The sequence below is a fragment of the Somniosus microcephalus genome, chromosome 1 (assembly GCF_052327205.1).
Source record: "Somniosus microcephalus isolate GS21.2 chromosome 1, FLI_Smic_1.0, whole genome shotgun sequence".
Classification (NCBI taxonomy): domain Eukaryota; kingdom Metazoa; phylum Chordata; class Chondrichthyes; order Squaliformes; family Somniosidae; genus Somniosus; species Somniosus microcephalus.
In genome coordinates, this window is record NC_140987.1 from 79,131,885 (window position 1) to 79,370,049 (window position 238,165).

Consider the following 238,165-nt stretch of genomic DNA (forward strand, 5'->3'; position numbering starts at 1 on the left):
TCTTGCAAAAATTTGTCAATCTCCACCTTAAATGTATTTAATGACCCAGCCTCCACAGCTCTCTGGGGCAGAGAATTCCACAGATTTACAACCCTTAGAGAAGAAATTTCTAAAAGGGCGACCCTTTATTCTAAAACTGTGCCCCCGAGTTCTAGATTTCCCCACGAGGGGAAACATCCTCTCTGCATCTACCTTGTCGTGCCCCCTCAGTATCTTATATGTTTCAGTAAGATCACCTCTCATTCTTCTAAATTCCAATGAGTATAGGCCCAGCCTGCTCAACCTTTCCTCATAAGTCAACCCCCTCATCTCTGGAATTAACCTAGTGAATCATCTCTGAACTGCCTCTTGAGTTAGCGACCATGTAAGTTCCATTGCACAAGGTCCTCAAGAAGGATGTCCAGTGGAAGTGGACAAAAGCACAACAGGAAGCTTAAGACGCTTGTAAGAGAAGTCTCTCAGCGATGCTCTACTTAAGCTCAAGTTCTGTGTCGTAGTGTTCAAGTTAGTGTGTGATGCTTCTAGCTATGGTGTGGGAGCTGTCATAAGCCACGTAATGGATGACGGCCATGAGAAACCAATCACGTTCACATCACGAACCCTCACAAAGAGCGAAAGAAATTACGTGCAAATTGAAAAGGAAGCCATAGTGTTTGGAATCAAGAAATTCCAACAGTTCCTGATCGGCAGAAAGTTTACCCTGATAACTGATCACAAACCGCTCCTAGCAATATTGGGACCCAAATCTGCCATCCCTGCAATGGCCGCATCAAGAATGCAACGTTGGACTGTGTTGTTGTCACAATATGACTATACGATTCAGAATCGCACTTCAAAGCAAAACACAATCGCAGATGCTTTGTCCAGGTTGCCACATGAAGACTCATGTTGGGAGTGAAGATGAGATTCTCACGCTAGGTGCAGCTGACAAAGACTTTCCCGTGAATGCAACTGAGATTGCAAATGGGACTCAAAAGGACGCAGTACTGAAAAGAATGTATGAAAATACCTTGAATGGATGGACTGATCAGTGTCTGGACACAGAGTTGAAACCATTCCATAACCATCATACTGAATTGTCTTGTGAGCAAGGTTGTATCAAGTGGGGAAACAGAGTGGCGGTACCTACTTCTTTGAGATAGAATTCTAGCCAAACTTCATACTGAACATCCAGGGATCGTCAGTATGAAATCATTGCAAGTTTTGTTTACTGGCCTGGATTGGACAGTGATCTTGAATCACTTGTCAGCAAATGCAGCGTTTGCCAAAATTGCAGCAACAAACCACCCAAAACTCCACTACAACCCTAGTCATGGCCAAGTGGACCTTTTCAGAGAGAACATGTAGACTTCTGTGAGAAAGCAAATGATTATTTCCTGGTACTTGTAGATAGTCACTCAAAGTGGCTTGAAGTGAAACACATGGGTTCAAATACTACAACTGAACGTACCATAGATGAGTTGAGGTCTATCTTCGCATGTCATGGCTTACCTGAAGAGCTTGTTTCTTACAATAGCCCTCAGTTCCGTTCTGCTCTAGTCCAAGAGTTCATGAAATGGAACAGTATCAAACATACTCTCGTTCCACATCATCCAGCTTCAAACGGAGCAGCCGAAAGGTTAGTCGGAATACTAAAAGAAGCTCTCAAAAAGCAAGTGTTGCAGGGTTGTTCGGGACTCAGCATGAAGCAATGTTTGGCAAATTTCTTGCTGAAGTACAGAACTACTCCACACACCACAACTGGATATACCCCAGCAGAACTCTTGATGAAGAGATTGAGAACACGATCAAGTCTTGTTCAACTAAATTTGGCCTCAAGAGTTGAACAGAAACAGTTGAGTCAGAAACGTTATTATGACAGCAATTGGAAAGAACGCAGTTTGACAAATTAGTGTGTTCGTGTTCTCAGTCCCCCTGGCAAGTCGAGTTCACACAAGTGGGATATAGGAACCATAGTAGAGGTTGGTGGAACCAAGAGATATTTGGTTGAAATTGGTGACAACATCCAAATTGTTCATGTAGATCAAATGATCTCTGCTAGAGATGAACCAAGGCTTGATCTTGAACCACTTGATCATGAACACATACATGAGTGTGACTCCGTTCAGACTTCAGAAACTGAAGTACTAGGTTCAAACAAATCTGAGCTAGAAACAGGATCATCTGAGAGTTCGGAACCAGATCAAAACAGCCCGTAAATTAGTTCAACATCAAAACCTTTTGTAAGGAGATCAGGAAGGCTCCGCAAACCTGTTATTAAACTGGATTTATAGTTGATTTAAAAGAAAAAAAGCCAGGAGTTTTTGTTATGTGGTACATGTAATGCTGGGAAAGGTGGGACCATAGTTTTGTTGTATTTGAGAGGGGAATATGTACATTTTTTCTAAGGGGAAAGCAGTGTAATGTATTATCACATGGTTTAGTATGAGGATGCTCAGTTCGCTCTGGCCTTGTAAAGCAAGCTCATGAACTAGAAACTGGTGTCTGTCCTTCATTTGTTCTACCCACATATATTACAAGGATAAACAAATATTCTATTAACATGGTGGACACAGATCAGTGTTATTGGGATGTAGATGGTGTGGAAGGGGCAAGCTTGATGGGCCAATTTCCTTGTCTTACAGACTTTTTGCTGAGTACATGCTAATATCAATTCAGATCATAGAATCCTGCAGCACAGAAATAAGCCATTTGGCCCATCATGCCTGTGCCGGCTCTTTGAAAGAGCTATCTAATTAGTCCCACTCCCCTGTTGTTTCTCCATAGCCCGGCAAATTTTCCCTGCATTTCAGACCATAACTGTTTTTAAAACAAAATTCTCCTCTTCACTCTGGTTCCTTTGCCAATTAGCTTAAATCTGTGTACTCTGATTACTGACCTTCCTGCCATTATATAAGAACATAAGACATAGGAGCAGGAGTAGGCCATTTGGCCCTTCGAGCCTGCTCTGCCATTCAATAAGATCATGGCTGATCTTCTACCTCATCTCCACTTTCCTGAACTATTCCCATATCCCTCGATTCCCTTAATATTCAAAAATCTATCAATCTCTGTCTTGAATATACTCAACGACTGAGCCTCCACAGCCCTCTGGGGTAGAGAATTCCAAAGATTCACCACCCTGAGTGAAGACATTTCTCCTCATCTCAGTCCTAAATGGCCAACCCCTTATTCTGAGATTGTGACCCCTGGTTCTAGACTACCCAGCCAGGGGAAACATCCTCCCTGCATCTACCCTGTCAGAATTTTGTATGTTTCAATGAGATCACCTCTCATTCTTCTAAGCTCTAGAGAATATAGGCCTAGTCTACTCAAACTGCCCTCATAGGACAATCACCCCCATCTCCGTAACCAGTCTGGTGAACCTTCGTTGCACTCCCTCTATGGCAAGTATATCCATCTTTAGGTAAGGAGACCAAAATTGTACACAATACTCCAGGTGTGTTCACACCAGGGTCCTATATAATTGCAATAAGATGTCTTTACTCCTATACTCTTGTAATAAAGGCCAACATAACACTTGCTTTCCTAATTGCTTGCTGTACCTGCATGTTAACTCTCGGTGATTTGTGTACAAGGACACCCAGGTCCCTCTGAACACCAACATTTCCCAATCTCTCACCATTTAAAAAATACTCTGCTTTTCTATTTTTCCTACCAAAGTGGATAACTTCACATTTCTCCACATTATATTCCATTTGCCATGTCCACTCACTTAGCTTGTCTATATCCCCTTGAAGCCTTCTTGCATCCTCCTCACAACTTACATTCCTACCCAGCTTTGTATCATCAGCAAACTTGGATATATTACATTTGGTCGCTTCATCCAAATCATTGATATAGATTGTGAATAGTTGAGGCCCAAGCACTGATCCTTACGGTATCCCACTACTTACTGACTGCCAACCCGAAAATGACCCCGTCTATTCCTACTCTCCGCATTGAAGTATCAGCCTGGATGATGTGCTCAAGTCTCTGGATGGGACTTGAACCCACGACCCTCTGACTCCGAAGCAAGCGCAATACCAACAGCCATGTACAGAAATGATAAATCTGGAACATTACTCTAAATTAAATAATGACAGTAGGACAATGAGGCATAGGGTCAAACTGTTGATCGTCAAACTAAGGACTGATTTAAAACAATTCTTCACACAAAGTGGCATCGGAATAGGGGATGTGCAAGGCAGAAGCTGTGGAACCATTTAAGAAATATTTGAATGCTGTGATGGGGGGATTTTTTTTTTCATAGATGAATGGGCTTCCTCATCCACATCAATCTTATGACTCTGCCCCACATATTTAAATCCCCCTCAACCCCCAAAAGTAATTGAGCGAAATTCCAGAATATCGAGCCTTACCTTATCCAATGTCAATCTACTACCAAACTTCACCGGGAAACAAACTGCTGTGTCTCAGTATAACCAGGTCAGCTTTGACTGAATTGATGAATAAGGTGGAGATGTGCAAAGCGACCAGTTTGTACAAATTCTGATCTAAGCATCGCATTTCCTGACAAACTAGCAGTGCGTCCACTGGGAATCAACTGGACAAATACTCAACTCCACATGAATTACTCAGTTGTATTTTGAAGTTTTAATAAGAAAACCAGAGACATATCTCAACAGTCAACTATTAACTCATAATTTAAAGCGCCTATTACATCTCGATCACACTGTAATGATACCTGGGTCCTCCTATTTTAAAATAAAAATATTTTCTGAAGTATTTACCAACTCTTCATACCAGACAGGGTTCCTTTGGTTAGAGATTATTCACACATGTCCCTTTGTGAACTCAGAGGCTGATTTTACCCTTGGGTTATGTGCAATGTTCCTTGTAATTTTTTTTAGGGGGCTGTGCAGCCCATTCAACATATCGCACATGCGCAGTTTTCCCATCGAAAAGCTGGCTCCGTAGGACCCCTGTGCGGCTTAAAGGGAACATTGGTTGTGTGTCCCTGGTTACAATTTTTTATTTCATTTTCTTCCTTTTGTGACCACGAGGTGTACTTTGCACAACCAGTGGTAATATGAGAGTCGCTATTTTATGATCCTCTGCAGCACCACCGGGAATGTTCACCTTTTTCTTTGCGACCTTTAAACCCATCGCTCTTGCAATGTCCAAAATTCTGTAAAGTACAATAAAACAGGTGTTGAGAAATGAACGGCTTTTGTACCATTCGCTAAATTAACAAAAGTGAGAGATATATATGAAAACAGTTAATGGCACATGTAAGGGGAATGTTTGCTCATGCACCAATTAATCCCTTATATAATAACCAAGGTTTGCGCAACTGAATTGTTAGATAAAGGCCATATTCTGCTCACCATGGTTGGGGGTTCAATGTCCCCAGTAAGGTAGAGATTTTTGTTGGGTAGTGGTATCAAGGGATATGGAGCAAAGGCAGGTAAGTAGATTTGAGATACAGATCAGCCAGGATCTAAATAAATGGGGGAACAGGCTCAAGAGGGTGACTGGCATACTCCGGTTCCTAAGTTATTACTGTAGTGTGGAGCAGAGGAGTCCAAGCTTTTGCCTTCATGGATCACAGAGACATGGTATGGAGCCTCAGGGCTACATACAAAATTCAATTCGTATTTCAACGTCTTGATGTTCTAATTTAGGATTTATTCACCAATGGCAACAGAGCTCAGAACAGCTCATTCCAAACATCCAGGCCCACAGAAATCAAGCAGAACAAACCGCAAATGAGAAATGTAAACACAAATAGGACCGAGCTGCCTAGGCTTCAAGGGCTGGGCTGGCAAGGCTTGAGGCCTCATTTGGCCCCAGAGCTGGAGGTCGCACACCACTGCTGTAGACAACGTAGGATTTAGCGGGGAGTTACAAACCTGAAAATGTTAGAGGTGGGTGAAGGTACATGTCACGATAGCCATCTTTTATGGTCAATAGGGCCTTTAGTGGTTGTAAGCCAACACTACACAGCAGTTAATAACTTTACAAATTCAGGGCATGGAACCGTGAAAATTGCCAAAATGCTGAACATTCTAAGTCCTAGTTAGTAGTAAGTTTAAGACACTGTAGACTTCGAACTTTTAATTACAAGCCATTAAAGTGCATCTCTGCTAGGAATTTAAAAAAAATATATTTTCTACTATCGGACTGGGCAGAAATAGTGTTACAAAACAGTCCCAATTGTTCTCGTTTTCAAAATAGGCAAGCCTAAGAAATTAAAAAATAAATGTCCAAATCTAGTGAGGCCAAGTTATTGGAGGAGTTCTGGAGGTTGGTTTCACAACGAGTAGTCCTTAACTGAAACTATTTCATTTCTTTATATAAATTATCTACATTCAGCATGCAGATGACAAAAACCATTTAAAATGTACAGGAAACTTTGGTTTATCCGGAGGTTGTATGTCCGGAATATTCGATCTAACGGCAAAAATCAGGAGCCGTTTTCTAAAAGTTTTTTTAGTTCTCGTTCTTTTTTTTTTCCCCAGTCAGGCACTGCAAGGTCTGTAGCTATAGCAACAGCTTCAGCTAGAGACGCTTGCAGCTGCAGCTGACTCTTTAGAAGCTGTTGCTAAGCAACAGTGTTTGTTGTCAGATACGGAGATGAAAACCTCCGTATGCTTCAACATTAACTTTGTATGTCCGGCAGTTTTGATAGATCGGCAACACGCCGGTCCCGTCAGTGCCGGATATCACAAAGTTTCCTGTACTACTAATCCAGTACTGAATGCCACAGGGAGCCATTCGAAAAGATAAGGAGCAGAAAGCACTGTGTAACAGTTAAAAAAAAAAATTGAAACTATATTTAAACATCATCTTACTTTATACAAAACGGTTACTACTTAGCTACTCAAAAAAACTTAAAATGGATTACAAAAATATGGAAATTGTTTACAACACACTTAGAACACTTGAAAAACACTTCAGCTGGGCCCCTTACTAAATAGAGGCACAAATATCATCACATTGCACTAGTGCTAAAATACATTTCCATCAATGGCAGTACAGTCACAAGCTTTTAAAGGGTTTGGGCCTTCACACACTACATAGAAACATAGAAGATAGGAGCAGGAGTAGGCCATTCGGCCCTTCGAGCCTGCTCCGCCATTCAACGAGATCATGGCTGATCATCCAAACCCTAGCACCCGGTCCCTACACTGACAGCCATTCCACACAAGCCCTATCCCCGTAACCCCGTAACCCCACGTATTTAATCCCCCTAACACTACGGGCCACTTTTTTTTATCATGGCCAATCAACCTAACCCGCACATCTTTGGACTGTGGGAGGAAACCGGAGCTGCCCACGCAAACACGGGGAGATCTTACATGGGAAGAACTAGAACATTTATTTTTACACCTCTCAATGTCCCAAAGTGCTTCACACCCCATATGTTACAGCTCAAACTTTTGCATACACTTTCACAACATTGTGTGCGACATATTTCTGGGGGCAGGATCTGAGCATTTTGTAGCCTTTACGCACATGGCATCTAAACTTGCAGTGATGAGCGCACGTGGAACCCGATCTGTGAATCAGGTTGCCACGCCCCCAATTAGAGACTCTTAAGTAATGAACATTAAAAGGGCCGTTCTTTCCAAGCTGCATTGCTTGTTATTACATGGGCTGCTCTTTCCAAACTAAAGCAAGAACCTTTATTTATATAGTGCTTTTTACAATCTCAGGATGTCCAAATCACTTTAAAGCCAATTAAGTATTTCAGAAGTGCAGTCACTGTTGTAATGTAAGAAACACAGCAGCCAACTTGTGCACAGCGAGGTCCCACAAACAGCAATGTGATAATGACCAGATAATCTGTTTTAGGGATGTTGTTCGAGGGCTAAATATTGGCTAGAACACTGGTGTGAACTCCCCTGTTCTTCTTCGATATAGTGCCGTAGGATCTTTTACGTCCACCTGACAGGCCAGACAGGCCTCATCACGTCTCATCCAAAAGACGGCACCTCCAATAGTGCTGCACTCCCTCAGTACTGCACTGGATTGTCAGCCTAGATTTTGTGCTCAAGTAGCTGGAGTGGGACTTGAACCCACAACCCTTCTGACTCAGAGGCGAGAGTGCTACCAACTGAACCACAGCTGACACCTACCGCTTGCTATTAAATGAGCCGTTCTTTCCAATCTGTATTACTTGCTATTAAATAGACTGTTCTTTCCAATCTGTACTGCTTGAATGCAGAACATTCTGAGGGGGGGGAGGGTGAACAGCCAGAGGTCGTGGTCCGTATCAGTACCAACGACATAGGTAGAAAGAGGGATGAGGTCCTGCAGGCAGAGTTTAGGGAGCTAGGAAAGAGAGTAAAAAGCAGGATCTCAAAGGTAGTAATCGCTGGATTACTCCCGGTGCCATGCGCGAGTGAGTATAGAAATAGGAGGATAGAGCAGATGAATGCGTTGCTGGAGAGATGGTGCAGGAGGGAGGGCTTCAGATTCCTGAGGCATTGGGGCCGGTTCTGTGGGAGGTGGGACCTGTACAGGCCGGATGGGTTGCACCTCAACAGAGCCAAGACCAATATCCTCGCGGGGAGGTTTGCTAGTGCTGTTGGGGAGGGTTTAAACTAAGTTGGCAGGGGATGGGCACCAGGATGTAGCATTAGAAAGAAGAAACAATGGGCACAAAGGATTGGGAGAGACGGATAGCACTTAAGTAAGAAATAGTAAGGTATTAGGTGGGGTCAGACTAAGAGAAAACACAGGATGGTCTAAGATAGGTTTACAGTGTATGTATGTGAACGCACAAAGCATAGTAAAATAGGTTGGTGAGCTGCAGGCGCAAATAGCCACATGGGAATATGATGTCGTGGCAATGACGGAGACCTGGCTCAAAAAAGGGCAGGATTGGGTATTAAATATTCCGGGATATAGGGTGTTCAGGAAAGATAGGAGGTGGTGTGGCAGTATTGGTTAAGGAGAATGTTACAGTGCTGGAGAGAGAGGTTGTCCTGGAGGGGTCAAGGACAGAATCTATATGGCTAAAGTTAAGAAATAATAGAGGTGTCATTACACTACTGGTGTATTCTATAGGCCACCAACTAGTGGGAAAAATATGGAGGAGCAAATTTGCAGAGAAATGACCGAGAGATGCAAGAACTATAGAATAGTGATAATTGGGGGGGGGGGGGGGGGGGGCTTCAACTATCCTAATATAGACTGGGATAGTAATAGTGTAAAGGGCAGGGAGAGAGAATTTATGAAGTCTGTTCAGGAGAACTTTCTTGATCAGTACGTTTCCGACCCAATGAGGAAGGAGGCATTGCTGGATCTGGTTCTGGGGAATGAGGTAGGTCAAGTGGAACAAGTGTCAGTAGGTGAACATTTAGGGAACAGTGATCATAGTATCATAAGGTTTAGATTAGCTATGGAAAAGGAAAGGGAGCAATCTAGAGTAAAAATACTTAATTGGTGGAAGGCCAATTTCAGTGGGATGATAACGGACCTGGCCCGGGTAAATTGGAATCAAAGATTGGCAGGCAAAACTGTATTGGAACAATGGGCTGCCTTTAAAGAGGAAATAGTTTGGGTACAGTCGAGGTACATTCCCACTAGGGGGAAAGGTAGGGCAACTAAAGTCAGAGCTCCCTGGATGACGAAAGAGATAGAGTAAGATGAAGCCGAAAAAGAGCGCGTATGACAGATGTCAGGTCGAGAATACATCTGAGAATCAGGCTAAATATTGAAAGTTCAGAGGAGAAGTGAAAAAGAATATAAGAGGGGCAAAGAGAGGGTACGAGAATAGAATTGCAGCTAACATAAAGGTAATTCAAAAGTCTTCTATAGGCATATAAACGGGTAGTAAGAGGAGGGGCGGGGCCGATTAGGGACCAAAAAGGAGACCTACGCAAGGAGGCAGAGGGTATGGCTGAGGTACTAAATGAGTACTTTGCATCTGTCTTCACCAAGGAAGAAGATGCTGCCATAGACATAGTGAAGGAGGAGGTAGAGGAGATACTGGATGGGATAAAAATTGATAAAGACGAGGTACTAGAAAGGCTGGCTGTACTTAAAGTAGGTTAAGTCACCAGGACCGGATGAGATGCATCCTAGGACGCTGAAGGAAGTGAAAGAAATAATCGCGGAAGTACTGGCCATAATCTTCCAATCCTCCTTAGAAACAGGGGTGATGCCAGAGGACTGGAGAATTGCAAATGTTACACCCTTGTTCAAAAAAGGGTGTAAAGCTAAACCCAGCAACTACAGGCCAGTCAGTTTAACCTCGGTAGTGGGGAAGCTTTTAGCAATAATCAGGGACAAAATTAACAGTCACTTGGACAAGTGTGGATTAATTAAGGAAAGCCAGCACGGATTTGTTAAAGGTAAATCGTATTTAACCAACTTGATCGAGTTTTTTGATGCGGTAACAGAGAGGGTTGATGAGGGCAATGCCGTTGACGTGATGTACATGGATTTCCAAAAGGCGTTCGACAATGTGCCACATAATAGGCTTGCCAGCAAAGTTGAAGCCCATGGAATAAAAGGGACAGTGGCTGCATGGATACGAAATTGGCTAAGTGACAGGAAACAGAATAGTGGTGAACGGTTGCTTTTCCGGACTGGAGGAAGGCTTTTCTTGATATATATTAATGAGTTGGATGTGGGTGTACAGGGCACAATTTCAAAATCTGCAGATGACGCAAAACATGGAAGTATAGTGAACAGTGAGGAAGATAATGATAGACTTCAAGAGGACATAGACAGGCTGGCGGAATGGACGGACATGTGGCAGATGAAATTTAACGCAGAAAAATGTGAAGTGATACATTTTGATAGAAAGAATGAGGAGAGGAAATATAAACTAAAGGGTACAATCCTAAAGGGGGTGCATGAACAGAGAGACCTAGGGGTATATGTGCACAAATCGTTGAAGGTGGCAGGGCAGGTTGAGAAAGCAGTTAAAAAAGCTTACGGGATTCTGGGCTTCATGAATAGAGCTATAGAGTACAAAAGCGTTGAAATTATGATGAACCTCTATAAAACACTGGTTCAGCCTCAACTGGAGTATTGTGTCCAATTCTGGGCACCGCACTTTAGGAAGGATGTGATGGCTTTAGAGAGGGTGCAGAAAAGATTTAAGAGAATGATTCCAGGGATAGGGGACTTCAGTTACGTGGATAGACTGGAGAAGCTGGGGTTGTTCTCCTTAGAGCAGAGAAGATTGAGAAGAGATTTGATAGAGGTGTTCAAAATCATGAGGGGTCTGGACAGAGTAGAGAGTGAGAAACTGTTCCCATTGGCAGAGGAGTTGAGAACCAGAGGGCACAGATTTAAGGTGATTGGCAAAAGAACCAAAGACGACATAAGAAAAAACATTTTAACGGAGGGAGTGGTTAGGATCTAGAATGCACTGCCTGAAAGGGTGGTCGAGACAGACTCAATCACGGCTTACTGTTAAATTGATAGGTTGGGTTGAATCAATTTCAAGAAAAATTCAGCAAAATACAAATTCTCTACATTGAATGGTGTTCACATGCAATACCAGGCAGTGATACAGAGTTAATAAATTATAGCAACTGTGGATAATTTATAACACTCCAGAGATCCAATTCAACTTTTCCTGAATGAATGTAGGACAGAATAAAACAGAAATCTTACAGCAATGATGCAGCATGTTGGTGTGCCAAAGCCTTTGTGTTACAGTCACAGAATACAAAGGGCACACTTGCAATTCCTCAGATGGTAAGCTCCCAACCTTTGCTTAAACATCAGTTGGGAGGCATCACTGAAGACAAGGAGGGGAAATCTGAGGCCAAGTTAACCAGGTTGCTCTTGCACATATCCTGGAGCTGGTTACCAAATAACCAGTAAAGGCCAGGACCCCAGACAAAGTCAGGTACCTGCTGCTTTCAACAGTAATAACCTGAGGGGAGGTAATAACTGAGCAACTAATAAAATACTTAAAGGAAAACAACCTTACCTGTTTTCACTGATTTTCAAATCTCGCTGTAGATATGTGAGGTCAGCTTGAAAACTATTGATGTGTAAAGCCAGCGCAATAATGTATGCCACTATCTTAGCTTTCATGGAGGTTGGCATTACATTTTTTATACTGAAAGCAAAGACAGTAGGAGTTGGTTAGGTACAAGGTTTGAGGACAGGACTTCACACAGCAGCAACCACTGCAAACCCTTTTTTCATTACTTTCCATAAAGCTATTACCAGCAAAATCTGACGTTTGTTAGACAGATCACTAACTCCTGTGCCTGTCGTACAAACATGTTGTCTGTCAAATTGTAAATTTCTCATGCTGAATGATGTACAGTCAATTTTAGAGACAGGATAAATATATTCTTACTGAATATTCTTGGAGTTAAACATTTGTTATTTTATTCAGTAATACTCTTGCAGTTTCTAAAGGTTTTAATACAATATTTTGACAGTTTTAAAAAAGTATTTACAAAAATCTGTTTCATCAAATAAAGTCAATACAGCAAAACCTAATAGTGAACACAAATACAAACAGTTCCAGTGCCCTAATTCACTATGACTAAATAAAACACATTTACAGCCAAAGGCAGTATATAATCTACATTTAATCCAGAAACAATGGATTGTACATCACACATCAAAAGAAAACTATGCTTCGAGATGAGGTGTTTAATCCAGTCGTACAGAGTTTCTTACACGTTAAGTATTCATTTGTGCAGTCGATTTATGTTTGTCTTTTTGATCATTTTGCAGTTTAACACTTTCTTTTCCCATTGCACCAAGACTTTGTTTTAGCTGGCTAATTAGCGGGGATGTGGGACTAAGCATGACTGCTCTTTCAAAGAGCCAGCACAGGCACGACGGGCCAAATGGCCTCCTTCCGTGCAGTAAGTTTCTATGATTAGATTTTCCACTTCTCTTTCCTCTAATGTGCTTTTCTCTACACTGCTTTGAGTGGCAGATTGTCCCTTAACTGTAAGTGTTGATCTGAATCTCCATTCGATTTAACGTGCTTCATATATAGTACATGCAGCTAGATGTGAATTACTGTAAGGAAATTTCATTAAAAAAAATTCTACTGTATTAGTAATCAATGATCGGCAAGTGCTTAACACGGGCCCATTGGTAGTTTCCTTTCCTGAATTAATCTGATGCTGAAGTATGTTGGTCCAAAAAATGGCATGCTTGTTACAATTTTTGAAACCTTGGATAGACGTCAGTAGAAAGACTACTCAACACCGATATTCCTCATTCTTTCTGAACTAGCTCTTCTCTGCTGGTTATGTTTTTCCAACCAGCGCAATAAAAGAAATGAAATGAATTGAGCAGTTATGCAGCTCTTAGGACAGCTAAAGGCCCATGACAGCACAACTAGTCACCCTTAGTTCATTGTTCAACCTACTAAGAGTGGTGGCAGAAAACATTTCTAAAAATGCAATGAAAAGAGGGGGAGCAAAATTTAACGCAAAGTAGCATTGGGAAAAAAGAATATGGGTATGTAATCTACTTATAACACCACAAACAAATCTCAGCTTTTTTGAAAGAAATACCAAAGTTCCAGTGAGCACAACAGAGGAACAATTTTTCAAATTTGCATCTCTACCTGGCTAAATGAAGAACAGCAAAGTTAACATATTAATGCTATGTGTGTGAACGTTGCGCCATCCAGCTGCCCACCAAACATTGTGGAATAGCTGTTAAATGAACCGGATACAGAGTAAACATTAATGGCATTACTATGCAGTGTGCCTGGAACTGCTTGGTGGTGAAGGGTTTAAAATTCTTCGCAGGGCATTACTTTAGAGTTGTGTGAATGGAATAGAAAACACTGCATGCACATATATCTCAGGAAGTGTTGTACCTTACCAAAGGAGGCTGAAGTAAGTCAAAATATTCTAGGAACTGAGAAAGACAGAGGCTGGCTTCTGAGGAAAAAAAGAGATGTGGCCAAAAGAATACTTTATCAGGAACAAAAACAATGCACTCGTGACTATTGCATGTGTGGTAAACCACTGTTTGTATTCCACTGTGTACATGTCTGTACATGCCTTGGCTGACTCCTCCCACGAGTCCAGGTATAAAGGTGACTGCTCCACAGTCCCTCTGCATTCTGGACTGGTCGACCACTCGAGGCACACCTTCATTCTCTTGTTAATAAAAGCCTGTTAGTTACTCGCTTAACCTCAGTCTTTTGAGTAATTGATAGCGCATCAATTTTATTAACAAGATTTTTATAATGGAGAAGATCCTCACACCAGCATGCCTGGACTTAGACCATCGGGAGGCGGACGCATCCACCAAGTTTACTCACTGGCTTAGGTGCTTTGAGAAATTCCTGATCGCCTCCGCTGCAACGGTCAAATCGGACGAGGACAAACTGGATGTCCTGACCTCCAAAGTGAACCACCGAGCGTACTCGGTCATCCAGGACGCGACCTCGTACGCGGATGCTATCAAGCTCAAGGACCAGTACACGCGCCCAGTGAACGAGGTGTACGCCAGGCACCTCCTGGGGAGTCGTAAACAACAACCTGGGGAATCGACCGAGGAATACCTTCAGGCACTGTCTGTGCTTGGCCGGGCCTGTGGCTGTAAGGATGTAAAGGCCGCCGTGTACACAGAGGAACTTATCCGGGACGCTTTTGTAGCGGGCCACAGGTCCAATTACACCCGACAGCGACTGTTGGAGCAGAGTGACCTCGACCTCAACAAGGCCTCTGAACTCGCACTATCATTGGACGCAGCCTACCGGGGCATGGATGCCTACTCCTCTGCACCGTGGACGCCGCGGGGAACGACAGCCTGGGACACGGTAGGACCGTCTCATAGCGCCGTGCCACCCCAGCCACGGCCCAACTACCGCAGCAGTGCCCCAAGGCCAGACAGCAGTGTCCCAAGGCCAGAAATGCTACTTCTGTGGCCAGGCCAAACACCCCAGAGCGCACTGCCCGGCGAAAAATGCGATCTGCTCGGGCTGCGGGAAGAAGGGACACTACGCCAGCGTCTCCAGAGCCAAAGCCACCCCGAACCCCAGCAGTGCCGCGTGCGGGCCGCCATCTTGGGCCTCCCCAGCCATGTGCGAACCATCGGAACAGCAGCCATTTTGGACGCCTCCAGCCACATGGGGATCATGGACGCCGCCATCTTGGACGACAGCCGGGACGCAGCAGGCCCCCAACACCGCCTCATCTGATACCCGCAGCGACACACCGACCCCTACGCTGGCCTCCGTTACGCTGGACCAAGCGAGACCGCACCAACTGGCCCGGTCCACAATGGACATTAAGGTAAATGGTCACGAAACAATCTGCCTTTTTGACTCTGGGAGCACGGAGAGCTTCATCCACCCCGACACGGTGCAGCGTTGCTCTCTCCCAGTCCTGCCTGCGCACCAGCGGATTTCTATGGCCTCCGAGTCCCAGTCGGCGGACATTGGCGGCTACTGCATGGTGAAACTCTTAGTAGACAGGACTGTGTACGATAATTTTAAACTTCTGGTCCTGCCCCACCTCTGCGCTGCCGTTCTACTGGGGTTAGATTTTCAGTGCCACCTTAAAAGTGTTACGATGGCGTACGGTGGACCCCTCCCCCCACTCACAGTCCGCAGCCAGCAGCTTCAAAATTGCCCGCCGCGCACCAGGTGCAACCTCTCCACACTCAGAGTCACCGCCCCCCCCCCCCCCCCCCACTGTTTGCTAACCTCACCCCCGACTGTAAGCCCATCGCTACAAAGAGCAGGCGATACAGTGCCGGGGACAGGGTGTTCATTAAAACCGAAGTGGAGCGGCTCCTGAAGGAGGGGATTATTGAGGGCAGCACCAGCCCCTGGCGAGCCCAGGTTGTGGTCGTTAAGACCGGCGAGAAGCAGCGCCTGGTCATCAACTACAGCCAGACAATAAATTGCTACACCCTGCTGGACGCTTATCCACTCCCCCGCATAGCTGATATGGTCAACCAGATCGCGCAGTACCGCGTCTTCTCGACCATTGACCTGAAATCAGCGTACCACCAGCTCCCTATCCGCCCTGAGGACCGCCAGTATACTGCCTTTGAGGCAAACGGCCGCCTCTACCACTTCCTTAGGGTTCCCTTCGACGTCACCAACGGGGTCTCCGTCTTCCAAAGGGAGATGGACCGGATGGTCGATCAAAATGCGTTGCAGGCCACTTTCCCATATCTGGACAATGTGACCATCTGCGGCCATGACTTGCAGGACCATGACGCAAACCTCGAAAAATTCCTCTGCACCGCCCAACTCCTGAACCTGACGTATAACAAGGAGAAGTGCATATTCCGCACAACCCGCCTCGCCATCCTTGGCTGTGTTGTGGAACACGGAGTCATCGGTCCCGACCCCGACCGGATGCGTCCCCTTATGGAACTCCCACTGCCTCAAGGCCCTGAAGAGGTGCCTAGGGTTTTTCTCCCATTACACCCAGTGGGTCCCCTACTATGCGGACAAGGCCCGTCCGCTGATCAAGTCCACCTCTTTTTCCGTGACGGCAGAGGCCCGCTTAGCCTTCCACCATATCAAGGAAGACATTGCCAAAGCCACCATGCACGCAGTGGACGAATCCATCCCCTTCCAGGTGGAAAGCGACGCGTCCGACTTTGCCCTGGCCACTACCCTTAATCAGGCGGGGAGACCCGTGGCCTTCTTTTTACGAACCCTCCAGGGCCCGGAGACCAGACACTCCGCTGTTGAGAAGGAGGCCCAGGCTATTGTGGAGGCTGTGCATCATTGGAGGCACTACCTGGCCGGAAAACGATTTACCCTGCTCACTGACCAGCGTTCAGTTGCTTTTATGTTTAACAACAAGCAGAGGGGCAAAATCAAAAACGACAAGATCTTGAGGTGGAGAATCGAACTTTCCACCTACAATTACGAGATCTTGTACCGGCCCGGGAAGCTCAATGAACCCCCGGATGCTCTATCGCGTGGCACCTGCGCCAGCGCGCAGATCGATAGACTGCGGGCCCTCCACAATGACCTCTGCCACCCGGGGGACACTAGGTTCTTCCACTTCATCAAGGCCCGCAACCTGCCTTACTCCATTGAGGAGGTCAGGACCATGACCAGGAACTGCCAAGTCTGCGCTGAGTGCAAACCGCACTTCTATAGACCAGACAGGGCTCACCTGATAAAAGCCACTCGCCCCTTCGAGCGCCTGAGCGTTGATTTTAAAGGGCCTCTCCCCTCCTCCGACAGCAATGTGTACTTCCTCAACATTATTGATGAGTACTCCCGTTTCCCGTTCGCCATCCCCTGCCCGGACATGACCAGTGCCATTAAATGTCTGAACGACCTCTTCACCCTGTTCGGTTTCCCCAGCTATATCCATAGCGACCGGGGCTCATCGTTTATGAGCGACGAACTCCGCCAGTACCTGCTCGCTAGGGGTATTGCCACAAGCAGGACCACCAGTTACAACCCCCGGGGGAACGGACAGGTGGAAAGAGAGAATGCGACAGTTTGGAAAGCCGCCCTGCTAGCCTTAAAGTCTAGGGGCCTTCCGACCTCCCGCCGGCAGGAGGTGCTCCCCGATGCGCTCCACTCTATTCGGTCACTGCTCTGCACTGCCACTAACGCCACCCCTCATGAGAAAATGTTTGTCTTCCCAAGGAAGTCCACATCGGGGACATCGCTACCGCCATGGCTGACGTCCCCAGGGCCGGTCCGACTGAGAAGACACGCGAGGACCCATAAAACGGACCCCCTGGTCGAGAGGGTCGACCTCCTCCACGCCAACCCCCAGTATGCTTACATTGCGTACCCAGACGGGCGGGAGGACACAGTCTCCATACAAGACCTCGCACCCTTGGGGGCCGCAGTAACCCACTACCCACTACCACCCCCCCCCCACGACCCAATATCCAGCCCCAGCAGACGGCACGCCTGGGCCTCGCGACCCGCTCGACACCCACGAGGACTACACACCAGTGCCCCAGCCTACGCGGGACTCGACACCGGAAGCTTCACTACCCCTGCCGTCGCCACGTCGATCACAGCGGCAGACAAGACCTCCGGAGAGACTCCAATACACTAACTTTTAATACACTTCACCCCGCCGGACTCATTTTTAAACAAGGGGTGAATGTGGTAAACCACTGTTTGTATTCCACTGTGTACATGTCTGTACATGCCTCGGCTGACTCCTCCCACGAGTCCAGGTATAAAGGTGACTGCTCCACAGTCCCTCTGCATTCTGGACCGGTCGACCACTCGAGGCACACCATCATTCTCTTGTTAATAAAAGCCTGTTAGTTACTCGCTTAACCTGTCTTTTGAGTAATTGATAGCGCATCAGCATGCAGCTCACCAATCCTTCTCATCACAGGGATGGCTACCAGAGAGCCAGTCAGCATGACAAAAATTGTCACATGCAGAAAATGGGAGCTTAGGAAAGAACCTAAAAGACTATGGAACATAAAATAAAACTCTCATTGTGGTATTACGATATTGAAGAGCTTTCAAAAGCAAAGAACTTTCAGATATTTGGAAAACAGCAAGCAAGCCAGCCTACAGAGGAACACTGTACATGGTGGGATAAGGAGTTTGCCACATGACTGTGGGCCAAGGACAGTTTGTCACATGACCATAGGGCCAAGGAGACAGTTTGTCATGACCCTTCAAGAAACTGGCCTTGGGTCCCACGTCAAATAGAAGGCAAAACATTTGAGGTACGATAAGCTGATTGACACAAGAATGAGCAGCACATATAACCCACAAAAAGGTGGCATTAGTAGGTAATATGGATATTGACAGAGCATTCAGACATTGCTGTGCGATGGCCATCTCTTCACAAGAAGAGAAAAAGATTCTGGGCAAAGAACTGGTTCTCCCTCCCCCAAGAAATTAAGAAAATGGGTCTTTCGTCCTTTGACTCGGTCTGACAACAACCTGCATTTATACTGCGTCTTTAACAAAGAACATCCAAGGCACTTCAAAATTGAAACAGACAGGGAAATGGAGGAAGAGGCTGAAAGGAGAGATTGGAAGGGTGACCAAAAGCCTAGTTGAAAAGATCGGGTTTTCAGTAGGCTCTTTAAACCTTAGGTGTCAAAACATTTCATAGAATCAGAGAGCACAAAAGGAGGCCACTTGGCCCATCGTGCTTGGTCTTTGAAAGAGCAGTCCAATTAGTCCCACACCCCCGCTCTTTCCCCATAGCCATGCAAATGTCTCCTTTTTACGTATATACACAATTCCCTTTTGCAAGTTATTACTGAATTAGCTTCCAATATCCTTTCAGGCTGTGCATTCCAGATCATAACTCACGGAATAAAAAAAATCTCCCCATGTCAATGATCTTAAATCTGTGTCCTCTGATTACTGACCCTCTTGCCAGTGGAAACAGTTTCTCCCGATCTACTATATCAAAACCTCTCATAATTTTGAACACCTCTATTAAATCTCACCTTCTTTGCTCTAAGGAGAACAATTCCAGGTTCTATAGTCTTGCCACATAACTGAAGTCCCTCATCCCTGGTACCATTCTGGTAAATCTCCTCCTCTGCACCCTCTCCAAGGCCGTGACATCCTTCCTAAAGTGTGGTGCCCAGAATTGAATACAATACTCTAGCTGGGGCCTAACCAGTGATTTGTAAAGGTTTACCATAACTTCCTTGCTTTTGTACTCTATGCCTCTATTTATAAAGCCAAGGATCCCTATGCTTTTTATTTTAAATAGTCTCATCAACTGGTTTGCCACCTTCAAAGGTTTGTGTATGTGATCCCCCAGGTCTCTCTATTCCTGCACCCCATTTAAAATTGTACCATTTATCTTATATTGCCTCTCCTCATTTCTCCTTTCAAAATACATCACTTCACACTTCATTGCATTAAAATTTCATCTGCCCTGTGTCTGCCCATTTCACCCCTCTATCTATGTCCTTCTGAAGTCTGTTACTATCCTCCTCACTGTTCACTACATTTCCGAGCTTTGTGTCATCTGCAACCAAAAGGCAGCCACAACATATTGTAGATTAATAGGCAATTAACCGATGAATCCAGAAAACAGGCAACCAAAAAAGAGTTGTTCACATGTATCTATATTGGTAAAGACATCACAAAAAGTATTCTAAAAGAGGCAATAATGGATTAAAGGATTAATTTGAATGGCCTGCTTAATCACATGCTAATATATTCATAGTTTTTTTAAATCAACACATTATTAACTGTTTCAGTGGAATTAAGATCAGCTTTCCACCTGCACACTATATGAGGAGACAAATTCTGCAATATAGTCTCATCAAGCCTCCCATTCTATCTTACCTTATCGGGAACAAAACACCGATTCCCCGCCCCCCCCATTTACAACACAAACATACACTCTGATTCCTCAGCACTTCTGGCCATTCAGCATGGCATTGAAGGAACAGCAGGATAAACGATCTGGGAACAATATTCGGAGCCTAACAATGGTGCTTTCCAGAGAGGCTGCAAGCTTTTTTCTTTTATTATGTTGTAGGCAATATTAATGGTACTGGCAATGTTTGGGGCTTGTTATTTGAACAATCTTTTGTACTTGTAAAAATAAAATTACGCCATTCTCCTTCTTCAGAAGAAGCTTAACTACTTAAAGCATATTTACCGTCCATTGTTGTAAGTCAGAACTGTGAAATTTTTCATCAAACTGTTTTTTACAACATCCGCCACATCACTCCCAAGGGAACCTGAAGCAGAAAATTAAAAAAAATTGTACATGAATATGAAGTTTAGTTAGGAACAGACTACTCACGCTGTAGAAATACAGCACTGGATCACATTTATTTTTTGAGAAAGATCAAAAATAACAAATGCACAAAAAAAATTGAATTAGCATATTGATTTTTAAAATCTGTATATACTAATAGATATCTAGCACAAACTACTTACCTCTCAGTCATTTTCACTTTTAACACAAAGGATGATTGTAATGTTTTTAAGTCAGAAGACAATTGATACCTGGGAGTGATCAACAAGGCAGGAACCCGACCAAGGGTATTCAAATGCTCGGAACAAAACTTAAGTAGTTTACAACCGTCATCTGAACTTGAGATAAGATTATAATTCAGAAATGTTTCACAGTATTACTTTATATAGATCCTGAAAACTTCATGGGTGGTTTTAGTCAAATTTGAGTCTATTTATACCGACAGCAACCCTTTCATGACAATATACAATGATTGGCAAACTGAAGGATAATCATTGAAAGTTTATCAAGAAAATGTGGGGCAAAATAATTAATATTTAGCCCAACAGTTATCAAGTTACTAAAATCACTTCCCTCCATTAAACAGCAGCTGAAACTGCACAGCATAACAGCTTCAAAATTATGTCGAAGCACAAACTATTTGAGTCAGACTGGGATTTTCTATCATATTGCAAAGGAAAGCTTATCCCAGAAGAGAAGGATGCGGAAACCTTTTCAAAAAACCGAAAAGAAGGAAAAGTGATTGCGGCACACATGCGTGCGTGTGTCAGTGGGGTAAGCAATAAGCAGACTATACAGTAGCTTCAGACTCTTGCCATGGAATGTGAATACAGTTATTTGATTTTCCGGTTATCAGATAAAAGTCAAAACTGGAAACAGTTAAATATCTTCCACGTACTGCAGTAGGAGACAGAATAACACCTTGTGCAAAACGTCTGAAATTAAACCTGCAAATAGTTGCTAGCCATAGAAACATAGAAGATAGGAGCAGGAGTAGGCCACTCAGCCCCTCGAGCCTGCTCCGCCATTCAATGAGATCATGGCTGATCATCCAAATTCAGTACCCTGTCCCTGCCTTCTCCCCATATCCCTTGATCCCTTTAGCCTTAAGAAATATATCCAACTCCTTCTTGAATATATTTAATGAATTGGCCTCCACTGCCTTCTGTGGTAGAGAATTCCACAGGTTCACCACTCTCTGGGTGAAGAAATTCCTCCTCATCTCTGTCCTAAATGGCTTAACCCTTATCCTTAGACTGTGACCCCTGGTTCTGGACTCCCCAGCCATCGGGAACATCCTTCCTGCATCCAGTCTGTCTAGTCCTGTTAGAATTTTATAAGTTTCAATGAGATCCCCTCTCATTCTTCTAAACTCCAGCAAGTATAAGCCCAATCGACCCAATCTCTCTTCATACGTCATTCCTGCCATCCAGGTATCAGTCTGGTGAATCTTCGCTGCACTCCTTCCATGGCAAGAACATCCTTCCTCAGGTAAGGCAACCAAAACTGCACACAATACTCAAGGTGTGGTCTCACCAAGGCCCTGTACAACTGCAGCAAGACATCCTTGTTCTTGTACTCGAACCCTCTCGCTACGAAGGCCAACATACCATTTGCCTTCTTAACCGCCTGCTGCACCTGCATGCTAACCTTCAGCGACTGGTGCACAAGGACACCCAGGTCTCGTTGCACTTCCCCGTCTCCCAATCTATTGCCGTTCAGATAATAATCTGCCTTCCTGTTTTTGCCACCAAAGTGAATAACCTCGCATTTATCCACATTATACTGCATCTGCCATGCTTCTGCCCAATCACCCAACCTGTCCAAATCATACTGGAGTTTCTCGGCATCCTCCTCACAGCACACACGCCCACCCAGCTTTGTATCATCTGCAAACTTGGAGATATTACATCTAGTTCCCTTGTCTAGATCATTTATAAATATTGTGAATAGCTGGGGTCCTAGGACCGATCCCTGCGGTACCCCACTAGTCACTGCCTGCCACTCGGAAAAAGAGCCGTTTATTCCAACTCTTTGCTTCCTGTCTGCCAACCAGTTCTTTATCCAAGTCAGTACCTTGCTCCCAATCCCATGTGCCTAAACTTTACACGCTAATCTCTTATGCGGGACCTTATCGAAAGCCTTCTAAAAGTCCAAATACACCACATTCACTGGTTCTCCCTTATCTATTCTACCAGTTACATCCTCAAAAAATTCCAGTAGATTAGTCAAGCACGATTTACTTTTTGTAAATCCATGTTGACTTTGTCTGATCCTGTCACTGTTTTCCAAGTGCACTGCTATTACATCTTCTATAATGGACTCTAGCATTTTCCCCACTACCGATGTCAGGCTTACGGTCTATAATTCCCCGTTTTCTCTCTACCACCTTTTTTTGAATAGTGGGGTAACATTAGCTACCCTCCAATCCATGGGAACTGTTCCAGAGTCTATAGCCAGTGGATCAATGACTGCCTGTGCTACACAGAACCAGGTTTGATCGCCAAGTTTGCACTCTTAGGGCAGGATTTTCATTGGGTGTGTGGGGGGTTAAAATCGTGAAATGGGGGGGCACAAACCCATTCCACCCCCAACCCGCCTCCATGCCAGTTTCAAAGGAGGCGGATACCCTACCTGTGCTGGGAGCCGCCTCCCCGAGGCGGGAAGGGGATTAGTGCCAATTAACTGCCTGTTAACAGGTAGTTAACAGGCAGTTTTTGACCTAATCCCTATTTTTACTCCTGAAATGTGGGATTCCCGACGGCTCCAAACCACGCCAAGTTAGCGAGGCGGGCCGTCGGGCTGAAGGGGTCGAGATGTCCGGTGTTCAGGTGAGTGATGGGTGCATGAGTGCAGAGGTAAGTGTGTTTGGTGTGTGTAAAGTGTTTAAAGAAGTTTTACTTACCTTTACAGCCTTCCTTCCTTCAGGTCTCAGGAGTCCCTCATCTCACCGGCACAGAAAGCAGAATGGCCGCAAGCTGTCAAAAGTTGCAGCATTCAGCTTTCTGTTCTGGAGCGATCTCTAAATCAGCCTGAGAGGAAGGAATTAACTTAAACACTGACAATCTGTACTCTGACAGCTTCAAAGAGCTGTCAAACGCTGATATTTCATCTGTCAAAAGCTCTTGACAGATGGAATGTCAATCTGTGACATCACCTGTTGCCGGGTGGCCCTTAATTGACCTGCTGAGCCCACTGGGCGGGCTCAACAAGGTCAATCAAGTGAAAATCGAGTGGGTTGGCCACAACTCGATGGAGGCGGGACTACAACCCCAAAAGTTGTACTCCCGCCTCCAACACGCCTCCAGTATCAAAATCCAGCCCTTAGTCTTCGCTCAACCAGGACAACAACAACAGCTTGTATTTATATAGCACCTTTCATGTAGTGAAACGTCCCAAGGCGCTGCACAGGTGTATTTTAAGACAAAAAATTTGACACTGAGCCACATAAGGATAAATTAGGGCAGGTGACCAAAAGCTTGGTCAATGAGGTAGGTTTTAAGGAGCGTCTTAAAGGAGGAGAGAGAGGTAGCGAGGCGGAGAGGTTTAGGCAGGGAATTCCAGAGCTTAATGCCTAGGCAACAGAAGGTACGGTTGGGCAATTGTAACCAGAGATGCGCAAGAGGGCAGAATTAGAGGAGTGCAGATATCTCGGGGGGGTTGAGGGGCTGAAGGAGATTAGAGATAGGAAGGGGAGAGGCCATGGAAAAAATGGGGGCCGAGGTTATGATCTGAAATTATTGAACTCAATGTTGAAGTAATAAAAAGGCATGTGGAAACAATAGCTGGCGCAGAGGACAGTAACATTGTCCTTTCACCCATCACCTGAGTTTGAACCCAAACTAATTGGATCAAATTTGGGCCTGCTAGATGAATGGGCTAGCAAATTGATATCAAATAGGCTTGACCTCTCCCAGCAGACAATTTAAAACAGCTCAAAAAATCAACTAAAATTGTAAAACATTAATTTTTTGAGCACATTTCCTTGGGACAAGGTGCTCAAACTATGGAAATTAATAATGAGTTGACAGAATTTTTTTTATGACTGCAAATTTGTCTCCAGTTAAGTCAATCCCATGGTTCAAATGCAACTTCTTGGTACCATGCTGTAGACTGCAAAGCCAGTCAGTATGAGCACCAATGTTCCCTGTCATTTTGTTTGGCGCCACGCAGCCCCTTCAAAATACCACGCATGCTCAGTTTTAGCACTGAAAAGCTGGCAAGCCGGTTGCGCAGGGTGTCTGGAGCACTGCGCGGCCGCACAGCTTACAGGGAACATTGATGACCACCCCAGTTTGCATTCATTTATTACTTGCTCTGGAGATCAGATACTAGATTTGAAACAAGGTTGTCAGTACCTCAGTGACTGCCCTACATGATAATAAACCGGAGGGTCGCTGCCCTAAGCTTGACATGTATGCTCAAGCTGTCAGGAGATGCATCAACGCCAGATTCATCAGCCGCACTCACAAGACAGTCCAGAATGTCACCCGAGCACAGCGCAACGCCATCCACACTCTCAAGACCAACCGCAACATCGTCATCAAACCAGCAGACAAAGGAGGAGCCATCGTCATACAGAACAGAACAGACTATTGCAAAGAAGCATACCGACAACTGGACAACCAGGAACACTACAGACGACAGTTACTCGCAGATCCGACCAAAGAACACACCCGCCAACTCAACAGACTGATCAAGACCTTCGATCCAGACCTTCAAAGCATCCTACGCGCTCTCATCCCACGTACTCCCCGCGTGGGAGACTTCTACTGCCTCCCAAAGATACACAAAGCCAACACACCCGGACGTCCTATCGTATCAGGCAACGGAACCCTGTGAGAGAACCTCTCTGGCTACGTCGAGGGCATCCTGAAACCCATCGTACAGGGAACCCCCAGCTTCTGTCGCGACACTACAGACTTCTTACAGAAACTCAGCACCCACGGACCAATTGAACCAGGAACACTCCTCGCCATGATGGACGTCTCGGTGCTCTACACCAGTATCCCCCACGATGACGGCATCGCTGCGACAGCCTCAGTACTCAACACCAACAACAGCCAATCTCCAGACGCCATCCTACAACTCATCTGCTTCATCCTTGACCACAATGTCTTCACCTTCGACAACCAGTTCTTTACCCAAACACACAGAACAGCCATGGGGACCAAATTCGCACCCCAATACGCCAACATCTTCATGCACAAGTTCGAGCAAGACTTCTTCGCTGCACAGGACCTCCAACCAACGCTATACACCAGATACATCGACGACATTTTCTTCCTATGGACCCACGGCGAAGAATCACTGAAAAGACTACACGATAACATCAACAAGTTCCATCCCACCATCAAACTCACTATGGACTACTCCTCAGAATCGGTTTCATTCTTGGACACACGAATCTCCATCAAAGACGGACACCTCAGCACTTCACTCTACCGCAAGCCCACGGACAACCTCAGGATGCTCCACTTCTCCAGCTTCCACCCTAACCACGTTAAAGAAGCCATCCCCTATGGACAAGCCCTGCGAATACACAGGATCTGCTCAGACGAGGAGGAACACGATGGACACCTACAGACGCTGAAAGACGCCCTCGTAAGAACGGGATGACACTTGACTCGTCAATCGACAGTTCCGACGGGCCACAGCAAAAAATCGCATAGATCTCCTCAGAAGACAAACACGGGACACAACCAACAGAGTACCCTTCGTCGTCCAGTATTTCCCCGGAGCGGAGAAACTACGCCATGTTCTTCGCAGCCTTCAACATGTCATCGATGACGACGAACACCTCGCTAAGGCCATCCCCACGCCTCCACTAGTCGCCTTCAAACAGCCGCCTAACCTCAAACAGACCATCGTTCGCAGCAAATTACCCAGCTTTCAGGAGAACAGCGGCCACGACACCACACAACCCTGCCACGGCAACCTCTGCAAGACATGCCAGATCATCAACACAGATACCATCATCACACGTGAGGATACCACCCACCAGGTACATGGTACATACTCATGTGACTCGGCCAACGTTGTCTACCTCATACGTTGCAGGAAAGGATGCCCCAGAGCATGGTACATCGGCGAGACCATGCAGACACTGCGACAACGGATGAACGGACACCGCGCAACAATCGCCAGGCAGGAGTGTTCCCTCCCAGTCGGGGAACACTTCAGCAGTCAAGGACATTCAGCCTCCGATCTTCGGGTAAGCATTCTCCAAGGCGGCCTTCGAGACGCACGACAACGCAAAATCGTAGAGCAGAAACTGATAGCCAAGTTCCGCACTCATGAGGACCGCCTCAACCGGGATCTTGGGTTCATGTCACGCTACATGTAACCCCACCTGATGTAGGGTCATCCAGACTCGAGTCGTCGTTGGCTTGTTCTCTCTACACAGATGCAGCCGGACCTGCTGTGATTTCCAGCAAAAAAAATGTTTTTTTGTCTGTTTTTTGTTTTTCATAGACCCCAGCATCCGCAACATTTGACCCCTTGTGACCCCACCTCATTGTCCTTTGATGTAATGTTTTCCTGACTAACCTGTTTGGACACCATTCACACCTTTGATTGCTGTGATTAGCTCTCTGCCGAGGTGTGATAAATGGCAGTTAGAAAGATTACCTGTAATCATCTGGCATTATTCTCTGACTATATAAGCTGTGTCTTTATGCATCTCTCCACTTCACCTGACGAAGGAGCAGCGCTCCGAAAGCTTGTGATTTCAAATAAAACTGTTGGACTATAACCTGGTGTTGTGTGACTTCTTACATTTGTCCACCCCAGTCCAACTCCGGCATCTCCACACCATAGAGGCAACATGAGAGACTTGGATTTTAATTAATTCGCAAAACACACAATGGCAATGACTCAGCCTACACTCACTCTTTCACATTCGTTCATTAGACTTGCTTCTAAGTCACTTTCACCACCCCCTCGGCTGACCTCCAAGGCTCATAAGAACATAAGAATTAGGTGCAGGAGTAAGCCATTCGGCCCATCGAGTCTGCTCCGCCATTCAATAAGATCATGGGTGATCTTTGACCTCAACTCCAGTTTCCTGCACTATCCCCATATGCCTTGATTCGCTTAATATCCAAACATCTATCAATCTCTGTCTTGAATATACTCAACAACTGAGCCGCCACAGCCCTCTGGGGTAGAGAATTCCAAAGATTCACCACCCTCTGAGTGAAGACATTTCACCTCATCTCAGTCCTAAATGGCCGACCCCTTATTGAGACTGTGACCCCCTGGTTCTAGACTCCCCAGCCAGGGGAAACATCCTCCCTGCGTCTACCCTGTCAAGCCCTGTAAAAATTTTGTATGTTTCAATGAGATCACCTCTCATTCTTCTAAACTCTAGAGAATATAGGCCTAGTCGACTCAATCTCTCCTCATAGGACAATACCCCCATCCCAGGAATCAGTCTGGTGAACCTGCATTGCACTCCCTCTATGGCAAGTATATCCTTCCCTAGGTAAGGAGATCAAAACTGCACACAGGTGTGAACATAAGAACATAAGAACATAAGAAATAGGAGCAGGAGTAGGCCAATTGGCCCCTCGAGCCTGCTCCGCCATTCAATAAGATCATGGCTGATCTGATCCTAACCGCCAATCCACTATGACAGGACTATCTCCTGAATCTAACAGCATTAGACACACGAAAACAGGAGCAGGATCAGGCTACACGGCCCCTGGGCCCGCTCCGCTACCCACAGGGCCATGACCTATCCGTATCACCAGGGCCCTATATAATTGCAGTAAGACGGCTTTGCTCTTATACGCAAATCCTCTTGTGATAAAGGTCAACATACCATTTACTTTCCTAATTGCTTGCTTTACTTGCATGTTAACTTTCAGTGATTCGTGTACAAGGACACCCAGGTCCCTCTGAACACCAACATTTCCCAATCTCTCACCATTTCAAAAATATTCTTGCTTTTCTATTTTTCCTACCAAAGTGGATAGCTTTACATTTCTCCGCATTATATTCCATTTGCCATGTTCTAGCCTGTCTATATCCCCTTGAAGCCTCCTTTCATCCGCCTCACAATTTAAATTCCCACCCAGCTTTGTATCATTAGCAAACTTGGATATATTACATTTGGTCCCCTCATCCAAATCATTGATATAGATTGTGAATAGCTAAGGCCCAAACACTGATCCTTGCAGTACCCCACTAGTCACAGCCTGCCAACCCAAAAATTACCCGTTTATTCCTACTCTGTTTTCTGTCCGTTAACCAATCCTCAATCCATGCTAGTTTTTTTTTACCCCCAATCGCCCTAATTTTGTTTAATAACCTCTTGTGTAGCACCTTATCAAATGCCTTCTGAAAATCCAAATACACCACATCCACTGGTTCCCCCTTATCTATTCTGCTAGTTACAACCTCAAAAAACTAACAGATTTTCAAGCATGAGTTCACTTTCATAAATCCGTGTTGACTCTGCCCAATCCTATTATTATTTTCTAAGTGCCCTGTTACCACGTCCTTAATAATAGATTCTAGCATTTTCCCTACTACTGATGTCAGGCTAACTGGTCTGTAGTTCCCCGTTTTCTCTCTCCCTCCTTTCTTAAATAGTGGGGTTACATTTGCTACCTTCCAATCTGCAGGAACCGTTCTAGAATCTATGGAATTTTGGAAGAGGACAACCAATGCATCCACTATCTCTATAGCCACAACTTTTAAAACCCTCGGATGTAGGCCATCAGGTCCAAGGGATTTATCGGCTTTCAGTCCCATTAATTTCTCCAGTACTTTTTTTTTTTTTACTAATACTAATTTCTTTCAGTTCCTCATTCTCGCTAGACCCTTGGTTCGCCACTAGTTCCGGAAGGTTTTTTGCATCTTCTTCTGTGAAGACAGACACAAAGGGCTCGAATTTCCAAGCCCCGAGGAGGCGGGTTTGGAGGCGGGAGTGGTGGGGAAATTGCAGAATCGGGTGGCAGGAACCCATCCCGCCTCCGTGCCAATGTCCCAGGAGGCGGGTATCCAACCTGTGCTGGGAGCCGCCTCCCCAAGGCGGGAAGGGGTTTAGTGCCAATTAACTGCCTGTTAACAGGCAGTTTTTTGCCTAATCACTATTTTTAGCCCTGAAGTGTGGGCTTCCCGACGGCTCCAAACCATGCCAAGTTAGCGAGGCGGACCGTCGATCTGAACGGGTTGGAGGGGTCGAGATGTCCGTTGTGCAGGTGATTGATGGGTGCATGTGTGCAGAGGTAAGTGCGTGAGGTAAGTGTTAAGTGTTTTAATAAGTTTTACTTACCTTTACTTTCTCCTGCAGGCTTCCTCCCTTCAGTTCTCGGGAGTCCCTCAGCTCACCGGCACAGAAAGCAGAATGGCGGCTGAACTGTCAAAAGCTGCAGCCTCTGCTTTCTGGTCTGGAGAGATCTCTAACTGCGTCTGAGTAGAAGGACTCAAGTTAGATGACAGATTGTCAGTGTTTGACAGCTTCACAGAGCTGTCAAACACTGATTTTTCATCTGTCAAAAGCTCTTGACAGATGAAATGTCAATCGCTGACGTCACCAGTAACCAGGTGTCCCTTAATTGGCCTGCTGGGCGGGCTTAACAAGGTCAATCAAGGAAAAGTAGCGTGGGTTGGCCACAAGTCGATGGAGGCGGGTCTACAACCCAAAAAGTGGGAGTCCCGCCTCCATCACGTCCCCATTGATAAAATCGAGCCCAAAGTATTTGTTTTATTTCCCTGCCAGTTCCTTATTCCCCATTATAATTTCTCCTGTCTCAGCCTGTAAGGGACCCATGTTTACTTTCGCTAATCTTTTCCTATTTACATACCTATAGAAGCTTTCACAGTCTGTTTTTATGTCTTTCGCTAGTTTACTCTCATATTTTATTTTCGCTTTATCAATTTCTTGGTCCTCCTTTGCTGAATTCTAAAATCCTCCCAATCCTCAGGCTTACTACTCATTTTGGCAACATTATAAGCCTCTTCCTTTAATCTAATACTATCTTTACTTTCTCTTGTTGGCCATGGTTGGACCATTTTTCCCATGGTGTTTTTATTCCTTAAGGGAATGTATATTCGTTGCGAATTACAAATTATTTCTTTAAATGTTTGCCATTGCTTTTCTACGGTCATATCTTTTAATCTAGTTTCCCAACCTACCTTAGCCAACTCGCCTCATATACCTACGCAGTTGATTTGTTGAGGTTTAGGACCCTAGTTTCGGACTTACCTAAATCACTCTCAAACTCAACATAAAATTCTATCTTATTATGATCACTGCTCCCCAGAGGCTCCTTTACTACAAGGTTATTAATTAACCCCGTCTCATAGCACAGTACTAGATCTAAAATAGCTAATTCCCTCGTAGGTTCCTTGACATACTGATCTAGAAAACTATCTTGAATGCATTCCATGAAATCTTCCTTGGACTGTTTCTGCAAATTTGGTTTGCCCAGTCTGTATGAAAGTTAAAGTCCCCCATGATTACTGTATTACCCTGGTTACATGCATCTTCAATTCTCCCTACTTCATCTGACTCCTGGAAGGCAGTTCTACTTCATCGAGCACTCCCAGGAAGTACGAAAGACATGTTATTGGAAGGCTGACCACGAGCTATAAAAGATCGAGCTTCTATTTACACAGTGTCTTTCACATTCTCAGGACATCCCAAAGTGCTTCACAGCCAATGAACTACTTTTGAAGTGCAATCACTGCTGTTTTGTAGGCAAACACAGCAGCCAATTTTGTGCACAGCAAGGTCCCACAAACAGCAATAAGATTAATGACCGGATAATTTGTTTGATGATGTTCGCTTGAGGGATAGATGTTGGCCAGGACATGGGGAGAACTCCCCTGCTATTCTTCAGTTTTTTACATCCACCTGAGCAGACAGATGGAGTCTCGATTTAATGTCTTATTAAAAGATGGCACCTCTAACAGTGCAGCACTCCCGCAGTAAAGCACTGAAGTGTCAGCCTAGATTATGTGCTCAAGTCCTGGAGTAGGGCTTCAACCCACGACTTCTGACAGAGTTCTACCACTGAACAAAGGTGACACAATTAAACCACTATTACCACTGCCAGCAACAGACCAGCTTTGTAGCATTCGGGACGCCAGGAAGGCTACTAAATCAGCACAGAAGCTAAACCCATGAAAATGAACAACAATTTCACAAATCATTACATTTACACGTTAATCCATTTAGTAATTAGACACCTGGAAAGTTGTTTTTTAGCCACTCTATAGCACAGTTGTATCATTAGTTCATGCACTTCTGACTAATTTTCTGATTGCCTGTAGACATTTTATGCAGTGAGCTAATACAGGCAGTATAGATTGATCACAACAGCAATCATACCATGGCATTAGGTGATTACAAAGCAAAATTTCTTTGCCTATTACTATCAAAGGGGAGGGGATTTTAACTTTGCTGGGAGAAAGTGAAATCTATTGGAAATTAAACTGGATACATTGGGCTGGATTTTGTCAGTGTGGGCGGGCTGGGGTGTGTCAGGTGGAAATCGTGATAGGATCCCGACTCCGAAGTGAAGTGTTGAAAAAGTGCGATTTTCCCAATTGGGCAACTGATTTCCAGCGTGTGGGAACTCCTGGCCCAATGAGTCTTTTCATGCAGAAAGTCGCCTCCGATGACATCATCAATGCTGCTGGATTTAAGACATGCAAGCAGCCTTGCTTCCTCTGGAGACTGCAAAGGTTCTGCAAATTGTATGAAGGAGTTGATTTCCCGACAATGTCCACGATCAAGCAAAAGTGTGCTCCTCGATTTGATGAGCCCTCCCTCCAAGCTCTGGTGGAGGGAGCCAGATGTAATAAGGAGGTGCTGTTCCCTTCCTCAGGGAGAAAAAAGCCACCCCAGCAGACAAAAGCTGTGTGGCTGCAAGTGGCCCAGGAGGTCAACTCCATTTCGCTGAGCCGCAGAACCTGGCTGCAATGCAGGAAGAGGTTTCATGACCTTCTCCGCACTGGAAAAGTGAGTATGACTTTCCCATCACCCTCAATCTGATCTCCATCCGCCACTCCTCACCAGCACACTGCTTTGCCAACCTCTTTCTCCACATGCCACTTACATGCCTGCACCCTTACCCATTCCCTCTCTCTCGAAGGTCACATTCACTTAACTATTCGACCATGCAGGCCTCACACTCTGTAATGAAATCGGTTTGTCTTGATCCTGTATTCGTTTTGCACTCATGTATATTACCCTCCCCCACTGTGTATAGTTTCACTTCCTCTTTCCCGACTAACCTGGGAGGTTCCAGGTCTTGGCTCTTGGCTCCGCCCCTGACTTCTCTTACATAAAGATCCCAGGATCTGTATGACTCATTCCTGTGAACCAGTCGGCGTGTTGAGATGTTAGCTCTGATCTTAGTGATTAAAAGCCAACTTGTTTAAGTCTATAACTTCTAGTTTTGTGGTTATTGAAGGCCCATCAATTTTAATCACTAAAGAATACTAGGATGGATCGACTCCTAAAACCAGAGCGTCTGGACTTGGATCCACATTCTGCTGAAGCATCAAATCAATTTGGACACTGGCTCAAATGCTTCGAACTCTTCGCGGGGGCCTCATCCGCTAGCGAGGTAGATAAACTGAGTCTACTGACTACTCGCGTAAGTCATCGGATTTATTCGTTCATCCGGGACGCCACCTCTTCCACGGAGGCCATCACTATCCTGAAGGCCCAATACCAGAGACCGGTAAATGAAGTGTACGCCAGACATCTGCTGGCTACACGCAGGCAGCGACCAGAGGAATCAATGGACGATTTCTTACAGGGCCTAAAGGACCTGGTCCGGGACTGTAACTGCAAGGCCGTGACGGCCAACGCGTACTCTGACGAATTGGTCCGCGATTCCTTCATCATGGGCCTCAAATCGAATTATATCCGGCAGAGACTGCTGGAGGAGGTGGTCCTGGACTTAAAAAAGGCAGTGGCCACTGCGCGATCGCTGGACGTGGCCCAGAAAAACTCTGACTCTTATTCTTCCGGCCATGCAGCCCTCACCGCCTCGTGCGCGCAGAGGGGGCCGCCATCTTGGAATCAGCCATCTTCCCCATCCAGGTCTCAGACCAGCTCTACGCCACCGGAGTCCCCACACAGAAGTTCACCCAGGAGTCCTACTACAGCGGCAATGTCTCGAGGCCCGAAATGCTACTTCTGCGGCCAGGCCAAGCACCCCAGACAACGATGCCCAGCGAAGGACGCTACATGCTTCAAATGTAAGAAAAAGGGGCATTTTAGCAAAGTCTGCAGGGGGAATCCGATTTCCAACTCCGTCACCGCCTCGTGCGTGCTGTGCGCGCCGCCATCTTGGGATCCGCCATCTTTTCCCGACTCAACGGCCGCCCAGGGCCCAACAGTGGCTTCGATCACGGTGGATCAATCCAGGCCACACCCGTTGACAAAATCCATGATGGACATACAGGTAAATGGGAATTTAACGAAATGTTTAATTGACTGTGGGAGTACCGAGAGTTTTATCCACCCTAGCCTGGTACGGCGGCACTCATTAACGATAACCCCTACACGGAGCAGAATTGCTATGGCTGCTAAGCCCCACACTTCGGACATTTTGGGCTACTGTGTGGTAACACTGACTGTGAAAGGCACGGACTACAAGGATTTTAAACTCCTCGTGATGCCAGAACTCTGTGTTAATGTAATCTTGGGCCTGGACTTCCAGTGCCACCACGAAAGTGTCACGCTAGCATATGGCGGGTCCCAGCCGCCACTCACAGTCTGTGGCCTATCAACCTTAAAAATCAGCCTGCCCTCCTTATTCGCTAATCTCGCTCCGAACTGTAGGCCCATAGCGACCAAAAGTAGACGGTACAGTCTGGAAGACAGACACTTTATCAAGGCGGAAGTGGACAGACTCCTGCGGTACCAGCCCGTGGCGTGCCCAAGTAGTCATAGTTAAAAATAGCGAAAAGAAACGGATGGTAATTGACTACAGCCAGACTGTTAATATTTATACCCAGCTGGACGCCTACCCTTTACCCCGCATATCAGAAATGGTCAACCAGATTGCGCAATACCGAGTCTTCTCGACTATCGACCTCAAATCCGCGTATCACCAGCTCCCCATTAGAACGGAGGACCGCCCATACACCACCTTCGAGGCGAACGGGCGCCTCTACCATTTTCTCAGAGTGCCCTTCGGGGTAACAAATGGGGTCTCGGTCTTCCAACGTGAGATGGACCGCATGGTTGACGAGAATAAACTACAAGCTACCTACCCCTATCTGGACAATGTCACTATCTGCGGGCACAACCAGCAAGACCACGATCTAAATCTTGCGAGATTTTTAAAAACTGCCCTAAAGCTGAATCTAACCTACAACGAAGACAAATGTGTCTTCAACACAACCCGTCTCTGTATCCTCGGCTGTGTGGTGGAAGATGGGGTAATTGGACCGGACCCTGACCGATTACGCCCCCTAAAGGAACTGCCCCTGCCATACAATCCCAAAGCTTTAAAAAGGTGCCTGGGATTTTTTTCGTATTATGCCCAATGGGTGCCCAATTACTCTGATAAGGCCCGACCCCTCATTAAATCGACGTCCTTCCCACTATCAGCTGAAGCTCGGGAGGCTTTCACCAGTATTAAACAGGACATTGAAAGGGCTGCAGTGTGTGCAGTGGACGAATGCATTCCCTTTCAAGTCGAAAGCGATGCGTCAGACTTTGCCTTAGCTGCGACCCTCAATCAGGCTGGGAGACCTGTGGCCTTCTTCTCCCGAACCCTTCAGGGACCTGAAATCAGGCACTCTTCTGTCGAGAAGGAGGCACAGGCTATAGTGGAGGCAGTGCGGCACTGAAGACACTACCTAGCCGGCAAACGTTTCACCCTGCTCACCGACCAGCGGTCGGTGGCTTTCATGTTTAATAACAAAGGGGGAAAATCAAGAATGACAAAATACTCAGGTGGAGGATCGAACTATCCACGTTTGACTATGATATTATGTACAGGCCGGGAGCCCTTAATGAACACCCAGACGCCCTATCGCGGGGAATGTGTGCCAGCATTCATATGGACAAATTACAGGGTCTCCACAACGACCTCTGTCACCCAGGGGTCACCCGACTATACCATTTTATAAAGTCCTGCAATCTGCCCCACTCCATCGAGGAGGTCAGGGCAATGACCAGAGCCTGCCGCATCTGTGCGGAATGCAAGCCTCGTTTCTACAGGCCTGACCGTGCACACCTTATCAAAGCCACACGGCCATTCGAGCGCCTAAGTCTGGACTTCAAGGGACCCCTTCCCTCTGCCGACCGTAACGTATACTTCCTCAATATCATTGATGAATATTCCCGCTTCCCCTTCGCCATTCCCTGCCCAGTGCCACGGTCATCAAGTGTCTCTGTAATCTATTCTGCATGTTTGGCATGCCGAACTACATACACAGCGATAGGGGGACGTCATTCATGAGTGACGAGCTGCGCCAGTTCTTGCTCTCGAAGGGGATAGCCACTAGCAGAACCACTAGCTACAACCCCCGGGGTAATGGGCAAGTGGAAAGGGAGAATGCTACTGTTTGGAAGGCTGTCACGTTAGCCTTAAAGTCAAAAGACCTTCCGACCTCCCGCTGGCAGGAAGTCCTCCCAGACGTGCTCCACTCCATAAGGAGTCTGTTATGTACTGCCACTAACGCTACCCCTCACGAAAAGATGTTCGTTTTCCCCCGGAAATCCACCTCGGGCATAGCTCTACCCGCGTGGCTGACGTCTCCGGGGACAGTACTATTGCGGAAGCACGTGAGAGGCCATAAAACGGACCCCCTTGTGGAAAAGGTACAGCTCCTCCATGCAAACCCTCAGTACGCCTATATCAAATACTCTGACGGGCGAGAGGACACTGTTTCCATAAAAGACCTCGCTCCCTCGGGGAGTGGAGAGAACGATGGGAGACTACCCGATGAAGACCTACACTACAAAGAGACAGGACGCCCAGAGGTATCAATACCCAACTTTAACCTGGAGGACACTGCAGATAACCTGGAAGACACTGCAGAGGCCCGGACAGCGGAGGAACCAGAATCCACTCCCCTAGAGGCACCCCAACCGGCTTTGCGCCGATCACGGAGAACTGCAAAACCTCCTGACAGACTCACTTATACCAACTTTTAAGAAACATCACCCCGATGGACTAAATCTATAGAAGGGGTGAATGTAATGAAATCTGTTTGTCTTGGTCCTGTATTCGTTTTGCACTCATGTATATTACCCTCCCCCACTGTGTATAGTTTCACTTCCTCTTTCCCGACTAACCTGGGAGGTTCCAGGTCTTGGCTCGTGGCTCCGCCCCTGACTTCTCTTACATAAAGATCCCAGGATCTTTATGACTCATTCCTGTGAACCAGTCGGCGTGTTGAGATGTTAGCTCTGATCTTAGTGATTAAAAGCCAACTTGTTTAAGTCTATAACTTCTAGTTTTGTGGTTATTGAAGGCCCATCACACTCCCTATCACTGATGCCATGACAACAACAACTTTCAACACACAGGGAGGGTCCTTTGTCTCCTTCTAAGCATCTATGCTATGGATTATCTACACTCATTGCTTCATTCTCACTCAAACTCCACTTGTGTCCCTCATTGCAGGAAAAGAGAGCCCACAATAAGAGGGAAAGAGCCATGACAGAAGGAGGGCCACCCTCAGTAGCCCAGCTCACCGCCTGGGAGGAGGCGGCCCTGGAAATCGCCGGGATCGAGGAGGATTCCCAAGTGGGGGACGGACAGATGGGCGCATCGCAGCAAGCTGGTGACAGAATAGTTTGCCATTTCTCTCATTGACATTGCATGAGTCACTGATAATGAATCTGATGCTCTAACAGATTGACTTGTGATCATCTGCACTATTCAATGTTCATGTAACCTTGACCTCACATCTCTGACTCTTTCCTTTACTCCCCCACAGGACCATCGAAAGCCCCCGTCCCCACTGTCCAGGAGGAACAGCCTGAGCTTTCAGACTCCTCAGAGGAAGCTGCAACCTCAGCAGAATTCAGCGCACCCAGCATCAGCACAGACACTCACACCTCGGTGGGACCTTCGCGAGATAGTGTTGGCATCTGGTGTATCACAGCTCACAAGTGAGCATCAGCAGATGATGGAGACAGGGACAGTAGTGGAGAGTCCTCGTTGGAGGGCGCAGGACTCTGCCAGCTCGGCTCAGCTGTATGTCAACCCTGTGCCTCCGGGTCCATCCAGAACGAGAGCGGTGCTGGAACTCCAGGAACAGGTGCAGGAGTCTCTGGCAGGTGTCTCTGGCAGGTTTTGTCTCCAGGGTCGCTGCGAGTGTCAAGCGAATGGAGGAGTCCATCGCGAACATGAGCAGAGCCTTTGTGGAGGCATTGGCGCATGAACACATCACCACGGAAAGGATGGCTACAGCCATGGAGGAGCTAAGTCGCCAGAGTGTAGAAAACATGGTCATTGTTCAGAATAGACTGGCATCTCTTGAGGAGCGATGGTCAGCTACTGAGCATAGAAACCAGACCTTCATGGAAGTCCTCTGGAGTAGGACTTCCAGTGCAGAAACAGGTCCTCATGGCCCCCCTGAAGTGCAGCAAGGTGCTGTCAAGCCACTTGCTAGCTCTGAAGTGGGGCTGACCCATGAGAGGGATGTTGGTGGCAGACAAGAAGGAAGTGGGGGCTCCTCTCCAAGCACTCAAACGACCATGCCACTGCAAAGCCCTCGGTCAGAGCCCCACCATTGTCCTCACCCAACTGAGATGGGCGTCTCATCCCCTGCACAGCCGCAGGAGCAGCAGACTGTTGCCGAGCCCTCACAGGTTCACAACCCCAGAGGACGGCTGCCAAAGGTGTCAAGACAGGAGCAGCAAGAAAGTGAGCAAGGGGCCTCCACATCTGCTGAAGCCACAGGGGAAGCACCACGTAGGAGCACACTTAAGAGGAAGATAATGCACAAGTAGTCACAAGGGTAGTCACTTGGGTGTTATGTTGTGTTTATTTTTGAAATGCTTGTTGTGATAAAAAATTCTGATGGCAAACTGTTGAAGTTGTGGCCTGTGTCATTTCGCAAATGGGACTTCCACATTGAGGGCTTAGAGCGACTTGCAATTGTCAGTATGGTGGTCAGAGTGATAGAAATCGCAGGTTCTTGTCCATTGTCGAAGCTCTGGTAAGAAGGTGCGAGGAAAAAGTGTTTGATTGTACAGGCTAAGCAAATGTGACCAACATGAGTGCGTCCCTTGCATCCCGGGCAGCAATATGGTCGCGCTCTGGCGACTTCTGGCCTGTGCATCTTCAGGTGGGTGACTAGCAGCTTGGCGCTCCTGTTGATGCTCCTGCTGTTGGTGCTCATGGTTCTGCTGCTGCTGCGGCTGGTCTTCATCCAAATCTGAAGTCCAGGAGGAAAGGAATTAAATGGTCACCATGCTTCTGGTACATGCCTCAGCTGAAGAAGTGCTTCGTCAAGGTGGGGAGAGGGGTTTCCCAGGAGGTCACACTGGAGCTGGGTGTCAGACTCCAAAATTCCACAACACTGAGTATGCCTGGTAAAAGTTCCCCCAGACCTGAAACAACAAAGTTCTGCTATCTGCAAATGATCATTGGTGAAAACTCCTTTGTAATGGTGGAGCTGCAGCTGTTCGTAAGCAATCCACTTGCGAGGCCGCCAGCATTACCTGGCGTGTTCCAGAGGAAGCATGAGGGATGGAGGGAATGACTAAAAATCGGAAAGGCCTCTCAAAATGGGATTATAGAGGCTATTAAATGGTTGTTAAGGGCCTTAAGGGCCTATCGCGCCTCTTGGAGGCAGGATGGAAAGGGGGTCAAAAAACACGCTTTTGGGAAAATTGCTCGGAGGCGGGATCGGGCCCGCCCGCCATTTCTGGCGATTTTAACAACTCACATGCCTCCAATCCCACCTCCTCGGGCCTGGCAAAATCGAGCCCAAGGTCTACAAAGAAAGTACAAGGTTCATATATATTTTCATTTGAAGACTTGTAAAGTTCAACTGAATCATCTGAAACTTAAAGTAAGTAGAATCCACGACAGCATCTGTAGATTCCTGACCTTGATCCTGACTCCCTGCAGTCTCATGATATTTAAACCTAGGCCCAAATCAGTACTTTTATACTATGCAAGCAATGAGAATGTTGTGCTTAGATCAGGAGTGGGACGTTTATCCAGATTTCAGTGTGTGAGATTTTATTGCACAATTAATGGTAAGCGCTCAATGCTCCCAAGTCTAATTCTTTGAACTGATTTAATGTACATGTCAGTTTTCAGTATTACTGAAAAAAATGCAAGACACACAGAGATGAGTTTTACCTTTGTGCTTGAATTCATGGTTTTTTAAGTTGTGCAATCTGATCAGAATCTGTAAATAAAACAGGCAGCGAGCCTTATGATCACGACTTTTCTCATCCTGCGGTAATGAGTTAAGTGATTCCAGAACAAAGGAGCAGTAGCTAAAAATAAAGAATAAAACATTAGATCATTGCCTAAATATCATGTTGCAAACCTTTTCTACCCTCTGCTAGTCCAAACACCATTTCTAACTCTGATTTGCTTCAAAAAAAGTATAATAGTGTGTAACAAAGATGATTAAGGACCGACGGGCATAATGAACTGTATAAGCTGTGTATAGATCAGGATTTTGTTTTGTAAAATGTACTCTTCAGGACAGGATATTACAGCTAAAGGCATCAGAAATACACCAATACACGGCAATTATTGTGACGGACAGCTTCATCCGAACAGGTTGTCTATTAAACTTACTTGCCAGTTTGTGCCAGTTTGCAAATTTCTTCTGCCGTGCTAATCTTCAGTGGTACACAGTGTGCTGCGATTGCTTGATACTCAGCAGTTGAGATAACTTACTATGAATTAAGGAGCCACCCACAGAAAAAAATATAACCTTAAAACCTTGACACAAACTAGTCACCCAATGATTGTGTCCAACTGTCCAATACCATAGCGGTAGAACTGTAAACAGATCAAGTGTTTGTCATTTCTTAAAGAAAGTCTCACCATCAGGATCTTTGCATGGACTAAATTATCACAATCTTAGAATTTTACAGCACACAAGATGATTCAGCCCATTGCACCGGTTACACATATAGCCAATACTGAGGAGGACTGCAACAAATTACAAGACATTAATAAACTTGCAGAATGGGCATATAATTGGCAAATGAAATTCAACACACCAAAATGTAATACATCACATTTATCTAAGAAAAATAGGGAGGTCACATATTACTTGGAAAATAAGAATCTAAATGGGGTAGAGGAACAAAGGGATCTAGGAGTACAAATACACAAATCACAAAGTATCGACACAGGTTAACAAGGCCATAAAAAAAGCAAACCAAGCACTAGGGTTTATTTCTAGAGGGATAGAATTGAAAAGTAGTGAAGTTATGCTAAACCTGTATCGAACCTTGGTTAGGCCACATTTGGAGTAGTGTGCGCAATTCTGGTCGCCATATTATAAAAAGGATATGGAGGCACTGGAGAGGGTGCAGAGAAGATTTACAAGGATGATACCAGAAATGCGAGGGTACACCTATCAGGAAAGGATGAACAGGCTGGGTCTCTGTTCTCTTGAAAAGAGAAGGCTGAGGGGTGACCTAATAGAAGTCTTTAAAATCATGAAAGGTTTTGATAGAAGTGATAGAGAGTGTTTCCACTTGTGGGGAAGAGCATAACTAGAGGCCATCAATATAAAATAGTCACCAAAAAAACAAATAGGGAATTCAGAAGAAACTTCTTTACACAGAGAGTGGCGAGAATCTGGAACTCGCTACCACAGTGAGTGGTTGAAGCAAATAGTATAGATGCATTTAAGGGGCAGTTAGATAAGCATATGAGGGAGAAGGGAATAGCGAGTTATGCGGATAGGGTTAGATGAGGAAACACAGGAGGAGGCTCGAGTGGAGCATAAACACCGGCATAGACTGGTTGGGCAGAATGGCCTGTTTCTGTGCTGTATATCCTATGTAATCCCATTTCCCTGCCCTTTCCCATACCCTTTTAAGTTTTTCTTTTTTCCAATATTTATCCACTTCCCTCTTAAAAACCATCATAGATTCTGTTTCTGGTAGGACATTTTGTGTCCTAACAACCTTCTGCACAAAAAAATCTTCTAATCTCTTCATTCTTTTGGTGATGATCTTAAATTTAAGCCATCTAGTTACTAACTCACCAATCAGTGGAAACAGATCAAAAATCCTCATACTTTTGATCACCACTATCAGATTTCCTCTTAACCTTCTCTGTTCTAATGAAAAGAGCCCGAGTTTCACTATTCTTTCCTCGTAACTAAAGCCTCTCATCCTTGGCATCATCTTAATGAATCAATTCAATTCAAATCGCTTTATTGGCATGACAAGTTACATCTTATGTTGCCAAAGCATCGGAAAACATTCATGGTTGTTCACAAAAATACAGATCTATCCATACAGTGTATAAACAGATATATCCCTGAGTGTATAAATATATACTTTCATATAATTTATATATACTCTTTTCTTATATTTACTGGTTGTCCCTCTGTTTATGGCAAGCTGTAACATAGTGTGCCGCTAGTGTTATGCAATTTCTCTCTTCCCCTAGTAGGTATGGGAGTTTTTGGTCGTCATTCAAATTTCTGAATTCCGGGCATATTTTTGTGAATTTTGGGTAGAAATTCTCCCTTATGCCCTGATATTTTCTACAAGCTGTGAGGAAGTGCATCTCTGTCTCCACCACTCCCTGACTGCAGTGAGAGCATATCCTGTCCTCTCTTGGTAGCCGGGTCTGTCTGTGTCTGCCTTTTTCGATCGCCAGGTTATGCTCACTAAGTCTGTACATTGTCAAAGTTTTTCTCAGTTTGCTATCCTTTACCATGGTCAGGTAATCAGCCATGTTGTATTGTCTGTTTAGGGCCAAGTAGCAATTGAGTTTGCTTTGGGTTTTTGTTGTTTCTGCCCAATATGACAGATATTTTTCCTTTTGCTTAGCGACGATTGTGTTGGGTCGAATTCTTTGTGTTACGCTGTCACTGTCCTGGGGCTGGTTATTGTTAGTAGTGTTAGTAGTTACTTCACTGAGTCCCAGGACTAGTTGACTGAGGGTATTCTTCTTTATGGTCCTCTCTTGGCATTTCAGGGCTTCATAATGAAAGCATTGGGGGTTGCTCATTTCAAGGTGTTTCCAAAATTTGGTGGCTCTTTTTTGGATAGTGATTATTAATGGATATTGGCCTAGTTCTGCCCTGCATGCATTGTTTATGGTTTTCCTTTGAGTCCGGAGGATACTTTTACAGAATTCTGCATGTAGGATCTCAATTGGGTGTTTGTCCCATTTTGCAAATTCTTGTTGTGTTCGCGGTCCCCACACCTCACTGCCAGAGTGCAATTGGTTCAATTACTGATTTGAAAAATTTTGAGCCAAATGCTAATTGGGATTTCTATTTGGACTGATTTTTTAATGGCATAGAAAGCCCTTCTTGCTTTCTCTTTCAGTTCATTCACAGCCAGTTTGAAATTTCCCGTAGAACTGATTTTTAAGCCCAAGTATGTGTAGTTAGTGGTTTGTTCAATTTTGGTTGTTAAAATCTAGCATCTCATACACTTTGTTTTGCACTTGCCCTCCCACTTTTAAAGTTTGTATATCTGAACCCCTAAGTCTCTCTGCTTCTCTACTCCTTTTAAAATATTACGTGTATAATTCCTTTCCTTATTCTTCTTCCCATAATGCATTGAGTCACATTAAATCTCATCTAACCTCTACCTGCTCAATCTACTAACTTGTCTATGTCCTCCTGAAGTCACTTACAGTCCTCTTTAGTTAACCACGCTCTATACTTCTATATCTGCAAATCATGATTGTGCTCTCTATACCCAAGGGCAGAGCATATATAAAGGCCTAGAAATTGGGTTTTGGCGCAGCGACGGCTTTAGCGCCGGAAGTTAGTGCCGGAGCTAAGTCGCGCTGGGCGGGCCAAAAATTCAATAGTTCTGCGCCCAAACGGCTGCCGGCGCTGCTGAGAGCTGTTTGCGCCTGAAAACTGGCGCTACGCGCTGAATATCGGCGCTATTCCGGCGCTGCGGCGCCCGCTGCGGTGCGGCAGGTTCGGGAAGTGCAGGCCTCCTCCTTCCCTTAAGGAGGAGCTGCCTGCACCCGGCCGCGGCCCGCGAAAATCTTTTTAAAAATGAGCCCGGCACCTCGGACAAGTGCCGGGCTTGCTTCTGTTCCGGGGGGGGGGGGGGGGGGGGGGGAAGTCCGGGGAGGGAGCTGCGGCCAGGCGGCCGGCGGGAAAGCGGCCGGCCGCCGCGGGGCCTTTAATGCGCCGGCGCAAAGTCATGTAAGACTCTGTTGCCAGAGTCTTAGTTGCGGCTGCCATGGGCGAGGCGGCCGCAACTGAATTTCGGCGCTGGGGCCCGTCGGCATGGCAACCGGGACGCTGCGCACACCGATGACGTCATCGGTGCCGGCGCAGCGCTACCGGTCTACCGCGGCGGAAGGGCCCCAGGCAATTTCGGCGCCGGCGCCAATTGCAGCGCTAGGCCCTCTAGCGCCGCAAAATCGGCGCTAAGGGCACTGAATTTCTAGGCCAAAGAGTTCGAACACTAAAGGGGTAGATTTTCCCGAACCTGTCGGGAAGAAGGCGGGACTTCCCCTTTCGGGTTTTTGACCCGCCTACTTCGACGTCCGGCCAATCCGCGCGATTTTCCCTTGATTGACCAGCGGGCTCAGCAGGCCAATTAAGGGCCACCCGGCAACAGGTGACGTCACAGACTGAAATTTCATCTGTCAAGAGTTTTTGACAGATGAAATATCAGTGTTGCACAGCTGTTTGAAGCTGTGAAACACTGACAGTCTGAGTTCTACCATGAGTCATTCTGCACAGACTCAGTTAGAACTCTTACCGGCACTCAAAGCTGAAGGCTGTCACTTTTGACAGATCGCAGCCATTCAGCTTTAAGTTCCGGGTGAGTGATGAGCTCCCGACGGCTACAGGAAGAAAGGCTGTGAAGGTAAGTACAGGTAAGTAAAAGTTCTTTACACACTTTAGACACACCAAACACACTTACCTTTACACTTATGCACCCATCACTCACCTGAGCGCCAACATCACCACCCCTCCAACTCCTTCAACCCGACGGCCCGCCTGCTCTAACCTGGCGTGGTTTGGAGCCGTCGGGAAACCCACACGAAACCCCTCAAAATAGGGATTAGGCTAAAAACTGCCTGTTAACTACCTGTCAACAGGCAGTTAATTGGCACTAATTCCCTTCCCGCCTGGTTTCGGCGGGTCCCAGTGCGGGGCGGGTACCCGCCGCCCCTGAAACTTACGTGAGGCAGGGTTTTGGGCGGGATGGTGTCGGGACCCCCAAATTCGGGATTTTCAGCCCCCGCCCGCCTGAAACCCCGCCCGACGGCTGGGGGGAAAATCGGGGCCTAAATCTTGCATCACTGTTCACATCCTTCCAGTACAAAAAAAACCTTATTACCCAATACTTTTTGATTTTGTCCTTTAACCAACTCCCTATCCATGCTGCCACATTCCCATTAATACCGTGTAACTTAATTTTATTAACAAACCTTTACACCTTATTAAACACAGAATCACAGAATCCCCACAGTGCAGATAGAGGCCATTTCGGCCCATCGAGCCTGCACCGACACATATCCCACCCTATCCCCGTAACCCCACGTATTTAATCCCCTAACACTAAGGGTCAATTTATCATAGCCAAATCAACCTAACCCGCACATCTTTGGACAAAAAAAACCTAACGAAACGGCTCCTGATTTTTGCCGGTGGCTCAAGCATTTCGGACAGTTAACCTCTGGATAAATCAAAGTTTCCTGTACCTTATCAAACACCTTTTGAAAATCCATATACACAACATCCACTGCATTTTCTTATCAATACATTCCAGTATTTCCTCAAAGAACTTCAATTATAAATTTAAGAATTCTTTGAAGAAATCTAAGAGTTCTTTGAGGAAATACCAGAGTGCATTGATAAAGAAAAGGTCTCGCTGAAGCTGTTGCTGAGCTACAGAGACGCTTGCAAGGTACGGCTGACTGTTTAGAAGCTAAGCAACAGGGTTTGTTGCCAGATACGGAGCTCAAAGTCTCCGTATGTTTCAACATTAGCGCTGGTTTGTCCGGCAGTTTTGATGGGACGGCAACAGCTCGGTCCCGTCGGTGCCGGATAGCACAAAGTTTCCTGTATTGTAGAGGCTTGTTGATAAAATTACAGTATATGGTTATAAGGGAACTTGCTTTTAATTAGCCCATGTCTTTGAGTATTACTTTTAGCCCATATATGGCCTCTAGAAGCTTACCCATTACCAATATTAGGCTGACAGGTTTTTAGGTTATCCCCTTCTCCCTTCAACAGAGGTGTTTCACTGATGTTTTCCCCCTTCTCTTCAAACTTATCTGGGGCAGGTCGGGGGGGGGGGGTGGTGCAGAGTATGATTCCACATTGGCAACTTTCCCCTATATCGACTAAGAGGCCATTCTTTATGTGGCTACTTGGGTGAGATAGTAGAGGGTTCCCAGACAGCGAGTGTCACCAAGCTATTTAACTGCAGAGGCATTATAATTAGGCCCGATCCTATCCACACTTTGAATCCAGGGACACGCATTTTCCAGTAGGATCATTGGACAAATCAGGAGCAGGAACCCCAGAAGCATGAAATGGGGAGTAAAATTCAGGAAAGAAATTCTAAATGCAAGCTGATCCTTTAATTATATTTTTATATCTTCAAAGCCATCATCGCTCACATATTCTGCTAAACATTTTGCTTTTAAGTGACTGCAATATTTTGTGAACAATCTCTGGCTTGTTTTAAAAGAATTAATTTATAAGTGTCAAAGTGAAGCATGTGCCTTGGATGGAGTATGTTTCAACCCTTACAACTCATAACATGTGGAATCAGGGGACAAGTAGCATAATGGATAGCAGGCTGGCTACAAAACAAAGCAGAGAGTAGGATGTAAAGGTAGTTACTCAGATTGGGAAAAGGTGGGAAGTGGTGTTCCACAAGGATTGGTGTGGGAGCACTATTGTTCATCATTTACATAAATAATTTGGACTCAGGAATCGGAAGTACAATTTCAAAATTTGCGGATGACACCAAATGGGGGGGTGTAGTTAATAGAGGAGGGGTGTGACAAAATACAGGAAGACATTAATAAACTTGTAGAATGGGTGTGTAATTGGCAAATTAACTTCAATATAGACAAGTGTGAGCTGGTACATTTTGGTAGGAAGAATAAGGAGGCCATATACTCCTTGGAAGATAAGTATCTAAATGGGGTAAAGGAACAGAGGGATCTGTGGGTACAGATACACAAATCACTAAAAGCAGCGATGCAAGTTAATAAGGTCACAAAAAATGCAAGCAAAGCTCTGGGGTTCATTTCTAGAGAGGTAGAATTGAAAAGCAGAGAAGTTATGTTAGACTTGTATAGAACCTTGGTTAGACCACACTTGGGAGTACTGCGAACAGTTCTGGTCTCCATATTATAAAAAAGGATCTAGAGGCACTGGAGAAGGTGCAATAAAGATTAACTAGAATGATACCAGAACTGAGAGGTTATACCCATCAGGAAAGGCTGAACAGGCTGGGGCCATTTTCTATAGAAAAAAGACTGAGGGGTGACCTGATAGATGATTTTAAGATTATAAAAAGGGTTTGATGGGGTAAACGTAGAGAAGATTTTTCCACTTGCAGGCGAGACCAGAACTTGGGGCCATGAATATAAGATGGTCCCTAATAAACCCAACAGGGAATTCTTTATCTAGAGAGTAGTTAGAATGCGGAACAAGGAGTAGTTGAGGCAAATAGCATGAATACATTTAAGGGGAAGCTAGATAATCACATGAGGGAGCAAGGAATAGAAGGATATGTTGATGGGGTTAGATGAAGAGAGGTGGGAGGAGGCTTGTGTGGAGCATAAACACCGGCATGGACCCGTTAGACTGACTGGCCTGTTTCTGTGCTGTAAATACTTTTAATACTTTGTAACTCCCGTCCCCATGCACCAAATCTAAAACCCTCTCTAGAACAGCACTGCAGAATAGTGACATTACATACTTTGTGTATAGCTCCTAAAGTCACGTTAAACCGTTTCTAGAGTGTTGGTACTGTACTAGTGAAGAGCAACTAACTATGTAGCACAAGTTCAACTTTCATTAAGTAAAGGATACTGTCCTCAAACTTGTAAACATCCTCAGGCTTATCTGCATCAGCATGGCAGGGAGGAAGAAAGCTAGACTTGTCCTGAGATTCGAACTGCGTTGCCTCGTTAGCCAAAGCTTTGGGAAAACAAAACGTGGGAAACATGTTACACATCGAACAGCACTCCGGTACGTTCCATAATAATACACAAAAGCAGAAGGGTAGCTATTTCCTTACACATACTGTGCTAAACACAGGATTGCAGAAATCTGTAACTGCTTCTTCACCCAGTGCAATCTTCACCCTGCCTTACTTTTTTTAAATTGGGGAAATAATTTTTCTTTTAATTTGTTCTCAACCCTAGCTGCCCTGAGGTGGTGTGGAGGACACTTCAGAGGTCATTAAGAGCCAACCACATATTGTAGGCCAGACTGGGTTTCCTTCCCTGATGAAAATTAGTGAACCAGTTGTGTTTTTACACTTTTCTGATGCTAACCCATAATAACCAGATTTATTGAGTTCAAGTTCACAACTTGGGATTTGTATCTCATGATCTCTGCGATGCTAGTCTAGTACCACAAGCACTACATTATTGCACCCAACTAAGTCCGAGACCTAAATAGTTAGATATTCTTGAGTATGTTGTACAGAGCCTAGTCAGACCCCATCTGGATTATTGCGTTCAGATTTGAGCACCAAACTTCAGGAAAGATATTGGTCTTGGAGGGGGTATAGCACAGATTCACCAAAATGATACCAGGGCTTAAAGAGTTAAATTGAGAAAAGGCTGCATGAACTTGGCTTATATTCCCATGAGGTTAGAAGGTTGAGGGGTGATCTGATCAAGGTCTTTAAGGTGATAAAGGGATTCAATAGGGTTAGATACAGAGAAACTATTTCCTCTAGTGGAGGAATCCGGAACAAGGGGGCATCATTTTAAAATTATAGCTAGGCCATTTAGGAGTGAAATCAGAAAGTACTTTTTCCACACAAGGGTAGTGAAAATCTGAAACTCCTCCCAATAGGCGGTGGTCAATTGAAATTTTCAAGACCGGGATTGACAGATTTTTGTTAGGCAAGGGTATCAAGGGATATGTAACAAAGGCAGGTAAATGGAGTTCAGGTATAGATTAGCTTCGATCTGATTGAATGGCGGGCCAGGTTCGAGGGGCTGAAAGATCCACTCCTATTTCTATGTGCAAGACAGGCCCAGGAATGGCTTGGCATCTATTCTGATCCCTCCCAAAAGTACAGCTGAGATTGAGACTAAATATGGGAAATCTCAGGTGTCAACCAGTATCCTGCTATCCCTTGTCAAGGTGCAACAGAATGCAATTTCACCTGCTGCCCTACAACATTGGACCCTGCAGAGCTGAAGTGGTCAATGACAATGAAATCTCCCAGAAAGAAAGAACAAATATGGAATGAGAAACAGTCATTTACATGGGCTCCATTGTGGACCATTTTAAATTTATTTAACCTCCTGAGGTGTCGAATGAATATAGGTAAAATGTCTAAAAAGGAGAAAACTCAATTATCTACCTGGTCTTAGGTGGCAATCAAATCCAAGTCTTAGGACATCAATTTAACATTTTAATCTACACTAGGCTGTCCAAACTGCAGCCCTGAACCTTGATACTCTGGCCCAGGCAACTCAGTCCTATTTGCCCTTAAATTTCTTGCTCACTGGCTTGTCCGGTTTGATTTTTGTGGGCATGGAGGTTTGGAAAAGGTAGTTCTGAACACATCTGCCTCATTGGTAGGTAAATCCTAAATCAGAACATGGAGATCTGTTCGTGTCAGCCGCTCGAGATAAATTGAAACTAATGGAGAACATTAATTTAAACTTTATATGTAACTCAAAGTTCTATGGTATGCAGCTGAGCAACAAGCTAAGGCAGAAGACCTGAGCTACATGGTTGCATTCAAGATGATAATCCCACGGTCTCAACAGGACTACAGTGGCTCTGAGAGTATTTCATATTCTCGACCTGTACTCAGCCGTCTAACTTTTCATCAGTTAACTGAAATAGCATTTGACAGCGGTTTATTCCATAGGCCCATCACATGAGGAAAGACTCACTGGTACTTGTGTCTGCTATCCTGCCATCACTGCTGAAATTAAATAACCTGGCTACATCCAGTATACGCATGCATTCGACATTTTTACCACCAGGGTTGCTTCCTCTGTATTTGCTCCAGTGAGAATAAGTTAAATCCTCATAAGAGTTTCTGAATCTCAATCATCCTCATTACTCTATTCCCAAACTCTCTTTAAATGCATTTTTTTTTAATAAAAGGGAAGATGCCCTAAAATGCACACAATATTCCAAGTGTGGGCTTCTTCATGAATTAGGTACAAATAACTTGTAATCAAACGTCTTCAAGATGAATCCCAGCAATTCATTAGGGTTGTTGACATTAAAATAGTTTCCCGAGAAACACCACCATTACTATTCAGGCTTTTTCCCCCAATTCCCTTTCTCATGTTCACAGCTCAGTGGCAGTTTCTGTAAACAGACAAGCCTCTTCTGACCTATACTTACATCTTTCTTCTCTGCCATGTATGGGTAAGTGCAGCCCAGGTCTAAATTAACTCCAATCACAGTAAACTGCTTACTGAAGAATACATGGGATGCTCACCACATCTAGGTGTAAAACATCACAACCCAGACCTTACAGGTTAAAACTACTGTTGTTTATTTGCAGATTAAGTAAACATTGAAGGTTTCTTGCGAATATTCAGTATTGTAATCAAACTTATACCACATACAAACTAGGGTGACTGTTTGAAAACACAGGCGTCCGTAGTTCTTACAACTCCTCTCCAATTTGTTAGAAACACACGGGGAGAAATTCGGTATCGCCCCGTTTGGGGTACTAGTATTGGCGGTGCGCAAAGTTTAGCGCCAGGCGCAATTTATCGCCACCTCGAGCGATATTGGGTAGCTGCGCTCCTGAAGGTGACTGTGGCGCTAAATCAGGTACTGCATGATAGTCTTAAGGCACTAACCCGGCGGCGCGACGCAATTTCTCCGCGGGCGGGCGCAGCGCTGGTGCTGTCAATGATCGATTTCAGCCAGACACGCTGCCGCCGGCCAGCTCTTAAAGGGGGCGGATCGATTATCATCTCCAGCCGCACCCTGCGCCTCGTAGGCCTCAAACTCGGCGGTAACCTACCTGTGGCGTCGACAACTGCATCAATATGGAGAGGGCCAGGGAGAGAGCGCAGCGCTGGCAAGGATTCTCCAGGACTTCAGCGAAGCACTGGCACCTGCCACGCAAGTGCTGAGTGCTGCCACGCAGTCAGTGGCTGGTCTCATGCAGACGCAGATTGAGGCCACGCGAGCACTGACTGCTGCCACCCTCGCTGGATCGGGCAGGATTCCCCGGGGCCCTCGCCGCACCACAGCAGGCCAGCAATCTGTGCACCAGCTGATTGCTGCGCATGCTGCGGTGCTGCCCCGTCAGAGTGCCAGCCGACCAGGGAGCTGCTGTCCGCTCTCAGGATGACAGCATTCCTGATGCCACCACTGGCACTTCTCCACTGCAGCTGCCACCATCTGTAGGACAGACTGCTTCCGCCCATGCGGAGTTGGAGCAGTCAGCAGCCGGGCCCTCCAGGCCCAGAGCTGGTCCAGGCCCTACCTCAAGGGCATCTGCGGTCTCAGTTTCGGACAGTCAGCAGGCCTCCCCCAGCCTTGCTGCAGCCACTGGGGTCCCATTACGGAGGAGCTGCAGGGCGGGAACGGGGCAATTCCGCAAGGGAAGCAGATCACCATCGAGGGGCAAAAAGTAGAAGGTGCTGCTAAATTATGTTATTTCTTTCATTCAAGGCTGAGGATGCTGGTCTGAATGTTGGTTATGTTTTGGACATTGTCTCCAGGGTGTGAGAGACAGTTATTTTTTTTAATTTTTATTCATTGATGGGATGTGGGCGTCGCTGGCTAGGCCTGCATTTAGTGCCCATCCCTAATTACCCTAGAGAAGATGGTGGTGAGCCGCCTTCTTGAACCGCTGCAGTCCATATGGTGTAGGTACACCCACAATGCTGTTAGGAAGGGAGTTCCAGGATTTTGGCCCAGTGACAGTGAAGGAACAGCGATACAGGTCCAAGTCAGGATGGTGTGTGGCTTGGAGGGGAACTTGTTCCCATGCGTCTGCTGCCCTTGTCCTTGTTTTGGACATTGTCTCCAGGGTGTGAGAGACAGTTATGTGGCAGTCTGTTTGTTTTGCTGTTTGTTTCCATTGCTTTGTCATGCGGGAAGGATACACATTTTGTTAAATAAAGAAGTTTATTTATTCACAATGTCCATGTCAGTTCTTTGCACTAATTTTTGCCTTGACCGGCTTAGGGGTAGCAGAACGGTTCCATTCATGGCAGAAAGCATTCCCTCAGAGGGGCCTAGAAGCGACTTGCTATAAGCCTCTGACGGACGGCCCTTGCAGTTTGTGCCTCCCTCCCGTCTTGGTGCTCCTCCTCCTCTGCTGGTGCTTCAATGTCTGGTGGCATTGGCTGGGTCCTGAGGATTGCCAGGTTATGCAGCATGCAACACACAACCATGAAGTGGGAGACTCGCTCAGGCTCCTCCGGAATGGTCCAGACAGTGGAACCGTTGCTTCAGCACGCCGATTGTGTGCTCAATGATGTTCCTGGTCGCTTGATGGCTCTCATTGTAACGTTCTTCAGCAGGGGTGCTGGGCGAACGGAGCGGGGTCATCAGCCAGGGGCACAGAGGATAGCCCTTGTCCCCGAGAAGCCAGCCTCCTGGGTGAGCCAGGGCTTCGAAAAGGTCTGCCACAGAAGTCTGGCGCAGGATGAAGGCGTCGTGGCTGCTGCCTGGAAAGCGAGCATTGACAACGAGTATCAGCTGTCGGTGGTCACAGACCAGCTGTACATTCAAAGAATGGAACCCCTTTCGGTTGCGGAAATCCTCCGCATTCTCTAGAGGCGCCCGCAAAGCCACATGCGTGCAGTCAATGGCGCCCTACATCATGGGGAAGCCCGCTATCCTTACGAAGCCCTCTGCGCACTCTCGCTGCTTGTCCGGGGTCATTGGGAAGGAGATGTACTGCCGTCTCCTTTTAAAGAGGGCATTAGTCACTTGACGGATGCAGCAATGCACCGCGAACTGTGAGATGTTGGCAATGTCCCCAGCAGCGGCCTGAAAGGAGCCGCTGGCATAGAAGTTTAGAGCCACAGTGATCTTCACAGCCACCGACAGAGATGCCCTGCACCTTAGTTGAGGCTGCGGATCTGGCTGAAGCAGGTGGCAGAGCTCAGTGGCCACCTCCTTATTGAAGCGCAGCCTTCGGAAACACTGCTCCTCCGACATGTTGATATACGAAAACTGTTGGCGGAAAACCCTGGCAGCGTAAGGTCTCGTGTGCTGACGTCTGTAGGCCCTCCTCCGTCTGGCCATGCCTGCCACTCTATCCCTGCGTCTCTGTGCCCTGTCAATATGATTGAGAAGGACGACGTGCCCATCCAATGCAGCCCCCATAGTAAGTGCGCACTGAAAGTTATGCCGGTTGAGAAGCTTACCAACTGCAAAGTAATGTTCAGAAGGCTAAAGTTACTCAGCCAGCGCTGGCTCACTGCAGAAATGGCTCTCCGTTTCTCTCTGAGCAACTCTCTCTCTCTCTCACACAGATGTGGTCCAAAAATGGCTACCACTAACAATCCAGGAAGAGTCCCCTTTAAATAGCACCGCCCCCAGCCCGACAGCGACTGGGAAACGTTCAAGGTAACCTGTCCTTGTTAGCGCCAGGCGGAACGGAGGGGGGCGCCACTGAATTTCCGGTCCGGGGCGCCCCAAGGGCATTGCACAATGAAATGACGTCATGATCTGCATGCGCCGGTGAGCGGGCGCAACGGTTTAGCGCCGGCGCTAAATGTCCGATCAATTTGGGAAGAGACGCAGGGTTCCCTGCGCCTGGGCGCTAGTTGGTTAGCGCCCCACTTCTCGACCTCTTTAGGCGCCAATGGGTGGCGCAACCAACCGAATATTTCCCCCACAATCTATACTGGTATACACACAAGATTATTCTTATGGTGCTCTAATCACTCCATTCAAGTAGAGGCATAACAAACAGACAACTGAAGACCACGAGAAAGTGGATTATAATAATATTTTTTCCTTTGAGGTTCAACAATTTGCAACACTCAGGCAATCAAAATGTTAAAACTTTAACGCCTTAGTCAACAGTGGAGGAAGGGCCTAGAACAGGGGCATCCAAGCTTTTCCCTTGGTGGGCTGCATATAAAGTTTCAATCCACATTCCCATTAATGCCCAGATATCTCGAGTTGCTGACACTAACAGATCTCAGTGTTCTGATTTAGGACTCATCCACCAATGAGGCAACAGCGTTAAAATCACCCTTTGCCAAGCCTCTCGGCCCATACAATTCAGAGTTTCCAGGGCTTGGAGGGTCTGATTGCCAGGGCTCGGGGCTGTGTGGCTCCAGGATTGTAGGTTGGGTACCTCTGGCCCATGAATTGTCTCTCCTCTCGGTGGTGTTTACATCCTCCCAGTTAGACTGGCTTTTAACATTGGATAACAGAAGAAATTACAGTTTTAGACCGCTACCATCAAGATGAATTCATACATATGAAGTACAACTGTAGGGGGTACCAAGGAAACAAACACTGGGCTCTGTTTTGGGAAGTCCAACAGGGATAAAAACCATCAAGATACAATTAGGACAAACATACTTATTGAGTAAGTTAACAAAGGCTAATTGTAGCCAGCCATGTGCACGGGGTACCACACACTAACTGCCACAGAACAAAGAACATTTCATACAGACATCCAAAGATACTGCCGGCTGATGCCATTTTGAATACAGATTAACCCTATTTAAAATATAAATATAAAAAGATATAGGGCCAAAAACTGTGGTCAGCGGCGTACCTCTGAGAGTACGGCATCATAGCCACCGCTAAATCCGGGCCATAGTATTCCGATTTTCATCATAAACCCACCATTCTGTACCGCAGCCTGTTCCCGGTTTTTACTTCGCAGTACTTTTCATACCCTTTAGAATAATTTTTCACAGCCTCAAGACTATTCTTCCCCTCTGTTTCAGTCACTGTGATCCAGGTCCGGATTTATTTCACAAACGACAACATAAATTAGGGCGCGTGGATGAAGTACTTTCAGTGTTAAGTACTCACCGAGAAGAACTAAGCATAGAAACTATTTATTATATATCTCCTCCCAGACAGATGATATTCCCCAATTGTTCAGAACTGCGGAGATCCATAATGCCAAGTGTCTCTGCATTAAAGATTCTTTCATGTATCATGTACTTAATGTGCCTATGTCTTACTAGCTGTCACTAAAGTGAGCAGACATTTTCATTTCTCCACTCATGGCTGCTGATTCTTAGTGCCCAATGCAATGCAAAAGCTTAGCGCTGGCCAATTGTCGCAATGGATGGTTTACGTGATTTATCCATGTAACTTGACAAAATAGTCATTAAACCTCAATGCCCTTCCCCGTGCATCTTTCCTCAGATCAATAACTCAGATTTCTCTAAATAAAAATATTTTCTGCATGGAGATTGTTTGATCTTATCATAGTTATGGAGCAACCATTGCCACATAATTTGACTCCTTTACCCGTTATTCCTTTCTTATCAATGATATTTTCTGCTGCTTTGGCCACAGCTTTCTGCAAAGTCTCGTTCCCAACCTGATTCAGCCTGCGGGAGCTCAAGGCACGTTTCTGCTTGATAGTACCAAAGGCCTCAATGAGAGAGTCCACCTAGAAATCAACAGCATGCAGTTAATACATCGGTTTGGTTAATTACTTCCTTCCTATTCATAGGCCTGTACAGGCTGGTTAAACTAAAATTGAATGAATGCAATATTTTAATTCCTGATTGTTCAAGCAGTTGACCTAAAGGCCTTGAGGTCTTTCTTCAGGTTTCTACTTACTCCCACTTATTTACCTTGGTTGAACAAATTCCATTAGCTCGCACTTGTCACATGAACACATGATGCCACGTGAGATGGAAAAGTAAACACAAACCAACTCACAGGACTGAACTGTGCCTCCTAGTAGATGACTGCCACATTTGTTAGTGCCTATGAGAAAGCCCCATATACTCAGCTGAAGGGTGCTATGTGATTAAGATGTAGCATCACCAGTGTTGGGACAAACCTGCTCCACTTTGCACCTAGCCAGACCCTAGACGCAAGGCACAGAGTAGAAGTGAAGGATTGCAGAATTTCTGTACCAGTCATTCAAACCAAGGCTACTCTCGCAGTTACTGGCAGTTAGTTACAAAGCAACATTCAGAGAAGCCGGACAGAAAATCGCCGTCAGCCTGGTGACGCTTGGTGTTCAGGGGAAAGGAAGGAGAAAGAACTTTAAGAACACATACAAATGTCAGGGTGAGAAATGGCCACGTGTGACGTCCCATCCCGCTGGTATCTCAACTCTTCCATCATGGTATTCTGAATAACCCCAATGTTTTTGTTTCGATTACCTTGCTTGGTATTTATTTTTTCAAACATTAAGTAAATAAAGGATTTTAACTCAATCTCTGGGTTGCTAGTCCACTATCACAACCACCAAGCTACAGTACTCGTAAGTATATTTATGTCAGAGAACCTTATTTTTAAGCAATCTACTGTGACCGCCTCTATATTATTGTTTACTGACCCTGTGATCAGGGAGTATTTATACAGAACAAATCCTCAGGTGGTTCAATAAGTGGGGCAAATTGCACATGGCCTGTGGAAGCAGAGTTGATGAGCTGAATGGTCTTTTCTCGTTTCATGAGTTGCTTCCCCACAAGGAGAGTTTAAAACCAGAAATGTTAACAATGGGTAAATGCAATGGGTGATGTAGCAAACAGCTCAGCAGTTTTATCTCTGGTCTGTGCTAATTAGCCAATCTCAGCCAGGGCAGCGGTGGGAATACTACAATTATCCACATCAATGCTGGACTAGAAACACTGCAGGGTTGCTGTCTGTGCAGCAGTGCTTCTATGTGGACAGGACTCTACATGGAGGCCTCAATGGACAAATAGTCCAATATCTATTCACGTAGAACAGCCACTTGGGTGAGGTACCAGATGGGTGTCACTGCTCATGGAACCGTAGGCCAACAATTTATCCTTGTGGCCAGTACTGGCAGGAGGCTGTAAGTAACCCAATCTCTCCTCAGCTGGAACAGTATTTAAAATTGGGGACACATCGGCAAAGCAGCATTAACTGGGGTGGGTGGATGGGGGGAAAAGAAATCAAGGATTTCAATATAGAATTAGGTTTGCTTTCATGTGGCGTCATCGAATTCATACTTCAGTGATTCAAAAAAAAAATCATTCTCAGGATGTGGTAGTCACTGGCAAAACCAGCATTTATTGCCCAACCCTAGTTGCACTGAGGTGGTGGTGTTGGAGGGCCTTCTTGAACCGCTGTAGTCCGTGTGATGAAAGTGCTTCCACAGAACTGCTAGATAGGGAGTTCCAGGATTTTGACCCAGTGATAATGAAGGAATGACTAATTATGTTCAAGTCAGGATAGTGTGTGACTTGGAGGGGAACTTGGAGGTGCCCTTGTCCTTCTGGCTGGTGGAGGTCACGGATTTGGGAGGTGCTGCTGAAGAAGCCTTGGTGAGTAGCTGCAGTGCAACTCATAGATAATACAGTGCCGTCTTTGTCAAATGCTGCACAAAGAATAATTACCTTCTCCCTGTAAGAGGTGCGTTTTTCATTGGTATCTCCTTCTGCAGCAGATTCACCTGAGGAGACAACACTAGCATCAATACGTTGCTCCGACTTATAATGGACATTTCAAATAATTCTTGGCAGATGAGATTGGAAGTCCAGCACTGCACACACAACTGATGTCACAGGTAATGGTGCTCTGGTTCATTGTCAGACCACAATAAGGAACCCCCGATAAAACTTGAGAAATAAAATAACGTGCATTTATTGCATCTCTCAAGCATCCCAAAGTGCGTTACATGGAATCCTGCTCGCCTATTACTCCTGTCCTCAACGATCTATTGGCTCCTGGTCCTTCAACACCTCAAATTGAAAATCCTTATCCTTGTGATTAAATCTCTCCATTGCCTCGTCCCTCCCTGTCTTTGTAACCTCCTACAGCCCTAACCTGCCAACCCCCAACTCTCTGTTCCACTGACTCTGCTCTCTTGTGCATTCCAACCCACCCCGCCTTTCTCTACCATTGTCAACCATGCCTGGAACCATCTAGGCCCCACACTCTGGAATTGCCTCCCTCTCTTCCTTAAAGCCCAGCTCTTTGACCAAACTTTTGGTCACCCCTCCCAAAACCTTCTTGGGTTTAGCATCCAGTTTTTTGATCACACCTCTGAAATGTCTCGGGACATTTTGACATTGAAGGCACTATATCAATGCAGTCTTTGTCAAATGCTACACAAAGAATAATTACTGTTGTGTCTGAATAGCTGCAATGACAGAGACTTTTTTTTTGGGTGGGGGGGAAAGGAATAGGTCTCCTCATCAACCAGTTCAAAATTACATTTCATACCCTCACAAAAGTGCATTAAAGTTATAAGATTTAACAATGGAACAGAGCTAAAAAAAAACATTTTGCTAATCATGCCATGCGTACACTGTTCCATTTTTAGGGCACAACAGGCACATTGACCGTTAAAGATTTTTTTTTGCTGACCTAAATTGCCCTTAGACCCTGGAAAAGCAGAGACATTACAGCATGCTCCTGATTGCGGAAAGTTAATCCATTTCGGCAGAAAGGAAGCAACTGTCAATAGCAATGCCCCTTCTTATTTCTCAAGGGCTAGATAAGTTCTGCAGTACAGTGGTTAGCAACTAGCTAACAAGAGTCTGGATTCTTGCAGTTCCCCTTATTGAACTGAGCCAGAGATCAGAAAGGTTCCAGGTTCAATCTTTAATTTATACCGAGTTAACTCAGGGAGTAACAAATCGGTCTGTGTTCCCCTGGTTCGGGCGGGGAAAAGTCAACCGGAGGTCCCTCTTAATCACTCCTGCTGGAAATGTGCACGTGCAGACAACAGGCGAGAACAGTTCAGCTGAGATGCTCCTGATGATCGAACAGTCTGCTGGCACTCACTGTCTAGGCTCACAAATCAAGAATGGCCATCAGGACAAGCTGCCAGTAGTCAACCAGAACCAGAAGTGCGCCAATCAAGAGTCATGCCTTCAGGAGAAGACGGAGTACCTGTGCTGCGGTCTCAATAGGGTCAAACCCGGTTAAGCATAACTCCACCTTAACAGCTATACCCTGCTCTGGGCCCCAGACTACCTGTGAGCAACGTCACAGGAGGTTAGCTAGCATTATTTGGGGAAAATAAGCAGAGAGGCTGGCCAGTTTCAAAACCATCTCATTTTCATTTCTTATTTCTACCACCTCAACTCAAAAAACTCCTTAAATGTCCCATCAAGAGATCATTTGAGGTCATACGTAGCCTGAATTCCTTGTGTTTATTTGTGTGCTCACTTTGGCTGCTGCTCCATGCCCATTACTTCAATCTTTTTTTCCACCTCTCCTGTCACCTTTCATTTCTCCCCTCAGCTACTTTGCCCCCTACCCACCCCCATCTTTATCCCAACCCATCACTACGACTGTGCCTTCCTGCTGACATTCAAGGCTACCCGTTTTGGATAAGCCTAAAGCTACCCTCTGTGCATCTCTTTGCATTTTCCAAGGACCCTTCTAAACACCCATTGCTACCTCCTTAGGAGCAGCAACCTCAACTGCCCCATCCTCGTTTGCCAGCATTCCTGCCCAGCACACTCGCTGGAAGCGAACTTCACAAAGCTCCTTCCCTCCCACTTACCCCACCCACCATTACCACTTTGGACTCTGCCAGCAGATCAACAATCACCACCCTCCTCTGCGTTTCTCTCCAGAATGTTTGTTCACTCAGACATGGCCCTTGCCAACCACAATCTTATTGTGGCTTTGACGGAAAGTTGGCCTTCCAGTCCCTGTCCCCAGAAAAACAGTTGCTCTCTCACATTCTAGTCGAACCCTCTGGTATGGCTCTCATCTTCACACCCTCAATTCCAAGGGGCACTGACTTGAATGTATCTGCCACACAACTGGTTTGGCCATCAATTGCCAGATCTAGCTGGACTAGATCAGGCACTATTGGGCCCCCCCCCCACTGCACTGCCAAAACTATTCACTACTCCAGGATCAGTCTGGAATGCAGAGATAATCCCGACTTCTTTTCTCCACTACCAGCCATCTCCTTAAACACCTCTCCCCTGGCACCTCCAACAAGTGCAAGGAGCTCATGGACTTCATTATCACAAAGACTAAGACTATCCTTTCAGCTGCCTCTGCCGCACCCCCCTTCCCAGCCAAGCCAAACATCCACCCAGGGTCCCACCCTGCCCTAGCCCTGAACCCACGTCTTCTTCAGTTTCTCCCTCCATGCCCTCTCTGAGCTCATCTCTTCCATGAGGCCCACCTACTGCTCCCTTGACCCTATTCCCAACTAAACTGCTGACCACCCAACTTCCCTTCCGGTCCACGCCAGCTGATAGATACGGTTAACAGTTCCTTTTCCTCTGGTACTTTCCTCCTACCTATATGCAGTCATTACCCTCTTCCTCAAAAAGCCACCCGACACCTCGGTCCTTGCAAACCACCGCTCCATCTCCAACCTTCATTTCATAAGAACATAAGAAATAGGAGCAGGAGTAGGCCAATCAGCCCCTCGAGCCTGCTCCACCATTCAATAAGATCATGGCTGATCTGATCCTAACCTCAAATATACTATCACTCTCCATCTCACCCGAACCCATGTGATCTCCCGGGAGAGGCGAAAAACCAGATTTTTTAAAAAAACAATGGCCAATTTGGGAGAAAAAATCTGGGAAATTCCTCTCCGACCCATCTAGGCGATCGAAACTCGTCCAGGAGATCACTCTGTCCCTATATTTTCTACAGTACTTACCTTCTGTAAAGGCGATCTCCACCCCAGCCAGGAACAGGAATAAAACCATCTCCTGAAATCTAACACAGAATTAGAACACAAGAAGTAGGAGCAGAACCAGGCTACACGGCCCCTGGGCCCACTCCACTACCCACAGGGCCACGACCATTCCGAACCTAGACTCATGTCCAATTTCCTGCCCGCTCCCCATAACCCTTAATTCCCTTTACTTCTAGGAAGCTATCTATTTCTGTTTTAAATTTATTTAATGATGTAGCTTCCACAGCTTTCTGGGGCAGCAAATTCCACAAACCAACCACCCTCTGAGTGAAGAAGTTTCTCCTCATCTCAGTTTTGAAAGAGCAGCCCCTTATTCTAAGATTATGCCCCCTAGTTCTAGTTTCATCCATCATTGGGAACATCCTCACCGCATCCACCCGATCAAGCCCCTTCACAATCTTATATGTTTCAATAAGATCGCCTCTCATTCTTCTGAACTCCAATGAGTAGAGTCCCAATCTACTCAACCTCTCATCATATGTCCACCCCCTCATCCCCGGAATTAACCGAGTGAACCTTCTTTGTACTGACTCGAGCGCAAGTATGTCTTTTCTTAAGTATGGACACCAAAACTGTACGCAGTATTCCAGGTGCGGTCTCACCAATACCTCCCTATTTTTATATTCTATCCCCCTAGCAATGAAAGCCAAGATTCCATTGGCCTTCTTAATCACTTGCTGCACCTGCATACTAACCTTTTGAGTTTCGTGCACCAGGACCCCCAGATCCCTTTGTACTTCAGTACTTTCCAGTTTCTTGCCATTAAGATAATAACTTGCTCTATGATTTTTCCTGCCAAAGTGCATAACCTCACACTTTCCAGTATTGTATTCCATCTGCCAAATCTCTGCCCACTTACTTAGCCTGTCTATGTCCCTTTGCAGGTTTTTTTATGTCCTCCTCACTCACTACTTTCCCTCCCATCTTTGTATCATCTGCAAACTTTGATATGTTACACTCGGTCCCCTCCTCCAAATCGTTAATATAGATTGTAAAGAGTTGGGGACCCAGCACTGACCCCTGCGGAACACCACTAGTTACTGATTGCCAGTCTGAGAATGAACCATTTATCCCAACTCTCTGCTTTCTGTTAGAGAGCCAATGCTCCACCCACGCCAGAATATTACCCCCAATCCCGTGATTTTTTATCTTGAGCAATAATCTTTTGTGTGGCACCTTGTCAAATACCTTTTGGAAGTCTAAATACACTACGTCCATTGGTTCCCCTTTATCCACCCTGTATGTTACTTCCTCAAAGAACTCAAGCCAATTTGTCAAACATGACTTCCCCTTCATGAAACCATGCTGAGTTTGTCCTATTAAATTATGTTTATCCAAATGTCCCGTTACTGTCTCCTTAATAATGGACTCTAAAATTTTACCAACCACAGATGTTAGGCTAACAGGTCTATAGTTTCCAGCCTTCTGCCCTTTTTAAATAAGGGTGTTACATTAGCAGTTTTCCAATCTGCCGGGACCTTTGCTGAGTCCAGGGAGTTTTGGAAAATTATTACCAATGCATCCACAATCCCTACCGCCACTTCCCTCAAGACCCTAGGATGTAAGCCATCAGGTCCAGGGGATTTATCCGCCTTGAGTCCCATTATTTTACCAAGTACCACTTCCTTAGTGATTTTAATCGTATTTAGCTCCTCCCCCCCTAGAGCCCCCTGTTTGTCCAGTGTTGGGATATTCTTCGTATCCTCTACCATAAAGACTGATACAAAATATTTGTTCAGTGTTTTTGCCATCTCCATGTTTCCCACCATTAATTTCCCGGTCTCATCCTCTAAGGGACCAACATTTTACTTTAGCCACCCTTTTTCTTTTTATATAACTATAGAAACTTTTGCTATCTGTTTTTATATTTTTTGCTAATTTACTTTCATAATCTATCTTCCCTTTCTTAATCAATCTTTTAGTTATTTTTTGCTGTCTTTTAAAGACTTCCCAATCTTCTATCCTCCCACTAGATTTGGCTACCTTATATGCCCTTGTTTTTAGTTGGATACTATCCTTAATTACTTTACTTAGCCACGGATGGCTATCTTTTCTTTTACACCCTTTTTTCCTCAGTGGAATATATATTTTTTGGAAGATGTAAAATAACTCCTTAAATGTACACCACTGATCATGTACCGTCTTACCCTTTAATCTATTTTCCCAGTCCACTCTCATCAATCCCGCTCTCATACCTTCATAGTCTCCTTTATTCAAGCTCAGCACGCTTGTTTGAGATCCAATCTTCTCACCCTCTAATTGAATATGGAATTCAACCATGTTATGGTCACTCATTCCAAGGGGATCCTTTACTAGGACATTTTTAATTAATCCTGTCTCATTACACAGGACCAAATCTAAGGGTGCTTGCCCCCTGGTCGGTTTAGTTACATATGCTGCTCAAGAAACCCATCCCTAATACACTCAATGAACTCATCCTCAAGGCTGCCCTGCCCAATTTGATTTGTCCAGTTAATATGATAGTTAAAATCCCCCATAATTATAGCTGTTCACTTATTACAAGCCTCAACTATTTCCTGATTAATACTCTGTCCAACAGAGTTGCAACTGTTCGGAGGCCTATAGACTACACCCACTAGTGTTTTTTTTCCCCTTATTATTCCTTATCTCCACCCAAACTGTTTCACTATCCTGCTCCTTTGACCCAATATCATTTCTCTGTATTATAGTGATTCCTTCCTTTATTAACATAGCCACCCCACCTCCCCTTCCTTCCTGCCTGTCCTTCCTGATTGTTAAATAACCTGGTATGTTTAATTCCCAGTCATGGTCACCCTGCAGCCATGTTTCTGTAATGGCCACAAGATCATACCCATATGTAGTTATTTGTGCCGTTAACTCATCCATTTTGTTACGAATGCTACGTGCATTCAGATAAAGAACTTTCAAATATGTTTTGTGACACTTAGTTCCTGTTTTTTCCCCTTTTACTACTTTACCTTTTACTCCATACCTTCTGTCCCTTCCTGACACGTTGTTTTTTAATTTCCCCACTGCTACCTAAGTCTATGACCTTCTCCATTGTCATTTTTATTATTTCCTCTCCAAATTTCTTGAATGTATTGTCACCTCCCTCATCCATGCCTAACTTTCCTGCAACTCCATGTTTGAATCTCTCCAATCAGGATTCCACCCCCGTCCCCCCTCCACTGCACTGAAACAGCTGAAACCAAAGTCACAAATGACATCCACTGTAACCATGGTGCACTATCTCTCCTCAACCTCTCTACAGCCTTTGACATGGTCGACTGCACCACCCTCCTCCAACGCATCTCTGTTCTCCATGGGATTGTCCTTGCTTGGTTCAAACTTACCTATTTGTTCGCAGCCAGGGCATCTCCAGCAATCGCTTCTCTTCCCACCCTCACCTCTGGTGACCCCAAGGATATGTCCTTTGCCCCCTCTTCTTCCTCATCTACATGGGGTCACATTCCACATGTACACTGATGAAACTGAGCTCTACTTCTCCACCACCTCCACTGCCTCGGTGTTGTCAGACTGCTTGCAGTTCCTCTCTGGATACTGAGCAATTTCTGCCAAACATTGGGAAAGCTGAAACTACCGTCTTCAGCCACCTCCACAAGCACCGTACCCTCGTCACCAATTCCATTTCCCTCCCCAACTATTGTCTCAGGCTGAACCTGGCTGTTCACAAAGTTGGCATCCTATTCAATCCTGAGGTGAGCTTCCGACCCCATATCCTATCACAACATCACCTACTTCCACCACCATAACATTGCCAACATCCTCCCCTGCCTCAGCCCATCTGCTTCCGTCACCTCCAGAGTCAACTATTCTGAAGCTCGCCGGGCTGGCCTCCCTTCCTTCACCCTCTGTAAACTTCAGCTCATCCAAAGCTATGCTGCCTGTATCCTATCCTGCACCAAGTCCCACTCACCCATCACCCCTGTCTATGCTGACCTACTTTGGCTCCTGGTCTCCCAAAGCCTCCAACCTCCAATTAAAAATTCTCATCTTTGTGTTTAAATTCCCTTATAGCCTCACCCTTCCCTGTCTCTCTAACCTTCTCCAGCTCTACAAACCCCTCCCCAGTCCTGAATTATCCATTCCCGTGTCTCTGGCCTTTTGTGGCTGTGCCTTCCATTGTCTAGGCCCTACGCTCTGGAATTCCCTCCTTAATACCCACTCTTTGACCAGGCTTGCGGTCACCTCATCTAATATCTCCTCCTCTGGATCGGTGTCTATTTTAGGCTGCTGACACTTCTACGTTAACAGTGGTACATAAATTCAAGTTGTTGATACAAAGAAGCTTAATTTAGCCATATCTAATTATGCTCACGGGGTAGACAAGAACTATGTACTGGGGAACTTACCAGGAAAGTACGGCTGCATGTTGAACAGCTGAGCATCGTGCACTTCCATTTTCCCTGTTTTTTTATTTAGCACGCCAACAAAATACCTGAATGGAACAGAGCACATTCCACTAAATGAAAGGTTTTTAGTCACTTTTATCCAGTAACTTCCCAATCATTTGCATTTTTGGAACAGTAATTTCCAGGCATTAATCTTTTATTTTACACAAATACTACATGCACATAAACACTTAACCACTCTCTTATCAATGCTGTAACAATATTTTTCAATTCTCTCTCACAGGCAAACAATTCAATCAAAATGCAAAATACAACCAGCTGAATTATTTTATAGTTTTTTATATAGTTAAAGGGAAACTTGAGCAGCCTGAGGAAACCACATATTGTTAAAATTTGCTCGTCACTTTTTGAATCTGGCAAATTGAAAGTCAAAACAGAAGTCTCAGAAGATTACCAGAACAGACCAAGATAAAAATAAAAACCATCATTGCTTCCTGATAGGAATGAGCAATGGAGTCATACAAATCAGGAAGGTCCCAGTTTTGACACTTAGGGGGAAAAATTCAGTATCGCCCCGTTTGGGGCGCCATTATCGGCCGCGCTCAAAGTTTAGCGCCTGGTGCTAATTATCGCCTCCGACGACAAACTTGGCTTTTATTGTCCCTGGAGGGGATTGGAGCACTAAATCAGGCGCTTCGCACCTGTCTTAAGGTGCAAAGGCCGAGCAGCGAGGCACTGGCAAAGCTCATGTGATGTCAGTCAGCAATGGAACACAGACACACTGGAGCTGGCCAATTCTTAAAGGGGAGTTCTGACGAAAGGTCATCGACCTGAAACGTTAACTCTGTTTCGCTCTTCACAGATGCTGCTTGACCTGCTGAGTTTCTCCAGCATTTTGTTTTTATCTTAAAGGGGAGGGTTGATCTTACTCTCCATCCACATCCTGCTCATTGCAGCCTTGAATCTTGGCCTGGAGAGACCTGTACATCAATTCTGCTGGAAAGAACAATGGAGACCCCCAGGGAAAGAGCTCAGATTGCAGCCCCCACAGTCTCTTCTAAATCGATACAAGGGCAAATCAAAAATGAACCTGCAAAGTGCTGCTCAGTACCCAAAACTCCTTCACACAGCATTGAATCTCTCCAGAAGTCTCTCTCTCTCTCTTAGAATGTGTGGTGCAGAAATGTCACCAACAAAAAAAGGCAGGATGCGTTCGCCTTTAAATAGCACTCCCCCAGTCCCTTTCTGACTGCAAAACGTTCCCCTCAACCTGTCGTTGCTAGCGGCAGGCGGTAAGGCAGGGGGCGCCACTCAATATCCGGTCCGGGGTGTTGCGCACTCAACTGACGTCACGATCTGCTGGCGCAGGAGATCGTGGCAGTAGTGTTTAGCGCCACCACAAAATGTCTAGTTAATTTCGTGAGCGGCACAAACATCGCCGCTCCCGGGCGCTAGTTGCTTTGCGCCCCATTAGCGCCCTCTTAAGGCGCTAACGGGAGGTGCAAACCAACTGAATTTTTCCCCCGTAGTTTATAGCGGCTTTGCTGATTTTAGGTAGAAGAGGTACCACAATTGAGCTCAGCATCTCCATCAGGACAATGAAACATTGGCCTGGGGATGTGCTCCAGCATTCCGTGCTGGAAGCATGCACCTGGGTGTCAGGTGGCGGCAGGATCGAGGTTGACTATGATGCCCCCACCTTCCCCGACGGTCAAAAAACCTCAACACTCACTGCCTCATCCATAAAGTTGTGAACACCCTTCAGAGGGAGAAAATGTCAGGGAAAAAAATCAGGCAAAGTGCAAGAAACTGGTGGACTCTTCCGTCATTTTCACCAAACTATCCACACGTACTAATTCGTTATGTATTCACTTTTTATGATGAGTTTTGGTTTTAAATGGGCCCCGTTAGCCCATGGGATAGGAGGGAAACAGCTTTTCTGACTTTGTTCGCTATCCAGCGGCCTCTGCAAGTGTCGAGTGACAATAGGACTCAAGGCTTACATGCAAGAACAACTATTTACGCAAATTAACGAAGGGCCATCCACAGCTGTGAAACTGCTGGAAGGATACCGGGAGAAATTTGAAAAGGAGCACCAACTAAGAGAAGTTAGCATAGAACGTGTTGAATCTTTAACGGAAGAGGTGGGCAAGTTCTGGATGAGGGACAGAGAGGCCCTTTTTTGCTCTTATTTTATACATAATTGTTAAGTTCAGGATATGGAGGCGAATTTCCTGTGGCACTTCTCACAGTAGAGGATATGCAGCTTTACAAGGACAAACATTATACCATGTAAACCACAAGGTATTATTCGGCTGCTATAGTGTAAGTGCGTGTCTCATTAAAGCTGCAAAGAATAATCGATTTAAGTAAACACTGCATGAATTCATACACATGTCAACTGAGAAGCTGCAGATGTTGCAGCTGGTATTTTCCGTTGAAGAGTTTGTACATTCTAAATGACTACTGTTGTTTCCACACAGAAACCTGCATTAGGCGGTGTGTGATTTTCAAAGTGTGATGGGCAGGAAGTACATACATACTCCAGGTTTTCATATTTAAGATATATTATAGCATAAAAGTTTATTAAAGAGAATGCTGAAAAACTTGCAAACCGTACACTATAGATTAAAAATCCTGCAAATGCTTAAAACATAAAATAAAAACAAAATTAAATTGCTGGCAACACTCGATCAAGGTTCTCTACCTGAATATGAACCTCTCTCAAGTGAGGCCATCCTTTCAAAGCTCAAGAGCCTAACAAAGAGCCACAAGTCTTAGATTATTTTATTTAAGAGTAGGCAGTCTCCTGAGGCATTACACACGGGGAGTCATGACTAACTGCAGTCTTCAAATGAAGTGTGGTTAGAGGGTGGTGATAAATGGACCAAGGGGTGCAGACATATTTCAATCCCCATTTTAAAGTCACACATTATTCCCATTATGAATTCCTATGTCCATATTTATAATGTAAACTTATGTAAACTTGTCACGCTGTAATTATACCCACTGGGGGAAGGGTGCAATTACAGCGTGACAAGTTTACATAGGCAGTTTCCATTATAAATGCAGACATAGGAATTATAAATGGGGACACAGGCATTTACAATGCAAAAAGTTGACAGAAAATGCAGACAAATGCAAGATAAATGTACGTGTATTAACATTTTTATATCTAGCACATAATCCATGTAACACTTTCCCTGACACACTTTGTTGAGAAAACCCATATTGTCATGCAACAGTGTATCCTCTCACTCAATGTGAGCAATCCCACAGCAGATCTGTTAGTATAAATAATAAAGATCGATATTATCATTGTAATGACAACACAATTGTATCATGTACTTGTACACACTTCCTTCTCTCTCTCTGCCTTTTACCTGTCTCAATTCCCCTTTCCATCTCGCTCTGTCTCCCTTCCTCCCTCAAGTTACCCAGGGCAGCTTATTCCATGAACACCAAGTAATGCCTCTACTCCACATTACAGCATCTGACTTCTTTTTCACTGCAGAGACCGCAAGCATGCAAACTTTGTACTGTGGTACTGGCATTGCAGCTTCCTGTACTCCACTGCTAAATAAAAAAATGAATGTGCTTTGCAGGCCCCATTGCCCAATATGTTGCTGTATTTGGGGGGGAAGAAAATCATTGTATCTTACAGGACAGAAGGCCCATTGCATCTGAGCCAGATCTTTGAAAGAACTATCCAATAAGTCCAGCTCCTCCACTATTTCCCCATAGTCCTGCAAATGTAACTAGTTGATATTCTGCTTAATTCACAATATAGTTAGGTCAAACTGGAAGGAAGACTATTTTATTCTAGCTAGTCTGTATCACCTAATTCAGGATCAAATGCGTGGGAAGGTGCAAAAAGTGACGATCAAATCACAAGCGAGTGCCTGTTGGTCACCATAACCCCTCTCTCTCTCCTCTTTTCAGATGCTGACAACACTCTTGTACATTTCCAGCACTACTTTTAAACAGAATTCTGCCTCCGAGTTGGAGAAAGACACTTACTTGCACAGTGAGCTGCACTTCAGAGCACTCGGTCCAAAATTATTTCCAACATATGTCAATCTATCCGTCTCAGCAGACTACAGGGGAATGAAAAAGAATCATCTGAACAAATAAGGTGAACAATTTCAAAAAATGTATCAATGTTTCAATGTTGTTAAGACAGTTTAAAGACATTACGCAGTCATAATAATCAGCCATGCCAGTTTTAACCATGGCACATTCTATAGAAACAGCAAAATGTTAAGTGTTTTATTACACAAGAACACACGTCACTTAACTCTTACCAAGATAAGTTGATGCTTCTTCCGGGGGTTATTTTTGTGTATATTTTTGTGCAGCTGAAATTCCACATTTTCTGAATTTGTGAGCTTCCCATTGGAAAACTGAACTGCAAAACAGGACAACATTTTATAAACTTAATTAGTAGTCCACAGGATAATTTTCTACAGCAATCGTAGAAGAGCCTGGTAGATGGTTCTAGCTAACTTTCCAACAAACAATGGAATATAATTTTGTAAACTGAAGGTCAATCTATACACATTTTTAAAAATTTGATCTTGGGTTGTGGACGATGTCAGCAAAGCGGTGTTGGTTGCCTGGAGGCCATTAAAGGACAACCATGTACTTGGGGCTGGAGTCACGTGTAGGCCAGACCAGGTTGGGGTGACAGGTTTAAATCCCTGAAGGACATTCATGAACATAGAAACATAGAAGATAGGAGCAGGAGTAGGCCATTCGAGCCTGCTCCGCCATTCAATGAGATCATGGCTGATCATCCAAATTCAGTACCCTGTCCCTGCCTTCTCCCCATATCCCTTGATCCCTTTAGCCTCAAGAAATATATCCAACTCTTTCTTGAATATATTTAATGAACTGGCCTCCACCGCCCTCTGTGGCAGAGAATTCCACAGGTTCACCACTCTCTGGGTGAAGAAATTCCTCCTCATTTCAGTCCTAAATGGCTTACCCCTTATCCTTAGACTATGACCCCTGGTTCTGGACTCCCCGGCCATCAGAAACATCCTTTCTGCATCTAGTCTGTCCAGACCTGACAGAATTTTATAGGTTTCGATGAGATCCCCTCTCAATCTTCTAAACTCGTGAGTATAAGCCCAATTGACACAATCTCTCCTCGTACGTCATTCCTGCCATCCCAGGTATCAGCCTGGTGAATCTTCGCTGCACTCCTTCCATGGCAAGAACGTCCTTCCTCAGGTAAGGTGACCAAAACTGCACACAATACTCAAGGTGCGGTCTCACCAAGGCCCTGTACAACTGCAGCAGACAGCCATAGAAACCAATTAGGTTTCTATGATAATCTGGCAGTTTTGATGGTTATTTTATCTGGTGTTAGCTCACAGATTACTAGATTTATTGAATTCAATTGCACAATTTGCCTTGGGATTGGGACTTATTGCCTGTGGATTAGTCTAGTACCAGAACCACTAAGCTACCATACCCTAAACACACCTGTTAAGTCAAAGCTTTTTTTTTTAATTGAAAAAAAATACAAATTACCCATTGAGTAATTTAAATAAAACAGCACTAGGAGCCTATTTTTGCACATTTTAACTCAAAGTAACAGTAATTTGAAGTAACCTACTTCAATTTAAAGGTAGATTGTACATTTGCATACTTATACTAAACATTAATTGAGTTTAGCTGGCAAATGATGCTCTACAGTTGTGTGTGACAGATTCTTCCACTTCACCTCATTCGCCATCTTTCTAAAATCTGCCTTAATCCAATCTGATGTTCTAATTTTTGAACTGAATTTTTCCTTTTCCAGCTGGATCTTAAACCTTATATTGTGGTCACTACTCCCAAGGTGCTCACCCGCATTCAGCTCATCTACCTGATCGACTTCATTCCTCATAACCAGATCCAGTAACGTCTCTGCCCTTGTAGGCTGCCTAAAACATACTCCATCCCTCTTTGCCTTTGTGTGTGTGACTCTCTCCCCGCCTCATGTCTGTCTGTCATTGTGTCGGTGTGTGTATGTCTCTGTCTGTCGGTCTCTCACACACACTCTGTCAATGTCTGTCTGTTCCTCCCGACTACCGGTCAGTCCCGGACCATTCCCCGCTGCCTGTCTAATTGATGATAAATATCCCGCCCCGGTAATCGGGTACTCGCAGCCGCTACCGAGTGTGGCCGATTGTTCGGGGCCCAGCTCCGCGCTCTCTCTGTATCTCCAAACACCGGCCGCCGCCATCACCGCAAACACCAACCGGCACCGTCCGCGCGAGGGCAACACCGCCGCCTGCAGCCCGAGCCCGCACGGCGCCAGCAACACTGCCACCTACAGCCCGAGCCCGCACGGCGCCAGCAACACCGCCACCTACAGCCCGAGCCCGCACGGCGCCAGCAACACCGCCACCTATAGGCTCACAGCACCTTGGAACACCGCCTTCTGGAGGCCAAAGCCGCACATCACCGCCTACAGACTTAACAGCACAGCGCCACCTACAGAGTCTGCCCAAGACCAGCAACCGAGATATACACTACACAGTTGCAGGACTGCAGCCATCCACAGACACAATCAGCACGGTATCAGCCACTGACATACTCAACATGCAGACAAAATGCAAAATACTGCAGATGCTGGAAATCCTTCAGCAGGTCAGGCAGCATCTGTATACAGAGGAAGGTGGGGCTAACATTTCAGGTCGATGATCTTACGTCATAGAATCTTGGAATAACAGAGTACAGAAGGAGGCTACTCAGCCCACCGAGTCTGTGCCTGCTCTTTCATGGAGGTAATTTAGAAACTATCCAAATAGTCCCACTCCCCTGCTCTATCTCGTGTAAAAAAAAAATCTCCTCATAGAAACATAGAAGATAGGAGCAGGAGTAGGCCATTCGGCCCCTCGAGCCTGCTCCGCCATTCAATGAGATCATGGCTGATCATCCAAATTCAGTACCCTGTTCCTGCCTTCTCCCCATATCCTTTGATCCCTTTAGCCTTAAGAAATATATCCAACTCCCTCTTGAATATATTTAATGAATTGGCCTCCACTGCCTTCTGTGGTAGAGAATTCCACAGGTTCACCACTCTGGGTGAAAAAATTCCTCCTCATCTCAGTCCTAAATGGCTTACCCCTTATCCTTAGACTGTGACCCCTGGTTCTCGACTCCGCGGCCATCGGGAACATCCTTCCTGCATTTAGTCTGTCTAGTCCTGTTAGAATTTTATAAGTTTCAATGAGATCCCCTCTCATTCTTCTAAACCCCAGCGAGTATAAGCCCAATCGACCCAATCTCTCCTCATACGTCATTCCTGCTATTCCAGGTATCAGCCTGGTGAATCTTCGCTGCACTCCTTCCATGGCAAGAACATCCTTCCTCAGATAAGGCAACCAAAACTGCACACAATACTCAAGGTGTGGTCTCACCAAGGCCCTGTACAACTGCAGCAAGACATCCTTGTTCCTGTACTCGAACGCTCTCGCTACGAAGGCCAACATACCATTTGCCTTCTTAACCGCCTGCTGCACCTGCATGCTTACCTTCAGCGACTGGTGCACAAGGACACCGAGGTCTCGTTGCACTTCCCCTTCTCCCAATCTATTGCCGTTCAGATAATAATCTGCCTTCCTGTTTTTGCCACCATGCTTCTGCCCAATCACCCAACCTGTCCAAATCATACTGGAGTTTCTCGGCATCCTCCTCACAGCACACATGCCCACCCAGCTTTGTGTCGTCTGCAAACTTCGAGATATTACATCTAGTTCCTTCGTCTAGTTCATTAATATATATTATGAATAGCTGGGGTCCTAGGACTGATCCCTGCGGTACCCCACTAGTCACTGCCTGCCACTCGGAAAAAGACCTTTGCTTCCTGTCTGCCAACCAGTTCTCTATCCAAGTCAGTACCTTGCCCCCAATCCCATGTGCCTTAACTTTACATGCTAATCTCTTATGCGGGATCTTATCGAAAGCCTTCTGAAAGTCCAAATACACCACATCCACTGGTTCTCCCTTATCTATTTTACCAGTTACATCCTCAAAAAATTCCAGTAGATTAGTCAAGCATGATTTACCTTTTGTAAATCCATGTTGATGTTCTCCGATCCTATCACTGTTTTCCAAGTGTTCTGCTATTACATCTTTTATAATGGACTCTAGCATTTTCCCCACTACCGATGTCAGGCTTACCGGTCTATAATTCCCCGTTTTCTCTCTACCACCTTTTTTGAATAGAGGGGTAACATTAGCTACCCTCCAATCCATAGGAACTGTTCCAGATTCTATTGAATTTTGGAAGATGACCAGTAATGCATCTACTATTTCTAGGGTCACTTCCTTAAGTACCCTAGGATGTAGATTATCAGGCCCTGGGGATTATCGGCCTTCAATCTCATCAATTTCCCTAACACCATTTCCCTACAAATACTGATTTCTTTCAGTTCCTCCCTCTCATTTGACCCTATGTTCCCCGACATCTCTGGGAGGTTATTTGTGTCCTCTTTCGTGAAGACAGAACCAAAGTATGTATTTAATTGGTCTGCCATTTCTTTGTTCCTCATTATAAATTCCCCTGATTCTGACTGCAAGGGGCCTACGCTTGACTTTACCAATCTTTTTCTCTTCACATATCTATAAAAGCTTTTACAGTCAGCTTTTATGTTCCCTGAAAGCTTACTCTCATACTCTATTTAATTAATCCCTTTGTTCTCCTTTGCTGAATCCTAAACTGCTCCCAATCCTCAGGTTTACTGCTTTTTCTGGCCAATTTATATGTCTTTTCCTTGGATCTTATGCTATCCCTAATTTCCCTTGTTAGCCACGGTTGAGTCACTTTTTTTGTTTTATTTTTATGCCAAACAGGGATGAACAAATTCTGTAGTTCATCCATGCAATCTTTGAATGTTTGCCATTGCCTATCCACCGTCAACCCTTTGAGTAACATTCCCCAATCAATCCTACCCAACTCGCGCCTCATACCATCGTAGTTTCCTTTATTTAAATTCAGGACCCTAGTCTCTGAGTCAACTACTTCACTCTCCATCTTAATGAGGAATTCTATCATATTATGATCGCTCCGACCCAAGGGGCCTCGCACAACAAGATTGTTAATTAATCCTTTCTCATTACATAATACCCAGTCTAAGATGGCCTGATCTCTAGTTGGCTCCTCGACATATTGGTCCAGGAAACCAACCCGTATACATAAGAACATAAGAAGTAGGAGCAGGAGTAGGCCATACGGCCCCTCGGGCCTGCTCCGCCATTCAATAGGATCATGGCTGATCTGAATCTAGACTCACGTCCACTTCCCTGCCCTCTCCCCGTAACCCCTAATTCCCTTATCTGCTAGGAAACTGTCTATCTCCATTTTAAATTTATTTAATGTTGCAGCTTCCGCAGCTCTCTGGGGTAGCAAATTCCATAGATTTACTACCCTCTGAGTGAAGAAGTTTCTCCTCATCTCAGTTTTGAAAGGGCAGCCCCTTATTCTTAGATTATGCCCCCTAGTTCTAGTCTCACCCATCAGTGGAAACATCCTCACCGCATCCACCCGATCAAGCCTCCTCACAATCTTATATGTTTCGATAAGATCGCCTCTCATTCTTCTGAACTCCAATGAGTAGAGTCCCAACCTACTCAACCTTTCCTCATACGTCAAACCCCTCATCTCCGGAATCAACCGAGTGAACCTTCTCTGAACCGCCTCGAGAGCAAGTATATCTTTTCTTAAATATGGAAACCAAAACTGCACGCAGTATTCCAGGTGTGGCCTCACCAATACCCTGTATAACTGCAGCAAGACTTCCCTGTTTTTATACTCCATCCCCCTTGCAATAAAAGCCAAGATTCCATTGGCCTTCCTGATCACCTACTGCACCTGCATACTAACTTTTTGTGTTTCATGCACCAGGACCCCCAGATCCCTTTGTACTGTAGCACTTTGCAGTTTCTCTCCATTTAGATAATAACTTGCTCTTTGATTTTTTCTGCCAAAGTGCAGAACCTCACACTTTCCAACATTATATTGCATCTGCCAAATCTCTGCCCACTCACTTAGCCTGTCTATGTCCTTTTGCAGGTTTTTTATGTCCTCCTCACTCACTGCTTTCCCTTCCATCTTTGTATTGTCGGCAAACTTGGATATGTTGCACTCGGTCCCTTCCTCCAAATCGTTAATATAGATTGTAAAGAGTTGGGGTCCCAGCACTGACCCCTGCGGAACACCACTAGTTACTGATTGCCAGCCCGAGAATGAACCATTTATCCCAACTCTTTGTTTTCTGTTAGATAGCCAATCTTCCACCCATGCCAGTATATTACCCCCAATCCTGTGATTTCTTATCTTGATCAGTAATCTTTTGTGTGGAACCTTGTCAAATGCCTTTTGGAAGTCCAAATACACTACATCCACTGGTTCCCCTTTATCCACCCTGTATGTTACATCCTCAAAGAATTCGAGCAAATTTGTCAAACATGACTTCCCCTTCATAAAACCATGCTGACTCTGTCCTATTAAATTATGTTTATCCAGATGCTCTGTTACTGTTTCCTTAATAATGGACTCCAACATTTTGCCAACCACAGATGTTAGGCTAACTGGTCTATAGTTTCCAGCTTTTTGTCTACTTCCCTTCTTAAATAAGGGTGTTACATTAGCAGTTTTCCAATCTGCCGGGACCTTTCCTAAGTCCAGGGAGTTCTGGAAAATAATCACCAATGCATCCACAATCCCTACCGCCACTTCTCTCAAGACCCTAGGATGTAGGCCATCAGGTCCGGGGGATTTATCCGCCTTAAGTCCCATTATTTTACTGAGTACCATCTCCTTAGTGATTTTAATTGTGTTTAGCTCCCCCCCCCCCATTGCCCCCTGTTTGTCCAGTGTTGGGATATTTTTAGTGTCCTCTACTGTAAAGACTGATACAAAATATTTGTTCAGCGTCTTTGCCATCTCCATGTTCCCCACCACTAGTCTCCCGGTCCCATCCTCTAAGGGACCAACGTTCACTTTAGCCACCCTTTTTCTTTTTATATAGCTGTAGAAACTCTTGCTGTCTGTTTTTATATTTTTTGCTAGTTTACTTTCATAATCTATCTTCCCTTTCTTAATTAATCTTTTAGTTATTGTTTGCTGGCTTTTAAATGCTTCCCAGTCTTCTATCCTCCCACTAGATTTGGCTACTTTATATGCCCTTGTTTTCAGTCGGATACTATCCTTTATTACTTTACTAAGCCACGGATGGCTGTCTTTTCTTTTACTCCCCTTTTTCCTCAGTGGAATATATTTATCTTGAAAGATGTGAAATATCTCCTTGAATGTAGACCACTGCTCTTGTACCGTCTTACACTTTAATCTGTTTTCCCAGTCCACTTTAGTCAATTCTACTCTCATACCTTCATAGTCTCCTTTATTTAAGCTCAGTATGCTGGTTTGAGATCCAACTCTCTCATCCTCAAACTGAATTTGGAATTCAACCATATTATGGTCACTCATTCCAAGGGGATCCTTTACTAGGACATTTTTTATTAATCCTGTCTCATTACACAGGACCAGATCTAAGATTGCCTGCCCTCTGGTTGGTCCAGTTACATACTGCTCAAGGAACCCGTCCCTAATACACTCTATGAACTCTTCCTCAAGGCTGCCATGCCCAATTTGATTAGTCCAGTCAATATGAAAGTTAAAATCCCCCATGATTATAGCTGTTCCCTTATTACAAGCCCCAACTATTTCCTGATTTATACTCCGACCAACAGAGTTGCAACTGTTAGGAGGCCTATAGACTACGCCCACTAGTGACTTTTTCCCCTTATTATTCCTTATCTCCACCCAAACTTTTTCACTATCCTGATCCTTTGACCCAATATCATTTCTGACTATTACAGTGATTCCATCCTTGATTAACATAGCAACCCCACCTCCCTTTCCTTCCTGTCTGTCCTTCCTAATTGTCAAATACCCTTGTATGTTTAGTTCCCAGTCATGATTATCTTGCAGCCATGTTTCCGTAATGGCCACCAGATCATACCCATGTGCAGTTATTTGTACCGTCAACTCGTCAATTTTGTTACGAATGCTGCGTGCATTCAGATAAAGAACTTTCAAATATGTTTTCTGACAATTCATTCCTGCTTTTACCCCTTTTACTACTTTACCTTTATCATTATACATTCTGTCCCTTCCTGACACGCTCTGGTTTTTAATTCCCCCACTGCTACCTTGCTCTATTGCCTTCTCTGCTGTCATTTTTATTTTTTGCTCTCTTAAAACCTCCCCCCCACTAATTAGTTTAAAGCCCTCTCTACAGCCCTAGTTATTCAATTCGCCAGGACTCTAGTCCCAGCACTGGCCAAGTGAAGTCCGTCCCAACGGAACAGCTCTCTCGTGTCCCAGTACTGATGCCAGTGTCCCAGGAAGCAAAACCTATTTCTCCCACACCAGTCTTTGAGCCACGCATTTAACTCTCTAATTTTATTTACCTAGCCAAATTTGCACGTGGCTCAGGTAGTAATCCAGAGATTATTACCCTTGTGGTTCTGCTTTTTAATTTGGCCCCTAGCTGCTCAAACTCCCTCAGCAGAACCTCCTTCCTTGTCCTATCTATGTCGTTGGTACCAACATGGACCACGACAACTGGATCCTCCCCCTCCCACTCCAAGTTTCTCTCTAGCCCAGAGGAGATGTCCTTAACCCTGGCACCGGGCAGGCAACACAGCCTTCGGGACTCTCGCTCTCGGCTGCAAAGAACACTATCTATCCCCCTAATGATACTATCCCCTACCACTACAACATTTCTTTTATCTCCCCCCACTTGAATGGCCCCCCGCTCCACGGTGCTGTGGCCGGGTTGCTCATCCTCCCCGCAGTCCCCGTTCCCATCCTCACAGGGAGTAAGAGCCTCAAACCTGTTGGACAAGAGCAAGAGCTGCGGCTCCTCCAACACTACCTCCTAGATCCCCGTACCTGCCTCACTTCTAGTCACACCATCCTGACCCTGGCCACGGACTACATCTGAATTAATTAATCTAATTGGTGTGACTACCTCCTGATACACAGAGTCCGGGTAACTCTCCCCCTCCCTGATGTGTCTCAGTGTTTGAAGCTCGGACTCCAGCTCTTCAACACGGAGCCGGAATTCCTCGAGCAGCCAACACTTACTGCAAATGTGATCACCGTGAGCATCAATGGTGTCCACCAGCTCCCACATATTGCAGCAGCAACACATCACCTGATCTCCCATTCTATGTAATTAATTAAATTTATTAATATTATTCTTAAATACCCTCTGCCCCGATTCTAGATGATGAATATCGCACCTTAGAAACTATACACCACAGAGTTTAAGCTTAAAAAAGAGAGAAATACTCACCAACCAATCACTTACCCGCTTTCTGGTGACGTCACACTTGGATTACTTTTTACCTCTTTCCTTCTCTCTGAGTTCCAAGATTGGAGATTGGTACGCCTTACCTGGGTCTCGGGAGCCTTTATACAGCCGCTCAGCCCGCGATTCCCGCCGATTCTCGCACTGAGGCCTTACCTGGGTCTCGGGAGCCTTTATACAGCTGCTCAGCCCGCGATTCCCGCCGATTCTCGCACTGAGGCCTTACCTGGGTCTCGGGAGCCTTTATACAGCCGCTCAGCCCGCGATTGCCGCCGATTCTCGCACTGAGGCCATACCTGGGTCTCGGGAGCCTTTATACAGTCGCTCAGCCCGCGATTCCCGCCGATTCTCGCACTGAGGCCTTACCTGGGTCTCAGGAGCCTTTATACAGCCGCTCAGCCCGCGATTGCCGCTGATTCTCGCACTGAGGCCTTACCTGGGTCTCGGGAGCCTTTATACAGCCGCTCAGCCCGCGATTCCTGCCGATTCTCACACTCCAAGAATTCCTCCTCCACAGTATTGTTACTAATTTGGTTAGCCCAAACTATGTGTAAATTAAAGTCACCCATGATAACTGCTGTGCCCTTATTGCACGCGTCTCTAATTTCCCGTTTAATGCCATCCCCAACCTCTGCATTAGTGTTTGGGGGGTCTGTATACCACTCCCACTAACGTTTTCTGCCCCTTGGCCCATACAGATTCCACATCATCAGAGCTAATATGAGCTAGGACATAGGAACAGGAGTAGGCCATTCAGCCCCTTGAGTCTGTTCCGTCATTCAATGAGATCATGGCTGATCTGCGACCTAACTCCATATACCCGCCTTTGCCCCATATCACTTAATAGCTTTGGTTAACAAAAAGCTATCAATCTCAGATTTAAAATTAACAATTGATCTAACATCAATTGCCATTTGCGGAAGAGAGTTCCAAACTTCTACCACCCTTTGTGTGTGGAAGTGTTTCCTAATTTCACTCCTGAAAAGTCTGGCTCTAATTTTTAGACTGTGTTCCCCTCGTCCTAGAATCCCCAACCAGCAGAAAGAGTTTCTCTCTATCTACTCTATCTGTTCCACTTAATGATAGAATCATAGAAATTTACAGCACAGAAGGAGGCCATTCGGCCTATCTTGTCCGTGCCGGCCGACAGAGAGCTATCCACCCTAATCCCACTTTCCAGCACTTGGTCCGTAGCCTTGTAGGTTATGGCACTTCAAGTGCATATCCAAGTACAGTACTTTTTAAATGTGATGAGGATCTCTGCCTCTATTACCCTTTCAGGCAGTGAGTTCCAGACCCCCACCACCCTCTGGGTGAAAATATCTTGAAAACTTCGATCAGATCACCCCTTAACTTTCTAAATTCTAGGGCACACCACCCTAATTTGTGTAATCGTTCCTCATAACTTAACCCTTGAAGTTCGGGTATCATTCTGGTAAACCTATGCTGCACTCTCTCCAAGACCAATATATCCTTCCTATGGTGTGGTGCCCAGAACTGCTCACAGTACTCCAGGTGTGTTCTAACCAGGGTTTTGTATAGCTGCAGCATAATTTCTACCCCCTTGTATTATAATTCTCTAGATATAATGGCCAGCATTCCATTAGCCTTTTTGATTATTTTCTGTACCTGTTCATGACATTTTAATGATCTATGTACCTTGACCCCCAAGTCTCTTAGGACCTCCACTGTTTTTATCTTTTCACCATTTAGAAAGTACCTTGTTCTATCCTTTTTAGGTCCAAAGTGGATGACCTTACATTTGCTTACATTGAAATCCATTTGCCACAGTTTTGCCCATTCACTTAATCTATCGATATCCCTTTGTAATTTTATACTTTCATCTACATTGCCTACAATGCCACCTATCTTTGTGTCATTGGCAAATTTGGATATATGACTTTCTATGCCATTATCTAAGTCGTTAATAAATACAGTGAATAGTTGAGGCTTCAACACAGATCCCTGCGGGACACCACTAGTCACATGCTGCCAATTTGAGTACCTGCCCATTGTCCCTACTCTCTGTCTCCTGCCACTCTGCAATTTCCTAACCAGGTCAATAATTTGCCTTCAATTCTGTGGGCTTCTACCTTAGTTAATAGTCTCTTATGTGGGACTTTATCAAATGCCTTCTGGAAGTCCATATAAATAACATCCATAGACATTCCCCTGTCTACTACTTTAGTCACCTCTTCAAAAAATTCAATCAGGTTTGTCAGGCATGACCTACCTTTCACAAATCCATGCTGGCTCTCTCTGATCAACTGAAAATTTTCGAGGTGTTCAGTCATCCTATCCTTAATTATAGACTCTAGCAATTTCCCGACAACAGATGCAAGGCTAACTGGTCTATAATCCCCTGCTCTCCCTCTCTCACCATTCCTAAAGAGCGAAGTGACATACGCAATTTTCCAATCTAAAGGAACGGTTCCTGAATCGAGAGAACTTTGGAAGATTATAGTTAGGGCATCTGCAATGTGCTCACCTACTTCCTTTAAAACCCTGGGATGGAAACCATCTGGTCCTGGAGATTTGTCACTCTTTAGTGCCATTATTTTCTTCATTACTGTTATTTTACTTATGTTAATTTTATTGAGTCCCTGTCCCTGATTCAATATTAGTTTCCTTGGGATTTCTGGCATGCTATCCTCTTCCTCTACTGTAAATACTGACACAAAGTAATTATTCAACATGTCCGCCATTTCCTTATTATCATTAACAATATCATCGCTTTCAGTTTTTAAGGGGCTAACATTGCTCTTGACTACCCTCTTTTTCCTAATGTAATTGTACTAATTCTTTGTATTGTCCTCTCTGATTCTTTTGTCAATTACTTTAAATCTGTGTCCTCTGGTTACCGACCCTCCTGCTACTGGAAACAATTTCTCCTTATTTACTCTATCAAAACCCCTCATAATTTTGAACTGCTCTATTAAATTTCCCCTTAACCTCTGCTCTAAGGAGACCAACCCCAGCTTCTCCAGTCTCTCCACATAACTGAAGTCCCTCATCCTTGGTACCATTCTAGTAAATCTCCTTTGCACCCTCTCCAAGGCCTTGACATCCTTCCTAAAGTGTGGTGCCCAGAATTGAACACAATGCTCCAGCTGAGGTCTAACCGGTGATTGATGCGCTATCAACAATACCAAAGACTACGAAATGGACTTATATGAAGTAGGCTTTTATTGACTAAGAACTAGAGCATGCCTCTGCTAGTGAATCCATCCTAAGAGCTCCCGGGGGAAGGGTGGTGAGTCACCTTTATACCCGGGCTTAGGGGTGGAGCCAGGGGCTGAGACATGCCTGGACTTGTACAGGGTTAACAGTGGTTTACCACACAGGCATGTACAGGTTAACAGTGGTTTACCACAGTGATTTATAAAGGTTTAGCATAATTTTACTGCTTTTGTACTCTATGCCTCTATTTATAAAACTTTTTTTTAACAAACTTACCAACTTGTCCTGCCACCTTCAAAGATTTGTGTATGTGAACCCCAATGTCTCGCTGTTCTCACACCCCCTTTAAAATTGTACCAGGCATCCTCATTTTTCCATGCATCACTTCACACTTCTCTACATTAAATTTCATCTGTCATGTGTCTGCCTATTTCATCAGCCCTCCTGAAGTCTGCTTCTATCCTCCTCACTGTTTACTGCAGTTCCAAGTTTTGTGTCATCGGCAAACTTTGAAATTATGCTCTTTATATCCAAGTCCAGGTCATTAATATATATTAAAAAGAGCAGTAGTTCTAATACCAACCCCTGGGGGACATCACTGTATACTTCCCTGCAGTGTGAAAAGCAACTGTTTATGTAAAACAACTGCTTTCTGTCTATGCGACCACTGTCCCTTTCATTCCATGGGGTTCAATTTTTCTAACAAGTCTATTATGTGGCACTTTATCAAACATCTTTGGAAGTCCATATACACAACATGCGAACAACGACGGACTGGAAAAGACCCTCTGGTCCATGCAGCCTGTCTCACACAATTGCTATACCTTGTGTATCACAATATATGCACTCTCCACCTCACCCAAATACCATGTGATCTCCTGGGAGGGGAGATAAACCAGATAAAAACCAGGCCAATTTGGCGAAAAAAATCTGGGAAATTCCTCTCCGATCCCCTTAGGGGATCAAAACTAGTCCAGGAGACATAGAAACATAGAAGATAGGAGCAGGAGTAGGCCATTCAGCCCCTCGAGCCTGTTCTGCCATTTAATGAGATCATGGCTGATCATCCAAATTCAGTACCCTGTCCCTGCTTTCTCCCCATATCCCTTGATCCCTTTAGCCTTAAGAAATATATCTAACTCCTTCTTGAATATATTTAATGAATTGGCCTCCACTGCCTTCTGTGGTAGAGAATTCCACAGGTTCACCACTCTCTGGGTGAAGAAATTCCTCCTCATCTCAGTCCTAAATGTCTTGCCCCTTATCCTTAGACTGTGACCTCTGGTTCTGGACTCCCCCACACCCCAGCCACAGTTTGTTCGCCCCCCTGCCATCTGGGAGATGCTACAGATGCATTCGCACCCGAACGACCAGATTTAGGAACAGCTTCTTTCCCAGGGCTGTCATCCTACTGAACTCTACAAATAAACTCTAAAGCCTGCACATCTGCCAATGCATTTTTTATTATGTTTATATGTTAATGTATTACAAGCCAAATGAATGTTGAATGTTAAATGTCTTAATCAAAATGTACACTCTCGGGAGCCGCAAGCCTACATTTCGTTGTACTGCACTTGTGCACTAACAATGACAATAAAGTTGATTATTATTATTATTATTATTATTATCGGGAGCATCCTTCCTGCTTCTAGTCTGTCTAGTCCTGTTAGAATTTTATAAGTTTCAATGAGACCACTCTAGTCTTCCTTTTTGAAAGTTGCTATTGAATTTGAAAAGAGTGATACAGAGATAGGGTGGGAAGAGGTAATTAGAGTGGGAGGAGGCTTGTGTGGAACATAAACACTGGCATAGACCAGTTGGACCGAATGGCCTATTTCTCTGCTGTAGATTCTATGTAATAAAGCTCAGTTCAGCTCAGGATTGAAACGAACACCCTGAGCAAGCAGCCAGGGGAGTTAATGATCAGTGCCAAAGGCACACGGATACTGTCAAGTGCTAAACAGGGTGCCGGTGTTCAGCTGTAGGACATTTTGACTCATCCAGGTCTGATATCAGACAGGCAGTCAGATACTACAGCATCAGGTCTGGAAGTAATGGTAGGGCCAGAGTGCAAGAATTGAGTGTCATCAGCATAAGTCGGGACCAAGGCTCCAAGTGTGAGAATAACAATGTCAAAGAGCAGCCAGTGGTAACCATTTAAGTGCAGGAAGCAAACCTGAGGAGATCTGATTACTATGTTGGGACAAGTAGGAAGGCAATCTTGCCAGCCTGGTACCATTGAGTGCACATGGAGGGGAGAATGGACTTATCAACAGTATCAAAGGCAGCAGAGAGGTTGGGGAGGGGCAGTGAGCCACCGTCATAGTCATTGTGTCAGCTGTGGCTCAGTTGGTAGCACACTCGCCTCGGAGTCAAAGGTTGTGGGTTCATGTCCCTTTCTCAGATGGATGTAAAAGATCCCATGGCACTATTGAAAGAAGAGTAGGAGAGTTCTCCCCGATGTCAACCATGATGGTGTGGGACTGGATTCACACTTAGGCCAGCCCATGTAAGGATGGCAGGTTTCCTTCCCTAAATTTAAAGTCCTGGGTTTTAGGGTTTTTATTTTTAATGCAAAAAAAAGGAGAAAATCAGTGCGAAAAAATTGGACCTCAAAACCACCACGCAAATTTAGAGAACATCAATAAAAGCAGTTTTTATTTTGAACATTACTAACACTCAAGAAAACAAGTAAGGGACTTAAAAAAGAATCTGGCTAAATGACAAGCCACAGTTACGTATATAGTTCATGGACTCTACTTTTATGGAGCTCACCACCAGACTTTGACTTATGCCCTAGATATTTTTTTCTTTAATTAAACATAAAATAGAACTTTGGTTTATTCTTGTGGCTCCAGGTGTTTACCTGCCACTATGATTGTGGGATAATAAAAATTGTTGGAAATTATGCACATAGGGACAGATGCAAAATAACAACAGAAAATGCTGGAAATACTCAGCAGGCCAGGCAGCATCCATGGAGAGAGAAACAGAGTTAACGTTTCAGGTCTGGGACCCTTCATCAGAACTGGAAAAAGCTGGAAATGTAACATAGCAGGTGCAGAGATGGGGGGGGGGGGTTTAGGAGGGGAGGAAGGAATTGAAAGAATATACTGTGAAAATGTTGCAAATGGGAATGGCAAAATCATACTGCATGAAAAATGGGGGCAGGGATTATTATCTGAAATCGTTGAACTCGATATTGAGTCCGGAAGGTTGTAAAGTGCCTAATCGAAAGATGAGGTGCTGTTCCTCGAGCTTATGTTGAGCTTCATTGGAACAATGTAATAGGCCGAGGACAGAGAGATCAGAGTGGGAGTGAAGCGGAGAATTAAAGTGACAGGCGACGGAAGCTCGGGGTCCCCCTTACGGACTGAACGGAAGTGTTCCGCAAAGCGGTCGCCCAGTCTGCGTTTGGTCTCCCCAATGTAGAGGAGACCGCGTCGTGAGCAGCGAATACAGTATATTAAATTGCAAGAAGTACAAGTAAATCGCTGTTTCACCTGGAAGGGGTGTTTAGGGCCCTGGACAGTGGGAAGGGAGGAGGTAAAAGGGCATGTGTTGTATCTCCTGTGCTTGCAGGAGAAGGTGCCAGGTGAAGGAGAAGGGCTGTTGGGGGTGATTGAGGAGTGGACCAGGGTGTCGCGGAGGGAGCGGTCCCTTCGGAATGCTGAAAGGGGAGGTGAGGGGAAGATGTGTTTGGTGGTGGGATCATGTTGGAGGTGGCGGAAATGGCGGAGGATGATCCGTTGAATGTGGAGGCTGGTGGGGTGAAAGGTGAGGACAAGGGGAACCCTATCATGGTTCTGGGAGGGAGGGAAAGGGGTGAGAGCAGAAGTGCGGGAAATAGAACGGACATGATCAAGGGCCGTGTCAACCACAGTAGAGGGGAATCCTCGGTTGAGGAAAAAGGAAGACATGTCGGAAGCACTGGTATGGAAGGTGGCATCGTCAGAACAGATGCGGCGGAGACGGAGAAACTGGGAGAATGGAATAGAGTCCTTACAGGAAGCGGGGTGGGAGGAAGTGTAGTCCAGGTAGCTGTGGGAGTCGGTGGGCTTGTAGTGGATGTTTGTCGAAAGCCGATCGCCAGAAATGGAGACGGAGAAGTCATGGAAGGGAAGGGAAGAGTCGAAGATGGACCATGTGAAGGTGAGGGAAGGGTGGAAATGGGAAGTAAAGTGAATGAACTTATCTAGTTCAGGGCAAGAGCAGGAAACGGCACCAATACAGTCATCGATGTACCGGAAAAAGAGGTGAGGGAGGGGACCTGAGTAGGACTGGAACAGAGAGTGTTCCACATATCCCATGAACAGGCAGGCATAGCTAGGGCCCATGCGGGTTCCCATAGCAACACCTTTAATTTGGAGGAAGTTAGTGGAATCAAAGGAGAAGTTGTTCAATGTGAGAACAAGTTCAGCCAGGCGGAGGAGGGTGGTGGTGGATGGGGACTGGTTGGGCCTCTGTTCAAGGAAGAAACGGAGTGCCCGAAGGCCGTCCTGGTGGGGGATAGAGGTGTAGAGGGATTGGACGTCCATAGTGAAAAGGAGACGGTTGGGGCCAGAAAACTGGAAACTGTTAAAGTGACAGATGCAATCTTGTTACCAGTAAACAATGTCTTAGCGTGTGACCTGAGACCGTCTTTGATTAATCATTTTTTTAATTCAACGGACAGCTCGGCCCCGTGGCATGCTCCTCCTGCGCTATGTGGGAAATCAGGGACACTTCCTGTGTCCCTGATGACCCGGTGTGTGGGAAGTGTATCCAGCTACAGCTACTGACAGACTGCATTGCGGCGCTGGACCTGCGAATGGATATACTGGAGCATTCGCGATGCTGAGGACATCGTGGATAGCACGTTTAGGGAGTTGGTCACACCGCAGGTAAAGGCTGCACAGGCAGGAAGGGAATGGGTGACCACCAGGCAGAGTAGTAGGCGCAGGCAGGTAGTGCAGGGGTCCCCTGTGGCCATCCCCCTCTCAAACAGATATACCACTTTGGATATTGTTGAGGGAAATGGCTTATCAGGGGAAGACAGCAGCAGCCAACTTCCTGGCACCATGGGTAGTTCTGCTGCACAGGACGGGAGGAAAAAGACTGGGAGAGATATAGTGATAGGGTATTCTATTGTAAGGGGAATAGATAGGCGTTTCTGCGGCTGCAAATGAGACTCCAGGATGGTATGTTGCCTCCCTGGTGCAAGGGTCAAGGATGTCTTGGGGCAGCTGCAGGGCATTCTGGAGGGGGAGGGAGAACAACCAGTTGTCATGGTGCATATAGGTACCAACGATATAGGTAAAAAATGGGATGAGGTCCTAAAAGCTAAATATAGGGAGTTACGAGGTAAATTAAAAAATAGGACCTCAAAAGATAGTAATCTCAGGATTGCTACCAGTGCCACGTGCTAGTCAGAGTAGAAACAGAAGGATATTTCAGATGAATATGTGGCTAGAGGAATGGTGCAAGGGGGAGGGATTCAAATTCCTGGGACATTGGAACTGGTTCTGGGGGAGGTGGAACCAGACAAACTGGACGGTTTGCACCTGGACGGGACCGGGATTGATGTCCTAGGGGGAGTGTTTGCTAGTGCTGTTGGGGAGGGTTTAAACTAAAATGGCAGGGGGTTGGGAACCTGTGCAGGGAGACAGAGGAAAGGGAAGCAAGGATAGAAGCAAAAGACAGGAAGGAGAAAAGCAAAAGTGGAAGGCAAAGAAATCAAGGGTGTAAATCAAACAGGGCTACAGTAAATAATAATTCTAAAAGAACTAAGAGTGTTAAAAAAACAAGCCTGAAGGCTTTGTGTCTTAATGCGAGGGGCATTCGTAATAAGGTGGATGAATTATCTGCGCAAATAGATGTAAATGGATATGATGTAATTGGAATTACGGAGACATGGCTCCAGGGTGACCAAGGCTGGGAATTCAACATCCAGGGGTATAAAAAATTCAGGAAGGACAGGCAAAAGGAAAAGGAGGTGGGGTAGCATTGCTGGTTAAAGAGGAGATTAACACAATAGTAAGGAAGGATATTAGCTCTGATGATTTGGAATCTGTATGGGTAGGGCATACAGACCCCCAAACAGTAATGCTGAGGTTGGGATGGCATTAAACGGGAAATCAGAGATGCATGCAATAGGGGCACAGCAGTTATCATGGGTGATTTTAATCTACATATAGATTGGGCTAACCAAATTAGTAACAATACTGTGGAGGAGGAATTCCTAGGGTGTATACGGGATGGTTTCCTGGACCAATATGTCGAGGAACCAACTAGAGATCAGGCCATCTTAGACTGAGTATTATGTAATGAGAAAGGATTAATTAGCAATGTTGTTGTGCGAGGTCCCTTGGGAAGGAGCAATCATAATATGATAGAATTCTTCATTCAGATGGAGAGTGAAGTAGTTGACTCAGAGACTAGGGTCCTGAATTTAAATAAAGGAAACTATGATGGTATGAGGCACGAGTTGGCTAGGATGGATTGGGGAACGTTACTTAAAGGGTTGACGGTGGATAGGCAATGGCAAACATTTAAAGATCGCATGGATGAACTACAGAATTTGTTCATCCCTGTTTGGCATGAAAATAAAACAAAAAAGGTGACTCAACCGTGGCTAACAAGGGAAATTAGGGATAGCATAAGATCCAAGGAGAGGACATATAAATTGGCCAGAACAAGCAGCAAAACTGAGGATTGGGAGCAGTTTGGGATTCAGCAAAGGAGGACAAAGGCATTAATTAAGAGGGGGGAAATAGAGTATGAGAGTAAGCTTGCAGGTAACATAAAAATTGACTGTAAAAGCTTGCAGGTAACATAAAAATTGACTGTAAAAGCTTCTATAGATATGTGAAGAGAAAAAGACTGGTGAAGTCAAGCGTAGGTCCCTTGCAGTCAGAATCAGGGGAAATTATAATGGGGAACAAAGAAATGGCAGACCAATTAAATACATACTTTGGTTCTGTCTTCACAAAGGAGGACACAAATAACCTTCCAGAGATTTCGAGGCACATAGGGGGAGAAATTGGGTGAGTAGCGCCACCTGTTAGCGCCTAAAGAGGCAGTCAGTGGCTGTAGCGCCACTGTCTGCGCCTCCGGCGATATTCAGTAGGGGCGCTAATGGTGGCGTTAGGCATTTGCGCTGCGCCGCCACCGATGACGTCATCGGTGTGCGCAGTGCCCCATTCGCGATATTTGGTAGCAAACGCCGCAGTTGCGCCGCTCGCTACCCGCGCCCAGTTCACGGGGCCTTACTGTGCCGGCAGCGGCGCAAGTTAAGGTGGAGGTGCGGGGCGGCTGCTTTTTCGGCGGCCACCTGCCAGCACCTCCATCCCCGGCCTCCTAACCACCCCCCCCCCGCGGCATTGCCGGCTGTTTCCCGAGAGCCCGGCACTTCTCCTTGGTGCCGGGCTCATTTGCCGGCACTCGCGATCGGGGATCGCGCTGTTGCAGGCACCTCCCCCTTAACAGTGGAAGGCCTGCAGTACCACAGCGTGCCGTGCCGCAGCATGTGGCGCTGCGGAACGTTGCGCTGCGATAATCAGTTTCAGCGCCCCAAGAGGGATGCGGAGCGCCTCAAGCCTCGCCCCGTCTCCCTCGAGGGGCACTGAAACTGAATTTCTGGCGATCAGTATCACTCCGATCGCTGCGCTAAATCCTGCGCTCAGCCGACTTTTGCACCACTTTGGCGCCCCAACCCAATTTCTAGGCCATAGTGTCTAATGAGGGAGGAATTGAATGAAATCAGTATTTGTAGGGAAATGTTGTTAGGGAAATTGACGGGATTGAAGGCCGATAAATCCCCAGGGCCTGATAATTTACATCCTAGGGTACTTAAGGAAGTGGCCCTAGAAATAGTAGATGTATTGCTGGTCATCTTCCAAAATTCTATAGACTCTGGAACAGTACCCATGGATTGGAGAGTAGCTAATGTAACCCCACTAGTTAAAAAAGGTGGTAGAGAGAAAACGGGGAATTACAGACCGTAAGCCTGACATCGGTAGTGGGGAAAATGCTAGAGTCAATTATAAAAGATGTAATAGCAGAGCACTTGGAAAACAGTGACAGGATTGGACAAAGTCAACATGGATTTACAAAAGGTAAATCATGCTTGACTAATCTACTGGAATTATTTGAGGCTGTAACTGGTAGAATAGATAAGGGAGAACCAGTGGATGTGGTGTATTTGGACTTTCAGAAGGCTTTCGATAAGGTCCCGCATAAGAGATTGGCGTGCAAAGTTAAAGCACATGGGATTGGGGGTCAGGTACTGACTTGGATAGAGAACTGGTTGGCAGACAGGAAGCAAAGAGTTGGAATAAACAGGTCTTTTTCCGAGTGGCAGGCAGTGACTAGTGGGGTACCGCAGGGATCAGTCCTTGGACCCCAGCTATTCACAATATATATTAATGATATAGACGAAGGAACTAGATGTAATATCTCCAAGTTTGCAGACGACACAAAGCTGGGTGGGCGTGTGCGCTGTGAGGAGGATGCAGAGAAACTCCAGTATGATTTGGACAGGTTGGGTGATTGGGCAAATGCATGGCAGATGCAGTATAATGTGGATAAATGCGAGGTTATCCACTTTGGTGGCAAAAACAGGAAGACAGATTATTATCTGAATGGGAATAGATTGGGAAAAGGGGAAGTACAACGAGACCTGGGTGTCCTTGTGCACCAGTCGCTGAAGGTAAGCATGCAGGTGCAGAAGGCGGTTAAGAGGGCAAATGATATGTTGGCCTTCATAGCGAGAGGATTCGAGTGCAGGAGCAAGGATGTCTTGCTGCAGTTGTACAGGGCCTTGGTGAGACCACACCTTGAGTATTGTGTGCAGTTTTGGTCACCTTATCTGAGGAAGGATGTTCTTGCCATGGAGGGAGTGCAGCGAAGATTCACCAGACTGATACCTGGGATGGCAGGAATGACGTATGAAGATTGAGTCGATTAGGCTTATATTTGCTAGAGTTTAGAAGAATGAGATGGGATCTCATTGAAACTTATAAAATTCCAACAGGACTAGACAGACTATATGCAGGAAGTATAGGATTCACAAAATTGAACTTTATATTATAAAGGGTCGAATGGCAGAAGAGGCCATGATTTTAAAGACTGTTTTAAAAGAAGCCTAGGAAAAAGAGGCATTCAAAATGGCCGCCAGACCCCGTGACCAACTTATTGGGACACTTTAAAATGGTTCCTGCAGTCCTCAGACAGCTTTGTGGATTCAGCCCACAGTAAGTTCTGGAAGCCGTTTCTGAGAGAATGAAACCAGACACCCACATATAAATATAGATTGGATGCAGATCCAGTCAAGATCGGCCTGTAGATAAAGGCCATCTAAATGTTTAACCAGACAAAAGGGAACAGTTTCATATTCATGAGAAGAGCATCAAGGACCCGTTAAGGACATCACCAGGACATTAAAAACAATGAAGGTCATTCCAGACCAGAGATGGCCTGTTACCGGCCATCTAAGAACAGTTTAAAATATAATAACTACCCCGTTGTGCTCCCAGCCCGCCAAAATTAAAACAAAAGACTAACCTGATTTGGCGCGAGATAGGGGCTTCTGATGAGAAGTACATCTGGGAACCCAGAGGTAGAAAGAAAAAGGGAAGGAAGCCATAGACGGAGCGGTCATCATGGTGCTACCATCGTATCGGTAGCATCATCGCTAGAAGGAGAAGAAGACGGTTCGAGCCGGCGTCCCGCCCCGGGGTAAAACATCGGAAGATCATCGACCAACCCCGGGCCATTGACGAAACGAGAGGCCATTGACCCGCTCCGGCTTGGGAGAAGAGACAATTAAAACCGACAGAAGAAATGATGGGGGCCAGCCCAAGGCTCCTCTGACCGGGGTCGAGCAAATGATCCCCGACCCCGCCGACATCCAGACCAGCCGGTGTCCAGTCGTCCCCGACCCCCACCTCAGGAGAGAGGTGTGGCGCAGTTCGCTGGGGCTCCACCAACCACGTGGAGACGGGACGCCTGAAAGGATCAAACGCAGACCTGTTTCAAAACCTTACACTTCCTAGTTGGATTGGTGAGCATTGGCCCTTCATAATCAGATCTAGATAGGTTTAAGGGGGTGGACATTTAAGGGTATAATTAACATGAGTTGTTGTCCCTCGATGTTCCGTGTGTTTTCCCCATTTCATGATGATTTTTGTAGAGTATAACATGCCTGTATTTGCCTTAGTTAGTATTGCGTCGTTATGATTTGTTTGTGTTTTCCCCTCCCATGTACCCTCTTATTTGCTTGCATTTTGATTTGTTTTACATTATGCAATAAAATTCCATTTCGTTTCATCAAACTTGGTCTATAAGAGTTTTCTCTACATTGTAGTTCCTGCCCCAAAGTCCAGAGTATAGAATCTAAGGGGCGAGTGGGTCGAACCACTCACGGTTTTACTGTGCAAGAGAGAGAGGCCTCTAGAGAGAGAAACCTCTGTGATCTAAAACCCCTTACAGAAGGATGTTCTCGATGGCGGGGGAGTCCAGAACCAGGGGTCACAGACTAAGGATAAGGGGTAAGCCATTTAGGACTGAGATGAGGAGGAATTTCTTCACCCAGAGAGTGGTGAACCTGTGGAATTCTCACCACAGAAGGCAGTTGAGGCCAACTTATTAAATATATTCAAGACAAGAAGGAGTTAAGATATATTTCTTAAGGCTAAAGGGATCAAGGGATATGGGGAGAAAGCAGGGACAGGGTACTGAATTTGGACGATCAGCCATGATCTCATTAAATGGCGGAACAGGCTCGAGGGGCCGAATGGCCTACTCCTGCTCCTATCTTCTAAGGGATTATCAGTGCCAGTACAGTGCTGCCATTGGTCCATACCCATTTAGGAATGAATGATAGCCTTTTGCTGTAGTACAAAGAATACAAACCACACAACCGCAGTGAAAGAAGATCCAGGAACAATCCTAATTGCACAATCTTTGGTTCTATTCCATCCAAAAACCAGCTTCAGAGAAGCACGCACATCATATTTGTGATGTCAGCACGGTATGTACAGCACATAACATGCACGTTGATGTCATGCATGTACATTTCCAGACCTGATTTTTGATAAAAGAAAACACATTAACAAAGCAGCTGTGCAACATCTGTCAATTGGAATGAGTTTTTACCGGCACCTAAATAACCAGAAATCTCTCTTAACCGGCAAAATTCAGGAGGTTCAGGTAAGTTTTACTTCATATTAGTGGCCGTGTAACCGGGGTTCCTGGATCTGTGGCCATGTAACCGGGGTTCCTGCACCTGTTGCCATGCAACAGGGACGCCTGGATCTGTGGCCGTGTATGGGGCTCTCGTACCTTAGTAAGTATACCTCTCTGTAATCCGGACTTTTTGATCAACCGGCAGCACGCCAGTCCCGTCGGTGCTGGATACATGGATTACACAAGATTTCATAGAAGATACAGCACAGAATCAGGCCATTAGACCCAACCAGTCCGTGCTAGCATTTATGCTCTACTCGAGCCTCCTCCCATCCTTCCTCATCTAACTCTCTCAGCATAACCCTCTATTCCCTTCTCCCTCATATGCTTATCTAGTCACCCCTTAATTGCATCTATACTATTCATCTCAACCACTCCCCGTGGTAGCGAGTTCCACATTCTCACCACTCTCTGTGTAAAGAAGTTTCTTCTGAATTCCTATTGGATTTCTTGGTGACTATCTTATATTGATGGCCTCTAGTTATGCTCTTCCCCACAAGTGGAAACATTCTCTCTGTATCCACTCTATCAAAACCTTTCATAATTTTAAAGACCTCAATTAGGTCACCCCTCAGCCTTCTCTTTTCAAGAGAAAATAGACCCAGTCTGCTCATCCTTTCCTATTAGTTATAACCTCGCATTTCTGGTATCATCCTTTTAAATCTTTTTTGCACCCTCTCCAGTGCCTCTGTATCCTTTTTATAATATGGCGACCAAAGCTCCAAGTGTGGTCTAACCAAGGTTCGATACAAGTTTAGCATAACTTTTCTACTTTTCAATTCTATCCCTCTAGAAATAAACCCTAGTGCTTGTTTTTTTATGGCCTTGTTAACCTGCGTCGCTACATTTAATGATTTGTGTATTTGCACTCCCAGATCCCTTTGCTCCTTTACCACATTTAGATTCTTATTTTCAAAGTAATATGTAACCTCCTTATTTTTCTTACCAAAATGTAATACCTCACACTTATCTGTGTTGAAATTTATGTCAATTATATGCCCATTCTGCAAGTTTATTAATGTCTACTTGTAATTCGTTGCAGTCCTCCTCGGTATTGAATATCCCTCCCAATTTGGTGTTATCCGCAAGTTTGAAATTGTGTTTTTGATTCCAAAGTCTAAATCGTTAATGTAAATTGTGAACGACAGTGGAGTGGTCCCAGCACTGTGGCTTACTGCTAAAAAGAAGATGGTTTGTGCTACTGATGCGCCATCAATTACTCAAAAGACTGAGGTTGAGCGAGTAACAATCAGGCTTTTATTAACTAAAGAATGAAGGTCTTGTCTCGAGTGGTCGACCCGTCCAGAATACTAAGGGACTGGGAGGTAGTCACTTATATACCTGGAATAGTGGGAGGAGTCAGCCGAGGCATGTCCAGACCTGTACCTAGTGGAATACACATACAGACACAGACAGGTTATAACAGTGGTTTACCACATTCACCCCTTGTTTAAAAATGAGTCCGGCGGGGTGAAGTGTATTTAAAAGTTCGTGTATTGGAGTCTCTCCGGAGGTCTTGTCTGCCGCTGTGATCGACGTGGCGACGGCAGGGGTGGTGGAGCTTCCGGCGTCGCGTCCCGTGTAGGCTGGGGCCCTGGAGTGTAGTCCTCGTGGGTGACGGTCCAAGGCGAGCCGGCTGCTGGGGTTGGATATCGGGTCGTGGGGGGGGGGTGGTAATGGGTAGTGGGTTACAGCGGTCCCCGAGGGTGTGAGGTCTCGTATGGAGACTGTGTCCTCCCGCCCGTCCGGGTACGCAATGTAAGCGTACTGGGGGTTGGCGTGGAGGAGGTCGACCCTCTTGACCAGGGGGTCCGTTTTATTGGCCCTCACGTGTCTTCTCAGTAGTACCGGCCCTGGGGACGTCAGCCATGGCGGTAACGATGTCCCCGACGTGGACTTCCTTGGGAAGACAAACACTTTCTCGTGAGGGGTGGCATTGGTGGCAGTGCAGAGCAGTGACCGAATCGAGTGGAGCGCATCGGGGAGCACCTCCTGCCAGCGGGAGGTCGGAAGGCCCCTAGACTTTAAGGCTAGTAGGGCGGCCTTCCAAACTGTTGCATTCTCTCTTTCCACCTGTCCGTTCCCCCGGGGGTTGTAACTGGTGGTCCTGCTTGTGGCTATACCCCTAGCGAGCAGGTACTGGCGGAGTTCGTCGCTCATAAACGATGAGCCCCGGTCGCTGTGGATATAGCTGGGGAAACCGAACAGGGTGAAGAGGCTGTTCAGAGATTTAATGACCGTGGCACTGGTCATGTCCGGGCAGGGGATAGCGAACGGGAACCGGGAGTACTCGTCAATGATGTTGAGGAAGTACACATTGCGGTCGGAGGAGGGGAGAGGCCCTTTGAAATCGACGCCCAGGCGTTCGAAAGGGCGAGTGGCTTTTATCAGGTGGGCTCTGTCTGGTCTATAAAAGTGCGGTTTGCACTCAGCGCAGACTTGGCAGTTCTTGGTCATGGTCCTGACCTCCTCGATGGAGTAAGGCAGGTTGCGGGCCTTGATGAAGTGGAAGAACCTGGTGACCCCCGGGTGGCAGAGGTCATTGTGGAGGGCCCGCAGTCTATCGATCTGCGCGCTGGCGCAGGTGCCACGCGATAGACCATCTGGGGGTTCATTGAGCTTCCCGGGCCGGTACAAGATCTCGTAATTGTAGGTGGAAAGTTCGATTCTCCACCTCAAGATCTTGTCATTTTTGATTTTGCCCCTCTGCTTGTTGTTGAACATAAAAGCAACTGAACGCTGGTCAGTGAGCAGGGTAAATCGTTTTCCGGCCAGGTAGTGCCTCCAATGACGCACAGCCTCCACGATAGCCTGGGCCTCCTTCTCGACCGCGGAGTGTCTGGTCTCCGGGCCCTGGAGGGTTCGTGAGAAGAATGCCACAGGTCTCCCCGCCTGATTAAGGGTGGCGGCCAGAGCGAAGTCGGACGCATCGCTTTCCACCTGGAAGGGGATGGATTCGTCCACTGCGTGCATGGTGGCTTTGGCAATGTCTTCCTTGATACGGTGGAAGGCTAAGCGGGCCTCTGCCGTCACGGGAAAAGAGGTGGGCTTGATCAGCGGACGGGCTTTGTCTGCATAGTAGGGGACACACTGAGCGTAGTAGGAAAAAAACCCTAGGCACCTCTTCAGAGCTTTTAGGCAGTGGGGCAGTGGGAGTCCCATAAGGAGACGCATCCGGTCCGGGTCGGGACTCAACCGTGGATAACAGGGGAAATTAGAGACAGCATAAAATCCAAAGATAGGGCGTATAAAATAGCCAAAAAAAGCGCCAGAGCGGAAGATTGGGAACAGTTTAAGATAGAGCAAAGGAGGGCAAAGGGCATGATCAAGAGGGGCAAAATAGCTTACGAAAACAAGCTGGCGGAAAATATAAAAACTAACTCCAAAAGCTTTTATAAATATATCAAAAGGAAAAGACTGGTGAAAACCAAAGTTGGTCCATTGCAGTCAGATACGGGGGAATATATAATGGGAAATAAGGAAATGGCAGATCAACTAAATGCATACTTTGGGTCAGTCTTTACGAAGGAAGACACAAAAAACCTCCCTGGGATATCGGGAAAAATAGGGACATTGGCAAAGGAGGAACTGACGCAAATCAATATCTCTAAGGATATGGTGTTAAGGAAGCTAAAGGGATTGAAGGTGGACAAATCCCCAGGGCCTGATAACATGCATCCTAGGGTACTGAAGGAGGTGGCCCTAGAGATAGCGGATGCACTAAGGATGATTTTTCAGAATTCATTAGACTCGGGAACAGTGCCGATGGATTGGAGGGTAGCTAACGTTACCCCACTATTCAAAAAGGGGGGTAGGGAAAAAGCAGGTAATTACAGACCTGTAAGCCTTACATCAGTTGTGGGCAAAATGCTGGAGTCCATCATTAAGGATGAAATAGCGGAGCACTTAGCAAATGGGGACAGGATAGGACAGAGTCAACATGGATTTACAAAGGGTAAATCGTGCTTGACTAATCTATTGGAATTTTTTGAGGGAGTAACTGGTAGAATAGATGGGGGAGAGCCAGTAGATGTGGTGTACCTGGACTTCCAAAAGGCCTTCGATAAGGTCCCACATAAAAGATTAGCATGGAAAATTGAGGCTCATGGGATAAAGGGGAAAGTTTTGGCGTGGATAGGGAACTGGCTGTCAGATAGAAAACAGAGAGTTGGAATAAACGGCTCATTTTCTGAATGGCAGGCAGTAACAAGTGGGGTACCACAGGGATCTGTCCTGGGCCCCCAGCTGTTCACAATTTACATTAATGACCTGGATCAGGGAGTCGGATGCAGCATTTCCAAATTTGCAGACGACACTAAACTAGGAGGTGGGGTGGGCTCAGAGGAAGAGACCAGGAAGCTCCAGAGCGATTTGGACAGACTGGGCGATTGGGCGGATAAATGGCAGATGCACTATAATGTGGACAAGTGCGAAGTTATCCACCTTGGGTGCAGGAACGGGAGGGCAAATTATTATTTAAATGGCAATAGATTGGGAGAGGGGGAAGTACAGAGAGACCTGGGTGTTCTTGTACACCAGTCACTGAAGGCGAGCATGCAGGTGCAACAGGCGGTCAAGAAGGCAAACGGTATGCTGGCCTTCATAGCAAAAGGGTTAGAATACAGGAACAGGGATACCTTGCTGCAGCTGTACAGGGCACTGGTGAGACCACACCTCGAGTACTGTGTACAGTTTTGGTCGCCTCATCTGAGGAAGGATGTTCTTGCCATGGAGGGGGTGCAGCGGCGATTCACCAGGCTGATACCAGGAATGGCGGGAATGACCTATGAGGAGAGACTATGTAGTTTAGGGATGTACACACTGGAGTTTAGAAGATTGAGAGGGGACCTCATAGAAGTGTATAAAATTCTGACAGGTCTAGACAGACTGGATGCAGAAGGAATGTTTCCCTTGGCGGGTGAGAACAGAACTAGAGGACATAATTTAAGGATAAGGGCTAAACCATTTAGGACAGAGATGAGGGGGAATTTCTTCACTCAGAGAGTGGTGAACCTGTGGAACTCATTGCCACAGAGGGCAGTGTACGCCAGCTCATTAAATATATTTAAGAGGGAATTAGATATATTTCTACGGGCAAAAGGGGTTAAGGGTTACGGAGAGAAGGCGGGGACGGGATACTGAATTAAAGGATCAGCCATGATCTCATCGAATGGCGGAGCAGGCACGAAGGGCCGAATGGCCTACTCCTGCTCCTATCTTCTATGTATCTATCTATGTATGACCCCGTGTTCCACAACACAGCCAAGGATGGCAAGGCGGTCTGTGCGGAATATGCACTTCTCCTTGTTATATGTCAGGTTCAGGAGTTGGGCGGTGCGGAGGAATTTCTCGAGGTTTGCGTCATGGTCCTGCAAGTCATGGCCGCAGATGGTCACTGATATACCTATCAATTCGTCCAATAAAAAGCGACGAGTTAGGAACGTAACTAAAGGTTTTTATTGACTAAATAACAGAGCCCACCCTCGTGGGTGATCGGGTCCAACAAGGAGGAATACCAGCCAGTCGACTACCTTTATACCTGGGCAGGTAGGTGGAGCCATGGGCGGAGTCGGAGGTGGTCAGCCCAGGTATAACAGCGCGACAAGAGGCGACCTCGTATCGTGATACAACAGTGATAACGGTGATAACAATACAACAGTGATAACTATAGTGTAACGATAAAAGTGGTTTACCACAGTCACATTATCTAGGTAAGGGAAAGTGGCCTGCAGCTCGTTTTGATCGACCATCCGGTCCATCTCCCTTTGGAAGACGGAGACCCCGTTAGTAACGCCGAAGGGAACCCTAAGGAAGTGATAGAGGCGGCCGTTTGCCTCAAAAGCAGTATACTGGCGGTCTTCAGGGCTGATGGGGAACTGGTGGTACGCTGATTTCAGGTCAATGGTCGAAAAGACGCGGTACTGCGCGATCTGGTTGACCATGTCAGCTATGCGGGGGAGTGGGTAGGCGTCCAGCAGGGTGTAGCGGTTTATTGTTTGGCTGTAGTCGATGACCAGGCGTTGTTTCTCGCCGGTCTTAACGACTACAACCTGGGCTCGCCAGGGGCTGGAGCTGCCCTCAATAATCCCCTCCTTCAGGAGCCGTTCCACTTCGGTTTTGATGAAAACCCTGTCCCCGGCACTGTATCGCCTGCTCTTTGTGGCGATGGGCTTACAGTCGGGGGTGAGGTTAGCAAACAGTGGGGGGGGGTGGGACTCTGAGTGTGGAGAGGTTGCATCTGGTGCGCGGCGGGCAATTTGGAGGCTGCTGGCTGCGGACTGTGAGTGGGGGGAGGGGGCCACCGTACGCCATCGTAACGCTTTTGAGGTGGCACTGGAAATCCAACCCCAGTAGAACGGCAGCGCAGAGGTCGGGCAGGACCAGGAGTTTAAAATTATTGAACACAGTCCCGTCTACTACTAGTGTCACCACGCAGTAGCCGCCAATGTCCGCTGACTGGGACTCGGAGGCCTTAGAAATCCGCTGGTGCGCAGGCAGGACTGGGAGAGAGCAACGCCGCACCGTGTCGGGGTGGATGAAGCTCTCTGTGCTCCCGGAGTCAAAAAGGCAGTTTATTGCATGGCCGTTTACCTTAACGTCCATTTTGGACCGAGCTAGCTGGTGCGGTCTCGTTTGGTCCAGCGTCACAGAGGCCAGTGTAGGGGTCGGTGTGTCGCTGCGAGTATCAGATGGGGGGGGGGGGGTTGGCGATCTGCTGCGTCCCGGCTGGTGTCCAAGATGGCGGCGTCCATGATTCCCATGTGGCTGGAGTCGTCCAAGATGGCTGCTGCTGCGGTGGTTCGCACATGGCTGGGGAGGCCCAAGATGGCGGCCCGCACGGCCCACACGCGGCACTGTTGGGGGCCCAAGATGGCGGCTCGCACGGCCCACACGCGGCGCTGCTGGCGTTCGGGGTGGCTTTGGCCTTGCAGACGCTGGCGTAGTGTCCCTTTTTCCCGCAGCCCGAGCAGGTCGCATTCTTCGCCGGGCAGCGCGCTCTGGGGTGTTTGGCCTGGCCACAGAAGTAGCATTTCTGGCCTTGGGATACTGCTGTCTGGCTTTGGGACACTGCTGCGGTAGTTGGGCCGTTGTTGGGCTGTGGCTGGGGTGGCACGGTGCTATGGGGCTGTCCTACCGTGTCCCAGGTTGTCGTTCCCCGCGGCGTCCACGGTGCAGAGGAGTAGGCATCCATGCCCCGGAAGGCTGCGTCCAGCGTTAGTGCGATGTCGGAGGCTTTGTCGAGGGTGAGGTCACTCTGCTCCAGCAGTCGCTGTCGGGTGTAGTTGGACCTGTGGCCCGCCACGAAGGCATCCCGGATCAGTTCCTCCGTGTACTTAGTGGGCGTTACCGCCTTACACCCACAGGCCCGGCCAAGCACGGACAGTGCTTGGAGGTATTCCTCAGTCGATTCCCCAGGTTGTTGCTTGCGACTCCCCAGAAGGTGCCTAGCGTATACTTCGTTCACAGGGCGCGTGTACTGGGTCTTGAGGAGCTGGAGGGCGGCTGTGTACGAGGTCGCGTCCCGGATGACTGAGTACACTCGGTGGTTCACCTTGGAGAACAGGACAGACAGTTTGTCCGCATCCGTTTCGACTGCAGTGGAGGCAGTCAGGAATGTCTCGAAGCACGTGAGCCAGTGAGCAAACTTGGTGGAAGCGTCCGCTTCCCGACTGTCCAGGTCCAGGCGTGCTGGTGTGAGGATCTTCTCCATTATAAAAAATTTAGTTAATAAAATTGATGCGCCATCAATTACTCAAAAGACTGAGGTTGAGCGAGTAACAATCAGGCTTTTATTAACTAAAGAATGAAGGTCTTGTCTCGAGTGGTCGACCCGTCCAGAATACTAAGGGACTGGGAGGTAGTCACTTATATACCTGGAATAGTGGGAGGAGTCAGCCGAGGCATGTCCAGACCTGTACCTAGTGGAATACACATACAGACACAGACAGGTTATAACAGTGGTTTACCACAGCTACCTTGGGAGTGAATCCCTTACATGTTGAATTTAGCATTGCAGAAATAGTTTAAGATAAAAAAAATTCCAACGTAGACTTTGCCGTATTTTTTGCGCTAGAAATAAATGGATGATCATGTCAAGGGAGATGTGCTTAACCGGGAATAGGGCAACCTATCAAAAAATATAGCCAAATGAATGTCAAATAGAAACATGACATTCTTATTTATTTGTAGCATGAGCAATGCCATTTTAACAATTAGCAGTTACCAACATTTAATTCCTAGAACATTTTGCATTCAGGAACATAGAGCCAGATTTTGCTGAAAAAATAATAGTGTCTGAACGACGCACGTCGTTATTAATGCACAAATCGGCCAACAATTTGTAGCAAGGAAGAGATACCCTGCAAATTGCAAATCACCACAAGTTGCTGGCCGATTTGCGCCGCTCCACCATTAGCTTCATGATTTTCATTAAGTTGCTGCAATTGCACATTAATTCCGATTAAAATCGCTACAGAAAATTAAATCTAGCAATTAACAGTGTAAGTTACCTTTTAATATGTAACGTGATAATTGTTAATGACTGCCAATCAACCTCTCTTGCACAGAAAATGAACAATTAAAAGTGTGGTGTCTCATTCCTTCAGGTTGTGAATTGTTTTACGAGATTTTAAAAATGTCAAATATTTAATTTTTTATTTTTTTCTTGCTTTTCCTCTCTGTCTCTTTTCCTCTCTCTCAATCCAATCTTTCTTTCCCTCTCTTTATTTCTCTTTCTGTACCTGATTTGACATTGAATTCACCCAGTCTAATTCACCCTCCTTCTCAGTCTCTCTGTTTATTTCTCAAACCTTAAATCTAATTGCTTAAGGAGATTCCCTATTTGTCCCGTTGTTCACCAAGATCCCAGATGAAAGAGTTGTCTTATGAAGAAAGGTTGAGCAGGTTGGGCCTATACTCATTGGAGTTTAGAAGAATGAGGGGGGATCTTATTGAAACATATAAGATTCTGAGGGGCTTGACAGGGTAGATGCTGAGAGGATGTTTCCCCTCGTGGGGGAATCTAGAACTCGGGGGCATAATTTCAGAATAAGGGGGCACCCATTTAAAATGGAAATGAGGAGGAATTTCTTCTCTCTGAGGGTCGTGAATCTTTAGAATTCTCTTCCCCAGAGAGCGGTGGAGGCTGGGTCATTGAATATAGGTGGAGATAGACAGATCTTTGAAAGGTAAGGGAGTCAAGGGTTATGGGGAGCAGACAGGGAAGTGGAGTTGAAGCCAAGATCAGATCAGCCATGATCTTATTGAATGGCGGAGCAGGCTCGAGGGTCCAAATGACCTACTTTTGCTCCTACGTCTTATGTCCTTATATGCCCTGTTGCCTTTGCTATGCCATTATCAGCTCACATTTCCAGCAACTTTATGGGCAAAAAATGTCAAAACTTAAACGTGCACGAGCAGGGCACACTCCAGCAAAATCTGGCCCAATATTTCCATATATTATGACTTTTTAAAGTTTTAAGGCAGCTGCACATTTACTAATTGTACCAGCAAAAATCCACAAGAAGTGTAATCTGGGGGTGGGTGGGGAGTGGGTAATAAAGAGTTATTGGCCAAAATATAAATATTTAATTCCTAGCATAATGTACAAATTGCTGGCTTAAGATTGAAGCAGATTTCTGAAGCATAACAGCAACCATTGTTCATTTTGTTCAAAGAACTTGAGACTGTAGGAGTCTATTTAAAAATTAGTAAATTAAAACAAATACTAAGTGAGTATTAATCCATGTTAGACTTCCACATTCGCCTAAACTCAGACGGGTTTATAAACTGCCCAATTTTTCTTTTCTCCTAGAGGTTTTGTAGCTTGGCAAAATAAAACAGAAGCCGAGAAACCAGTGCTTGGTTCTGATTGACTGGACACTCTCCTTGTTATTGCAATGTCTATTTTGGGGTGCAGTTTGTTAAATTGTATTTATTTTGGGTTAAACTGACTGACTTTTTGTAAGGAGTAAAATATAACCTGATTCAGTGCCTCACTGTGAACAGTAAACACAGTCTCATTCATAGCAATCAGTTTGCAATTGTTTTTCTTATTCAAATCTAACTCCTGGCACTAGTCTGACTTTGGCAAGCATGGCTAAGAGCTCTAAATACCCCTGTGTTCTTGCAAAAGTAATCTCCCCCTCCCCCTCTTCTGTGCCCCTGCCCCCACCTCTCCACACACAACTGTATCATTTCCCCATTGGAACATCAGCACATGATGCTGGATTCTAGCCATCCCAACTCTGACCTCTCACTCCAGCCATACAATTAAACCTCACACTCTCTTTTGGAATGAGAACACACAGGGCCTGCAAAATAATTGGAAGACACAATGCTTTTCTGTGAAGCCCCATGGTCTAAAAATAAACCTAACTCTTTTAAATTTAGATACTGATCTATATTTTTACAATCCTGTGCAATACTGTTTAGTCTCACTCATCAGGAGCGACAATCCCTCAGCTTGTCTTTTTTTAAAAAATGTTTCAATACAAGTAACAAGCAAAATACTGCAGCTGCTGGGGATCTGAAACAAAAACAGAGAATTCTGGGAACGCGCAGCATCGGCGGAGAGAACAGAGACGGAATACGCTCCTGGCCGGACTCCCATTTTCCACCGTCTGTAAATTTGAGCTCATCCATAACTCAGCTGACCGTATCCTAACTCTCACCAAGTCCCGTTCACCCATCATCCCTGTGCTCACTGCCCCGTATCCTAACTCTCACCAAGTCCCGTTCACCCATCACCCCTGTGCTCGCTGCCCCGTATCCTAACTCACACCAAGTCCCGTTCACCCATCATCCCTGTGCTCACTGCCCCGTATCCTAACTCTCACCAAGTCCCGTTCACCCATCACCCCTGTGCTCACTGACATACAATGGCTCCCGGTCCGGCAACTACTCAATTTAAAAATTCTCATCCTTGTTTTCAAATTCCTCCATGGCCTCACCCCTCCCTATCTCTATAGCCTCCTCCAGTCCTACATCCGTCTGAGATCTCTGTGCTCCTCCAATTCTGGCCTCTTGTGCATCCTCGTTTTTAATCACTCCACAAATTGGTGTCCGTGCCTTCAGTTGTCCAGGCCAAGCTCTGGAATTAATTCCCTAAACCTCTCTGCCTTTTTCTCCTCCTTTAAGACACTCCTTAAAATCCTACCTCTTTGACCAAGCTTTTGGTCACCTGTCCTAATATCTCCTTATGTGGCTCAGTTTCAAATGTTGTTTGATAACAAAATGTGAAGCACATTGGGACGTTCTACTACTGTATATTAAAGATGTTATAGAAATACAAGTTGTTGTCATTAATGTTTAAGACGTGCACCTTCTTCCAGTCCTGAAATTGCACCTGAAACGTTAACTCCATGGATGCTGACTGAACTTTTAGAATTTATTCTTGGGATGGGGTGACAACGCATGATGGTATTTGCTGAGGGCATTAAGAATCATTCACATAGAGTGGGATTGGAATTACATGTAGGCCAGACCGGGTAGGGGTGGCAGGTTGCCTTCCCGGTTGGGTTTTTACAACAATCCAACAACTTTGATGTCCTTTTTTCTCCCTGATGCCAGAACACAAAGTACCAGATTTTATTCAACTTCCCAATTTGTCATGCTGGAATTTGAACTCAGTTCCTCTAGGGTTGCTAGTCCAATACCATAACCACTAAGCTACCATACCGAATCAGTTCACTTTTTGTAGGTAGGCTCAGTGGTAGCACTCTCAACTCTGAATCAGACAGTTGTGGGTTCAAGTCCCACTAGAGTTGCCAACTCTGACTAGACATATTCTTGGATGAGTCACGTGACATTCAATTGCTGCAGTTTGCAAATGTTATTGCATCCACCTTATAAAGGTTGGATCCCCTGTAGTTTAGTGCCTTTGCTTGTAGTTTCTTTCTTCTTAAACCTGTACTTAAGTTGGCTTCTTGCTGCTTTCAGCAATTCGAGAAAGTTAGCACAAGACATACTGTAGTTCAGCTGCACCTTTAACAATACTTTCACAAGACTTTCACGAAACTGGTTCCTTTCTTTGCTCCAAAGTTGAGTCATTAAGCTGAAAACTCTTTTGCAGTATGCATTTGAGACTGGGATTGAAAGCGTGAAAGATACGAGTAAAAAAATTTGTCTGATTTCACTTTGTGGTACTCATTTGAAAACTTCTACCCGTCTTTGATCAATTTTATGCTCTTTTGAAATTATTTCTCCTCTGATTTGTTGTAAAATGCAGTAGCCATCATATAGCTTGTCAAAATCAATCTCAATGCAAAGACCTTCTGCTAGCTTCTCAATATCAGACCATTTCTCTTCATTGTCCAGTGAGAGGACTGACATTTGTTTGAAAATAGATGTCTTGAAATCATACCATTTCTCAAGGTATGCAATGCATCTTGATAATGTCTTATCTGCTTTCTCCTCAAATTTTCTCTTCAATAGAGCGACATTGCGTAAATAGCCTGAGCTAATTGTCCAAAGAACTTGTCCTCTTTCCTACTCTGCAATTTAGAGCGAAGATTTTCCACAACACAGTCTAGTTCTGTGCAGGTGGCATTGTTGCATTCTAGCTTTTTGAGCACTTCATAAAATATTCCCATCAGGTTATGTAGGAAGTAAAGACAACAAAGAGGAAGAGACTCCTGATCATCCTTGCTGAATGCTTCCCATGTGTCAGCCCTGGCTCAATGATAGCACCTCGCCTCTGAGTCAGACGGTTGTGGGTTCAAGCCACACTCCAGAGACCTCAGCACAAAAATCTAGGCTGACACTCCAGTGCAGTACTGAGGGAGGTGCCATCTTTTGCATGAGACGTTAAGCTGAGGCTTCATCTGCCCTCACAGGTAAAAGATCCCACGGCACTATTCGAAGAAGAGCAGGGGATTTTTAGCCTAATATTTATCATTAACCAACACCCAAAACAGATGATCTGGTCATTATCACATTACTGTTTGTGGGACCTTGCTGTGTGCAAATTGGCTACTGTGTTTCCTACATTATAACAGTGACTACACTTCAGAAGTACTTCATTGGTTATAAAGTGTTTTGGGACATCCTGAGGTCGTGAAAGGTGCTATATAAATGCAAGTCTTTCTTTCTTTCATATAATCTTTGCGTATTCTTCTTCCCCATCCAAAACAAAATATGCCTTTAGTGCTGCCTACTTCCACCTCTGTAACATCGCCCGTGTCCGGCCCTGCCTCAGCTCATCTGCTGTTGAAAGCTCATACATGCCTTTGTTACCTCTAGACTTCACTACTCTAATGCTCTCCTGGCCAGCCTCCCATCTTCCACGCTGCATCAACTTGAACTCATCCAAAACTCTGCTGCCCATAACCTGTGCTCGCTGACCTACATTGAAAGAATGAAAGACTTGTATTTATATAGCATCTTTCACGACCACTGGATGTCCCAAAGCACTTTACAGCCACTGTTGTAATGTAGGAAATGCAGCAAGCTCCCACAAACAGCAATGTGATAATGACCAGATTATCTTGTTTTTTTCAGTGACATTTTTTAGTCAAATTTTTTGAGGGATAAATATTGGCCAGGACACCAGGGATAACTCCCCTGCTCTTCTTCAAAATAGTGCCATGGGATCTTTTACATCCACCTGAGAAAGCAGACAGGGCCTCGTTTTAACATCTCATCCGAAAGAAGGCACCTCCGACTGTGCAGCACTTCCTCAGTACTGCACCGGAGTGTCAGTCTAGATTTTTGTGCTCAAGTCTCTGGAGTGGGATTTGAACCCACAACTTTCTGACTCAGAGGCGAAGGTGCTACCAACTGAGCCACAGCTGACAGATTGACTCCCAGTCCGGCAATGCCTCGATTTAAAAATTCTCATCCTTGTTTCAAATCCCTCCACGGCCTCGCCTCTCCCCATCTCTGTAAGCTCCTCTAGCCCTACAACTCGCCAAGACCTCCGTGCTCCTCCAATTCTGGCCTCTTATGCATCGCCGATTTTAATTGCTCCACCATTGGTGGCCGTGCCTTCAGCTGCCTGGGCTCGGCAATTCGCTCCCTAGGCCTTTCTGTTCTCCTTTAAGACGCTCATTAAAACCTACCTCTTTGACCAAGCTTTTGAACACCTGTCCTAATACCTCATGTGGCTCGTGTCAAATTTTGTTTGATAATGCTCCTGTGAAGTGCCTTGGGATGTCTTACTATGTTAAAGGCAAGTTGGTGTTGTTGATGATTGCATGATCCAGGATTATACTTCAATGCAGTACCATGTGAGTACTGTGTCGGAGGTGCCATCTTTCAGTTGAGATGTTAAATGCTACCCTCTCAGGAGGATGTAAACGATCCCATGGCACTATTTGAAGAAGAGCAGGGGAGTCCTCCCAATGTCCTGGCCAACATTTATCCCTCAACCAGTATTACTAAAACATTTTGATGGATCATTGCTGTTTGTGAGACCTTGCTCTGTGCAAATCGGCTGCTGCGTTTCCCCACATTACAACAATGACTACACTTTGGGATGTTCTGAGGTTGTGAAGGGTGCTATATAAATGCAAGTTCCTTCTTTAAAAAGGTTTAATTTGGTGTACTTTGTCATTATTTTACAGAAAAACATACACACAGCTGCATTCCGTTTACAAAATAATTTTTGGGATCACAAGCGCCACTGCTGGCATGAACCCATTCCCTTTGCTGCTACTTTAGGTTGTAAGGCAATTGACAGAGAGAGAACACCAAGCTCCACATGTTAATCCAGGGGATGATAATTTCCGGTTCCGGGTGAGAGGTAACAGTTTGTTAGAGGCCGATGGGGAAGAGGAGGAGGTGGCCGCCACTGGTCTCGTTCACATCGGAACAAACGCTGGAGTCGGCCCTGTCACAAGTAAATTCGCCGGCTCCGAGCCGAGTTCCCACTCGTTCTGAGTTTATCTCCCGGCGGCACCGACAAACACACACCGGTTGTTTTGGGCGTCAACGCGGGAGGAAGCGGCGCGCGGCACAGGTAAAGGGAAGTTCGTTAGCCCGGAGCAGGCGCGCGTGCGCAGTGCGCCAGAGGGAATGACCGCACAATGGGTGGGGGGCACGAGCGCCGGCGGGCCCGCGCACCCAGCCACACTCCGGGGCAACGCTCCCTGCCCCCAGCCGCACTCCGGGGCAACGCTCCCTGCCCCCAGCCGCACTCCGGGGCAACGCTCCCTGCCCCCAGCCGCACTCCGGGGCAACGCTCCCTGCCCCCAGCCGCACTCCGGGGCAACGCTCCCTGCCCCACTCCAGCCGCACTCCGAGGCAACGCCTCCTGCCCCACTCCGGGGCAACGCTTCCAGCCGCACTCCGGGGCAACGCTCCCTGCCCCACTCCGGGGCAACGCTCCCTGCCCCACTCCTGCCCCACTCCGGGGCAACGCTCCCTGCCCCACTCCGGGGCAACGCTCCCTGCCCCACTCCGGGGCCACGCTCCCTGCCCCACTCCGGGGCCACGCTCCCTGCCCCACTCCGGGGCCACGCTCCCTGCCCCACGCCGGGGCCACGCTCCCTGCCCCACGCCGGGGCCACGCTCCCTGCCCCACGCCGGGGCCACGCTCCCTGCCCCACGCCGGGGCCACGCTCCCTGCCCCACGCCGGGGCCACGCTCCCTGCCGCACGCCGGGGCCACGCTCCCTGCCGCACGCCGGGGCCACGCTCCCTGCCCCCAGCCGCACGCCGGGGCCACGCTCCCTGCCCCCAGCCGCACGCCGGGGCCACGCTCCCTGCCCCCAGCCGCACGCCGGGGCCACGCTCCCTGCCCCCAGCCGCACGCCGGGGCCACGCTCCCTGCCCCCAGCCGCACGCCGGGGCCACGCTCCCTGCCCCCAGCCGCACGCCGGGGCCACGCTCCCTGCCCCCAGCCGCACGCCGGGGCCACGCTCCCTGCCCCCAGCCGCACGCCGGGGCCACGCTCCCTGCCCCCAGCCGCACGCCGGGGCCACGCTCCCTGCCCCCAGCCGCACGCCGGGGCCACGCTCCCTGCCCCCAGCCGCACGCCGGGGCCACGCTCCCTGCCCCCAGCCGCACGCCGGGGCCACGCTCTGCACCCTGCTTCCTGCACTCGGCTCCTGACCTCATTACAGCCTTGATCCAAACATGGACAAAGGAGCTGAATTCCAGAGGTGAGGTGAGAGTGAATGCCCTAGACATCAAGGCAGCATTTGACCGAGTGTGACATCAAGGAGCCCTAGTAAAACTGAAGTCAATGGGAATTGGGGGGAAATCTCTCCACTGGCTGGAGTCGTACCTAGTACAAATGAAGATGGTTGTGGTGGTTGAAGGTTAATCATCACAGCCCCAGGGCATCGCTGCAGTAGATCCTCGGGGCAGTGTCCTAGGCCCAACCATCTTCAGCTTCATCAATGACCTTCCCTCCAACATGAAGGTCAGAATTGGAGATGTTTGCTGATGACTGCAGTGTTTAGCGCCATTCGCAACTCCTCGGATAATGAAGCAGTTCATGCCTGCATGTAACAAGACCTGGACGACGTTCAGGCTTGGGCTGACAACATTCGCACCAGGCAATGACTATCTCCAACAAGCGAGAGTCTAATTACCGTCCCTTGACATTCAATGGCATTACCATCGCTGAATCCCCCACCATCAACATCCTTGGGGGGGGAATGTCACCATTGACCAGAAACTTGAACTGGACCAGCCACATAAATACTGTGGCAACAAGAGCAGGTCAGAGGCTGGGTATTCTGAGGCGAGTGTCTCACCTCCTGACTCCCCAAAGCCTTTCCACCATCTACAAGGCACAAGTAAGGCGTGTGATGGAATACTCTCCACTTGCCTGGATGAGTGCAGCTCCAACAACACTCAGAAGCTCGACACCAACCAGGACAAAGCCGCCTGCTTGATTGGCACCCCATCCACCACCATAAACATTCACTCCCTCCACCACCGGCATACCGTGGCTGCAGTGTGTACCATCTACAAGATGCACTGCAGCAACTCGCCAAGGCTTTTTCGGCAGCACCTCCCAAACCCGTGACCTCTTCCATTTAAAAGGACAAGGGCAGTAGGTGCATGGGAACACCACCACCTCCAAGTTTCCCCTCCAAGTCACACACCATCCTGACTTAGAAGTATATCGCCGATCCTTCAACGTCGCTGGGTCAAAATCCTGGAACTCCCTCCCTAACAGCACTGTGGGAGTACCTTCACCACACGGACTGCAGCGGTCCAAGAAGGCGGCTCACCACCACCTTCTCGAGGGCAATTCGGGTTGGGCAATAAATGCTGGCCTTGCCAGTGACTCCCACATCCCATAAACGAATTTAAAAAAAAAAAAACCCAGCCACACTCCAGGGACACATTCTGTACCCTGCTTCCTGCACCCCAATTGGGCTATGCCCGTGCACCCAGCCACACTCCAGGGGGCTCTGCACGCCCAATTGGACTGTGCCTGTGCCCAGCCTCTTGCACAAGGCATTCCCATTCACCCGCAACTGGGCAATCCCTGTGTGCTTAGCCCCATACAATCATCCCCGCAACTCCCACCAGGGGATTCCCTGGGCAGATAGCGCTCCGCCCAGGCGTCCAACTCTCTGTCAGGCATTTCCCTGCCTGCAGCCTGGGCAGCCAGCTCCCTGAACCTACAGTCTTCCAAGATCTCTGCGCTCTTCCAATTTCGGAATCTTGCGCATCCCCGATTTTCTTTGTTCTACCATTGGCGCTGTGCCTTCAGCTGCCTAGGCCCTAAACTCTGGAATTCCCTCCCTAAACCTCACGGCCTTTCTACCTCTCCTGTTTTAAGACGCTGCTTAAAATCTACCTCACCTGTCCTAATATCTCCTCATGTGGCTCGGTGTCATTATGTTTGATAATCGCTCCTCGAAAGCACCGTGGAAAGTTTCACTACGATAAAGGTTCATATAAATGTAAGTTATTGCACCCACCTGGGGTATCCTTGTGCACCCAGCCCACACTGGCTCATCCTGTGCAAACACTCTCGGATACGCTCCAAAGCCCAGTGCTCCGGCCAGGGCACCCTGTACTGAGCATCCCCGGGTAGCCAGTCTCCTCCACCCAACCTGCACGGGGCAGCGCCGTGCAACTGGTCCCCTTCTTCTCGGTGCTTTTACACTACCGCTGTATGGTTGCATGAAGTGGGTGTTTACTTCTCTGGAGCCACAGTGTATATTCCTAGCTCGAATCCGGAGTCAGGGCCCCGAGCTGGGAGAGACGGCCTCACTCCGCTTGGCATTTACACTCCCAAGTTTAGCATCGGTGCGAAGTGGTTTCGGTGTGTGATTTGCAATGCGTTGTATCCATCCAGGACATCGCTGGCATTGAGAGTTGCTCCCCGGGCAGCGCTTTTCATTGCAGGCACTGAATCCACTCCAGTGAGTCCTATGGGGTGTTAATGCAGCATTGTTAGGCAAATGAACTGGAAACCAGCAGGCCATTGCTAATCCATCCGCTAAAACGGTGCATTGCAACATGAGAAGGCACTGCCAGAGCTTTAAAGAGCCATCGGCACACTGGACATTGGAGTGCGACGGCTCTTTGCATTGCAGTTCCTGGGAGCAGATGCGACCGAAACTGGGCAGGCGCGGGTTCGAGAGAGAGAGGAAAGAAGGGGGTGCAGGTCAATGCACTGGAGGCTGGTGGGAAAAGCCGCTCGGCATCCTGCGCCAAAACAGCCCGGACACGGCCAAGGAACTGGGGGGAGGGGGAGGAAGGGGGCAGCAAGGTATGTGTGCTGGCGGCCGGATTGTGAGTGAGTGCATTGGCCGATGCTGCTAATCCTTTCTGCATCGGATTTCCAAATGCGTCCTTTTCATTCCTGGATTCAATGCTCTCTTGTATTTGCGCGGACTGCACGCTGGCTGTCTCGGTGCTGCGTCCAAAAATGGTGCCAGTGTTACTGCAATGTCAAGCGGAATCGTAACACTTTTGTCCTACATTAGATTTGGGGCTGAGGATAGTACCGTGTGTGGCCCACTCCTTGTTAATGGGGAAGTAACCTTATAGTTGGAACGCGATCCGTTTTCCGAGCAGGTGAAACCGTCAGATTGTGTTTTAGTTGGTAAGAGTATGCCAGACATTGGTGTTATTAATTTGATACATGGGAGCAGCGATAGCTGGGAGTGGTAGCCCAGGGGTTCAGATCGTGATGTCAGTCAGCAGGATGTGAAGCTTAATCAGATAAGAACTGCTATTTGGATCCCTGCCTTAGATTACTGCCTTGAAATCACCCCGTGTCCGTTTACCAAAATATTAATTTTATGCAATCATTTTATTCAGTTTCTTTGCTGGAATGTGGTTGTTGACATTGAAGGACTGGTGAGTTTATAACTAAGTTTACTTACTGGGTATTGCTGTGGCCAACATGTATTGATTTATGTTTGAATTTATGTTTAGGAAAAGCCTTCTGAAGAAGAGTAATGTCAGTAAATCCAAACTAGTTGGAGCAGTGTTGTGCATGGAGCCCCCAGAAATGACTCGCTCTGATTGTTACTATCCTCTTTTTAAAAAACGGTGCTTTTGGTAATTAAGGCAATGGATCAATGAGAGGAAAGATTTAAGAGAAGTGGGTGAAAATGCAGACTTGCAGCAAAACCTACATAGTGCCATGGAGTAGCTTTGTAACTAAGTCAGTGTTACTGTCTGTCGATGCCATATTTTCCCAATTGAACTGCCTTCCAATCAGTGCAGGATTAGAAAGCCTGTTGCTCTGTAGGGTTCGCTTTGGGTGTGCTTGTCGCTGCAAACTGAATGGTTTCCTTCACGGAGGTGAAATCTGAAACATGTCCTATAAGACAGGAGGTTTGCCATTTGTTTTTTCTCTCTAAAACCTTACTCAAAGTACCTCCTATTGGAAGTATTTTCTCCACATTTACCATTTGCCTCATCCCTTAATGTTGGCACACAGTGTGTGTGAAGATGATCTTCCTGACATCAGCCCTAAATTTGCCTTTCACAGTTTCAACCTGTTGTCCTCCCCTTTCCTGTGGTTTAATTTGGTGTTCTGGGCTTACTTCTTTGGTATTGTTTGCTGCCTTGTCTACCTCCTATGAGGCCTCAGTTAGTGGCCTTTTCCCAATTTAATTCAAATTAAACCTTGGGACAAGGAAGCTTGGGTTCAGTGAAGGCAACCTGTCTTCAATGTCCTATGCTTTACTAATTCAAGTAGTGTACTTTGTTTTTAAATGAGGTTATATATTACCCTTGTCCATCTAGATTGTGCTTTTTGCTGTTCTAACTCAGCTGGGCTGCCTCCCTTCAGATGTAGTTGGGCTGCCACTCGCCTATGGGCACCTTGTGGAACTGGGCCAGGCTGTAGATGTAGTCTGCTCAGCATGCTAAGACTAGATGATATCTTGGGACAGAATAGCGGGATTGCTATTTTTTGGAATGAAGGAAAAGTCCTTTTCTGCCTCTACGAGGCCCTCAATTTCTAGAACCAAGTAATCGGGGCGTTGAAATTGCGTCTCGCTGCTTTCCTGTCACTTTTTGGCTGCCATGATTATGCATGTTTAGAGACTGGGAAATCTGGTTGCCCTGAGATGTTGTGGTATTTTACCAAATGCAATTTTTAAAATATTGAAAAAATACCAGATAATTTATAAGTAAATAAAATAATAATTAGACCTATGGGGAAGGTTTCATTTTTGTATGAAAATATTTTTATTTAACGTTTTAGATTGCAAATATGAAGGCTGCTTTTAACAGGTTTGTATAGGGCAGCATATTAGAGCCTCATCGCCCCAAGTCAGGAAATGTAAGGCCACGGCCGTGTTCCTGAAATACTCCACATGCTGAGTTCCTGAGCTCAGCTGTGCTGATATGGGGAAAGGAGGAGGGTAAATTGGAGAAGTGACTCTGGGCTGTTCCCATGTACATCCTTGTGGCCTATGTTAGAGCAGCATTAATGGGCGCTTGGAATGGTTTGTCACGCAGCAAAACCTAGGGAAGGAGAGAAAGGAACCTTTTAGTGAAAAGGAGTCTTGTCTGCTAAATGACAAAAAAGGCCGGCTTGGCGAATGGTGTGCAGTGTGTGCATGTGCTAAAATATTGGCATTGTGCTTTGCAGCATAAAGATTTCAGTTGTGTTTTTTTTTACTCCTACTCTCTTCTTGCACCATTGCATCTTGGTCCATGTCCACAAATGGCTGACAGCCATTGGATTTCAGAATCTTTGTCAGTATAAACTTGGTGGAGTTGATGTGTTTTGTATACACACTGACATTAACCAGAATCACCTCGAAGTATATCGTGTGCTGATGGAGAAAGAAACTTTGTCTCCTGCTGATAACAGTTGAAAAAGTGACAGCACACTGACGGTGGTCATGCATCCCACATTCCAGTTTTCTCTTTTTTTCCTGAAGGTGCTGATTTGTGCTGGGATACAGTCCTGTAAGTATTGACAGGCCTTCAATAATTTGCCTGTGGCCATTCTTCATGTGAGTTGAGACAACAACTTACATTTATATAGTGTATTTAACCTAGCAAAAGTACCAAGGCACTTAACAAGAGCAATATCAATAAAAACATTTTTGACTCCCAAGATATTAGGGCAGATGTCCAAAAGCTTGGTCAAAGAGGTAGGTTTTAAGGAGTGTCTTAAAGAAGGACAGAGAGGCGGAGAGGTTTAGGGAGGGAATTCCAGAGCTTGGGACCAAGGCAGCTGAAAGCACAGCCGCTAATGGTGGAGCGATTAAAATTGGGGATCATAGAATCATAGAAAGTTACAGCATGGAAGGAGGCCATTTTGGCCCATCATGTCCGCGCCGGCCAGCAAAGAACTATCTAGCCTAATCCCACTTCCCAGCGCTTGGTCTGTAGCCCTGCAGGTTACAGCATCCCAAGTGCACATCCAAGTACTTTTTAAATGTGGTTAGGGTTCCTACTTCTACCGCCCTTTCAGGCACTGAGTTCCAGACCCCCACAACCCTCTGGGTGAAGAAATTTCCCCTCAAATCCCCTCTAAACCTTCCACACTAATTACTTTAAATCTGTGCCTCCTGGTTTTTGACCCCTCTGCTAAGGGAAATAGGTCCTTTCCATCCACTTTATCTAGGCCCCTTATAATTTTATACACCTCAATATGGTCTCCCCTCAGCCTCCTCTGTTCCAAGGAAAACAGACCCAGCCTATCCAGTCTTTCCTCACAGCTAAGATTCTCTACTCCTGGCATCATCCTTGTAAATCTTCTCTGTACCCTCTCTAGTGCAATCACATCGTTCCTGTAATGTGGTGACCAGAACTGCACGCAGTACTTTAGCTGAGGCCTAACTAGTGTTTCATACAGTTGAAGCATAACCCCCCCCGCTCTTGTATTCTATGCCACAGCTAATAACGGCAAGCATCCCGTATGCCTTCTTGACCACCTTATCTACCTGGCCTGCTACCTTCAGGGATCTGTGGACATGCACTCCAAGGTCCTTTTGTTCCTCTACACTACTCCGTGTCCTACCATTTAATGTGTGTTCTCTTTCCTTGTTAGCCCTCCCCAAATGCATTACCTCACACTTCTCTGGATTGAATTCCATTTGCCACTGTTCTGCGCACCTGACCAATTTATTGATATCTTCCTGCAGTCTACAGCTTCCTTCTTCAGTATCAACCACACAGCCGATTTTAGTATAATCTGCAAACTTCTTAATCATACCCCCTATATTCAAGTCTAGATCATTGATATATACCACAAAAAGCAAGGGACCTAGTACTAAGCTCTGCGAAACCCCACTGGAAACAGCCTTCCAGTCACAAAAACACCCATCAACCATTACCCTCTGCTTCCTGCCTCCGAGCCAGTTTTGAATCCAACTTGACACTTTGCCCTGGATCCCATGGGCTTTTAACTTCATGATCAGTCTGCCATGTGGAACCTTATCAAAAGCCTTGCTAAAGTCCATATAGACTACATCAAACGCACTACTCTCATCTACCCTCCTTGTTACCTCAAAAAATTCAATCAAGTTTGTCAGACACGACCTTCCCTAAACAAATCTGTGCTAACTATCCTTGATTAATCTGTGTCTTTCTAAGTGAAGATTTATCCTGTCCTTCAGAATTCTTTCCAATAATTTTCCCACCATCGAGGTTAGGCTGACTGGCCTGTAATTACTTGGTCTCCTTTCTCCCTTTTTAAACAAGGGTACCACATTAGCAGTCCTCCGGCACCTCACCTGAAGCCAGAGAGGATTGGAAAATGATGGTCAGGGCCTCTGCTATTTCCTCTTTTGCTTCGCTTAATAGCCTGGGATACATTTAATCCAGGCCTGGGGATTTATCCACTTTTAAAGTTGCTAAACCCCTTAATACTTCCTCTCTCACTATGTTTATTTCATTTAATATTTCACACTCCTCCTCCCTGATAGCAATGTCTGCTTTGCCCCTCTCCTTTGTGAAAACAGACGCAAAGTATTCATTAAGAACCCTACCGATGTCGGATGTGCAAGATGCCAGAATTGGAGGAGCACAGATATCTCGAAGGAGATGAAATGTGAGCAGGTCATCTTACTGGGTGTGTGAAGCCTGATCCAGTTCTCACTCAGAAGGATAATGATCAAGAGTGGTAACTGTCGCTCCACTCCCAGGGACATTGAGGCCAGGTATTGCCCTGGCTGAGATTAGCTAACAGTTTTAAAATTGCGTGTGCATGTGCTTTTCGAGTTGCAAATCCAAGTGTTTGTGTAGTTTGTTACATTTGCACATGGTCTGGATCTGTGTATGGCAAAATATATATACTTTTAAAGGAACATCAAAGTCATATGGAGATACTCTGGCTACAGCCACATAGGTAAGAGCGAAAGCAAGCAAGGGCAGTGCCACTGAGCTAGACAGTGAGGGTTAGAGGAGGGCAGCTACATAACTGTACCCCAGATGGTGTCAATGCCTCATGAAGGAGGTGCGAGAAGATTTGGGAGAAAAGGGAGATGGGAGAGATGGAAAATGAGCGGGGTGGATAAGCCCGGAATGCTGCCCTTGGAGCGGTAACCTGGGGGAGGGTGAGAAGAACAGAGAAAAGAGGTGGAAAAAGTAGCAAAACAAATTGGGATTTCAAGATATCCAATAGGAAATTTTAGAAAATGTTAAATAATGTTTGAATCTAGAAGAAAAACTTATTGTGGAATTACAGTGCGAGAAAGGTTTAGGCTAGTTTAGCAAATAGACTAGAGTAGCTGAGATTGTTCTTCTTAGAACCGAGAAAGTTAAACATAGAAACATAGAAGATAGGAGCAGGAGGTTCGGCCCCTTGAGCCTGTTCTGCCATTTAATGAGTTCATGGCTGATCATCCAAATTCAGTACCCTGTCCCTACTTTCTCCCCATATCCCTTGATCCCTTTAGCCTTAAGAAATACAGGAAACTCTCTTTTTACCGGCACCTAAATAACCGGAAATCTCTCTCAACTGGCAAAATTCAGGAGTAGGTTCAGGTAAGTTTTACTTCATATTAGTGGCCGTATAACAGGGGTTCCTGGATCTGTGGCCGTGTAACCGGGGTTCCTGCACCTGTTGCCATGCAACAGGGACGCCTGGGTCTGTGGTCATGTATGGGGCTTTCGTACCATAGTAAGTATACCTCTCTGTAATCCGGACTTTTTGATCAACCGGTAGCACGCCGGTCCCGTCGGTGCCGGATAAAAAAGAGTTTCCTGTATTTCTAACTCCCTTCTTTAATATATTTAATAAGTTGGCCTCAACTGCCTTCTGTGGTAGAGAATTCCACAGGTTCGCCACTTTCTGGGTGAAGAAATTCCTCCTCATCTCCGTACTAAATGGCTTACTCCTTATCCTTGGACTGTGACCCCTGGTTCTGGACTCCCCCACCATCGGGAACATCCTTCCTGCATCTAGTCTGTCTAGTCCTGTTAGAATTTTATAAGTTTCAATGAGATCCCCTCTCATTCTTCTAAACTCTAGCGAATATAAGCCGAATCGACCCAATTTCTCATCATACATCATTCCTGCCATCCCAGGTATCAGTCTGGTGAATCTTCGCTGCACTCCCTCCATGGCAAGAACATCCATCCTCAGATAAGGCGACCAAAACCGCACACAATATTCAAGGTGTGGTCTCACCAAGGCCCTGTACAACTGCAGCAAGTCATCCTTGCTCCTGTATTCGAATCCTCTCGCTATGAAGGCCAACATATCATTTGCCTTCTTAACCGCCTGCTGCACCTGCATGCTTACCTTCAGCGACTGGTGCACAAGGACACCCAGGTCTCGTTGCACTTCCCCTTTTCCCAATCTATTGCCGTTCAGATAATCTGTCTTCCTGTTTTTGCCACAAGTGGATAACCTCGCATTTATCCACATTATACTGCATCTGCCATGCATCTGCCCAATCACCCAACCTGTCCAAAGCGTACTGGAGTTTCTCTGCATCCTCCTCGCAGCACACACGCCCACCCAGCTTTGTGTCGTCAGTAAACTTGGAGATATTACATCTAGTTCCCTTGTCTAGATCATTAATATATATTGTGAATAGCTGGGGTCCTAGCACCGATCCCTGCGGTACCCCACTAGTCACTGCCTGCCACTCGGAAAAAGACCTGTTTATTCCAACTCTTTGCTTCCTGTCTGCCAACCAGTTCTCTGTCGAAGTCAGTACCTTACCCCCAATCCCATGTGCTTTAACTTTACACGCCAATCTCTTATGCGGGACCTTATCGAAAGCCTTCTGAAAGTCCAAATGCATCACATCCACTGGTTCTCCTTTATCTATTTTACCAGTTACATCCTCAAAAAATTCCAGTAGATTAGCCAAGCATGATTTACCTTTTGTAAATCCATATTGACTTTGTCCGATCCTGTCACTGTTTTCCAAGTGCTCTGCGATTGCATCTTTTATAATGGACTCTAGTATTTTCCCCACTACCGATTATCAGTCTATAGTTCCCTGTTTTCTCTCTCCCACCTTTTTTAAATAGTGGGGTTACATTAGCTACCCTCCAATCCATGGGAACTATTCCAGAGTCTATAGAATTTTGAAAGATGACCAGCAATGCATCTACTGTTTCTAGGGCCACTTCCTTAAGTACCCTAGGATGTAGATTATCAGGCCCTGTCAATTCAATTTCCATAACACCATTTCCCTACAAATACTGATTTCATTCAATTCCTCCCTCATTAGACCCTATGTTCCCCGACATCTCTGCAATGTTATTTGTGTCTTTGTGAAGACCGAACCAAATTATGTATTTAATTGGTCTGCTATTTCTTTGTTCCCCATTATAAATTCCCCTGATTCTGACTGCAAGGGACCTACACTTGACTTCACCAATCTCTTTCTCTTCACATATCTATAGAAGCTTTTACAGTCAGTTTTTACATTCCCTGCAAGCTTACTCTCATATTCTATTTTCCCCCTCTTAATTAATCCCTTTGTTTTCCTTTGCTGAATCCTAAACTGCTCCCAATCCTCAGGTTTGCTGCTTTTTCTGGCCAATTTATATGTCCTCTCCTTGGATCTTATGCTATCCCTAATTTCCCTTGTTAGCCACGGTTGAGTCACCTTTTTTGTTTTATTTTTATGCCGAACAGGGATGAACAAATTCTGTAGTTCATCCTTGCGATCTTTAAATGTTTGCCATTGCCTAGCCACCGTCAACCCTTTAAGTAACGTCCCCCAAACCATCCTAGCCAACTCATGCCTCATACCATCGTAGTTTCCTTTATTTAAATTCAGAACCCTAGTCTCTGAGTCAAGTACTTCACTCTCCATCTTTAATGAAGAATTCTATCATATTATGATCGCTCCTCCCCAAGGGGCCTCGCATAAGATTGCTAATTAATCCTTTCTCATTACATAATACCCAGTCTAAGATGGCCTGATCTCTAGTTGGTTCCTCGACATATTGGTCCAGGAAACCATCCCGTATACACTCTAGGAATTCCTTCTCCACAGTATTATTGTTACTAATTTGGTTAGCCCAATCTATATGTAGATTAAAATCACCCATGATAACTGCTGTGCCCTTATTGCATGCGTCTCTAATTTCCCGTTTAATGCCATCCCCAACCTCAGCATTACTGTTTGGGGGTCTGTATACAACTCCCACTAACGTTTTCTGCCCCTTGGTATTTCTCAGCTCTCCCCATACAGATTCCACATCATCAGAGCTAATATCCTTCCTTACTATTGTGTTAATCTCTTTATCCAGTAATGCTTTTCCTTTTTGCCTGTCCTTCCTGAATATTGAATACCCCTGGATGCTGAATTCCCAGCCTTGGTCTCCCTGGAGCCATGTCACCGTAATTCCAATTGCATCATATCCGTTTACATCTATTTGCGCAGCTAATTCATCCACCTTGTTTTTTTAACACTCTTAGTCCTTTTAGAATTATTATTTACTGTAGCCATGTTTGATTTACACCCTGCCTTCCACTTTTGCTTTTCTCCTTCCTGTCTTTTGTTTCTATCCTTGCTTCCCTTGCCTCTGTCTCCCTGCACAGGTTCCCAACCCCCTGCCATTTTAGTTTAAACCCTCCCCAACAGCACTAGCAAACACTCCCCCTAGGACATCGGTCCCAGTCCCGCCCAGGTGCAAACCGTCCAGTTTGTACTGGTCCCACCTCCCCCAGAACCGGTTCCAATGTCCCAGGAATTTGAATCCCTCCCCCTTGCACCATTCCTCTAGCCACGTATTCATCTGAAATACCCTTCTATTTCTACTCTGACTAGCACGTGGAACTGGTAGCAATCCTGAGATTACTACCTTTGAGGTCCTATTTTTTAGTTTACCTCGTAACTCCCTATATTCAGCTTTTAGGACCTCATCCTGTTTTTTACCTGTATCACTGGTACCTATATGCACCAACACAACTGGTTGTTCACCCTCCCCCTCCAGAATGCCCTGCAGCCGCCCCGAGACATCCTTGACCCTTGCACCAGGGAGGCAACGTACCATCCTGGAGTCTCGTTTGCGGCCGCAGAAACGCCTATCTATTCCCCTTACAATAGAATCCCCTATTGCTATAGCTCTCCCAGTCTTTTTCCTCCCATCCTGTGCAGCAGAACCACCCATGGTGCTAGGAAGTTGGCTGCTGCTGCCTCCCCCTGATAAGCCATCTCCCTCAACAATATCCAAAGCGGTATATCTGTTTGAGAGGGGGATGGCCACAGGGGACCCCTGCACTACCTGCCTGCGCCTACTACTCTGCCTGGTGGTCACCCATTCCCTTCCTGCCTGTGCAGCCTTTACCTGCGGTGTGACCAACTCCCTAAACGTGCTATCCACGATGTCCTCAGCATCGCGAATGCTCCAGTATGTATCCATTCGCAGCTCCAGCGCCGCAATGCGGTCTGTCAGTAGCTGCAGCGGGATACATTTCCCGCACACATGGTCGTCAGGGACACAGGAAGTGTCCCTGATTTCCCACATTGCACAGGAGGAGCATGCCATGGGGCTGATCTACCCTGCCATGACTTACCCTTTAAATTAAATCAAATCAATACCACTAATTACACTACAATTAAATGATATACTCAAGGGCCCTTGGTTACTAGCACTCCCCGATACACAACAGAGACCTTAGAAACTATAACCACAAAATTAAGACCGTCTAAATTTTATAAACTATTAATCTTAACTGTCAAACTGTAGAGTAGTATAAATACTCACCCGGCCGTACTCACCCAGCCGTACTCACCCAATCAGCTGCTCCCTATTGGCTAAAGGGAGACTTAATAGAGGTATTCAAAATTATGAGGGGTTTTGATAGAGTAAATGAGGAGAAACTGTTTCCAGTGGCAGGAGGGTCGGTAACCAGAGGAAACAGATTCAAGATAATTGGCAAAAGAACCAGAGGGGAGATTAGGAGAATTATTATTTTTTTTTAGGCAGCGAGTTGTTATGATCTGGATTGCACTACCTGAAAAGATGGTGGAAGCAGATTCAATAGTAACTTTTAAAAAGGAATTAGATATGTACTTCAAAAGGAAACATTGCAGTGCTATGGGGGCAAGTGCAGGGGAGTGGAACTAATTGGATAGCTCTTTCAAAGAGCCGGTAGAAGCATGATGGTCCAAATTACCACCTCCTGTGTTGTACAATTCTGATTCTTGGCCTGCATTGCGTTTCAGCATACAAATACCTGTTTCAGTGGATGGATGGTTGATCATGGTGTAAAATGTATTATACCCTATAGGATAGCTCTGTAAACTTTTGAAATAGCGAAAAGTGCTGCACTACGACTTGTATTTGAGATTTGGTTATTTCTAAAGCAGCTTAGCTTTCCAGTATTATGTTTCCAAATATAAGGATTCTTGCTTTTAAGTGACCGGTTATAGTTTCAATTTAATGGTGAATGTCAGTTTCACAACATTTTATATACATTTGTTCTTGGGATATGGACCATCCTTACAAGGCTGTGATGGTGCTCCCACAATGGTGTTAGGTAGGGAATTCCAGATTTTTGACATAGTAATGATGAAGGAATGGCGATATATGTCCAAGTCAAGATGGTGTCTGTCTTGGAGGGGAATTTGCAGTTGATAGTGTTCCCAGGATTTTGCTGCCATTGACCTTCATGGTAGAGGTCATGGTGATGGGAGTTGCTCTTGGAGTAAGCCTGGTGAGTTACTGCAATATGTCCTGTAGCTTGTACATACTGCGGCATACTGGTGAAACAGGTGGGTATTAAATTCACTGGCAGGAGTGCTCATCAAGCTGATTGGTGTCGAGCGTCTTTAGTGTTGTTTTGGCTGCATCCATCTAGATGAGGGGTGGGTATCCCTTCACACTTTTGACTTGAACCTTGTAAATGATGAGCGTGAAGGATCAGGAGGTGCTTGTCTGAGTGCCCAGCATCTGTCTGCTCTTGTAGCCATAGTGTTGATGTGGCGGATCCAGTTCAGCTTCATTGGTGAATCCCAGAATGTTGATGGTGGGGGACTTGGAAATGGTGGTGTTATTGAAGGTCAGGGGGGAGATGGTTGGGCCTTTTCTTGTTGGCAATGGCCATTGCCTGGTACTTGTGTGACTTGTAAGTTTAAGCTTGGATGATGTTCATGGAGAATTGCTGATTAATATAAAACCTGGATATTTCATTTTCTGATGAGATAAATGTAGGAATACGATGAGAAAACCCTGCTGCTAGATAAATCCAAAATGATTCATAGAATGATGATGGAATAGAATCATACAGTGCAATCATACAGTTTTGTTCCAATAGCCAGTTTTTAAAGATTATAATTCTGTAATGATTATTGGATGGAGAAGGGTTCTTCACAGGGATACGGCTGAGTTTATTCCTCTCCTGCAGATGTTTCTTGTCAAGAATTTTTCATTGGGGGGAAAAAAAAGTCTTAAGTCCACTTGTGACCTGCTCAAGCTGTACAGTTAATCTTCCCTGTGAAAGATCTGAGGTGTTTTGAGTACCACTTTGATGCAAAGGGGTCCATGGACAAGAGGTCAAAATCTTCAATAAGGAACCTGTCCTTATTGACGAGAAGGGAAGAACACAATGCACTTTACTCCATATAGGGAAACATCTGCCATAGAGACTATTTTTGGAGATAAAACTTGTAATGACCTTGTGATAGACAATTGAGGATGAACATTTATTCATCCTTTTAGATGCTCCACCAGAATATGTCCATTTTCTTTTTAAGTAAAGAGATGTTCAATCCCAATATGATTGCCTAGATTAGCCCTCCTCTTGTGTACTGTGATTTAATATATTGGTAGAAGATAATCTTTGAAGATGTTCACCAAGATTAGTATTTGCTAAGTCCTGCTCAATCACCATCCTTGTAAATCTGACAAAAGGAGATCAAATAGACCAGGAGCCTTCACATGAATATGCAGCTATATGGTACCATGGGTGCTGTGGCTTCCAGTTGCCCTAACAACCTAAAGGTCAGATGAGCCTCTAGCTTTGCTGCTGGGAGGGATCAGATGTTTTATTGCACAGCTGTCATCAAACCATTCTATTAGTACAATACCAAGTCTCTCTTTGTTACAGAGTAGGTATTTATGTAATGGAAAGCAGACACTTTGGGTTGCTTACAAAGAACGCTACAGTTCTTTTTAAGATTGTTAATGTGCTGTTCATTGATCATCTTGGAACCTCTGGGCACTCTGATTTGATTCATTTGTTATCCATCGTGCTCCTGTGAAGCGCCTTGGGATGTTTTACTATGTTAAAGGCGCTATATAAATACAAGTTGTTGTTGTGTTGCCATAATCTCTCAGCTAAGCAGTTACCATAGAAAGACATTTTGTGAATATCTTGCTGCTGTTAAAAATCCAGCAACAGAACCTCATGCTGGCAACATCCTCAGGAGGTTGTCTGAATCTTCAGTGGATGGGTTGGTGTAAAACCATGCTTCCTGAAAGAAAGACTTTTATTTGTACAGCACCTTTCACCTCCTCGGGGCGTTTCATATCTAATGAAGCACACTTCAAACATACTCACTGTTGTTATGTAGGTAAACATGACAGCTCCCCTGCTCTTCGGATAGTACCATGGGATCTTTTATATCCACCTGAACAGACAGACTAGGTTTAAAGCATCTTCCAAAGGGCAGCACCTCTGACAATGCAGCATTCTCTCAGCAAAACACATTATCTGGTCATTATCGCATTGCTGTTTGTAGGATCTTGCTGTGCACAAATTGGCTGCCGTGTTTCCTTACACTACTATAGTAACTACACTTCAAAAGTACTTCTTTGGCTGTAAAGTGTTTTGGGACATCCTAGAGATGAAAGGTGCTATATAAATGCAAGTCTTTCTTCTCTTACGACAATTAAGCTTCAGTCTAGATTACCTGCTAAGTCTGTAGTGGGGCTTGAACACACAATCTTTCACTTAAAGATGAGAGTGCTACCACTGAGCTAAGTTTACACTTGGCTGTAAATCTGTTGATGTGAGCCAGTCATCTGGGAGCTCTGATCTAATCACAAAGCATTTTGAATTTGTCCTTTGGATAATGAATGGAGATCTTTTGGTACCATTGTATTTGAGCAGAAATTGCTTTTTGGGATTCTGTGGTCTCTGTTATAGTTGTGCTAAGTAAGGGTAGGTTTACAAAAGCAATACAGAATCCTGGACTCTGATATGAATAATTTTTAAAGATTATTCACTGATCTACATTGGCTCCTGGTCTGGCAATGCCTTAAATTTAAAAATCTCGTTTTCAAATCCCTCCATGTCCTTATCTCACCATAATCTCTGTAACCTCCTCCAGCCGTACAACCCTCCGAGATCTCTGCGCTCCTCCAATTCTGGCCTCTTGCGCATCCCCGATTTTCATCGCTCTACCTTTGGCAGCAGTGCCTTCAGCTGCCTAGGCCCTAAGCACCGGAATTCCCTCCTTAAACCTCTCCGCCTCTCCTCTCTTAAGCCGCTCCTTAAAACCTACCTCTTTGACCAAGCTGTTGGTCTCTTTATGTGGCTTGGCATCCAATTTTGTTTGATAACGCACCTTAATGTGCTTTGGGATGTTTTACTGCATTATCGCCTTATCTGAGGAAGGATGTTCTTGTCATGGAGGGAGTGCAGCGAAGATTCACCAGGCTGATACCTGGGATGGCAGGAATGACGTATGAGGAGAGATTGGGTCGATTGGGCTTACGTTCGCTAGAGTTTAGAAGAATGAGAGGGGATCTCATTGAAACTTATAAAATTCTAACAGGACTGGACAGACTAGATGCAGGAAGGCTGTTCCCGATGGCGGGGGAGTCCAGAACCAGGGTTCACAGTCTAAGGATAAGGGGTAGGCCATTTATCACAGAAATCACAGAAACCCCACAGTGCAGATAGAGGCCATTTTGGCCCATCGAGCCTGCACCGACACATATCCCACCCGATCCCCGTAACCCCTACACCAACACATATCCCACCCTATCCCCGTAACCCCACGTATTTAATCCTCCTAACACTAAGGGTCAATTTATCATAGCCAATCAACCTAACCCGCACACCTTTGGACTGAGATGAGGAGGAATTTCTTCACCCAGAGAGTGGTGAACCTGTGGAATTCTCTACCACAGAAGGCAGTAGAGGCCAATTCATTAAATATATTCAAGAAGGAGTTGGATATATTTCTTAAGGCTAAGGGGATGAAGGGATATGGGGAGAAAGCAGGGACTGGGTACTGAATTTGGATGATCAGCCATGATCTCGTTGAATGACGGAGCAGGCTCGAGGGGCCGAATGGCCTACTCCTGCTTCTATCTTCTATGTTTCTATTAAAGGTCCTTCACATTCCCAATCTGAAGAAAGTGAGGTGGCTTCCTCCTAACATGAGACACAGATACTGGTTTCTGTTACAAGGTATAAGGTATCAATATTTTCATTTAAATAAAGTGGAAGGCATGGCTGTGTTTCTGTTACATTCTCTTGTACTTTTAGCTTGAGAACCTATATGCAAGACTCAAATGAACCTCTGGAGGCATTACATGTGAATGACTGACAGATTAAACTTTTTTTAATTGCGTTCTGGAAAATGTTTCTCTCTTTCAGTTTTTCTTCTTTCGTGTGCATTGTGGTTCTAAGTGAATACATTCATAGCTTCTGTTTTGTGATTCCAGCACCCATTGAATCAAGTTATGGATCCTTTTATAGGCTTGTGGCTGGATCTTTATTTTGTAGATTCCTATTGGGCAGGTGTCCAAAGAAATGGGAGTTTTCAGATGCTTTATGCTTGGGCCTTGAAAATAATGTTTGGTTTACAAAAAAAACAGGCCAGAGTGATTGATCTGGCAATCAAGCAGATGAGGGGTGCAGCAAATCATACTCTTATCTGTCTAGAAGATATAACTGGTTAAAAATCTTTGTACCTGCCTGTTGAGAGAGAAAATTTGGGCTTCTTCAAAGCAACTTGCTTAGTGAGGAAAAGTCTCTGCTTTTGAGATGTGAGAAGCAGGCCACTGCCTCGGGAGACAGATCTCTGTGTCCTTCGCGATAGATCAAATAAAGAACTCGAATCGTAGAATGGTTACAGTATGGAAGAAGGCTATTTGGCCCGTCAAGCCTGTGCCGGCTCTCTGCAAGAGCACTTCAGCTAGTCCCACTCCCCCGCCCTTTCCCCGTAGCCCTGCAAATTCTTTTCCTTCAGGCACTTATCCAACTCCCATTTGAAAGCCATAATTGAGTCTGCCTCCACCACCCTTTCAGGCAGTGCATTCCAGATCCTAACCACTCCCGGAGTAAAAAAAGGTTCCCCTCATGTCGCCATTGGTTCTTCTGCCAATCACCTTAAATCTGTGTCCTCTGGTTCTCGACCCTACCGCCAATGGGAACAGTTTCTCTCTATCTGCTCTGTCCAGACCCCTCATGATTTTGAACACCTCTATCAAATTTCCTCTCAACCTTCTCTGCTCTAAGGAGAACAACCCCAGCTTCTCCAGTCTATCCACGTAACTGAAGTCCCTCATCCTCGTAAATCTTCTCTAAGGCCTTCACATCCTTCCTAAAGTGCGGTGCCTAGAATTGGACACAATACTCCAGTTGAGGCCGAACCAGTGTTTTAAACAGGTTCATCATAATTTCCACGCTTTTGTACTCTATAGCTCTATTCTAGACGCCCAGGATCCCGTATGCTTTTTTTAACTGCTTTCTTAACCTGCCCTGCCACCTTCAACAATTTGTACACATATACCCCTAGGTCTCACTGTTCATGCACCCCCTTTAGGATTCTACCCTTTACTTTATATTTCCTCTCTTCATTCTTTCTACCAAAATGTATCACTTCGCACTTTTCTGCGTTAAAATTCATCTGCCACATGTCCGCCCATTCCACCAGCCTGTCTATTTCCTCTTGAAGTCTATCACTATCCTCCTCACTGTTCACTATACTTCCAAGTTTTGTGTCATCTGCAAATTTTGAAATTGTGCCCTGTACACCTAAGTCTAAGTCATTAATATATATCAAGAAAAGCAGTGGTCCTAGAACCGACCGTTAGGGAACATCACAGTATACCTTCCTCCAGTCCGAAAAACAACCGTTCCCCACTACTCTCTGTTTCCTGTCACTTAGCCAATTTCGTATCCATGCTGCCACTGTCCCTTTTATTCCATGGGCTTCAACTTTGCTGGCAAACCTATTTTGTGGCACTTTGTCGAATGCCTTTTGGAAATCCATGTACATCACGTCAACGGCATTGCCCTCATTAACCCTTTCTGTTACCTCATCAAAAAACTCGACCAAGTTGGTTAAACACGATTTGCCTTTAACAAATCCGTGCTGGCTTTCCTTAATTATTCCACACTTGTCCAAGTGAATGTTAATTTTGTCCCTGATTATTGTTTCTAAAAGCTTCCCCACTACCGAGGTTAAACTGACTGGCCTGTAGTTGCTGGGTTTATCCTTGAACCCTTTTTGAACAAGGGTGTAACATTTGCAATTCTCCAGTCCTCTGGCACCACCCCCGTTTCTAAGGAGGATTGGAAGATTATGGCCAGTACCTCAGCGATTTCTTCCTTCACTTCCCTCAGTGTCCTAGGATACTGGTGACTTAACTACTTTAAGTACAGCCAGCCTTTCTAGTACCTCTATCAATTCTTTTCCCATCCAGTATCTCCACTACCACCTCTTTCACTATGTCTATGGCAGCATCTTCTTCCTTGGTGAAGACAGATGTAAAGTACTCATTTAGCACCTCAGCCATACCTTCTGATTCCATGCGTAGGTCTCCTTTTTGGTCCCTAATCTACCCCATCCCTACTTACTACCCGTTTACTATGTATATGCCTATAGAAGACTTTTGTATTCCCTTTTATGTTAACTCAGAAAAAACATTAAAAATCTCAAAATGCGTTGTAGTTTTGGTCTCAAAACAGTTAAATTGATCAGAGTTGAGCATTCTATGGCAATTTTATCTGCTGACTTAGAAACATAGACATAGAAGATAGGAGCAGGAGTAGGCCATTCAGCCCTTCGAGCCTGCTCCGCCATTCAATGAGATCATGGCTGATCATCCAATTTCAGTACCCTGTCCCTGCCTTCTCCCCATATCCCTTGATCCCTTTAGCCTCAAGAAATATATCCAACTCTTTCTTGAATATATTTAATGAACTGGCCTCCACCGCCCTCTGTGGCAGAGAATTCCACAGGTTCACCACTCTCTGGTTTAAGAAATTCCTCCTCATTTCAGTCGTAAATGGCTTACCCCTTATCCTTAGACTATGACCCCTGGTTCTGGACTCCCCGGCCATCAGAAACATCCTTCCTGCATCTAGTCTGTCCAGACCTGACAGAATTTTATAGGTTTCGATGAGATCCCATCTCAATCTTCTAAACTCCAGTGAGTATAAGCCCAATCGACACAATCTCTCCTCATACGTCATTCCTGCCATCCCAGGTATCAGCCTGGTGAATCTTCGTTGCACTCCCTCCATGGCAAGAACGTCCTTCCTCAGGTAAGGTGACCAAAACTGCACACAATACTCAAGGTGCGGTCTCACCAAGGCCTTGTACAACTGTAGCAAGACATCCTTGTTCCTGTACTCAAACCCTCTTGCTACGAAGGCCAACATACCATTTGCCTTCTTAACTGCCTGCTGCACCTGCATGCTTACCTTCAGCGACTGGTGCACAATAACATCCAGGTCTCTTTGCACTTCCCCTTCTCTCAATCTATTGCCATTCAAATAATGATCTGCCTTCCTGTTTTTGCCACCAAAGTGGATAACCTCACATTTATCCACATTATAGTGCATTTGCCATGTTCCTGCCCAATCACCCAACCTGTCCAAATCGTATTGGAGTTTCACGACCTCCTCCTCACAGCTTACCCTCCCACCCAGCTTTGTGTTGTCTGCAAATTTGGAGATATTACATCCAATTCCCTCGTCCAGCTCATCAATATATATTGTGAACAGCTGGGGTCCTAGGACCGATCCTTGCGGTACCCCACTAGTCACTGCCTGCCACTCGGAAAACGACCCGTTTATTCCAACTCTTTGCTTTCTGTCCGCCAACGAGTTCTCTATCCAAGTCAATACCTTGCCCCCAATCCCATGTGCCTTAATTTTGCACGCTAATCTCTTATGTGGGACCTTATCGAAAGCCTTCTGAAAGTCCAAATACACCACATCCACTGGTTCTCCCTTATCTATTTTACCAGTTACATCCTCAAAAAATTCCAGTAGATTAGTCAAGCATGATTTACCTTTTGTAAATCCATGTTGACTTTGTCCGATCCTGTCACTGCTTTCCAAGTGCTCTGCTATTACATCTTAAAACAGAAATAGACAGTTTCCTTGAAGTAAAGGGAATTAAGGGTTACGGGGAGCGGGCAGGAATTTGGACATGAGTCCAGGTTCGGATCGGTCATGGCCCTGTGGGTAGCGGAGCGGGCCCAGGGGCCGTGTAGCCTGATCCTGCTCCTATTTCGTGTGTCTAATTCTGTTAGATTCAGGAGCTGGTTCTGTGATAGTGGATTGGCGGTTAGGATCGGATCAGCCATGATCTTATTGAATGGCGGAGCAGGCTTGAGGGGCCGATTGGCCTACTCCTGCTCCTATTTCTTATGTTCTTATCTTTTATAATAGACTCTAGCATTTTCCCCACTACCGATGTCAGGCTTACCGGTCTATATTTCCCCGCTTTTTCTCTACCACCTTTTTTGAATAGTGGGGTAACATTAGCTACCCTCCAATCCATGGGTACCGTTCCAGAGTCTATCGAGTTCTGGAAGATGACCAGCAATGCATCTACTATCTCTAGGGCCACTTCCTTAAGTACCCTGGGATGTAGACCATCAGGCCCTGGGGATTTATCGGCCTTCAGTCCCATCAATTTTCTTAACACCATTTCCCTACAAATACTGATTTCTTTCAGTTCTTCCCTCTCATTAGACCCTATGTTCTCTGGCATCTCTGGGAGGTTATTTGTGTCCTCCTTTGTGAAGACAGAACCAAAGTATGTATTTAGTTGGTCTGCCATTTCCTTGTTTCCCATTATAAATTCCCCTGATTCTGACTAAGGGACCTACGCTTGACTTCACCAATCTTTTTCTCTTCACATCTATAAAAGCTTTTACAGTCAGTTTTTATGTTCCCTGCTAGCTTACTCTCATTCTATTTTCCCTTTCTTAATTAATCCCTTTGTCCTCCTTTGTTGACTCCTAAACTGCTCCCAATCCTCAGGATTATTGCTTTTTCTAGCCAATTTATATGTCCTCTCCTTGGACCTTATGCTATCCCTAATTTCCCTTGTTAGCCACGGTTGAGTCACCTTTTTTGTTTTTTTATGCCAAACTGGTATGAACAAATTCTGTAGCTCATCCATTCGGTCTTTGAATGTTTGCCATTGCCTATCCACCGTCAACCCTTTGAGTGCCATTCCCCAATCAATCCTATCCAACTCGCTCCTCAGACCATCGTACTTTCCTTTATTTAAATTGAGGACCCTTGTCTCTGAGTCAACTACTTCATTCTCCATCTTAATGAAGAATTCTATCATATTATGATTGCTCTGACCCAAGGGGCCTCGTACAACAAGATTGCAAATTAATCCTTTCTCGTTACATAATACCCAGTCTAAGATGGCCTGATCTCTGGTTGGTTCCTCGACACATTGGTCCAGGAAACCATCCCGTAAACACTCCAGGAATTCCTCCTCCACAGTATTGTTACTAATTTGGTTGGCCCAATCTATATGTAGATTAAAGTCACCCATGATGACTGCTGTGCCCTTACTGCACGCTTCTTTAATTTCCCTTTTAATGCCATCCCTAACCTCCGCCTTACTGTTTGGAGGTCTATATACCACTCCCACTAATGTTTTTTTCCCCTTAGTATTTCTCAATTCTACCCATACAGATTCCAAATCATCAGAGCTAATATCCTTCATTAAAATTGTATTAATCCCTTCTTTAACCAGTAATGCTACCCCACCTCCCTTTCCTTTTTGCCTATCTTTCCTGAATATCGAATACCCCTGGATGTTGAGTGCCCAGTCTTGGCCATCCTTGAGCCACGTTTCCGTAATCCCAACCAAATCGTATTCGTTTACCTCTATTTGCGCAGCCAATTCATCCAACTTATTACAAATGCTCCTCGCATTAAGACACAATGCCTTTAGGCTTGTTTTTTTAACGCTCTTAGACCTATTAGAATGATTATTTACTGTGGCCACGTTTGATTTAAACCGTTGATTTCTCTGACTGCCACTTTTGTTTTTTTGCTTCCTATCTTTTTCTTTTATCCCTGTTTTCCTTTCCTCTGTCTCCTTGCTCAGGTTCCCAACCCCCTGCCATTTTAGTTTAAACCTCCCCGCAAGGATATTTGTCCCGCTCTGGTTCAGGTGCAACCCGTCCGACTTGTACAAGTCCCACCTTCCCCAGAAGCAGGCCCAGTGCTCCAGGAAACTAAAGCCCTCCTTCCTGCACCAACTCTTTAACCACGCATTCTTCTGCTCTATCCTCCTATTCCTATACTCACTAGCACGTGGCACCGGGAGTAATCCAGAGATTACAACCTTTGAGGTCCTACTCTTTAATCTGCTACCTAGCTCCCTAAATTCTTGCTGCAGGACCTCATCCCTCTTCCTACCTATGTCATTGGTCCCAATGTGAACCACGACCTCTGCCTGTTCACCCTCTGTAGTGTATGTACCTTTAAGAGCCCCTGTGTACTGTAATACCGGTAGTGACCACTCGGGTATATAAGCCTGTATAGCGTCTTGTATCTTTTAGTTCACCTCCAGACTTTGTTCAGTAAACACCTGTTAAACCAACTCCTGCATTCCGTGTCTCCATTAACACACGGATACAACAGTGGCGATGAATTGGAAACGGACTTACCTGCAATTCAGCAGCACCTCAAGGAGATCGATTCCTCAGACGAAGGTCGAAGAAAAAAACAAAGGAAAAAAAAAAACTGTGAGTTCACCAGCTAGCCGGGCTGGTGGCAGGTACTGCACTAATCCTTCCTGGGCGGCGGGCTGGGGCTCGATCGGGTGGCTCTGCAGCGGGGCCGAGCAGCGAGTCGGAAGGCGGAGGCAAACAGACGGAGGGTGGAGCACTCGGGAGACGGCCGGCGCTGCAAAGCAGGTCGGCATTCGGACCAAGCAGAGGGAGGGAAAAGTCCCAGAGAGTCCGGCGGGAACGAGTCTCCAACTATTAAAAATTTCTGTGTAAATAAAAACCGCGGAGAACAGCGTTGTCAGCGGCGGGAAAGCGTGGGAGGCGCCATTTTTTCTCGGCAGGGAAGAAAGGAAAGCGCGGGAGGTGCCATTTTTGATTTTCAGGATGCCTAAGACTGGCAATATTACTGCTTTCGATAGTGATATAGAGGATTGGACCACATATGTGGAAAGAGTGGAGGTATATTGCACAGCGAATGAAGTAGAGGATGATAAAAAGGCATCGGTACTTCTAAATCTGATGGGCGCAAGGACATACGGGCTGTTACGAAACTTAATCACTCCAGCCAAACCGATGGACAAGAATTTTAAGGAGATTGTTGATACCCTACAGGAGCACTTAAACCCAACACCGCTGCTGATAGCGGAACGATTCAAATTCTTCAGGAGGAATCAGCACAAGAATGAAAGTAACGCGGATTACCTCACTGAATTAAGAAAGCTGTCAAAGCAATTCGGGGCAGGACTGGCAGATTCTCTACGAGACAAATTCGTCTGCGGTCTCCTAAGTGAAGGAACACAGAAAAGGCTACTTTCTGAGAAAGATTTGACACTGGACAAGGCTTTCAGTGTGGCTGTATCATACGAAGCAGCAGCAAGAGGAGCTGCAGAGATACAGCAAAAGCCACAGGACTTCGGCACCCATGAAATGACACGGGGTTTCGAGAGATGTTATCGCTGCGGCAGATCCACCCATGACCAGAGGGACTGCTGGTTCAAGGACAAAGCATGCAGGCAATGCGGAAAGATGGGACACATTGCACGTGTATGCCGATCTGGAAACAAAAAATCCACTGACAGAAAAAAAATCAATAAGGAAAAGTACAGAAAGGTACAAATGATGACAGACAGTAGCTCCAAAGACCAGAAGAGCGATAGCGACTCCGGAAACAAGAGACTAAGCTGTCTCAAATTACATAATGTAATTGCCAAAGAAGATTACCAGACCATTTGGGTTACCCTCACGATAGCGGGGTCCCCAGTTAAAATGGAGCTAGATACAGGATCAGCTCTGACCGTCATAAGTCGACGGGATTACGAGCGGCTATTTCCGCATATACCTTTGAAAGACACATCCATTATCTTGAAGACATATACGGGGCAGAAAGTATACCCCAGAGGGAAAATAAGGGTGCCTGTTGTATACAACGGCAAGGAAATACAGAAGTTGTATTTATACGTTCTGCAAGATGGTGGTCCACCGCTGTTGGGACGTGAATGGATCAGGAAGATACGTTTAGACTGGCACTCCATTCAGGCACTGACGGTGACCAGTAAGAGGAAAAAATGATGATGACGTCATACCTGAACGATTAAAAGACATCTTGGCCAACACCAAAGAAGTGTTTCAACAGGAACTAGGAACCTTGAAAGGTATCACCGCCTCAATAAAAGTAGAAGATGCGGCAATTCCCAAGTTTTTTAAGGCAAGGCCGGTGCCATACGCAATTCGTCCAGCAGTCGAGGCAGAGCTGGAGAACTTGGAAAAGGCAGGCGTGTTATCCAAGGTAGATTGGAGCGAGTGGGCAACACCCATCGTCCCGGTCATGAAAAAAACGTTGAATAATGATAAATCTGAAGAACAGAGAAAAATTCGCATCTGTGGGGACTTCAAGGTGACTGTAAACCCGGTCCTTCACACGGTACAGTATCCTCGTCCGAGGATAGAAGATATTTTCGCCTCACTATCCGGAGGGAAACGTTTCACCAAAATTGACTTGGCACAGGCTTATCTACAGATGGAGGTTGAGGAGGCCTCTAAAAAGTATCTCACGATAAACACACACAAAGGCCTGTACCAGTACAATCGACTGGTTTTCGGAGTAGCATCAGCTCCAGCTATCTGGCAAAGAGCTATGGAGCAAGTCCTGCAAGGGATTCCGGGGACTCAATGCTAATTAGACGACATCCTTGTAACAGGAGAAAACGACAACGAGCACCTTGCCAATTTGGGGCAGGTGCTCACTAGGCTGAGAGAATGGGGCCTACGAGCAAATCGCCCCAAGTGCGAATTTTTCCAGAAACAAATATCATATTGTGGCCGTATAATTAACGAAGAAGGGTTGCATAAGTCACCTGAAAAAATTGAAGCGGTCATAAAAGCCCCAGCACCTGGAAATGTCTCTCAATTAAGGTCGTTCCTGGGATTGATAAATTACTATCCTAAATTTTTACCGAACTTGTCAACTGTTCTGCACCCTCTTAACGCACTGCTACAAACGGGAGTAATTTGGAAATGGAGCGAAGACTGTAAATGTGCCTTCCATAAATGCAAAGGCTTGATCACGTCCAAGGAAGTGTTGGCTCATTACAACCCATCACTGCCAATCAGACTGGCATGCGATGCATCCCCTTACGGCGTAGGAGTGGTATTATCGCATAGATTCCCTGATGGCTCGGAGCGGCCGATAGCTTTTGCATCACGCTCATTGAACTCAGCTGAGCGTAACTATGCCCAGATCGACAGGGAAGCACTCAGCCTGGTGTGGGGAGTGAAGAAATTCAACCATTACCTACACGGACAAAAATTTACCTTCTTGACTGACCATCAACCCCTCGTCTCCATATTCAACCCTAAAAAGGGCATTCCCATTATGACAGCGCAAAGGCTACAGAGGTGGTCCCTTTTCCTAGGGGCACACCAATATGACATAGAATACAAAGGATCAAAACAGCATGGGAATGCTGACAGTTTATCGCGCCTACCGTTGCCAACGGTAGAAGAGGCACCTACAGTGGACCCAGTGGAGATGTTCCACTCAACCATAGTGGAATGTCTACCAGTAACAAATTCTACCATTGAAAAGGAAACGAGAAATGACTCGACTCTCTCACGAGTCTACGATTTAACGGTGAAGGGATGGCCAGCACATGGCGAACCACTGTTGCCAGCATTCTCGCAAAGAAGAGAACAGCTGTCAGTGTGCCGAGGAACCTTGATGTGTGGATCCAGAGTGGTGATTCCACCCAAACTCCAGGATTAAGTGCTAAAGGAGCTTCACGAGGGGCATCTGGGTGGAGTGAAAATGAAGAACCTAGCCAGAGCGTTTGTGTGGTGGCCAGGTATCGATGGAGACATCGAAGAAATGACCAAGAGCTGTCTAGGATGCCAGAAGGTTGAAAACGCCCCACCACAAGCCCCTCTACATCCATGGGAGTGGCCCTCATCTCCATGGCAAAGGGTACATATCGACTTTGCTGGTCCATTTATGGACTCAATGTTCTTAATCGCGGTTGATGCACATTCCAAGTGGCTGGAGGTAATAAAGATGTCGTCCTCCACCACCACGGAAAAAACCATCAGAGTATTAAGGACCATATTTGCCAGGAATGGGCTGCCTGAACAGATCTGTTCTGATAATGGACCGCAATTTGTGTCCGAAGAATTCAGGAAGTTCTTAAAAAATAATGGGGTTAAGCACTACACGTCCGCCCCATACCATCCCGCCACCAGTGGATTAGCTGAAAGGTTTGTCCAGACCTTCAAGAAGGCCATAAAGGCCATGGGTAATGAAGACATAAATCTACAACATAAGGTAGATAACTTCTTGTTTGCGTACAGGAATGCAACACATGTGGTTACAAACCAAACTCCCGCCATGATGTTTCTCAGTAGAAGACTAAGATGCCGGCTGGATTTGATCAAGCCAAACATCAGAAGGGACGTAGAGAACCGGCAATTTCAAGGCATGAATGAAAGGCCAACTAGAACCTTCCAGATAGGTCAACAAGTTTTGGCCCGGGACTACCGTACCGAGAAATGGCAGCCTGGAACTATTTGCACACGACTAGGACCGCTGATGTATACCGTGGACATTGGAGAAAGCATAATAAGGCGCCATGCTGACCAGATCATAGTCATCCGAAAAGGGACAACCTACACCACAACTCTACGCCTAATGATGAAGCAGAGATACCCATAGTATCTACCTCCGATCCAGTGATACTGGAACCGGATGAACCCGACACTGGCATTCAAGCCGAATCGACCTTGCCAAAAGAACCTACTACACCACCGAGGCGTTATCCGGACCGAGTCAGGAAGCCTCCAGAGAGACTGACTTATAATTGATTAACTGCAGCAAATGTTTAGATTATTGTTCTTGTAAACATGTTAATTAATGATTACTTAAAATGTTATGTACTAATTATCTAAAAGGGGAGGAATTGTCGTGTATGTACCTTTAAGAGCCCCTGTGTACTGTAATACCGGTAGTGACCACTTGGGTGTATAAGCCTGTATAGCGTCTTGTATCTTTTAGTTCACCTCTAGACTTTGTTCAGTAAACACCTGTTAAACCAACTCCTGCATTCCGTGTCTCCATTAACACACGGGTACAACACCCTCCCCCTTCAGAATTGAACTCCCCCTTAACTTGCTTTTTTATATATTTTGTTTCCATAAACGATTCGTAGTTTAATCTGAAATGTATTGTCTGTCCGTGTGTTCTTTCTCCACAAATCAAGAGGCAAGGATTATACAGTGGGTGTCCTGTAGTATTTCCAGTATAACCCCATAGGCACACTACATGCCATTCAGTTTCAGTTCATAAGAGGTATGGGCCTGCTGATGGAAGCTGCCTTTTACAGCGAGCATGAATAAAGGGTCCCGACTATGGCTAAAGAGAGAACCTGAATCATGACGTTTGATGGCAGCTAAAGTGGAATAATTATCACGGGCAGACCAAACAGGTTACTCGTGTTTTAAAATGCTAGAGGCTGAAAAAATAGCGGCTCAGTGCCAGCTGAATGGGAGAAACAGTTGCACGTCAGTGCACGTTATAGGTTGAAGAAATGAACCTCTGCACAAGCCATGGGGTAGATAAAGGACCCTCGATGTGCCAAAAGTAACTGAGGCTGGTGAGTGGAATTCTAGTTGATCCAGCTGGTAATTGCCGAGCAGTTCTACTGAATTTAGCCTTATTCCAAATGTTAAAGAAGGGGATAACATCGATTCTTAAGGATTTTTGAATTATTAGCAAATGATCATAACTGGGGTACAGAATTTTGGGCAGAAATGCTGATTCTCACAATTAACAATTAAGCACCTAACTGTGCTTTCACGTGTAGATCTGATATGTGGATTATGATGCTGTAAAGTGAGCCCTTTTTGCTGCTTATCACTGATTCCAGGGACATGCGGGCCGAAACTTGAAAAATTGTGGAAAGCTCAGGGTTATGGTTACAGAGAGATAATAAGAGAAATGCATTGTGTAATGACATTGCAGTTAGAGGGAGAAAATGTAACCGATAATAAAGAAATATGTTCTTTAAAGGTAAGATTGCGAGATCAAGATGTCAAGACATTGGGTCAGGTGGCCGAGCGCATCATACATTTCACGGCATCTTCAGCAGCAGGGAGCAACAGGTGGTTGGGTAGATAAATGACCCATGACCCATGCTGATCGACTCGCTGAGCCAGATGATCCTCCTGCACCTTGAGAGGGAGGCTGGATTCCATGCATCTGGTAGAGTGTTACAACTGAACAGATTGGTTAACAATAACCTGGTCATTTCACCAGAGTAAGTGGTGGCAATGAGTAACCATCTTCCCATTGGGAAAGTTATGTGACAGAAAAGAGCCAGGGCTCTGGGATCTTTAAAACGGAAGACACTTGTACAGTGAGGAAAAATAATCAAGAAGCATGGACTGCAGCGGTTGAAGAAGACCGCTCACCGCCACTTTCTCAAGGGCAATTAGGGATGGGCAATAAATGCCGGCCTTCCATCGACGCCCATATCCCGTGAACGAAAAAAAAAGCCAAATTGCAATCCATTCTGCTACTTGTTCCCTGGCTCCACATGCTCTGACCTTAGTCATGAGTCTATTATTCGGTACCTTATCGAAAGTCTTTTGAAAATCCAAATATATTACATCTGCCACATCACCCTTGTATACTCTTTCTATTATTTCAAAGATTCAATAAGGTTGGATCAAACATGACCTTCCCTTTTGAAATCCGTGCTGACGACTTGTTCTTTTTTTCCAGTTTTTATATGTTTCTGTATTACATCTTTAAAGATTCCATTATCTTTCCTACCACTGACGTTTAACTGGTCTATAGTTCTCTGGACTTGTTCTATCTCCCTTTTTAAATATAGGAATAACATTAGCTGTTCACCAGTCCTCTGGCACTGAACCCTTTTCTAATGGTATATATATCTCTGAATGTCTCTCTCTCCCGGTGTGTGTGTGTGTCTCTCTCTCTCTCTCTCTGCCGGTGTGTCTCTCTCTCTCGCTCTCTCTCTCTGCCTATGTGTGTGTCTCTCTCTTTCCCCCCCCCCCCACGCCTCTCTGTCTGTCTCTCTCTTCCCACCCCCCTGCGCCTCTCTCTTCTCTCCCTCCCCCCACTCTGCCTCTCTCTCTTGCTGTGGCTCAGTGGGTAGCACACTCGCCTCTGAGTCAGAAGGTTGTGGGTTCAGGTCACACTCCAGGGACTTGAGCACATAAAGCTAGGCTGACACTCCAGTGCAGTGCTGAGGGAGTGCTGCACTGTCGGAGCTGCCGACTTTCGGATGAGACGTTAAACCCAGGCCCCGACTGCGCTCTCGGGTGGACGTAAAAGATCCCATAGCACTATTTCGAAGAAGAGCAGGGGAGTTATCCCCGTTGTCCTGGCCAATATTTATCCCTCAACCAACATAACAAAAACAGATTATCTAGTTATCATATTGTTGCTGTGGGACCATACTGTGTGCAAATTGGCTGCCGCATTTCTCACATTACAACAGTGACTCCACTTCAAAAGTACTTCATTGGCTGTAAAGTGCTTTGAGACATCCGGTGGTCGTGAAAGGCGCTATATAAATGCAAGTCTTCTCTCTTTCTCTCTCTCTCCCCCCCTCTCTATATATACATCCAGACCAGGTATTTTATCCTCTCTAAGTTTGATTAGTTTATCAATTACCTCCCCCCTTTTTATCTTAATTGTCTTTATATCAATGTATTTTCTGGCAACTGTGGTGAGACAGATCTGAGTGCCAAGGCTTGTCTTATGTGAAAGATTATGAAAAAGAACTAAAAGGCTCTCAAAACACTTATTTTGGTCTCCGAACGTTAAGTTTCCAGTAGAGCTAAGTAGTGAGTTGCTATTTTAACTTCTAATTGAAGTTGCTTCTGTGTACATTTATTTGCAGTAATGAACAGCGGATGGTTGTGCCCGAAATAGCCAATCTATCAGCGGATGTTTTTCCTATCTGAGAGATCAGAAGTGTATGGTGGTACCTGTACTATGTTACTCAATAATAAGAGTACAGGAAACTTTGGTTTATCCGGAGGTTAACTGTCCGGAGTGCTCGAGCCACTGGCAAAAATCAGGAGCCGTTTCGTTAGTTTTTTTTTTCGTTGCTTTTTTTTCCACCAGTCGGGCTCGGCAAGGTCTCGCTGTTGCTAAGCTACAGAGACGCTTGCCAGGTACGGCCGACTGTTTAGAAGCTGTAAGCAACAGGGTTTGTTGCCAGATACGGTGCTCAAAATCTCCGTATGTTTCAACATTAGCGCTGGTTTGTCCGGCAGTTTTGATGGGACGGCAACAGCTCGGTCCCGTCGGTGCCAGATAGCACAAAGTTTCCTGTAGTATGTTAGTCAGGAGACATGCTGTAACCCATTCACTACATGTATACGCTTATGGTTTGGTTCATAAAGTTCATGGTCCTGCGTATGGAAGCTGCCTTTTGTAGAGAGCATGAATATTGCGGGGACTGCCTGAATTGTGACCTAGTTATCGGCCAACTTGGTGGAGTAACTTGTGTCAAAGCTCACCTCAGAAAAGGGCTGCTGCACATTAGCCAGGCAAGGTTTTGGGGGTTGTCTCTCTCTCTCTCTGCCGGTGTGTGTGTCTCTCTCTCCCCGTCACTTCTTCAACAGTGTGTTTGTTACTTCCAGACTCCTCATCTCCAAAGTCTTCCTTCCCAGCCTCCTGTGTTCCATCTTGAATCAACGCCTCCTGAGCCCATGTTCTGCTCCCCTCAAGTCCAACTTGTCCATCACCCCTATCCTCGCCAACTCTACTGGCTACCCTTCCCTAAAATCCTTATGTTTACAGATTGCTTCACAGTGCACCCCAGCACCCTCTGCAATCTCCTCCAGCCCTGCCTCCCAGTTGGTCGATCTTTGGACTCTGGGATTCTCTCTCCTCAACCTACCTCTTCAACCATGCTTCTGGTCAACTCCCCACCTCTCCTATTATCGCTTGGCATCTGTTTCTCTCCTGTGAAGCATCTTGGAATGTTTTATGTGTTAAAGAGGCTATATAAATGTTAGAATGCATTGAGTTAGCAATGCCAGCCGTACCACTGTGAGAGCAGAGATAAATCCATTCTCAGCAGGGAGGGAGAGCACCTGGCCATGTTTGCATATCTTCTAGTGACTGGCTTTAGTGCAGCTTCAGCAGAGGCATTGTTGAAGATTGCATCCTGCTCGGGAAAGATGATTGGAGAAAATCTGCAGCATGCCTTTTGAAAAGCCACCCTCTTAATTTAAAAACAAATCACTTTAGAATTGCAGTTGCTATCGCTAGCATTTAATGATGGACGTAATGATGGACGAGTGAAATTTTTATGCAAGTATTTTTTGCACTGGGATTTCAGTACAACAGGATGGTAGACATGTGAATTCATGTGAATTCAAAAACATGCCGAACAATACAATTATAGATTTTGTTGTTCTAAGCTTGGGTTGTATTTGGAGAGTACTTTGAGCTGTACAACATAAACTGATGATTATGGCTTAATTCCTTTTTTTTTCTGCATCTGATTGGTACAAATATGTAAAATAAGCCGTGTACACCATTGGGGTGGTGTAATAAGTGGGCAGATTGAATGCCTACCTTCTGGAGATGAAGTAGAACCTCACAGTACAGAGCACAAGGTTGGCAGATATTGGAGTTGGCAGTTGAAGGTCAGATATTGCATGGAACCTGGGATGCAAACAACTGATTTTTCACTTTTTTATTACATTAAAAGCCTGGAGTCTTTGGAAATTAATTTTAAAACTCTGATGTACTTAATTCTGTGACCACTCCTAATATAGTCAGAACATGGCTATGATGGGCAATAAGCCAGTGCATACAGATGGAGAAACAAAGTGTAGACACTATTCATCACCTTCACCGCCAATAAAACTAATGGATTTAAAATACCCCATAGATACCATTGCACAAATGATGTCCAGGGTATTCTCCATTGTGGCCTCGATGTGAAGTAGCAGAGGGCATGTGTAATGTATTTGTTGCGGAAGTATCTTTCAAAATTGTGGCTTTATTGGCAAGATGCAGAGATTGTATCTATGTATATTGAAGGTCCCTTTTGTGTCTCTTGCTTCTTTTGAGTTGAGAGAGGGTACAGCAGCTGTATTAACAGGCATGCCAAGACCATTTGCTACAGCTATAATGGAGTGAGATTTCAGCACAATAGGGCAAGTTCTCAGATGTTTGTAATCGCTTGACTGATTTTATTGTCAATCACCTACTGCGTGTTTCGATTAGGGCCCTTCCATTCTGACTGATGTTATTTTAGAACGCATTCTGGATGTTTGGAAAAAAGACAGTTGTTGTTTGACTGATCTTGAATTTTTTTTTGGATCGTTACCTTGTTTTTGTAAAGATTGTTTTTGAAATTTACTGAGATTCCCTTGCGTTTCATGTATCATTTTGAGGGAAGAAATGTTTTTCCTGAAATTTCCAGGGATAGATCCACATTTCCAAGTGTGAAATTCACTTGCACAAAAGATTTACAAGGATGGTACCAGAACTGAGTGATTACAGCTATCAGGAAAGATTGAACAGGTTGGGGCTTTTTTCTTTAGAAAAGAGAAGACTTAGCGCTGACCTGATAGGGGTCTTTTAAAATTATGAATGGGTTGGACAGGGTAGATGTGGAGAGAATATTTCCACTTGTGGGAGAATCCAAAACTAGGGGCCATAAATACAAGATACAGGAAACTTTGTGATATCCGGCACCGACGGGACCGAGCTGTTGCCGTCCCATCAAAACTGCCGGACAAACCAGCGCTAATGTTAAAACATACGGAGCTTTTTGAGCTCCGTATCTAGCAACAAACCCTGTTGCTTAGCAACAGCTTCTAAACAGTCGGTCGTAGCTTGCAAGCATCTCTGTAGCTAAGCAACAGCTTTAGCTAGACCTTGCAGAGCCTGACTGGTGGAAAAAAAAAGCAACGAAAAGAAAAAAAACTTACTGAACCGACTCCTGAATTTTGCCGGTGGCTCGAGCATTCCGGACAGTTAACCTCCGGATAAACCAAAGTTTCCTGTAGTACACAATAAATCAATAGGGAAATAAGGAGAAATGTCTTTACTCAGAGTGGTTAGAATGTTTTTTTTAATTCCTTCCTGGGATGTGGGTGTCGCTGGCACAGCCAGCATTTATTGCCCATCCCTAATTGCCCTTGAGAAGGTGGTGGTGAGGCGAATTGGCTGAAGACTGGCTTCTGTGATGGTGGGGACCTCCGGAGGAGGCCGAGATGGATCATCCACTCAGCACTTCTGGCTGAAGATGGTTGCGAATGCTTCAGCCTTATCATTTGCACTCACGTGCTGGGCTCCGCCATCTTTGAGGATGGGGATGTTCATGGAGCCTCCTCCTCCCGTTAGTTGTTTAATTGTCCACCACCATTCACTGATAGAACGGATTCTTTTACCCTCAGTCTGGTTCAGTAATCACTGAGTCGAATGCAACTGGAGAATTCAAACGATTTATTTTCCGCGGAGTCTTACTCTGAAATGTCGGCACCGACTCCTGCAAGAGTCTGACGAACCCAACAGAGCAAGCAATTTGTCATACAGTGTGCTACATTATTATACTTGCATTTGAGATGACATTAACACCTCGTACATTCCTGCACCAATCCTGAGCTGTGCACGTATACATTTAATTTGATTTCCTGGCCTGGCAGTTTGAAATAAAGAAGTCACATTTAACTGAATGGGTTACAGCTAAGTAAATATCCTGGTAATGTGTTCACGGTCACCTAAACATTATGGTAATGCGTTTGCAATCATGGTAATGCGTTTTCTGATCGCCTATTGTCTGTATAACTTCTGCACGCTGCCTTACATTGTTCCTACCAGCAAGGTGTGACATTGTGGGCGCCAGCCATATTAGTAGCCAAAGATCAGTTTAGCCTTTTTATTTTACTTCTTGCTGCCTTCACAGTTTCTTGTTTCTATTTCCTTGACCTTGGTATTCTCATTCCCTCCTTTTATCATTCTATGATAACCAACCGTTATTCGGGTACGTCTAAAATGTGTTGGAGATCTCGTTTACGTTTCTTGGTGAGGATACCTTCTAACCTAAAATAGTCAAAGCTGCTCATAATAGAGGGCAACTTCAGACGACGATTCTGTCCTTTGGTGTCTGTAGTTATACTGCATGGTCCTGCAGTAACAGACTTGGTCACCTGGCGTCGACAGACGTAATCAAATTTACACTCGGTCCAATAGCATGGCAATGTTCCTCTGTGTTTGTATCTCGGCATTAGCGAGCGGTGGGGCTGTCTAATAAGCCCAATGTAGGTGTCCCAGTTGATCACGTTCCATTTCCCGAACCCGCCTGGGTTATCATCATTGCACCGAAGCACGTCTCCGTGGCATAGGTGGTGTACCCGCTTGGGTTGGTTCCGTCGGCATGTTCTCCTTCTGGGCTGTCGAGTTATTCCAAGGGTGATCAGGACACTGATAGAGAGGATCCACAGCGACGTCTGCATGGCTGGTCGGCGCGGCACGTCTGTTTAGGGAGAGATTTCTTGGAAGCAAGAGAGGTTAGCATTCTTTAAGTTTCAGGCATAGCATTACTGACAATTTTACAGTGGTGGAGGTGAACCCAAGCACTCTTTCCCTCTACTTTGGCAGCAGTTGGGGTGGTGAGTAGGACTTGATAGGGTCCTTCCCAATGAGGTTCCAATCCTTTTCGCATCCAATTCTTGATTAATACATACGCTCCGGGCTCGACCTGGGACGGACTGACTATAGGAGGGAGGTCGATGTAAGCAGCGCGTACCCGGGAGTGCAAACTTTTCAATGCCCTGGTTAACGACAAAATATAGTTAGTCATTTCTGCCGTCATGTGGTGAAAGTGGACAGTCTTTGGGACTTCCTGGTTCCACGGGGTTTTGAGAGGTCTGCCATATATAATTTCAGCAGGGCTTAATCTTGCTGCACCAGCCGGGGTAGTGCGTATTTGGAACAAGGCCACAGGGAGTAGTTTGAGCCATGTAGTTCCCGTCTCGGCCTGTAATTTGGCAAGTTTATTTTTCAAGGTCTGATTAGCCCGCTCGACCAGTCCGGCGGCCTGTGGCCTGTAGGCACAATGTAGCTGCTGTTGGATGCCCATTTGAGTGCAGAACTCCTTGTTTACCAGACCCACGAAGTGAGGGCCGTTGTCTGAACTTAATCGGTTTGGAATTCCGTACCTTGGAATAATTTCTCTCATTAAAACTTTTACAACAGTGGAGGCTTTGTTATCCGTAGTCGGGTAGGCCTCAATCCACTTACTAAATACATCAACAATAACCAGTACACATTTATAACACTGACACCTTTCTAATTCAATGTAGTCCATCTGGAGGGTCTCAAAGGGACCCGTGGGTAATGGCGTCTTACCCGTTTCACAAGGTATGCCTTTTCCCGGGTTATGCTGCTGGCAAATGAGGCAGCGACTGCTAATACCTTGAGCCAGAGCTTGTAATCTAGGATGCCACCATGTAGCTAATAACGTGTCACTAGTTGCTCTGGCACCACAATGAGTTGCACAGTGTATACATTCAATAACCCATAATGCTAGCTCATCTGACATACAAGTTTGCTCGGCAGGGGTGACCTATAATTTAGACACACAATCATATGTACAACCAAGCTGTTTCCACAGTCCCTTATCACGGTCAGGAGCGTCCTCCTGTAACTTAATGACGTCTTGGATGGTTGGCATTGGCTTTTCCGAGGGAGACTTGCTTTTATTTGAGCTTTTAGTCTGGCTCATCATTCTAGGCACAACCACTCGTTCCTGGGACGCTTCCCTAGCTCCCTGGTCAGCGCATCTATTCCCTATATCTACTGGGGTTTGTCCTGCTGTGTGTGCGGAGCACTTTATCACGGAGATCTGTTTTGGTAGCGTGAGGGCTTGTAGCAAATCAGATACTAATTTCTGATGGGATATCTGTGTTCCTGCAGAGGTTAGGAACCCTCTGTTTTTCCATAAATGTCCGCAATCATGAACCACTCCGAAGGCATAGCTCGAGTCTGTATAAACGTTAACCTTTAAGTCCTTCCCTAAGATACAAGCTCGTATTAATGCGAACAGTTCTGCTTGTTGGGCGGAATACGGAAGTTCAAAGGCGGCAGACTCCAAAGTATTACTGTCCTGATCTACGATTGCATATCCAGAAAGTCTTTTCCCAAGGGGACTGACGGACGCACTTCCATCTACATACACGGTTGTGTCAGGACTCTGCATTGGGGCATCAGATAGATCCTCCCTGACGGAGGTATCTTCCTTGATTAAAAATAGACAATCATGTCCTGGGTCTGTTTGTTCGAGGGGTGGTTCTGTGAGAAAACATGCTGGGTTGATAGTAGTACAATGCTTAAATTGCAGTTTAGGATTATTCAACAGGTATATCTCGTACTTATTTTGTCGGGCCATAGTGAGGTGCTGAGTTTGTAATTGGCCTAATAGTGCAGTTACCGAGTGCGAACTGTATACAGTAATATCTTGTTGCAAAGTTAGGTTGGCAGCTGATTGTAGGCTATTATAGATGGCGGTCAGAATCTGGGTGCATACAGGATGCCCTAGCGCTACCGGATCTAACTTCGAGGAGTAGTAAGCCACCGGCCTATGCTTGTCCCCGTGTTTTTGCGTTAGGACAGCAGTCGAACAATCAGTGAGGATAGTGCAGTATAGCTGGAAGGGCCTGTCATACAGGGGTCTCCCCAGTGCTGGGGCTTGTGACAATGCTTCTTTTAGGTTTTCAAACGCTCTTATGGCGACAGGGTCTAGCTGAAACTCGCCCTCCATACTGGTGTATGGTGTTAGTCGTTTGGTTTCTAGAGCGATGTTGGGTATCCATTGTCTACAGTAGTTTACCATCCCCATCCATTGCCTCACTTGCTTTGCACTACGGGGTACGGGGAACTGACAGATTGGCTCAATCCTGCTTCTCTCTAGACTCCGCTCGGCTGCTGAGAGCATGAAGCCGAGGAATTTAACTTTCTGTTGGGCCACTAGTACCTTTGATTGAGAGACTACGTACCCGAGTGAGAATAGGTGATTAAGCAACTGGGCGGTGTCTTCCCGGTTACTTTGTTCGTCAGGGCTAGCTATTAGCAAATCGTCCACGTACTGGACCAGAGCAGAACCATGTTTCAAGGTCAAAGTCTGCAACTGTCCTTGTAGGCACCTAGAGAATAATGTTGGAGAGTTTACAAAACCTTGCGGCAGTCGGGTCCACGTATATTGTCCATTATAAGTAAAAGCAAAGAGGTACTGGCTTGCCGGTTCCAGTGGCAAGGCGAAGAAGGCGTGCTGGAGATCGACTACTGCAAAGATTTTCACTTGTGCAGGGACCTGGGCCAGAATGTGAGCTGGATTAGGTACTAGTGCATGAAGCGGTTGTACAATAGCATTGATAGATCGTAAGTCCTGTACTAATCTGTACTGGTTTGGCTTTCCTGATTTTGGAACTGCAAGTATGGGCGTGTTGCACGGGGACTGACATTTAATCAGGATTCCTTGTGTCAGTAGTCCCGTGATCAGTTTATCAATGCTGGGTATCGCTTGTTGTTTCAGCGGATACTGTCGTATGGAGGGTAGTACAACATTTTCCTGTAGGGCGATTTGGATGGGAGTTATTTTAACGCATCCTACCTGTGTGGGGTCTTCTGCCCACACTTGCGGATTGACGTATTCCGGTACCTCATTCCCAACGTGGTGGTGCAACTGTGTCAAGACTACCTTTGGCTCTTGGTATAACAGGATAGCTCGACCGCCTGACGGGGCCTGCTCCTGCCAGTCATCTGGGTTAGCTTGTTCAACTGCCTGTTTTACCATGGGTCCCAGATCTTTCGCACGGTAGGGGGAGTTCACTTCCCGGGTGATGTGTGGGGCTACAGTTAGGGGTTGCTTCCACAATTCCGAGGGAACCTCAACATATTCTGCTTTCCCCTCCGGTCCCGTAACTATGGCTCGGAGAGTAACATCCCACTCAGTCCCTTCATAAGCTTGGTAAAAATTCTCCAACTCCTTATCTTTCCCACTTCGATCATAAGCTAGGGTTACATGAGATGGGGGTTCATCTTTTAAGTCCAGAGTCCACCATTGTGGGGTGATAGAGACGTAACATTGTCTTTTAGGGGCCCATGGTTTTACAGTTATTCCTTCGTTCCCACACTCAAGTCTTAGTTGAAATGCACATAACAGGTCTCTGGCCATGAGATTGCAATCCAGCCCATTTGTGATCACGAATTGGTGTTTCACAGACTCATTTTGAAAGGCTACTTCAACTGGTTCTGATATCGGGTACTGGCACACTTGTCCTTGGAATCCGGACAGGCTTTGTGTCTCCCCGGATTTAGGGAGATTGAGCTCTGATCGGACAGATGACATAGCAGCTCCGGTGTCTACCAGAAACGTATGTCAGCTCCCTTCAATCAGCAGGGATAGAACGGGCTCCTTGTCCGACTGGAACCCGTTCGCCACGAGGTTGGCTAGTCAGTACTGGGGAAACGGATTATTCTGGGAGAAGTCTGTATATCTTCCTCGTCCCCGATTTCCCTGCCAACCTCCCCGTTGTCCTTGCATGTGGCCCCCTCTTCCTTGTCTTCGGGAGGGACATTCCCTGCTCCAATGGCCTTGCTGGCCACAATTAAAACAGGTATCTGACCCTGCTTGCCTCCCTCCTCTTCCTCTATCGCCGAAATTTTGTCTTTGGGGAGCGTAGGGTGGGCCATAATTAGCGACGGTTGGTCCGTTGGGATGGCTGGTATCTCTGTACCCTTGTCTATCAACCCACCCTGGGACGCAGTACTGGGGCTCCGTCTGATATCCTATCACATCTTTGGTGGGCTTTGGCTCTTCCTTTTTTATCACGTACTCAGTCTTGACCTTGACCTGGGGCTGACTCTTACACTCTTTCCAATAATATTTCACTGCCTTGGCCATCTGGCTGGGACTATTCTCTGACCAGTCCATATTGTTAGTCTTAATTGCTTCAGACACCGAGGTTGGTAGACAATTTATCAGGATAGCACAGTATTGCGGCGAGTTTGCTCCGTTCCAGTAATTAGCATCTCCTGACTGACTCCGATATACCTCAGAGAATCTCTCGAGGAATTCCTCTGCTCCCTCGCCCTTTCGTGGTTTAGTATCCAACACCTTGGATATATCAATGGGTTTCTGCAGGGTGGTGGTTAAAGCAGTGAGTATGGCACGTTCACGAGCAGCACTCTGTGCGTTTTGAGCCTCTAATGTGGCATGGTCCTCAAAGCCTAGGTTAACCAAAAACCTTGCATGTTCGGCGGGATTCAAGATCTGCTGTACTAACGCCCATAAGTCTCTTGATTCAGCATTATAGACGAGTATAGTAGTCCGGAGGAATTCTACAAACAAGGTGGGGTATTTCTTCCTATCTGGCATCCCGGCTAAGATAGCCATTATCTCGTTAGGTTTCCAGGGGTAGAAGATACCTGTGGTCCGGGGGTTATCGGCGGCCACTGGAATATTTGCGTTAAAGGCAGGGTTAGGCATTTGTCTCACCGGCAACTGCCGGGGTGTCAGTTTATGTCTGGCGGGTCTCTCGGTATCGGATTCTGATTCCAGGGATGACAAGTCGTCTCCTGAATCTCCACTGTCAATGTCACTATGGTCCCGGCACTCTAAAAAGGACCTTAAAGCCTTGAGGGTACTCTGGCTCTGACTCTCTAGTCTCTGACTTTGAATCATCTGCCTTTGATTTCTCCGTTTTCGTGACCTTGATGGACTGGGTTGGGGTGGGGAGGGTGTCGTCGGGGACCGATTATTCTTAGTCCTGAGTCGGGTGTAAAAGGCAACAGGGTCGGTATACTGGGGACCCGGTTGTTGGTCTCCCATCTGGACCGGCGGGGGATTATTTACTTGAACCGTGACTGACGGCGGCGGGGAAACGGCACTGGCAGATACTTGAGGTGTCGGCGCGGGGGTTTGTGCAGCTGGTGCGGGTGCCACCGGGGGATAAATGTTAACGTACGGGGGGGGGAGCGTGGGGAACAACCTGAGCCCTGTGATTCCATTCGTCCAAATCATCATCACCATCTCCCTCTGTCAAGGCAAGGCCAACCATTGGATTACGTAATCCACTCTTATCAGCCTTTCCAGGCTCGCTCGTGGTCTTTACAGACTCCTGTTTTGAGCGTTTCTCATGAGCGCATTCCTTTTTCAATACCTCTACTGATTTGACTACCCCTCCCCCTGTAAGTGCTATTCCTAATTTTAAGGCATTATCCTGCCAACTTGCTAACAAGGAAGTTTCTTTCAGTTCCTGACAGTACTGTCTCCATAGGGCAATTAGTTCTTTGGCTGTGGTGCCCCTGTTACTTTTCCAAATTAGTTCTTGAGCCTTTTTAGCGGCATCTAGATTCTTAGTTCCTCCTAGTGGCCATTGATCACTTCCTAATTTCTTATTCAATCCTCCCGACAACTGTCTAAGTTGCTTTGCTTTGTCAGGATGTTGTTCACAAAGGGTTTGTAAGGCGCTACCCGATTCAGTCGTGGTATCTAAACAGTTGCCCATCTTACTCCCCTTGTGAACTTTACACAGTCGCGTTTTAAACTTGTTCAGAGCCTAGGCGGGCCAAGTGATATACGAGGTCGACGCTCTTTACCTGACACAAGTGCTTATTTCTAAGTTTACACAGTTCCTAGTTATTCCCTCAGTACGTATACTGACCCTCAGTGATATCCGATCACTGACCCTCCGTGATATCCGATCACTGACCTAATCACCTATCCCTTCCAGTATTCGCCAGACTGACCTGGATCTCGGCGGGACACCACACGGGAGTTAGCGATTGGCCGACTCGTCATCAGACTGGCGGAATCAGAGGAAAACCGAGGTAGTACAAGAAACTACTTACATCGGGGGCCCATTTCCTCTCCACGTCCGAGACAATTCAACTCTTAGTTCGCGAACACTCGGTGACTGTCCGTTGAGATCCCACTTCTGACACCAAATGATAGAACGGATTCTTTTACCCTCAGTCTGGTTCAGTAATCACTGAGTCGAATGCAACTGGAGAATTCAAACGATTTATTTTCCGCGGAGTCTTATTCTGAAATGTCGGCACCGACTCCTGCAAGAGTCTGACGAACCCAACAGAGCAAGCAATTTGTCATACAGTGTGCTACATTATTATACTTGCATTTGAGAAGACATTAACACCTCGTATATTCCTGCACCAATCCTGAGCTGTGCACGTATACATTTAATTTGATTTCCTGGCCTGGCAGTTTGAAATAAAGAAGTCACATTTAACTGAATGGGTTACAGCTAAGTAAATATCCTGGTAATGTGTTCACGGTCACCTAAACATTATGGTAATGCGTTTGCAATCATGGTAATGTGTTTTCTGATCGCCTATTGTCTGTATAACTTCTGCACGCTGCCTTACATTGTTCCTACCAGCAAGGTGTGACATTGTGGGCGCCAGCCATATTAGCAGCCAAAGATCAGTTTAGCCTTTTTATTTTACTTCTTGCTGCCTTCACAGTTTCTTGTTTCTATTTCCTTGACCTTGGTATTCTCATCACGACTGGATGTGGCAGGACTGCAGAGCTTGATCTGATCCGTTGGTTGTGGGATGGCATAGCTCTGTCTATAGTATGCTACTGCTGCTGTTTAGCATGCATGCAGTCCTGTGTTGTAGCTTCACCAGGTTGGCACCTCATTTTTAGGTACGCCTGGTTCTGCTCCTGGCATGCTTTTCTATACTCCTCATTGAACCAGGGTTAGTCCCCTGGCTTGATGGTAATGATAGAGGGATGTGCCAGGCCATGTGGTTACAGATTGTGGTGGTATACAGTGCTGCTACTGTTGGCCCACAGCGCCTGATGGATGGCCAGTTTTGAGCTGCTAGATCTGTTCTGAATCTATCCCATTTAGCACAGTGGTAGTGCCACATAACACGATGGAGGGTGTCTTCAGTGTGAAGATGGGACTTCATCTCCGTAAGGACTGTGCGGTGGTCACTCCTACTAATACTGTCATGGACAGGTGCATCTGCGACAGATATATTGATGAGGATGAGGTTAAGTAGGTTTTTCCCTCGTGTTGGTGCTCTCCCCACCTGTCGCAGGCCCAGACTGGCAGCTATGTCCTTCAGGGCTCGGTCAGTAGTGGTGCTACCGAGCCACTCTTGGTGATGGACATTGAAGTCCGCCACCCAGAGTACATTCTGTTCCCTTGCTACCCTCACTGCTTCTTCCAAGTGATCTTCAACATGGAGGAGTACTGATTCATCAGCTGAGGGAGGGTGGTAGGTGGTAATCAGCAGAAGGTTTCCTTGCCCATGTTTGACCAGATGCCATGAGACTTCATGGGGTCTGGAGTCAATGTTGAGGGCTTCCAGGTCCACTCCTTCCTGACTATATACTAGTCTGTGCAGCCGCCTCTAGTGGGCCTGCCCTGCTAGTGGGAAAGGACATACCCAGGGATAATGATGGAGGGGTCTGGGATGTTGGCTGAAAGGTATGATTCTGTGATTATGACTAGTCTGTGGGACAGCTCTCCCAACTTTGGCACAAGTGTCCAAATGTTAGTAAGAAGAACCTTGCAGGGACAATTGAGCTGGGTGCACCTTTGCCGAGTCCAGTGTCTTGGCTGATGGGGGGGGGGGAGTGGTGTCTGTCCGTTTTTATTCTTACTGTTTTTCATAGTCACATTTAGGCCAGACCAGGTAAGGGCGGCAGATTTCCTTCCCTAAAGGACATTAGTGAACCAGATGGGGTTTTACAACAATCCAGTAGTTTCATGGTCACCATTACTGATGCTAGCTTTTTAATACCAGATTTATTTAATTAACTGAATTTGAATTCTACAGCTGCTGTGGTCAGATTTGGACCCATGCCTCCGGATCATTTGTCCAGGCCTCTGGATCACTCATCCAGTAATGTAACCACTATGCTACCATTCTCGCTCACTACCACAGGAAATGGTTGAGGCAAATAGCTTGGATGCTTTCAAAAGGAAACTAGACGAGTACACGAGAGGAAAAAGGAATAAAAAGATATGTTGAAAGGCTGAGATGAGTTGGATGGAATGGGAGGAGCCTCGTGTGGAGTATAAACAGACATAGAAACATAGAAGATAGGAGCAGGAGTAGGCCATTCGGCCCTTCGAGCCTGCTCCGCCATTCAATGAGATCATGGCTGATCATCCAAATTCAGTACCCTGTCCCTGCCTTCTCCCCATATCCCTTGATCCCTTTAGCCTCAAGAAATATATCCAACTCTTTCTTGAATATATTTAATGAACTGGCCTCCACCGCCCTCTGTGGCAGAGAATTCCACAGGTTCACCACTCTCTGGGTGAAGAAATTCCTCCTCATTTCAGTCCTAAATGGCTTACCCCTTATCCTTAGACTATGACCCCTGGTTCTGGACTCCCCGGCCATCAGAAACATCCTTCCTGCATCTAGTCTGTCCAGGCCTGACAGAATTTTATAGGTTTCGATGAGATCCCCTCTCAATCTTCTAAACTCCAGTGAGTATAAGCCCAATCGACACAATCTCTCCTCATACGTCATTCCTGCCATCCCAGGTATCAGCCTGGTGAATCTTCGTTGCACTCCTTCCATGGCAAGAACGTCCTTCCTCAGGTAAGGCGACCAATACTCAAGGTGCGGTCTCACCAAGGCCCTGTACATCTGTAGCAAGACATCCTTGTTCCTGTACTCGAACCCTCTTGCTATGAAGGCCAACATACCATTTGCCGCCTTAACCGCCTGCTGCACCTGCATGCTTACCTTCAGCGACTGGTGCACAAGAACACCCAGGTCTCTCTGCACTTCCCCTTCTCCCAATCTATTGCAGTTCAAATAATAGTCTGCCTTCCTGTTTTTGCCACCAAAGTGGATAACCTCACATTTATCCACATTATAGTGCATTTGCCATGTTTCTGCCCAATCACCCAACCTGTCCAGATCGTACTGGAGTTTCACGACATCCTCCTCACAGCTTACCCTCCCACCCAGCTTTGTGTCGTCTGCAAATTTGGAGATATTACATCCAGTTCCCTCGTCCAGATCATTAATATATATTGTGAACAGCTGGGGTCCTAGGACCGATCCTTGCGGTACCCCACTAGTCACTGCCTGCCACTCGGAAAACGACCCGTTTATTCCAACTCTTTGCTTTCTGTCCGCCAACCAGTTCTCTATCCAAGTCAATACCTTGCCCCCAATCTCATGTGCCTTAATTTTGCATGCTAATCTCTTATGTGGGACCTTATCGAAAGCCTTCTGAAAGTCCAAATACACCACATCCACTCGTTCTCCCTTATCTATTTTACCAGTTACATCCTCAAAAAATTCCAGTAGATTAGTCAAGCATGATTTACCTTTTGTAAATCCATGTTGACTTTGTCCGATCCTGTCACTGCTTTCCAAGTGCTCTGCTATTACATCTTTTATAATAGACTCTAGCATTTTCCCCACTACCCGCTTTTTCTCTACTACCTTTTTTGAATAGTGGGGTAACATTAGCTACCCTCCAATCCATGGGTACTGTTCCAGAGTCTATCGAGATCTGGAAGATGACCAGCAATGCATCTACTATTTCTAGGGCCACTTCCTTAAGTACCCTGGGATGTAGATTATCAGGCCCTGGGGATTTATCGGCCTTCAGTCCCATCAATTTTCCTAACGCCATTTCCCTACAAATACTGATTTCTTTCAGTTCCACCCTTTCATCAGACCCTATGTTCCCTGGCATCTCTGGGAGGTTATTTGTGTCCTCCTTTGTGAAGACAGAACCAAAGTATGAATTTAGTTGGTCAGCCATTTCTTGTTTCCCATTATAAATTCCCCTGATTCTGACTGCAAGGGACCTACGCTTGACTTCACCAATCTTTTTCTCTTCACATATCTATAAAAGCTTTTACAGTCAGTTTTTATGTTCCCTGCTAGCTTATTCTCATATTTTATTTTCCCTTTCTTAATTAATCCCTTTGTCCTCCTTTGTTGAATCCTAAACTGCTCCTAATCCTTAGGATTATTGCTTTTTCTGGCCAATTTATATGTCCTCTCCTTGGATCTTATGTTATCCCTAATATCCCTTGTTAGCCACGGTTGAGTCACCTTTTTTTTATTTTTATGCCAAACTGGGATGAACAAATTCTGTAGCTCATCCATTCGGTCTTTGAATGTTTGCCATTGCCTATACACCGTCAACCCTTTGAGTGCCATTCCCCAATCAATCCTACCCAACTCGCTCCTCAGACCATTGTAGTTTCCTTTATTTAAATTGAGGACCCTAGTCTCTGAGTCAACTACTTCATTCTCCATCTTAATGAAGAATTCGATCATATTATGATCGCTCCGACCCAAGGGGCCTCGTACAACAAGATTGCTAATTAATCCTTTCTCGTTACATAATACCCAGTCTAAGATGGCCTGATCTCTGGTTGGTTCCTCGACATATTGGTCCAGGAAACCATCCTGTAAACACTCCAGGAATAATTCCTCCATAGTATTGTTACTAATTTGGTTGGCCTGTTTCTGTGATGTATATTCTATGTAATCCCCTTTCTATCAAACACTGCTTCAGCAGCTGATTGACATATCGACAAAAGGCTGTGATACTACTAGCTGCAACAGTAGGAAAGAAGATCTGAAAGCTCTTTGTGCTGGATACCATTGGAGCATTAAATCTAGGTTGCACAAGAAATATAACGTGTTCTGTAGGGCTCCCTTACTTATAGCCTGTAGAACATTTTACAGCAACAGAAAACCTGAAACAAAGGCCAAACTGCCGTTTCTCTATTCCTAAATCTCACTGTAATCCCATACAATGAGAGTACTAAATCTCCTTTGTTAAAATCAATTCTGCCAAGAGGCATATCTGTCTGATGTAAGTTCAACAATAGAAATATGATTTGAAAACTGATGGCTCCTGACTGATTTATATTAATGTAGAGGGAGAAGGATAGCACAAATGTAATGAAGGATACCAAATAATTTCAGTTTGCTGAAATGCTTGATGGCCTGCTAGCTATCTTTAACTTGTAACCTGTACAGTAGGAGTGCCCAAGCTTTTTCTCGATAGAGTTGTTCGGTAAAGGCATCAAGTAATATGGATCAATGGCAGGTAAATGGAATTGAGCTACAGATCAACTGTGATCTAATTGAATGGTGGAACAGGCTCGAGGGGCTGAATGGCCTACTCCTGTACCTATGCTCATGAAGCCTTTTGGACCACATGTAAAGTTTAAATCCGTGCTTATATCTCAAGGTGAGGATACAAACAAATGATTTAGGATTAGTCCACCAATGGTGAAATGGCATTAACTGCATCAACTCAGAAGACCTTTGATAGTGTTTTGGGGCAAAAAGCTGTAGCCATGTCGATAGAGAAATGGTTGGAGGGTAGACTGCAAAAGATAGGAAGTTGCTGGGAATGGAAAGGTGTGCTGAGTGATGTTCCACAAAGTTCTGTATTGGGGTTGCTCTTTACTGTATACATAAATGATTTTGACTTGGGAATTAAGGAAACAATATTCAAATTTGCCGATGACACAAAATTGGGGGGGGGGGGATATATTGTGATGAGTTGCAGAAGACTGCGGGAGGACATGGATGAGCAGGTAATGTAGAAAATGTAAAGTAATGCATTTTTAAAGTAAGAATGGAGAAAGGAAATGCACCTTAAATGATAAGATTTTAAATGAAGTAGATGAGCAGGGGGCTTTGTTATGCATCTCGAGTTGATAGTTGAGGGGTGATCTGATAGAAGCCTTCAAGGTTATGAAGGGCTTTGATAAGGTAAATAGTAAGTGATTGTTTCCAATGGCTGGCAAGACAGTAATGAGAAGATAGAAATTTAAAATAAGCACAAAAGGAATTAGAGGATTTTGCATAAATTTCTTTACATAGAGGATGGTTTGCATGTTGAATTCTCTGCCACAAACCTTTGCTGAAGCAAAGCCCATGAATTATTTTTTAAAAGAATTCGAATGCCACTTGATTTAAGAGAAATATTAAAGGTGTGGGAACTGAGTAGAAGGGACTGCTCTGATCCATTAGTTGTGTGACTGTTTAGCTCTGTCCATAGCCTGTTGCTTTTGAAGTTTACCATGCAGTAGCTTTACTGGATTCATGCCTTGTACTGCTTTTGGCACACACTTCGACACTCTCCATAGAACCAGGCTTGGTCTTCTGTCCTGATGGCGATCAAGGAGTGAGGGACTATGAGCTTACAGATTGTTGTGCTATAAAATTCTGCTGCTGCTGATGGTCCACAGCACCTTCTGAATGCCCAATTTTTAGACTGCTAAATCTATCCCTAGTCTGTCCCAGTAGTGCCACACTTCACGATGTAGGATGCCCTCATGGCTTAGCAAAAACTTTGCCTTCACAGTTCTTGTAAAGATAAAGCCTTGTCTACAAATGCTGGTTGTGGGCATATGTGTCTGCAACAATTAGGTTGATGAAGACGAGGTTGAGTAGGTTAATTCCTCCTATTGGTCCCCTCACCACCTGATGCAGGCCCAGTTGGTGGTTGTACTACCAAGCCACTCTTGGTGAGACATTGAAGCTCCCCCACCCAGAGTACATTCTGTGCCCTTGATTCCCTGGTTCAACTTGGAGGTGTGTCCTAATTTGGTGCTAAATTGATAATTGCAGTCGGATAAATCAGAGGGTTGGCTAGTGTAGGAGATGGCATATACCACAAGAATGCAGTAGTGAGCACAGTTATAAGTTTGGGATTAAGAGTTGTTGGGACAGAATTCGAGGAACTTTAGACTGCATGCTACTTGCGCTATGCCTGACATGGGAGTGCTTCATTCTGCCGCTGAGTTCGTGAAATGAGGAAATCTTCCATTTCCCCACATTAACCTCATTATTTTGATGAGCACAAACTCTCAAAAATAATGGTACGGGATTGCTTGTTATAGTGGAACAGTGCCACCCAATATATTTTTTAATATATCTGTCAAATACAAAGTCTCTGTCTAAAATATAATCTAATGCTGCAGTTGGAACTTCTCCAAGTGTTCAGTAATTTTGTGCTTGGAGGGGTTCATATGACTTGGAACATTGTCTTAGGAAATTAGAGACTATGAGGTCATGTGTCCCTCTTTCTCTGTTTTTGTGGGGCCACTGACCGCTCTATGAATGATCGTGTGTTTTCTTTGTAATTAGAACACCAAATTTCCCTAGTCTGTCTGCTTTATGTTTTTAAAAACTAACAGCCAGCTATTGTTGTGTGCAGATAATGTAATGTGTGTGCTGCAAGTGCCTGGAAGGAGAGTATTACGTTTCCAATCTGAGTGTGAATGATTATGGCACTGGTTAACAAACTGATTATTCCCACAAGTGAGAGATAAAATAAAATTAGTGTAAATTGTCACTTAACGATTAGAAGCCAACCACCCATGGCATTTTAGAATTGATTTAGAAGCTGCATCTAACTTGATCTTTTTAAGTTGTCCACTAGAAGCCGTGATGCTATTAAATCTGGTTTTCCTGGACTGGTGACAGACTTGGAGACTTGGATAAAACCAAATTTAATGACGTAAATCCATGGAGTTCACTCATGGACACTGGACTTCTGGAATCTGACTTAAAAGACAGATGTAAAAATGGCTTCAGAATTTAAGGATTACCCGTACTCCCAAAAGATAAGTACTCCACATTATGGCTCTTTTACACAGGAGTAAGTAGTTCACTGTCACCAGTGTCACCTTTTAATCACTCAAATGCCCACATCTACTTTCATTTCAAAAGCTGTATTATTGGATAGAATTAATAATTTTACTTGGGATCTCTTTCTGAAGATGTAATAGACCAAAAGTCACTATTTTAGTTCTGTAGGAAAGAAGGAACTGGAGAGTTGGATTTTTCCATTGCCATAGAAGCTCCCATTTCTCTGGTTACATATTCCTTTGTTTGGCTCGCCCCTTCGTCCAAGTTGAGAGTAAGGTGAATGGGTGCTATCTCTGAACAGTTTTGTATGATACAGTAAGAATCTGGGTGAGTGAATCTATGTTCCAGTTAGATTGGTAAATTAAAAGGAAGATCTCTCATAGAATACATGGCAAAATGAACAGTATATTTTGCTTTGCAGTACCTTATTGTGTTAAAATTATATACCTTAAAAGTATCATCTTGATAGGAAAGTGGGCTTGTGCAAATTGAAGATCAAAGGACATGTGTATTTGACTGAAACTTCTAAATGAGGTTCTGGGGAATGGGGAAGATTTTCCCCAGTTGTAATCAACAACATGGTAAACGTAGTAGCCAAGAGTTTCTGCTTTGGGTGCAGTTGGCAATCCAGGCACAAATTGCACCCGTTTTAAGCAGTTTTTTTGCCCCTCGCCTTTCAACTCGCTCATTAAATGCAAAATGTGCCAGGAACCAGCACAATCGGGCAGCGTTTCCAAAAAAATTTGCCTTAAAAGAAATATTTCTTGATGTATTTAAGAGTGGTAACTTGGTGCAGTTTGATTAGTACAGCTGAAAATGGTTTTATCACAAAAAGTAAGTATTTTTAATCAGTGTCAATCCATCACCTGTGAGTAATCCAATTTTAAATGATTGAAAATGACTTTGAAAAAATATACAGAACCATTTGCTAGCTATATTGTGTACAGTAGTCAGATTCTTAGTGAATGTTTTAAAAAAAAAATTACATTCAAAAGCTTTTAAAACATGCCTATTAGTGTCCTTGCGCCCAAAAGAACCAGTTTAATGTTTCGAGCCTCCTCGAAGGCCTGCAAACGAACGCAGTTAGCGGAAACTCCCATTGGTGATTAATTTGTCCTGGGGGTGTGACCAATTCTATGGGTGGGGCCAGCTTCGAGCACCACGTTTTTAAACTAGCGCAAACCCGTTTTGCGCTGAGCATAATTTGCGCTTAAGGTTCTTTTGCAACGATTTTGGGCGAATTAGGCCAAAGAAACCAGCGCAACTGAGCGGAAACTCTACCCAGTATTTCCACATGATCTATGGACCCAAGAATGTCCATCAACACCCACAGGCAACCAGGGATGGGCAATAAACGTAGCCTCCAGTGTGGCTCACCTCCAGAGATAAATAAACTGATATGTATATTATTAAAAATCCTGGGCAGCTACCGGTGCAATTAGCCTGAAATCGTCCAGACCAGCGCAAAAGATTGAGGAATTTCAAGTGCAAATTACATCCAGGGCTAATTGAGTTTCCACGATCTTTTGCGCCAGTTTGAAAAACATCACGCTGGAAGCCGGCCCCGCCCACAAAACTGGCCACGCCCCCGATCGAATTACAGGAAACTCTTTGGTATCCGGCACTGACGGGATCGGGATGGTGCCGGTTGATTAAAAATTTCGGATGACCGAGAGGGTTATCTACCGAGGCTATTTTTAACAAACAAAAATTTAAAAAATCAAGAAATGTGCAGTATACAGTAATTGGGTACACACCTACAGAATGTTGTGTTAAATGGATGGTGGACGATGCTTGATTAAATACAGTACTGCCAGTTGAGGGTAATCCATAACTCTTTAATTACTTAACAGTAAAACAAAACTTATACAGTAAACGACTATACAGCGCGGGAGAGTCAGACTCCTGTTGTTGAGGTGTTCGGACTTCCGGCAGCGCCAAGAAGCTGAGTAGTAGCAGTTTGGAGAACTACCCCCACTGACTAACTCGGCCACCGCGGGCGACTCGGACTCGGCAACATTTCCAGTTATTGAGGTGTTGTTTTCGGAGTATGAATTTTGCCGGTTAATAGAGAATTCCGGATATTTAGGTGCTGTTTAAATGAGAGTTTCCTGTAATCACCATTGGGAATTTCTGCTAATTGCGCCTGTTTGCGGGCCTTGAGGAGGCAAGGTTTTTTTTTAGACGCACGGATACTCGTAGGCACGTTTTAAAAACTTACTAAGAAATTCTTAGAGGTTCGTTCACACGTGGTAGCTACAGTTCCAGCAAAGATCCTGCATTTCCTTTCACTTCAACAACCACCACCACCCCCCTCCCCCACCAACCCCAAAGGAAATCAAGATTGTTTTCAAACTACTTCTATGATAGATGAGTGAAGGAATAAACATGAATAGGGTATGTGTGTCCACTAATTATAGTGGTGAATGTGTATTTTAGGCTAGACATGTCTGCTATTTTTTCACTATCGCAGTGCACTGAGATACCGATGCAAAATAGCCAGGACTGAAGCATGTACTTAATGTGATCTTCTGAGTAAATGATGGTGCGTAGTAATTGTGTAACAGAAAGAATAAATCATGGAGGGGTCTGCCAAGTTAGAAAGAAAGAAAGGAAGATTCATTATCTGGAAAGACTTCTAATGTGGTGTGCTCTGTACTGGTAATCTTGTACAGGTACATACTCCAGAGACTAGAGCTCAAAAATCTAGGCTGACACTCCAGTGCAGTATTGAAGGAGTGCTGCACTGTCAGAGGTGCCGTCTTTTGGATGAGACGTTAAACCGAAGCACCGTCTGCTCTTTCAGGTGGACGTAATAAACATAAGAATTAGGAGCAGGAGTAGACCATATGCCCCTCGAGCCTGCTCCACCATTCAATAAGATCATGGCTGATCTTTGACCTCCACTCCCCTTTCCCGCCCGATTTCCCCCACATCCCTTGATTCCCCTAGAGTCTAAAAATCTATCTCAGTCTTGAATATACACAATGACTGAGCATCCACAGCCCTTTGGGGTAGGGAATTCCAAAGAGTCACAACCCTCTGAGTGAAGAAATTCCTACTCACCTCAGTCTTAAATGGCCGACCCCTTATCCCGAGACTGTGACCCCTAGTTCTAGACTCTCCAGCAAGGGGAAACAATCTCTCAGCATCTACCCTGTCAAACCCTGTAAGAATTTTGTATGTTTCAATGAGATCACCTCTCATTCTTCTAAACACCAGAGCGTATAGGCCCAATCTACACAATCTCTCCTCATGGGAGAACCCTCTCATCCCAGGAATCAATCAAGTAAACCTTTGTTGCACCCCCTCTAAGTCAAGTATATACTTCCTTGGGTACTGTACTCCAGGTGTGCTCTCACCAAAGCACTGTACAATTGCAGCAACACTTCCTTACTCTTGTACTCCAATCCTCTGGCAATAAAGGCCAACATATTAACCTTCTTGTACAAGGACACCCAAATCCGTCTGAACACCAACATTTAATAATTTCTCACCATTTAAAAAAAATATTGTTTTTCTATTCTTCCTACCAAAGTGAATAACCTAATTTCTCCACATTATACTCCATCTGCCACCTTCTTGCCCACTCACTTAACCTGTCTATATCCCTTTGAGACTCTCTGTGACCTCCTCACAGCTTGCTTTCCCACCTGGCTTTGTAAAGTCCGCAAACGTGGATACATTACACTTGGTCCCTTCATCTAAGTAATTAATATAGATTGTAAATAGCTGAGGCCCCAGCACTAATCCTTGCGGCACCCCACTAGTAACAGTCTGCCAACCTGAAAATGACCCGTTTATTCCTACTCTTTTTTATTCATTGATGGGATGTGGGCATCGCTGGCTAGGCCTGCATTTAGTGCCCATCCCTAATTGCCCTTGAGAAGATGGTGGTGAGCCGCCTTCTTGAACCGCTGCAGTCCATATGGTGCAGGTACACCCACAATGCTGTTAGGAAGGGAGTTCCAGGATTTTGGCCCAGCGACAGTGAAGGAACGGCGATACAGGTCCAAGTCAGGATGGTGTGTGGCTTGGAGGGGAACTTGTAGGTGGTGATGTTCCCATGCGTCTGCTGCCCTTGTCCTTCTAAGTGGTAGAGGTCGCGGGTTTGGAAGGTGCTGCTGAAGGAGCTTTGGCGAGTTGCTGCAGTGCATCTTGTAGATGGTACACACTGCAGCCACAGTGCGCTGGTGGTGGCGGGAGTGAATGTTGAAGGTGGTGGATGGAGTGCCAATCAAGCGGGCTGCTTTATCCTGAATGGTGTTGAGCTTCTTGAGTGTTGTTGGAGCTGCACTCATCCAGGCAAGTGGAGAGTATTCCATCACACTCCTGACTTGTGCCTTGTAGATGGTGGAAAGGCTTTGGGGAGTCAGGAGGTGAGACACTTGCCGCAGAATTCCCAGCCTCTGACCTGCTCTTGTAGCCACAGTATTTATATGGCTGGTCCAGTTCAGTTTCTGATCAATGGTAACCCCCAGGATGTTGATAGTAGGGGATTCAGCGATGGTAATGCCATTGAATGTCAGGGGGGAGATTGTTAGAGTCTTGCTTGTTGGAGATGGTCATTGCCTAGCACTTGTGTGGTGCGAATGTTACTTGCCACTTGTCAGCCCAAGTCTGAATGTTGTCCAGGTCTTGCTGCATATGGACACGGACTGTGTCAGTATCTGACTAGTCTCGAATGGCGCTGAACAGTGTGCAATCATCAGCGAACATCCCCACTTCTGACCTTATGATGGAGGGAAGGTCATTGATGAAACAGCTGAAGATGGTTGGGCTTAGGACACTGCCCTGAGGAACTCCTGCAGTGATGTCATGTGATTGAGATGAATGACCTCCAACAACCACAGCCAACTTCCTTTGTGCTAGGTATGATTCCAACCAATGGAGAGTTTTCCCCTTGATTCCCATTGACTTCAGTTTTGCTAGGGCTCCTTGATGCCACACTCGATCAAATGCTGCCTTGATGTCAAGGGCAGTCACTCTCACCTCACCTCTTGAGTTCAGCTCTTGTCCATGTTTAGACCAAGGCTGTAATGAGGTCAGGAGCTGAGTGGCCCTGGCGGAACCCAAACTGGGCGTCAGTTAGCAGGTTATTGCTGAGTAAGTGCCGCTTGATAGCACTGTCAACGACACCTTCCATCATTTTGCTGATGATTGAGAGTAGACTGATGGGACGGTAATTGGCTGGGTCGGATTTGTCCTGCTTTTTGTAGACAGACATACTTGGGCAATTTTCCACATTGCCAGGTAGATGCCAGTGTTGTAGCTGTACTGGAACAGCTTGGCTAGGGGCGCAGCTAGTTCTGGAGCACAAGTCTTCAGTACTATTGCCAGAATGTTGTCAGGGCCCATAGCCTTTGCAGTATCCAGTGTCTTCAGCCGTTTCTTGCCATCACGTGGAGTGAATTGAATGGGCTGAAGACTGGCATCTTAACCAGCCTTGCTAATTATTTAACCCCCAACCCCATGAGCTTTTATCTTGTGCATAAATCTTTCATGTGGCACTTTATCAAATGCCTTTTGAAATCCAAATATATTACATCCACTGGTTCCCCTTTATCCTGCTAGTTACATCCTCAAGAAACGCTTAATACATTTGTCAAACACGATTTCCCTTTCATAAAACCATGTTGACTCTGCCTAATCCTATAGTGTCCTGTTACCACTTCCTTAATATTGGATTCCAGCATTTTCCCGATGACTGATGTCAGGCTAACTGGCCTGTAGTTTGCTGTTTTCTCTCTCCCTCCTATGGCACTATTTTGAAGACAGCAGGGGAGTTATCCCTGGTGTCTTAGCCAGTATTTATCCCTCAGTCAACACCTAAAACAGATTATCTGGTCATTATCACATTCCTGTTTATGGGAGCTGGCTGTGCGCAAATTGGCTGTAAAGTGCTTTGGGACGTCCTGAGGTCGTGAAAGGCGCTATAGAAATGCAAGTCTTTTTTTCTATAGCAATCGTTACATATATATCTACGGGTACATGCTGTACATAGGATTGCATAGGCACAGAAACAGGCCATTCGGCCCAACCACTCCATGCCGTGTTTATGCTCCACTCGAGCCTCCTCCCATCTTTCCTCATCTAAACTTATCGGCATAACCCTCTATTCTCTTCTCCCTCATATGCTTGTCCAGCCTCCCCTTAAATGCATCTATACTATTCGCTTCAACCACTCACTGTGGTAGCGAGTTCCACATTCTCACGACTCTTTGGGTAAAGAAGTTTCTTCTGAATTCCCTATTGGATTTCTTGGTGCCTATCTTATATTGATGGCCTCTCGTTATGCTCTTCCCCACAAGTGGAAACATTCTCTATCAAATCCTTTCATAATTTTAAAGACCTCTATTAGGTCACCCCGCAGCCTTTTTTCAAGAGAAAAGAGACCCAGCCTGTTCATCCTTTCCTGATATGTATACCCTCGCATTTCTGGTATCATCCTTGTAAATCTTCTCTGCACCCTCTCCAGTATCTCTATATCCTTTTTATAATATGGCGATCAGAACTGAACGCAGTACTCCACAAGTGTGGTCTAACCAAGGTTCGATACAGGCTTAGCATAACTTCCCTACTTTTCAATTCTATACCTTCTAGAAATAAACCCTAGTGCTTGGTTTGCATTTTGAATGGCCTTGCTAACCTGTGTCGCAACTTTTAGTGATTTGTGTATTTGTACTCTGAGACCCCTTTGTGACTCCCCACCTCCCTATTCTTCCTACCAAAATACCTTGCATTTATCTGTGTTGAACTTCATTTGCCAATTATTTGCCCATTCTGCAAGTTTATTAATGTCCTCCTGTAATTTGTTGCAGTCCTCCTCAGTATTGACTATCCCCCCCCAATTTGGTATCATCCACAAATTTAGCAGTCATTACATGTACAGGTACTTGCTATTGCAATTATTACATGTACACCTATGGATTCAGGCACATGCTATAACAGTAATTACATTTACATCTAAAGATACATGCTTTAGCTGTTATTACAGGTATATGCTATAAGTCAATATGTGCTACAGCAGTCATTACATGTACAGGTACCTACTATACCAGTCATCACAAGGACACCTACAGCTAGATGCTGTAGCAATCTCATGAATATTAGCAATAGAACCAATTTTTTTTTCTCTCCAGTTTTCATCCTTTACCCTTACTGACATGTGCTGGGGGTATAGTTTAGCCGGCTCTGGCACCCCTCCAGCACTACCCACCTCTGCATTCTTCAAGTATAAGACTAGAACTCCAGGGGTGGAGGTAGAAGTGATTCCCAACAGTTGACATGGCTGAGGTGAACCGATGTGATTCTGCAGTGAGTATTGTTGAAGGGAAAAATGCAGGCTTCATCCTGAGCATTGTGAATCAATGCAGCTGAATTACATGGTGGCGGTTTAAGCCAAATTTTTTTTTTTTAAACTGCTAAAATGCAGAACCTAGAACAAATATCCAGATCTGTTGCTTTTTTGGCAATTTAATTGGAATTTTTTAAATTGCCGTTGTCTTATTTTTGGTTACAATATATCGGCATACATAACATTCGTAGTATGCAGTATTGTATATAAAGGACCTTAGAATCGTGTGAATGGCCCAGGTGAATAAATTAGTCACAATCTTCTCCATGTAATTTTAAAGGGGCTGCAGGAAACGAGAGACCTGGGGGTTCACATACACAAATCTATGAAGGTGGCAGGACAAGTTGATAATGCTGTTAGAAAAGCATATTCTAATTGGGTAGCCATGGATTTATAAATAGAGCCATAAGAGTATAAAGCAAGCTAAACCTTTATAAATCACTGGTTAGACCTCAGCTGAAGTATTGGCCCAGGACCGCAAAAGTCCGAAGCTCCAGAGACACAAGGTAAGTACGTAATTTTCTTGCGGTTTGGAGATGTGCGCAGGCGCCAAGCCTCTGACCGCAATTTCCAGGCCATTGTGTTCAAATCTGGGCACCACACTTTAGGAAGGATGTCAAGGCCTTGGAGAGGATGCAGAGGAGATTTACTACAATGGTACCAGGGATGAGAGACTAGAGAAGCTGGGATTGTTCTCCTTAGAGCAGAGACAGTTACGGGGAGATTTAATGGCAGTGTTCAAATATTCTGAAGGGTTTTAATAGAGTAGATAGGGAGAAACTGTTTCCACTGGTAGGAGGGTCGATTACCAGAGGACACCGATTTAATATAATTGGCAAAAGAACCAGTGGGGAGATTAAAAACTTTTTTATGCAGCATGTTATGAGCTGGAATGCACTACCTCAAAAAGGTAGTGGAAACAGATTCAATAGCAATTTTCAAAAGGGAATTGGATATATACTTGAAAAGAAAAAAAATGACATGGCTATGGGGAAAGAACAGGGGAGTGGAACTAATTGGGTAGCTCTTTCAAAGAGCCGGCACAGGCACGATGGGACGAAAGTCATCCTCCTGTGCTGTAAGATTCTATCATCTGAATTGTTGCATTAAAGAAATTATTGTAGGCTTAGTATAAATTATTAGTACACATTGCTTCTCCGGTACTTAATTTCCAGCACATTTTCTAAATAACTTCTTCTGCTCTGGTTTTTTTTTTAAAAGCATGTTTCAAAATGAATTTTTGATCTAACCTACAGAGTAGCCAGTTACTGCTTTTCAGAGACAACTGCAATCTTATATCATCAGAAACTTCAGTGCTTGCTGCTCCTGGCTAACAGCCCAGTTGCACATGTTTGATGTCTGTGCCGACTGATGTTTTGCTTCATAAAGAACCGAGGTGTGCTGTGTAATTCTGCTGATTTTTGGAGACATTGACAGATTGGAGTCACTAGTGTGACCTCTTGGAAGAGGTGGCCATGCACCACAGGTGCTGCGTCTGGCAGCTGGTACTGAGCTGCTTTATAAGTTTAAAATACAAAGTTTAAAAAAATCCTCGCGTGATCTGCAGTATTGCTTTTAAATTCATAACAACCAAATAAAAATTAATCTCTCTTTTAATACTGGCAGGAAGGAATGTGTAGATGAGTGGAGCTGCATTTGTCCAAGTGTACCTGAGCAGTGCTCTGGTTTCCCTGACTGGATTGGGGAGAATGTCTATTTAAAATATTCTCTGAAGTATTCCAGATACTGTAGTGCTTTGTGCAGTATAACTGAGTCAGTGAACACTCAAAAGTACCCATGTCAGGATACAGCTTTTCAAAATTAGATTTCATAAGAACAGAATCTTACTAGTGCTGAAATGGTAAGTACTTTTCTCTGTTGATGGTTATCCTGGATTCCTGCGAAAGGGAGAATCAGAGTTCCTTCATTTCTGTGCCATCTCAGCTAATAGCCATCAATGTGATAGCATGATCTGATGACAGAAAGCTGCCGACGGTCTCTCTATTGCAAGCAATAGCTGCTGTCAGTAAATGGAACCATTCATTTTAAAACTTGGCGCATAAATGAAAAATGAATAAAAGAACATGCTATAATTAAATTTATGTTTTCATAAGGAACACGTTAGGATAATACCATTCTAATAAGAACATAAGAAATAGGAGCAGGAGTAGGCCAATCGGCCCCTCGACCCTGCTCCGCCATTCAATAAGATCATGGCTGATCTGATCCTAACCGCCAATCCACTATCACAGAACCATCTCCTGAATCTAACAGAATTAGACACACGAAATAGGAGCAGGATCAGGCTACACGGCCCCTGGGCCCGCTCCGCTACCCACAGGGCCATGACCGATCAGAACCTAGACTCATGTCCAAATTCCTGCCCGCTCCCCGTAACCCTTAATTCCCTTTACTTCTAGGAAACTCTCTATTTCTGTTTTAAATTTATGTAATGATGTAGCTTCTACAGCTTTTTGGGGCAGCATATTCCATGGACCTACCACCCTCTGAGTGAAGTAGTTCCTCCTCATCTCAGTTTTGAAAGAGCAGCCCCTTATTCTAAGACTATGCCCCCTAGTTCTAGTTTCACCCATCATCGGGAACATCTTCCCCGCATCCACCCGATCCAACCCCTTCACAATCTTATATGTTTCAATAAGATCGCCTCTCATTCTTCTGAACTCCAATGAGTAGAGTCCCAATCTACTCAACCTCTCCTCATATGTCCATCCCCTCATCCCCGGGATTAACCGAGTGAACCTTCTTTGTACTGACTCGAGAGCAAGTATGTCCTTTCTTAAGTATGGACGCCAAAACTGTACGCAGTATTCCAGGTGTGGTCTCACCAATACCTTGTACAACTGAAGCAATACCTCCCTATTTTTATATTCTATCCCCCTAGCAATGAAAGCCAACATTCCATTGGCCTTCTTAATCACTTGCTGCACCTGCATACTAACGTTACTTTTGAGTTTCATGCACCAGGACCCCCAGATCCCTTTGTACTTCAGTACTTTCCAGTTTCTTGCCATTAAGATAATAACTTGCTCTACGATTTTTCCTGCCAAAGTGCATAACCTCACACTTTCCAGTATTGTATTCCATCTGCCAAATCTCTGCCCACTTACTTAGCCTGTCTATGTCCCCTTGCAGGTTTTTTATGTCCTCCTCACTCACTACTTTCCCTCCCATCTGAGTATCACCTGCAAACTTTGATATGTTACACTCGGTCCCCTCCTCCAAATCGTTAATATAGATTGTAAAGAGTTGGGGACCCAGCACTGACCCCTGCGGAACACCACTAGTTACTGATTGCCAGTCTGAGAATGAACCATTTATCCCAACTCTCTGCCTTCTGTTAGATAGCCAATCCTCTAGCCATGCCAGAATATTACCCCCAATCCTGTGATTTTTTATCTTAAGCAATAATCTTTTGTGTGGCACCTTGTCAAATGCCTTTTGGAAGTCTAAATACACTACGTCCACTGGTTCCCCTTTATCCACCCTATACGTTACTTCCTCAAAGAACTCCAGCAAATTTGTCAAACATGACTTCCCCTTCATAAAACCATGCTGACTTTGTCCTATTAAATTGTGATTATCCAAATGTCCTGTTACTGTCTCCTTAATAATGGACTCCAAAATTTTACCTACCACAGATGTTAGGCTAACCGGTCTATAGTTTCCAGCCTTCTGTCTACTGCCCTTTTTAAATAAGGGTGTTACATTTGCAGTTTTCCAGTCTGCCGGGACCTTTGCCGAGTCCAGGGAGTTTTGGAAAATTATTACCAATGCATCCACAATCCCTACCGCCACTTCCCTCAAGACCCCAGGATGTAAGCCATCAGGTCCAGGTGATTTATCCGCCTTGAGTCCCATTATTTTACCGAGTACCACTTCCTTAGTGATTTTGATCGTGTTTAGCTCCTCCCCCCCCCCTTTAGCCCCCTGTTTGTCCAGTGTTGGGATATTCTTAGTGTCTTCTACTGTAAAGACTGATATAAAATATTCATTCAGTGTTTTTGCCATCTCCATATTTCCCACCATTAATTTCCCGGTCTCATCCTCTAAGGGACCAACATTTACTTTAGCCACCCTTTTTCTTTTTATATAACTATAAAAACTCTTACTATCTGTTTTTATATTTTTTGCTAATTTACTTTCATAATATATCTTCCCTTTCTTAATCAATCTTTTTGTTATTTTTTGCTGTCTTTTAAAGTTTTCCCAATCCTCTATCCTCCCACTAGATTTGGCTACCTTATATGCCCTTGTTTTTAGTCGAATACTATCCTTAATTTCTTTACTTAGCCACGGATGGCTGTCTTTTCTTTTACACCCTTTTCTTCTCAGTGGAATATATTTTTTTTGGAAGTTGTAAAATAACTCCTTAAATGTACACCACTGATCATGTATCGTCTTACCCTTTAATCTATTTTCCCAATCCACTCTACTCAATTCCGCTCTCATACCTTCATAGTCTCCTTTATTCAAGCTTAGCACGCTTGTTTGAGATCCAACCTTCTCACCCTCTAATTGAATATGGAATTCAACCATGTTATGGTCACTCATTCCAAGGGGATCCTTTACTAGGACATTTTTAATTAATCCTGTTTCGTTACACAGGACCAGATCTAAGGTTGCTTGCCCCCTGGTCGGTTCAGTTACATACTGCTCAAGAAACCCATCCCTAATGAACTCATCCTCAAGGCAGCCCTGCCCAATTTGATTTGTCCAATTAATATGATAGTTAAAATCCCCCATAATTATAGATGTTCCCTCATTACAAGCCTCAACTATTTCCTGATTGATACTCCGTCCAACAGAGTTGCAACTGTTTGGAGGCCTATAGACTACGCCTTAGTTCCTGCTTTACCTTTTACTCCATACCTTCTGCCCCTTCCTGACACGCTCTGGTTTTTAATTTCCCCACTGCTACCTAAGTCTATGACCTTCTCTGTCATTTTTATTAATTGCTCTCTAGGATCCTCCCCCCCCCCACTAGTTAGTTTAAAGCCCTCTCTACAGCCCTAGTTATATGATCCGCCAGGACTCTAGTCCCAGCACTGGCCAAGTGAAGCCCGTCCCAACGGAACAGCTCCCTCCTGCCCCAGTACTGGTGCCAGTGTCCCAGGAAGCAAAACCCATTTCTCCCACACCAGTCTTTGAGCCACGCATTTAACTCTCTAATTTTATTTGTCCTAGCCAAATTCTATAGGTTTTTAACCCATTCCTCATTGTTAATCACTAAATGCAAGTGGATAAATGATTGTGACAAGACATAACTTGTTCACGGCCAAAGGAAAATTATGAACTGGGGAACAAGGATTTCTGCAGTTGGAAAAACTATCACTGGTTCTTTTTCTGTTTCAACAGGGTCATGGATTTTCCTGGGCACTTTGAGCAAGTCTTCCAGCAGCTGAACTATCAACGGCTTCATGGGCAGCTCTGTGACTGTGTGATTGTTGTTGGGAACCGACATTTCAAAGCCCATCGCTCTGTACTTGCGGCATGCAGCACCCACTTTCGTGCTCTCTTTACGGTCCCAGACAGTGATCAATCACTGAACATGGTTCAACTCGACAGTGAGGTGGTCACAGCAGAGGCTTTTGCAGCCCTTGTTGAAATGATGTACACGTCCACTCTCATGTTGGGAGAGAGTAACGTTATGGATGTGCTGCTCGCAGCTTCCCACCTCCACCTAAATTCTGTAGTGAAAGCTTGCAAACATTACTTAACAACCAGGACTGTACCTATGTCCCCTACAAGTGAAAGGCTTCAGGAGCAAAATGCTCGTATGCAGAGGTCCTTCCTGCTTCAGCAGCTGGGTTTGAGCTTAGTAAGTTCTGCCCTCAGCTCCAGTCAGACAATGGATGAGCAAGTCAATGTGAACTCGTCACTCCGCCATCACTTGGAGGACCAGTCAACCGCATTTCCTGTCAGGCGGCTGCAGAAAAGGAAGGCCATTCCTGATGAAAGATCAAAGCAAAGGATGAGACCTTCCGTGGATGAGTCTATCATCACCGAAGTAACATCGGATAATGGACAAGCCGTGGTGCATACGTGTGAGGAACTGTTTACACCAGACTCCCTGAAACTGGGAGATGTCTCTAAAACCGATGCAACTGTTGAAAACCACGTGGAAAGTGCCATCATGTTTGAACAGGCCTTTAGCACACCAGAAGATAATCAGGTGCCCAGTCAGTCAGACAACAGTGGAGTAGGCCATTCACAAACATCTGTGGCTTCTCAAGCGACTCACATTGAAACTGCTTTCAACCAAGATTCTGCTAATGAGAAATCGGATTTTCACTCTGAGACTACAGAACTCCACGTGAATGGAAGTGAGGAGCAGGTCCGAATTGTCGTGAAAACTGAACCATTGAGCTCACCTGATCCTCAAGATGAGGCGAGTGACGTTGCCTCACAGGCTGAAGGTAGTGAGTCGGTGGAGGTAGGAGGAGGAATGGCTGGCACAGAAAAGCTGGAGCTTAGCCCAGAGAGCAGTGACCAGAGTTTCTCCGATCCTCAGTCTAGTACCGACAGGGTCGCGGACATACACGTGCTAGAATCTGCAAACACTGACTCAAAAGCTCCCTTTCACATTTCCACCTTTTTGAATAAGAACCGAACAAACAGCTACAATGGGGGCCAGAATGCCGATGACAACATTCCGAACACGACGAGTGATGGCAGAATGGAAAGTGAAGCTACTTATTTAATGAGCCCGGTGTCTGGTGTTTCTGCTGGTGCCAACTCTGCAATTGTGGCAGCTCGAATGGAGAATCCATTTAATGATGGTCCTGATACTCATTTCATGCGACCTATGCAGGACTTGCTAGGCCTGTCCTGTGGGCAGTCCTCTGGGTACAAAGCTGGAGGAGAACCATTCAGATTAGACTTTCCTAGGCCTAGTTCTGGATTGCATTCACTATCTAGACAATCTATCATTTCATCGCGAGGAGGAGCCAGTAATTTCCCAGGTTATCGCCGCATTGCCCCTAAAATGCCCATTGTGAGCTCTGTTGGAGACGGAGGTTCTGGTTCCCAGGACACTGGCTCTAATTCCCAGATGCGAATGTTAAACAGTACCTCTTCCGCTTTTGAAAATAATCATTCTTTGCAGTCAGGCCCTCCTCAGCTGACACGGGCATCTGCAGATGTACTTTCAAAGTGTAAGAAGGCCATGTCAGAACACAATGTTTTGGTGGTGGAAGGTGCCCGTAAATATGCCTGTAAAATTTGCTGCAAGACCTTTTTAACATTAACGGATTGCAAGAAACACATCCGTGTTCACACGGGAGAAAAACCCTATGCATGTTTAAAATGCGGGAAAAGATTCAGTCAGTCGAGTCACTTATACAAGCATTCCAAAACAACCTGCTTGAGATGGCATGGCAGCAGCTTGCCAAGTACTCTGCTTTGAGAATAGACGTTCAGCACGACTGTGTTCACTGCTCTAAAGGGTGGTGATTTTTTTTTTAAGATTGTGCTTGTAAAATGAAAGATAGATGAAAATAAGACTTTTGACTGCTGATTAACAGCGAAGTGTCAGTAAGGTGCTGAAGTACAGGGCAAATTAAATTTTGTAGAATTTAGTAACTGTATATATGTACTGCACTTTTATATGCTCTTAAGCTGTTTTGTTTCAGTAGTTGCACACTAATGCAAATCTGCAAAGTATAAGTACAGAATTGTCTGTTTGTGTATTTTCCAAAAGTATAGCTTGTGTTTTATCTCTTGAAGATGTTTAAATCCAGATACAAAGGAGACATGTAAGCTAAATTTGTTGACCAGTGGGAATCTATCTGTCTATCTATCTCTATCTTTATCTATCTATTTATATGGGGGTGGGGGTGGGGGGGAGGGGAGAAGTTTGAACATCACCATCTACTGTTGAACAAGCCTTTAATAACCACTCCATTGTGCAGGAGGAGGATACCAGGACAGGTACATTCAATGCTTAGACCACATCCTGATCTTTTAAAGCTATAAATGATATTCTGGTACTAAGTAGCTGTCTAGTAGAATTGTTAGATATAACATCTGAAAAGAAGTACAGTATTGCAAAACTAGGGTTATGAATGAAGAGAATCTCCTCTGGAGTCAGTTTGATCAGAAGTGAAATGAACCCAGCTATTGGGGCTCTGGTCGATAGCACAAAATTGATCAGAATTTGTCACTAAATCTCCTTAATGGTGGTGGGGAGGGACACAGTTGTGCTGCAGGGTTTCTGAACTTGTGGAGGTGCAGGGGGAGCTCGATGCTGTATATCTCTTGTGTAATGTGCATCATTTGCAGCAGGGACAATTTGATCAGACAGTAGACCGGATTATTGGTTTGTGCTGACACACACATTAACTTTCTCCACGAGCCAATGGTTTCCTGATTCCCCAACTCTTGCTCCTGGTTCTGAACTCCGATTCTACAGTTGATCGTGCTGCTTTAAAGCTCCCCTTGCCCTCACTGACTCCGCGTTTGGCATACCACAATGTCCCTCCCGATACACCAGACAGCCGTCTATTGTGGACAACACACTGCGGTGTGGATCAGTCCATTATGAATGACTTAAAACTTGATTGTGACACTGGGTGCAGGCAGGTAAAATATTTCCCATTTCTGTCTACCTAGCTTTTACAAGCAAAAAAAAAACCAATCATCCACAATTTTAAAAACATTTCCAGTTGCTGTAACCCATTTAGTCCAAATTTGTTTTGAAAAGAACTGTCTTCATTAATCAAACCATAGAAAATCAGCCTGTCACGCGCAAGTCTAAATACCACAAGCTCTAATGTACAAATTGCACTTTTATGGCAATACTTCTGTTTAAATAAGAAAGCAACTGTACTGGTGTTTATAATCCATATTTTACAGTATACTTTTGGTCTGGAATATTTATTCATAGACTTCCAAGTACAACACAATTTTCCATGATATGTCAAGAGTTTATGGATGCCAATGGTGTTTCTGAAAACTGCTACAGTTCTATTGAAGATTGGCAATTGAGTGCACAGTACTCTCTGAACATACACTGCCCTTCAATTGTGATTAACATTTAAAATGTGTCTTTTGACCGCAAGTATCTAAAGGGGAAACTATATATCTATTTGGCGGGCCTCTTAAGTTTAAAAAAAAATCATCTCAAATTTTAGGAATCTTATTACTTGTCAGTATTTAGAGATGGAGACTCTCCATTACGCAGTGAGGACCAGGCTGAATAGCAGCACCCTTCTTCAGCCCATCCAAAGTTTCAGCTGTACAGATCCTCTGCCAAAAGCTGTATTAGAATCTGAAGCAACGGGAAAGGTGTGTTTCTTATACTATGAGTATGTGAAGAGCCTTATGCTACTAGTTACCCTGACTCGAGATTGATATGCCAAAAAAATTGCTATGGAATGAGACTAAAAGAATAATGGTGAAAAACACTGTCCAAGTATACTTACTGTGTAGTAAAGTAATTTTGTACAGTAGTATAAACACAACATATGGTCTCTGTAAAAGGTCAATATACTGTATAATAATGAATAATAAAATTAATGTCCACCAAAATTCTTGAATTTGTAGAGATTATTTAAGATCTGTTCTATTACGGGGGAGGAGAAATCATTCAAGCAAAGACTGAGTTTAAATTTAATTTTCTAATTTACTGGAGAGTGTGAAGTTACTCTAAATTGCATTACAATTTAGTGTGAATATGGATCATTATTGCGCAATATGAATAGTTTAAGACAGTACATCATTGCAATGGTATTGCCACACAACCTGCAGGTTCTTGCCTCCCAGCATGTTCAACCAGTTACTTGACTTCAATTTTTTTTTTAAAGGAAATGCTGTTCTAACCTTAATACAGTGAAGTTTGGTGGTACAGGTTATTTTTGGTAAAGATTGAGAGAGAAAGAACTTACAATTACATAGGGCTTTTCACATCCCATTCATTACTTTTGAAGTACGGACACTTATGTAGGCAAACTCAGGAACCAATTTGTGTACAGCAGAGACCTATAGACAGCAATGAGATGAATGACTAGTTAATCTGATTTTGGTGGTGTTAAGGGATAAATGTTGAGCAGAACCCCAGGAGAACTTGGTGCCATGGGATCATTCTACACCCACCTCAATAGGCAGATGGGCTTCCACAATGTTGTAACCAAATTTGGTCCAAGTTTCAGTATAGGGACAGGAGTAGGCCATTCACCCCCTCAGCTTGTTCCACCATTCAATTAGAATGGCTGATCTGTAACTTCACTCCAGTTACCCTTTTGTTCGATACCCTTACTGCACAATAATCTATTGATTTCGGTCTTGGAAAATTTCAACTGACCTAGCATCCACAGCCTTTTGGGGAGGAGGAGCGAGATCTGGATTTCCACTACCATCACCTCCGCCTCCGCCACAACCTCAGCCTATTTTCCACTGAAGCCCTCCTCCATGCCATTGTATCTTCCATACTCATTACTCCAATGCTGTCTTGCTTGACTTTCTATCTTCCAGCCTCTATACACTTGGCTCATTCAAAACTCTGCTGTCCAGATTCTGTCCCTGCTGACCTACATTGGCTCCCAGTCCCCCAACGCCTTGAGTTTAAAATTTTCATTGTGTTTAAATCTCTCCATCACTTTGCCCCTCCCTATCTCTCTAACCTGCTACAATCCCTGCCACCGGCTTCTTGGGCATTCCTCCTCACCTTTGCCCTACCATGGGCGGCTGTGCCTTCAGCCACCTAGGCCCCTTGCTCTGGAATCAGTCCCTAAATCCCTCTGCCTCACTTAAAACCCTACTTAAAATACACCAAACTTGACGAAGCATTTGATCACTTGTCCAGATATCTCCTACTTTGGCTCAGTGTCCATTTTCCCCTTTATCATCTTTTCCAGATTGACTCTGATTCAAGTATGTGATGCTCGCACTTTGAAAATAAAGTCCTAGTGTGGGGTAGTTGTCACTGACGGTGATAAACATGGGTGATGTCTGCCCATTGACTAGGAATAGGTGGAATCTAGTTCATAATAAAGGGAGTTCTCTATTGTTGCAAGTGCTACCTTTTATCCCTCAACCAACATGACCAAAAACTGATTAAATGGTCATTCATCTCATTGCCACTTGTGGAACTTGGCGGTACACAAATTGGCTGCCATGTTTGTGTACTGATTTGTAGTGCCCAATTCTTTGTGCTCCAAGGTCTCCCGAACTGCAAGCTTCCCTCTGGTCATTTATATCATCCGAGCTCCCCCATAATTTACTGCCTATTAAAACACAAGTGTGTGTTGTATTTTTACCCTTTCCTTTACCAATGTAATCAGCATTCTTTGGCCCACATTTGGATAGTTTTCTAAATAAGCAAAGGCAATTTAAAAAGATTCATTCTTGGGATGTGGGCACCACTGGCAAGGCAGACATTTATTGCCCAGAGGTGATGGTAGTCCTTCTTGAACCACTGGTGGCAGTTTGACACAACTGAATGGATTTTTAAGCTACTTCAGAGATCAGTTAGGAGTAAACCACGTTGGTGTGGGACTGGAGTCACAGAGGCCAGACTGGCTAAGGACAGCAGGTTTCATTTCCCAAAGGACATTGGTGAACCAGTTGGGGTTTTTATGACGATCCAATAGCTTCATGGGCATTTTTTAGTGATACCAGTTTTTTTTTAATTCTCAAACGGCCATGGTGGGATTTGAACTCACGTTCTTGGTCTAATAATAACCACTGCCCTGCAGCACCTGTATGCGTATATAACCATACAGCTTAATATACCCACAGTAAGTGATACCAGAGAATTTCAGATTCACCTTTTTAATGTTAACAGACTCACATGCTTACAGTAGACAATTACTCAGTAAGAAAAATCAATGGGAGTATTGCAATCTTTTGAAAAATAGATTTTCTGACCATCCAGACAGTCCATTCTGAAGACATGGAAAACAAAGACTTTCCTGCTTTCTGACTAGCACAAATTAACCTTTTCACACATGAATGGCGTGAGGTTCCTATTCTCCAGACGACATCTCCAAATTGGTAAATTTCTATTTCCTTTGAATTCATTGTTAAAGTTTGGGCACTGTAAAAATCCAAGACTGGAGTGCAAACAAAATCAGGAGTGATCATCAGGAGTCCAGTCTGTCTGAACTTAAAGCTCGGGTTAGGTCAATGAAATTTAGATTACATAGGAAGGGCATTCATACATTCACAAGGCCGGACACGGTCAGCCCAGGGCTGCAATCTAGGCGGTTACATTTGAACTGGTCAACTCGAGGCAGTATCAGCATAAACGGATGTGCTGCTATGTCCCTCCTCTAATTTAGTCACTACTTCCATTCTGAATATTAATTGGACGCAAGAGGCCAGCCTTGGTGACCCGGAGCCCCCGTGCGCGGAGTAGCGCCTCAAGCCCGGGCCAAGTGACCGCAGCTCAGCTCCCGCTCCGGCCAGCCATCGCCGCAACCCGCTTGATGTCTCTCGGGCCGTGCGGGTGTATCTGTCTGTGTGTGTGTGTGTATGCTCAATGTCTCTCGGGCCGCATGGTTGTCTCAGCTGCAGTGAGCTGGTGCACCCATGTGCGGCCCAGCCTCACTCACCTCAGCTGAGCTCCCACTCAGTGTATCTGTTTTCCCTGTCCCGCACTCACGGCAAGAGAGGGGAAAAGAGAGAGAGATAGCGCGTGAGGGAAGGAGACCCGCGGTTCTCTCAGTGTAGATAAATGAGAGAGGGGGGGAAGCGTATGTGTCTGTGTGTGTGTATGCTCACTGTCTCTCGGGCCACATGGTTTTTTATGTCTGTGTATCTGTTTTCCCACTCCCGCACTAGCAGCAGGAATAGGCCCCGCCCACACCATGAAACGCCCCCCGTAGGATTGGTCAACCATCACGTCACAACGCTAATGAGCGGATTTTGTCTGTTTTTTGTATACTGTCCGAGCAATTTTTGTCTGACCAAAAAGTAAAAACGCCTATGACACTCCCCTAATCATAAGCTTTCTTCTGATATAACGTGTAGGCACGCTCTATAACTGTAGAACAGACAGATCTGTCTGTCTGTCTGTGCTTAACTCAAAAGTTAGAGCGTACCTACACGTGCGTTACATCAAAAGAAAGCTTACGATTCCAGAACGGTCGTAAGCGTATTTACGTTTCGGTGAGACAAAAATTGTGCCCGCAGTATCCAAAAAACGTTCAAAATTCCGCTCATTAGCATTGAGTGACGTCGAGGTCGACCAATCACTGCGTGTGGGCGGGCCTTATCGTTCTGAACCGAGGCGAGTCACCGCCATCTTGATTGCAAACTTCATTTCTTTTTCCCGCTTTCTGCGTCTTTAAAAAAGTTGCTTTTAAAACAGTTTTTTTTTTAAAAAGTTAATTACTTTCTAAATCTTATCTAATCTCATTAATTTTCCTACCTTTCCCCGTTTTTGCAGGCAGGCCTCGAAGCCTGGGTGTCTGTTGCCAGCCATGCTGGACCCTAGGCAATTGTTTTGTGGCAAGCTTCCCCCCCCCCCCGGCTGGGCCCGATTCTGAACCAGCGGCCAGCCATCTTGGTAAAGGCTGGCTGGGCTCACTGCAAGCTCCTTGCGCTTCATTCGGGGTGGGGGCGGGCTCGGGAGCGGAGAGGGTTACCCCAGCAACCGGGCTCGCCAGACGGAATCGGCCGTCTCAAGTCGCTCAGGCCCAGTTCCGGAGATCGGGAGGGGGAGAGGGGAGGAGGGTTACCAAGGCAACCGGGCCCGGCCAGCTGCAATTGACCGTCTCAAGCCGCCTCAGGCCCGGCCTCGGGAGGGCGGGGCACGGGCTGACCGGGTGCTGCGCTCGGCATGTCAGTGCGTGGGGCGGCACGGAGCTCAGCGGAGCCATCGCCGGCAGAGGGAAGAGGGTCTGCTGGCTCCCCCCTCCCTCCTTTCTGGTACCAGAACGGAGTCAGTCTGACATCGGGAGGCCGGATGCCGGGGGGGGGGGCGCGGGAAGAGTGAGAAAGGCCACTACAATAGAGCGAGATTCCTAAATATCAAAGTTCAGGTTTTTAAGCACCCCATAGCTAAGAAGACAACTGCACAAAAGAACCTAACGGGGTACACACAGAGAGTGGGAAAAATAAACACACAGAAAGTGGGGAAAAAAATCGTTAGGAATCAAGATGGCGGACACTCACCTCAGTTGAAAATGATTAGGCCCGCCCACACACGCACCGATTGGTCAACCGTCAGGTCACTGAACTTTAGATTGGTCAATCATCACGTCATTCAACTGTAGGATGGCCCGCCCGCACACGCAATGAACCCGCCCCGGTGACGCAGCGATTGGTCAACCGTTAGGTCGCTCGACTGTACGATTGGTCAACCTTCACGTCACTCAATGCTAATGAGCGGAATTTTGAACGTTTTTTGGATACCGGACAATTTTTGTCTCACCGAAAAGTCAATACGCTTATGACCGTTTCGGAATCGTAAGCTTTCTTTTGATGTAACACACGTGTAGGTACGCTCTAATGTTTGTGTGTATAGAGGAAGGACAGACAGACGAGCAATTAAGATTAAAAACTAGCTGGGGGGGCCCGGCGGTGCCAGGGCAGTTTAGAGGGCCGCGCGGTTGACGGCCGGCCACTGCCGCTCCCCCGCTGTGTCTCGGGCCGCGCGGTTGACGGCCGGCCGCTGCCCCGCTCTGTGTCTCGGGCGGAGCGGTTGTCAGCCCCAGCCCGAGCGACGCTGTGTTGGAGCTGGAGTTCCCGGGATACAGTGAGTAAGCGGGGGAGCAAGGGGGGGGGGGGGGGGGTGGGGGAGGAAGGGGAGAGAGAGAGAGAGAGAGAGAGAGAGAGGAGAGACGGGGTAACCCTCCTCCCGAGCCCCCCCCCCCCCCTCCAGAGGCCGGGCCTGAGGTGACTTGAGACGGCTGATTGCGGGTGGCCTGGCCAGGTTAACCCTCCTCTCCCCACCTCCCGAGGCCAGGCCTGAGGCGGCTTGAGACGCCCCCCTCGAGCCCCCCCCAGTGGGACGGCCGGTGCATAGCTCGGGCGTGGCTGGCAAGGAGAGGCCCAGGCTTCAAGGCCTGAGGCCTACAGACAGCAGACCTGGAGAAACGAAACAGATAATGGACTCATTTATTACACACAAATTATATAATAAGTTAGTTGGGCTCCTAAGTACCAAATTTGTGGTGGATAAAATCCCCTCCACACGTACAGAAAGTGGGAAAAAAAAATATAAGCTTACGAATCAAGATGGCTGACACTCACTTCCCCCCTCCCCAACCCGCCAAGCCCCCCTCCCCGAGCCCCAGCCTGAGGCGACTTGAGACGGCCGATTGCGGGTGGCCTGGCCGGGTTGCCGGGGTAACCCTCCTCCCCCTCCCGAGGCCAGGCCTGAGGCAGCTTGAGACGGCCGATTGCGGCTGGCCAGGTCCGGTTGCCGGGGTAACCCTCCTCCCCTCTCCGCCCTCCGGGACCGGGCCTGAGGCGATTTGAGACGGCCGATTGCGGGTGGCCTGGCCAGGTTGCCAGGGTAACCCTCCTCCCCCTCCCGAGCCCCGCCCCCCTCCCCTCCCTGAGGCCAGGCCTGCGGCAGCTTGAGACGGCCGATTGTGGCTGCCAGGCCCGGTTGCTGGGGTAACCCTCCTCCCCTTTCCGCCCTCCCGATCTCCGGGACCGGGCCTGAGCGGCTTGAGACGGCAGATTGCGGCTGGCCGAGCCCGGTTGCCGGGTTAACCCTCTCTGCTCCCCCTTCCCGCTACCCCCTCCCCCTCCCCCTCCCGAGCCCTGCCCCCCTCGAGCCCCACCCCCCAGTGGGACGGCCGGTGCGTAGCTCGGGCGTGGCTGGCAAGGAGGCGTCCAGGCTTCAAGGCCTGAGGCCTACAGCCAGCAGACCTGGAGAAATGAAACAGATAATGCACTCATTTATTACACACAAATTATGAGTTAGTTGGGCTCCTAAATACCAAATTTGTGGTGGATAAAATCCAAAAATATTAATATAAGATAAGATAGAAAGAATAGAAGATAATATGTGAAGGGTAATAAAAAGACTGATCCAATCTCTGGGTTAAAATGTTTACAAACCGCACCTGTTCTCTTACAGCTCTTATACTGAAGTCCTTCAATTGAATTGCAACTTTTAAAATTCACTTCCAGGTACGGTATATCTCTCTCTTCATAATAAACATTGTCTAAACAGTAATTCCAAAATAAATTCACACATTTAACCTCTTCATGCTTCACTGAGGGAAGAATCACGTATCTGCGCGCATGTTAGCAAATCTGTTTTCAGTTACAATTTGAGTTCACTTGGCATCGGCTCCCCTTTGAGTCCAGCCAGGAGGTTGTTGGCCGTCAGTACAGACATGGCGTTTCTGGTCGCATAGGTGGCACTTCCAATGTGAGGCAGTATAACTGAAAGCAGAACACCACAACATTAGATTTCAAGGCTCACACCAAGCAACATTTGTGTGTTCACGAACTTAATGTCTGCTTTGTAAATTTAAAAGTAATCCAAGCACAGAACACGTCAGAGTGTCTACAGCCGTACGCAGCCTCTAAAACATGGGCAAGAGTATCACATTCAGCATAAAACCATGTATACATAGGATTAGGATTTGGTTTAATTTCATGAGTAAAGTTTTTGGTTTTTGTTTACTTAATGAAATGGTTAAAAGTTGTTCATTCCCAGGATGCTTTAGGGTTTGATTTGTCAGGGTACAATTTACTGACACTGCAGTTTAGTTGTTTGCTGAAATGAAGGGAAATTAGGGATAGCATAAGGTCCAAGGAGAGGGCATATAAATTGGGAGCAGTTTAGGATTCAACAAAGGAGGACAAAGGGATTAATTAAGAAAGGGAAAATAGAATATGAGAGTAAGCTTGGAGGGAACATAAAAACTGACTGTAAAAGCTTTTATAGATATGTGAAGAGAAAAAGATTGGTGAAGTCAAGCGTAGGTCCCTTGCAGTCAGAATCGGGGGTGTTAGATCCGTGTGTTAATGGAGACACGGAATGCAGGAGTTGATTTAACAAGTGTTTACTGAACAAAGTCTGGAGGTGAACTAACTACACAAGACGCTACACAGGCTTATATACCCGAGTGGTCACTACCGGCACCACAGCACACAGGGGCTTCAAAAACATAGTTCCTCTTAAAAGGTACATACACCACAACTCCTCCCCTTTCAGACAAACAGCACACAAAATTTTAAGTAATCATTAAATAACATTTTTACAAGAACAATAATATACACATTTGCTGAAGTTAATCAATTACAAATTCAGTCTCTCTGGAGGCTTCCTGACTCGGTCCGGATAACGCCTCGGTGGTGTAGTAGGTTCTTTTGGCAAGGTCGATTCGGCTTCAATGCCAGTGTCGGGTTCATCTGGTTCCAGTATCACTGGATCGGAGGTAGATACTATGGGTATCTCTGCTTCATCACTAGGCGTATAGAGTTGTGGTGTAGGTTGTCCTTTTTCGGATGACTATGATCTGGTCAGCATGGCGCCTTATTATGCTTTCTCCAATGTCCACGGTATACATCAGCAGTCCTAGTCGTGTGCAAATAGTTCCAAGCTGCCATTTCTCGGTACGGTAGTCCCGGGCCAAAACTGGTTGACCTATCTGGAAGGTTCTAGTTGGCCTTTCACTCATGCTTTGAAATTGCCGGTTCTCTACGTCCCTTCTGACGTTTGGCTTGACCAAATCTTAGGCTTCTATTGAAGAACATCATGGCGGGGGTTTGGTTTGTAACCACGTGTTGCATTCCTGTACGCAAACAAGAAGTTATCTACCTTATGTTGTAGATTTATGTCTTCATTACCCATGGCCTTTATGGCCTTCTTGAAGGTCTGGACAAACCTTTCAGCCAATCCATTGGTGGCGGGATGGTATGGGGCGGACGTGTAGTGCTTAACCCCATTGTTTTTTTAAAGAACTTCCTGAATTCTTCGGATACAAATTGCGGTCCATTATCAGAACAGATCTGTTCAGGCAGCCCATTCCTGGCGAATATGGTCCTTAATACTGTGATGGTTTTTTCCGTGGTGGTGGAGGACATCTTTATTACCTCCGGCCACTTGGAGTGTGCATCAACCGCGATTAAGAACATTGAGTCCATAAATGGACCAGCAAAGTTGATATGTACCCTTTGCCATGGAGATGAGGGCCACTCCCATGGATGTAGAGGGGCTTGTGGTGGGGCGTTTTGGACCTTCTGGCATCCTAGACAGCTCTTGGTCATTTCTTCGATGTCTCCATCGATACCTGGCCACCACACAAACGCTCTGGCTAAGTTCTTCATTTTCACTCCACCCAGATGCCCCTCGTGAAGCTCCTTTAGCACTCTATCCTTGAGTTTGGGTGGAATCACCACTCTGGATCCACACATCACGGTCCCTCGGCACACTGACAGCTGTTCTCTTCTTTGCGAGAATGCTGGCAACAGTGGTTCGCCATGTGCTGGCCATCCCTTCACCGTTAAATCGTAGACTCGTGAGAGAGTCGGGTCATTTCTCGTTTCCTTTTCAATGGTAGAATTTGTCACCGGTAGACATTCCACTATGGTCGAGTGGAACATCTCCACTGGGTCCACTGTAGGCACCTCTTCCACCGTTGGCAACGGTAGGCGCGATAACCCGTCAGCATTCCCATGCTGTTTTGTTCCTTTGTATTCAATGTCATATTGGTGTGCCCCTAGGAAAAGGGACCACCTCTGTAGCCTTTGCGCAGTCATAATGGGAACGCCCTTTTTAGGGTTGAATATGGAGACGAGGGGTTGATGGTCAGTCAACAAGGTAAATTTTTGTCCATGTAGGTAACGGTTGAATTTCTTCACCCCACCACACCAGGCTGAGTGCCTCCCTGTCGATCTGGGCATAGTTACGCTCAGCTGAGTTCAATGAGCGTGACGCAAAAGCTATCGGCCGCTCCGAGCCATCAGGGAATCTATGCGATAATACCGCTCCCACGCCGTAAGGGGATGCATCGCACGCCAGTCTGATTGGCAGTGATGGGTTGTAATGAGCCAACACTTCCCTGGACGTGATCAAGCCTTTGCATTTATGGAAGGCACGTTTACAGTCTTCGCTCCATTTCCAAACTACTCCCGTTTGTAGCAGTGCATTAAGCGGGTGCAGAACCGTCGACAAGTTTGGTTAAAATTTATGATAGTAATTTACTAATCCCAGGAACGACCTTAATTGAGAGACATTTTCAGGCGCTGGGGCCTTTACGACCGCTTCAATTTTTTCAGGTGACTTATGCAACCCTTCTTCATTAATGACATGGCCACAATATATTTGTTTCACAGAATCACAGAAACCCCACAGTGCAGATAGAGGCCATTTCGGCCCATCGAGCCTGCACCGACACATATCCCACCCGATCCCCGTAACCCCACTTATTTAATCCCCCTAACACTAAGGGTCAATTTTTATCCTAGCCAATCAACCTAACCCGCACATCTTTGGACTGTGGGAGGAAACCGGAGCACCCGGAGGAAACCCACGCAAACACAGGGAGAATGTGCAAACTCCACACAGTCACCCGAGGCCGGATTCGAACCCGGGTCCCTGGCGCTGTGAGGCAACAGTGCTAACCACTATGCCACCGTGCTGGAAAAATTCGCAGTTGCGGCGATTTGCTCGTAGGCCCCGTTCTCTCAGCCTCGTGAGCACCTGCTCCAAGTTGGCAAGGTGCCCGTTGTCATTTTCTCCTGTTACAAGGATGTCGTCTAGGTAGCATTGAGTCCCCGGAATCCCTTGCAGGACTTGCTCCATAGCTCTTTGCCACATAGCCGGAGCTGATGCCACTCCGAAAACCAGTCGATTGTACTGGTACAGGCCTTTGTGTGTGTTTATCGTGAGATACTTTTTAGAGGCCTCCTCAACCTCCATCTGTCGATATGCCTGTGCTAAGTCAATTTTGGTGAAACCTTTCCCTCCGGATAGTGAGGCGAAAATATCTTCTATCCTCGGAAGAGGATACTGTACCGTGTGAAGAACCGGGTTTACAGTCACCTTGAAGTCCCCACAGATGCGAACTTTTCTCTGTTCTTCAGATTTATCATTATTCAACGTTTTCTTCATGACCGGGACGATGGGTGTTGCCCACTCGCTCCAATCTACCTTGGATAACATGCCTGCTTTTTCCAAATTCTCCAGCTCTGCCTCGACGGCTGGACTAATTGCGTATGGCACCGGCCTTGCCTTAAAAAACTTGGGAATTGCCGCATCTTCCACTTTTATTGAGGCGGTGGCGCCTTTCAGGGTTCCTAGTTCCTGTTGAAACACTTCTTTGGCGTTAGCCAAGATTTCTTTTAATCGTCCAGGTATGACGTCATCATCGTTTTTTTTCTTACTGGTCACCGTCAGTGCCTGAATGGAGTGCCAGTCTAAATGTATCTTTCTGATCCATTCACGTCCCAACAACGGTGGACCACCATCTTGCAGAACGTATAAATACAACTTCTGTATTTCCTTGCTGTTGTATGGGGTATACTTTCTGCCCCGTATATGTCTTCAAGATAATGGATGTGTCTTTCAAAGGTATATGCGGAAATAGCCGCTCGTAATCCTGTCGACTCATGACGGTCAGAGCGGATCCTGTATCTAGCTCCATTTTGACTGGGGACCCCGCTATCGTGAGGGTAACCCAAATGGTCTGGTAATCTTCTTTGGCAATTACATTATGCAATTTGAGACAGCTTAGTCTCTTGTTTCCGGAGTCGCTATCGCTCTTCTGGTCTTCGGAGCTACTGTCCGTCATCATTTGTACCTTTCTGTACTTTTCCTTATTGACCTTTTTACTGTCAGCGGATTTCTTTCCAGTTCTGCATACACGTGCAATGTGTCCCATCTTTCCGCATTGCCTGCATGCTTTGTCCTTGAACCAGCAGTCCTTCTGGTCATGGGTGGATCTGCCGCAGCGATAACATCTCTCGAAACCCCGTGTCATTTCATGGGTGCCGAAGTCCTGTGGCTTTTGCTGTATCTCTGCAGCTCCTCTTGCTGCTGCTGCTTCGTATGATACAGCCACACTGAAAGCCTTGTCCAGTGTCAAATCTTTCTCAGAAAAGTAGTCTTTTCTGTGTTCCTTCGCTTAGGAGACCGCAGACGAATTTATCTCAGAGAATCTGCCAGTCCTGCCCCGAATTGGCAGTGCTTTGACAGCTTTTGTAATTCGGTGAGGTAATCAGCGTTACTTTCATTCTTGTGCTGATTCCTCCTGAAGAATTTGAATCGTTCCGCTATCAGCAGCGGTGTTGGGTTTAAGTGCTCCTGTAAGGTATCAACAATCTCCTTAAAATTCTTGTCCATCAGTTTGGCTGGAGTGATCAAGTTTCGTAACAGCCTGTATGTCCTTGCGCCCATCAGATTTAGAAGTACCGATGCCTTTTTATCATCCGCTACTTCATTCACCTTGCAATATACCTCCACTCTTTCCACATATGTGGTCCAATCTTCTATAACACTATCGAAAGCAGTAATATTGCCAGTCTTCGGCATCTTGAAAATCTAAGATGGCGCTTCCCGCACTTTTCCTCCGTCCCCGATGGATCAAAATGGCGCCTCCCGCGCTTTTCTTTCTTCCCCGCCGAGTTAAGATGGCGCCTCCCGCGCTTTCCCGTTGCGACCTGCAGCTTTTCGCGGTATTTCTATATATTTTTTTTTTTATATATCGCTTCAATAGTTTCTCCGTTACTTGGAGAACCGTTCCCGTCGTGGAGCGGACCCTCTGGGACTTTCCCCTCCCTCTGCTCGGTCCGAACGCCGACCTGCTTTGCAGCACCGGCCGCGCCCCACCCTCTCTCTCTCTTTGCTTCTGCTTCCCGACTCGCCACCCGATCGAGCTCTAGCCCGCCGCAGCCCAGGAAGGATCAGTGCACGACCTGCCACCAGCCCATTTAGCTGGTGAAACCAGTTTTTTTTCTTTTTTTTTTTCTCTTCTTGCTTCTGGATTCGACCTTCGTCTGAGGAATCGATCCCCTTGAGGTGCTGCCGAATTGCAGGTAAGTTCGTTTCTAACTCGTCGCCACTGTTAGATCCGTGTGTTAATGGAGACACAGAATGCAGGAGTTGATTTAACAAGTGTTTACTGAACAAAGTCTGGAGGTGAACTAACTACACAAGACGCTACACAGGCTTATATACCCAAGTGGTCACTACCTGCACCACAGCACACAGGGGCTTCAAAAACATAGTTCCTCTTAAAGGTACATACACCACGGGGAATTTATAATGGGGAACAAAGAAATGGCAGACCAACTAAATACATATTTTGGTTCTGTCTTCATAAAGGAGGACACAAATAACCTCCCAGAGATGCCAGGGAACATAGGGTCTGATGAAAGGGTGGAACTGAAAGAAATCAGTATTTGTAGGGAAATGGTGTTAGGAAAATTGATGGGATTGAAGGCCGATAAATCCCCAGGGCCTGATAATCTACATCCCAGGGTACTTAAGGAAGTGGCCCTAGAAATAGTAGATGCATTGTGATACGCTTATCAATTACTCCATAAAAGGCAATGAATTAGGAAAGTAATGAAAAGGTTTTTATTAACTAAAGAACAGAGCATGCCTCTCGTGGACGACTGGTTCCAAGAAGGAAGTGGGTTGCCGGGCAGCCACCTTTATACCAGGTCATGTAGGCGGAGCCAGCTGAGGCATGCATTGGTACACAGTGAGTAGCAAGAGGTAACAATGTGCAATAACGATAACAGTAGTGAACGGCAGTGAAAACAATAACGGTGGTTTACCACATTCACCCCTTGTTTAAAATTGAGTCCGGCGGGCTGAAGTGTACTAAAAGTTCGTGTAGGTAAGTCTATCAGGAGGCCTTGTATGCCGTCCTGATCGTCGTAGCAGCGGCGGCGGTGGTGCAGTATCCAACGTCGAGTCTGGTGTCTGAGCGGTCGACGAAGGGTCCTGGGGCTCCGGCATACCGTCTACAGGGGTTGGGTTGGGAGAAGTGGTGGAGAATAACGGTGGTGATTCAGGGGCGCCCGAGGGTGCGAGGTCTCGTATGGAGACCGTGTCCTCCCGCCCGTCTGGGTATGCCACGTAGGCATACTGGGGGTTGGCGTGTAGGAGGTTCACCCTCTCGACCAGGGGGTCCGTTTTATGGGTCCTCACGTGCCTCCGCAGTAGGACGGGCCCAGGAGAAGTCAGCCATGTCGGTAGCGAGGTTCCCGATGTGGACTTCCTGGGGAAAACGAACATTTGCTCATGAGGGGTGGCATTAGTGGCAGTACAAAGCAGTGACCGGATGGAGTGGAGCGCCGCAGGGAGGGCCTCCTGCCAACGAGAGGTCGGAAAGCCCTTAGATTTTAAGGCTAAGAGGACGGCCTTCCAAACCGTCGCGTTCTCTCTTTCCACCTGGCCGTTCCCCCGGGGGTTGTAGCTGGTGGTCCTGCTCGTAGCAATACCTCTCGCGAGCAGGTACTGACTAAGTTCGTCACTCATGAAAGATGAGCCCCGGTCGCTATGTATATAGCTAGGGAACCCGAACAAGGCGAAGAGGTCATTCAGACATTTGATGACCGTGGTACTGGTCATGTCTGGGCAAGGGATGGCAAAAGGGAAACGGGGAGTACTCATCAACAATGTTGAGGAAGTACACGTTGCGGTCAGAGGAAGGGAGGGGGCCCTTAAAGTCGATGCTCAAGCGCTCGAAGGGGCGAGTGGCCTTGATCAGGCTTGCTCTGTCTGGCCTATAAAAATGCGGTTTGCATTCGGCACAGATTTGGCAGTTCCTGGTCATAGTCCTGACCTCCTCGATGGAGTAGGGCAGGCTGCGGGACTTAATGAAGTGGCAGAATCTGGTGACCCCGGGGTGGCAGAGGTCGTTGTGGAGGGTCCGCAGTCTATCAACTTGCGCGTTGGCGCATGTCATATAGTCATAGAGTAATACAGCACGGATAGAGGCCCTTCGGCCCATCGTGTCCGCGCCGGCCATCAAGCCCTGTCTAATCTAATCCCATATTCCAGCATTTGGCCCGTAGCCTTGTATGCTATGGCATTTCAAGTGCTCATCCAAATGCTTCTTGAATGTTGTGAGGGTTTCTGCCTCCACAACCCTTTCAGGCAGTGAGTTCCAGACTCAAACCACCCTCTGGGTGAAAAAGTTCTTTCTCAAATCCCCTCTAAACCTCCCGCCCTTTACTTTGAATCTATGCCCTCTAGTTATTGACCCCTCTACTAAGGGAAAAAGCTCCTCAGCATCCATCCTATCTATGCCCCTCATAATTTTGTACACCTCAATCATGTCCCCCCTCAGCCTCCTCTGCTCCAAGGAAAACAAACCCAATCTGCCCAGTCTCTCTTCATAGCTGAAGCGCTCCAGCCCTGGTAACATCCTGGTGAACCTCCTCTGCACCCTCTCCAACGCGATCACATCCTTCCTGTAGTGTGGCGACCAGAACTGCACACAGTATTCCAGCTGTGGCCTGACCAGTGTTTTATACAGCTCCATCATAACCTCCTTGCTCTTATTTTCAATGCCTCGGCTAATGAAGGCAAGTATCCCATATGCCTTTTTTACCACCTTATCCACCTGTTCCGCCGCCTTCAGGGATCTGTGTACTTGCACACCCAGATCCCTCTGACCCTCCGTCTTGCCTAGGGTCTTTCCATTCATTGTGTATTCCCTTGCCTTGTTAGTCCCCCCAAAGTGCATCACTTCGCACTTTTCCGGGTTAAATTCCATTTGCCACTGTTCCGCCCATCTGACCAACCCATCTATATCGTCCTGCAAACTGAGGCTACCCTCCACGCTATTTACCACCCTACCAATTTTTGTATCATCCGCGAACTTACTGATCATACCCTTTACATTCATATCCAAGTCATTAATGTAGACCACAAACAGCAAGGGACCCAGCACCGATCCCTGTGGTACCCCACTGGCCACAGGCTTCCAGTCACAAAAACAACCTTCGACCATCACCCTCTGCCTTCTGCCACTAAGCCAGTTTTGTATCCAATGTGCCAAGGCACCCTGGATTCCATGGGCTCTTACCTTCTTGACCAGTCTCCTGTGCGGGACTTTATCGAAGGCCTTACTGAAATCCATGTATACCACATCCACTGCGTTACCCTCATCCACACACCTAGTCACCCCCTCAAAAAATTCAATCAAATTAGTCAGACATGATCTTCCCTTGACAAAGCCATGTTGACTATCCCTGATTAATCCTTGCCTCTCCAAGTGGAGACAAATTTTGTCCCTCAGGATTTTTTCCAATAATTTTCCTACCACTGATGTTAGGCTCACTGGCCTGTAGTTCCCCGGTTTTTCCCTACTACCCTTCTTGAATAATGGTACTACATTAGCGGTTCTCCAGTCCTCTGGCACATCCCCTGTGGCCAGAGAGGTCCTGAATATATGTGTTAGAGCCCCCGCAATCTCCTCCTTTGCCTCACACAGCATGTACCTCGTGATAGGGCATCTGGGGGCTTAGAGTTTCCCGGGCCGGTACAAGATATCGTAATTGTAGGAGGAGAGTTCAATTCTCCACCTCAAGATCTTGTTCTTGATTTTGCCCCTCTGCTTATTATTGAACATAAAAGCAACTGAACGCTGGTCAGTGAGAAGGGTAAATCGTTTTTCGGCCAGGTAATGCCTCCAGTGTCGCACCGCTTCCACAATAGCCTGGGCCTCCTTTTCGACAGAGGAGTGTCGAATCTCGGGGCCCTGGAGGGTCCTTGAGAAAAAGGCCACGGGTCTCCCCGCCTGGTTAAGGGTTGCAGCTAGGGCGAAGTCGGATGCATCGCTCTCCACTTGGAAAGGGATGGACTCATCCACTGCGTGCATTGTGGCCGTCGCAATATCACTCTTGATAAGAGTAAAGGCAGCACCCGCCTCTGATGTCAGGGGGAAGGAGGTGGACTTGATGAGGGGCCTGGCTTTGTCCGCATAGTTGGGCACCCACTGAGCATAGTAAGAGAAAAACCCCAGGCATCTCTTCAGTGCTTTTAGGCAGTGGGGGAGGGGGAGCTCCATAAGGGGGCGCATTCTGTCGGGGTCGGGCCCGATGACTCCGTTCTCCACTACGCAGCCGAGGATGGCAAGACGCGTGGTGTGAAACATACATTTCTCTTTATTGTATGTTAGATTCAGCCGCTGGGCCGTACGGAGGAATTTCGCTAGATTAACGTCGTGGTCCTGCTGGTCGTGGCCGCAGATGGTGACGTTATCCAGATAGGGAAAGGTGGCCTGCAGCGCGTTCTGGTCAACCATCTGGTCCATCTCCCTTTGGAAGACCGAAACCCCGTTGGTGACGCCGAAGGGGACCCTAAGGAAGTGGTAGAAGCGGCCGTTTGCCTCGAAGGCAGTATACTGGCGGTCCTCATGGCGGATAGGGAGTTGGTGGTATGCTGACTTAAGGTCAATGGTGGAGAATACCCTGTATTGCGCGATCTGGTTGACCATATCAGATATGCGGGCAAGGGGGTATGCGTCCAGCTGGGTGTACCGGTTTATGGTTTGGCTGTAGTCGATGACCAGGTGGCGTTTATCAGCGGTCTTAACGACTACAACCTGGGCTCGCCATGGGCTGGTGCTCCCTTCGATAATGCCCTCCTTCAGGAGTCGCTCCACCTCGGCGCTAATAAAAGCTCTGTCCCCGGCGCTGTACAGCCTGCTCTTGGTAGCGATGGGTTTACAGTCGCGGGTGAGGTTAGCGAACAAGGGAGGGGGGGAGACTTTGAGTGTGGAAAGGCTGCAAGTGGTGCGCGGCGGGCGATTTAAAAGCTGTTGGTTGCAGACTGTGAGTGGGGGAAGGGGTCCACCGTATGCCAATGTGACACTTTTGAGCTGGCACTGAAAATCCAACCCTAGCAGAACGGCAGCGCAAAGACGGGGCAGGACAAGAAGTTTAAAATTTTTATATTCAGTGCCCCTAACCGAAAGGGTCACCACACAGTAGCCGCCGACGTCCGTTGAATGGGACTTGGACGCCATAGAAATCCGATGGCGCGTTGGCAGGACCGTGAGGGAGTGGCTACGCACCGTGTCGGGGTGAATAAAACTCTCCGTGCTCCCGCTGTCAAACAGGCAAGTAGTGGCGCGGCCATTTACCGTAATGTCCATCATGGACCTGGACAGGTGATGAGGGAGGGCTTGATCCAGCGTAACGGAGGCCAGTGTATGGCTGAGTGAGCTGATATGGTCGTCCGACGAGACGGTGGTCGAGTCCGGAGACAGATTGGCGGTTGAGTGCGGCGGGCAAAATGGCGGCGGCCATGATTCCGATCCCCACGCGGTCGGAGGTGCACAAAATGGCGAAGATGGCTGCCCCCACGGTTCACACGCGGCGCTGCTGGCGTTCGCGGGTTTCCCTCTGCAGGCGTTGGCGTAATGGCCTTTCTTCCCGCAGCCAGAGCAGGTAGCGGTCTTCGCCGGGCAGCGCGCTCTAGGGTGTTTTAACTGGCCACAGAAATAGCATTTTTGGGCCTGGTTACGGGACGTCGTTGCAGTAGTTGGTACCGGGGGAGGCGGTCCCAGTTGCTTTCGGGGCATCGCTGCAGTAGTTGGTACTGGGGGCAGCGGTCCCATGTCCCAAGGTCGCGATGACCATGGCGCGGCCCCGTTACGTGCGTATGCTTGGAGGTTTCGGTGGGCCGCATCTAGCGATAGCGCGAGGGCTACGGCCGTCTTCAGGTCGAGCTCCTTGCTTTCGAGCAGTCTCTGCCAGGAGTAGTCGGACTGAAGGCCCTTAACGAAGGCATCACAGCTAAGTCCCTCCGCGTGCACCGCAGCCGTTACCGCCTTACAGTCGCAGTCCCTGCAGTGTGTCTGTAACGCCCGTAAAAATGCATCTACCGATTCCCCCGGTTGCTGCCTGCGGGATCCCAGGTGGTGTCTGGCGTAAATCGTATTCACTGGGCGCTTGTATTGCCCTTTTAGTAGGTCGAGGGCCGCCGTGTACGTAGTAGCGTCCCGGATGAGTGTATATACTTGAGGGCTCACTTGGGCAGTCAGAACTTTAAATTTGTTCTCCTCCGATGTCACGGCGGAGGCTTCTAGGAAGGATTCAAAGCAGCTCAGCCAGTGTTCGAAATTGGTAGATGAACCCGCCGCTTGGGGGTCGAGGTCCAGGCATGCTGGTCTGAGGGCTCGCAGCAACGCCTGCTGTTGTTGCTGCTCAGTTCCGGACATTTTACTTTTAGTTAATAAAATTGATACGCTTATCAATTACTCCATAAAAGGCGATGAATTAGGAAAGTAATGAAAAGGTTTTTATTAACTAAAGAACAGAGCATGCCTCTCGTGGACGACTGGTTCCAAGAAGGAAGTGGGTTGCCGGGCAGCCACCTTTATACCAGGTCATGTAGGCGGAGCCAGCTGAGGCATGCATTGGTACACAGTGTGCAAGAGGTAACAATGTGCAATAACGATAACAGTAGTGAACGACAGTGAAAACAATAACGGTGGTTTACCACACATTGCTGGTCATCTTCCAGAACTCGATAGACTCTGGAACGGTACCCATGGATTGGTGGGTAGCTAATGTTCCCGCACTATTCAAAAAAGGTGGTAAGGAAAAGGTGGGGAATTATAGACCGGTAAGCTTGACATCGGTAGTGGGGAAAATGCTAGAGTCCATTATAAAAGATGTAATAGCAGAGCACTTGGAAAGCAGTGACTGGATCGGACAAAGTCAACATGGATTTACAAAAGGTAAATCATGCTTGACTAATCTACTGGAATTTTTTGAGGATGTAACTGGTAAAATAGATAAGGGAGAACCAGTGGATGTGGTGTATTTGGACTTTCAGAAGGCTTTCGATAAGGTCCCACATAAGAGATTAGCGTGCAAAATTAAGGCACATGGGATTGGGGGCAAGGTATTGACTTGGATAGAGAACTGGTTGGCGGACAGAAAGCAAAGAGTTGGAATAAACGGGTCGTTTTCCGAGTGGCAGGCAGTGACTAGTGGGGTACCGCAAGGATCGGTCCTAGGACCCCAGCTGTTCACAATATATATTAATGATCTGGACGAGGGAATTGGATGTAATATCTCCAAATTTGCAGACGACACAAAGCTGGGTGGGAGGGTATGCTGTGAGGAGGATGTCGTGAAACTCCAGTACGATTTGGACAGGTTGGGTGATTGGGCAGAAACATGGCAAATGCACTATAATGTGGATAAATGCGAGGTTGTCCACTTTGGTGGCAAAAACAGGAAGGCACATTATTATTTGAATGGCAATAGATTGGGAGAAGGGGAAGTGCAAAGAGACCTGGGTGTTCTTGTGCACCAGTCGCTGAAGGTAAGCATGCAGGTGCAGCAGGCGGTTAAGAAGGCAAATGGTATGTTGGCCTTCGTAGCAAGAGGGTTTGAGTACAAGAACAAGGATGTCTTGCTGCAGTTGTACAGGGCCTTGGTGAGACCGCACCTGGAGTATTGTGTGCAGTTTTGGTCACCTTATCTGAGGAAGGACGTTCTTGCCATGGAGGGAGTGCAGCGAAGATTCACCAGGCTGATACCTGGGATGGCAGGAATGACGTACGAGGAGAGATTGTGTCGATTGGGCTTATACTCACTGGAGTTTAGAAGATTGAGAGGGGATCTCATCGAAACCTATAAAATTCTGTCATGCCTGGACAGACTAGATGCAGAAAGGATGTTTCTGATGGCCGGGGAGCCCAGAACCAGGGGTCATAGTCTAAGGATAAGGGGTAAGCCATTTAGGACTGAAATGAGGAGGAATTTCTTCACCCAGAGAGTGGTGAACCTGTGGAATTCTCTGCCACAGAGGGCGGTGGTGGCCAGTTCATTAAGTGTATTCAAGAAAGAGTTGGATATATTTCTTAAGGCTAAAGGGATCAAGGGATATGGGGAGAAGGCAGGGACAGGGTACTGAATTTGGATGATCAGCCATGATCTCATTGAATGGCGGAGCAGGCTCGAAGGGCCGAATGGCCTACTCCTGCTCCTATCTTCTATGTTTCTATGACAAGATTTGTCTCTCTCGACTTGTTTTCATGACCACATTGGGAAACAGTTAGCCAAGGCAGTCTTGAGATAGGAAGTGAAACAACAGGACAGGATGGTAACAAGTTGGCATCTGTTGTTTTGAAGGAAATACATCCTTTCTGGGGTCTTGTTCACCATAATACTTGTCATGCCATAATTAATTATCAGTGACCGAGTTCGTGAGAAACAGACTATAAAGATCTCAAACTTTTCTTAACTTGTAGAGAGAGTCAGGATTAGAAAGGTACAACAAGGTTACATCTCTACCCAGGGAAAGAACACTTGGTAATATTATTTATTTCTCTGTATGTCTACTTCTTAAAGATATTGTGTGTATCTGGACTTGGTCTAATACAATAAAAAGAGTAGTTGCAAACCATATTCTGGTGTCAGAATCAAATTGTTACAATAGGTACAAACCAGAAAAGTCAGTAAATTGGCTTTTCGTTATATAGGTGCTGACTGACTGGCTGTGCGTTTTCTGTTTTATTTGAAAACATAACTAGGCCTGATTTTAAAGGACTTTCATATCCCACACTCACAATTATCCCTGTTTTTAAACTCTCTGGTTTCCCTCTTTTTTTCTCACTCGTTTGCTCTCCCAAATGGACTAGGCAGCTGTGCAGTTTTCAGTTCCAATCTTCACCAGTAAATCAAAGTGTTAAATATAAGTTTTTACTACTTAAAATATTCATGAGTTTTGCATTTTGTACAGTAAATAACTGATTCAAGACGTGTTCACATTGCAAGTGTGAAAAAAATGTCCACATTTATAAAAGGGATTTTTCTAATTAAATCGTCCCTGCTAAGTTTTTTTAAATTAGTTGACTGATAAGAGATTCCTGTCCCTGCACCTTCCATTAACCCAGTTAGTTATAACTTACCACAGTTTTTAAGTGACAGCAGAGGGTGGTCGGTGGGTAATGGCTCAGGAACCGTGACGTCCAATCCCGCTGCAGCGATCTGACCAGTAGTCAGAGCCTGATAAAGGTCATCTTGGTTCACCACAGCTCCTCTGTTGAACACAAAGAAATCATCAGAAACAGAGGATCTGTTTCAAGGAAATCTTTTATCTTGGCCACATGGGAACCTCAACTGATTGAACAGTGCACTTCAGACACAAATGGCCATTTAATGCACATCATTTGACTTTAATCACTCACTTTTTCTCTACTCTTGCCCAGGTGCTGGCTCTCCCTTACTTTTTTTTATTTGCTAATGGGATGTGGGCGTTGCTGGCAAGGCCAGCATTTATTGCCCATCCCTAGTTGCCCTCGAGAAGGTGGTAGTGAGCCACCTTCTTGAACCGCTGCAGTCCGTGTGGTGAAGGTACTCCCACAGTACTGTTAGGGAGGGAGTTCCAGGATTTTGACCCAGTGACGATGAAGGATCGGCGATATACTTCTAAGTCAGGATGGTGTGTGACTTGGAGGGGAACATGGAGGTGGTGGTGTTCCCATGCGCCTGCTACCCTTGTCCTTCTAGGTGGAAGAGGTCGCGGGTTTGGGAGGTGCTGCTGAAGAAGCTTTGGCGAGTTGCTGCAGTGCACCTTGTAAATGGTACACACTGCAGCCACAGTACACCGGTGGTGGAGGGAGTGAATGTTTAAGGTGGTGGATGGGGTGCCAATCAAATGAGCTGCTTTGTCTTGGATGGTGTCGAGCTTCTTGAGTGTTGTTGCAGCTCCACTCATCCAGGCAAGTGGAGAGTATTCCATCACACTCCTGACTTGTGCCTTGTAGATGGTGGAAAGGCTTTGAGGAGTCAGGACATGAGACACGGTGCAGAATACCCAGCCTCTGACCTGCTCTTGCTGCCACAGTATTTATGTGGCTGGTCCAGTTAAGTTTCTTTTTAATGGTGACCCCCAGGATGTTGATGGTGGGGGATTTGGCGATGGTAACGCCGTTGAATGTCATGGGGACGTGGTATACAGTTCCACGGGCCACAGCCCACCAGTACCTATCCGACAGAGTGTCAACAGACTTTCTGACAGTGGGGGGCATCAGAGTGGCGCTTGATCCTGTCCTCATCCAAATTCCACAACTGTGCATTTCTGGCAGCAGCTACTGGTCATCAGCAGGAACTCTGGCTGAAATCTCTCCCCACCCCCAGCCCAGCATGCTAAGACCAATAACAGCAACCTCACTCTCCCCCAGGCCAAGACCAGCTAATTCAGAACATTAAGAGGGGGGGTGGTACCACAGTGTAGGGGTTCTGGTATTGGACTGGCAACCTCGAGGTCGAGAGTTCAAGTCCCACCATGGCAAATTGTGAAATTGAATTCAAATAAATCTGGTAATCAGTGGGCTGGCACCCATGCAAGCTGCTGGATTGTAAAAAAAAAAACAACTGGTTCAAGGTTGTATTTTGGGGAACAACCTGCCACACCTATACGGTATGGTGTACACGTGACTCCAGTCCCACATTATGTGGTCGACTGTTAATACCCTCAGCAACTAGGGATGGGTAATAAACACTATCGTGAGCAATGTTCTATTTAAGCTGTGCGGCCACGCTCTGGAGCTCCTGCGCAGTCGGCGCACCAGCTTTTAAACAGAAAGAAATGTGCATAATTTATTTATTTTTTTTTTTTTTTTAAGTTTCTTAAAAATGTTTAATTTTCATTAAAAATGGATAAATTTGACACTGCACAAAATTTACATTCGTTTTTCAGGCCCATAACCTTTGTTTAGCAATCAATACAGTGTTAAACCCCCAGTTACACCCAATCCCTACGGGTCTAACTTGTAATGGGGTATTTAACAGCGTAATTCCTGACGAAGAGCCGAAGTTTTTGTCATTTTCCATGATTTGAGAGATTTCACTGATTGCCTGGCTCTGTGGTGGGGGAGGGCAGTCCACAGCGCAGCCTGTGGAGGAGCAGTGAATGACAGACCGCAACTTCAGGATTTCCACATTAGGCTGCGCATGCACTGAATCCTGAAGTTTTGATCAGTTTTAAGGGTGAAATGAAGGCGAACGCTGCCAGTTCACCGTCGTCAGGACCGCAAATTCCGGACCATGGTCCATATGGCCCAGTGAATTTACTGACTGAACTCAGATCAGCTCTTTAGTGGAAGAAACACATTGTGCAGGAGGAATTTAAAAAAAAAAAATTTTTTTTAAAGAGTAAATCACAGGCCAATAGCCCAGAAATTTAAAGAGGCATGGTCTTTTTTGACACGGATTTGGTAAACCTACTGCCATATCTCGAGACCCAATGACTAAATCCAAATTGAAATGAATCACTGCATGGCAGGAAGTGTGTGTCTGGTGCACGGTATCATTGCCAATCCCTTTACCTCAGTGCTAAGGGCATCTCCTTTATGGAAAGTAAGCTGTTGCAAATAGGAACATAGGAACTGCTGGACGAAAAAGTCCAAGGTCCATCTAGTTTGCCTCCTAGTCACATGATAACAATATGGAGTTGCTGACTAATCATAGCAATCAATCTCTATCAGTTAGTCTACAACAGAGGTCCAAAGTCACCTGTTCCTCCCAATCGTGCTACACTTCCCACGTGTCATGCCTCAAATTACTCATACTGCATCCCAAAACGTTATTTTCTGAAAGAAAGCCATCTAATTTACATTTAAGTGATACTAACTGCTTCTACCGTCTCCCCAGGGAGTATCTTCCACAGACTGATCACTCGGTCATTGAAATATTGTTTCTGCGAATCGTTTTGAATAGTTCCCATGAAAGTTCAATGTACACGGCGCTATAAAATTGTCCTGCATTTCGCTTTTGATAGGAGATGGGGTTGAGATGATTAACTAGGACTGAGTTACGATGTCACCTACCTGCTTGTATTGATAAATACCGCTGTCGTCTTCATTTTGGAAAACAGGTCGCTGTTACACATTCCCTTTGTTTGGGGACTGAAGGAGCACGATACGATGAAGAAGTCAGATTCCTCAGCTAGGTTATTCAGAGGCACTGCGTGTGAGGAGAACATATAGTCTGATTCAAGCTGCAGTATCTAGTACCTCTTTATAGGATTATACAAAACTGGACATTATTTCCATTGCTGTGATTTCCTACCTTATCTTCTTGTTCAATTTATCAAACCAAGTAGCAGTAAGTATATTATGCAACACAGACAACTTATAGAATAATTCAAAAAGAAATGAAATCCCAAGCTCCTGCTGCAGAGTCTAATGATTGTTCGCACAGGCCTGAATTACCTAACTTTACCCAAACAGGGAATGGAGCAGGGAAGGGACTGGAGGAGGGACTCACTGGAGAGTCCCTCCGAAGCAGCGTGAGGGAGCCATTGAGAAAGCAAATAAGGCTTATTGGTAAGTATTGCTCAGTCAATAAAAGTACAAAGCCAAGGTTAGAGGTGGTCTTGGTACATCTGCACTTGGGTGTCACATTCAGTTTTGGTTCCCATGTTTGATGATGGATATTGATGTCCAATAGGATACAAACACCGGTAAAAAGAATGACGCTTAAACGTGGATCTCATTACAAGGATTGGCTAGGTGGTTAGGGCCATTCACTTTGAAGAAAGCGGGCTCGGAGGTGGTGGGGTGGGCGGGGAAAGGTTGAGATTTTGCAAAATGTGAAAGATTTGGATGGAACAGATTTAGATATTAGAAATTAATAGCAACTTTAGAACTACATGCCTACAAAACATAGGCAAAAGTCAGGTTAGATGTCAGTAGATTCGGTCACTACAGTACTGGCAAGTTCCTGTGGGAGGAGGACATTGGAATGTGTGAGTTAATGAACTCTACCCAGTGACACCTCACGGGTTGCCATGATCACCTGGAACTTGCTTTTGGAGTTTACGGGGTGGGGGGGAAAACAAGAATCTCATTGTCCACGAGATTTCTGTCTTTGCCTCACCAAGCATTGGCATTACCGAAAGGAGTAAGTGTTTCTGGTAATTTACCAATCCAACACAGTTGGAAATAGAACAAAATCTGGTAGGAGTCAGGTGCAACTACTGAAATGACAGCGTGACCCATCGCAGGTAAAAAAAACCAAAAGGGAAATCCATGACAGGCACATTTGGAAGAACACTAAATTACTGTCACAACTCTGCTCCAAATTGGATTCAAAACTACAGCTGTGTTTGATTATGTAGGTTTCTAAAAGAGCATGACCCTAATTAGAATTTTCTAGATTCCCTTCTTACCATATTCACCCTGTATCTTGGCGGCAGCTTCGGGCCTAGGCTGACGTCCAGTGTACAAGAACTTCTTCACTCCAAATGGCTTCAGACGCTGTGCAATTGCGAGGCCTAAAAAAACAGCAGTGTGCTTAAAAAGCTACAAAATAAAGAATGTTCTTGCATTTATACAGTGACTTTCACATCCTTAGCATGTCACAATCAAGGAACTGCTTCTGAAGTGTAGTCATTGTAATGTAGGCAAACAGAGCAGCCAATGTGCACAGAAAGGTTTCGCACCAAGTCCTGTTCACCCATCACCCCTGTGCTCGTTGACCTACATTGGTTCCCAGTTAAACAGCGCCTCGATTTCACAATTCTCATCCTTGTTTTCAAATCCCTCCATGGCCTCACCCCTCCCTATCTCTGTAATCTCCTTCAACCCCCCCAGCCCCCAAGATATCTGCGCTCCTCTAATTCTGCCCTCCTGAGCATCCCTGATTATAAATCGCTCAACCATTGGCGGCCGTGCCTTCTGTTGCCTAGGCCCTAAGCTCTGGAATTCCCTGCCTAAACCTCTCCACTTCTCTTTTCTCCTTTAAGACGCTCCTTAAAACCTACCTCGTTGACCAAGCCTGCCCTAATTTCTCATGTGGCTCGGTGTCAAATTTTTTCATCTTCTAATACTTCTGTGCAGCGCCTTGGAACGTTTTACTACGTTAAAGATGCTATATAAATACACGTTGTTGTTGTATCACATATCAAACGAGATAAATGACAGGTTAATCCATTTCTGGTGGTGTTGGTTGATGAATGCTGGCCAGGACATTACGAGCACTTCCTGCTCTTCTTCAAAAAGTGCCCTGGGATCCGTTATGTCCACCTGAGGGGGCAGACGGGGTTTAACGTCTCATCCAAAAGACAGCACATCTGTACGGCAGCGGCCTGCATTATCCTGGAGCAGAGCTTGAACCCATGACCTTCTGAGTAAATTAAATTAAATGCAGCCTAGTGATGAAAGGTGCTAAGTGGAAGTGTTATTGATAATCAAACTGCCACTCCCTGTATCAGTGTTTTACACAACAGGATTTGTGTAACTCAGCCAGTGCTGTGGCTCAGTGGGTCGCACACTCGCCTCCGAGTCAGAAGGTTGTGGGTTCAAGTCCCACTCCAGGGACTTGAGCACATAAAGCTAGGTTGACACTCCAGTGCAGTGCTGAGGGAGTGCTGCACTGTCGGAGGTGCCGTCTTTCGGATGAGACGTTAAACCGAGGCCCCGTCTGCTCTCAGGTGGATGTAAAAGATCCCATGGCACTATTTCGAAGAAGAGCAAGGGAGTTATCCCCAGTGTCCTGGCCAATATTTATCCCTGAACCAACATAACAAAAACAGATTATATGGTCATTTTCACATTGCTGTTTGTGGGGGCTTGCTGTGCGCAAATTGGCTACCGCATTTCCCACATTACAACAGTGACTCCACTTTAAAAAGTACTTCATTGGCTGTAAAGCGCTTTGGGACGTCCGGTGGTCGTGAAAGGTGCTATAGAAATGCAAGTTTTTTTTATACCCGCACTAGGCAGAAAGCAAAACTCAGGTGAAAACCAGTGACTCCAGTCTGCTCCCAATCGCTCCCACTGGTTATCCAGCGGAATTGGCAGAGGCTACGGAAGAGGGAAGGCAACTGACATCAACAAAAGGACAGGTACATCACACTATAATACATATATCCTGTTGTACATCACACTGAAAAATGATCCGAGGTGAAGCACGCACATTTTGTCGAAATGTATGCAGCTCACCTAAAGGAAATCATTGTTAAGAATTATTACAGGGTGCCTTCCTTATACAATTTTCTCCTTATTGCAGTGAAGGGTTATACCTGAAAGGTAGGTGGCAAAACCAGAAAATGCTGGAAACATTCAGGTCAAACAGCAGCTAATGACCAGTTATACCTAAACCGCTAACTATCATCCATTCTGCGCAGAATGTGACTGACCTGCTGAATGTTTCTAGCATTTTCTGGTTTGATTTCAAATTTTTAAGTTTTTTTTTGGGGTGGGGGGGGGGCGTTTGTGAAGAAAGTTGTCAGCTTCATCACTCCACAGTGCACTCTCTCTTTTAAAATCCATTTTTAGGCAGTTGCTGTATTCCTCCCCATCCGATAGAGAGTTCATCGCGTCCGTCACTGTCGCGCTCGCTGCCCAAAAAAACATTCCACAGGCTGAAGGCGAGTGGAAAGATAGTCTGTCTGGTATTTCTAAAATAGCAGTTCTGAGGGGAGTACAATTTGCTACCACTGTCTATCCTAAACTGGCTAATGACAATCATAAAGTTAGCAATTCTACCACCTGCGCAAAATAAGGCAAATCACTTCTTTTAACTGTTTTGGTTACTTCTGCCTGAAAGCTAGTTTACGTAAAGTGAACCAATCGTACTTTCACTCCATTTAAGTAACTTGTGGAGATACAAAAACGTAGCTAAATGACACAACTGATAGCATGAAATGCATTTACTGAATGGCTGCAAAATGTTGTTGAAAATCTACATTTTAAAAATCTTTTATCTTCTATACATCTCACACATCATGGCGCTCAAGACAGTTGAGTCCGTGTTCTCTGAAAATCGTGTTTTTAATTTTTTTTTATGGTGTACCTATTCTTCCCAGTCCCACGATTCCTACGGTGCTCCCGGCCAGTCCGTAGCCGCACATCCAAAGGGGCTTCCAGGCAGTCCATCCTCCACTGGAACAGACCAAACAAACAAGTGACCCCCCTCAAACTAACTGATTGATTAGAAAAGTCGCTGGTAAATGACAGCGAGACGTTCAAACAGCTCTGTGTTTCCTGTACACGTCACCTACTTTTTCACTTCTTCGGTTGCCTCTATCAGTCGACGAGATGTAGTCAGGAGCAAGGCCACAGTGAGTTCGGCAGTGGCATCGGTCAGGATGTCAGGGGTGTAGCCCACTCGGATTGCCCTTCAAGCACAGGAAAACATTTAAAAAGTTGGTGCTGAAATAGCAATAAATTGTCTGCACTGGTCAGTGAGATGGCGATGAGGGGGCATAAATTTAACATAACTAGAAAGAATTAGGAAAAAAAAATCATTACACAGAGGATGGTTAGAATATGGAATATTCCTTGATAAACTGTTTTTGAAGCAGAGTTTAGAAATGCTTTAAAGAGAATTAGATAGTTCTAAGGCTAGTTAGGATATTGGAGGATATGGGGAGTGAGCAGGCAGAGTTGAGATGAGAAAGTAGGAGTTGAGAAAGTGATCAGAGAGCAGCTAATCAGTTATAGAGACCTCAGAGGTAAGCCATATGTGATGACAGTCAAGGAGAGTGACCTATTTTACACAGGCCAGTGTCGGGAGCGGTGAGAGCGGAGGTTCAGTGAGTATTTAAACACTCTTTCGCGGGCTTTTTTTTTTTTTTTTTATAAACACAGGCTTACCAATCTCGCAGACCGGCGGCGGCATTCCAGAGCCACGTCACGATTCAAAACGTGACGCGGGCAGGAGGGAGCAGCTGATTGGGTGAGTACGGCCAGGTGAGTACTTATACTACTCTATAGTTTGACAGTTAAGGTTCATAGTTTATAAAGTTTAGAAGGTCTTAATTTTGTGGTTATAGTTTTGAAGGTCTCTGTTGTGTAGCGGGGAGTGCTAGGAAACAAGGGCCCTTGAGTATATCATTTAATTGTAGTATAATTGGTGGTATTGATTTAATTTAAATTAATTAAAGGGCAAGTCATGGCAGCAAAGCTCGGCCCTGTGGCATGCTCCTCCTGCACTATGTGGGAAATCAGGGACACTTCCTGTGTCCCTGACGATCATGCGTGCGGGAAGTGTATCCAGCTGCAGCTACTGGCAGACCGCATTGCGGTGCTGGAGCTGCAAATGGATACATACTGGAGCATTCGCGATGCTGAGGACGTCATGGATATCACGTTTAATCAGTTGGTCACACCGAAGGTAAAGGCTACACAGGCAGGAAGGGAATGGGTGACCGCCAGGCAGAGTAGTAGGCGCAGGCAGGTAGTGCAGGAGTCCCCTGTGGCCATCCCCCTCTCAAACAGATATATCGCTTTGGATATTGTTGGGGAGGATGGCTTATCGGGGGAAGGCAGCAGCAACCAACTTCCTGGCACCATGGGTGGTTCTGCTGCACGGGACGGGAGGAAAGAGAGCAGGAGAGCTATAGTGATAGGGAATTCTATTGTAAGGGGAATAGATAGGCGTTTCTGCGGCCGCAAATGAGACTCCAGGATGGTATGTTGCCTCCCTGGTGCAAGGGTCAAGGATGTCTCAGAGCGGCTGCAGGGCATTCTGAAGGGGGAGGGTGAACAGCCAGTTGTCGTGGTGCATATAGGTACCAACAATATAGGTAAAAAATGGGATGAGGTCCTAAAAGCTGAATATAGGGAGTTAGGAGGTAAATTCAAAAATGGGACCTCAAAAGGTAGTAATCTCAGGATTGCTACCAGTGCCACGTGCTAGTCAGAGTAGAAATAGAAGGATATTACAGATGAATACGTGGCTAGAAGTATGGTGCAAGGGGGAGGGATGCAAATTCCTGGGACATTGGAACCGGTTCTGGGGGAGGTGGGACCAGTACAAACTGAACGGTTTACACCTGGGCAGGACCGGGACCGATGTCCAAGGGGGAGTGTTTGCTAGTGCTGTTGGGGAGGGTTTAAACTAAAATGGCAGGGGGTTGGGAACCTGTGCAGGGAGACAGAGGAAAGGGAAGCAAGGATAGAAGCAAAAGACAGGAAGAAGAAAAGCAAAGGTGGAAGTCAGAGAAATCAAGGGTGTAAATCAAACATGGCCACAGTAAACAATAATTCTAAAAGGTCTAAGAGTGTTAAAAAAATAAGCCTGAAGGCTTTGTGTCTTAATGCGAGGAGCATTCGTAATAAGGTGGATGAATTAGCTGCGCAAATAGATGTAAACGGATATGATATAATTGGGATTACGGAGACATGGCTCCAGGGTGACCAAGGCTGGGAATTCAACATCCAGGGGTATTCAATATTCAGGAAGGACAGGCAAAAAGGAAAAGGAGGTGGGGTAGCATTGCTGGTTAAAGAGATTAACACAAAAGTATGGAAGGATATTAGCTCTGATGATGTGGAATCTGTATGGGTAGAGCGGAGAAAACGTTAGTGGGAGTTGTATACAGACCCCCAAACAGTAATGCTGAGGTTGGGGATGGCATTAAATGGGAAATTAGAGATGCTTGCAATAAGGGCACAGCAATTATCATGGGTGACTTTAATCTACATATAGATTGGTCTAACCAAATTAGTAACAATACTGTGGAAGAGGAATTCCTAGAGTGTATATGGGATGGTTTCCTGGACCAATATGTCGAGGAACCAACTAGAGATCAGGCCATCTTAGACTGGGTATTATGTAATGAGAAAGGATTAATTAGCAATATTGTTGTATGAGGCCCCTTGGGGAGGAGTGATCATAATATGATAAGAGTTCTTCATTAAGATGGAGAGTGAAGTAGTTGATTCAGAGACTTGGGTACTGAATTTAAATAAAGGAAACTATGATGGTACGAGGTGCGAGTTGGCTAGGATGGATTGGGGAATGTTAATTAAAGGGTTGATGGTGAATAGGCAATGGCAAACATTTAAAGATCGCATGGATGAACTACAGAATTTGTTCATCCCTGTTTGGCATAAAAATAAAACAAAAAAGGTGCCCCAACATTGGCTAACAAGGGAAATTAGGGATAGCATAAGATCCAAGGAGAGGACATATAAATTGGCCAGAAAAAGCAGCAAACCTGAGGATTGGGAGCAGTTCAGGATTCAGCAAAGGAGGACAAAGGGATTAATTAAGAAAGGGAAAATAGAATGAGAGTAAGCTTGCAGGGAACATAAAAACTGACTGTAAAAGCTTCTATGGATATGTGAAGAGAAAAAGATTGGTAAAGTCAAGCGTAGGTCCCTTGCAGTCAGAATCAGGGGAATTTATAATGGGGAACAAAGACATGGTACACCAATTAAATACATAATTTGGTTCTGTCTTCACAAAGGAGGACACAAATAAACTCCCAGAGATGTCAGGGAACATAGAGACTAATGAGAGGGAGGAACTAAAAGAAATCAGTATTTGTAGGGAAATGGTGTTAGGGAAATTGACGGGATTGAAGGCCGATAATTCCACAGGGCCTGATAATCTACATCCTAGGGTGCTTAAGGAAGTGGCCCTAGAAATAGTAGATACATTGCTGGTCATCTTCCAAAATTCTATAGACTCTGGAACAGTTCCCATGGATTGGAGGGTAGCTAATGTAACCCCACTATTTAAAAAAGGTGGTAGAGAAAAAACGGGAAATTGTAGACCGGTAAGCCTGACATCGGTAGTGGGGAAAACGCTAGAGTCCTTTATAAAAGATGTAATAGCAGAGCACTTGGAAAACAGTGACAGGATCGCTCAAAGTCAACATGGATTTACAAAAGGTAAATCATGCTTGACTAATCTACTGGAATTTTTTGAGGATGTAACTGGTAGAACAGATAAAGGGAGAACGAGTGGATGTGGTGTATTTGGACTTTCAGAAGGCTTTCGATAAGGTCCCACATAAGAGACTAGCGTGCAAAGTTGAAGCACATGGGATTGGGGGTAAGGTACTGACTTGGATAGAAAACTGGTTGGCAGACAGGAAGCAAAGAGTTGGAATAAACGGGTCTTTTTCCGAGTGGAAGGCAGTGACTAGTGGGGTAACGCAGGGATCGGTGCTGGGACCCCAGTTATTCACAATATATATTAATGATCTAGACGAGGGAACTAGATGCAATATCTCCAAGTTTGCAGAAGACACAAAGCTGGGTGGGCGTGTGTGCTGTGAGGAGGATGCAGAAAAACTCCAGTACGATTTAGACAGGTTGGGCGATTATATTGCATCTGCCCAATGTGGATAAATGCGAGGTTATCCACTTTGGTGGCAAAAACAGGAAGGCAGATTATCTGAACGGCAACAGATTGGGAAAAGGGGAAGTGCAACGAGACCTGGGTGTCCTTGTGCACCAGTCGCTGAAGGCAAGCATGCAGGTGCAGCAGGCAGTTAAGGCGGCAAATGGTATGCTCGCCTTCATAGCGAGAGGATTCGAGTACAGGAGCAAGGATGTCTTGCTGCAGTTGTACAGGGCCTTGGTGAGACCACACCTTGAGTATTGTGTGCAGTTTTGGTCGCCTTATCTGAGGAAGGATGTTCTTGCCATGGAGGGAGTGCAGCGAAGATTCACCAGGCTGATACCTGGGAGGAGGAGGCCGCGGTGACGAGGAGGACAGAGCGGCTGAGGGACATCGTGCTCCCACTGCCACTGGATGCCAAAGAATTGACTTTCTGAACACGGTGCTGTAAGAATAGCTGACGTGTCCCTACGGGGAGTAAGCATTCCATTGTACTAGTTACATATGGCAAATAAAATAGAATTGAATTGAATTGATAGCAGGAATGACATATGAAGAGAGATTGGGTCGATTAGGCTTATAATCGCTAGAGTTTAGAAGAATGAGAGGGGATCTCATTGAAACTTATATAATTCTAACAGGACTAGACAGACTAGATGCAGGAAGGATGTTCCCGATGACAGGGGAGTCCAGAACCAGGGGTCACAGTCTAAGGATAAGGGGTAAGCCATTTAGGACGGAGATGAGGAATTTCTTCACCCAGAGAGTGGTGAACCTGTGGAATTCTCTACCACAGAAGACAGTTCAGGCCAATTCATTAAATATATTCAAGAAGGAGTTAGATATATTTAAGGCTAAGGGGATCAAGGAATATGGGGAGAAAGCAGGGACAGGGTACTGAATTTGGATGATCAGCCATGATGATCGCATTGAATGGCAGAGCAGGCTCGAGGGGCCGAATGGCCTACTCCTGCTCCTATCTTCTATGTTTCTATGACCTCGGAGTGGATGTGGAGGCAAGGAGGACAAAGTAGTTAACTAAGGTGGTGGAAGGAGATGCTCAGTGCAGAAACAGGAGGACAGACAGCAGGGAGTAGAATTCAGTTTACAAAGACTGGAGTCTCCATGGAGAGAATTCTTACAACTTTATATTTAAAAAAATTAGAAACACTTTTGAAAAATGCAAGAAAAAAATTGGTATTTTAGTTAAACATTATCAAATTACAAAAGGGTTTGCAGTCAGCTCCTCTGAAGCCTGGCTTCTAAATATTTTTGTGCATTTACAAAAAGAATAACCTTGGAATTAGATTTTAAAATATCACTGTCTGTAGTTCTTAGAATCTTCTGGGATTGCAGCATTTGTCCTTCCAATGCTTCATTGTGTTGCACTAAAGCATCTGCAAGTACAGGAAACTTTCGTTTATCCGGAGGTTAAATGTCCGGAAAGCTCTATCCACCGGCAAAATTCAGGAGTCGGTTCAGATAAGTTTTTTTTCTTTTCGTTGCTTTTTTTCCTTCAGTCGTGGCTCTGCAAGGTCTAGCTGAAGCTGTTGCTTAGCTACAGAGACGCTTGCAGCTGCAGCCAACTGTTTTGAAGCTGTTGCTAAGCAACAGGGTTTGTTGCTTCACACGGAGCTCAGAAGCTCCGTATGTTTTAACATTAGCGCTGGTTTCTATGGGACGGCAACAGCTCGGTCCAGTCAGTGCCGGATACCAGAAAGTTTCCTGTACTTAGGTAAGGCTGACCCCCCCCCCAGCCTGACTACCAAAGTTGAAGTGCATGATATCAAATTTGTAAAAAGATAAATATAAGGGTTTATGAGCGGTTGAGGGGGATTCAGAGCTAGTGTTGGAGTTGGAATAGTACTCTGCTTTTGTTATTCACTTTTACTATCGAGGACTCCCAGTGTTGGTACAGCAGAGTCAGGGGCTTCACCTGCTCTGTCCTAGCCCTTCAGAAGATCACCTTCTACTTTACCAGTGCCAGCCTCCTTGAAGGTAGGTGGCATCCCTTTGGGATATAGATGGCTCCAAGGTGACAAATGAAGGGATGGAAGTTTGGAACTAAGTCAACCCTTTGGGGCAGGATGGGTAGTTCGATCCGGAACCGGAGAGGTCTGCAGTACTCCAGGGCACTGCTGATTGACAAGTCTGGTTCACTAATGGAAAAGCCATTGCTGGAGGGCTGGAATTCTTTCCACTCGAGTCCAGATCACCCCTGGTAAGTTCAGCAGTTTTCACTGGTTAAACTCCTAAGCACATTTAGACCTTGGCACTGTCACCGAACACTTAAGCTTTCTAGACTTAGATAGGTGAGGTGCATCTTTCTACAAAATACTCACACTCCCGCCACATGACAGTATGGCATTTCCATGTCAACAACCTTAATTGGTTCTCTGAATGAAATTCCCAATTTTGTATCAAGTTGGAGCAGTTTCTGCTCTTAGACTATGCTCCCCAGAAGTTGCAGAGATCTTTTTTCTTTGAAACCTCTAATCTGGTCTTTCATCTCTGGAAACTGGGCTCAAATTCAGTCCAAATTCTTGGAATTAAAATTTCATTTGGCTGGCACCAAGGGTCCCTGGTCAAGAGAGTTTGGACAGTCTCGTTCGGGTGCAGGCACACAGCACTGAACTGCCTCAATTCAGAAATAATTAACAATCTCATTCAGGGAGGTCAAAGGGTGTTGGTGCAAGATAATGGAAAATGTGACACAGGTGCAGCAGAGGGTGTTCATCCAAGGCTGGTTTTAAAGGAACATTGTATGGAATTTGAATCACTGACAGCAATACTTATTGGTGCCTTAAATCACAAAATCAATGGGCAAAAATATAACCGGAGGGCACAGCTTAGTGATTTTTTTTTTATATTCGTTCTTGGGATCTGGGTGTCGCTGGCAAGACCAGCATTTATTGCCCATCCCTAGTTGCCCTTGAGAAGGTGGTGGTGAGCCGCCTTCTTGAACCGCTGCAGTCCGTGTGGTGATGGTACTCCCACAGTGCTGTTAGGGAGGGAGTTCCAGGATTTTGACCCAGCGACGATGAAGGAATGGCGATATATTTCCAAGTCAGGATGGTGTGTGACTTGGAATCTCTGTAGAAAGATTCTAGATTAGCAACCCAAAGGTCATGAGTTCAAATCCAGCCATGGCAAGTTGTGAAATTGAAATCATTAATCCTGGCACCAACAATGACCATGCAATCCAGTTAGTTCATGAATGTCCTTCAGGGAAGGGGACCTGCCCCTCCCCTCCATCACCCACCCCACGCAACCTGGTCTGGCAAACATGCAATGTTCCCTCTAAATTTTTTTTTTTTTTTGGCACAGTCCCTTTAAATTTGTTGCGCTGCTCAGCTGCATCTTCCAGCAGCAGCAGCTTGTGAGCAGCCAGCACGGGACCTCCAGGTTGATGCGCAGCCGCTCACTCGCGCACTTTAGGGGGAACATGTGACTCCAGTCCCACACTATGTGGTCGACTCTTAATGCCTTCAGGGCAACTAAGGCTGTACAATAATATGGCCTTGCCCACATCCCAAGAACAAAAAAAAGTTACACATTAAAAATATGAGTTCTTACCGTTTTTTAATGTCTTCCAGCGAGAGATGGTCGAATCCAACGGACAAGGTGCTGATAACTTTCAAACATGGCCCTGAAACAGAAGAAGAACAAGCAAACTCCTTAGAAGAGCAGTATTACTTGAACCAACATGGGACATCTTTGGCCCCATGAACTGGTCTGGCAGAGAACAGACTGCACTCAGCCACTGGGGATAAGGGAGTCCAAGAATCAGTAAAACCTCATTCTCGTCCAGCATTTTACCAGAAAAAACTGAGAGTTAGTCTGGAACAATCCCCCTCGACAGCACCCTCTCTCCCCCACCACACCTATTTTAAGAGCCAAATCTTTATTTTTTTCTGCGCTCCCACATTGAAGGTGTTGGCTCACTGCCTTTTCACCTATGTGAAAGGACACTCAGTGGTCAGCAAGAAGGCGCACTGTAAATGAACCAGAGTCAAAAATATGCCAAACATTTTCCATTCAGGAGTAAATCTGGTTGCCAGTTAAAGGAGGTGTCTCTCTTCTCTTAGGCAGTCCCTCGAAACTGAGGATTACTTGCTTCCACATTAAAAATGAGTTCTCAGGTGACTGATGAGTCCAATGCGGGACCTACAGTCTGTCACAGGTGGGGCAGACGGTGGTTGAAGGGGCAGGTGGGTGGGGTGCTTGGGTTGACGTGCGCTCCTTGCACTTGCTCCCAGCGAAGAGACTCGAGGTGTTCGGCGCCTTCTCAAATGCTTCTCCTCTTCTTTGTGCGGTCTTGGGCCAGGAATTCCCAGGTGTCAGTGGGGATGTTGCACTTTTTCAAGGAGGCTTTGAGGGTGTCCTTGAAGTGTTTCCTCTGCCCACCTGGGGCTCTCTTGCCGTGCTGGAGCTCCGAGTAGAGCGCTTGTTTTGGGAGTCTTGTCTCGGGCATGCAGCCGATGTGACCCGTCCATCGGAGCTGATCGAGCGTGGTTAAAGCTTCGATGCTGGGGATGTTGGCCTGAGCGAGAACACCGACGTTGGTGCACCTATCCTGCCAATGAATTTGCAGGATCTTGCGGAGGCAGCATTGGTAGTACCTCTCCAGTGCTTTGAGGTGCCTGCTGTACATGGTCCATGTCTCTGAGGCATACAGGAGGGCGGGTATCACTGCTGCTCTGTAGACCATGAGCTTAGTGCCGGGTTTGAGGTCCTGGTCTTCAAACACTCTCTTCCTCAGGCGACCGAAGGCGGTGTTGGACTTCGTCATTGACGTCTGCCCTTGTTGACAGTAGGCTCCCGAGGTATGGAAAGTAGTCCACGTTGTCCAAGGCCTTGTCGTGGATTTTGATAATCAGGGGGCAGTACTGTGTGGCGGGGGCAGGTTGGTGGAGGACCTTTGTCTTACAGATGTTTAGTGTAAGGCCCATGCTCTTGTACGCTTCGGTGAAGGTGTTGACGATGGTTTGGAGTTCGACCGCCGAGTGAGCGCAGACGCAAGCGCCGTCTGCATACTGTAATTCGACGACAGAGGAGGGGCGACCTTGGATCGGGACTGGAGGCGACGGAGGTTGAACAGTTTCCAGTTTGTTCTGTAAATTAGCTCCACTCCAGCGGGGAGCTTACTGAGGGTGAGATGGAGCATTGCAGCAAGGAAGATCGAGAAGAGCGTTGGTGCGATGACACAGCCTTGTTTGACCCCGGTTCGTACGTGAATTGGGTCTGTGGTGGAACCGTTGGTCAGGATCACAGCTTGCATGTCGTCGTGAAGCAGGCGGAGGATGGGACAAACTTTTGAGGGCAGCCGAATTTGAGGAGGACACTCCATAATCCCTCACGGTTGACAGTGTCGAAGGCCTTTGTGAGATCAAAGGCGGCCATGTACAGCGGTTGGTGCTGTTCCCTGCATTTCTCTTGTAATTGACGTGCGGTGACGATCATGTCCATTATGCCCCTTAGTGGGCAGAATCCACATTGCGACTCTGGGAGGAGCTCTTCGGCCACTGGGAGAAGGCGATTGAGGAGGATTCTTGCGATGGCTTTCCGTGTGGCAGACAGCAGGGAAACTCCTCTGTAATTACCGCAATCGGACTTGTCACCTTTCTTGAAGATGGTCACAATTACAGCATCTCCGAGATCCCCTGGCATGCTCTCCTCCTTCCAGATAAGAGAAATGAGTACATGAATTCGCGCCAGTAGTGCTTCACCGCCATGCTTTAGTGCCTCGGCGGGGATTCCATCTGCTCCTGAGGCCTTGTTGTTCTTCAGTTGTCGGATGGCCTTATCAACCTCATGCCAGGCTGGGGTTGTGCCGAGATGGTGGCGGGTAGCATGCTGTGGGATGGAGTTGAGGACACTCGTGTCGAAGACAGAGTCTCGGTTAAGGAGATCTTCGAAGTGCTCCTTCCAGCAGAGTGACGGAGGTCAGATCTCTCCTCACGGTGCATCCAATGGGAACCATTGCATCAATGTGAATTCTCTCTCCCGAGATCAAAATCTCGCCTCACTTCCAAATCAAGACTACGCTTCTGCACTAGACTCCGCCGCAAGACTCAGCTGCTGTGTCTCAGCTGCTGCTCAGTTGCTTAAATTTTAAAGTAACTTTGATCAGCTTACAGCCCTTCCCCCACCGCTGCTGTTACCTGCGGAGCCTGTGACTGGCCTACTGGTTCTACCGGTTTTTCAGCTTCAGTCTGGTTCCTGGCTAGAGTTTCACGCTCCTGGGCTGAAGTACGTTTCTCCGCCGCTTCTGGATCTTATAGTGACCTCCAACTTTGTTAGAGTTATTTTTCTGCCCCGCAACCGATTCTGCACACCGCCACAGAAATACCTCCATCAGTGCGTCCTCTGATAATCTACCCTTCAAATAGCTTCTGGACTTCACGCGCCCGCCACAACTGTCTCCGAACTTTAACAGCTCTTCGATGCTCAATGCCGACTCCACGTCAACTTTATCCTACCACGGGACCTCTGACTCTGGACTCCCTCCTATTGTCTCCTCTCTATTTCCCGTTTACTACCAGGATATATGCATCCAAATCTTGCTACGTAACTAGAGCAGAGTTTTGGGTAAAAATAAGCAGAGTGGGTCAGGAAGGGACAGAGAGAGTAACAAAGGCTTCAGTGACTAAGGTGACATCAGGGAAAAATAGAAATAAGTCAAAGCTAAAGGCACTTTCTGAATGCGCGAAGCATTCGCAACACAATAGATGAATTAATAGCGCAGATAGAAATGAACAGGTTTGATCTAATAGCCATTACGGAGATGTGGTTGAAAAGTGGCCAGGGTTGGGAACTAAATATTCCAGGATACTTCACTTCTAGAAGAAATAGGCAAAATGGAAAAGGAGGAGGGGTAGCCCTGATAATAAAGGATGGGATAAAGACAGTAGAGAGAAAGGATCTTAGCTCCGAAAATCAGGGGGGCGGATTTTCCGATCGGAGGCATCATGCGTGCAGATGCCTCTGATCAAAAAAAATCTACGCACTTACCTGCTGGCTTCGTCGGTCCTGAGACTTGCAATTCTGGGCCTCTGCTCTACAAAATGCAGAGGCCCAGGTATCCCAGAGGTGCATGTGGTTTGCAAGCGCTCCTGGGATTACGTGGGCCATGGGGAGCCAATCAAAGAAGGGAATCCCCCTTCACACTTTTGGCAGGTCTCTCCGCACAGATCTATCAAAAATATGAATGGGGATCACATTTAAAAACAGTTAAACATCACCTATTTAAAATTAGTTAAAATTACATAAAATTAAATTTTTGTTTAAAATATTTAATTTATTGAAAAAAAATTAAAGTTTTTTGCAGAGCTAAAAATAAACTTACCTTTTTAAAATTATTTTTTAATCTCTTATGCTGGTAAAAGCATGTTTTTACCCGATGTAAGATTTTTAAAGGTTTTCAGCGGGCGGAGGCCCTTCTCCAGATAGGCAGAGGATCTGTCAGAAGGATTCTTGACAGATCACAAGTGCCGGTATTCAGCGCATGCGCTTTGCATGCCTGAAACCAGCACTTGCGAGGCCCCAACGGATGCGTGCGCACCTCGTATACATCCATGGGGGTCGGAAAATCCAGCCCAAGAAGTAGAATCAGTTTGGGTGGAGCAAGGGGCAGAAAACATTGGTGGGAGTTGTTTATAGGCCCCCAAACAGTAAGGCAGTGTATAAATCAAGAAATTAGAGGCACTTGTAACAAGGGTAATACAGTGATCATGGGGGACTTTAATCCACATATAGACTGGGCAAACCAAATTTGCAGTAATAGTGTGGGGGGATGAATTCATGGAATGTATGCAAGATAGTTTTCTGGATCAGTATGTTGGGGAACCAACTACAGAACAGGCTATTTCAGATCTAGTGCAATGAGAAAGGGTTAATTAATAACCTTGTAGTAAAGGAGCCTTTAGAGAAGAGTGACCATATTATGATAGAATTTTATACTGAGTTTGAAAGTAATTTAGTTAAATCAGAAACTAGGGTCTTAAATCTAAACAAAGCAAACTACGTAGGTATGAGGGGCGAGTTGGCTATGGTAGATTGGGAAACCACATTAAAAGGTATGACGGTAGACAAGCAATGGCTAGCATTTAAAGAATGAATACATCATTTACAACAAATAGACATTCCTTTAAGGCACAAAAATCCCACAGGAAAAGTGGTCCAACCGTGGCTAACAAGAGAAGTTAAAGATATTGGCCCAGAAATTCCAGAACGGGGCTTGCAGCACGTGCAAGCCCCGTATTTACACTTACCCCGCGCTACTGACGATCAGCTCCAGGGACGCCTGGACTTGGTGAATGAAAAAGAAGAATCCCGGGCAGCGTATGACGTCACGCCGCCCAGGAGTGCAGCCAGCGCGAAGCCAGGAGCGTGCAGTGTAAGTGAGACACGCCCCTTGAGGTCTCGGTTTCACTGGACACGCCCCCAATGTTTCTGTCAAGCTGCTAAGCATTTCTACATGCAAAGCAGCAGTTTAAATAGGTTTTTGGAAGTTTTTGAAGATTTTGGTAACTTTTATAAACTTTTTAAAAAGTTTACATTATTTTGAGTAATCTGAAGTAGTTTTAAAGAGAATTAAAGCAATTTAAAGACTTTTAAAAGCCCTAAAAGAATTTTTTAAATTCCATTTATTTATTTAGCAATGTCGTCGTCATACGTGTCTTCACACTGTTCCCTTTGGGGAACTGTATGAAGTGGTGGAATGATTTATGGCCGTGATTAACGCTCATTCCGTGACCGTAACCATCTTTGAACCAGCCATTAGGGCGGTTAGTCCTATGGCGGGAGGGTTTTACGGGCTCCCACAAGCTATAGAAGGAGGGGGGGCCACCCACACCCACGGACGCAAATATCCCACTGGATGTCAACCCAGAATTTAGAGCCGGAGCTCCGACTCCACTTGCCGGGACTGTCTGGAGCGGGGTTCGAAACCCTACCCTGATCTGGCCCAGCGGCGGGGATCCTACCGCTATGACAAAGGCCCAATCCGATTAGCAACGTGAAATGGCAGCATAGGGCTCCAGTCACGGGGAGGGAAAAGGCGCAGGAAACGTATGGGTGTCACCTTTTGTGCGGAGTGGGCCTTTTGCGTAGCAGTAAGCATCCCCGCCGCTGGGCCAGAAGGAGTAGGGTTTTGAACCCCACTCCAGACAGTCCCGGCAAGTGGAGTCGGAGCTCCAACTTTAAATTCTGGGTGGACATCCAGCGGGATACTTGCGTCCGTGGGTGTTGGTTGGCCCCCCCCCCTCAGATGGGTTGTGGGAGCCCGTAAAACCCTCACGCCATAGGACTAACCACCCTAATGGCTGGTTCAAAGATGGTTACGGTCACGGAATGAGCGTTAATCACGGCCATAAATCCTTCCACCACTTCATACAGTTCCCCAAAGGGAACAGTGTGAGGATATGTACGATGATGACCTCTTGCGCAATGCACCTCCTTGGACCCTCAGTCGCAGATGCGAGGGGGCAAGTCGTGCAATTGTTAAATTTTTCATTTTATTGACATGTAAAATGTTGGCCCAGTAATTCCCTTCCAACTGCGCAAGTACGGTCGGGGTACTTACGCATCTGGCCGGATGAAATGCCGGTTTTCAGCATGCACAGTGCTTTTGGGGAAAACCGGCATTTCCTGTCCTCTGAACGAAGGGGTTCAGAGGCAGAACGCGTGCGACTGCACAGGCAGCGCGTGCGCAGTATAATTCGCCGCTTTCATTACTGCTTTCAGTGAGGTCAAGTCCTTACAACTTACACATGAAAAAAGCATGGGTACAGTTGCTCCAGAGGCTGCGGAGGAAGATATTTCTTATCGTGGAGCTTCTGAAAGTATGTATGTCTGTATATATTCCTTTACTTATGTGTATGAATGTATTATTTAATTATGACTTTCAGAGAAAGCAACTTATTGGAAAATCATAATTAAAAACATACATTCATACACATTAGTAAAGGAATATAAAACATACATACATATACGTAAAGGAATATATGTGGACATACATACATAACTCATTCTCACATTCCATTCACACAGCCACACTTGCTCCTTCTACCTACTGTTCTGAAAACCCTTTATAAAAAAAAAAAAAAAAAAAATTTTTAACTTTAAAACTTACTTAAAATTTCTTAAAATAACTTCCCTCCCTTTCCCAAACAAAAATATTGCATTTCAGAAGCTCCACGATAAAATGTTTCTTCCTCCGCAGCCAATGAACCACTTTACACTTGCTTTTTTCAAGTGTAACTTCTGAGGACTTGCCCTCACGGATTTCATGAATGAAATCTACGAAGTTCACTGCGCAAGCGCTGCCTGTGCAGTCGCACGCGCTCGAGGTCTGGAAATGCCGGCGTTCCCCGCATGCGCTGTTCATGCTGAACGCCGGCATTTACAACGGCCAGATGCGTGAGTACCCCGAGCGCACTCACACCTTTGGCCGCGAATTTCTGGCCCAGTATTAGATCAAAGGAAGAGGCTCATAATGTTGCCAAAAAGAGTAGTAAGCTTGAGGATTGGGAGGATTTTAGAATTCAGCAAAGGAGGACCAAGAAATTGATAAAGAAAGGGAAAATAGAATATGAGAGTAAACTAGCGAGAGACATAAAAACAGACTGTAAAAGCTTCTATAGGTATGTAAAAAGGAAAAGATTAGCAAAAGGAAATGCGAGTCCCTTACAGGCTGAGACAGGAGAATTATAATGAGGAATAAAGAAATGGCAGAAAAATTAAACAAATACTTTGTGTCTGTCTTCATGGGAGAAGAAGCAAAAAACTTCCCCAAAATAGTGGAAAACCAAGGCTCTAGCGAGAATGAGGAACTGAAAGAAATTAGTGTTTGACAAATCTGTTAGAGTTTTTTGAGGTTGTAACTAGCAGAATAGTTGGAAGCAGTTGATGTGGTGTATTTGGATTTTCAGAAGGCATTTGATAAGGTGCCTCACACGAGGTTATTAAACAAAATTAGGGCTCATATACTAGCATGGATTAAGGATTGGTTAACGGACAGAAAAGAGTAGGAATAAATGGGTAATTTTCGGGTTGGCAGGCTGTAACTAGTGGGGTACCGCAAGGATCAGTGCTTAGGCCTCAGCTATTCACAATCTATATTAGTGATTTGGATGAGGGGATGAAATGTAATATATCCAAGTTTGCTGATGATACAAAGCTGTAAGTTGTGAGGAGGATGCAAGGAGGCTTCAAGGGAATACAGACAGGCTAAGTGAGTGGGCAAGAACATGGCAAATGGAATATAATGTGGAGAAATGTGAAGTTATCCACTTTGGTAGGAAAAATAGAAAAGCAGAGAATTTTTTAATTGGTGAGATTGGGAAATGTTGGTGTTCAGAGGGACCTGGGTGTCCTTGTACACGAATTACTGAAAGTTAACATGCAGGTACAGCAAGCAATTAGGAAAGCAAATGGTATGTTGGCCTTTATGACAAGAGGATTTGAGTATAAGAGTAACGACGTCTTACTGCAATTATATAGGGCCCTGGTGAGACCACACCTGGAGTATTGAATAGTTTTGGTCTCCTTACCTGTTGAAGGATATACTTGCCATAGAGGGAGTGCAATGAAGGTTCACCAGCCTGGTTCCTGGGATGGAGGGATTGTCCTATGAGGAGAGATTGAGTAGACTAGTCCTATAGTCTCTAGAGTTTAGAAGAGAGAGGTGATCTCATTGAAACATACAAAATTCTTACAGGGCTTGACAGGGTAGATGCGGGGAGGATGTTTCCCCTGGCTGGGGAGTCTAGAGCCAGGGGTCACAGTCTCAGAATAAGGGGTCGGCCATTTAGGACTGAGATGAGGAGAAATTTCTTCACTCAGAGTGGTGAATCTTTGGAATTCTCTACCCCAGAGGGCTGTGGAGGCTCAATCATTGAGTATATCCAAGGCAGAGATATTAAGGGAATCAAGGGATATGGGGATAGTGCAGGAAAGTGGAGATGATGTAGAAGAACAGCCATGATCTTATTGAATGGTGACACAGGCTCCAAATGGCCTACTTCTGCTCTTATTTCTTATGTTCTTATGTAACCAGGCCTATGTAACTTGAGTTTTCCGTGTCCATTAGCGTATGCATTTTGGCTGCCGCTCCGGACCAGAGCCCATCACTTTTATTTCCACTTCTTTTCTCTTTACCCCTCCTGGACCCCTCTCCCCTATCGTCATGCCTCCTTTCATTTCTCCTCAATCTCGGGTACTCTGCCCTCCCAAATCCCTACCCCAACCCTTCAGCACTCCTCGACCTTTCTACTCTTCTGCCGCTGTACCAGGCTTGACTCCCTCTTAGATAAGCCTAGCGCTTCCCTCAGTGACTCTCTTGGCATCCTCCGAAGGGCCCATCGAGGCACTCGGCACTGCCTCCTTACGAGCAGCAACCCAAACTGTCCCATCCTACTCTCTCGCCAACCTTCCCGCCCAGCACGCCCGCTGGGGGCTAATCTTGCCAATCTCCTCCCCGTCCCTCTCACCGCTCCCAATGCTGCCACTGTGGTCTCTACCAGCAGATCAGCCATCACCGACCCTCTCCGCATCTCCCTCCAGAATATCCGTTCACTTGTGAACAAGGCCCTTGCCATCCAGGAGCTTATTGTGGATGATTGCATCGATATCATGGCCTTGATGGAAACCTGGCTGAGGGGTGATGACACCTTCCCCCTAAATGAAGCCTTCCCGCCTGGCTATACCTTCCATCACCTGCCCGCCCAGATCGTGGCAGTAACAGTGTGGCTCTTATCACCAAATCATACCTTGGTCTGTCCCCCTACTCCGCTGGCACTGCCTCCTCCTTTGCGCATCTCACCTTGTTACACCCCTCGTGCCTCTCATTTAAAATCCCCATTCTCTTCTGCCCACTCAAGTACCATAAAAATTTTCTCACCGAGATATCTTCACTGCTTTTCTCCTTCAGCCTCTGCATCGAGCAACTTCTCATCCTCAGTGATTTCTCCCTCCATCTCAATTCATCATGCACTCTCTCCTCCGAGTTCACTGCCCTCCATCCTGTCAATTACAGATAAGGCCATCTCTGATCATTTCCTTGTGTCGCTCGCCACCCACATCGCCCTTCCCCATCCCAACCCTACTTCCTTCTGTGTCCGCCCCTGGAAAAAAAACTCTCCCAATTCACTTACAACTGCACTTTCAAAATCCCAACTGCCTAGCCTGTGGCCCTCTATTCACGACATTTCTGCAACTACCAGCCTGCTGAACCACACCCTCACCGCCATCTTGATTTCCTAGTCTCCATGAAAACCATTACTCTCTCTCACCCTGGCCATTCCCCCGGCACGAACCTCATCTCCGCTCCCTTAAGTCCAAGGGATGCAGATTTGAACGGATATGGCGGACAACTGGTTTAGCCATTCACCACCAGATCTGGCTGGACCACATAAAGCACTTTTGGGTCCTGCTCTCCTCTGTCAAAACTGGTCACTATTCCACGATCATCCTGGAATGCAAAGATAATTCCTGGCTTCTTTTTTCTACAGCAAAGTCTTCTTAAACCTCTCTCCCCTGCCTCCTCCACTCTCACTTCCAACATTTGCGAGGAGCTCATTCTTTGTCACCAGGATCGAGACCAACTGATCAGGTGCCTCTGACGCGTCCCTCCCTTCCCCTACCCCACTGGGCCAAACTTCCTCTAAGGGTTCCCCCCTGCCCTAGTCCTGAATTCACATCTTTCTCTAGTTTCTGTCATGCCCTCTCCAAGCTCATCCTGTCCATGAGACCCATGTGCTGCTCCCTCAACCCTATTCCCACTGAACTGACCACCCAACTTCCCTTCCTAGCTCCCATGTTAGCTGATATTGTTAATGGTTCTCTCTCCTCGGGTACTGTCCCCCTCTCCTTCAAATCTGCCATCATCACCCCTCTCCTCAAAAAAAAACCTTGAGCGCTTGGTCCTTGCAAACTACTGCTCCATCTTCAACCTCCCATTCCTCTCCAAAGTCCTTGAACGTGCTGTTGTCTCCCAAATCCGTGCCTATTTTTCCATGTATGAAATCCCTCCAATCAGGTTTTCGCCCATGCCACAGTACCGAAACGGCTCTTATCAAAGTCACAAATTACATCCTATGTGACTGTGACAAAGGTAAACTATCCTCCTCATCCTTCTCAACCTGTCTGCAGCCTTTGACACGATTGACCACAACATCCTCCACCAATGCCTCTCCACTGTCGTCCAGCTGGGTGGGACTGCACTCGCCTGGTTCCATTCTTATCTAGCTAGTGGTAGCCAGAGAATCACCTGCCACACCGTTGCCTCTTCCCACTGCCACACCGTTACCTCAGGTGTCCCTTAAGGGTCTATCTTTGGCTCCCTCCTATTTCTCATCTACATGCTGCCCCTCGGCGACATCATCCGAAAACAGCGTCAGTTTCCATATGTACGCTGACGACACCCAGCTCTACCTCACCACCACTTCTCTCGACCCCTCCACTGTCTCTAAATTATCAGACTACTAGTCCGACATCCAGTACGGGATGAGCAGAAATTTCCTCCAACTAAATATTTGGAAGACAGAAGCCATTGTTTTCAGTCCCCGCCACAAACTCCATTTCCTAGCCACTGACTCCATCCCTCTGCCCAACATCTCTGAAGCTGAACCAGACTGTTCTCAATCTTGGTGTCATATTTGACCGCAAGATGAGCTTCCGACCACATATTCACGCCATCACTAACACCGCCTATTTCCACCTCCGTAACATCGCCCGACTCTGCCCCGCCTTAGCTCATCTGCTGCTGAAACCCTCATCCATGCCTTCACAGAAGGCCTTGTTACCTCTAGACTTGAGTATTCCAATGCACTCCTGGCCGGCCTCCCATGTTCTGCCCTCTGTAAACTTGAGGTCATTCAAAACTCTGCTGGCAGTGTCCAAACTCGCACCAAGTCCCGTTCGACCATCGCCCGTGCTCGCTGACCTACATTGGATCCCAGTTAAACGACGCCTCGATTTTAAAATTTTCATCCTTGTTTTCAAACCCCTCCATGGCCTCGCCCCTCTCTATCTCTGTATCCTGCTCCAGCCCTACAACCCTCAAAGATATCTGTGCTCCTCTAACTCTGGCCTCTTGAGCGTCCCCGATTTTAATCGTTCCACCATTGGCCCTTTGCTCTGGAATTACCTCCCTAAACCTCTCTACTTCTCTTTCCCCCTTTAAGACGCTCTTTAAAACCTTTCGTCATCTACCCTAATATCTCATGTGGCTCGGTGTCAAATTTTGTTTGATAACGCTCCCGTGAAGCGCCTTGGGATATTTTACTCTGTTAAAGGTGCTATATAAATGCAAGCTGTTGTTTTTTGATGGTGTGGAAGAGGAAAGAGGTGTACAGGAAGGAGATTCCCTCCCATCATCGCTCAACCTCTCCACGCCTTCAGCAAGAATGAACATGGACCACTCCTGCAAATGCCACACCAACGAATGGCTGCCGACAAAAGAAAAATAAAATGGATCTATCGACATTTATTTAGGGATAAATACAGACAATTCTTTGTGCTAAATATTTCCTGTAATATTCTACTGGGTGTGCAGACAGATAATCTCACCATTACTGGCAAGTTGCAAACTTTCATGGAGGATTATGTGGCTCCTAGACTTAAATGAAAACACTCCTCTCACTCGCCAGCTCCTCTATACAATCATGAGGCCAGCTCCGTGACACAACTTCAACAGTATACCTGCAGCTTGTAAAACCTCATCATCGATCTTGTCCGTTAACATACAGTACAGGCCGTGTGCCCCTGCGATTCCCTTCAGCAACTCTTCCTTAGGAACTGGCTCGTCGGAGTCCCATTGCTGAACATTGCAGCTGAAACACAACAGAAGCAAACAGTCACAGCTGCCACATCCTTCCAGTCTCTTCTGCTTAAATTTAAGTCCCATCTAAAGCTCCGAGATGCTGTGCTGGACAAAACAACTTGGATTTTGGAGGAACACTGTTCAGAACATGCCGGCTAGAACCACAAATTGAATATCGTGTTAACTTGTATTTTTTTTAAAAATACTTGACCTAAACCTGTGACGCTGTCCTCATTGTTCAAGTGTTGCTGCTACTGGTTTACACCCAGAGCGGAAGAGGCAGGCAGGAGACAACAAGCTGCAGCATCATGTGAAGAAAATGATATCTGTGGTTATGACAGTGTGAAGCTCAGTTCAGGACACTTCCTGTTGCTTCTTAGGTCATGGAGAATCAATGGTGAGTGGGCTATGGGATATCATCTACATCCTACAAGTGGACTGACCTTTTACTTACAAGTCGACTGTTAATGGAGGTATTGTCAATGCTACAACTGGGACAGAAATTGTGTCCCGAACACCTCATCACGTTCTTTTTGACTACTGGAACAGAGAAGGTGAAGATCATTATTTAACTTATCAAACTTTTAATAAATTAAGAATATTTATACTGCATCAAAAACTAATGGACAGGTGGCATAGTGGTTAGCACTGTTGCCTCACAGCGCCAGGGACCCGGGTTCGAATCCGGCCTCGGGTGACTGTGCAAACTCCACACAGACATTCTCCCCGTGTTTGCGTGGGTTTCCTCCGGGTGCTCCGGTTTCCTCCCACAGTCCAAAGATGTGCGGGTTAGGTTGATTAGCTATGATAAATTGACCCTTAGTGTTAGGGGGATTAAATACGTGGGGTTACGGGGATAGGGTGGGATATGTGTTGGTGTAGGGGTTACGGGGATCGGGTGGGATATGTGTCGGTGCAGGCTCGATGGGCCGAAATGGCCTCTATCTGCACTGTGGGGTTTCTGTGATTCTGTGATCTGTGAAAAATATAAGATTATCAGATAAAGAACATAGGCAGTGGTTAGAAGATTTGTTTTTCTTTTTTAGTTTACACACAGGGGGTTTTTAGGACATGGAATGCCCATCGGGAAGCAGTGCTGAAAGCAAAATTCATAATGGCTTTTAAAAGAGAATTTGACAAATGTTGAGAAAGAACAATTTACAAGAGATGGGGAATAGGACTAAGGCAATAACTCTTTCAGAGAGCCAGCACAGGCTCAATGGGCCGAATGACGACCTTCTACAAAATTGTACAATTCAACGTGGTTAGTTATCAAAACAATTAAACTTTGGTGCAAACTTCATTGGGAATTAAACTTGCAGAAAGTTTGCAGAATGCTCATTAATCTAGTTATTTGAGGATGAAAAGTGTTTCACAGTGCCAACTACTCTCAACCTTAAGCTAACTTAAATCATATTTACAACCAGCTCTTGTGATATGAGATGGAAAAAGCAATAAAACTGCTTCAGCCCACAGCTAGCTTTCACCAATGGACACAGCATATGCCTTCCACGGGATGTGAAGGATTCAAGTACATCGGAAAGGGCAGTGAAATGCTGTGTACTTTTGCTAACCCTCGCTGGGAATCAGTGAAGTTGATGAGCCCTAAAAAAAATACTAAAGCTTTCAGTGTAATCACGGAAACAATTTTCATTTGAGGTAAATTGGAAACTCTCACTGATGAGTAATGCATTACTCCCAAACAGTCCCGCTCAATAATGCATTACTCCCGTACAGAGCCCGCTCTCACTAATGCAATGCATTACTCCCAGTCACGCTCGCTAATGCAATGTATTACCCCCGTACAGAGCCCGCTCTCGCTAATGCAATACCCCCGTACAGAGCCCGCTCTCACTAATGCAATGCTCCCAGTCTCGCTCACTACTCCCGTACAGAGCCCGCTCTCACTAATGCAATGCATTACTCCCAGTCACGCTCACTAATGCAATGCATTACCCCCGTAGAGCCCGCTCACTAATGCAATGCATTACCCCCGTAGAGCCCGCTCTCGCTAATGCAATACCCCCGTAGAGCCCACTCTCACTAAATGCAATGCTCCCAGTCTCGCTCACTACTCCCGTAGAGCCCGCTCTCACTAATGCTTAAGATTGATTGGGTGGTGTTTCTGGGGGGATTGACAGTGGATAGACAATGGCAAGCATTCAAAGATAGAATGGAAGAATTCCAGAACATGTTTATACCGGTTTGGCCTAAAAATAAACCTAAAAAGGTGACTCAACCGTGGATAACGAGGGAAATTAGGGACAGCATAAAATAAAAAAAAAGGGCATATCAACTGGCAAAAAAAAGCACCAGACCGGAAGATTGGGGGCAGTACAGGATACAGCAAAAGAGGACAAAGGGATTAATCAGGAAGGGGAAAATAGAATACGAAAGTAAACTTGCAGCAAAAATAAAGACAGACTGCAAAAGCTTTTATCGGTATATCAGGAGGAAAAGACTGGTAAAATCCCAAGTCGGTCCCCTGCAGTCCGATTCGGGAGAATATATAATGGAGAATAAGGAAATGGCAGACCAATTAAACTCATACTTTGGTTCTGTATTCACAAAGGAGGACACAAATAACCTCCCAGGAATATCGGCAAACATAGGGACTAATGAGAGGGAGGAGCTGACAGAAATTAGTATCTCTAGGGATATGGTGTTGGGTAAGTTGAGGGGACTGAAGGCCGACAAATCCCCGGGGCCTGATAAACTACATCCTAGGGTACTTAAGGAGGTGGCCCTGGAGATAGCAGATGCTCTAAGGATCATCTTCCGGAACTCCATTGACTCGGGAACAGTACCCGTGGATTGGAGGGTAGCTAATGTTACCCCAATATTTAAAAAGGGGGGTAGAGAGAAAGCAGGGAATTATAGACCAGTAAGCCTTACATCGGTTGTGGGCAAAATGCTAGAGTCCATTATTAAGGATAAAATAGCGGAGCACTTGACAAATGGGGAAAGGATCGGACAGAGTCAACATGGATTTACAAAGGGTAAATCGTGTTTGACTAATCTGCTGGAATTTTTTGAGGAAGTAACTGGTAAAATAGATGGGGGAGAGCCAGTGGATGTGGTGTACCTTGACTTCCAGAAAGCCTTCGATAAGGTTCCACACAAAAGATTGTCATGCAAAATTAAGGCTCATGGGATTGGGGGCAAAGTATTAACGTGGATAGAGAACTGGCTGGCGGATAGAAAACAGAGAGTTGGAATAAACGGCTCGTTTTCAGAGTGGCAGGCAGTGACCAGCGGGGTGCCGCAAGGATCTGTCCTGGGACCCCAGCTGTTCACAATATATATAAATGATCTGGATCAGGGAATTGGATGCAATATTTCCAAATTCGCTGACGACACTAAACTAGGAGGAGGGGTGGGCTCTGATGAGGATGTCAGGAGGCTACAGTGCGATTTGGACAGGTTGGGGGAATGGGCGGATACGTGGCAGATGCACTATAATGTGGATAAATGCGAGGTTATCCACTTTGGGGGTAAAAACAGGAGGGTAGATTATTATCTAAATGGCAATAGATTGGGAGATGGGGAAGTGCAGAGGGACCTGGGTGTTCTTGTGCACCAGTCACTGAAGGAGAGCATGCAGGTGCAACAGGCGATTAAGAAGGCAAATGGTATGTTGGCCTTCATATCAAGGGGGTTCGAGTATAGGAATAGGGATACCTTACTACAGCTGTACAAGGTGCTGGTGAGACCGCATCTGGAGTATTGTGTACAGTTTTGGTCGCCCCATCTGCGGAAGGATGTTCTTGCCATGGAAAGAGTGCAACGGCGATTCACCAGGCTGATACCTGGAATGGCGGGAATGACCTACGAAGAGAGATTAAATAGTTTGGGCTTGTACTCACTGGAGTTTAGAAGATTGAGAGGGGATCTCATCGAAACATATAAAATTATGGCAGGCCTGGAGAGGCTGAATTCAGAGAGAATGTTTCCAATGGCCAGGGAGCACAGAACCAGGGGCCACAGTCTAAAAATAGCGGGCAAATCATTTAAAACAGAGATGAGGAAGAATTTCTTCACTCAAAGAGTGGTGAGCCTGTGGAATTCCCTGCCACAGAGGGCTGTGAAGGCTAATTCAATAAATATTTTCAAGAGAGAATTGGATATATTTCTGAAGGCTAAGGGGATTAAGGGTTACGGAGAAAAGGCGGGGACGGGGTACTGAACTGGTAAGATCAGCTATGATCTCAGACGAGGATCAGCCATGATCTCATTGAATGGCGGAGCAGGCTCGAAGGGCCGAATGGCCTACTCCTGTTCCTATCTCTATGACCTATTACTCCCAGTCACGCTCACTAATGCAATGCATTACCCCCGTAGAGCCCGCTCACTAATGTAATGCATTACTCCCGTACAGAGCCCGCTCTCACTAATGCAATGCATTACCCCCGTAGAGTCCGCTCACTAATGCAATGCATTACCCCCGTACAGAGCCCGCTCACTAATGCAATGCATTACCCCCGTACAGAGCCCGCTCCTTACCCCCGTAGAGCCCGCTCACTAATGCAATGCATTACCCCCGTACAGAGCCCGCTCTCACTAATGCAATGCATTACCCCCGTACAGAGCCCGCTCACTAATGCAATGCATTACTCCCGTACAGAGCCCGCTCTCACTAATGCAATGCATTACCCCCGTACAGAGCCCGCTCTCACTAATGCAATGCATTACCCCCGTACAGAGCCCGCTCTCACTAATGCAATGCATTACCCCCGTAGAGCCCGCTCACTAATGCAATGCATTACCCCCGTACAAAGCCCGCTCACTAATGCAATGCATTACTCCCGTACAGAGCCCGCTCACTAATGCAATGCTCCCAGTCTCGCTCACTATTACTCCCGGACAGAGCCCGCGCTCACTGATCTTTGTCAGTTCTTGCTCAGTTTCCCTCTTCGCTGCAGCCGGATTCGGCGCTTGTTTCACGGATTAACCTGGAAGGTTGCAGCCGCCTCTGTGCACTCACATTCCGGAGTCGGACAGGACCCTCAGCCCCTCCTGCGGAATCCGGCGGGTCACAAACACCTTCACCAGCTGCTGCGCGGCCTTCATCCTCCCGGCGCTGACTGTCCTTGACCAAGTGTGGATGAGACGCCGAGCCGAGCCCGGGGCGACCACCTGCCGGCGGAGGGAGGCGCTGCAGGGGGCGGGGCGAGGGGGCGGTGCAGGAGGAAGGGGGTTGGAGCATGCAGGGGGGCGGGGCGAGGGGGTCGGGCGGGTAGAGGTGGGAGTGCAAGGGGGAGGGAGATGGGGTACATGCCGGGGGGCATACAGTGGGGAGGGAGGAAAGGAGAGGGGACCCGGACGATTTTCATTTCCATTGATCAGCGCGAGAGTAATGAGAAAACACAAATTCACAGAATCACAGAAACCCCACAGTGCAGATAGAGGCCATTTAGGCCCATCGAGCCTGCACCGACACATATCCCACCCCATCCCCGTAACCCCTACACCAACACATATCCCACCCTATCCCCGTAACCCCACGTATTTAATCCCCCTAACACTAAGGGTCAATTTATCAAAGCCAATCAAACCTAACCCGCACATCTTTGGACTGTGGGAGGAAACCGGAGCACCCGGAGGAAACCCACGCAAACACGGGGAGAAAGTGCAAACTCCACACACAGTCACCCAAGGCCAGATTCGAACCCGGGTCCCTGGCGCTGTGAGGCAACAGTGCTAACCACTATGCCACCGTGCTTGCCCAAATTGAAGGTAATAACAAAGAGAATTAAAGGGGAGGTTTAAAAATATTCTTTACACAGTGGGTGGTTAGAATGTGGGGTTCTCTGCCATAAACCGTTGTTGAAGCAGAGTCCATAAATTCTTTTAAATGAAAATTAGATAGTTCTGAAAAAGAGGAATCTTGAAGCATATGGGGAACGAGCAGGAGAATGGGTTCATGTAGCTCATGTGGCGAAAAACACTTGCAAATTTGATGGGCCGGATGATCTGTTGCTGTGCTGTAACACCCTATGACACATTGAATAACGTTGAGTGTATTCCAGTATGGGCAGTTTCATTGCGAGTTATCTGGTGAGCTTGTGGTTCATGTAGATATTGATCAGATATTGTGGCTGGACATGGCATACTCCCTCAGGGAGCTCATGAACTTCTTTGTCACTAAGATTGAGACCATCCATTCGGCTGCCCCTGCCGCTTCCCTACCTTCCCCATGCCCACCAAGCCAAACACCCCCAAGGTTCCCCGCTGCCCTAGCCCTAAACCCAAACCCTAAACCTGCGTCTTTCTCCAGTTGCTCTTTTATCTCCCCTCACACCCTCTCAAAACTCATATTGTCCATGAGACCCACCTCCTGCTCTCTCGACCCCATTCCCACTAAACTACTGATCATCCAACTTCCCTTCCTGGCCCCTATGCTAGTTAATATTGAAATTGTTACCTCTCCTCAAGTACTGTCAAATCTGCCATCATCACCCCTCTCAAAAAAAACACCTTCAACCCCTCTGTCCTTGCAAACTACCAGCCCATCTCCAACCTCCTTTTCCTCTCCAAAGTTCTTGAACATGTTGTCGCCTCCCAAATCCGTGCACCTCTTTCCCACAGCTCCATATTTGAATCCCTCCAGTCATTTCTGTCCCGGTCATAGCACTGAATCGGCCCTTATCAAAATCACAAACGACATCCTCTGTGACTGTGACCATGGTACACTATCTCTCCTCATCCTTTTTGACCTCTCTGCATCCTTTGGCACACCATCCTCCTCCAACATATCTGCCCTGTGGTCCGGCTCAGTGGGATTGCCCTTGCTTGGTTCCGTTCTTAGCTATCTGATAATAGCCAAAGTATCTCCAGCATTCCCTCTGGAGTTCCCCAAATTCTGTCGTTGGCCTCTTTCTCATCTACACACTGCGACATCATCCACAGACATGGGGTCAGCTTCCACATGTACGCTGACAACACCCAGCTCTACCTCTCCACCACCTCTCTCGACCCCTCCACTGCCTCGGTGTTGTCAGACTGCTTGTCCAACATCCAGTCTTAGAGGAGCTGTAATTTCTTCAAACCCTGACTGCCAAACTTTATTTTTGTTCTGTGAGAATCAGAACCCAGAGAAGCTGGCTGTCATTTCCATCACGATGAATTAATATGATGGTGATTAATGAGGTTTGCCAACCACCTTAGCCAAGATGTTCCTTTGCTATTCTGATCACCAGAATGGTTATTGGACTGTTTGAAATGGAAGTGGGCTGTTTACAGCCAACTTTCGTAGGTCATTAGCATAACATTAGGGACAGATTTGGGTGAATCCAAAGAGTAGACAAGTGGTAGGAGAGGAAAATTGTGTACATGTCAAATCAAAATTGGTATCAGCCGTGGCTCAGTGGTAGCACTCACGCCTGAGTCAGAAGGTTGTTAAGTCCGTGAATGATTGAGACACGGACCAGCAGGAGTGAAAACAAACAAGTCTTTACTGGTGGAAGTCAATAGTGAAACTAACAAACAGAGGCTCTCTAGCGCCTTTTATACAGGGGTGGTCACTGCCGGTACTGCAGTCTGAGACCAGTTATTCTCTTAAAGGTACATACACAACAAAGGTCACGGGCTCAAGTCCCACTCCAGAGACTTGAGCACATAATCTAGGCTGACACTCCAGCGCAGTACTGAGCAGTGTTCCTCCTAATTTTTTTTGAGGGATGTGCGACCCCTTCACAGTTTTGCACATGCGTGAAATTTAACATTGAAAACGCCAGTCCCGGCTATGCGGGACCGGCAGGGAACTTTGGTACTGAGGGGTTGCTGCATTGTCAGAGGTGCTGTCTTTCAGATGAGATGTTAATCTGAGGCCCGTCTGCCCTCTCAGGTGGACATAAAAGATCCCATGGCACTATTTCGAAGTAGTACAGAGAAGTTCTCCATGGTGTCCTAGCCAATATTTATCTCTCAACCAACATCACTTAAACAGATTATCTGGTCATTATCTCATTACTGTTTGTGGGACCTTGCTGTGTGCAAATTGTCTGCCACATTTCCTACATTACATTTCAAAAGTACTTCATTGGCTATAAAGCGCTTTGGGGTGTCCTGAGGTCGTGAAAGGTGTTTAAAAAAAAAAGAAAAAACTTGCATTTATATAAGAGTAAGAAGTCACACAACACCAGGTTATAGTCCAACAGCTTTATTTGAAATCACAAGCTTTCAGAGCGCTGCTCCTTCTTCAGGTGAAGTGGAGAAATGCATAAAGACACAGCTTATATAGTCAGAGAATCATGTCAGATGTTTACAGGTAACCTTTCCAACTGCCATTTATCGCACCTCGGCAGAGAGATAATCACAGCAGTCAAAGGTGTGAATGGTGTCCAAACAGGTCAGTCAGGGAAACATTACATCAAAGAACAATGAGGTGGGGTCACAAGGGGTCAAATATTGCAGATGCTGGGGTCTGTATGAAAAACAAAAAAACAGACAAAAAACATTTTTTTTGGCTGGAAATCACAGCAGGTCCGGCCGCATCTGTGTAGAGAGAACAAGCCAATGTCGACTCGATTCTGGATGACCCTGCATCAGGTGGGCTTACATGTAGCGTGACATGAACCCAAGATCTCGGTTGAGGCCGTCCTCATGAGTGCGGAACTTGGCTATCAGTTTCTGCTCGACGATTTTGCGTTGTCGTGTGTCTCGAAGGCCACCTTGGAGAATGCTTACCCGAAGATCGGAGGCTGAATGTCCTTGACTGCTGAAGTGTTCCCCGACTGGGAGGGAACACTCCTGCCTGGTGATTGTTGCGCGGTGTCCGTTCATCCGTTGTCGCAGTGTCTGCATGGTCTCGCCGATGTACCATGCTCCGGGGCATCCTTTCCTGCAACGTATGAGGTAGACAACGTTGGCCGAGTCACATGAGTATGCACCATGTACCTGGTGGATGGTGTCCTCACGTGTGATGATGGTATCTGTGTTGATGATCTGGCATGTCTTGCAGAGGTTGCTGTGGCAGGGTTGTGTGGTGTCGTGGTCGCTGTTCTCCTGAAAGCTGGGTAATTTGCTGCGAACGATGGTCTGTTTGAGGTTAGGCGGCTGTTTGAAAGCGAGTAGTGGAGGCGTGGGGATGGCCTTAGCGAGGTGTTCGTCGTCATCGATGACATGTTGAAGGCTGCGAAGAACATGGCGTAGTTTCTCCGCTCCGGGGAAGTACTGGACGACGAAGTGTACTCTGTTGGTTGTGTCCCGTGTTTGTCTTCTGAGGAGGTCTATGCGATTTTTCGCTGTGGCCCGTCGGAACTGTCGATCGACGAGTCGAGCGTCATATCCCGTTCTTACAAGGGCGTCTTTCAGTGTCTGTAGGTGTCCATCGCGTTCCTCCTCGTCTGAGCAGATCCTGTGTATTCGCAGGGCTTGTCCATAGGGGATGGCTTCTTTAACGTGGTTAGGGTGGAAGCTGGAGAAGTGAAGCATCGTGAGGTTGTCCGTGGGCTTGCGGTAGAGTGAAGTGCTGAGGTGTCCGTCTTTGATGGAGATTCGTGTGTCCAGGAATGAGACCGATTCTGAGGAGTAGTCCATGGTGAGTTTGATGGTGGGCTGGAACTTGTTGATGTTATCGTGTAGTCTTTTCAGTGATTCTTCGCCGTGGGTCCATAGGAAGAAAATGTTGTCGATGTATCTGGTGTATAGCGTTGGTTGGAGATCCTGTGCAGCGAAGAAGTCTTGCTCGAACTTGTGCATGAAGATCGACAGTTCCGACGGGCCACAACAAAAAATCGCATAGACCTCCTCAGAAGACAAACACGGGACACAACCAACAGAGTACACTTCGTCGTCCAGTACTTCCCCGGAGCGGAGAAACTACGCCATGTTCTTCGCAGCCTTCAACATGTCATCGATGACGACGAACACCTCGCTAAGGCCATCCCCACGCCTCCACTACTCGCTTTCAAACAGCCGCCTAACCTCAAACAGACCATCGTTCGCAGCAAATTACCCAGCTTTCAGGAGAACAGCGACCACGACACCACACAACCCTGCCACAGCAACCTCTGCAAGACATGCCAGATCATCAACACAGATACCATCATCACACGTGAGGACACCATCCACCAGGTACATGGTGCATACTCATGTGACTCGGCCAACGTTGTCTACCTCATACGTTGCAGGAAAGGATGCCCCGGAGCATGGTACATCGGCGAGACCATGCAGACACTGCGACAACGGATGAACGGACACCGCGCAACAATCACCAGGCAGGAGTGTTCCCTCCCAGTCGGGGAACACTTCAGCAGTCAAGGACATTCAGCCTCCGATCTTCGGGTAAGCATTCTCCAAGGTGGCCTTCGAGACACACGACAACGCAAAATCGTCGAGCAGAAACTGATAGCCAAGTTCCGCACTCATGAGGACGGCCTCAACCGAGATCTTGGGTTCATGTCACGCTACATGTAAGCCCACCTGATGCAGGGTCATCCAGAATCGAGTCGACATTGGCTTGTTCTCTCTACACAGATGCGGCCGGACCTGCTGTGATTTCCAGCCAAAAAAAATGTTTTTTGTCTGTTTTTTTGTTTTTCATACAGACCCCAGCATCTGCAATATTTGACCCCTTGTGACCCCACCTCATTGTTCTTTGATGTAATGTTTCCCTGACTGACCTGTTTGGACACCATTCACACCTTTGACTGCTGTGATTATCTCTCTGCCGAGGTGCGATAAATGGCAGTTGGAAAGGTTACCTGTAAACATCTGACATGATTCTCTGACTATATAAGCTGTGTCTTTATGCATTTCTCCACTTCACCTGAAGAAGGAGCAGCGCTCCGAAAGCTTGTGATTTCAAATAAAGCTGTTGGACTATAACCTGGTGTTGTGTGACTTCTTACATTTGTCCACCCCAGTCCAACTCCGGCATCTCCACACCATGGCTTATATAAGAGAATTGTGGACAATTAAAGGTGTCATAATAGGGGGACAATTCTGCAAATTTCTGGAGATCCTTAAATGCAGCCAGGTCCCTTAACAGCCTTTTCAAAGACTGAAATGGCAGGGGACTAAGATATCAATGAAATAAAAGGAAACCCAAGCTGCAGGTAGTTGCAAGAGCAGCCCAGCACCTGACCCCCCTGTTTTACACCTGCTAAAGTGGAGGTGGTGCTGCAGGAGTGGGTGCGAGGAGAGTTGCTTGCTGTGCCACCTCATGGTCCCACCCCCATCAGTCAGCATCGCAGCATGTTTGCAAGGAGGTGGAGCCAAGTTTCAGGGCATTGGCTGTTGCTGCATGTGCCAGTGCTGTGCTGCATGCTATCTGCATGTGTCCATGCCGCGGATGGTAGAACACTGCTTCTGCCTCTCTGACCCAGACTTTGAGAACACAGTTCCTCAAGGTCATTACTGGGTAGGTGTGCCAGGGCCTGCAGTATTTGGCAGTGCAGCCAATCCGACAACTCTGGCTCTCGATCATTCTAGCACGCCTTCCTTTGTGCAGGGTCACTAAAAGCTTGGCATACTGTGATTGGTTAGTTCAGTATTAACATATTTTGGTGATAAAATTGAACCTACTCTCCCAGCTTCCTTTGGGAAGAGGAGCCTCCACCAACATTAATGGTCTGTCAAAGCAAAGTATTTTCACCCTGGTCCACAGATGTGGGTGAGCACAGAGCAATCTAGTGCAGGCCTCTGTAGGTGGTCTTCTCACTGCAAGCAGTCAAATAGGGGAATTGCCATTGGCAAACCCATTGATACCAGCAGTGGTGCTGGGGATAAAATAAAAATAAATAATTTACATTAATTGCCACACAGAGGGATGGGAATGGACAGATCAGATGGAACTACTGCACACAGAATAGATGGGGTATGGATAGATCTGATCGAACTACTGCACACAGTGCTAATGACCCATAACCCTTTGGCCTCCGCACCTCTGCATCTTTACCTCATCGGAAAAGAGCAACTGGTCAGACGAACAACCTGCAGGACTGATCTCTAGTGCAGCAAAGGATTGGATTATGAGGGAAGATTGGAGAAACTTGGGATCTCCAACCTTGAAAGGAGGTGACCGCGAGGCGACCAGACAGCAGTGTATAATATAGTAAATGGGGCAGGTAAAGAAATCTAGGCGCAGGTTCGAAGGGGAATGACAGATTTAAGACAGGTGTTGGGAAGAGTGATTAGCACTCAGAGTGAACTGCCAGGTAAGGTAGTGGAGGTAAAAAAACAAACAAGTCAGTATTTAAGGAACAGATTGGTACTGCGATGCAGTGGGGCAGAGAGTGACTAACTTTGTGGTGAGCCAAGATGGGACGATTGTCCTCATTCTATACTTAGCTTGTGAAACAGACAAAGGGTTACATAGATACATAGATACATAGAAGATAGGAGCAGGAGTAGGCCATTCGGCCCTTCGTGCCTGCTCCGCCATTTAATGAGATCATGGCTGATCCTTTAATTCAGTATCCCGTCCCCGCCTTCTCTCCGTAACCCTTAACCCCTTTTGCCCGTAGAAATATATCTAATTCCCTCTTAAATATATTTAATGAGCTGGCGTACACTGCCCTCTGTGGCAATGAGTTCCACAGGTTCACCACTCTCTGAGTGAAGAAATTCCCCCTCATCTCTGTCCTAAATGGTTTAGCCCTTATCCTTAAATTATGTCCTCTAGTTCTGTTCTCACCCGCCAAGGGAAACATTCCTTCTGCATCCAGTCTGTCTAGACCTGTCAGAATTTTATACACTTCTATGAGGTCCCCTCTCAATCTTCTAAACTCCAGTGTGTACATCCCTAAACTACATAGTCTCTCCTCATAGGTCATTCCCGCCATTCCTGGTATCAGCCTGGTGAATCGCCGCTGCACCCCCTCCATGGCAAGAACATCCTTCCTCAGATGAGGCGACCAAAACTGTACACAGTACTCGAGGTGTGGTCTCACCAGTGCCCTGTACAGCTGCAGCAAGGTATCCCTGTTCCTGTATTCTAACCCTTTTGCTATGAAGGCCAGCATACCGTTTGCCTTCTTGACCGCCTGTTGCACCTGCATGCTCGCCTTCAGTGACTGGTGTACAAGAACACCCAGGTCTCTCTGTACTTCCCCCTCTCCCAATCTATTGCCATTTAAATAATAATTTGCCCTCCCGTTCCTGCACCCAAGGTGGATAACTTCGCACTTGTCCACATTATAGTGCATCTGCCATTTATCCGCCCAATCGCCCAGTCTGTCCAAATCGCTCTGGAGCTTCCTGGTCTCTTCCTCTGAGCCCACCCCACCTCCTAGTTTAGTGTCGTCTGCAAATTTGGAAATGCTGCATCCGACTCCCTGATCCAGGTCATTAATGTAAATTGTGAACAGCTGGGGGCCCAGGACAGATCCCTGTGGTACCCCACTTGTTACTGCCTGCCATTCAGAAAATGAGCCGTTTATTCCAACTCTCTGTTTTCTATCTGACAGCCAGTTCCCTATCCACGCCAAAACTTTCCCCTTTATCCCATGAGCCTCAATTTTCCATGCTAATCTTTTATGTGGGACCTTATCGAAGGCCTTTTGGAAGTCCAGGTACACCACATCTACTGGCTCTCCCCCATCTATTCTACCAGTTACTCCCTCAAAAAATTCCAATAGATTAGTCAAGCACGATTTACCCTTTGTAAATCCATGTTGACTCTGTCCTATCCTGTCCCCATTTGCTAAGTGCGCCGCTATTTCATCCTTAATGATGGACTCCAGCATTTTGCCCACAACTGATGTAAGGCTTACAGGTCTGTAATTACCTGCTTTTTCCCTACCCCCCTTTTTGAATAGTGGGGTAACGTTAGCTACCCTCCAATCCATCGGCACTGTTCCCGAGTCTAATGAATTCTGAAAAATCATCCTTAGTGCATCCGCTATCTCTAGGGCCACCTCCTTCAGTACCCTAGGATGCATGTTATCAGGCCCTGGGGATTTGTCCACCTTCAATCCCTTTAGCTTCCTTAACACCATATCCTTAGAGATATTGATTTGCGTCAGTTCCTCCTTTGCCAATGTCCCTATTTTTCCCGATATCCCAGGGAGGTTTTTTGTGTCTTCCTTCGTAAAGACTGACCCAAAGTATGCATTTAGTTGATCTGCCATTTCCTTATTTCCCATTATATATTCCCCCGTATCTGACTGCAATGGACCAACTTTGGTTT

At 46.0% G+C, this 238,165-nt stretch overlaps 4 protein-coding genes across 11 annotated transcripts; 1 reads left to right on the top strand and 3 right to left on the bottom strand.

Annotated features, from left to right (window-relative positions):
• Window positions 1–4,577: 4,577 nt before the first annotated feature.
• Window positions 4,578–71,610, bottom strand: polr1e (RNA polymerase I subunit E). Of its 3 annotated transcripts, none has more exons than XM_085983637.1 (12): window positions 71,541–71,610; window positions 69,428–69,531; window positions 69,144–69,220; window positions 65,124–65,209; window positions 57,482–57,537; window positions 55,407–55,551; window positions 47,811–47,918; window positions 40,373–40,469; window positions 39,923–40,062; window positions 20,511–20,592; window positions 11,906–12,037; window positions 4,578–5,131 (listed from the first exon to the last, which is right to left on the bottom strand). In XM_085983637.1, the coding sequence occupies exons 1-12, from the start codon at window positions 71,575–71,577 to the stop codon at window positions 4,975–4,977; spliced, it is 1,221 nt and encodes a 406-aa protein (XP_085839763.1). In that variant the 5' UTR covers window positions 71,578–71,610; the 3' UTR covers window positions 4,578–4,974. The 3 variants fall into 3 exon arrangements, with proteins under 3 accessions (XP_085839763.1, XP_085839761.1, XP_085839762.1); XM_085983635.1 differs by lacking the exon at window positions 71,541–71,610 and adding an exon at window positions 71,289–71,420; XM_085983636.1 differs by lacking the exon at window positions 71,541–71,610 and adding an exon at window positions 70,980–71,207.
• A 26,729-nt stretch (window positions 71,611–98,339) lies between these two features.
• Window positions 98,340–110,876, bottom strand: LOC147124186 (uncharacterized). Its single transcript, XM_085983652.1, has 2 exons — window positions 110,790–110,876; window positions 98,340–100,824 (listed from the first exon to the last, which is right to left on the bottom strand). The coding sequence occupies exon 2, from the start codon at window positions 100,614–100,616 to the stop codon at window positions 99,591–99,593; it is 1,026 nt and encodes a 341-aa protein (XP_085839778.1). The 5' UTR covers window positions 100,617–100,824; window positions 110,790–110,876; the 3' UTR covers window positions 98,340–99,590.
• On the top strand, window positions 107,579–175,757 carry zbtb5 (zinc finger and BTB domain containing 5). 3 transcript variants are annotated; one of them, XM_085983634.1, is made up of 2 exons: window positions 107,579–107,864; window positions 171,585–175,757. In XM_085983634.1, exon 2 carries the CDS (start codon window positions 171,589–171,591, stop codon window positions 173,632–173,634), a length of 2,046 nt encoding a protein of 681 aa, XP_085839760.1. In that variant the 5' UTR covers window positions 107,579–107,864; window positions 171,585–171,588; the 3' UTR covers window positions 173,635–175,757. The 3 variants fall into 3 exon arrangements, with proteins under 3 accessions (XP_085839760.1, XP_085839758.1, XP_085839759.1); XM_085983632.1 differs by lacking the exon at window positions 107,579–107,864 and adding an exon at window positions 111,400–111,586; XM_085983633.1 differs by lacking the exon at window positions 107,579–107,864 and adding an exon at window positions 111,635–112,179.
• Window positions 175,758–177,982: 2,225 nt separating this feature from the next.
• Window positions 177,983–229,276, bottom strand: LOC147124188 (glyoxylate reductase/hydroxypyruvate reductase-like). 4 transcript variants are annotated; one of them, XM_085983638.1, is made up of 9 exons: window positions 228,984–229,276; window positions 223,911–224,041; window positions 211,782–211,854; window positions 204,130–204,246; window positions 203,922–204,010; window positions 201,295–201,399; window positions 199,952–200,087; window positions 197,030–197,160; window positions 177,983–182,573 (listed from the first exon to the last, which is right to left on the bottom strand). In XM_085983638.1, the coding sequence occupies exons 1-9, from the start codon at window positions 229,235–229,237 to the stop codon at window positions 182,452–182,454; spliced, it is 1,158 nt and encodes a 385-aa protein (XP_085839764.1). In that variant the 5' UTR covers window positions 229,238–229,276; the 3' UTR covers window positions 177,983–182,451. The 4 variants fall into 4 exon arrangements, with proteins under 4 accessions (XP_085839764.1, XP_085839776.1, XP_085839769.1 ...); XM_085983650.1 differs by having other exon boundaries at window positions 229,016–229,182; XM_085983643.1 differs by lacking the exon at window positions 228,984–229,276 and adding an exon at window positions 228,883–228,900.
• Between the last annotated feature and the right edge of the window lie 8,889 nt (window positions 229,277–238,165).

What these genes read in the sequence shown, in the direction of transcription:
- LOC147124188 (XM_085983638.1), bottom strand. Translation starts at nt 229,237, where the DNA reads ATGCTCCAACCCCCTTCCTCCTGCACCGCCCCCTCGCCCCGCCCCCTG. An exon ending in TGAGGTTTTACAAGCTGCAG is followed by an intron (nt 211,855 to 223,910) that starts GTATACTGTTGA and finishes CTTCTGTTTCAG; the next exon opens with GGCCATGTTTGAAAGTTATC. An exon ending in CTGGAAGACATTAAAAAACG is followed by an intron (nt 204,247 to 211,781) that starts GTAAGAACTCAT and finishes CTGTGCTTGAAG; the next exon opens with GGCAATCCGAGTGGGCTACA.
- zbtb5 (XM_085983632.1), top strand. Translation starts at nt 111,486, where the DNA reads ATGCACTGGAGGCTGGTGGGAAAAGCCGCTCGGCATCCTGCGCCAAAA. An exon ending in GGGAGGAAGGGGGCAGCAAG is followed by an intron (nt 111,587 to 171,584) that starts GTATGTGTGCTG and finishes CTGTTTCAACAG; the next exon opens with GGTCATGGATTTTCCTGGGC.
- polr1e (XM_085983635.1), bottom strand. Translation starts at nt 71,358, where the DNA reads ATGGCGGCGGCCGGTGTTTGGAGATACAGAGAGAGCGCGGAGCTGGGC. An exon ending in TGATAAGAAAGGAATAACGG is followed by an intron (nt 47,919 to 55,406) that starts GTAAAGGAGTCA and finishes GTTTTCCCAAAG; the next exon opens with CTTTGGCTAACGAGGCAACG. An exon ending in TTGAAAATCAGTGAAAACAG is followed by an intron (nt 5,132 to 11,905) that starts GTAAGGTTGTTT and finishes TGTACTTTACAG; the next exon opens with AATTTTGGACATTGCAAGAG.
- LOC147124186 (XM_085983652.1), bottom strand. Translation starts at nt 100,616, where the DNA reads ATGGAGAAGATCCTCACACCAGCACGCCTGGACCTGGACAGTCGGGAA.